Below are 220,154 nucleotides of genomic sequence, written 5' to 3'. Positions count from 1 at the left end.
GCATAAAAAACTATACCCTTTGATAACAAAATTTCCGAGAAAAAAAGGAAAATATGTTGCACCAAAATTATATTTTTCTACGTTGCGTTCGTACTGATGCTATTACGATACTATTTTGCGTATCGTAATAGGAAAAGGCGTGATATAATAATACATAATACTAAAAATAGTGAAATTTAATTTTTTAATTTTGACGGATACTGTGGTGTCGCGGCAGAGCGCAGACGTGATCTTGGGTGGAATCCTTCAACTTTAACGGTTTTAAATTTTAAATTATTTTTTTTTCATTGAAAAAGTGGCAAAGTAGAAAAAATACTGTATGACATCTCGTTTATAAGGCATTTTATCGCACTTACTCCTTTAGGGCACTCCTCGCAAGCTCGGCGTGGCCTAAAACCGTGCGTGCGATAAAATGCTTCTTATAAGACTCGTATCATAATATACTATTATTGTCATATTAATGAAAAAATCAAGTTAAGCGACTTCCATTATTCCATGGTTTTTATAAATTATAATTAAATAAATAAAATTTGCAACATGAAACGTGCGTAACATTGACATTTAAATTAACTCCAGCACACTACCAACAAATTTTTGTTTATATAATAAGGATAAATCTAATTTTGATGCAATATATTTTCCTTTTTTTCTCGAAAACTTTGTTATCATAGGATATATTTTTTGTGGCATTACAATCAGAAAAAAAACTCTAACAGAATCAATAAAAAAAAATATACCTTACCGTTTGAAAAATAAAAGTTACCCATTGCCCATAAATGGGTAGATGGTATACAAATTACATAATTACTCAGGTTTGTAGTGTTTTTAGAGCCATTTCGTTTCCTGTATAATTTTCTTCATTTGGGTTATCAATAGCAAAGTTATAGCGTGGGCCGTTTTTTATAAGATATTAAAAATCCAGTGTCTAGGGTATTGCATTTAGAATTTTCCCTTTCTTTGTCTCTTATACTCTTGCTCTGGTCACGAACGACTTCTAACACCCTAAACTACTAAACCATTTTTTCTTCATTTGTACCTTTCATTTATTTAATAGAGAACAAGAACAGTTCTCAATTTTGCTTAACACAAATATATCTGTAATTCGTTATCTTTCATTCTCTTTCTATTGCATAACATTTCTAATTAATCTTTTCATGGCTTTTATACACCTGACATCTTCTTTTCCCTACATTTTTTACTTCACATTTATTACTTACAAAACAAGACTTTAAAAACAATCCAAAGCTTTTCAAATTTTAACTTTGCCTCTTATACTTTTATCTCTATGTAGGAATGACTTGGGACTTGTTTCAAGCCTTCAATTGTTTGACATACTTTATTTTGTCTATTTTTTATTTAGATGTGCATTATAGAGTATCTAGTTTAAAACAGATATACATATCTGGAATTTTTTGTCTCGTTTGCAGATTGTCTCTTACCATAGATTCTTCCTCCTGTATAAAACGATTAATAAATTTCTTCAACGCCTGTCTTGCTGTGTTTTTCTACCTCTCATTCATTCTAGGTACATTAAAGAAGAGCTTTAAAACAATTTAGAAATTTTCTGATTTCTCTTTTGGCTCTTATACTCTTTCTATACGAGTGACCCCAAACTGACTTTAAACCTTTGATACAATCAATAATTGTTTTCCTTTCTTTTGTATATTTTTTTATATTATGGAAAACAAGGACATTTCTGAATTTAGCTTAAAACAGATATACATCTGGAATTCTTTCTATCAATCCCAGTTTGTCTCTTATACCCTACTTCTGTATAAAATGACTAACGAATCTGTTCAAGCCTTATACACTTTATACACTTGACAACTTATTCTCTCTTAATTTTTTCCTCACTTTTAGCTTTACATTTAACTTGAAACTATCACATTTGGAATTCTTCTTATACTCGCACCTCAGCGTATGACTTCCGACGTCCCTCAAGCATTTGCTGCACTACTTAATCTCCTACCTCTTGTTTTCTACCTTTCATTTATTTATAGTTTTACTTTTAACAAGCATAATTTTGAATTTATAGATTTATACATTTACGTTTTTTATTTTGGGCTTCATACTCTTTCATCTGTATATGTGTATAAGTGGCTTCTGCACGTCTCTCGTCACGTGATCCCTTCGACAAATTCTTCTTTCTACTTTTTTCTACTTCTCATTCTACCCCATTTATTCTAAATATTATTTACCCCAAGAGTTTAAAAACAATCCAAAGTTTTTCAGGTGCCCAATTTGGCTCTTATACGCTTTTATCAATGTATAAATAACTTCCAGCTCTCTTCAAGCTTTTTTTTTCATCCTGTTCTACATTTTATCTGGAGTAGTTCTAGATCTAACATCTGAAACTCTTCTAAGTTCCATTTTGGCTCTTATACTCTCCTCCACCTTTGTTGTTATAGCACAGAATCCTTCCAAACTTCCGTTTATTCGACTTCATAGTCTCTTCAAGACTTCAAGACACTTAGTAAGTTCTTGATATTTCTGCTTTGTCTCTTAGACACTTCCAACTCTCTTCCAGCTTCGAACAATTTCCGCTAAGAGTTGTTCAGTTGTTGGTTTGTCCGTATCGACCTCGGGATCTGAATTACCATCATTAGGTAATTATTGTAAAATGATAAATGTATAGTGCAGATCTGGTCGGTTGCATTTTCATCTAATTAAACCCGTCCGCCTTCCTCCTTCTCTGTAACCGATTCCGTCGTCACGTTCCTCGTGTATTTTCTTGTGTCGATTTGTGTTGTTCGCTCGAACAAGCCGACCGCCCTTCAAACTTGCTGATCGCCTTGCTGACTACCCCAGACGGGAGAATTCGGTTCAACCTGAGTGACAGGAACCGGCAGCTCATGCAAATTGAAATGCGAAATTGTTACACGATATTGCATTCTTTTCCACGTCCGCATCACTCATCCGGCCAAATCTTCCGAAAACATAGGAAGCGAGCGGGGGCGGCGCGATTTTTGTACGCGTATGACACATCGGCGGGGTAATAAAGAACGATTTATGCGGTAAATAGTTACCTCTAAATTCTCCTCTACAACCATTCAGTCCTACCGGGTAATAAATCTTCCGTCTGAGAAGAAGTGAGCCCACGTAACTATTCCTCACAGGCGAACATTCCGCTCGCCATCCAGACGAAGGAGGGTGAACACCCCCGACCTTCCAGATCAGTTCACTTCAGCACGAGTGACATGCAAATAGAAACGACGCGAGCATTCACTCAACTCATTAAATACTTGCCCGTTTTACAGATGTCAAACTTTCCAACTTGCACTTCGACTTACACTTTAAATATTTTGTAAATTGCTTTGTTCAACGCCGACGACGAATGATTTATCGTCATTTGTTTATTGCGATTCAGGGGTGGGTCGAAGACGGAGGGGTACGGATTTTTGGCAAAAATCTATTGAATGGCGATGTGATGAGCAATTACGTCGAATTTCGAAGCAGGTGTTGACATTAATCAATTTTTCTCCAGTGATGTTTTATCAAGTGTAAGATTTATAACGCATTATTTTCATCACCCGAAATTTCATTGTCGATTAACTGTTTAAAATATCCAATCAACATTTCCGCGATAATCGTGAATACGGACGTGATATGATGGATTTTTAGAGTCTGCAAAAAAAAATAATACGGAAAAGGCGTCAAACAGGAAAATTGTTAAAATAAATTGAATGATTTGCAAAACTGTAAAATTCATTTTGGTGATTTTGGGGAATGGCATCTCTAAACTTTAAACTTTCACAGGTAGAAAAGAGAAAATAGGAAATTGGACAAAAGATTTGAATTTTGAGAATTGCAAATAAATAAATATTTATGTAGTCTCTACCACGATACACTTACGTCTCTACCTGTTTCCTCCATCAAGTTACCACCATCAGGACCAGTGAGAAATGAGATTGTTCCAAGTCATTACGATTTCACACCTATTATGTCACTAAATCTACCACTTGTTTACTTGATTAGTAAATTTTACCCAAATTATGTTTTCTTTATTTTCAAAACGAATCTGCAAGAATTATTTCTAATTTAATATCAAATGCCTTATAAAACAATTCTTGTCTTTTATATTGATGTTTCTGTATAAAACCATTTGTTCTACGCTATTTTGTCTCTCAGAAAATAAAAGCTTAAAAACAGTCTAGAGGTTTGCAGTTTTCTACTTTAACTCTTATACTGTTATTTTCCTATACCAACTTAACGACTTTTTTCTTCAAACATCAGTAAAATATGACACTATACTGCTGGATCTTGCATCTGGTACCTGACGAACTGACGAGCGGCAGATAAAGTTATTATCTTCGTTGACGAGCGGCAGATAAAGTAAACTAGCTATAACATTTGAAATTCCTAGCTCAAATTTTAACAAATTTGTTTTTGAATCTGACGTATTGAAAGTTGAAAGATTTAATCAAGAAGCTTTTACATAATTGCACAAAATCTATTCGAAAATGAAATCGGGTTGACAGATAAATATGTAATTATTAAAAAAATCGGTTTTTGTTCATAACGTTGTTTATACTAGTCATAGCAACGCTTTCCAAAACGAGCTACATTAATTATCAGTCTACCCAATCTTCTACCTTAAAATAATTCCTGGTTTCTTAACATTTAAATAATTTGTTATGAACGTTTGAAGAAAAAAGGGTATAACATACCACATCGTTCGGCAGTCAAATTACCAGCCGCAGCACATAAAACTTAATTTTTGCTCCTAATAACATAATATACTATTTTTTATTGCTATTTTTTATTAGGTACAGATATTATAGAAATCAAGCGCAGATTTCAAACTAGCTTTAAAACAGTTTCCCACTGGATTCTTTTTCTTACTTTGTCTCTTTCCATATAACATGACTAATAAATCTTTTCTCTAGCCTTTGATACATTAGTCTTTTCCAGCTTTTCTACCTGTTGTTTATTCTGTACAAAACAAAAGAGAATCAGATTTTTTATATTTATTATAGAAAATAAACGCAAATTTTAAACCTACCTCAAAACAGTTATATTTGGAATTCTTTTTCCTAGTTTTTTTGTATCAAATAACCAGTAAATCTCGTCAAATTTTGCTACAACTGTTTTCTCTAAGTTTTGTATTCTACCTCGGCTTTATTATATTCAAAGCAAAAGCTCAAAAGCTATTCAAACATTTTCAGATTTGTTTTTTGATTCTTATACCCTTTTCTCTCTATTCAAATGACTCCTACAATTTTTCACTTCAACATTTTTGTTTCTTTTTTTACTTCCTATTTTTTTTATTATAGAGAACAAGACCAGCTCTAGTTTAAAACAGATATTTCTCGAATTCTCCCGGAAACTTCTTTATTATAATTTCTCGTCTGTGTAAACGTAACACTCTTCATCTTTCTCATATGCTAAATCATTTTCTTTATTTGCTATTCTTCTTTCTGCTTCCCTTAAAACAATACAACGTTCTTCAGATTTATAATTTGTCTCATATTTAAAGATTGCGGCCCAGATCAAACTCTCTTTACGTATCCGTGGACAATATCTCATATATTTTTCTTATAGTATTAAATGTCAACACATTTTTTTAGCAAAATACCAAGTTTTAATGTGATTGACTTTTTTATTCGAATAATTTCGATTAATTAAATTTTGAATAATAATAATTTATGTCCCTGATTTCAATTTCCTTCGATTTTCAAAAAACAAAAACTTTTTCGCCTCTAATAAACTCGTCAGCCAATCATCACTCCTTGTCAAGCTATAATTGGCGAATTTGTCACTATCAGATTTCCTCACAACGAGACAAATTCTTGTATTGGGATTATGTAGTAACATTTTTGATATCTTAATGATCCCGGGCCAACTTTCACATTGTCAAACGTTTCCGCAACACTGACACATATTAATTGCGTCAAAGTCAACATTCTCTCAGTATCGCAGTTTCATTTACTGGACAATCTGAAGATAACAGCGCCGGTCAGCGGGGTCGAGCCGCGGAGGACAACGCGCTTTGCGAAAATAAAGACGCGAGCGAATCCTGCAAATCTTGTAATTTTACCTGTTGGGAGACAAGTGCCAAAGACTAAATTTACTTTGATTAATTAACGTGAGCGTCGGATTTATAAATAGAGAGAGCTTAGCTTACATGACGTTAAGAAACAAATTAATCTGATTTTTAAGTCGCCTCCGTCATCAGTCATCTCGATCGAGTGAAAATCTTCGATCTTTTTTCACCGTCCCAAACGGACTAGGTAGTTAATCGATAAAAAGTGTGAATATTACGAATTTCCTGCTACTCATCTCGTGAAAGATTCATCATCGTTCCCAGAATTTTAATCAATGAACCGAGCTCTTTTATTTTTAGGAAAGAAATCCATCGGACGGTGTCGGTCCCATGGACCCATCAACCCAACTCCTCAATTTTTTTATTAATCGAGCTTCGGAGCTTTCCTCCCAACCCTAGTAGAGAACAACGTCCAATTCGTGACGTGTTTACACTATTTATAAAACCATCCATTACTTCTAACGAGAATAATGATGGTGTTTTTTTTTGGGAAAATTAGTCTAATAGCCATCAAATAAAAGCGATGGTTTTTTCATTTTCCCAAAAAAAAACGAATCAAGCTTGGCGACTTAAGTCAGTGTGCTTAATTAGACGGCAAGTTTGCACGACTGGCTAATTTCCAGCGACTCCAGCTCCGTCCCGCGGGCAAGGAGCGTACTGTTAGCCTGCACCCACCACGAACAACGCCGCCATCTAGCGGCCCACACTCTCACCAGGCGGACTGGTGGTAACCTCGAGTAAAAGCTCGTCGTTCTATAAATCGCCGGATTATGTAACAGCAAATTGTTTCAAATTAAATCGTAATAAGTGACTCTTAACAGCCGAAACTTGTTTTTCTTTACCCCATTGATGGGATTTAATCGAGTAGTAATGATCGTCACTACTACCACTCATTACGCTTTTTTTCCGGGTAATTCGTCTCTCACTATTATTGTTGTTTACAGGAAAAATGTTCCGGCGTCGGAATTTATTCGTTTCGGCGATTTGTTCGAATTAGGGGTGGAAGGGGTTGCATTTCCTCGAGATGAGGCAACGTAATTAATTTCGAGCGATAATCGAGGAAATTTTTCAAGTTTCATTCGGCGCGACATCTATCAATGTGTTCTGAAAGCCATTAGGGGTAGAATCTGTACGGGGGTGCTGCATTGCTGCATTCAGGGCGCGATAATATCGGCAACCCTCTTCCCTCGCTCGGGTTCCGACGGAATTTGCCCCGTCCTTCCAACCATCATCTTGTCCAAGCTTTTACCATCAAAACAACCATGATGATAATAATAATACTAACAATAATAACGACGATTATTTTTGTTATTATAAATCTTTTACCATCCAGAACTGACCTCAAGTTCGTATTTTTTCGTTTCCGCTTATGGAAATTTAATTTTATTTGGAAAAAAGCAGTAGCGGCTCGTCTGACTGGATCTGAGTGGTTCCAAAATTAAAAAATTGTTTTGTAAAAATGGGTACAATTTTTTTTTGGATTTATTTTTGTTGCAGTTGTTGGTGGGTGCAGCGCAGGGAAGGCGATCAGGTCCGGTGCGGTTTATCCGAAGACAGATATGTGTCGAGAGGTGAGGCATTATTCGTTCGCCGTTGAATGATAGTAGCATTAATAAGGCCACATAAATGTCAATTAAAGAACCAATTAAAAGCAAGATTTGCGAGTGATTAACGTTTGGCTTTGTAAACATCCCAGTAATTGGTACGGAATACGACAGCCGCGAAACACGCCAGGCCCTGTCGCAGTTTTAATAGCCCGTGATTTTCTTAAACGGTTGAAAAGTTGTTAGCACTAGGCATTATGAGAAAGATTACCATGATTAGTCTTAGAGGTTTTCCCTCATTGCTCGTTACAAGTCTCGTTACTGTTACCGACGTCATCAATTTTCGCAACTGCACCAGATTCATATCGTTATTAAAATTGATCGCTCTTTTAACACGACGCTACATTGTTTTGGAAGAGTCCCGTAAAAAATACGTTCAATCTACAAATGGAAATTTTCATTGGGAAACTTATGGCCCAAATGTCGCTATTGCTCCCAAATTAATTAGTGCGTTTTTGAGGCGCGAGACTCAATAGTTTCCAAATTGCAAAGCTCCAACACTATTCCAGAATAGTGATCTCTGTGCTGTTATATTTGAAAAGTTCAAAGAGTTCTCTAGTACAAGATGCTAGTCATCTACTGTTTAGAATCGTGTGTTTTGTTATTTTCACTCGTTATTCAATTTTTTATGCAGATGAAGAAAAAACGAGAAATAATATTTGGTAGGAAAATGATCGGAGGCGGAGGAGAGTGTGTAAGGAAAGCAAAGGAGCAATAAAAAATTGCTGTCTTAATAAAATGAAAGTTTGAAGAGAAAAAGTGTGTAAAGGACAGGAAAGAAATATTCTGCAACTATAGTCATGTTAGAGATATTGTTCAAAAAGGAGAGAAACTCAGCAAACAAGGATACAAATGAGATAAGTAAAAGTAACAACTAAGAAGAAAGAAACCAGCTTTCATAATATGTATTTTGCAAATATGCAAGGAATGCATGAAGTCATAAATCCAATAGAATAAAAGATAAATGAGATACATATTTTTAAATTAAATTTCCGCTCAGCATGTTGGTGATGGAGGTAATAAATGAAAAGAAAAAATTCTGAGAAAGAATACCTAGCTTAGAATTTTGAAAAAATTAAATAACAAGGCAATGTAAAAAATGGTTATAATATTTTTATGGTGTTTACGAAAATATTTTGTGACTCTTTACATGAAGAAAAAGCAATCTTTGCCAATGGGTAGAAGAGAAATAATATGGAAAAACAAAGAGAGAAGAATTTTATATTTAAAACAAGAAAGAATGGATAGAAAAAAATGTCTTAGAGATTTTCTATAGATCTGTCTCTGGTGATAAATAAAAGTGAGGTGTAAGAAAATCAGAGAATGTACGAAATAGAAGAGAAAATATGGATATGTTAAAAATAGAGAGGATTTAAAACAAAAAATAAAAAATCCAGAAAATTCCTAAATGTGGAAAAAATGTATTAAAAAAGTAAAAGAAAAATAAGTTAAATACATATTAAATAAAATTCTTAAGGAAACAGAAGAAAAGAAAAGTTTGAAGTGTTGTGATTAAATTTGAAAAGGAGGAGAAACAAATTTTTGGAAAATGCTTAAAACAGGGTCTAAAGAGGAATTAAAAGAAATTAAAAATTTGGGACATTGAGATGGAATGCGGAAATTCTGGAATGAAGCGGTACCTAATTAAAAATAGAGAATAAAGAGATTTAAAAAAATGATAAAAACACAGAACTAGGAATTATTTGGAAGGGAAAAAATAAACGTGGAAAAGAACACAGCAATTTTTTTAGAAGAGAAAAGAAAGTATTCAGGTGGAAAGAAACAGAGCAAATTTTTTAATTGGAAAATTAAAATATCTCGCTGATAGAAACAAATAATAAAAAAATACAAAAACTAGGAAAGTTTTAGAGAGAAAGACATAATAAAGTATGGATAGGGATAAGAAAATATGACCTTTATATATGGCAAAAAAACAAAATCTGTTGGAAGAACGAGTACGAAGAGTTAATATGAGAATAATCATATTTAATGAGCAAAGAACTTAGTTAATTAAAAATGACTGGTAGATTATAATTTAAAGAAAATCGTTCACTTTTGGTGGATGCGCCCAGTAGCGTAATTTTTCCTAAAAGTTTTTTAATCACGTTAGGTGGCCATAATCGGTTTATAATAACAAAAATTATCAAATTGTTAATTGATTTATAATTCCCAATTTCCCCAAATTAATTATTTGGTATGATTCTTGCAAAAAATACTTTGCAGCTACGAGATCGTTTGAAATATTCCACTGCGGAAGGTTTTTGTTGTTTGTTTATTTAAACGCGGCAACAAATTTTTGTTGGCTTAATGAGCATTCCATAATGGCTTTGTAGATGGATTAGGCATTAGATCAGTGGTAGCGTGCGCATTAGCCGAATCTGGAAATCCTTAATTATTATCCGACTAATGTACATGAACTAACTAAAATCAAAGCAATTTATCAAACCCGGTGAAATATTGATGTTAAAATATTTGATAGAGTAAATTGTCTCTCTCTGGTTCCGCGCCGGCATTTTCTGTTGTTCGGAGCCTAATGGGGAATTCGCGTGTAATAAATACTTACTCGTGTTCTCGATAATAACAAAAGAGTAATTTTTGAATGTTTTTTATGCCTTTATATAAATACATTTTTAAACACCTCCATTAAAACCAAAAGTGAAAATAGTTTACGGTAATTCGAGGATTTGCGATTTTCACAAAAAAAAAATCGTTAAGCAGCAGCAGACGGTTGCGTTTCAAGGAAACTCGAAATTTATAAATTGTAATAAGATGTTAAACATACACCACACCGCGTTATTAATGGGTAATGTCCTTAGAAGGAGCTTGCTGGAACTATAATATTTATATATGCAAAACATTACAACAACACATTTATCACAAACTTTCATTTTCCAGTACAAATACTACCCAGTGACAATAAGTTATGAGCCGCATTTTTCATCATCCTGCGACATCTTAGACAATAATGTACTCTCGAATTAAAGTTGCTCTGCAGAAGCCATCCCTCAGTCTTTGTGTCGATAGCACAGGAAGCATTAATCAGTGAGAGATTTTTTAATTATTGCGAAACCGCGATGACGAACAAGCAATTAATCGCCCAACTCTAATCCTCTGTGGTTAATTTAAAGCAACTTTTTCGACTAATGAGTAGGTAACTAAAATCACATTATCCTGAATGTGTCGGTATCGTCTCCGCCTCCTCCCCGAGTTTCAATCTTCGACCAACTAACATTGATAAATTCGACGCCATTTTTCTTGCTCGCCTTGCATCCTTCTAACGCAACAACTAAAATAGTATCTTAAGGTTTTTAAATGTTTCGGGTAGATGAACCTTTGATTAAATGCTGTGTCTAATCGCGAAATTACCAGATGCGGAGGATAGTTTTTGGAAGGAGCGATTGATGGGGGGATTTGGTGGAGGAGAGGTGATGAGCGCTTTTGCCAATTAAAATATAATTTAGGGGGTGGTTGGTACCTGGGTCAGAGGAGTCAAAAGTATAATTTAGACGGTGAGTAATAAAAAAAAAAGTTCAACAATGCGAAGGACGAAAGAAAATAAAAGGAAACGTGATAAATACTTATTCTTAAAGATTGTATTATTCAGTTAAAAACAAAAATTTTCTCAATTTTGTCTGAATGAAAGAAGAAATGATAGAAAAAGTGCTTAATTGAATTCGAGAAAGAAAGAATTTTTTAAGGATTTTGATACACTTGAACAGTTCTTGTACCATAAATTCTCAATATGTCAAATAATTTTTTTTAACCTTTCCCATCCAGTGGATCAATATCCTACTCCCAGTAAGCAACGCACACATCTTTGAACACTCTAATTGTTACAAAACTCTTCCTTAAAGTTTGATAAATAATTCATTATGATGAATCTTGTAAGGTAGTTCTTGTTTTATATTTTAATTTATTTTCGGTGGATTTACAGCATATAAGTAGGTAATATTAATGAAATAAGGCTCGATGCTCTACTCCTCTGGAAGACTATTTTTTAGAACAAATTTCACTTCTTAACTAAAATACACAAACGATGCTCGTTTATTTTGTTGTTCTTCCTTGGATAATTAAGAAGGTAGAAAAGATGTTGAAATGCTTAAGAAAAATGTTTGTGCCTTGAGCAAATAATAATCACTGTGTGTTAGAATTTCTGAGTAGAGAAGTTGCTCGAATATTTTGAAATTACCAACTGCAATTAAAAATATTTATTTTTTTATCATTTACTTGTAAACATTTTTTTTAACGTATGTACTAAGAATAGGTACTTTTTTTTTGCAAAAACAAAAAAATAGATAAATGCGAACAGAAAATTAGAAAAAAAAAAGAGCAATGGTCAATCGAATCCTCAAAGTTAAACACAAAGTAGGGTTTTTAATTTTTTTTTAATTTTTCTCGAAAACTAAAAGAGTTATGGAGTGACCGTTAAAAAACAAAAGAAGCGCCTTGAAGAGAGAAATCCAACAGTGTAAATATGAATGGAATACGATATTTAGTAAGGGAGCAATGGTCAATCGAATCCGCAAATTTAAACACAAAATAAGAATTTTTTTTAAAGTTTTTTAAATTGTTCTCGAAAACTAAGAGAGTTACGGAGCAACTGTTCACATCAAAACAAGCGTCTTAAAGAGAGGAGCCAACAGTGCAAAGGTCAGTGAAATACGATACTTAGTAAGGGAGCAATGGTCAATCGAATCTACAAATTTTAACACAAAATAAGAGTTTTTTTTAAGTTTTCTTCATTTTTCTCGAAAACTAAAAGAGTTATGGGGTGGCCGTTAAAAAACAAAAGAAGCGCCTCGAAGAGAGGAATCCAACAGTATAAATATGAATGGAATACGATACTTAGTAAGGGAGTAATGGTCAATCGAATCCGCAAATTTAAACACAAAATAAGAATTTTTTAATTTTTTTTTTTAATTTTTCTCGAAAACTAAGAGAGTTACGGAGAAACTGTTCGCATCAAAACAAGCGTCTTGAAGAGAGGAATCCAACAGTGCAACGTTTAGTGGAATACGATACTTAATAAGGGAGCAATGGTCAATCGAATCCACAAATTTTAACACAAAGTAAGAGTTTTTGTTTAGGTTTTCTCCATCTTTTTCGAAAACTCTCGAGGACCAAAGAAAAAGAAATCTTGATAAATGAGACTATGTTTTTAGATTTTTAAGAAAATGTCTAATCCAAGCTGGTTGTTTTAATTAAGCAATTGGGAAAGATTTACACCTCGAGAAGACTGTTTCTAAAATTTATTTTTTTATTTTTTTCTTAACAGGCTAGAAAGAAAAGTGCTTCGAAAATTTTTTTTTTGTACTTTGGGCCACTCATCATCTGGCAAATAAGTAGGTAGGTACCATCAAGGCACTTTTTACTTTTAGAATAAATGATAATCACTGCGTGTTAGATCTGCCCAATAGGAAAGTTGCTGCATTGTGGCATAGTTATTAAAATTTGTTTTTTTTTAAGGTTGCTTCTTATCTTTGCATTTGTTAAATTGTAAAACAAAGGAAACTATATTTTTTGTATTTTTTAAGTAAAACCAATTTTGTTAATATTAGAGAAAAGAATATCAAATTACTTTCTTCCACCTATTCTTAAAGCTTGGATCAATATTTCTTTCCATTCACCAAAGATCCCTGAACCCCATAATTTTTACTAAACTCTTTCGTAAAGTTTGATCAATAAACACTTCCTGTCTATTCAAGATTACACAATTCCTTTTCATTTTGTATCACCGTGTTTGCGCTTTCTTTCTTCTCAATTTTCACTTTAAGTCACTTCTAAAGCAGCTCTTGGCTGATCAAGAACAAAATTTTATCTAATATCTGACTGTAAAAGATGTGAAAGGAGCTCTTCGACAACCTAATTTTTAGAATTAAAATCTCGATGCAGTTTCTTGTCAGTTATCTTCGATAAATGGTGGTTTTGGAAAAAACAATAAAGTTCTTAATTGAGAATTTAGAGTCTGAAGCAATTCTAAAAAAGTTTCTACATATCTCAAATGTTCATCCAAATGTATCAAAAGATGTACAACTCCTTGACAAAGATTTTATTTAATTTTATCTTTCTGAAGGTTTCTTAAAGCTGGACAGGAGAGAAAGAAAACAAGCATTAGAGAACAGATATCTTTATTTTTCAGACAATTCACAACCAGAAAAAATTTCACAATAAAGTTCTTAATTGAGAATCTAGAGTCTGAAGCAATTCTAAGAAAGTTTCTACATCTCGAATGTTCATCCAAATGTATCAAAGTACAACTCCTTGACAAATATTTTCTTTTTTTATCTTTCTGAAGATTTCTTAAATCTGGACAGGAGAGAAAGAAAACAATCATTAGAAAGAAAACAGATATCTTTATTTTTCGGCCAATGCACAACCAGCAAAAATTTCCTATTCAAAAGAACTAAGAGACAACCCCGATTCTCTCTATTATTTTTATCAATTCTTATCCTTCACCTGGATCCCTAAGAAACCCCACAAACCATCACATTTTAAATTACACTATGCTTAAATATTTCCTGAGTTCGTTACCACAGCTGACCTAAGCATACTCCACGAACTTTTCAGCCTTCACGCAATTCCTTCCAACAAACCGATCGAAATGATTGCTCCACTTATCCTTAATTCCTTTTAAAATCACCACTCCCATAAGAACCATAATCGACTTCTTCGGGTGTTTTGGCCGAGTCCACGTGCAAACATGTGCCGACAGTGTAAAAAAAGCACACAAAAAATACTTCGCACAAAAATACAAATGGAAGTTTTGCTTCATTTTGTTTTTCCAGAGAAACCAAAGAAGACAACAAATAGGAGGAAAAGTAAAAAATGGTTTAATTTTAATTTAATTCTATTATTATTGGGTATAATGTTATTATTATTTTTTGCGTTGCAGTTTTGTGTCATTTCCGGGAATAAAATGCTAAAATGAGCATAACATTGGTGCAGGTTTGGTTAAATTCCATGAAAACCTCCAGCGACAAAAACTCTAATGTCCTCCAGTGTGTGTTAAAATTTTTTGGTCTCGCCACGTGTAAATAAGTGCGTACGGAGCGAATTAGCCGTAAAAATAAACGAAAACCTCCTCGGTCTATTCGAAAAAGATACAATCTAGGACTTGTTTTTGTTCTACATAAAATTACCTGTCATTAGCAGAGCACGCTACGTTCAGCTGACGAGCGCAGTTCTGATTGGTTTTTAAATTGATGGTAGTCCCTACCTGTAATGAGCGAGGGGCGTGGCGGCAACATCATTTACACTGGCCAACCGTTGACCGATCGAAGGGCCTCGCACTGCATCGGCACTAATCGCTTCTCGATACACCGACGGCCATTAAGGTCATTAGAGCCCTCTATTGTCCGATTTTTGACACTTCTTTTACACGCCGACTCTAATGGACATTCTGTGTTTGCCGTTTGTTTTTCACGGGCTCGCTTCGATCCGGTTCACGTGACCGCTCTATTTGCGCTATGATTTTGTTTTGATTGCGTTTTAAATGGGGTAATTAGTGACGAAGCTAATTTATTCGGGGTTTCGTTCGACTACCGTCACACAATGCTCCTAGATATTATCTAAAAATATATGGGATATAATAAAGATCTCAGTGTGCTACTCATCAAGCTCGCAGCTTGCCAATCAGTCTATGCCAACTATGTCGGGGCCGTCACTCTTTCCTCGATCATTGGTTTTGTTACAAGCTCTAACAAATGGGCACCATCGGGGGTGCCTTACCATATGATGAAGATGTTTCGATGATAATACCTAAAACTGGAGGGCGATTAATTATTAGCTATGAATAAACCTGCTACAACTGGATGGATTATACACTACAAGATGGACATGATTCTCTTGACTTCACATAAGCGCGGACAAGTAAAAGATTAAGCAAGACAAGACCTCTGATTCGTCTCTTTCATTTCACTTCAACTTTCCTTAAATTGGCAGTATTGCTATTTTGACAATCTTGACATTTACATTTCTTAGATCTAGATTAGTTCTCGTTGATACAGAGCTGGCGACACAAACAGAATTCTTAAATCTTCAGTTCAAGCTATTCTTTGCAGGACTGTAATGCAGAGAGTTTCTAATTGTCCTAATTTCATTTGGATGAAGAAAAACAATTCTATTTCTAATTCTAGCAAAGATCTGATTCAAAGTTATACAAGTCAAGCTAAACCCTTTGAATTGATTTTTTCAATCTTGATTCATTTCGTTTATTTTCAAATGTCATCTGGGAATCTAGATCATCTACACCTTTTAGATCTACTCTTTCAAGACTTCTAGAACATTTTGGAATTGTTTTGTAACGTTACCCAGAAGAAGAAAAATCTAGAAATTCCAACTGTAATGAAATTCTGTTAATATTTTTATTTTGCAGTTCTGAAGTTCTCGTTCAGAAAGAGTAGAATTGAGTCTGTCAATATTTTTTTTTTGCTTGAACTAAAAAGGTGAAAATCTAGAAGTTATAGGCTAGTTCTAGGTATTATTTTTTAATCTAATGTAATTCTAAATTCTAGATTAAGTAGAGTTAGATGAAATCTTAGAAAGAACTGGTAAACATTACTGTTATAAATCTCCTTATTAGATTTATTTGTTTTCTTACATTTCTAGAAACAATATAGCGCTTCAGCTGATATTTCTATAATTCTCTCAGAAAACTGAGAAAAATAGTTCTAAAGTTCCAAATCAAATATGTAGTGTGAAATAAAATTCGATGTTCTACATTCTGATTTATTTAGTAGATTTTGGAGAGGAAGTATTTTTAATTTTTGCTAAGTCAATAGAAAAAATCTTCAATCTACAAAGTTCGCTAATATTTTTCTTTTCTGTAAGAAAGAAGTCATGAAAGACAGTTTCAAAATTCTAAATCAGACCAAACCAAATTAAATCTTTTTGACCTTTATTTTCAATTCGTTATAAAAAATTAATGTCTAGGAAAAAAATCTAACGCCTTAGCAGATAGACTTTTGGTAGATCAAATATTTTTATTCTGTTAGGGTGAGGCAAAAAATTTGCTTAGGTAATTTATTACATCTTCGAGATCTACTGCGTAGGTGGTAATTTTTTTCTTCTGGGATAGATTATCTAGTTCTAGAGCTATAAATGAAATCTTCACCTTTTTTCCCACTCTCTTTGTACTTTCAATAGAGAAAGAAACTAAGGGTTTTGCATTTGTAAAAAAAGAATAGATATCAGACTAATGAAGATTTATAAGAACCAGTCATTTCTTCAAGAAGAGTTGACAGATTAAGCGGCTGCGAGTCTAACACGTAAGACTTTCGCTTTTAATCCCAGATAGTGTTAGATGGTCATTAAAATTTAATGGGATGGTAATAAGTCATTAGGATAATTAAATATAAATTTCATTCCTATAACATCTTCTTCACACATCATCTGAAGAAAACTTGAACGTATAATTTTCCGTTTTAGTCGTCATTTGCAAGATCTACTTTTTACAGTTTAGAATTGAAAATGCACAAATTCTAAAAGAACGCAATCCATCAGAATAAGAGCAAGCCGCATTAATTAAAAGATATCTGATCGGAAGATTTCTTTTTTTTCCGAAGCAATCCAGTTTCTTCGGTCGTCATTATTTTATGTCGCCGCAGCCTTGATATAATAAGAATCGAGTTGGCGGCGGTTTAATTGAGAAGGAAGCAAGTCTCGTTAAAAATACATACCTGTGCAAGGTGGCTGCTACCTGACTTGATCAAACTGAAAAAAAACCAAATCGCATCTTCGGATATTCTCTTTTCGATCTTCCGCAAAAAGCGAGTCGTTAAGATAATGAGTCTGCAAGAAAAATTAACCAGAGCAGGTTGGAAAAGCCCGAAAAAGAGTGATGAACCGGTCATAGTTCGAAATGGGGCAATTGTCAACATCTCAAGAGTCTGATGGAGTTCGTCTCCCAAGGTAACACTCGCATAATCTGTGATCTCGTCTCGTCAGCCTTTCCTAATCAGCGAGGCAACATCGCAATAACTCCTGAACATTCCTAATGGATTTATAATCCTGGGCCAGGATCTTGAGCTCCGCTGAGCAACGCACCTTGCCGGCTTGAGCGATGGCGGCGGCGGAGACGCAGACGCGTCGTGCCTCCACAATATTTATCATTGAAGCTCATTACGCCGGAATCTGCCGGTAATGATCGTGGACATCAAGTCCTGGCTCGGCGGTGGCAGGACTGATCGAACAAGAGGAAGGGTCGTTAACAGCTCCGGACCAGTAATAGACCATTCGAGGATTCTTCCTAAACAAAAATTATTCCATTTCGTTATTGATTTGTAACATTCCAACTTTAGAAAACACAAAACAATACAAATCAAAGGATTTTTTCAGAATTTTCCAAAATAGGAAAACAGAGTCGCTGCAAAATCCAGGAACTGTTCCATTTGCAAGGAATGATTTTGATTCCACTGAGAACAATTTGCCTATCTGCTGCAAGTAATTCCACAAGTTTTTGGAAATTCGCATTCTTTTCAAAAGGTTCTCTTCTAGTAAGAATTTTAGAAAGTTTGGAAATAATTTTATGACTGTGGACATTGAGTTACGTAGAATTCTTTTAGTGTTTTTATTCTGCGACAAAGACGAGTGTAGATTTAGAAATATAGTTCTAATGTTCCCAAGTAGATACAGTAGAACTGAATTTTTTTTACATAGATTTTTTCACTTTATTGAAGAAGAGGAGAAAGTCTAGAAGTTCTATTTATACTTGCAAAGCTACTTCTACTAATATTTTTTCCACTACAGAGCCAAAGACAGTTGTGGAATCATTGTTCTAAATTCTAGATTAAGTGAAATTCTAGATCTACTAATTAGGTGTGGAATTCTAGAAATAAAATTGACAACTTCAACCAAGGAATTTCTAATTATGTTCATATTTTTATTTCATCAAAGAACTAAGAAACATAGTAGTAACAAATATAGATCTAGAGGTACAATGTATAAACGAATTCTCTTAATATTTAACAGAATAATCAGAAGCATCAGATGTGAAAACATAGTTGTAAAATTCTGAATCAAATAAAATCTTTGTTTACAGATTTTCTTTATGTTAGCTAAAGAGAAGGAGAAATCTAGGTGCTCTAATACCATTGATATTTTTATTCCGCTGTAGACACAGAGATATGAGTAGTTGTAAAAGCAGAATTGGAACTTCTTGATAAAATAGAATAAGATGAAATTCTAAAAATAAATTGATAAATATGATTCATCTAGATCTTTCTTATCAATGATTCTGAAAAGAATCTATAGCTCTAACTAAAATATTTCTAGCGATGTTAATATTTTAACTTGAAAAAAGATCTAAGAAAGAGTTCTAAAGTGCTAAATGAGATGAACTGAAGTCAAATCAAAGCTCGTTAACGGCTCAGGATCTATTGATTCCTGCTCAAGGATTCTTCAACCCTGCGGAAACTATCCTGTTTTCTGATTTATCGAGATTTTAATTTTTCCAAATCATCCAGTAGAACTTGTCGAAATAGTTAAAATTCTGTCTTGACAAATGCTGGTGTCATTAGATCAGGTGATCCCCGTGGCCCATTTCCGCACCGAAACCCAGCCGATTCCAATCTTGATGCCTCGACCATAACAATCTTATGCACTTTTTGCAATCGATGTTATCTCCGGTGTCTATTAAAATCTTACACAACCGCGATCCCCGTTTTTGCTGTGACCAGTGCAGGTGGGACGGCGGTAGCCGCCAATTACCAACCCAAACACGGATTGATGCATCCCCAAATTACGTGTCTGGAAGGTGTTTGACAAGCACGAAAATTAATGCTAATATCCTGGTGTCAAAGAATACGCAGCTTTACACTGGACAAATGTAGATTACCCATTTGTCCCGATGATTACATGTTATTAGTTACCCTTTAACCGCATACCCACCATTCAGATTTAATAACGTGAAGGTTTTTTTGTCACATGTGGAAGTCGTCACAATGCGCATCTGGCCTTAAACGAATCGGAATTATACGTCGCGAAATTTTACTATTTCTAGGAAAATCTTTTTTAGCCGAACTAGGTATTAAAATGCAATAATTTGGAGTAGACAAGACGGTTGGTCGTCGTGTGCATGAGCAAAGCTATAAGTGCACCCCTTCATTAAAATATTAGATAAATAGGAACAGATAGAACTAACTGGTATTAGATTGGATGGGTTTAGGGGGCCAAATGGTGCTGCAAACGAGCCGGGGGTTAGTGTCATTAGAGGAGTTTTTGCAAGTCTAGGAGGAATCGATAGGAGTCAGATCGGGTGAAGGTGTAGGTACGTACGGGTGTGAAGCAAGGTGTGTGAGTGTAGAGGGTGTGAACGACGTCTTGGAGGAAAGGAGTGTTGGTGTGAATTAATAAGTCCCCAGCTTTTGGAGGAGGGAGTCAGTCGGTAATGGAAAGCTCGGTCAAATTAGTAATTATTCGAAGAGATCCATCTTCATTTGTCTGTTAGTCCGAGACGTTCGTAATCATCTATTTCATTGGTTAGTGAATGGGTAATGAATGTTCCGCGGATTCCGTCAGCTACAATGGCACCTACTGAACGCTTCTGGTGCGCCGAGCACAGTGGGTACCCAGAACTGTACAAAGAGGACATTTGTATTTGTCTGTGCCGAGTTTATGTAATTTCCTATAGAGTTTGCCCCTTCGCTTCCCGCGGCACCGCTCCGTTGGGGTTCCCCGTAGACGGTGACTGTTCCATCGGGGTCCGTTCCGACGAAAAACGCATTCTAACCGTAACCGATATTACAAAGCTTTCTGTGAGTCTGCATCGCATCCAATTCCGAGCGGGCCGCGGCCTGGCAGTGACGGATTGAAGGATATTTGTCATCCTCCCGGGTCGGCCGCAGCGCTGTCTGCCCCCTTGGCCCCCAGCGCCCCCAGCGCCCCGCTCGCGCGCTGCTCCCAAAGCCGCCGCGGTCGCGGCTGCCCCTCTCAGATCCGACAGATAACGCTCTTGAACAACCATTGCATTTTTCAGTACCGACGATCACGTGTGGGAATTTCATTAGCCAACGCTGATTTTTGACTACATATTTCATCAACGATGCCGACAGGAATAGATTTTTTTTAGGTACACCGGAAAACACAACACAAAACATTACTTTTCCTGCCTTTCAACCTCTCACCCTTTGACAACCCTTAACGATTTTATTTTTTCTTTTTTTCTTGGACGTATCAAATTTTACTAGATAAACTTAGGTGTGGTTCACAAACCGCACCGACGTCCTTAAACTTTCACATTCTTCAAATCGTTGGTCTTGTGAATGTCCCAGCCAATAAATTATTTTTTATTTTACGTGCTATGACGTAACTTTTTTTTTTTAATTTAAATATCAACTAGGTGTACTAACGCCAGTGACAATGGTTAGGCAAAAGGAAGAAATTTACAAAATTGAATCAATAATAGTCGAAAAATAAAGGAATGGATGTCGGAAACAAAATTTAGAGAATTTGCAGTTTCATTTCTTGCAATTCTTGCAGATTGTTTAATTATGTAAGTTTAATCTTTTTAGAGTTGATACTGAGCAATATTTCGCTTTTTAAATCTCGAAAAAAAATTAAAACAATTTTTGCTCCGAATAATTATTAATGTATATCTAACATTTTTTCTTCAAACGTTCATTATGAATTATTTAACAAACCAGGAATTATTTTAACGTAGAAGACTGGGTAGGTTTCCATCTGTCACATTCAGAAATGAATTTGTTGAATTTGGAGAAATTTCAAGTGATTTATAATCTGTTTCAGAATCAAAAATCCACCAACACTGCATTTTATCTCGAAAATGCAACCGACAACGTCGCCAACTTTTGCTTTTAGTGTGTTTGCAAGTGTGAGAAAAAAGTGGGGTTATGAAAGAAAACTGTTGACAGGCGTTTAGGTCGTAATTCATCGTGTTTTTTTAGTCTCATTTTATTATATCACTCAAAAGTTATGATATGGTAGCTACCACCTTTTTGTACATAATAATTATTTTGAGTTACGTAAAAAATTCAACAATTCAATGTCAAATTTTGGCGGGAGGTTGGGCCAACCCAAAAAAATGAAACTTATTCTAGGGATTTCTTTTTTTCTGCCAACATAATCCCACAGGTGGTGGATTTTTGATTTTGAAACAGATTATAGCTAGTTCACTTTATCTGCCGCTCGTCAGTGGAGGTAATAACTTTATCTGCCGCTCGTCAGCTCGTCAGATGCCATAGGAATTTAGCAGTATAATGTCATATTTTACTGACGTTTGAAGAAAATATAATTTCTGTTCTCTTAGAGCTTAAGTTTTTTGTGTTCAAAATGTCAAAGTATTGAATAAAAGATACGAACAAATAGTAATCTTTTTGGGGCGTTAAGCGAGATGTAACACAATCTTTTTGAATTATTGTGAAACAATTAAAAATTTTATATTTTCAGGTATTCTCAAAAAAACCGTAAGAATAATTCACAATCTATTTTGTTATTTAATAAGTCAAGTTTTATCTTTTTTAGAATCACATTAAACAAGGATTGAGAGTTTAAAAATGTTAAGAAATTGAAAAGAAAAAGTTTGAAAGATGTGAACCAAAAATAATCATGAGAGTAGGTATATCTAAAGATACAAGTTTTATCTTTGTAGAACTTACGTTAGGTATCTACACGAGATCTGATGAAATTATTTATTATAGCACTTAAATTTTGCATCTTCTACACTTTCAATTGTTAATTAGGAAAGATAATAACAGCCAGGGAAGTTTGTCTAATATTAAACAAGTTTTATCTTTTTGGAACGCGTATTAAACAAGATATGGTAGTGTAAATATCTACATAAAACATCATTTTCCGAGTTTAGATTTTTATTAGATTTATTGAAATGTTCAAAGAAAGAATTTGAAACATTTAAATCAACAGTAATCGGGAAAAAGTGTAGTTTTTTAAATTTTTTTACAACTTTCATTTAGCGACATAACGGGTGTTCATTTAAATTCTTCTCAAAGTTGGCGTTGAAGAGTCGATTGTGAACGTACCAATCGTCAATCTACAGAATAACACAAACAACGCAAAAAGTGAGGTTAGATTTAAACAGATGATCCGTGCTCCGTGGTGCGTTCACAATCGACTCTTCAATGCCTACTTTGAGGAGAAATATAAATGAACGCTCGATATAACACTTTAAGCAAAAATGAAATAATATCGATTTTTCTTTACTTCTAGACTAGACTGACTAGAGCATCATTTTTTATCGTTGCTATTGTAAGATTTAAAAGCTTTCAAATCAATTTTTTAAGAACAATTAATTTAAAGATTTAAACCGATAATAATTATTATTCTGAAACTTTATCTAATGGTGGAAGTCTTATCTATTATTATCAATAATAATCGACAGAATAAAGTTTTATCTTTGTGGACACTGGTAATGAGCGAAATAAGTCTTTTGGAAACATTTTAAAGTATTTTTTTACCGTCATGCTTAAATTTTGCCTTGCATAGTGCAGATAAAAAAAAATCAATGAATAGGCTTATCTTACAATGCAATTCTTCTCTCTTTAAGACTTATGTTAAGCGAGATTTGATTTTTGAATGTCTAGAAATATTTTGAATACTATGCATTATAGGTACACAGCATCATTTTTGAGAATTTTTTAAAATTTTGTTAAATATTCTAAGAAAGAAAAAATTAAAAAATTCTACCAAGTAGGAAGTTTATACATAATAAAGCAAACTTTATGTTTTTAGGACTTATATCAAGTGAGATAAGATTTTAAATCTTCAAGAAACATTTTTAATCTACAATTTTACATCTCGATTGTTCAAGAGAAGCAAACTAACGAGTGTTCAAATAAAAAGTTCATCAAGTTCGCTATGGCTTTTTGATAAAAGAAGATAGAGCGAAAAAGTTACGATGCCTTCTTTGACAGATGTCAGTTGTGTTGGGACTTTCGTCAAATTAAGAGGTTTTGTATTCAATTTTACCAAACATGTAGCCAGAGACATGCCCTGCTCTAAATTATACACCTTTTTGATAACTTGGCACTCACATTACATAATATAAAATAAATTTAGTCAAAAATATCACTTCTTAACGTGGCCCTAACCTAACTTTTGCCATTGATTTTCTAAGACATACTTCACAATGTTGTGAAAAATTCAAAGGGTACCTGATGAACTTTTCAGTTGAACACTCGATAGAAGATTTGAATTCAGTAGTATTGGAGAAAATATATACAGGCTTATGATAAAGTAACGCACAAAATTCAGAAAAAGTGCAGTATTAATTCTTGAAAAAAAATGCAAAAACACATCAAACAGTTTTTAGAGAGAGAGAGAGAGTTTTTTTTTGCGTTAAAGTATTGTTTAATTTATTTATTAGTAATTATTAAAACAAGTTAATTAAATTTTTAAATGTAATCGCTACTTAAAGTAGATTTTTATAATTCAGAAAAATTAGCTCTATCAAAATAATAATCTAATCGAAATCGTAGCTTCCCATTTGGAAAAAATATTAATGACGTCATAACTTTGACAGATTTCACCCATTTTTTTTTATATACCTACGTTAAAAGAAGCAGAATTTAAAAAACTGTTTGACATGTTTTCGTATTTTATTCAAAAATTAATATGTACTGTGCGTTTTATGAATTTTGTGAGTTACTTTATCATAAGCCTGTACCTATAACAATACAAGATTCATATTGAGAGAATCATGGAATTTTTTACTTTTTCGAATTTGATATCGTAGTCATTAATTATTGAAGGAAAAAACGATGTCAAACGATGCAACTTTTATCTTTTTAGGACTTCTGTTAAATAAGATAATTATGGGACTTTAAATACCGAAAAAAGAAAAGAAACATTAATCATCACGATTTTTAAATTCTCAATTTGCATATTACATATTTTGAATGACATTTTTTATTTGCTTATTTCTTAGTGTAAAATTGGAATTAAAAAGCTTTGAGCAAATAATAATCCACCAATGCCAGTTTTATCTTTTAAGGACTCTTATTGAGAGTAGGTAATGACTGTTAGGTCTTATGCAAAGAGAAATATGATAGTGTCCTCTACTAATTATACAAATTATTAAGTTAATTTATTTTTAATTAGTAAAATTAGTGTAATTTGAATGAATTAGTTTTGCTGCAGTTGAAACAAGAATCGTGTGAAATAATTAAAAAAAAAAATGTAAAGTGCGTTTTGAATAAATCAGACGAAGTTGAAAAATCGTGTCCAACGGTGTAATTTTTCGCCACATAATGGCGGCATTGATTAAGCCAGCACATTACTGTTGCTTTCCACATTACTTAGGTGTGTACAGTAACAACGTTATTATGAAAATCTAGTCGTGTGGCGTGCGAAAACGCAATTAAGCCGCATGAATAAAGCAAAGTGTTAATTTCGGCTGGTTGTAAAACAATCAGTTATTTTGTAGTTTTCCAGTGCAGAGGTTTTGCACGTTTCGCATCGAACCGGAACAATAATCGTCCCATTAAATCCCGAGATGATCGGGCAACTCCCGCAACGAAAGTCCCGATATATCCATATGTTAAATGAAGCACAGGGAATGAGCTCGCGTGCAGATCCATCTTCCGGGCCCGGCGCCCGGAGTTCGAGCCCCACGAAGAACGCACTTAATCAAGGCGTCTGCCGCCTCAAAACAAATGCGATTTTTCTTTCGTCTTTATATAAAAGGGGATTTTTTGGCGGGCGGGCGGGCGGGGGCTGCGAGCCGAAATTATTGTTGACCGGATCGGATGAAAAATCTCGGGCGCAAATTAAAATCGCATCCTGAAAAATACGCAAAGTCCATCAGGACGTAACAAATCGGCCGTTCGACTGAAAGGGAGTCGTTAGGGCCGTAAGAGACTTTTTCAGATTTGTTATAACGTCCGCTATTGAAAAGCCGAAGAGCGCATTACACCGACGAATCATCATTAAGAGCCCGACTCTTCAGGATTGTTCGTTACATGGAAAAGGCTGAAGCGGAAAAAGCGTCATCCATATACGTTGCCAGTGTTTCCTATATGCTTTTATGTTTGGTGGAGGCATTTTTCAACTTGCCGGAGGACAAACGTCTTCCCATGATGCGGCATCTTTAATCTGCCGTTTAATATTTCATGTTTTTGCAAGTCTTGTTGAAAAACATGATAATTGCCATCGACTAATGTACCTAGCCTCGGGAACATTTATATGCGTAATAAAAATGCAGAATAAATGACACTAATATACGGTCATACGTATTACGAAAATATTCATTCGCTTTTTTGGGAAAGGAAAAAACACGACCGTCCCTGATGACCTCTTATCGCAGATCTGCATCTTTCGCCAAACCTAATTGGTCACATTTTATCGACACGCTGTTTCGGTTGCTCCCACATTACTGCGACGACCGAAACAGCTGAAACTGCAACATTTTATTTTTTCAAACAAATTTCTTATAAAAAAATATTCACAAATTGTCTCTGAATCTAATTCCCACCAAAATGTCTTTAAATTCACTGAAATGTTTCAACAAAATGGATCACTCCAATTCACCAAAAGCTCTTCAAAGTTGCTGTTGCTTTATACATACTTTCTGTATTAATGTATTTAAAAAAAAAGATCGATTAAGAGGTTTCTACAAATCGCACATCTGCATTTGGCCAATTATCGCTGCAGCAACAAAAATTTCCAGAAGTTTTTGACGATTTCAAAAAATGAACAAGAGAATTTCTGTTTTCAGTCATTTTTTTTAATCACTGTGAAGTCTCGAACATTGCAGGCTTGACATTTGACATAATAAATAGTCTCCTCGAGGAATTACTGAATGCTATTAAATTAGCTGCCGTAAATTTTTCCACACTTTTCACTCATGTTTTTTTATTTTTTGATGTTCTAGAAATAAGCACGAGTTGCAGATTCGCAGCATTCGTGAATTTCTCGGAAATGATTCTTATATTACAAAGATTATACAGGGTTATTCTAAATGATTGTAGTCGAAGTAGGCCATGCCCATGTTATTACATTTTTGCCGCTTTCATGTGAACTGTCAGTTTTGTCGCTGTCACTGTCATTTTTTAGGTGAAAAGTGCGATGATGAGGTTTTTATTTATTTTTGTTAAATTAACGATTAAATCCAGAAATATTGAGTTGTTTTGCACCCAATTTAACTCCCATGTGTACTCACTTATTCACATGATTTTGATGTTTTTTTTATGTGGAGCGGCAACCATAAATTTTACATTGAGTTTTCACGCCTACTTCGACTACAATCATTTAGAATAACCCTGTATCTGAGAATTTTTCATAAATCAGGTCAAAATAACTTAAATTCGTCCACTAAAAAAATTGTTTACGAATTCGAAATGATATTTTTACAGCTTCTTTGCAATTTCTGTTCTAACTTTTTAAATTTTACTGTGATTATTTCCTTCATATGTTTAGCAACCAATTGCGTGACAAATATTGACCAGTCAAAACAAGAAAACAAAAAATAACCCGATAAAATTTCTCTAAAATGCACACTGTGCAATAATCTGATAAAAAATGTCGGTACCTGATTTTTTTTTAAGAAATTATTTAGAATAAAAAGGATTGGAAATAATGCGTTTGGTTTCATTCTATTCAGGAAATAATCAGCCGTAAACCCCTGGTGCAAAATTTTAATATCGGCAATTTTTTTGCTAATGAACTCAAACATCCATAAATTATTCGGTCAGAAGACCAATTATTATCAAATAAAAGCATAAAAATTTCCGATAAAAAATTTTGCTCTTGAGATATAATATGTGATTATTTTTCTAGCAAACGGATTAAAACTGCTAATTATTTGCCATATTGTCGAAAGTAGAAATACTTAATAACTAATCAAGCAACTTCTTTATTTGTCTTCAGGGAAGCTTTAGACCACATCGTTTGCCAGAAAAGCTTTTGACAAAGAAATATGGCCAAAAAGGAGGTTTAGCCATTTTGACGGGCTCGAAAATGAGGACATTCTTTTAAAATTTGCTGCTCAAGGAATTTTCCTGTTATGTATTTATATACCTGGTGTCCCAAAAAAGACGAGTCCCTAACTCCCTTATTTGCCGGACGATTTTAATTATTTATACACCAAATTAAATAGTTGTGAATAGGCTACAAAGTGGCCTAATAAAATCACGTATAGTCCGAGTCAAAAAAATTTTTTTTTAATTTGAATACATACCTACTTTTTTGTAATTCTGATAGAGATTTTTATTCTGAAAGCAACAATGTATCACAAGTATACATACCAAAAATACAAAAAAAGTAAAAAAAAAAACACTACTATCATTTATGCTCAAACTCTAAATATTTTGACAATATGTATAACCTTGAATCGCTTGGGGCTATAAGTGATTTTATTAGGTCATTTTGTAGCCTATTCGCAACCATTTAATTTGGTGTATAGATAATTAAAATGCTCCGATAAATAAGGGAGTTATGATCTTTTTGGGGACAGCCTGTATGTATAAGTGACAATTACCTAACAAAATTTTGATTTAAAAAATAAATTAACAAAGTTAGATATTTCTAATGTCTTGAAGCTTATTTAAATAAAGCAAAATTAAAGAAAATATCTATTTCAAAAGAATTTCTAACCAATTTTGGGTTTTTTCGTCTTTTTTCTTGTTTTATTATTTTCTCCTTCTTTTCTTTTAGATGTCTAAAAATAATAATATGTTTTTATTTTTAAAAACTTCACAACCAAAATCATAAGAACAACAAACAAGAATTCTGAAAACAATTTCGAATGATTTAAAATTTTCATTAGTTTAAAATTCCTTATTTTAAAAGCTTGACAATAAAGAAGAATTTTGAGATGTTTTTTGATTTATTTTCAAACGATTTTTTTAAAAATCTGTTCACAATAAACATTTTACAATGTATACAACAATCAAAAAAAAAAAGAGGAAGCGTGGTCAGTATCCCTCTTGAGCGCTGCTCAGAAAGAATGTTTTTAAAATGTTTTCTTTAATAAAACTATTTCCTGTTCATCTCTTTATCACCTATCCATCTTTCACTTAACAGCTTTCAAGGTCGTTAACTTAACTCGAGAATTTTCTTTTTTTATTGCTTGTTTTAGTTTTTCCAACGAAGTATGGTTAACACTTGTTCTTGATATTTTTTTAGTTTCTTTCTCGTTTAAAACTTTTTTCTTTTCTTAGAACTGTATAATTTGTTGAATCTTATTTTTTCAGGTTTTTAGTAAAACCTAGTTTCAACAAATACATTTATGTCCCAAAGTAGTGAAAACATTAATAACTTAGTCCCAAAAAATGCAAAAGCTGACAAAATTTTGATTTGCTTTTCAGTATTTTTTCCAAGCTTTCATTTAATTAATAACACTGGTCAACAAAGAAAAATTTTCTTATATTCTGTTGGGTGTACCGTATGTACTTTTTTATGCTAGACATATTGTCAAAATTATTCCATCACGTCAGAATTTTGAGAAATTTTCAATTCTAATAAACTAGGCAAAAATGAATAGGGAATTCCACAATTTTTCTTGAAAAGCAAAATAATTACCCCAATCCTCCCACGTATTCTTAAACTCTAAATAAATTTACAACGTTACAAGTACTTGAAACGTTACATTTAATGTGTATAGATACATATTTCTAACATATTTCATTACAAATTTTAACCTGTATTTATAAAAAATTCCAAAATGGAAAAATTCCCTATTCATTTTTGGCTAGTTTATTTATCCAAAACATACAATTTTGTTACAAGATTTGACGATATTTTTCAATGTATCCCATTAATGTCATATTCAGAAGTAAATGTGGTTCTAGCTGCTTGTTTGAAAAGCCATGAAGAAGTCTTGACATGTTTCATGTGTCACCACTCTTAAATTATGCCTCTTTTTCTTTGTAAACTAATCATATTTAAGAAATTCGTAGAAATGCCATTTTGAGGAATATAAGTGAGTACAGGATTGTTTAAATTAAATTGCGTCGATTTCTTGTCATTCTTGTTGTCTTACATTTAATATTCACAGTGCATAAATGATCCGAATAGTTTTTGTTATTTTTGCGGAGATCTAGCCATTCAGCAGTATGAGTGAAATATTACGTCCACAATAGAAGAAGCGTACTATAATACTTTTATTAAAATTAAAAATCATGACAAATCTTGGATTCCCAAATATCTATTGTGCACGTTGTGCTGTTATAAGTTGGTTGGGTGACAAGAGCAGTGTTTTCCCATTTGACGTTCCTATGCTTTGCCATGCGTAAGCGGACCATGCAATGGATTGCTATTTATTTTTTGCTGCAACAAATTAGTTGGAATTTCTGTCAAAAACAAGAAGCAAATTGCATATCCCAATACAAAAGGAAAATGAATAGAAAAAAATTCTAATTATAATAATTCTAATTTTATTATTATGAGTAAAATTTGTCTTCATTCTTTAAGTTGATTTGGTTTCAAAACCTGACGTGCTAGAAGTAATTTCTTTTTAACATTATAATTAATACTGGAAACTTAAAATAAATTGTATATAAAAAGTGAAGAAAAAATAAAAAAATTAAAATTTGTTGTCCTGTGTAATTATTGTATTAATATTTTAACGGAAGTGTGTAATTATTTGACTTTCCAATCAGAAATTAAAATTATTTTAATGAAGTAAAATCAATATTCCTTTATGCTTCAGTGCTTCAGTATTTGACAAAAACCTTAAAACCTTTTTGTTTCTTGTATTTGCTTGATCAGACCCAGTAAGGCTTCGAAATAATTTCCTGTCCTTTCTCCTAAGAATTGGAAGATTTCTCCAAGAAAACACAAACATTTTTCGAAACAAATTTATTCATTAAAATTTACAAGATATTTCTCACTTAGTAAAACAACGAGAAATGAGTGTCGTGTTATTGCTTTATTTGTTGTAAATGTTCCAATTCCCTGTCCCACCCCCATCAGATGTCTTTGTTAGCGTAATTTCTCACCCCTTCCGTCTAATTCCGGTCGATGGAATAGTAACGATGTTTGCCGTGGACTCCCATTTCGATAATTTATTCATAAAGCAGCCGACCCATTATCGACGAGTCCGTCCATGGAAATGTCGCGTTAGGAAGTAAAATAAGTCAACAAACACCTATTATAATCCCATTCGTGGCCAAGCGGTTTAATACCATTAGACATTAAAGCCCCTTCTCCCCAATGGTAGGACTTGGTTTATTTGACCTAATGGCGGTCTGATAGTGATGCGATTTTAATAGTACCTACGCCTATTAAGCTTTGGGCCCTTGTCTCGCTCCCGAGCAACTCCTTTAATTGTCTGTTTTATTTTATAAGCGAGTGCTTGAGGTAATGCCGGTCTTTAATTTGAACGAAGCTACATAACCGACTTAATACACTACCATTTGTTTTATGCGTGCCAATTGAATTAAGCGCCACCTCGTATATTTGAGTGTTTCGAAATGAAGAAAATGTGGCTGAGATTTGGCTCGTTTACGACTTGATTATACCACGCGGACTCCGTGAGGTTCAGATCCGTCCGGTACGGAGGACAAGTCGTGATCGATAATGCGCCAGTCGGTACCAATCGACCCAGCCTGCACTAAACTTAGAACCATGTTATGTCTTCATCCCATCCCGACAAACGCACGCAGGTTCGAGTCCATTTCCAGCAGTTTATCACTTAGTTGTTTTCACTTGACGCCCGATTAATATTGTGGCATGCCCAACCTTGGATCGACCAGTGTTGATATCTCACGAAGATCAATCTTCTATTCCCTTCGACTCGTCTCTGCTCGGCAAATTAAATTTACTTATTAAGACTTCAAGCGTCTCAGTAGGCCGCGAGCGCTCTAGCTTTGTCCCCGATCGAGAGCGGTCGCGCTCTCCGCGCGGGTTCGCCGATTAACGGGCGGTATGCCGCTCCACTGATTAAAATTTGGCGACTCTGTCCGGATTAAGCATTCAAAATCGCTTAATCACCGGCTCAGGGGTTGGCTTTTAAATATTTAATTAAGTCGTGGAGTTCATTTGCATGTCTGAGTTTCGGGTTGTTACCGATGCTGGCCGGTAACGGTTCCATTAATCAGATTTGGTCGCTTAATTGGGGTGAGGGAAAAAATTGTATAACGCCTCGAATTCGGTTGGCTTGTCAGGTCGGGGCAACGTGATGGATCTTGCTGATAAGGAAGCTTACGATACACACAACGGTTTCGATCGGGCTAGAATCCATTTGGAAATTGTCTCCGCATCATGGCGTTGATGGAGTGCTGACTCGCTCCTAATATAATCGAATTGAAAATTCTGCGGGCTCGGGTTGGAAAAAATTACGAGGGGCGGAAAATGCAATTTTTAAGGGGGATGCAACACTACTGACTCGACAAAGTCTGGTGCGTCACCATCTCATTAAAAAATAAATATTTTATTTTTCAAAACAAGTAGAAATTTCGGAAATTTTTGAATTTTCGTTTACAATTACATTTAATAAAAATTAGTTCATCGATACAGTAATAGCTGCGTTGTCACATTGTGTCAAATAATAATTCGGAAATAGATACAACGGTGCTAAAAATTTGAATTTTGATAGTTGTGGTGCTAAAAATTGTCAAAAATTGGTCTTCATTGTTAATATGTACATCAATTATATACACTTTATTTAAACAATCTTAATTAGATAGCTTAACACAGAATAAGCTGTGTCTAAAAATGCAAATTTTGAGTTTTTTGGAACGACAGCTGACATTAAAAAAAAAATCTGATTTTCAAATTTCTATTGTGCTGTGTTTCTTTGTAAATAAATCAAACATAAACTAAAATCTAACATATTTCGACTTCAACGGTGGTAAAAATGGAAAATCTTCTGTTTTATATGTATTTAATACTAGAACCAAAATTTAATAAAAGTTAAATTCTGTCTTTGTTTTTTAAAACATTAATATGCATCATTCAGTGTCTTTGGTTCATAATGTTTAAATAAACACTTATTAAAATAAGAAAAATTAAAGTAATAGGGCTAAAATTTGTAATTTTGAATTTTGTTAAATGTTTCCAAAAAATATTTCATGCCATTTGTCTTATTTTTGGATCCATATTAAGTAGACGTTATGTTTAAATGAAATCCAAAAGAAATATTAAAATAATTGCATAGTCTTAAAAAAGAAAATTTTGACAATTTAGAACCCGAACAAAAATGTATCAAAAATAATTTGCCATTTTCTTAGAAACTGCACAACAATAATATAAATTAAAAACAAACATATTTCGACTTCAACGGTAGTAAAAATGGAAAATCTTTAGTACTGGAACCAAAATTTAAAAAAAAAGTCTATTTCTGTCTCTGTTTTTTAAAACATTAATATGCATCATTCAGTGTCTTTGTTACATAATGTTTAAGTAAACACTTATAGAAATAAGAAAAATTAAAGTGATACTTTGTGCTAAAATTTGTAATTTTGAATTTTGTTAAATGTTTCCAAAAAATATTTCATGCCATTTCTCTCTTATTTTTGGATCTATATTAAGTAGACAAGTTATGTTTAAATGAAATTAAAAGAAATATTAAAACAATTACATACTCTAAAAAAAGAAAATTTTCTATTTTATACGTAGTTCTACTAGAACCAAAATTTAAAAAAAAATGAAATTCTGTCTGTTTTTTAAAACATTAATATGTATCATTCAGCGCCTTTATTTTACAATGTTTAAGTAAACACTTGTAGAAATAAGAAAAATTAAAGTAATAGTGCTAAAATTTGTAATTTTGAATTTTGTTAAATGTTTCCAAAAAATATTTCATGCCATTTCTCTCTTATTTTTGGATTTGTATTAAGTAGATATGTTATGTTTAAATGAAATCCGAAAGAAATATTAAAACAATTGCATAGTCTTAAAAAAGAAAATTTTTTATTTTGTACTTGGTCCTACTAGAACCAAAATTTAAAAAAAATGAAATTCTGTCTGTTATTTTAGAACATTAATATGCATCATTCAGTAGGTATCTTTGTTTTACAATGTTTAAGTAAACACTTATAAAAATAAGAAAAATTAAAGTCATAGTGCTAAAAGTTAAAATTTTGAATTTTGTTAAATGTTTCCAAAAAATATTTCATGCCATTTCTCTCTTATTTTTGGATTTATATTAAGTAGATATATTATGTTTAAATGAAATCCAAAAGAAATATTAAAATAATTGCATAGTCTTAAAAAAGAAAATTTTGACTATTTAGAACCCGAACAAAAATGTATCCAAAATAATTTGCTATTTTCCTAGAAATTGCACATCAAATATAAACTAAGAACAAACATATTTCGACTTCAACGGTGGTAAAAATGGAAAATCTTCTATTTTGTACTTAGTACTAGAACCAAAATTAAAAAAAAAGTCTGTTTTTTAAAACATTAATATGCATCATTCTGTGTCTTTGCTTTATAATGTTTAAGTAAACACTTATAGAAACAAGAAATATTAAATTGGTAGTGCTAAAATTTGTAATTTTGAATTTTGTTAAATGTTTCCAAAAAATATTTCATGCCATTTCTCTCTTATTTTTGGATCTATATTAAGTAGACATGTTATGTTTAAATGAAATCCAAAAGAAATATTAAAATAATTGCGTACCAAGTCTTAAAAAAAAAAATTCTATTTTATACTTAGTCCTACTAGAACCAAAATTTAAAAAAAAAGAAATTCTGTCTGTTTTTTTAAAACATTAATATGCATCATTCAGTGTCTTTGTTTTCCAATGTTTAAGTAAACACTTATAGAAATAAGAAAAATTAAAGTAATAGTGCTAAAATTTGTAATTTTGAATTTTGTTAAATGTTTCCAAAAAATATTTCATTCCATTTCTCTCTTATTTTTGGATCTATATTAAGTAGACATGTTATGTTTAAATGAAATCCAAAAGAAATATTAAAACAATTGCGTAGTCTTAAAAAAGAAAATTTTCTATTTTTCTTAGTCCTACTAGAACCAAAATTTAAAAAAAAAAGAAATTCTGTCTGTTTTTTTAAAACATTAATATGCATCATTCAGTGTCTTTGTTTCACAATGTTTGAATAAACACTTATAGAAATAAGAAAAATTAAAGTAACAGTACTAAAATTTATAATTTTGAATTTTGTTAAATGTTTTCAAAAAATATTTCATGTCATTTCTCTCTTATTTTTGGATTTACATATATTAAGTAGACATGTTATGTTTAAATGAAATCCAAAAGAAATATTAAAACAATTGCGTAGTCTTAAAAAAGAAAATTTTCTATTTTATACTTAGTCCTACTAGAACCAAAATTTAAAAAAAAAGAAATTCTGTCTGTTTTTTAAAACATTAATATGCATCATTCAGTGTCTTTGTTTTACAATGTTTAAGTAAACACTTATAGAAATAAGAAAAATTAAAGTAATAGTGTTAAAATTTGTAATTTTGAATTTTGTTAAATGTTTCCAAAAAATATTTAATCCTATTTTTCTCTTATATTTGGATCTATATTGAGTAGGTATGTTATGTTTAAATGAGATGCAAAACAAATATGTATTTAAAAAATTGCAGTCTTAAAAAAGAAAATTTTGACTATTTAGAACCCGAACAAAAATGTTTCCAAAATAATTTTACTATTTTCCTAGACATTGCACAGTGCTTGATTAACGAGTTCTATAGTTTCCAAAAATGAAAATTTTGTAAAAAATTTAGCAATCCGTCAAAATTCTGATTCTGTGCCAGTTGTACTGAACTCAAGAGAAAAATGTAAGTGTGCGCGGTCCCCACATTTACGAATTTACAAATGCGTCTAGACTCGTCCACCTGCGACCCATCCATTCCCAAATTCCGGTCTTAAAACTGAAATTTGTAATTTCCCACCAGAACAAGTCGCTCGATTAATCCACCTCACATTTTTCTAATCACGAATGACAAATAGAAAATTGCCACGTGTCCAAAAACCCAACGAAAAGCCAATTCCGTCCAGTTCCGCAATAAAGAGGTGACTGCGTAAATATTTCAAAACCGCGAGCGAAACTTTGCACCTGAGATAAAGGTACTTGTACATAACACAGGAACGGTTGAGTTGTGCGGAATTCGCTCATTAGTCAGCGTTAATAAAGCACACCTTGGCTTAATCTAGCATGAATTTTGAAGCAGATCCAAGTCCGAAAATCCGAAAAATCGGCACCTTCGAGCTGTCAGAGTCGACGAACAAAACGTCGTTGTCAGAACTAATGAAAACACCAACAAAACGACGAAAATAATTCGTGTAATTTAGAAGTAAAACACGAGAAACACATAAACACACTCAATTCAGAGCTTTGGAGCGTGCAGTCGGTATTAATCTACATAATTTTCATGTAGTCTTTGTAGTAATTTTATCCGTTCATGTTTAATTTAAAATGAAGATGTAGCCGGGCCGCGGATGAAAAATGACAAAGGGAAATAAGACGATAAATTAAGGTGGAGATTGATGCCGGATGGACCGAGACTACCAACATTCGGACCTGGATGGTTGAGCGCCACCTGGAACAGCAAACCCGAGTCGTTGATTACCTCGGACGGTTCGACTCATGAATATTAACGTCGCATTAGGTGAAAAATCATCGTAGTTAATCGGCGAGCTGGAGAGGCGACGTTCGACTACAAAAGAATAAAATACAGATGGAAGAATCCCCGGTTTCAGCAGGGTGCGAGAGGGATTGCCGAGAGACCAAGGGAACTCCTCAATGCGGAATCATCATTTTTCTTCGTCCTGCGAACAAGTAAGTCCACTTAGTCATCGTCGAACAGTGACCGAAAAATACAAGGGAGAATAAACGCTGCGCCAATTCGACGGGATCTTTTCCAGGATGGCGCAGACAAATAAATCCAATACCGTTAAATATTGTTTCCGAGGAGTGTATATACGTCGTTGCTCGACGAAATTCATTTATAAACGTTTTGAAATTCAAAGGATTTTTTAGGGAATCAGGACCTGTTATCTGCTTCCGCACCGATAAGCAGGGGGAGCGGGGATCAAATAGACGCACATCAGCTAAAAGAGAAATTGGTAGACAGAAAAAAAAATGTTTTAACGGTTTTGGAGGTAAAAAGTGATTGGAGAAATCGAGTGATAGTTGTGTCGAATATTTTATTGAAAACATTTGAATACAGTATTTTGTCAAGAAAAATGCTAAATCACAGTGTTTAATTAATTTTTGCATGACAGTCAGTATTAACGCACTAGTGCAGTAACCGATAATCGAACTAGTACATCAATTATCGACTAGTGTATTATTGCTTCACTTACTGTATCATATTTAATCGAGTGCTTAATTTAGTTTAATAATAAAGTGTATTTGATGTAAGGGAATTAATAAAATGTTATATCCATTATTTTATCTACGACCGTGCGAAATCTTATTTATCTGACTCACTTCAAACAGGTAATTATTTACTTACCGCACACCGTCCAATAATAAATGTTTTACCGCAGGTCGTTAACAAAACCAAACACAAACGATTGACGCTAGATATGTCTTAAAATAGAAATAGATCTTTGACTATAAAACTCGATCAATCTATCACAAAAATAAAAATCTAAAGTGTCTCCGAATTCAAATAAAAATGTGTCGATTTTAAAATAGTCTGCGAGGTCGCAACACGTGGGATAGTGCATTATTATCGCACTGTGATTACACACTCGGGCAATGCCTCGTCGTGCACACCTGCATGCCATAATAATATCTATATCTCACTTGTTGCGTAAATAACTATACTGAGGTTTTAGTGCTTTTGCTAAAGCTCAACGAACCATATATTTTTGCTGCAGGTACATTTACGATTTCTATTTTAATATCTTTTGCTCCCATTCTCGAGTGTAAAAAAATCTGATTGAGAATTTTTTTTTTTAATTTCTGAATGTATCGATGGGTTAATATTTTGTAGGTACGGTGTACGTTAACGGAGGTAATTATTGCGTTGGGAATAAACATAGTGGGCATAATGTGATAGATGATAAAATATTGAGAGGTGCCATTATAAAAATCATCATAAAAAGGACACGATACCATTAGGAACATAGCTCGAATGCCGTCCTCCATTATAGTAATTAACATGTTTAGTTATCATTTGGTAGCGATGTCTGCTTATGGCGTCCATTAATAATGCAGTAATCACCAAGTAATGGAAAAATAAAACTGAACCAGTAGCGCGGAGGACTGTTTAACAAATGACCGTCAACCCCGTACAGAAAAAAGATAAAATTAAAATTAATAGACGCTTAGACAAATGGCACTCCTCTGTGAGTACGGCCCGAAATATTGTGTGAACATTATTTACAACCACACCTTTTGTAGTGTTTCCATGATGAGAACAATAAATTATTCCCATTCTCGACCGCCTAATACTTATTAACTGCAAAAATCCTCCTCGGCCTGCTTAAGTACACCTACCGCTTTTTCACTGATATCATAATTACGGCCCCACGCCCATCTCCATTTTTTCTTCCGCGTTCGATGGCTTATCGCGTTATCAGCGCGATCGCGCGGCTCCAGGACCGGACTCCCGAGGCGGCGGCCACAATGCCACCTTTCAGTGCAACGGAGGCGGCGGTTATTAATGGGCCCTTTGTAGACGCGAATATGCACTGGTGATAAAACGGGGGCTTTATTCGAACCCGATGCGCCATCTCGCCGAAACAATAAAATATAATTACGTTTCACTTATCACTCATTCATCTGTCGGTGGAGCGGTTGCGAATAAAGCGTTTCACTGTTTTGCCATTTCCTATTCATTACTATTCATTTCGTTCGCATTTTCTCATTTGGGAAGCATTTATCTTGCGTTTTCTGGGATCCCCATTTATAATTCCTCTTTGTAAACAGCACTTGGCCGCTTATTCCGACTTCATGTTGCGACGTTCTGTTGCTTTTTAAACGAGCGACGAAAACGGTGCGGATTTCTTTGGGGTGGACACCCTTAACGCACTTTTAATTGTCGCAGATCGGCCCGGGCAACAAATGGGAAGATTTCCTTTAAAATTAATTCTTCAGAATTTTTCTCAAATGACAACACAAGCCAAAAAAAAAAGAAATGATTTCATTGTAAAAATTGGTAAACATTTTATGAAGTTTGAAAATTATCATGATCAGTGATGTGAAATAAATGAAATGTGAAATTAGTGTTGTCGTTTCTGTTAATTGTTGCGAATTGAATTTTTCACTCGTTTTCGGAAAAAAATTGTGGTAAGAGCGCAACACGCAATTGTGAAGAAATTGTAATTAATCGAGTTGTTTGTGTGGAAGAATAAATAAAATAAAAAATCTAAAGTAACAAAAATAGCCTGACAGGACCTAGTGCAAAATGATTTATTTGTGAAAGAGGACGAAACTTGAATTCAACAGAGTGTAAAAAAGAAAATTGTAAGCCTGTTGTGGAAACTCCGATATGTCATGCTAGAAATGATGGCGACCATTCCGGCTAATAAACCGAAAAAAAAAATAGAAAAATAAGCAATTAGTGTTGTAATGGCGACGACGGCGGCGCTAATAAGGCAATAAAGAAATAATTTGTATAGAAAAAATTGGTGGGGCTCGTTAAAATGCGATTTTGTGTGTTTCCGTCTAAAGTCGCGTCCATTTTGTCGCGTGTGTGTTTTGGTCGTAACAATATTAATATTTTTTGTGTGGGTATATTGTTATTAGAAGAATAGAAGGATAATGCGTATTGGTTTATTGATTTTGTGATATGTAGTCTGATAAATAATGAAAGAACACATTACCCCTATTGGTTTTATGTGAAAGCATGAACAAATTTTTCATGTTCAACCCTCTGAATAAACAACTTTTCGGCTTCATGAATAATGAAAATAAAAATTCAGGTCGGTGTTATTAATCAAAAATTTGAGTGTTTATATTCGGAATCAATAATGTAAATGTATCAATAATCGTGGCGGGAGCGAGTCGGAAAAAAGGTGGACCGGCCGGGGTGGCTTCAAAACAAAACATAAATCAGGGATGAATTTCTAGATAGGGCAATCAGTGATTCAATCGTAGGAATTCTAATTGGTATGAGGGAAACGTGTGTCGCAGTCCTCCCCTTCCCCCAACGGAGGGTCTAATCCATCAAGGCCGAGCAACCCCGGTCAAACTCACCCTCTCGCTCCCACCGCTCGCCCCTCTTTCTCCTTCCTGACACGATCATTTTTCTCCGAGGTTCGTTCCATCATCGCGTCAGATCCGCCCCACCCTCCACGCGACGTTGCCAAATGGAATGTCGAATTTTATTTATGGCCTCTCGGATCTCTTTCTGTAATTAATGACTGCATGGATATCATAGCAGCTTCTGTTCCTAAATCGTAATCGAATATGACCACCGCTAATTGAGATATTGATTCCGCATCTCAGATCCTCCACATCAAACTACTCCCATCATCCTGCCACTCCTCCTCCACAAACCCCATTACACCATCAATTCACCTCAAAACTGTTGCAGTCACCAACATTTCTCGCTCAAAAAATGTTCATCACTGCCATCTGAAAAGAGAACTTACGCCATCTTGTTTCACTTTTGAAGACATAATCAGTCAGGTTTCGGCAAGAAATTCAACACTGCACACAGTAATTATCATCATTATTATTATCCGAGGCCGATGACAATTATTTATTTCAAATATTGATATCACAACTCCTTTTTGATATCGACATTCATTATTATCATTATTATTATTGTTGAAAAAGGGGGCACGGCATCTGGGACGGGATGATCCATGTGATATCACGCATTACAGACAACACTGTGATCACGGACCGGGCCACCCATCCAAAAGATGACCGCCCCCGATGTTGCTTAATATTTTTCGATTGTTGTTGTTTTAGTTTAGTTTGATGGTGCGGAGTGTGTTTTTGTGTGCGTTTGTGTGAGTGCTCGCTTCTGGTGGTGTTTTTGGTAGGGCTTGATGGATTTAAGATGCATTAGTCAGTCTGATGCATGACATACGTCACGGTTGAAAGTAGAAAAGATGAAAAATGCGTTGGAAAGACGCCGGGGAAGGTTGAGCGAAAAATACAAAGTACAAAAACTGAGGAAGTGGGGATCAGAACTCACAAACAGCTAAAGTTTTTGGGTCTCCTGTGGGAAGCGGCGCATTGATACTCGCCGTGATGGATGTCGGTGATAATGCCCTCTCGTCAATCCCCGTCCGCAACACCGGCCGAACAATGCCTCGCGCCCGGTAATTCACTGCTACCCCTATCTATTCATTTCTGTTCTGGCCTGCGATCTGGTTTTGTTGGTTCTACATCTTTAATAAATGCCTCCAAATTATTACATAATAACGGCGAATTTTTCACCACCACCCTTGTTTCTCGAATCGATGTCTACCGCTCTAATGAGGCGACGCGATTTGTGCAAAGGACCCAGAAATCCTTTCTTCGGGCAAGGCTGCAGCGGCGCTTTTCGCTGTCGATGTGATGGAATACCTGTGTCGGAACCAAGGTCTTCCTTTGTAATTTGATTAAACGCTTAACCAGCTTTCCGCAAAGTGTGTAGGTGCGCTACCCTCAATAAAGGTGAGGATAATAAGGAACTGCACCAAGGTTGAAGCAGATTGATGGGGTGGAATTTGTCAAATGTCCGAAAATCTTCCTGTTATCTGGTGGCGCACGTGTGCCAGGGTGGTTCTATTTTGGGAACCGAACAGAGGGACAAATAAAAAATCTAAATGAAATACGGGAAATCAGGAAATGGCAGGTTTGGCACGTTTGCAACAAACTGAAAGTTACAGCAAAAATTATGGAACAGAAACACATAAAAAAAAATTAATAGCCCAAAATTTGTTTTAAAAAGGTTCCATGAAACAATTTAATTTATGTAAATTTTTTTTGGATTCTTGCCATATTTTTTATGTTGTTTTATATACTGGAAGAGCACTAAAAATCTTTTTAAAGTAGTGTTGACAACCAAAAATTAAAATACCCTAAACGTACTTTCAAAAAAATGTTTGGTGCTATTGTTTAGAAATCCAAAACTAGCGAAACAATCCAGAAGTTGTTATTATTATTGTAACGGGGGCACGGTATCAAGGCCGGATAACAGAAGCATACTGAAAACAATAAACCAATGCCCATCCAAGTATTAAACCCAACCAACGTTGGTTAACTTCTTTGATGGTAATAAATTAGTTCTTTCAGATTGTAGAGCTGCTGGAGTCATTACACTGTTTTTCTTTTGGTTTTCCTCTTTTGTCAATTGTATTTCACTATTTCTCAAAACTATTTCCTATCTCTATTAAAGGTCAAAGTGACGTAAATATGAAATACTGTTGAGAAATAGTGAAATACAATTGACAACAGAGAAAAACGAAAAGTAAAACACTCTATTATTCTTAGGTATTATTATTTTCCGAGATTTTTTTCTGGTGATGACACTTCTATGACAGTTTTCTTATTATTATTGTTATTATTAGGTATAGTAATAACATAGTGTGGTGTAAAAACTCAAAATAAAAATAATCCTGAATCACTAGTTATGTCGCACGTTCAAATGAAACCCTGGGCTGGGAAGGCGTTGGAAAGCGCCAATTGTTGTGCATTTTTCCAGCGTAAATTAATTGGAGCATGTTGACAGCTAACCTAAAATTTAGAGCCAACATATTTTTTCTTTTTTTTTCTTTCTTTGCAATGTTTTACGTTAAAAGTAGAATAACTTAACGATTCCTATTCTTCAAGCAAATATCTAAGGGCACCCTTTGCTGAAAACAAACATTTTAAATATGTCTCGATTAAACATAAACAAATGTCATTCGGCGGGAAATTCAAACTTTACACTGTTCTAAACGCGCGATATTTTTGAAACAAAAAATGTGAAGGGATTTTTTTTTATTTAGCTGTATAAATTACTGTTCTGTACTATTATACTATTATGAAGGGACGCGGCATCCAGGCCGGATTTATTTATCATTACGGATAACAGATGTATTCTGAAATTCCTTAGTAATTTCAATTTGGAGCCTCTGGAACTATTATTATAAAAAATATTATTATCGTTGTTGATATTCGAGCTTTTTTATGGTAACGTTGTGACAGTTTTACTATTATCAATATTATTGCTATATTGATAACACACTGTGTTGTAGAAACTCAAAAATAATTTTGAATCATTATTTTTATATTTTTGAAAATAAACGATATAAACGAGGGAATTTTTTATTAGCTCTGTGTTGATTCTCTGTCACGAGCAGCACTGTTTTGCTTTGTTTTCATTGCATATTTTCGAAATAAAAAAAGTTTTGTTTTCTTTTTGGTTTAATTTTTTCGTTGGCAAGAAATTTGGTTGGTGATAAATAAGAAGTATCGACTTGGAGCGGTTCCCAGCGAAGACTTAACGAGATTTAGCCGGTGCATGTCGAAAATCGTGTGCAATTAAAACACACTTACGTCCCACGGAGTCGTGTGTTAAGAGCCTAGCCCGGAGCCGTTATTAAGAAATGGACGGAAAACTTCCCTGTAGGGATGTTCATTCGTTATTATATCGGATTTTTCACCCTCGCAACTCGAATTGATGGCGGTTGCAAGTCGGGCGGATGATCGATCCGTCTTATTAAAAGTGACAACTGTTTGAAAAAAAAAACTCGTGGGGAAAAATGAAAATCCCCTGTTTCGGGTTTAATTGGGTCCGGCGAAAAATGGAGTGGAGCCGCCATCAATAGGTTTATCAGTCACCGAAACGTTTTCTCGGAAATATAGATTGGTGATGATTTTTTAGGGCCGGCGGTATTTGTTCCTTTCCGAGTGATAAGACCTTTGTGTCTTTGAACATGGAGGTCATCAATAAGCGGTCTGAACTGTAATCTGCTTTCTTGATGACCGGCTTTTTTGTTTACGACTCATTTACTTCGAAATTTTTCTTTTGTACAAAATCGTTTATCATAAAGTAAGAGCGGGCTTTTTCTATGGTTTTTCATCAGGGAAACGGAGATAAATTAAAACATCTGAAGTAGAAAATGTAAAAAGTGAGAGAACCGTCGACGCAAATAAATTCCGTGTGTTTCATTTCGGACTGAAACTGTTTCGAGGACCGCCTCGAAGACGGTCCTGGACTAAATGGACGTAAATGGTTTTCTCGGTTTCGGGGTCAGATTTAATTTCAAAAACATGATTAATACACCGAGTTGTGTGTGTGGAGTTGGCGGATAAAATTTTAAGTAACTTCCTGTGTCAGATTTAGAAATACGGCCGTGTTCAACTGGAGAGAATACCCTCAACGTTTCCTCACGATATATCTGTCTGCACTCAACCTATCTCAGTCAAAACAAGCATTTCAACCCCGCTTCTGTACTCAGTACATCCATAACTTAGACATTAATCAGTTCACGTGTACAACCCCGAGGCCTACCGACGCCGATGGCTATATCTGCCCCACTCGATACAAGATCGCTCCTAAATGCTCTCTTGGATAAATAAAGTGATTTATATCGGGCCATAAAGTGAACACAAAGTGTTCAGGTTACAGGTTTTATTGAAAAAAATTGCTAGATAAGTGGGACAAAATTGAAGAAGTGAGACAAACTCCGGAACTTCCTGTCGAAAAAATGAAATTTCTGATGGTTTGGAAGAATTTTTAAAAAGTGTGAATCCAGAGGGGACAACGAGAAATCCCTTTTTTATTCAAATTTGTACTAATAAACGGTACAACAAATCGAAAAAGGTGTCGGGTTACGTGTCCGAAATTTTCAAAACATTTTTTGAAAATTTTGAGAAACGCAGTTCCACGAGAATATCGTGAAGTGCTGTTTCACTCACAAAATGAGTTTTTCTCCAAGACTTTGAAGGTTTAGTGGCTTGGCGGCCCCTTGACAGTGGACTTAAAATTGACTGAATATTTCGAAAATATTTTTAAAAATTTTGAAAAATCCAAAACGTTTGAGTTTCAAGAGAGAAATACCATGAAGTTTTACGTCGCTTACAAACTTAATTTTGGCGAGAGAATTTGAAGGGGTGGTCCTTGAGAGACCACTAAACATTTATTGAAAATTTTGAGAATATTTTTAAAAATTTTGAAAAAACCAGAGACCATTTTAGTGGAAGATTTGAAACTGTGTGTCATTCTTTCACTGCGCTGCTCTGAGTCGTACCTTTCGAAGAACTTTCATCAATGTTACATCAAAATGGATTAAAAAAATTGCATTTTTTGGAAGCTTGGATGGAAAAATTCAACAGGAAAAGAAATCATCTTTATGTTGTAGTATTTCGTCATGTTCTTTAGACTGTGTTAGCATTCATTTAAAATTTTTATTTACTTTAAAAATGCATTTAAAAAATAGATATACATATGTATTTTGAAAAAAATTAAAGAAATGCCTTCCCTAATTTAATTTAATTTTTAAAGAAGTTACACAGATTGAGCTAACGTGAAAAGGAAAGAAAAAAATATTCCAACATTCTGTCGATTTTTCAGCATTAAATGAAAATTCTTCTGTATTTTGTCGTCACAACAAATGTTATTTCAATTTGTTACAAAAGCTAATTTGTCGATATTGTGATTAAAAAAGCGGATTTATGCATTTCAATTCAATTCTAACGGCTGCGACTTTTTTAAAGTAAATTTATTATATTGTTATTGTGATATTTAAAAACCTATTTGTGTTCAAGGGTTTGTTGAATGTATAGGTGTTGGATTTTCTCATGGGCTATGAGTCATATCTGTGCAAACGACGAAATCATTCGTTACTAACGTATCTCTTCGCATATTTGCATGTAACGTAGTCGACGTTTTCAGTGTTCATTTACAGATTCTTCGCTGGTTTATCGCTCCGCCTTCGCGCAGATATTTCCAAGGTCACAGCCCATGAGAGAATCCAATACCTTACAGAAATGTGAAATAATCATCAAACTTAAATTTCATTTACTTGAGATCATTACAAAAGTAATTTATGTCGAGAATTGCGACTTTTCAAGTCATAATATCCGTTTTGGTAAAAATAATTTGTATCGATATCGAGATTGCAAACCGCGAATTTGTTATGTAAAACCTACAGCTCGATTGATATTAATTTACAAAGTCGTAATCACAATCACAATATTATCTAACACGAATTACTCACTTATTAGGAGCAAATAACGCTGAAAATATTAATTGTGATGTCTTTAAGTGAACGTCCTACTGACAATTTAATTTAAATATTTGCCATGTTTTAATTAAAATCTTTGTTTGCCTCTCTGAAAACTCGCACGAAGCATAAAGGAAGAAGATTATCTATCCAATCTGCTTGCATCTATTATTAGTTATTATAGTTCTCCGATCCAGTTATCGCCTCGAGTAATTTAAACCGGTGATCATTTGATTAACAGTTCAATTCTCCTCCCCTCCAAAACCTCCAACTCCATTTTTCCCTCTCATTACTACAATTTTAACAATCACATAGTAAACATTGTAGTAAAAAAACAAAAATTATATGTAATAAGTGTGCGCACGTCACGCTTTTCCTCGTAATTCGTGTAATAAACCCGAACCAGGCATGCCAATACACAAAAAGTTTTGTTTCTCATTAGGCGAAGATTACTGTTAGGTACGTGGAATTTTTTGACCGAAAGTGTAATCTCTTTAAAATTTGGTGTAATTAACGGTAAGCTGCGGAATGGTTTGTTAATAAAGGTAATGACTTTGTTTAGTGTGTTTTGCAAATTTTGTTTAAACAGTGTCAAAAACTGTTGTTCCGGCTGCAAGGAGCGTAGTGCCGGTGATTATATAGTCATCAATTCATCATGTTTGGAGCGAGCCTCGTAATGACGCATCCTGATAATTTCTCATGGCGAAGACCGGTCCTGCAGCATCGATACCGCGACCATCGATAGGTCCTCGACTTCTTATTCGTTACACTTTCATCGTAATGAAATCCGTCGAAAATCGCGCATGACGCATTAATCTCCGGTAGAGTACAACATTCTATTTGTGTCGGAGGAAAAAAGCCAACGACTGTTAGACAACATAGCGGCGAACCTTGGCATTATATCCTGTGGGCTTTCTCACCAGGAGTCGACACACGGGGACGTTGATTAAACGATTCGATCTCGGATTTAAGTCTTGGAATATTTTGATTCATGCAGTGTGTGGTTATAATAAAAGAACAGGCTTCTGTTGGTTGAAGCATGACGCGCCTCGCATCCCAAATAAAACAAAAAAATTCACGCCAAGCATTCCTCCATGCCTAACGAGAGGTACCACAGTTTGGGTGGTTCCGGTGGGTGTGCGATTTAATGGACACGGCTTTGGTTTGCGCAACCTGCTGTGGAAATCGACGAAATCGGCTGATGTTTCGGATGATCTGTAGTACAAGGGTGGCTGAGGTTCGCCCTCGCCCTTGGGATCACAACACCCCTAAGAAAATTACACCATCATGACGTGTTTAACTGATCGATAACTTTTTCTCGACTTGCAAGCTTTTATTCTCTTGTAATCTTTACTTATTGTTGAAACAGTACTACCGTCGTGGTACCATCAAAAGAAAACTTGTTTAAAACGGAAACGTTGCCGAAACAGGACTCAGATTACTCGAGTTTGTTCGGTACTTACATCAAGAGTTTGTTGATGAGAGTACCATATTGAGAAACTTCAAAAATATTTTTTTTGAAGATGGCAAAAGCAAGCATTTTGTTGCAAGTGTGCAAAAATATAACAGGTGTCTCCCTACGTGTTTAACGAAAACGTCGCTAAAACAGGGCTCTGATTACTCGAGTTTGTTCGGTACTTGCGTCAAGAGTTTGTTGATGAGAGTACCGCGCAGAGAAAAATAATTTTTTGGAGATGGCAAAAGCAAACATTTTGCTGTAAACATGCAAAAATAGAACAGACGACTACCTACGTGTTTGGGTACTTCTAAAATCATAATTTACGTGTAAACACCTGTAAAGTACTTTATTGCACTGAAGTACCTTGCTCTATTTGTCAAGAGAATGTCAAAGTAGGGGACAATTTATTTCACCAGGCTTAAATGGATTCTTTGTCGTAACAATGAACAAGCTATGGGGTTGAAGGATAAGTACCTACTATTAGTACTAAGATCTATTGCTTGTAACCTGTACACACAGATTTTTAAATTTTAGAGATTATACTCTCAGAATAAATCACTCTTGTACCAGAAGTACTACTTTCTTCATTTATACAAGAATATTTTTTTATTTGAGACAACACTAGTACTATAATGTTGTACTTCATTAGTCCATCCATTTTTACACATCTAAGTCCGATTGACATAATTATTTAAATTCAAGACAGCAAGTATTAGCTTCTGCGTTACTTTTTAAATTTTTTATAAAATTCGGCCTGATCTGAATCCTATTGAATATCTGTGGTGTCATGCATTAATGTTACAATTTTGCCTAGCAAGTGTAATAAGTATGATTACTTTCAAGGTCTCTTGTCACCTTTTTTAATTTCCTCTTGTGGATTTCTCAAAAATTTCGATTGACCAGTTTATTGTCCAGATTTAAATCGCAGTGAATCTCGGTAAAACTTGTGTAAAAAATAATGTAAAGACAGTAAACTGGACAATAAACGAGTTGGTGTAAACACTTGGAGTGTCATATCAAAATATCTAAAAACTGATTAGAGCATTTTTGCAGGAAATTCCTGTTGAAAATCTTGATAAATATGATTAGTTTGGAAATTTCGTTTTAATTAATTTTTTGATTTCCTTGTTTGAAGGACACTAAATTCCGATTGATCATTCCACACTTTCCAGATATGAGTCCTATTGAGACATTTTCTTTTTTTTTGGAAAAAGAATCCAAAGGACGTGATTTCTTTAACTGTTTTACTGTCACGACTTTGAATTGAAGAATGTTTTATAGTGCAAGTAGAAAAGTATTTGAGATTTTCATACTGCACGTAAGGTATTCGAGACGATTATTTTTTGTTTCCAAACATTTTTTGATTTATTTGATTCAACTTTGGCTTCGCCGCATTATGTGTTTTTGTCATTTCTCTTTCGTTTCTTTTTTTTATTTTGAAAATTAGTGTATGTAAATGTGTTCGGGAGCCTCCCCCATCCCTGCGTCCATTTGTCAGCCTGATGGAAAGTCGAAAATGGTCGAAAGTATTTGGCGGTAGTATCGCTGTATCACAGCTTCGAGAGACACCATTAGGGGATGACGTTTGATGGATTCGGTAGACCGGCCCCGGTGCACCGGGGATTTCTACATTTTTCGTTTCCTTTCAGGTTTTTTAGTCGCCGAGGGAGCCTGAGCTAGACGGACGCACAAAGCGAACAAAGACATCAAAATGATGGATTCGGTTCATCTTATCCCAGAGCGTGATCGAGTCATATTTCAGAGGCGCGGCGGATGGGACACGGCTACAACTCTGAATGTTAATTCCATCATCGACCCACCGCCGTTCGCTGCCATTGCAGACATGTTGCTCTTCCTGGGCCCCCGCAAGACGCCACCCCAAATTACCTAAGCAACGTCGAATAAAATCGACGCATGAATTTAAACGCAGGGACGATACTCGTATATCTCCTGTATGCACTCGCATCCTGCTCGATTGTTTGCCGAATGCATCCATTCACATTAATCACGATCCCTGTTTACCATTTTAACATAAATTGCGCGACTGTGATGGAAAAACAGCTGGACCAGGGATTTTTTACACGCTTCCACCATATACAGTACAGCGCATTGTGCAAAGAAACATGTTAGCTGCTTCGGGCGGAATTTGGAAAAAAACCGGCTCGGCAAGATCTTGAGATACACTAATAATTCTCTAATTAATATTACGATAAAAAAATTGTGGTCAGTAGACCTGTTGGGTGAACACCAAAATGGTGAAGCTTAATGCGAGAAAAAATAACAAAATTGGAATAATCAGAAATTAATGAGATGGTTTCAATTTCCTGCTACTACAAAAAAGAACGAATTTAAATTTGTTTTAAACATTTTGGTCACAAACACGCTGAAATGAAGATTATGTAAGTGTTTCTTACGAAATTTCACTGTTATGTCGTCGCAGATACGTTCGCAGATAACTTCCCTATTATTCAATATGTATTTCAGTTTGAAACTTTCTCACTGTTTCTCTAATATACTCTATAAACACCTAAGTAGAATATCTTTCTGATGACATTGGTGAAAGCCGAGATCTAGCAAGATTGTTTTCGCTTTTCATGAAATCTTAAAATTGAGCCTTCTCAGACATATTTACAAATAACTCTCCTATTATTAACTATCTCACTTTGAAACTTTCTCAGGATTTATGCTGTATCATATTCTAGGAACAAGTGTACTATCTTTACGGTGCCAATTATTCAAAACAGACATCCAGAACGATTATTTTCACTGCTAATGAAATCTCAAACTTATGCATTCTCAAACATATTTGAGAATAACTCTTTACTAACTACCTCAATTTGAAACTCTCTCAGGGTTGCAAGGTTTTCTATAAAATAATTCCACTGTATTTGAGGTAATAACTTTCGCCTTTAAAAAAAATGGACTTAGGTACGCCTCTTTAGCATTACTAACTATTGTCAGTTAAAATTTTTTCAGTGTATAACTGGAATTATTTCCACAAGACATTATATTTATTCCAACTTTTGTTAGATCTGAAATTGGGAAAGATTGTTTAACTATTCATAACTATTTTACTGTTAACTGTATCCGCTTAAAATTTTATTACTATTTAACTTAACGTTCTACAAAATAATTCAGTTATTTTGAGCTTCACAGATAACTTCCCTATTATTCTATATTTCAATTTGAAACTTTCTCACTGTTTCTCTAATATAGGTACTCTATAAACACCTAAGTAGAATATCTTTCTGATGACATTTGTGAAAGCCGAGATCTAGCAAGATTGTTTTCGCTTCTCATGAAATCTTAAAATTGGGCCTTCTCAGACATATTTACAAATATTATTAACTATCTCACTTTGAAACTTTCTCACGATTTAAACTGTATCATATTTTAGGAACGAGTGTACTATCTTCACGATGCCAATTATTCAAAACTGAGATCCAGAACGATTATTTTCACTGCTAATGAAATCTCAAAGTTGTGCATTCTCAGACATATTTAATAATAACTCTTATTACTAACTACCTCAATTTGAAACTCTCTCAGTGTTGCAAGGTTTTCTATAAAATAATTCCAGTGTATTTGAGGTAATAACTTTCGCCTTTAAAAAAATAGACTTATGCCTCTTTAGCATTACTAACTATTGTCAGTTAGAAAAATTTCAGTATATAACTGGAAATATCTTCTACAAGATAACTACATTATATTTATTCCAACTTTTGTTAGATCTGAAATTGGGAAAGATTGTTTAACTATTCATAACTATTTTACTGTTAACTGTATCCGCTTGAAATTTTATTACTATTTAACTTAACGTTCTATAAAATAATTCAGTTATTTTGAACTTCTTGTACCAAATCGGAATCCAGAAAAGAATTTTTACCGTTACATATTTTTATTATTAGCTACTACAAGTAGAAACTTTCTCATAATTTAACCTGCGATATATTCTAAAAAATAATCTTAGGCTTTGTTAACCAATTAATCTTAAAACTGAGCTCCATGTAAATAACTTCCTCTATTTATTATTATATTATTATTACATTCCTACATATCTTCCCTGTTACTAACTACTCATAGTATGTAGTTGAGAATATATTCTGTAAAATAAGCATAATATACTTGTTTTAATTTTTATTACAACTGAGATCCAGGAAGATACATTTTTGTATTTATGAAATCGCTACATTATGCTTCTTCGGGTATATTCTCAGATAACTTTCTTATTATTAAATATTCTTTGTTAAACTTTTCTCAGTATTTAATCAGTGCCATGTTATATAAAACAACCATAGTATCTTTATCGCAGCTTTTATCAAAGCTGAGATTGAGAAGATTATTTTACTATTTGTGAAACTAGGTAATCATATCATTTCTGATAGTTTTGCTGATATATGTCTTATTATTAACTACTTCATTTTGAAACTTTTTCACTATTTAACCCATCACATATTTTATCAAATAATCTCACCAATTTTGAATTGCAGTTTATGCCTCTCAGACACATTTCTCAATAACTTTCTCATTATGAACTATCCCTACTATTAGTATTTAACTGATAATGTATCCTATGGAGCAACCACAACACGTTTATTCTAGTTTTTGTGAAAGTTATAAAATCTCAAAAATAGTTTGCTTTCTCTTAAAAAATGTATCGAATATTTTTTGACTTCGAGAAGTAAGAGTGCAGCATTAGATACCAGATTGAATTGTCATTATCGTTTTCTCCAAGCAAGAACAAATGGCCATATCCAGTTACTTGGGTGTTTGCGAATATTACGAATGTCTTTGATATTTTCTAAACAAGGCGATTCGGTTACATTCCGTGTCGACGACTCTATTTCCCACACATGTTTAACATCATCATGCCATCTTGCAAGTTGTCCAAAAATTCCGCCTCGTCGAATTTTTGTAATTTTTTCAAATAGGATTGAATTAAAACAATCGTAAACAAGCAGCGGTCGCGTAATTTATAAATAATTGCGGAAAATGTAAAGTTCATTTATTTTAACAACGCGCCATAAAGATTATTATCGCGAAATATGAGTCAAAGTCCATCTTAATTATCTCGTAACGATTTATTTTCCAATTTGCGCGAAGGTCTGTTTTCGGCAATTTCCCCGATTTACCTGTTCCACATGTTGCAGATGAGACAAAGAAAAAATGGTAGGCCGAGGATAATTCCCGCGGAACCTGTTGCACCAGAATTAGCGGCGGCGTCTTCGTTAGCAAATATTAGAAATCCATCACCGCCCCATAAATATTAATAAACCGCCATGAAAAAGGAAATTTGATCGCGCCCTGAAAACTCGTCGGACTTGACAAGGCTGTGGTTAAAGTCTCGTTTAGTCTGCGTGCTTCTCGCAACTCGCCATATTAATGTACCTAGATTATGCTAATTCCGCATATACATAAACATCTACTTAATGTAGATCGCCGGCTGAAAAATGACCGCCATCAATGGCGGTCAACCCGCTCCGCAACAAGAAAAAGACCGCCGCCGAATTCGGTCTGGAGATATTCTAACAATGTCCCGCTTTAATTAGGGGTGGCGCAGGCGGGCTAATCCGGACACCCCATCGACTGCCGGATATTAAAACGCACCAGCTCTGTCCAAAACATAAAGGTGGAATTTTTTTTTGGCCAACAAGAAACCGACCGAAAGAACGCATGGCTGATAAATGAGGCGGCGTTTATTAAATGAAGACATTCTATTCTCTTAACGCGTTGCTAATGATAATTTATCTCGTACAATTCATGTTCATATACACACAGTTACATTTTTTATGCTTCCAAATGAATTCATTTGCTTAGGCACAAATTTAATTTATTTCGTTTGACAAATGGCCATTCAAAACTAGGAGAACTTCGATATTTCATCCGGTACTCGGAGGAATCAGGCACGATTGGTATGCGACGACCTGGGCCAAGTACAACAAGGAGACGACCCCGCAACAACCAAAACACACAAAAAATACACTCAAAGAAACGTAATTCGCTGTTTTGGACTCAATTAACACATTGCGCACACTTTTACCGACACTAACTCTAAATCTTGATTGCAGCGGAATAGCGGATCAATGAGTTTTTGTTGGGGGCGCGAGGTTGTCCGTCGCTTGGTGCAGCGTTCTCTTGCAAAGACGGCAACGAACATTTCTGCAAACTATCGACACCACAAAAATGTTTGATGTTTTGCGCGTTGACTGTTAAAATTTCGTTGGAATAACTCTCACCAATCATTTTCTAGAATTTTTTGAAATAATTATTGCACGAGAGGTGTGATTTGTGATGCTTTTAAAAATTGTCTCATGCCGAAATGATGCACGGAAAGGCGTCGTGTTGCTTTTAGCGATGAAACAAGTTGTGGAATAACTGTTTGCAACTGATAAGATCAATCTAAAATTTGATTTAGTGAAGTTTCATCAATTTTTGCTATACTGAAGAAAATCTAGCCGCTGCTGGAGAATAGTACAAAATGACAGATGAATCATTTAGAATCATAGCTAGTACCTTGGCTAATAACTGTTTTAAGAGTTAGACATTTCTTTGTAACGCGTACTAAAAGTGAGACAGATTTCAGAGGTTTCAGGAGTAAAATTATAACAAGAGCCGCATTATCGTCCCGATTTGACACTTTGCGAGTTCTTTTTGTTGCCAGATTAAAACACAAAGTGCGTGATATGCGATTTTCAATCTCGTTCAAGCTCGTAAATTTAATTTTGTAACTCAGAAAAACTCAGAAAGAGTGTAGAAATTTTTGGTACTAGGTAGGAACTGCATCTACAGAAATAAACGTTTCTTCTCTTGCACATTGACAGTTACAATTTGATTGCAATAACAGTCACCGTTGATTTTCAACAGCTTTTTAAAATAATCGCTACATTTTAAAAATTCTCTCTCACTGAAATAATGTACAGAAAGACTGCATTCTGTTTTTCAGCAACGAAGCAACTTCTGGAACAACTGTTTGTAGTGATAGAATCAATTTGAATTTAAGAAAGTTTCATTTATGGAATATTTACGTGAAGCAAGATTAATTTCTGTTATAATGAAGAAAATCCAGTCGCTTTTAAGAGAATGGTAGAAGATGACAACCGAGTCAACTATAGAATTATAAGTGGTACCTTGGGTACTCAAATGAAGGTATTTAACAACATCTTGTACTATCACTACGCCAGAAAATTTTATTTGGCTGCCACCTAAAAGTAAAATAGTTGTGACATGTTGAAGGCTTAAGAAGTAAAATTATGAAAACATCCGTCATATAGTCCTGATCTGACACCTTGTGAGTTCTATTTGTTCCCAAGATATAATACTGACGGTCAGTTAAAAAAGAATTGAATACAAAATTTTTTGACGCTTTGATTTATATCTATATTTTTAAGAATCCTCTCAAATCGAAACGCTTCGTTCTGTTTTTGGCAATGAAGCATCTTCTGAAAGAACTGTTCAAAAAAGCTGTTTATCTTTGAGAAATGTTCAAATTGTCCTGTTTCTGATGATATCTGAGTCATTTTAAGAATGATTATTTCTTTCATGTGTTTAGCAACCAATTGCGTGACAAATATTGACCAATGAAAACGAGAAAACAAAAAATAACCCGATAAAATTTCTCTAAAAGGCACATGTGCAATAATCTGATAAAAAATGTCGTTACCTGATTTTTTTTTAATTATTTTGAATAAAAATGATTGGAAATAATGCGTTTGCTTTTATTCTATTCAGGAAATAATCAGCCGTATACCCCTCGTGCAAAATTTTAATATCGGCAATTTTGTTGCTAATGAACTCAAACATCCATAAATTATTCGGTCAGAAGACCAATTATTATCAAATAAAAGCCCTCGACTTCGTCTCGTGCTCTTATTTGCTAATAATTGGTCTTCTGACCTCACTTGGGATATAATATGTGATAAAAATTTCCTTGGGTACCTACTGAATCACTGCTATTAGAGGTGTTGGATTCTCTCATGGGCTGTGACCTTGAAAGTGAAACTGAAAACGTCGACTACTTTACATGCAAATAGACAAGAGAGAAACGACACTAACGTGATGAATGACGATGTTTTCGGGTCGGTTTGTAGCGCCTACTGGAGACCGATATTCGTCGTTTATTTTAGATATGACTCATAGCCCATGAGAAAATCCAACACCCAACTCTAATAAATACAAAGAAGGTATCACTTGCAATTCACAACATCATACAAGGTGAAGAAATTTGAATATATAGATATGGTTTTGGCAACTTACAATCGTTGGGAAACAAAATTCTTTCTTCTGAGAAATGTTTGGTACATTTTGGGAGCAAAATCATCAGAACCTTGAACCCTTCGTGAAGAACAATCAGAGTGCAGAAGCTTTGGTTGAAATTGAAGACGCTCAGATTAATAGACAATTAATTTTTGGGTAATTGGAGGGATGCGGGTCATCAAGTGTCCACCACAGCCAATTACAGTGTGGTCAAGTGTATGTAATTTGGTCATAATTGAAGCAACGCAGTCACCGTCCGTGAAAATTTCTTGCGGTGTCATTAGAAGTGTGTCGTTTTTTCTCGTAGGAATCAATTAAAAAAGTGGATCGGCGGGTAATGACGGTGGTCCATGGGCGGTGGTCGAATTTCCAGCGTGGTAAAAAGGCGACATTGCCCCGAAATGGAGGTGTAATTTGCGCCGATCCCGATCACTGAATAAAGTCATTATCCTGCCGACTTAATTAGTGAAAATGGGCCCCGAAAAAAATTTGAATTTAAATTAGCGTCGCCGTAATTGTACCTTCCTCGGTAATAATCGTGTTAATTCGCTGCACGGCAATTAAGAGTGGTCAGCTCTTGGAGCCCCATTAATAACCTATTCCGGTACCCTCAGTTGGTCGGCCCGAATTTGTTTGAATTAAATTTAATTGTGGACGCATGGTTGTTCGCCATCTTCCCCTAAAAATACATAATGCATGCCGCCATCTTGCCATTAATCTATAACCTATCTAAGATGGCGAGTGTGAGATTATAGTAATCAGTGTTTGGTCACACGAGACTCCAGTCGTTCCTTCGAGTTCACGTACTAACAAGTTATCGAAGTACCGGTTACAACGCTACGAAATTACTTTATTAACTCTATTAAATAGTGAAGAGCTGCCTCCATAATCACCATCATCCGCAAATTACGCTAATTGCTCCGACTCTTTTTACTTGGGGAAAAAATACAAGCGAGCATTATTTTTGTAATTGCGCCAAAACAACCAACATTCTACACCGGCTTTGATTTCCTTCAAACTAGACGTCTAAATTAATTTCACCTCTATATTTAGACCACGTAAAAATTGAAACGTCTAAGTAGTTTCACTCGATTCTCTTCGGTGAAATATTTATTAAATATATTTTTACACGGCCGGATTTTCACCACACATCTCTGCAAATCGATGTTTTGCGAAAGTGAGCTTTGATTTCCTGAAAAATAAACTTGACGGACGTGTGTGGCAGTTAATTGAGTCTCGGAGGCTTCACTTTCAGGACTAAATATAGACGGTGTCGTATTTATTATTCCTGCGCTATTTATTGCTCGACTTGTCTACTTCGGATTATCTCTCGATTGGGAATGACATCAATAAAATTACGTAAAGTAGGTTAGAGAAAATAATGAGAGAAATTAGAAATACGGTTCGAAAAGTACAAAAAGAAATTAAAGAAATTATTATAAAATAATTAGAATATATGTATCTAGTTGTTTTGAGCAAACTCACTTGATATCTAAGAATTTTGATAAAATTAAACTATCACAAAGAATCTGCATTTCATTTTAGTAAATAAAAACAATGTAAATTAGTGTTCTTACAGCTTTCTCAGTTTGTAATGCAATTAAGCTCTCCAAGGAAATTAGCGTTTTATTAATCTGAAAATTATTTAAATTATTTATACTTAATTAAAGTGAGATCCATATCACTCAAGTAGAATTTATTTTGAGCATAAAATAAATGTGGCTAAATAAACATTTTTAAGAGTTGTTTTTCCACATGATGCAATAAATTACAATTTTTCAAAATTTTGTTGAGAAGAGTGATCAGAAAGACGTGAGATAAATTGTGGAATTTTTATTAGTACCTAAGAATAAATATAGAAAAATAGTGAGGATGTTTTTGTCCATAGTGAATTAGATAACGGAGAAAGAAAATTATTTTACACCTATTCCCACCAAGAATTGTTATTTGTAATAATTATTTACAAAGATAAACAATAAATTAGAGAGTTAGATTTTAGGATTATTTTCTTAACAAAATGTACAAATAAAAATTGTCAAGACTGTCTTTTTCTTGTGTAAGGAAAGAATTATTGACAAGAAATCTGCAGTTTTGTTAAAAGAAAGACGAATTTGGACCAAAAGTGATAAGAAATTCTAAGATCAATGTTAGAATTTATTTTGAACGAAAAAAATTATAAATAAAACAAGGTTATCTTGTCGATGGTGTAATAGGCGATGGTAAAAATAAATTCGCCCTAGAAATCAATATTTTTGTTAATTAGGGAATTACTAAAAGGACATTTTTGAAAGGTTTTCAAAAAAATCAATACTGTCATCGACGGCATCGTAGGAGGCGTAGAAATCTACTAAATGTTTCATGAAATGAGTTTTGTCGTTAATTTGAATTTTTTAAAATTAAATTTAGATTCAAAGGGATAACAAAAAAATTTAGGACACTTTGAACTAATTTACACTCAAAGTGATAACTGATAAGAAAGTGGAAGAACAATTTTAGAATTTATTTTGAACAGAAAACTTTGTAAATAGAATTTACCTGTTGATGGTGTGACAGAGAGTGAAAAAAATTATTAAACTTTATTTGTTATCAAGCTTCTGATAAATATAAATTGTCTCATCAAAAAAAAAAAATGTTTAGAGGTTCTAAACAAATTTCAATACTGTCTTCTTTACTGCATTGGAGAAAGCGCAAGAAATCTGTTAAATGTCTCATGAAATCTGTATTTTCGTTGGGTTAAAAACTTCTTAAATATAAATTTAAAATGAAAGACGTAATAAATTAATTTGAAAATTTTAGAATTGATTTTGCCTCGAAAAGAAAAAATACAAACGAAACCTCTGAAGACTGTTTTCTTTATAAAGTGAATCTTTCCAAAATAACCTGCAGTAGTGAGAATTCAAATTAAAATTTAGATTTTAAGGGCAAAGAGAAATTTTAGAATATATTTTAAACAAATAAAAATGGTTGAGGTTATTTTAACCATTTTGTAACCTATTTAAGGCCTATTGTAATCAAAAAAGTGAAAAATGGAATTCTCTGATAAATCCATATTTATTTATTTTATTTAAATTAGTCTAATAGAATTTTGAATGTGTTATATTTTCCACAAAAAAATTGTCTTGCTTGCTAGAATTAGGACTAAGAGAAACTGCTTAAAGTCCATTCAAAAATCAAAAAACCACTACCTGTTGCTTTAGGTTGGTAAAATTTAAAAAACCCTAGGTAGATATTTTTTCATACTATGTTGGTAACTATAAATCATGACTTTTATTTGATTCAAAATAAAATTCAATTGCTTTGATTTCCCTTCATATTGTTTTATTAGCAGCACGTTTCATTTATTTATTGATTCTTATTATTTTTACTTAAACATTCCCAGAAAAACAAGACATTTAATAAACACTTAACCTCAAAATTACAATTCCCACCAAATTTTACACTAAACAGTGTTGCCGATAGTAATTATCGACGTTGGTGGTTTTTTGATTTTTGAATGGACTTTACAGTAAAAAACGAAGAGAAATTTTTCGGCAAATTGTCACGTACTTTTTGAAGCATTTTTCCAGAGCATCCCGCTCTGTAATAAAGTGTACCAGATCGCCACTTCCCTTTCATGTTTGAAAATTACCTCCCAAACCCCACCTGCGAAGGTGCAATTTCCCCTTAACGAAGTACATAATTGCATTTATCATTGGATCGTGGTGCAGTTATTTGTCGAATAACTCCACAACGCACTTTATCGGTGATCTCTCGAACAACATAGCTTGCACGTGATTCCACTTATTACTTCCCCGGATCGTCTATTAAGCAAAATACCCCGACGTAATAGCCCCTTATCTCGGCCGTTTCATTCACAGTAAATAACAGGCGAGGAAAAAAATTAAACGATTTCCGAAGAGCAAAAAGACTCACCTCTGGCGGACGTCGGCCGGTGGCACGCACTACCACACCAAAAATAATCGTGAAAGTCGACCACAATCATCGAGGGGCTTGGAGAAAACCATTTTGCATAATATAATTTACAACTCACCCTGACGCAAGACCCAGCGTGGGGCTTCCTTTGTCCGATTCCATTTTTGCTTATTACCGGACATGTGCGAAAGTGGGTCGCTCTGCTATTCAAATTGGCAATCGGGGGTGCGCTTTGTCTACGCCGGGGTGCAACGAGACACGAACTGGAGGAATGCGAGTAATGCAAGTGCTAGAGGACTCACCTGCAATTACCTAAAGCAAGGACGAACAGATAAATATTGACGCGCCGGAAAATCAACTCTTTCACGGTGAAGAAAGAAGATATGCAAATCCGGGAAGAGCTTTTGTGGGCTTGCGAATCGAAGGACGGGGCTGATATATGGCGGTAATTTTGCCTTTCGGTCACTGCTCGACTTTCCTGCCATAAACTCATTTATACTTGGCCAAAAGATAATTGACCACAAATTTACTGGGGATTTTGGGATTGCGCTACAAACTTTAGGTCAAATTAACATTGCTCATCTGAAGAACTTCCTGCCGCCAATCCACCTCCACCGACCGACGGAACTTCATCCGACGCTCACACTTCACATTTTCTAATTAATTCGATTCGATTCGTTCGCCCCACTAATTGACCTTTTCCAGATTAGCCCACCTACGCGTTTCGCCAACCAATTAATAAAAATACAAGAAAATCTAATTAAGCAATCGCGACGTTTCGTTGCCCAATTGGTCCGCAACAGTGTTGCAACAAATCGTGATGGAAAATAAAATCGTCTTACCTACACATCTTCCATCTTGATTGATCACTTGTGCAATACAATAGGTAGCAGAAGAGACTTATCGCTGCTTCGTGCTTGATGGGCGATTTGTTCGTCGACCAAAAAATTGCAAATCCAACATCATTATGGTCAGGCGAAGAGTTCAATCATTTCTGGATTTCGACAGGTGGTTACACTTTTTTCACAATTACCGCACAAGTGCGTGCTTGATAGCGGGTTTTATTTTAATGATGTGCGATTACACACCGCCCACTACTCTTTCACTCTACTTACCCACTTGTTAGACCAAATGTCTTGATTTGGGCAAAATGTCAAGGCGAAGCCGCTCAAGATGAAACACACACATTTTCAGAATCGTGGCGAAATTTTACATCACACATTACTCTTCACCTCCTCAGAATGAAAATGTCGCATTAGCAAATCTTATTTGTACAACTTTCAAATCCTTTTTCTGATGCCTTTTTCGTCAATTATTCATTAATCAATTATTTCATTTACAATTAAATACCAACACAGTGAGGTCCACGTGTATGAAAATGATTGACCGCAACATTTTTGAACGCTCGTTACATTAAAACAACCTGAGAATAATTTTCGCATTTGTCGTGAATGAAACTAAATTAAAGAAGCACTGAAATGTTGTCGAAGGGGTAACAGAGGAGAAGAGAAAAAGTTCTATAATTGTTTAAATTACAATTTAGAATGAAAGAGATAAGAAATTAATTAAGATGATTTTGGAATATTGACATGAATCAATTTCCCAAGAAATCTGCGGTTTTAAATGATAATTGATGTTATCAAGCTTTTGATCAAAATAAAATAAGCCAATAAAAAATTGAAAGAAACATTTCGTAGGTCATAAAAAACTGCGTTTCTGTTTGTGGAATCGCGACCAAATGAAAATATCTGAATGGTTATTTGTTGCAACTTCCAAATCCTTTTTTGTTGCAATTTGAGTCGGTGATGCCTTTTGAGTCCTTCACGCGGAATAAATCTACAATAGCGCAATTTAATTTGTTAACAAGTTCATTAACAATGTAACGTTGGTCGATCAGTTGGCAATAAACAATAATGTAATTGTGGGAATTTGATGGGTTTTATTCGAGCGTATAAATATATAATTAAAGCTGAAGACCGTTTGTTTTGTTCAGTGGTTGGCTCATTAAAACGATAGCGACACCGTAAAATTCCATTTTGTAATTTTACACTGGTCATTGTGCTTGTCGGCACAATCACTTTTTTTAGTCCAACGCAGATAGGTTTTTAATTTTATATTTTATGGTTTCAATGTAGTTTTATCGCGCAATTATGACAATGAAAGCCGACCACGGTCGCGCTTTGATTTTTAATTGTAGGAATTAACTTGGACGGGCAACGGCGCAAATGAGTTTGGGTCAACTTTTTCCGACGAAAATATTTTGGTGGACTTCATTAAAGGAATTAATGAAGGGGGAAGCCAAGAAGCATTTTATTACACCTAATTTGTCGAGTGTTAGGATCATTAGAAAATATGTGGATAACAAATTACAACTCATAAACGCCATACTGAAATTCTACTTTTCTGAAAGTCGAATTAAATAAATTCACTCGTTTGAAAACTATTTATTTAAAAATGTTTCACTCCCTGTTGCGCTATTTCCCCGATTAAAATAAATGTTTCTTTAATTATTCTTTAATTAATGAAATGGCAAACTAACTTGGCATCTAGAAATATTTATTTCTAAAACCTATTATTTGCGAAAGTATAACAACAGAAAATCTATTGCATTTCTATTTTTAATGAAGCTTTTAATGAAATTAGACTATCACAAGGAATCTGGATTATTTTACGTAAAACATGCTAATAAATATTTTTCATCAATATTATTACATGATGTAAGAAATCTGTATCCGTTGTTGATCAGGCTTGTAATGTCCATAGAGAGAAATTTGCATCTTTATTAATTCAAAGATTACATATTTATAATCAAAGGGATAAGAAATTCTCACAGATTTTACAGAGCACATTCGGAAATTATTTTGACTAATCAAAATATTTCGAAAAATCTTAAAACAAATCCATTTTTTCTTCTCAGAGAATTAGAATGTTTCCTCATTTGAAGACAATAAAAAGATATTTCATATTTGAAGATATTTTTAAAATTGCATTAAAAAGGTATTTTAAGAAAAACACTCTGAATGGTAAAGAGTGTTCAAAAATATTGTGGTCAAGTAGCCTTTTTAATAGAAGAAATTGTGAATGTCAAAGTAGGCCAATTAAACTTCGAGTAAAAACCACGGCTTGCTTGACTAGTTTTTTTTTGAACACTCGTTATAATAAAATAAAACCGACTAGAAAAAACTGAAACTCTTTACCTCCTCACAAAATGAAAATGTCGCGTTAACAAATATTACTCAAATTTCTTTTTGGTGCAAGTCATGCCTTTTTCGTCAATTACATATTTCATTTACAATTAAATACATACTAACACAGTGAGGTCACGTGTATGAAAATGTTTGACCGCAATATTTTTTGAACGCTCGTTAGGTACATTAAAAAAAACCTAAGAACAATTTTTGGATTAGTTGTGAACAAAACTAAAAACCAAATTAAAAAAGTACTGAAATCTGAAAGAGAAAATCGTTTCATTGTATAAAATAAAATTTAGAATGAATGAGATAAGAAATTAATTAAGACAATTTTGGGATTTTGCCATGATGTAATGAAATAAATTTCCCAAGAAGTCCACAGTTTTGAAAGACAATTTAACCTTCAATTTGAACTCAAAGTGGCAAGAAATTCGTCAGAGCAATTTTTAAATGTAAGTGTTTTGAACAGAAAAATGTATAAATCAAAATAGTTTGTCAAATCTTCTCAGAGAATTGGAACGAATATAAAGAAATATGAAAATTGTATTAAAAATGTTGTAGTCAAGCGGCCTGGTACTTACTTTTGTTTTGGTTAATAGAAGAAGTACATAGTAGGTAAATGTCAAAGTACCTACTCCAATTAAAATTCGAATAAAAACCATGGCCTGTTTGATCACAGTTTCCTTTTTTAACGCTCGTTATAATAAAATAAAACTGACTAGAAAAAAACACTGATAAAATAAAATTTTAGAATTTAGATATTTTAAATAGAAAAAATTATAAATAAAAATTCTCGAGGTTATCTTGTCGATGGTGTAAGAGGCGATGTAAAAAATTATTGAATATTTATTTATCAAGCTCTGATAAAAATAAACTCTCCCATGAAATCTGCATATCGATAAAAAAACACATTTTTTAGAGATTTTAGAGAACTTTCAAAACTTAACAGGTGGTATAAGAAATCTGTTACAGATCGCAAAAAATGTGTATTTTTGTTAGTTTTAACAATTTAATAGAAATTTAGAATCATAGTGATCAGAATGTAATTTGGAATAATATTGGATATATTTTATTTTGAACAATAAAGAGTGTTTTTCCAGTAAAACTAAGCTTCCCAAGAGATCTGCAGTTTTGTTTATTTAGAGATAAGTCTTAATTTAGATTCAACTAACTCAAGGTTATCGATGGTGTAATAGGCAGCTAAAAATTATTGAATATTAATTTGTTATCAAGCTTCTGACAAAAATAAACTTTAGAATATTTGTTGACAGATGCTGCTACAAAAACTTTGTATTTTTGTTTATTTTAATTTATTCCACAAACTCTCAAGACTGTCTTTTCTGTAAAATGTAAAAAATAAAATCTACAGTAGTGATACTTCAAATTAGAAATGAGTTAAACTCAAGGAATCTGCTATTTTGTTAATTTAAATATATCTTGAATTGTGACTCCTGAAAGCGATTCTGGACTTTTTTTAAACATCTTTTTTATCACTAGGTGCGTCAAAAATTTGAAAATTTTAGACAATAGACTATACCGCCCTTCAATAAACTTCATTTAAATCTGAGGCGGTGGAGATAAATGTTTGAGTATTTATTTCAATATTCCAAATGTTGTACGAGTCTGATCTGTAGAATTTGTTTTCGCACTTGTTTGTATAATTTACAGTTTGTAAAATGGACCACAAGAAGATTTGTATTGTTTTGAGAATCACGAAAAAAAAATATCGTAAGAATTAGCTGGACAGTGTTTCTTGTAACAAGGTTAGAAGAAGTGCAGAGAGTGCAAAGTCGTCGCTCGAGAAATATTTGTAGTTGTTGTTCGAAGCGTAGGAAAGAAAATAGGTGAGCCAGCAGGTGTGTTAAAAAGGGAAAAGTGTAGAAGACAATGGCACGTCAGGCGCAATCGTTGGATTAATGTTGTTCCTTAGACTTCATTGTGATGGTCCGCGTCTGCGATACAGATCTGGTGTAGTGAATATTAATGTCTGTATGAGAGAGTGTAGGACCGTCAGCGGTAGTTCCGCATAATTAATAATCCCGATCCCTTGTATTAACAGTGGCGGAATCGTGAAAACAATCTCTGTAGAAAATAGGAACATTTGAAAAGCAAATTCTAATTTCATGAATATATTAGCATAGCGAATAAAAGTCACAAAGCATTTGATTTCGGTTGGACGCGATCCCCGAGCTAATATGCAAACAGAACGTATCCCAAACCGCAGTCGGTATTAAAAAAAAGTCCCTTTTGTATAGGAACACTATGACCGAGCCACCCCTTCAGATATCATATTGACATGACAGTGCCTTAATGATACTTCCCCTCGCGGGTGATTAGACGGTGAGAGATCGCCCTCTCCGCTCGCGACTACCTCACATTCAAAGATTTCGCCGATGCTGTTTTGTCCCACATGACACAGGCCCCGCCAACTGTGCCAGAGACACTGACAAATGACGAACTGTCACCGAGAAGGAAGACTGATATGGCCGCGCCGTAGCTATTCCTCTATGCCCGGTGAATTCCGTGCGACACACGGCCATTTTCAAAAATATTTTCCCTTCTCTCATATTTCCACTGACACGATGATTTTTTTCCTTTGTGGAAAACGAGAATGAATACGGGACATTTTTCCCTCGAATAATTATAATACGTACTAGCCCGACTCTAATATATTTCAATTTTATTCGCGTGATTAAGTGGCGCATTTTTCAGGGACACCGCGAAAACGGGACATTAAAAATTGTTCAGACAATGCACACGCCGCCCCCGACGGCGGCGGCTTATCGACAATTATAAATATATTTGAGGCGCACCTGCTCCGGACCCGGTGAAATATCACCGCGGACACCTATTCATATCCTATTCGCTATTTATACGCGTTGCGCCGCTCTCGCGTACATCATCAGTACCTACACTTTCTTTGATACAACTTTGACCACTTAACTACTCGATTAAAAAATTACACCTCAGAAAGCAAAGATTTTCTTACCTGGAAAACTGTTCGGGAAATTGTTTTATTCAAGATTTTATAAATTATCACGACGTACAAATTATATTTTATTTATCTATCAGATCTCGTGGTACTGCAACATGTACAGATACGGGTAGGCTATTAGTACAGGTCACGAAGATATTAAACAATGTCACTCATTTTTAATGCAGACACTTGTTTAACATCGATTAAATCGTTTAAAAAAATTCTAACCGACATGTTTTTTCAAAGCAAAATGTCAAAAAGTTTCTCTTGCAACAAGACATGATGTACTGCATTTCACTAGGACAGACGTGTGGTCATTGATGACGTCACAGCCATGCCAACCTGATGGACGTAAATTGAGCTGCATAATTCGGACTAAACGGAGGAATGACGTTTGCAGCGTTGCCAGATTCAACCTCATTTGTCAACGGACACGGTGCTTTCAGAGATTTTAAATTTGGACGGTCATGTTTTGGCAACATGGTATCATTGTATTATTGTTAAAGTAAAAAAATTCCGTTGTCTGATTGATTTGGTTTTGATACTGATTAATAATATACCTAAGTATCGGGTGTTCATTTAAATTTCCGGTCAAAGTTGGCATTGAAGAATCGATTGTGAACGCATCACTCGTGTAAAAACGTAAGATTTAAACAGCTGATCCGTGATCCGTAGTCCGTAGTGCGTTCACAATCGACTCTTCAACGCCAACTTTGACCGGAAATTTAAATGAACACTCGATACATAAATTAAACATGCCCTTTAAATACTCGTACAAAAAATTAATTTTTTTAGATAGTTAATAACATACTCTAATTAACTAATTCTTTATCTTCATTTCTTGTTATTTACTCTTTCTTCTCCTCCTTCTTATTATACATTTTCTAATGTTCCCTTTTCTTTTCCTTCCAAAACTTCCACTCCTAAGGCAACATAATATGTATTTATTTTCTTTCTCAAATCATATCCAAATATTTTGTCTGCACACTCATCTGTTCGTTTGTTTCACACCAATTTTCCTGTTTTTTCCATATTTTCCACATTCACTTCTAATTCGTCTCTCATGGTTTCAGGTTTTTTTTTAAATGATTATCGTTCTTATAGAAATCACTTTTATTAATTTGATATTATTCCCGTTCAATTATCTTTTCCTCCTTATTAACTCCGTGTTCCAAAAAATAATATACAGGGTGTTTCTGAAATACGTGTGTTAATTTTAACCAGTTCCAAATTGATTTAAAATTTGGAATAAATTAACCATCAAAGTGTATACCCGCCTATGGGTAAGGGCGAAAATTTTCTGTTGTGATAGAAACAGAGCTTTGTTAAAAAGTTCCATTGTTATAGAAAAAAATAAATAATCAAAATTTAGATTCTCATGGTTACAAAAGGTAAAAAATGTGGGGCAAAAAATCTTGGAATACTTTTACGAATTTTACAAATTGTTATAGAGAAAAGTTTCATAAATTGGCGAGTTCTTTCACTGGTTAAAATTAACACACGTATTTCAGAAACACCCTGTATTTACCTTTTAAGTAATATAACAGAAACAAAAATACAATAATTCAAAACACAACAAACACAACAATTAGAAATGTCATGTTTCATTTTATTGTTTATTATTTCTCTTACTATGACATTTCTTTGTTAATTTTTTTCTTATCCTATTTTTTCTGCTCCAAACTTCCACCCTCTCTATTTTCTCCCTCAAATCACTTCAAAATTTTCTTTCTTATCTTTTATGCTGTTTAATGTTGTGTTTCTTTGCCTTAACATTTTGTTAGCTTATTTTGGAAGTTTCTTGTTCGATTTACATTTTCGTTGTTTATTTCCAATTCATTAAATCAATATTTTTTTGGTTATTTTTTCTGTTGTATTCTTTTACAACCTCCAAACAATTCAACCTTGTCAGCTATGTATTCTTAAAAAGAAAATCTTCGTAGAGGTGTTGGATTCTCTCATGGACGATGACCTTGGAAATATCTAAAAACGTCGACTACATTACATGCAAATAGACGAGAGAGAGAGAGAGATGAGACTAACATAACGAATGACGATGTTTTCCGATCGGTTTGTAGCGCCTACTTGAGACCGATATTCCTCGTTTGCACAGATATGACCCATAGCCCATGAGAAAATCCAATATCTCTACCTACTACATCTGCTGATATTTCTCATCCATGTTTATAAATGGGCACGTCATCGAGGCCGGATTTATTTATCATTACAGATAGATTTATCAAGTACTTAATAATAATTTCTTCGCAAGCACTTTATTCTGCGTGATTTTTTCTTTGCTTCTCTCCTCTTTTTAGACGATATTCATGTCAAAGTATGTTCACACGACATATTATTCCTTTTCCGTTTCCTACCCATTTTCCTTGCTTCTTCTATTTATTTCCAAATCTCCTTTCCTTACACCAACACCTTCAGTATGAGCAATGATGAAACAGTTCCTTTCTTATTCTCCTATCATTCCCCAACAAATTTTGTATTTCCGTGTCTTTACATATTTATTTTTTCACGAAGACATTTTTTGATCCTTTGACCACTTTCGACAATTGAAAAAAATTAAAAAAAAAACTGCAATTAAGATTTCTTCCAATTCGAGAGCTCGAAACAATTTCTACTTCGCCTCCAGCACTAGAAACTATTCTCGAAATCTGTGTCTTGTCGAGCCCCTGTCTTGCACCTTTTAGAAACTTGACCTGGGGCGCAAAGCCGTCACCAGAGACAATCGCATCCTCACTACCGAAAATTTGCAAAGCCAGCAATTGTGCAATTTGAAGATAAATAATGAATGCCCCAGACGGCAAACTCGCCGCCCTCGAAGTCGTCCAACTTCCAACAGTTGCGTGGCCCGTCCATTAAGGCCCACCTGTGTCAATATTTCGCACAAGATCCAAACCGATTTCGTTCCACTTGAATTCGCAATAATGACCAGTTCGGCGATTGATAAAAAATTCTGATGACGATGCTCACGAAAATCTGTTTGCACAGCGCCGAAAATTCGCCCTTTAATTACCACCCTTCGGTAACTAAAATGCAAATGCAAATATATCGGGCGATCCAATTTCCTGTCGGGGAGAGAAGAGGGTTGATTCCTGACGACATGAAGAGTTCTTTCTGTGTGTGCGAGATGCCGGCCGAGATTGCGGCTCGCAAGATGGCGGTTTTAATTAAGTCTCTTATTAAAAACAATTGCGCGATGACTTATGGCGGCCGCAAATAGAGCCAATTTGCGTCTGGACCGCAGCAATAGGCAATTAAGACGAGTGTGGTGGAGTTTTTGATTTGGCGTTCGGCTCATTGCGGCGTTCACCCCACCGTGATAATTAATTTCAATTTTTCAAGGCAACACCTCGTACACCGGTGGATAATGAATGTTGCCAAAGCATTTGAGACACAGTAGCCGTTTGTGGCAGGAAGGCCGACATTACGCAGGCGGTCTTTCCCATCACTCTCCTGTTATAAGTGATGGATGATTTTTATTCTCGATTGAGATCATTAATTTTCATTTGGGGCCCTACTCGCTGATTCACACTTACCACTTGCATCATTAATTAGTTTTCGATCGACGCCGCTATTGTCCTCACACAGTGTGATCTTGATCAATTCTGATTAACTTTATGCTCTATTAACGATTCGCCTAATCCCTTTTTGGGATACCAGCTTGATTATTAAAAATTATTGGAAATAAAACACCAACATTCATCATTCGGGACCGGATGGACGACGGTCTGGCCTCACGGATTGAGATCTTGGTCGAGAACAAAAAAAATTACGGTGAAATGTGAGCTGCGGGCAGAGATGAAGAAAAAACAGTTTTCAAAAAGTCTTCCTCGTGATGGTGTTGTCTGGGGATTGAAATCTGAACAGTAATACATCAAATCTCCACATTTAAGGCTCAGTGATTTTTTGTGGTAACAACGAATGTAGAAGATACCTACACAATTTGCAAACTAACATCGGGAAAATATCAAAGCAAACCGTAAAGAGAAGATAAGAAACTTTATTTTTTAACAGATTTTCAATGGGCAATACAAAAATGAAATTTTGAAAATTCCAACAAGCAAAACAAAATAAGATATTGCCGTTCTAGGAAATTTTCAAGATGTTAAAAAACTTTGAAAGAACAGAAAAAAATTGATATAAAACAGATTTGCTAAAGAACATTCTGAGACAAATTTCCAACTCAAATGAAAAAAATATAAGTTTCTTTCCTTTTAAAAAACTTAAAAGAAACACCCCAGAAAGCTTTGAAAGTACCAAAAACATCTGGAAATGTAAACAAAAACAAATACAAAATATTGAACAAGCCGAAACGAAAAAAAAAAACATCAAATTGTCCTAAAAACCTTTCTAAGAAAATTCCAAAAAAGGTAATTTTATCTTCAGACGTGAATTAAAAATACATATTACAAATTTTCCAATGGGAAAACATCAAATACAATTTCGAAACATTTTATAAGACATTTTGAAGAAAGTTTAATTCTTTAATGTGTTTGAATGAAGAATACCAGGATATATAAAAAGAAAAAATATTATAGACAGGTGTGAGAAATTTTCTATGAAAATTCCAATTAAGTTTATGTTATTAGCAGAAACAAAGAGAAAAATATTGTGAAGGAATAAAAGAAAGAAGATTTTTGATAAAGTGGAAATTTCCAAGAAAATTTGATTCTCTAAAAAATCTTGAATGGAGATTTAATAAGAAATTTCCAAGAAAGTTAAATTCATTATGGACTTTAAATGGAGAAGGCCAAGAATACTTGAATATTCCTTGATAAACCTTAAACCAACAGTAGATATAGAGAAGTCAGATACTTCGAAATAAAAAATACATATTAGTCTTGAAAACCTTTCTAAGAAATTTCCAAAAACTTTAGTTTATTAAAAGTCTGTGAATGGAGGCGATAAGAAATGTTCAAGAAAATTTAGTTCCTTAACTAGTGTTGTATAAAAAGCATCAAATACAGCCTTGAAAAACTTTCCAAAAATTTTTCAAAACGTTTTTTTTATACGAATTTCCAAAAATGTTTGTTATTGCATTAAAAAAGCTTGAATGGGATATTCCAAGAGACTATAATATCTAAACAGTAAGTACAATTTTTTGAAATTCAAATATGCAAATCTGAATTTTAAAAATCCAAAAATGGTGTTAAAGCTCTTTTTAAGAAATGAGAAAAAGCAAAATTCTTAAGAAACGTAGTTACATTATAATAATTAATGCATTCATTAATTCATTAACAGATCTTAAATAGAAAAATTTTGCCAAAATAAATCAAAATGAAAATACCAAAATAGTATATTACACTATAAGTGATGAAAGTGCCTGATTTTTCAATTTTTTTAAATTTTTATATTAATAAGTAGGTAGTAAATCGTTAATGTAGTAGATTGTTAAATAAATTTTCCTCACTAGTGAGTTTACTTGCTCCATTTTCCTCACTAGTGATGCAAACGCCTATTTTCCTCACTAAATTGAGTGATAAAAGTATCATTTTCATAAGCGATGTTGTAAAAAACGGTTTTGAGGAATTTTCTTAGAAACGATCAATATTTTTTCTTCAGATTTTAAATGAAGAACAGGATAAAAGAAATTTCCAAGAAAGATAACTTCATGAACAAGTCTTAAAAGGGGAAATACTTTCTAATAAACATTTCTAAAACTTAGTAACGTAAGTAGAGACAAAATTAGCAGTTTCTTTGTCGTCACATTTTGGAAATAATGACCAACATTATCTCAACTCATCATCTTGATATTATGCACTTTGCAATTACGTCTCTTCAATTTGGTTAACATGAAACGCATAATTTGTGGAATATAATTATTTCTAAAATTGCACACCCCGAGGACATCTTATCAAAAGTCCAAACCTGTTTCCACTTATTGCGCTAAGTAACAAGCATATTCATCGAAATGCAGCGTTCCATTTTGTCTTTAGTTAACCCTGTGGTTCAACGATTATATATTTTGGTGGGCAAAATTTCGCGTCTCAATACCTCGACGCTGAACGTCGAGAGCAAATATTTAAGGAGTTCGCGTTCCCCTCGAATAAAAGGAGATGTCCGAGAGCCGGTCTGTCTAATTATAAAATGAGTGATCGTTAAAGATGCACCTGTACGCGACATTTGTCCGGTTGCAGGCAAGGCACAAGGTAAGAGTGATGCTGTACGTCTGAATCGCTGTGAAGTAATGTTTTTCGTTATATTTGCAGTGAAAATAAGCGCCATATCTCAGTCGTGAAGTTCTCCGCTCAAAATAGCACTAAACAGCCGAGCTGACGGTAATGAATAATGTAACAGCGGGCGTTGTAAAGAAACAAGCCTTCCAACGTGATTGAGAGATCGGAAGAAAGGCCCAGAATATAAAAAGGAGATCAGAAATCGTTCTGCGGGCGACAAAAACTGATAAATATCCCCTAGATTTACGCGGATTTCGCACCGAACTTTCATAACATATTATACGAGCGAACTTGGCTAATGACGAGGGCTCGCATCGAATTCGAATGCAACTCCTCAACTCCTTTTCGCATCGACAACTTCCGAATCATTTTTGAGTTAAAAACAAACAAACCGAGACGAGCGCCTCTTCTGATTGCTCTCGAGAAATTAAGAGAAACAGCCCAAGAGATTTACATTCGATGAGGCTCACACGCGATCGGAGAAATTTAGATAAGTATGGGTAAGATAAAAAATGAGCCAGAGATAAAAGATTACGAGTTAGGTTGTGATTAATGGTGCAGGGTCGTTGTCTTATTGTTAATTTAGGCGAGTCTTGAATTTTTACAGATAAAGAGGTACGTTAGAATTAATTTGAATTGATGACAGTTGGGACAAGGGTGACACAGAAAAAGGTGGAAAAATTACAACAAAGGAACTAAATCGTTAGAAGCTTCAGATGAGGAGTTGTTTTCAGAACTAATTTCGACAGTATTAGAGAACGTTAGAAACATGCCAGTAGAACTGCAAGAACTACAGACAGTTCTGATTTCTACGCAAAACAAAATTAACAATCAGTTTGAATAACTTGATGACAAGAGTTTTACAAAAAAGCCAAAATATAAGACTGAAATGGAACTACAAGAACTAACTCATTTTTTTTGGGTACTACAACATTTAGGCAATTCTAGTTGTCACGAAAGTACTTTGAGAATCAGTTTCAGTCAATGCAACTTTATAGAGACGTAAAAACTTGTAAGAGTAAAATGAGCTGCACGAACTAACTCATTTTTCAATTGATTAAAAGCACATTCTCAAGTGTTAAGTTTAGATAACTTAGAAGAAGCATTTTATAATTAATTTGAATGTGGCAGTTGCGACAACAGATTCACAGACGCGTTGTAAAATTGCGAAATTAAATGGAACTGCAAGAACTAACTCATTTTTTCTAGGAACTAACTCAGTTTTTCTCAGCCTGCTGGTTACATAACTCTTACAATTTTGTAGCTGACGAGGACAAAAATTATGAGAAGTGGAACTACAAACTTGATAATTTTCTCAATTCAGAACTACAAAAATTCTCTTAAATTGTGCAGATGGATGATACGTTGAAAATTAATTAACAGAACAGTCTAATATTGTAAGATTTAAGTGAAACTACAGGAACTAAATAATGATTTTAATTTACTGCAATATTTTCTAAAGTTATGGTTTAAATAATTTTCTAAAAATAGCTAAGACAGTTATCTAAGGAACCTGCCTAGAAAATATTTCCGTTGTCCTTATCCCATTTTTAAAATTTTTTAAAACATTATAATTAAGCAATAGATAATATAACTAGAATGGTTTTCAAGTTTGTGTTTCTAAACTTTCGTATTTTACGTAATATGAGTATTACACTTCATTCTCAAAAAAAGTTACAACACAAATAGTAGTTGTCAGATTATTTTTCTCTCTATTTATACTACAGCGAGACCGAAATAAAAATACAAACACAATCTTTAGTTCTTCGTAGTTTTGTAAAATTTTCAAATAAAAACAATTTTTCACTGATACTTAAAAAAAATTACTAAAGAGTGGCCCAGATATTAAAAGCAAATTTATCAGATAAATAAAGCATTATCATGTCAGTGTTTACTAATTTTGTGGCATAAAATGTTGATAATTATTGTTAATAATTTATTAGCTCGTGTTTATCAAGCTCAGCTGTGTATTTTGAGAGTAATTAATAAAATAAATAAAATCTGTTACGCCGCCAAATTGTTTGGTACAACTTCCAAAAAAAAATCAACTTGGACCATTCACAAACGTCTCAATTACAACTTCTTCCTAGCGTTTAATCAAAATAACCGCAGCAACCCAACGAATATAAATGTTTTGCATCGGGTCGAATTTTTATTACTTTGCGACAAATTTAAACAAATTAAACGGTAATAAACCGGACCAAAAATCAACAAATTTAGCAGCGGGAGTCAAAGTTCACCATAAATATTGTTGTATCAGTTGTTTATACAATTATTGTTGTGAACTGGTGACCCGGCGCGATACGAAGTGTGATGCTCCAAACACGCGAAAAAAACCACGCGGAGTTTTCCGTCGGAAAAGTGTTTCCGAATTGGAGTTTTTCAAAATCATGTGTACCTAAATTTGGCATCAAGTGTGGCGGCGTAAGTCATCCGAGAGTCAGGATTTAATTAAAAGTGGCGGCGACCGTGTGGACGTCGAAGAGTTTCAATAAGATTACATGTTCGTACATACCAATGAGGAGGTCTTCACCGGATCGAAGCAACAATGGAAACTATTTAGTTCGGCCACTTACCGTCCGTTGTAGAAGAGTCGCTAGTATCCAAGGGCATCTTGTTTATTCATATGTTTAATGACTAATCATATAGAGGAAAGCACCTGTGTCCACCAATCAGCTTCAATGTTAAGGAAGTGAGGCGGTGCCACAGGGCCTTGACAAATATAGGGGCCGTGCAGCTTTGACAGTTGCTTGACAGGAACTAAGTGTTAGAGGTGGAGCGATACAAGATCGGCCCAAATCAGAATGGCCCCCTAAAAGGCGGCAATTTTAAAAATCCCACCGCTTTCGATTACGAATTAGCGGATTAGAATTTTTCGAGTGCGCGCTGTCAGCTGTCATTTCGCGCGCTCTCGTAATTCCTCATCGGCGTTGATCGCCTCGAAACACACTTTAAAGAAGAATTAAACGATAGAAATGAAACAGCGATATATCTTAGGAAAATATCGAGGTTAACTTCGCCAATTCGTACGATATGGAGAAAGAACACCGACGTGGAGTATCAGAGGGAGAGAGAGCCCGAACGGCGTTATTGATTTATGTGCAGCCACCCCAGCATTTTCCATAAAGCTGTTTGCGGTCTTGACTACCACTCCTGAAATATATGGCCAAATAAGTGTTTAGTATGAAGATCTCGAGATCACTTTTCACTGAACTCTTTATCGACTGACTGCCAATTACCGCATCGTCCTGCATCTGGAACAATAAAGGGGATCACCCGGAGTTTGCATGAGCACCTTGTAAACACCGGAAAAGGACGAGAGCCATCTTAAATCATCATTTCGACGATGCATCATCGGGGGCGGCCGAGACAAACGCGCATCGCGTGTGCCCGGAATGATTTAGCTCCCGGAGACCACTTGTTATTGGCAAAGATGCGATTGAAGTGGCGCGCGACTGATTGATTGATTGATTGATCGATCGATCGATCGATCGACTACTCATGCACATGCACATGCGTTGCCCAGATGGAAGGAACAGTTTTTAAAAGTGTAGAGGCGGGGCCGATGCGGGGCCATGTTATATTGGGAGGTCCAGACAAAAGCTTATTAAATTTACAATAATATTTTATTTATACATATATTAATTATATGTACGATGTATATATAAGTTGAAATCCACAAGACAGAAATCCAAGTAGTAAAGTATTATACTTAAAGTCGTTTAAGGTCAAATAAGAATTTATATAGGATGGTTAAAATAATAATAATTTATGTTACAGCGTCTCTTTTGTTCATTTACAAAATTAAATGTAATTTGTCCGAAATTAAGTGTCGGCCAAACTTAGTACTTCTAATCTAAAATATTACACCACAGCACAAAGAACTATACTCTAATTTATCCATATAGGTACAAATATACAGCATGCCACTGCAAATCCTAATTTATGGTATAAATAGGCGTATAGAAACGGTTAACCAACTTAAATAGGGGCTCTGGGGTCAATAAATAATTTGGAACCTATTTAATTTGCCTAACCCTCACATAGGTCTGACTTTTATAATAAAATAATTAGTTACGTATACTCGATTTGTAGCAGCGTTACGTATTTCGTTACTATTATCACTAGCAACCCCGAGAGCATGTCTCCGATTGCGTCTCCATGGTATATAAAATATCTCTCTTCATCAATTATTTTGAAAGAAAAAAACGTAATGAATCGACTGACTCTTGGTAGTCCGAATGTGAAACGTTTTGCAAAACCTTAACAGTAAAGTGTAATTAATTACGTATCTGAGTATTGTTAACGTCCTACATGGATAACGTTACTCTACCTTTGGCATGAAAGTGCGTAATTTAATAGTATCGTATATTTCATATCCTTTTTGTTGACCGGATTTATTTACATGATTTTTATAAGTTATTAGTATTTGAACCAAATATACACTCATTCGAATATCTACACTTTAAGTAAACAATAATAGTTGTTGTTGTTGTAGTTGGCGCCGCACTGGAGTCTGCGCACATTTCCAGAAGAAAACCAAAGAAAAACAGAAAACGTCTCAGTCACTGACCTTCGTTCGTCCGAAAATCTGTAGTGGGACGGCCGACCACTTGTTTTAATGAGAACGAGAAAACCGAAAAATTTCTGACGTCACTGGGGCAGTCCTTCTGCATCACTGGATTGCACGTAGCACTGGCCTCTATATAACAAGTCGTGTGGAGAGTCCAAATATAATCCGCGCAAAGACTATCCATACTATACAATATATAAATAAATAAACTATAAAATCGATGAGGAGATTCGCGATCATCGGAACTAAATTATCGACTTATGCACAGAGACTTGGAGGTCGTTGTGGTTGTGTTGGGAATTTGGAGAGTTCCTGCCGAAAGGGCGCACCTTCTCGTCAAAAAGAAAATGCAATGACTACAATGTGTAATTAGGTACATGGTTTAGAGTGACGGGGCGGTTCACTGGGGGGAGCCCTGGGGGCTGATGTCGTCTCCGCCGCCCTCCGAGCCGCCTTCGCCCTTGGTCTTGTTCTCCTTTTTCCATTTCATGCGCCGGTTCTGGAACCAGATCTTGATCTGTCGTTCGGTGAGACAAAGTGCGTGGGCGATCTCGATGCGTCGCCGTCTCGTCAAGTAGCGGTTGAAGTGGAACTCCTTCTCCAGCTCCAGGGTCTGGTACCGGGTGTACGTCTGCCGCCCCCGCTTCCTTTCTGCAAATAACCAACTGTCAGATATACGGAAAAAAAATATTTCTACCAGCAACGGCATGGTTCAATCGTCATTCTTATGTTCCAGGATCTCTTATCCTTTTTCTACTTTATTTGTCGCTCTTCATAACGCACACATTTTTTGGAACATATGGAATTACAATTGACCTTGTTATATCCGATTATCAACATCCGCCAAAAAAATTCCAAATGAATACATCTCAAAAAAGCAACAATTAAATTCCTTGATCGCTTTAAGTGTGCCTGGGGGCGCTCATAAAGTGAACAAAATAACAGAATAAAGCATTTTGAAAATACATTTTTGACTATTTTTTCTGGACTCAAATATTTCGAAAAAATTAAATTTTGAATCCTGGTTTTGGATAAGCAGATGTAGACACCGATTTGAGATATTATGGCAGCCATTTTAAAAAAGAATCTATATTAATAACATAATTACATAAAAAATGTTTCGGGAAAAATACATTTACAGTTTTTCGTAGCTACTGTTTTGAGAATTTCTTGATAGGCATTTTCGAAACCCCATTCCGATGCATTTTTCTCGAAACTATTTTTTTCTGGTAGACAAAATATCTCGAAATCTATTTAATCGATCTTAATGAAATTAATAGCACATATTCTTTATAATATTATCTAGAACGTATCATAAGATTTTTTTTATTGTACACCACGTTCATTTTTTATTAATTTTTAAAACACAACATTTTGGTAAAAATCAGAGTTTTTTCAAATACTCGTAGCTGTCATTTCTACAAAAAAAAATATTTTTTTCCTTTAGGCTACAATTTAGCCGTTACCCTTCTTTACAAGAAAAAAATTGTTTTCAATTTTTCGGACGATGTCTGGCACAGAAAAAAATTCCACCATCGGCAAGGATTTTTAAAATAGGGTCCTACTGACTCCGATCACTGCCATTTTTTTTGTAGTTTTTTTAAAATTTGTTCATAAAACTATAATGTATGTATTTGCGAAAATTAAAATTATTTTATATTTAATAGTCGCGTCAAAAAAAAAAATGTATACTAATTTTTCCGTAGAGCAAGGTAACCCCTTAAGAAAAAATTATTGGAAGGAAACGATTTGTCAAATTTATCGACAAGAACATCCCTTTAAGACCAGATGTAAATCATTCCTGTCCCACATCAGAAAATGCGAAGAAAAAATTATTTTATTAAAGAAAGTGTTGTCAATTGGCGATTCGGACAGTTATTATTATCTTATTTATTGCCACTTGCAGATACATTTAATTTGTCGTTGCGCAATGAAACTAGAAATTGTTTAGTTCTTTTTCTCTCGTCTCACTAATTGACAACCTGGTTCAGAGACGTTTTTACCAAAAATAATTATGAAATATAATTCAATCTGTCATTTTATGAAAGCTCAGTTCACATCAACTATATATATTAGAGATGAAGTTTTCTGCACTGTCAAAAGGATAAAACGAACAACAAAAATTCAAAGAAATCTAAATTTATTTCAGAGAAATGAATGTAGTCGGTGTATTTTTATCTGGCGCAGGATCATTAAAATTAGATACTTTCAAGTTCCAAGATTAGCATTAACGAAGAATGTTGTAATTCTTTTATTTAAATCTTGTCGGGTTGATCAATTCAGTGTAGGATTAGAATTAAAACTGACGTTTCTCATCGAACATTCAAAGCAAATTAAAGACTGTATAAGTGAGAATTATTTTTATTTTACCCATTTTACGTGACATCTTTTTCAGGTTGGAGCGCCTCAAGAACATTTTCTTAAACAAAAATTAGAAAAAAAAGTTATAGTAGGAAAGGTCTTGGATTTTCTCATGGGCTATGAGTCATATCTGCGCAAATATCGGTCTCAACTAGGCGCCAGAAACCGGAAAACATCGTCAGTCGACGTTTTTAGTTTTCATTTACAGATTTTTCACTGGTTTATCGCTCCGCCTTCGCGCAGATATTTCCAAGGTCACAGCCCATGAGTGAATCCAACACATCTACCTTATTCTAATCCTGAAACATTAAAATAAAATAATTTAAAGAAGTCGAGTACAACTGATTAAAATTGATTTGATTAAAATTGATTTTGATTAAAACATTCTTTAGAACACGACAACTTAAAAAATAATTACATTGAACTAGTTTCAAGTAAGAATCTACATAATGCATTAGAAGGAATATTTTTTTAACATAAATTTTTATCTATTGAAAAATTTCTGCGCAATAGTCTGATCCGATGAGATAAAAAAAATTTTTTTTAAATTTATTCGAGTAAAACTTTTTCAATTAAATTTAACTTGATGAAAGTGAAAACAACTAGGGTGAAGCAGTCTTCAACAACATTGTTAATCACATTAGAGAAATTTCTGTCGTAATCTGCTTACTCGTGATTTGATTTTAAATTAATTTAGGGAATTTTAGAATATTGTGATTAAATCTGTTAAGTGAAACATTTTGAATGATTTTTAATGATTTATTATAGCTTCAGGCAAACATTTTTCAGGGGACTGAGCATTAAGAAATAATGTGAACGGAGCTTTAAGTGAACTCATTTTTTTTATGCAAATAAACTAGAGCAGATGATTCTGTTGCAGTAAAAAAGCTCAGTAGTGACATTATCATTTGTAATGTTTTCCTAGTTTCCTGATTAAAACATTCTTCGAACAATTTTGCAAATCAAAGCTTTGCAGTTGGCTGATTATACAAAAACTGCATTAGCAGGAATCTTCACGATTTAATTGTTAGTAAGAACAGTAAAACAAAAAAGTTATGGTTTACATGAAAATAAAATAACATAAAATAACATAGTCACATGTTTTTTTATATGACGTAAATAAATACTGTCTGGAATTTATTATATTATTTATATTAAAATATTATCATGCAAAGAATCTGAAACAATTTTTATTCTAGGGAATGAAATTCAATAACATAATTATTAATAACAATATTGGAAAAATTAAGGCAAAAAATTGTACTGCCTAATCTGTTCTAATTCTGAAACATGAAAATAAAATAATTCAAACAAATTTGAACAAATTATGAATGAAATAAAGTGTAGATATTTATATTGATCAAAATATTTTGGCGAATCTCATCGATTAAGAAATAATTTATACGTTAATTAATTTTATTACAATTATGTTGTTAGCCAACACTTACATTATACGTTTTGTTAATCCAATTTTTTAAATTAAATTCCTTGTAAAAAGCACTCGTGCAGAAAACTAGCAAATAAATCAACAAAGCACTTTATTTGATAAATCTAAAATATTCTTGACGGAATTATCTGGACGTGATGAGTGGTAAAAGTATTAAAAAAAACGTAATTATGTCCAAGCTGTTCTAATTCTAAACCATGAAATTGAAAATGAAACGATTTAAAAACATAATCAGATCAAATTCACTTAACTCAAACAAGTTTAGCTGTTCGCGAATTTATTACTATTTATTTTAACACGATGAAAATACGATTTTTCACTTGACACAGCTTTCAAAAAAAACTTAAAAATGGCGACGAAATATTTTCACAATGCACTGCCAACTGCCGACCACCACAACAATCATTCTTGTTGTTGCATAACCTCCCAAAAAAAAAAAAAATCACGACAAAAACGCATCAGATTTTTGTTTCCAAAGAATCACGTTTTCGTTCCAGATTTCGCATCGCCGTCAAACGTTCTGAATTCCTGCTCTCGCAATTAATTGAGAAGCATCGAAGCATTGCTCTGACAATTTAGCCGTCTTCGTCTGGCAGAATAGTTGGCAATAGCAAAGATTCCGCAATAATCGAGTATGTTAATTTGCGCGCAATTTATCGCACTCGCGACTGTCCACCATGTTGCGGAGAAAAAGCAGGAGAGGAAGTCAAGGATGATTTGGTGTGAGCAGCGAATTCCCCATCCCGGAATCTTATTCCCGCGCGATTCGTCATAATCAATCGCTTTGACAAGAATCTTATTATAGCGGAGCGAATCGTAATTATTGTGCGGAGTGTATTTTGAAATTTCGCAAGAGCGCGCCGAGTCCTGAAAGATGGAAATGATTTATGCATCATTTATAAACTCATTATCTGAGATGCAGGCTGAACCGCCTAGAGCCAGGTTTGATTGGCGTCACAAGGCCGGCTCAGCCTCCCTTCAAACCAACGTATATAATTATTTTCTTGGTACGATTTTTGTTGTTCGGTTGGGACTCCTCCAGGTAATAATTTTTATAATGGAACCGACCAAATTCGACGTTTCCACAGTCACAGCGGAATCCGCTTGATCACCGTCATTTTCGAGGTTTTTTCCGAGAAACTGGCACCTCGCAGGACCTGCGACTTCCTCCTCGCGGCGCAGGATAAATCACCGATCGGCGCGTAATGCTAGGTTGGTGTTTTTGCGATGAATAATTAGTGAGCAATGCAAATACCACGCTCTGCAGTCCGGAAGCATCGTAAATCAAAATCTGGAAGAAAATGAAAAATCTCGCCGCGGTTGCTGCTCCGGTGGGCCCGGACGATCGCTTCCCGGACCGGTTTTTGCGAAAAATTCCCCGCCAAAAAGCGCCTCTTTTTCGGCGCATCGGTTATTACGATCGCAAAGCAATTATGCCTGGAGGAACGCGGGGACACGTTCCACCATCAATAAGTGTAATTACCAATTTAAGTTCCAGTGTCACCGAGTCTGGAGAAAAAGGTGGACGGAATTCGGCGGCGCAATTAGCGTCACATTAACGATGCTGAAAAAGGTGAGTGCGACGGGGGCGGCTCGGGAGCATTAATAAGGCGAGGGACGTGTTTCTTTTAAAATTCCCCCGAATCCCGGAGGTTTTTCAGTTATCTAATTAACGATATTAGATTCGGATGCAGCGCAGTCGTGATGAACGCTACGCTACCCCGAACAAGACATGTAATTATTTTAACCCGACTGTTCTGAGTTTGATTTATTTCAACACAGACGTGAACTCTGATTAGTTCGATGCTTCTTTAATTAACGAAGCTTTTTATTCTTGTGAATACTTCAGCCGGGCCGGCGATTTGTCAGACGTCCACCTGCGATCTGCACACAACGAGAAAATGTCGGCCGAAAAAAATCTTCACGGCCAAAGAAATACCAACATTTCTCGATGAGTTATTAATTAAAAACGATCTCATTTCTGATTTTAGATTGGTGGAAGGGAGGCTTCACACGGAATCCTTCCAGTTTCATCAAAAAATAATAAACTACCGCACGCAGGTGATTTTTCCACAAATGCACCAGGCACTGGAATGGCTCAGTGATGTGTTCTGAAAAGGTACCATCAGATCCAGACGCAAAACACTCTAGAACTGAGACAGAAAGATTCACCCTTGCTTCGAAAATGTGCACAAGTAGAGGTGTTGGATTTTCTCATGGACTGTGACCTTGAAACTATCTGCGCGAAGGCAGAGCGATAAGCCGGTGAAAAATCTGCAATCACATGGCCCATGAGAAAATCCAATCCACCTCAGCAGAAAAAGCAATGATGGGAGCAGATTTTTTTGGATACCAGCTTTTGATCGACTTTCTACTTGTCAGAAAAAAATAAAAATATACTCAAAACGCCGGTTTGTTTTTTTGACGGTTACAAAGCTCATTTACACCATTTTTGGGCTTCGGAAAAATTAAGCACCATTGTTACAGCGTTTTAAATGTGAGTTTCTAAAACCATTATCATTGTACAACGATGTAACCGCTTCTAGTATATGTGTGTAGAAGTCGTCACCACAAATGAGTAACAAGATCGGCCCGAGGATAGAACCTTGCGGTACACCGTTATTTACAAGCACCTTTTGTGATAGTTGCGACATGACAGCTTGATAATGTACGAATGTGACAGTTCAATAAAGTCAATTGTTTTAAAAAGTGTACCAACGTAAAAACAATCAAGGTATCTGTCAATTTGTCTGTGTGTTCCAGAGTGTGATGTTCCAATGGAAATGTTTTAAAATTTCTTTTTTTTTTTACTTCAGGAGTAGGTCAAAGATTATTACATTGGCCAAAGAAATTTAGATCTATTGACGGTGTAAAATTTATTAAACATAATGTCTGAATCCAAATTAAATTATTAACAAGTGAAAAAATCGATCCGAGAGCTTTGGTTGTTAAGAGACCAATCAGAAGCGGGATCGACAGTCTTAAGAGTAATTATGGCACCTGAAGGAGCGGAGATAAATTCAGTTTTTTTTTATGTTGATCTAAAAGCCCGAAACCGAGATAAATCGTATCCGAATGTAAAAAAATGTGATTTTAGCGTCAAAGCGGGCCCCTCATTATGTGAAGGGAGCCCTTATGGCGACTTTCCGTTAAAAATCCGCCATTGCGTGCACGCCAGCGTGTTTCTCTTATAATTAAAGGAGCCGTCCGTTCGCATGAATGATGTCGCCGTCTGCGACCCCCGACCGCCAGACTGTGACTTACCCGACCCGAGCGTCCACCCATCGCGCCCATTCTCAGCGTTCCGACGTTACGTCAGACCCATATCAACTACCCATGACTGGCCGTCAAAAAACCGAGCCGCGGTTAGAGCGCGTCATCGCCCCACCGAACCCAACGCGCCCCTTCACAGTCTAATCCCCCGCCGAATTCCATCCCTATAGACCACCGACTGAACACGAATAAATGAATTCCAAAATGGAAAATACGAGAGCGCTTCTATTATGCCGTAGATTATGCAATTGTATGTCGACGCACAATAAAAACGCATCATTCTTTGTCGCCTCTCATTGTGGGGGTGTGATATCTCTGTTAGCCCGTTATAAATGAAATGCAAAATGAAATACTACAGACTTTCCTCACAAAAAATACGTCGACGGACGGAACAAAGAGGGTCATTAATTAACTCGCGGATTTAGAAAAGTTACACAGCAAACAGAAAAAACGCTAAACCGAACCAACCCCTCAAGAAATTGGCACATCCGAGCAACTCCGATCGCTGAGAAGCCGACGGAAGCTCTAATTTAAGCACAATTAAGCACAAAAAAAAATTAAAGTTGCAGTGTTTTACGGCGAAATTAATTAAATTAATTATTATTATTATTATTGTCGGGAGCAAAGCTCATTATGGTGCGATTAAGCTCGCCATTTTCTTTTCTAATTATAATGTGCGAGTGCGAAAAACGATTAGTTGGAGATAAAAATAGATAATGTAAGATGTTTATTTAGGTTTGTGGCGGCGATAAATGAGCAATTAGAGAATTGGTTTGTTGGTGAACAAAACGCGAACAAATACGTGTCGTGAATAGTGTCGGTCAAACTGGTGCGATTTTTATTCGCGGCAATAGTGTATGAAAAATAGTCCGATCATAAAGAAGCACTTGGTCATAACGAGTGAGTGTTTACAGTTCGTAAACACGTATTTTACGACATGTTAGATGGCGTCATAAATTTTCGTGAACACGCCTGGAACAAATTAAGAGATAATAAAATAAACAATTCAGAACGTTATAGCCGCATAACCTAATAATAATTACCCTATGAAAAGGGTTAAATAATTTACAGCACTATCAAATCTCATCCCGTCACAATTTATCACCAGAATGCTTATTTAATAGTGTCGACGGGGCGCGGATCTGCACGAACCCGGCCCGAACACATCCTTGCTTCATAAATTGCACTCAACAAGTAGCCTATATACCGTAGCGGTTATATTGTTATTACCGTGCTTATGGTTGCCAACAGATGTAAATTCCATCTCTATTAGTTTAATCGCCGGTTTACATCCGACAACCCCACGCGAACGCGTCTTGTCGATTATCGACGGGATGGTACGTCACAAGTCAATGCGCGACGTACGTTCGACGTGACACGGCCGACAGGTGCTGATCATTACTACCGGATTATCTGGGGCGTACTGTACACAATTATGTCTGTGTGTGCGAGGCGGACGATGTTTCAAATGTCGCTGTTCATATTTTATGTGTCAAATGGATGAAAAACAATGACAGATGGGGATTTTCTAATTTTTTGTGGCCGGGTTACCGAGCTCAAAATTAATCTTGAGGAGTTTAACCCTTGACCTTACAAGACAGTCTGGGAACTGAACAATTCTGATCCAAATGTCGGCTTCGCCAGATTGTTCGCGTCACGCTGTATTATATCGCTACATAGTTTCGTTCAAATGTGAAAAAAAAAAATTTCATTTTTAGACGTATAAAAAATGTTAACCAATATACAGCCCGTTAAATTTTCAAAAAAAAAAATTTTTTCTTTATTTCATTCCATTTTTACTTCTTCGAAACAGCGCTGGATGAATAGACAGAAGAAATTTGTCACTGCACATGATCTTAAAAAAATAATCACGTCAAATACCTCACGTGCGAATAAATTACTTACTCATGCAAAATTTATTAGATATGTATTTCGCTTGGACATGAGTTTTTCACAGTTATCACATTTTTACTACAACTCGGTCTGTTGAATTGTTTAAATCACAAATTAAATAATTTCACTTGCATTTCTCCATTTCTTCGTGAAATAATCACGCCGAATATCTCATGTACTTACAGTTAAAATTTTGCCGTTTTCTAAAATTATCTAGTTTCAATTTTATCAGTACTAAATGAGTAATAAAGATGAATTTGTCCCAACGGATGATCCTAAAATATAATCACGCCAAATACCTCATGTGTCACTAAAATACATATATACTTTTTTAAATGTTTCGCTTTCACAGTTATGAATTATGACATTAGCAAAACTTGGTCTATTGAAATTTTTTAGGATATTCTGTCATGGCAAAAAAATTCAAAGAATTTCGCTTGGAATTTCTTCAAGGTTGGTCAAGAAATAATACCTCAAGTATTGTTAAAATGCTTTCTATTTATTTTCCTTGAAATTGTGAATTTTGCACAATTATCACATTTTTAAATGATCTATTGAAATTTTTAATATTTCTTCAATGGCTAAAAAATTAAATAATCGTTCCGAGTACCTCGTGTGCTATTAAACTGATTTAATTTTTCAGTGTTGGATGAACAAAAACAAATTGGTCCCAACAGATGAGTTTAAAAAATAATCACTCCAAATATCTCGTGTGTTACTAAAACACGTACAAAAAAATATATTTATTTCAAATTTTTCACACCATCCACTGAAAGTTTTAAAGAATTTCTGCAAAAGTGACCAAGAAATAATTATGCTGAATACCTCACGCACTGTTAAAATTCCTTTTATTTGCTTGAATACTGTGAATTGTACACAGTCATCACATTTTCAACTGATTAATGAAATTTTCAAAATTTTTGTAAAACTTGTTCCACACTAAAAAGTCAAATAATCGCGCGAATACCTCACGTGCGATTAAAACACTTTTTTGCTGTGAAACATTTTTCCCCAATTAGAGCCGCTCCTTCTTGCTATTTTAAAAATTCGCCGATTACTTTTGACGCACGAGCGATAGTCCTACTGATTATTTTCTTCGATTGCTAAATAAGTAGGAGTACAATTGTCATTTCACAGCAATTGCTGTTTTATCGGTTCGTTTTGTCGATCTACAACTGTCAGTTTTTGCCGATTTGAAACTCACTATCTTGTTAAAAGTCGAATTCGTTTCCACTGTATAATTATTTACTTGTTTAGTCTACAGTAATGTGTAATTGTTGTTGTAAGTATGACACCCCGGCTGATAAGAAGCAAAGATATCGTTACAGTGCAGTAAATTAAACCGGAATAAAAATATCTATAACTTGACAATAATACCAGACCTTTGAAATTTTGGCCTCATCTGAGACATTTACAAAATAATTTATAGTTTTTTCGCGGTGATGCAACAAGTAATATCTCATTATGTTGTAAAGTTGTGAAGTCTCGCGAGATTTTTTACAGTTATTTGAAGCCATTAAATTTCACTAGACATAACTGATGATCATACATGTTTACTTACATTTTTTGCACAAAGCCTAACATTATTTTTTCGACTTGCATTTACATAACACCGGAGTAACTTTCGAGTTGTTGGAAACGCGGAAGTGGGAATTGTACTGAGTGGGACAGGTCTTGGTGCTTGTCTTGGGCAAACAATACCGTCGTAAAATGATCCAAATTTTTGTGTAAATTGGTTCGGATCGTAAATCATAATTATTGGGCGGTTGTTGCGGTGCAAAAATGAAGAGATCTGTGCGTTGTCAGGATAATGAATGACTTTATGAACGTCGGGTGGCAGATTTAGAGCCGGGATGAGCGACAGCCCCCTGGGGTGGCGATTGAGACGTCGGGCACCTTCCCTTATGCAAAATCGCGCAAAACCCCATAAATCTCGTGCACAATGGGCATTGTGCAATTCCCGAAAACTCACCGAACTGACTCCTCATCCAGGGGTACAAAGGACTAGGTAGGGCCGAGGCGGTGTTGCCCGGGGGTTGCTGTCCCTGCGGCTGTTGCTGCTGTATGGGGGGCTGCTGGTGCGCGGGGCCTTGCTGGTGCATGTTGGCGCCTTGCTGCCCCCCGTACATCATGTGCTGCTGCTGGTGGTGTGCCGGTTGCTGGTGGTGCTGCGGGTGCTGCTCTTGCATATGATGCCCCATGTGGTTCATCGGCTGCGTCGTGTCCAGCGGGGGACTTCCCGTCGGCCCCAGCACGCCGTTCTGGGTCACCGCCACCGCCTGCAACTTACAACTAGCGTAGACCGGCGTCTGGTGTCCATTGGGGGCGGCGGGGGTGGCCATGTGCATGCTGCCGGGGCTGTCCGGCCTGTATCCCTGATTCCCGTCCATCTGCTGCTGCTGGGCGCCGTAGTAGCCGGCGGCGCGGATGTCCATCCGGTCGTAGGGGGGGAAGCGCGGGTAGGGCATGCCCTGCGGGGGTTGGCCGCCCGACGGCGGCCCGCCGTAGTGGTGCGGGGGGATGGCCTGCCGCAGGCCCACCACCGACGGGTCGCCGCCGCACGGGTTCGGCTCGGGCTGCACGCCGCCGCCGCCGCCTTGCGGCACCTGGACGGCGGCGCCGTAATGCTGGTGCTGGTGCGGGTGCTCCGCGCTCACGACACCCCCGTTCCTCATGTCCGGCATGTACGAATTGGCGAAATATGAACTCATATTATTCTAATTCTTTTTATCACACCGCAGGTCACTCGATTTTACACAGTTTACCGCACTCTATCACTAGAAAGACATTGTATCATCGCACTATCGCAATTTTCACTTAGCACTAGGTTTAAGGGCTCACTTGGTGGCTTCACGACCTCGCGGTGTAGACGGCGGCCACTGCTGTCTTCCTCATTGGACGACCAGAACGACCGTCATAGGGCCCTGCAAAACAAAACGCACTTCAGATTTTGACACGATCGAGACCATCGGGGCTCAAATGGCAAATGACTAAATATTTTGAGCAAGGACTTCAAATGACTGACACATGTAAACGGAGACGGATCATCATTTGGGCTCCACGCTTCATGTAAACACGTGTCCGCGGAATGCGACACTTGCATCTAGTTAGACTCGGTTTACCAAATATCCCAAAAACATCAACGTTCCAACAAATCCCACCCATACCAAATCCCCCGATTTCAAAAACGTCCAAAAAATATCTCTAACAAGACAAAATCGACAATCTTTGCCCGAATCAAAACTAGAATCCTCCATATTTACACAAATGCTCAATCCAACAACTTGCAAAAAGTCCAAGTAAAAGAAGAAAAAAGAAGAAAAGAAAAAGAAAAAAAATGAAAATTTCTTTGGCAGATACTTTACACGATACAATGTTATGTTCTATGACTAGTTTTTGCAGAGCTCTGTTCTCATCTTCATTGCGTAAATAGAACCAATCATCTTCCTTTCTGCCAAGAAAATCCAAAAAACTTTTGTGTCGAACACTATTTTGGAAGATTTCGAAATGATCTTCCACTTGAGAAAAAAAAAAGAAAACCTTTTAATAAAGCAGAAGAATCATTTAACAACAATACTAGTGAGCAAAATGGTGAAGACCTATTATTAGAAGACATCGATGATGATGATTGATGATGAAATTGAAGCAATTTGTTGACAATAGTCAAAATCTTGACTTGGTGATAGAAAAGTTCTGAAGAGTCAGTTCTTCATGACAAAAGTGTTTCAAAAGAAATACATATACCATAGATGAGTCGTTCTATAGATCTTCCATAATATAGAAGGGACACAATCTACTAGAACGACACTTCTAAAAGTTGTCAACAGAAAAAAATTGTTCAAACTTGTTAGATTGGAGAACAGAAAAAATCTAGAAGTCTTCGTTGTCAACTTTACTGGAGGGACAATTTTGGATAAGCTTTGGTCGTTTCCTGAAGAACTCGTTCATATTGAGCATTTTTCTCGGTAGCATTCCATAAAAATGTCTTGGCTAATCTGTCGACACCATTTTTGCCTCGGCAACCTGCTTCGGCTGTGACCTCTGACCCAACGGCCATAACTCGTGGCGAGTCTTCCTCGTCGCGAACAAAACATCGAAGTTGTCCACTTCAACCGAATTCATCAAGAGTGAGGTCGTTGGGAAACCAGAAAGAAGTCCACATACGTGACATGTCAACAACACGTGTTTGAAGTACACCCCGAAGAGTTAACTAGGTGTAGATGTTTCGGTAAGTTTAATGCGGTCGTGTCAAAGGCCAAGTCGTAGTCGCTCTATAAACCGGCTCAAATCTAAACGAGATCTGGATATTTTCCATTCTAAGAAGTCGTAACGGATGAGAAAACCGACGGATAACAACCGAAAAAAGCATTGTCGTTAGGAACGAGTTGAGTAATGGCCGAGTCGAAAATATCTGAGGTGATTAGAGAGAAGGGGGGAAATGTCTTGTAGTGTTAATTTCATTGCATGCAGATCGCGTGATTTAGTTTTGTAGAAAAATTGATGTAATCGGGTCAAGAGAGAATGATTCGGGATTGGGGGATCTATTTTGGTGGTGTTTATGAAAAGGTGGAGGGTTTAATAGGAAAACTAATTGCCTCCACCCACAGAATGAAGGTCTCGTCTCCGACATACGATTTGTCAAGTTGAAAGGTTCCGCACACATGCAATTCGTTAACCGCAGCCAGCCAACGTGACGCCGCCATCAAGCTTTGCTTTTTGCGAAAGCAACATTTTTTAGCACAGACATGTTTTGATGTACTCCCTGGCTTTGTTTTTTAATGTCACAGATTTATGAGTCGGTCTGAGAGAGAAAATGCTTGGTAAGTGGATGTGCAAATGAGATTTCAACCACGCTGCCGTCGTTGGTGTCCCACCCCCGGCGTCCCAATAAAGACTACAAAGTCCCACTGTCACCACTCGGTGCATCGGCGGCGAGATGGGGTGAGTCGAACGTAATTGGGCAAATGTTTAAATGAGATTTGCATGTAAATGGTGGCGGCGGCCCGCCAGGACCCAACTTTTAATTTAATCAAAGAAGTTGACACTCTGGGGTGTTTTCGGGTGGAACGGTTATGTGGGGCGGCGTTAATGCACGAGGTGCGAACGTGTCGGAGGTTGGCGCGCGTGAAAAATCGAAATTGGCGCCGATCGTGCGCCTCTCTCGGCGGACAGCCCAAGTTTTTTGCGGCGGGAATCGAGCCGGTAATACAGCGAGCGCGAGCGAACAGGAAATTTTAATTTGGCTAAGAATGATCGGTGGTGGTGCATTTTGGAAGGGGGGTTGTGGACGGGATGATCCGACGGACACGCTATGCACCTATCCGACTGGTTGATAGTGTCGGTGATTTAGTGCTTTGCATATCGAGGGACTATCGAAAAGGCAATTGAAATGGAGCGGCGTAATCGCACATGATGAAAACAATTCATCAATGCTGGCGGAATCGATAGGATTCGTGCTGTAACTCGGTGAAAATGCAGGGGAAAGCTCGACAAAGGACAAAGCAAGCTCCCTCACCGACTCTGCACCAGGAATTTTAATCGAGCTAAAACAATCTGCGACCGGAACCAGATAAATCCCATTTCGGTGCATTTCCCTCCGCTTCCGGACTCGATCGCACAGATTAGGGAACTATCCAGATATTGGCGGAAAGTTTCCACGTGGACGCGGCTCGCGACGCGCGAAGGACACAAGTGTTGGAAAAGGAGCAAACCGACAAAATATAAAGCCGGTTCGATTAATGATGACACGGAACTATTTCAAATAAACCATAAATTTTCTTAAATTTAGTCGAATAATTTACACGCCGACCGGGACTTGGAACCGTGCCACAAAAACAATAGCAGCGAAGAGATTTAGAAAAATATTTTCTAAATTTACAAGATCTGTGGTACGCGCTCCCGCTGCCGGTCCGGCTGGTCGACCCGACAAAAGTCCAATTAACCGGTTCGGACGATCGTCGTACCCTCTAGGTGCAAGGCGATAAACTATTTAGTGCGGTTGCGAGACCCACAAGCGGGGTCAAGAAATCTCACAAATAACGCATAGATGGCAGTGAGAGGCATTTACGAGGGTCTCGGGAGGGGCGGAGGGTGCCGCCGAGTGATTGAGTGAAGGGTGGAGTCACCCCGGAGGGGAACGGGAAAAATTCAAAACAATCATGGCTGCCATCCATCAACATGGCTGCTATTAAGGGGGAAAATGATGGCCACTGAATACGTTACGACCGGAGATTATCTCAGGATTTCGACGGGTTTCAGTCTGAGGGGCGGCTCCACGTACGATTATCGACTGCCGAACTAGTGAAACGTGCAACAACAACAACAACAACAATTTGTTGTGCGAATCTCTACAAAAAGGTGAGCACGCACGACATTCACCCGATTATTCGTTGATTATCTGTCGCGACTCGACAGGTACAAATTAAAGCGAGCGTCGGCAAATTAAAGATATCTTTCATTCCTCTCGACCTCCCCCACTGAAATTTGTTATTCATAAAGGAAACCGTCAGTCTGTTTTATGAATAATGATTCGAATTTTTTCTCCAGACCTATCCGACTAGTCGCCGAAAAAAAGAAAACTTCTCAGACTAAGTCATTTTTTGCGGCGTGACTCACCAATGACTTGTTGGTGGTGGTTGTACCGTGCGCCACACAATTTCAATTGTCCTGCGAAAAATTCAGGACCTTGATTATACGTTGCGGCAGGATTCGTGCAAATGCTAATTTCAGGCAAAGATGTAATTATTACAACGCGACAATGATTATCTGGAGGGGATTTTTTTCATGTAAACTCGATGCGATAAATTCGTTGGTGAAGCATGACGTATCGCGACAAGAAATGTCAACACTTCGAGTTTTTGTTCGAGGGTTTTTGCCGCTTTTTGGCGACGAATTTTTCAAACAAAATTGTGTAAGACAGTCGGTATTTGGCACGAACACGGGTCGCAGCTGGGTTTTTTTTTGGTTCTTGTGCAAAAAGAAAAATGTTTTCGGAATTGGGGACTGGTGATTTGTGGTTTTACCAAACGCTTGAAGCCTCGAGAAGAACAAAATGGTCAAGAGTTCGCCTGGTTCAGGTCAGTGTTTCCAATTTTTTTTAAACGTTGTGGTAACTGTTATACCTAATGAAAAAAAATTAGATTTTTTACTTAGGTATTTTATTATCACATATTATATCCCAAGTGCAAAAATTTTTATCGGAAATTTTTTTGCTAATGAACGAAAACATACATAAATGAGGTCAGAAGACCAATTATTTGCAAATAAGAGCACGAGACGAAGTCGAGGGCTTTTATTTGATAATAACTGGTCTTCTGACCGAATAATTTATGGATGTTTGAGTTCATTAAAAACATTGCTGATATTAAAATTATTATTATTATATATATTATTATATATTATTTCCTGAATAGAATGAAACCAAACGCATTATTTCCAATCCTTTTTATTCCAATTAAAAAAAAAAAAATCAGGTATCGACATTTTTTATCAGATTATTGCACATGTGCATTTTAGAGACATTTTATCGGGTTATTTTTTGTTTTCTCGTTTTGATTGGTCAATATTTGTCACGCAATTGGTTGCTAAACACATGAAGGAAATAATCACTGATAATAACGATATTTTATTCATTCACGTAATTCGCATTTGTTATTTATTTATTTATATCTTTCATTAAATAAATTTAATTCTTTTAAGCCATTTTTACACTACCCTAGACACTAAACGGTAACCGACAAGCACTATTAAATCATTAAAAATCATTTTGATATTCTAAATTGATTACATTACTTTATTTTGAAAAATAAAATACACATGTTTTCACTTTTTTTTTTCTTTAACGGTAAACATTTATTTGGTGGAACTAATAAATAGGTGCATGAGAAACTAAATTGTTAGATAGAAAAAACTAATATACAATGATTTATTACCTTGTAAGTGGTAGGATGGAATTATGAATTAATACATGAAGGCTCTGTTATTACAGGGTTAAGTTGTAGGAATAAGTAATTACCAAAATAATAAATCTTTATTAAAAAATAACAAATAGGGCATTTTCAAATATTTTAAATAGAAATTTAAAAAAAGATTATTTTTTCAGGTACATTATTTATTCCTTCACTTCTTATTTGGCTTTTCGCTTTCTTTATTGAATCAAGTCCTTCAAATTTTATTGTTAAATTTCTTTCTTTGTTCCTCTGGCATTTCCTTTCGGCGGAAAATTAAAATCTAAAGCTTTTCTTTTTCCCCATTTTATATTGATATTATTTTCTTTTATTATATTATCCATTCTCTTTTATTTTTCTTTCTTTAGGCACTACAGTCATTTGATGACATTTAAAAATATTTGTAAAATTTGTCCAATATGAAATTTGTTCTTTTGTTTTGCCTTTTCACTTCATTAAAAATATTAATGAACACACTCTCATTATTTTTCATTGTTTCAATTTCTTCCATCTGTCTCTCTTCCTCTCTACATCCACGTGACCACCAATTTCCTTTCCCCTCCGTTATTCCCCCCATTCAGTTCATTTTCTTAATTAAAACGTTTAAAATTCTAACGACTATTACTTCCTTATTCTTGTTTGTTTTTCACTTTGTTGATTAAAAGATAATTAGTAATAACACAACTTAACAATACATTATCATTTCATTTTTTTTCAAATCCAAAGATAGCCAACCTTGATCATTTCATTACTTTGATTAGTAGTAATTATTATCAATAGGTAGTTGGTATGTAATTACAAACAATTTAAGTCACTTTAATTTTTTTCATTTGTAAAAACCACTTATTCTTTGACATCCTTGTTCAAGCGCAACCCTGCGGGCTTGTATAATAATGATAATTAAATTAATTGTAATTACGTCAAACAACACTCAATTCACAAGAACCAATTTTGTTCCGTTTAAAAAAGTGAGACAAGCTCTACTTTAGAAGGTTTTTCCCTTATTACCCCCTTTTACAAGTACTAGGTTATATGACACGTGACAGATGACAGGTCTGTGCGTAGCGCCACCTGCGATCGGTTTGTTTCTTGTCGACAAATGAGTGGCCATTTTCGCGCGATTGTTTCGCATGCAGAGCCATCGGCCATTGTCGATGTGGGAAACCGCATACATTAGCGAAGTAACGAGGACTTGTGGTGAATTCGTTTGTCCTGTGGAAGTACGTTTGGCGCATGAATGAAACTTGTAGCGAAGGTATGCGAAGGTGTGAGGGTGTCGCATGTGAGTTATGGCCCCGCTTTATCGAGTTGGCGCTCGCTTACGCCCTCCCGGCCTCTGCTGATTCCGCAACACTCCACTCATGTGTGCTCTGGGTGATAATCAGCCGGATGGGCCCGGTGCGCTTCCCGTCCTGATCAACACCACCCGACAAACACATATCTCCTTTAAAAATATTTACGGGGGCTCGGACCCACCCCGAAAACAACGGACTGGGTGCGGACGGGGTGGGAATCGCAAAAACGCAAACAAAGAGGAATTCACCGGTGCGGATTCGAAGGTGGAGTGGACTGGGATGTCGCGCTGGATGGATTAGCTTGAAAGGAAGTGTACACGATTACTTAGGTACAAAAAAGAGTTTGTCTTTTGTTTTCTCCCGTTTCTGTTTATATCACCCATTTTTTTTCTCTTTCTTTATCATGAATAAGTATTTTCCAATTTTTTTTTGTTCCAAAGTTTTTCACCTTTGTTGAGATTCCGTACAAACCACTAAAAAAATGTAATAATTGTCTGTCTTGCCAAATTTCATTTCTTCCTCCAAATTTCTTCACCGTCGTTAAGCGTCTTCCTGAATGATATTATTATTAATTTTATCAATATATCTTTCTACTGTTAATCCATTTTTTCTCAACTTGTCTAGTTTCTACATCAGACTTATTCATCTTTCCTCTGCCACCACTTTCTTTTAATTCATTCCTCCCTTGTTGATGTGTATTTATTTAGGTACTTACTTCACTCTATCATTTCCTTTTTATATAGTTTCCGCGTTCCTTTTAATTATTGTGTATTCTTCACTTTGTAAATTTTTTCCCTACTTTTCGAATCTTCTTCTTCTCATCTTCTTTATTTTCTCCTCTACTTTAAACTAGGTACATACTTATCAGCTGTTTTTTTCTACTTTACATTCTTCTCTTTTATTTGCTTCTAGACAATTATTTTACTGTTTTAACTATGTCTTCATTTTTGATTAATTCTTGCTTTTGAAAAGTTTTTAGTTTCAGTTTTCTGTAGTTTTCGTCCTTCTTGTTTCTCTTTTTCTTATTTCATTTACTTATTGCTAATTTCTTATCTTATTCTTATTCTTCCGCCCTTTTAGTTGGTTCTAGGACAGCTTCACTCATTCTTCCTCACTCTTTTATCAAATACAAAACAACTTTTCATTTTTCTTTTTTCTCCTGTCATTTTTCTTTAGATTCGTACTTTTCGCAGACAATTTTTATTTTATCTTCCTTTATTTCCATTTCTTCATTGTCCTTTTATTTTATCTTCTTTTCCTCTATTCGTCCTCCAGTTTAGCTAATTTTTCATGTTTTCATCCTAGTTTTTTTGATCAAGACAATTCTAATTTTATGTTTCTTTATTTCCATTTCTTCATTATCCTTTTATCTTCTTTTACTCTATTCGTCCTCCAGTTTAGCTAATTCTTCATTTTTTCATCCTGAATTTTCCTTTTTGAAATACAAAACAATTTTTCCTCTTTCTTCTGTCATTTTTCCTCAGCTTCGCACTTTTTGCAGACTCCTCAACGAAGTTCTTATTTTATCTTCCTTTATTTCTATTTTTTCATTGCCTTTTTATCTTCTTTTACTCTATTCTTCCTGCAGTTTAGCTCATTCTCATTTTTTCATCCTCGTTTTTTGATCAAATACAAAACAATTTTTCCTCTTTCTTCTTTCTCCTGTTATTTTTCCTCAGCTTCGTACTTTTCGCAGACTCCTCAAGAGAGTTCTTATTTTATCTTCCTTTATTTCTATTTTTCATTGTCTTTTTATATTCTTTTACTCTATTCTTCCTGCAGTTTAGGCAATTCTTCATTTTTTTATCCTAGTTTTTTGATCAAATACAAAACAATTTTTCATCTTTCTTCTTTCTCCTGTCATTTTTCCTCACCTTCGTACTTTTCGCAGACTCTTCAAGACAATTCTTATTTCATCTTCCTTTATTTCCATTTCTTCATTGTCCTTTTATCTTCTTTTACTCTATTCTTCTTCCAGTTTAGCTAATTCTTCATTTTTTCATCCTGAGTTTTTAAAACAATGTTTCTTCTTTCTATTTTTTCTAATATTTATAGTTAGGCTTCCATTTCTCGCATTCTCTTCCTTATTCCTCTTCTTCTCAACTCTTTTGTTTTAGATTCTTTCTTTTTCTCTCCTTATTTTTTCCCATCTCCCACGTTCCATTTTTCTCTTTCTTCTTTTTCTTCAATTACAACCCAATCCTGCCAATCATTCGATTTTTTTTTTACCCGAACCAGCTTGGCACATTGGGAGCCTCCGTGCACCCCCTCGGGAGGAAAACTGCCCCAATTGCGCAAACTTTTCTCTGTTCGCTTTTTTGTCACGAAATTATTGCAGTGTAAATCACTTGGCAAATAAACAGCGATTTACTTAATATAAACGACGAAGGGTACGCTTATAGGGGTCGTAGATCAATACCTGGCAATTTTACTAAATTTCGTCGGTCGAACGGGGTGGTTCGCCTTGGCATCGTGCAGGGGTGGTTTGATCACTTTTCGACTAAACATCGCCTGTTGTCATTTTGTTCAGTTGCACAATAATAAATTCCAGCTTTCCGCCGAATCATTTTATGATTTACACGAAATACCGCCAGTTTATAAAAATTGACACGGATTCCCTCCCCTTGAGATAAATTTCCATTGGCATATTTATAGTTTCCGGGAAAATGTGAAATGATTTTATGGTTCCAGTCAACTAGCAAATGCGCTTTTTGAATTTATCTGATTGGAATATCGCATGCACGGGCTGATCAAGCGTCAAGGAATCGGGGGTGGAAAATGTGCCGGGGTGATATTTTAACGGGGACGTTAATTATTGCAAAAAATATCGTCGAGAGGGTTTTTTTCCTCCGTTATTATCCGGCAAATTGTGGCCATTCTCTGCTGGCCGGCGGCATTTTCGACTGATTTTCATCGCACCCCCGCCGCATCCACCGCAGACCGTTCAATTTATCAATTTCAGTTTTCGCTACCGCGACATTTCTGTGTTATATGGCGCTTTTATGTTTGCTGTAGTTTTGTACAGCAACATTAGCAGAAATGTAATATATGAAGAGTCCCTATTGTTTGCTGGTTTATTTTATGTACCACATTATAAGGTGATATACTGCCCTTTTGATTTTTTCCACCACCAATTATTACAGTCTTAACGCCACTCGACAACTTCGCACCCCCGTTTTAATAAAATCGCCGGATTTACACCCCAAAATGACGGTTTTCGCTCATCTCATTAATCCACCACTCATGAACCCTCCTTGAGGTATTCCACTTCATAAAATATTTCCACAGAAACTGCAAAATCCATATTTGTACATTTGTTCTCATAACATTACTTTATTCGTGTCCGGCGAGCGGTGCGTCGGATTGTACACGTCGATCCAGATCTCTGAAATATTTCATAGAATTTTTTAAACGCGAAGAGATCAGGTCGTCGATAAGGCACGAATCATGTGTTAGTTAACATTTGTAGGAAACAAGAAATAAATAATTTTTATTCCAGTTCCAGATCAGATAGTCTTACAGGTGGGCAAAATTTTTCGACCGTTTTTCCAGCGTTTACAGCAATACTAAAAATAATCTTTGTAGTCCTGGATAGATACATAAATACATAAAAGATTAGAGCGTTGGATAAGAATTTTAATGAGCGCACTGCCTGAATTATGCAAGTTTTTCAAAATCTAGTCCAGTTGTTGCGCAATTTTGAATTTTTTCTGTGGACAGATAGAATCTAAATTACGTAAAAATCCGAAGATTGTGAGAATTTATCAATACGTTATAAATCACCTTTGAGGTAATTACAATACAATCTGACATTTCCACTAACCTAATTAATTGTTGTTTCAATAAATAATTTTTTCGACAAACGAGTTGCTAAATATAGGTACCTAACCTTTCGAGAGACTGATTTTTGCAAAGAGAAACTGATCGACAAATCATTATGTCAGATTCGGAAGATAATGAAGATTTTGTCGTGGGTGCAAGATGTTAAATCAATCCGACTGAAATATTCATTAGAAAAAAAAATTAAAAATCGCGTCGAATTTGAGGTTAAGATGTGTGCGTTCGTTCCACTCCCATGAAGCCATTGTGGTTAAATGGCGCACTCTCACATTAATTTACCAAGAACGTGAGCTACGAATGAATCGGAAAGAGATCTTGTAGGTCAGAACAACATGAAGAAGTCATCAAGAGAACCACAAACAACAAATTAATAAAACGTCTTAATCTGGCCAGACAAATGATATGCGAACAAGTTACGTCGAGAAGACGGATGAGTGACGTGTCAGTGACAAATGACGGGCGCGCAGCGACCTATGGCAGCGGGGCGCGCTTGTAATGGCGCCGAATTTGGTAAAATGGCAGCGATTTTGACGTTTGGCGAAATTAAAAAAGTCTCGCTGGAGACTGCTTGCGTAAATCATCGAAACAGGCGACGAATTAATTGTGCAAATTAGCGTAACCGCAGTGTAATGATCGGCGTTCAATTATTTATTTTGAGCTCGCAGCTGAAACCTGACCGGTGCATTTGATCGAACGCTTTTTTTTAACAGAAAAAATGAAAATCTCGCTGGCACCGGAGCGGCGGCCAAAATAGACCAGATAAAAATTCGAACGGAGCGGAGAAGATAATTAGATGGGAGTCGCTGGCACAAATTTTCAATTAAAGGATATGTGAGCAGATGGAAAAGCGCAGCGAGGAGCTGTCACCAGCGGGAAATTAGTCCAGGAATGCTTCGTTTTACTTCGATTTTCTCTAATTTTAACGGAGCGCGGATAAACATTTTTAGATCTCCAAACAAGCAGTTTTTGGGGGCGGTGGCACAGTTCCAACTACTACGATTTTTATTGTTCCAGTGGATCCGAAATTAATTCCGCTGGACCTTTCCAGAAGCACTGCGAGCCAGTTTTCCACTTCCCGACGCTCCAACATTTCCAAAAAATTTCCCAACAAATGTAACAATTTGTTGGGAGTCTTTCGTCACTCCCAACCAAAATAAATGGCAACATAGATCTTCATCGCGACAGGTGTTACCGAATTTATTTTGTTTGTGTCCTAAACTGGTCGTCGAGCGCTATCGAGCATTCTCCCATTATTATTATTGCGCTAAACACGACTTGCACAGAGGATACGTCCGTTCCGCGGTCTTAATAATTCATGCATCTACAGCTGCACGCATGATATGCAATTATGGTGCAGGTAATAAGAAATGAATGTATCAATTTGTAAAAATACGTAATTTAATAGCTGTAAGAACTATGCATCCATAATTAATTACACGATTCGTAAATGGAAGGAGGATTTAATTAGAGACAAAGTTTATATTGACGAGGTGAATTCTTGCAGTCTTTATGATGGTAATCCGGCCCCGACAGCCCAAATTAATTTTATTTTGTTGAATTGCTAAATTAATTGCGCTCATGGCAACGTAAAACCGCAATAACAATTTTTTCCGGATCGTTATGCCGCGTCCACACGAATTCGCTGACAGTTTCTGGAGACCAAAAAAACAATTTTAATATTCATGGCCTCTCGTCTTAATTAATTACATTTATACTTTCACCTCGCGGTCCAAAACGTGACAACACAAATTAAGGAAATTTTCTATTTGGTGCGGAAACAGGTCCAGCTGTCATTTAGAACGACCCCCATCCAATTTGACAGTTCTTGGGAGAGTGCGGGAAATGTGGGTAAAAGTGTCGATAGTGTGGTGGTGCCATCTAGGACGGTTTACAGCCGAGCGGGTCCACTGTGTATAGCTTGGAACCGTTCGCCGGCCGGAATATGAATATTCAGGAGCATTTATCATTCGGGCTGGTTCCACTCCTTGAACAATGATTTTTCTGTGTTTATTTAGAGTCGGTTATGCAATCGGGAATTTAAATTATCGGCGATGAGCAAAAAGATAGGTCCGGAGGTGTCGCCTTGGGGCCCCTCGACCGGACGCCATCGCAGTAATGAGCCAATTACGGACATGTGTTCGATTTTGAGTGGGTAACTAGGGTCGGTAGAAAAAACGGACAAATGGAGTCGCTTTATCCTGCATTAAAATAATCAGTTTACAAAGGTGAAATTAAGATAATAAGATTAGAGCGGTGTCCGTGGTGTTGCGACGACGGGGTTCGCATGTTTGGGTGCAGTTTGGATCAGGTGGGTTCGTCCTGAGCTTTACACGGAAGGACGAAGGGAGTCGGCGGCGGGGTCCTTGTAATACGCGCACAGGCACGCATAGATTTCTCGCTCCTTCCAACTTGGCCACATTGTTTAACGTTTACGCCGCAATTCATTAACTATGTTAAATTATTCCTTTTATAAATAGAAACGTAATTTATGCCCGTGAAAAGTCTTAACACGGCGCAAATTGCTGTAATGACATGGGGAACAAGGCGGGGGCGGTCGATAAGGAGGGAAGTTACAAATACACCCTGTATGGAACAAATTCTTTTCTGGGAAATTTTTACAATTCCAGCAAACAAACTAAAACCTAGTCTTCATCAGCTTTAAAAAAAAAAAAAAAATATGGGCCCACATTTAGGGTCAAAAATTTTCGGGGGTCAAGAACAAATTACATATTTTCCACATTAGAAAGTCTCTTGGTCTTACATTTATTGATAGTTTCCCTATATTAATAACAATTTTTAAGTACAAAGCTATTTTGCCAATTTTTTGGCTCCATTTTCATGAGAAAATTTTTTTTTTGAGAAATAGGATATGACCATTAGGACCATCTACTATTTTTGTTGAGTTCAACTGTCAATAATATGAGGCAAAACATGCTTCCTCGCCGCTTCACCGTTTTTAAATGACACTAAGAACGAGAACACTTTTCCAAATTTTTGACTATATTTTTCAAATTGTTTTCCACTTTAAAATATCTTTTTGCTCATGAAAATACAGCTACAGAACAGTCGTAAGCTCCAGTTAGACAAATAATGAATTTTTAGCAACAAAAGCTATTGTGAAAAATTTTTGGCCCCATATCTGTGAGGAATAAAAATTTTTGAGAGTTGAAAAATAATTCGTTAGGATTTTCTACTGTTTATGTTTTTTCTAATTGTCAATTACTCGACGTGAGAAGGTTTTTTACAATCGTTTCGCCGTTTTGAAATAAAACTTGACATGAAGACATTTTTTTTTTCAAATTTTTAAAAATAAAATTATTTCGGATTTTGAACTTAAAACTTAGTTATCTGTTACTTTTCTATTACACCGTTAGGAATTTGATGAATATTACTTTCATATTTTAAAACGAAGGCACAAATACACATTGTAAAAATTAATAAATTATCAAAAACAATTTTTTAAGTGCGAAAAAAACATTCTTTAAGAAATCAACCCAGATTTTTTTTCTTATTTTCTAGATTCTAAGCTAAATTAAGCATAAGCCTATAGTGTCATCCTTTCGAATTGTAAAAATTTGAATTTTTTCAAAATTTCTGAAAATATTTGTCAAATTTTTCCAAAATTTTCCAAAAAAAATTGTCAGCTTAAAAATGATTTGATTTTTATCTTGCTACAACTTGCCACTTTCTGAAAAATTTTGGCAGTTTCTGTCGGATCCACTGTCTCCATTATTTATTTAGCTTCCACTATTAATCACGCTTCCAGTTTCACTTAATTAAAACCACACAAACTAATCACTACAAATTCTTACCGGGCACGCATTCATTAACCGATTGTCGGATTTTAATTAGGCAAAATTATGTAAACCCGCACCAAATCCGCCAATTTATGTGGAGTATTTTTAAAATGTTAATTTCTTAATTGGCCCGACGAGATTAACCTGAATGTCGAGTGAAAAATCCAAGATTTAGACGACAGTTTGAGGAGCGCGTGTGGTTGTTGTCGTTTAATTGGAAAGCCGATTTTGTTGGTAATTACATTTAGGAACTTCCTGTATTTTGAGATCTGATAAATTCCATCTGGCGCAATAAAAATTTTATTGTCACATTGTTTGTCACGAACGCTCTACCAAACAAGCCACTTCCGAAGAGCTGCTGATGTTGTGATAAAATGACAAAATTCCTCGAGATTTTTTTTTGGGCATGGAAAGTCACCGCCGACTGACTCACGACCGTATGACTGACATTATCAAGGTTTTTTTCGTTTTCATGAATTTGTTTCGAAAGTGGCTCACACGCCAGGTGCACCCACATAGCGAACGTATCCAACCACACGTTCGTATTTTTTTTTACATCAAATTTATGACCGATACAAGATGTATAGATTGTCGACGAAATTCTCTAGGTAATAGCCGGTTTCGAGGCTCGGAACTGCTTTGCCGAAGCATTTTTTTTTTGTGTTATCGAACGTATCAAGGTTGCGAGACAATGTCTTGAATCACTCGAGCTGTCACCACTTTAATTTCCTCATGTGTACAAATGTACAACAATGAGTGGTGATTTGTTGAATAATACAAGACTAATGGTGGCACCAGCAGGTGCTCCGCTTTGGTGGATCCAGTAAAAAAAAGAATAAAAATCAAGAAGGACAAGTCAGGCGAAGTCATTTGTAAACACAATACATCATTTTGGAGAAAATAGAAAAAAAATTGTTAGATTTCTGACGGACAAGAGTCAAAAATTATTTTTAAAATATGGATTGACAACATTTTTGGGGGAAAATTTAAAATTGATCCAGATTCAAATAGCAATATCCAAATTTTACTTTGAACTTGTCACAAGAAAAAAGCATTTACCGGTCAGGTCAGGTCTGACGCGGGCACGGAAGCACTTTATGTCAATTTTTACACTGTTTTTCTTTTGGTTTTCCTCTTTTGTCAATTGTATTTCAGTATGTATGTATTTCACAAAACTATTTTCTATCACTATTAAATGTCAAAATGACGTAAATATGAAATAGTTTTGAGAAATAGTGAAATACAATAATTGACAAAAGAAAAAAAACAAAAAAAAAAACCATCAACATCGTTTCAATCGTTTCAAAATGATTTAGAAGATTAGAGAAGTTTTTTTTTATTGCTTAAACATCAAATATTTTTGTTTCCCTCGTTTAGAATATTTTCAACACAAATCTTTATTTCCAAAATTTTGAACAAAATTTACGCAACACTAGTTTATGAGTTAATTATTTTTTATGGAATCATTAAAAACTTGTCAGTTGTTTTTGTTACTTTTCAAATGAAATACTGGTAGGTCTTTTTACAAATTTAGAAAATACATTTTTTATTCGATTTTTTTTGAAAAAAATTCAAAATGAAATTCTTTTTGAGGAAATCTTAATTTAAAATTTAAATTTGAAATAGAAACATCCAAGTATTATTTTGGATTTTTCCCCAACAAAAAAAATTATTTACAGGTCAGATGAGTCCAGGTCTGGTCCGGAGAGGGCACCGAAGCGATTTATGTCAATTTTGAAAAATTGTTCACAATGGAAGATTAAAAAAGTCTTACAAATAAACATATTTTTTTTTATTTCTTCTATTGGAATTTTAAACACAAATTGTAGTTTACAACATTTTGCTGTTAATCTATTTTTTTTCACATCACTAAGAGCTTACCAGATGTTTTTGTTTGTCCTAAAATGAAACAACCATAAATATACAAATTTTGAATTTTTTCTTTTGCAGATTTCGAAACGGGAAACTTTTTGGAGTCACTGGATTTCTAAACTCGAAATTTTCACAATTTTGAAAAGAATAATAAAGCTTTGAGAATTATAAAATGTCAGAACAAATTAGTCAACGTTAGAAAATTTGTGCAAATACATTGTAAAAGATTTTCGAAGGACTAAAAATTGTTCTCATCAAATTTCATTTTAAAATCACGCTTCAAATCGCCTTAAAAAATAATTTTAACAACTAAAATAAATATTTTCTGTGCTACAGATTCAACCTTATAGCTTGTAGATTCAAAAATTAATTCTAGACCTTATTCGTTTCTGTAACAAATGCGATTTTATAAAATTTTGTAAAATATTTTTAAATGATCAAAAAAAAATTAGATTTTATCAATTTCCATTTCATTTATATTAAAAGCTCAAAAACAAAGTTTTTCGGTGCTTATGAATCAAAATTGTAGCTTCTAACTTCCAATATTAATTCTCAATCTAGTTCCTTTTCTAAACAGATTTTCAAAAATGTATCTAAAATTTTGCTTCAAAAGTTAGCAATTTGTTTCGGTCGCCCAAAACACTTTTTCAAATTGCCTTACTGACTGCCGCAGCGCAAACCCCATCGAGGGTCGCGTGACCGCGTCCACCCCCGAGCCTCAATTAACCGCCGTCCCCGAACGAATACTAATCTAATTGAGGGTAGAGAAAAGAAATTGTAATTGCAGCTTGTCACTTTCAAAATTAATTCCAGACCTATTTGTGTCACAAGATTTTCCATAATTGGCTACAATTTTGAAAATACAGTCTTGTGCAGCCTGGTTCTCTGTAGAAGAAATAAAGTGTCAAAATTTCCTTTGAACATTTTGTGCAATTATTAGTGCGTTTGATCGGTTTTGCTTTCGTCGAGGACCGGCTCCCGGAGATTTTTTAAAATAGCAAAACCGCCGCCGCAGCGCGAAGCCCGTCGAGGGTCGAGTGACACCGTCCACCTCCGAGCCGTCCCCGAACAAATACTAATGTAGGCGGGGGCAAAGAAAATAAAATGAAAATTGTAATTTGTCACTTTCAAAATTAATTCTAGACTTTCAAAAATTTTCAAAATTGGACACTGTCTTGTCCAGCGTGGTTCTCTCTAGAAGGAATAAATTCTCAAAATTTCCTTTGAAGATTTTGTGCAATTATTAGTACGTTTGGTCGGTTTCGCTTTTGTCCAGGACCGGCTCAGCCCAAGAGATTTTTTGAAATAGTAAAACCGCCGCCGCAGCGCAAAGCCCGTCGAGGGTCGAGTGACCGCGTCCACCCCCGAGCCCCAATTAACCGTCCCGTCCCCGAATGAATACTAATGTCGGCGGAGGCAGAGAAAACGCAAGATAAATATTTTTTTACGGCATAATCAATAGCCGTTACGCATTGTTCGAGCGGCCGTTCAAGGGATTCAATTTGAATAATAATTATTTTAATTTGAATATTGTGTAAGCGAAGGTAGGGCATAAATCAGGGGGCAATTAGAGCAGACTGACAGCGGCCCTTCTTACTACCACTTGATATCGGCCATACATATGCATGTCTCATTACAGCGAGGAGCTTGCGTTATGTCTAATCAGGTTCGATTCCCTTCGGCAACATAAATCATACCCTGTTAACGGGGATTCGAATATTTAGATACCCGCCCTGATTCAATTAGGGGATGCACCGGCAAAAATTCGCACCTGCATCTCTGGAAACTTCCCAATTAAAAAGACGAAGAAGATCTATCGGGTCCCGCATGCGTTGTGTGTGCACTTTTTCCTGCACCGAAGCGCAGATGTCGCCGTGACATCATCGCAATTCCTGACAAATTGGGTCGGAATCCGAGCCCCGACCGGCCGCAATTAATCCGAATCCGGCCCACACTTAATAGAGTTACAAAAACGTTATGAGTCTATCTCCATCTTACTAATTTCGTTCCAGGGCCATAAATTATTACCTAGCAGTTGCCTAGAGATCTCTTGATTAGCGGCTCCAAACTGGCATTCTTTGTTTTGAAAGTGACCCTTACGCCGCCCGGACTAGGGGTTAGGTTTTTGCCGGGGCCCCGACCAATGCCGCACGAGAAAAACCATCTGTCTAATAATCGCGCGGACGACGTTGCGTGCCGACGTTTTTGTTACAGCTAGTACAAGCCTTCACAAATTGATTGTGTGCGTCCTTTGAGGATAGAATGTGAACGCGCCGTTTTACATTGCGATAATGCCGGTGATAATTTGTAATTGTAATATTAAACACTCGCACTAATCTATTAGTGTGTTGCCGCTGTGGGCAGAATGACAGGAGGTTTTTCTACGGGCTGTGGTCGACGCGCAGTACGTCGCTTATTAATGCACACGACGACGTCACATGATGGAATTTTCGCAGCCGATTTGATCGCGAAATGAACGAAGGTGAAATGCGTGCGAGCGTTGACGGAGAGTTTCCACGAAAATGGACGCATCAAGGAAATTAATTCAGTGGAAAAATCAGCACTGAAATGTGGAATGACTCGCACCGACAATCAATATCAAAACAATTTGGGCTTCGTTTTACTATTATTACTCTAAAGAAATTTTCCAGTAAACAAATAATATTTTCGTGTTCGTTTCCTGACATACAAAACCGGGAAAGTGGTATATCTGTCAAAGATAACCTCAAAATTTACAATAAATTGATGTCCAAACAAACACGAAAAACGTTATTATTCAGTATTCGTGCGCTGTCACTTTTCAGGTATTCGACCTGTTTTGCAGCACTCGACTGACGTCTCGTGCTTCAAAATTCGGCCTCATACTTGAAAAGTCATCTGACAGCGCGCTACTCATATGAAAATAACTACTTTATGTTTGGGAAAGTATGAAATACATCTCGCTAAAAATAGTGGTAATAAAACAAACATTTTTGACAATTTCTCCAAACGGCACTTCTTAAGCTCGTATGAAGTTGGTGAAAGATTCAGTAGATATTTCCTCATTAAAATAATAATATGAAGAGTTCTTTTGATACTATATACAAAGTTGGAGTCGTTTATGGTGAAACTGATTCTAGTAGAAAATTTCTAAAACTGGTGGGAAACAGTTCACGATTTATTTTTATACCAAATGGAGAAAATAAAACGACTTAAAAATATGAACATGGTTTGCAAATCACAGCTTGAGGATTCCTCTTTATCAATTATGTATTTATGAAGAAAAAACATTTTTGTAAAGAAATTCAAAATTTTAAAAACACCCGGAACGACGTAATTCTAAAACAGAAAGAGAAAGTTTAGTATTTTTTCAAACTGAAAAGTTGGTTTTGAATTAGCACTAAAAACTTGAATTGTAACACTCGATTAAATCAAATTTTAGACAATATTGATATTTTGTAAAAATTTTTAGTATTAATAATTTAAATAAGCTTGTTCGAAAAAGATTTCTTTGAAAATTTTTGAAGCTGAATCGCTAAACATTCCATTAGAACCTTTGAAATAATTTTTGAAAATTTAGAAAAGCTACAGGGTGTTTGAAAATTGCTGGTACAAAAAATACTGGTGATTGGTGATGGTGAGTTAAAGTCATCGGCAAAAAAAAATTTTTAATAAAAGTCCTCTAGTTTTCGAGATAAAAATTACTAAAAATTGGGTTAAAATTGTTAGTACCTACCATTGTTAGTTGCCAAAATCTTGCAAAAAAATATTTATATTTCATATTGTTGTATAGTCCTTCATTATCACGCTTGGTTACCAAGGTTTAAAAAATTCTGCGCCGCCTGAGGCGTAAAATATGCTGGGATAAGGTTACTTTATGCCTTTTGTTTAAAAAAATTAAAATTTGGTTTTTTGGATTTCTTAGAGCTTCTAGATGCCACAGTTTTTTTTGTACTGGCAATTTTCAAACACCCTGTAGAGCAGCATTTAAAAAAAAATGAATTCCTTATTTTATGGTGGCCTTAAAAATTATCCTGCATCAGTGTAATTGTAGAGCATAAGGATGACATTGTGAAACGAAAAATTATTTTAGAATAATCCTTAAAATTTAAAAATCTGAATCGTAAAAATTTCTCTGAAACTTTCGAAATTACTCTTGAGTTTTTGGGAAGACTAAAATGATTCAAAATTGCTGCAAACTGGTCTTTTCAATAAGAAAATTGCTGAATAATGCTTTAAAAAATGCAAATATTTCTTTTCCATTTTTTGGTTGTGTAAATACACAAAAAATAAAATTTTGAAATGCGAATACAGTCAGCGTGGATGGAAAAAAAAATTAGAATCACTCGGTATAATTGTATTTTGAGAAAAGAGACCACTAGACTTAAACATAAATTCAAACCCATTATTTGCCCATTTTTAGGAAGACAAAAAAAAATTTTTAAGATTTTTTTACAATTAGGAATGTTTTAAATTTGGGAAATTTAAATAAATTTCACTTTGTGTTTGTTATTTCATTTGATTCTCTTCTAGTGATGTTATGACATGGTAATTATGTTAGTAAAATTTGGAAACACAACCAGACCAATAGGCGAATTGGCACAAACTCAAAACATTGGACTACATTAAAAAAAAAAACAATTTAGGTACTTTTGCACAAATCTACTTGTAGAAGAAGCGGTTAGAAGTAAATTAGAATTGAAAATCAATCTGGAAGGCGAAATGATGTTTTTTTGGAAATTTTGGAAAATTCTACAGCACATTAGCACCAGTAGATTGGTAAAAAAAATGGTAGGTTCATGATAATTTTTGGGATACCTAATTCAGACTCACGCTTTTCGGAAATCGGATCCACTTGGAGCATTTCCACTCGTACCAAAAAAAAGAAAGATAAGTAGCACTTTTTGGTCGATTACCCCGTAAGCACTGTCCCAACACGCGAGTCAACAAGTTCTTTGTGCACTTGCTTTAAAAAACGTTAACCACATAACGGCGTCGATTATTTATGGCCGTGGCCGCACTTACTCGAACGAGTAGGTACCCATTAGTACCATTTTGTTGAAAATAACGTGATTAAATCTTAACCGGCACCTATAAAATTCCAATCAGTACCTGTCGGTGTCCGAATCGGCAGAGATCGCCGATAAATCTGGTCGATTTGAACGAAACCAGCCGAGTACTAATAAATAAGACAAATTGAAGCGGGATTGAAGGTTATCCAGTGTCGGAGTGACACAATTCCGAGCGATCTGGACTCGCACCGTTCAAAATCGATGTGAATGAATCTGGTCGGCGCGGCATCCACCTCGAACGGGAATTATGATAATCGGCAAACGCACAATTGGTAAACTGGTTTCGGCATTATGTAAGCGTCCCCATCGGTGGTTAATCCTCGTTCGGTTCCGTCCTAAATCGCGTTACCGCCGGCTCTTAACGTGTCAATTAACGGCATCGAGACCACACACGCTGGCCCCGTCTTTACCTTGGCATCCCCGCCGACGTCCACCCCGTTCGTCGCACATCACCAGGACTCGCACCAGACGGAGCTGCACCGCATACCGCGCACTGATCTCAACTGTCAAACGATGATTCATAGTACGCGGACCGCGTGGAGAATGACCGATCTGTCAAACCGAAGAGGGGCGCGCGTCCCTCGACAGTCAGTTTGCACCGTGGACTGGCAGCGGATTGGTCGACGGGCCCGTAATAGTACTGGCAAGCTGTCAGCGTTTCAAACATCACTATATGCCGAGCGCACGCACACCTCCCGTCGCTCTCCTTCTAGCCGCGTTGGGTCGGTCTGTCACGGTCGCTCCGAGCCCCAACCTCCTCTTCCTACCCCCGGTCGGGATCACAACTCCCGACGATGGTACCGATCGGGACCGCACAACGCACTACGCTGCAACGACAAATTGCACAGCCGGTACTTGTTTATTTACGACACGAGTAATTGGTACCAAAGCATTCGCTAAATGCCCGCTATTCTGGGACCCAGGGCCGGACTCGCGCCGCACCCACTATCTCACGACAAATGTGCAGCGCCACTGTGTGCAACCCCCGAAACGATGAGACCGAAAGTCGAGGTGCCACGAAAATGACACTATCTTGATCTACGTCGTTGTTCGATCAGAGATGTTGAGCAACGCCGCGTGCGGTCAATATTTGGATGGGAGACCAAGTCCCGGTTGTCACCTGTTATTCATTAGCAGATAATAAATAAATTCGGACTCGATACGATAATAATAAAGATAAGAACTGACTAATAATAATTATTTATTTATTTACCCAGCAGACATACATACATATTATGTAAATATATGCACATATAAATCTATGCCAGTCAATATACTATGCGTTAAGAAACTACCAAATACAATAATCAAAAAATTGTGGAGTCAAGAACAAAGAATTGTGTTTGAAAAATGAAGCGCCACAAATTTTGTTGGAGCTTTTGAAATAATTTTTGAAAAACTCTTAAGTAGTTTACAATTATTGTCGGATGTTATCTTTGTGCTTTGGGTGGAATCCAAAGAAAAGTAAATATTTCAAGACATGTTTTTACACTGCTAATTTCATTATTTCTGATGCAAAAAAAAAGTAGCCATAAAAAGTCAAATTTAAAAACAATGACTCAGTTAAAGAAATGGACAGGACAATATTAACGCTGTGTAAAATTTTAACTAGTAAGAATTTAAATTAGCTTGTTCATTTGCTTATTTTTTATTATTTTGTTATTATCTACTGTTTATTGCTTGTGATTTTTGAATAAAAATTCAAATAAAACAATTGTTTCTTAAAAAAAAAAAATATTTTACTCAAAAAATCGAATTTACGCCAAAACGGCTGGGAATAGACATACACAATGTTAATAAAAGTAGGCTTAGAATTATATTTTACATTTATATCTAGTGTCACAAATGGTGATTGCCATTTAAAAAAAATGAAGCAATTTTGAAAAATCTCAGTAGGCGTATGAAACAAAAAAATAATTTCACTAACGGCGGAAAAGATCGGCCAGGTCTTTAGAAATTCAACTAAAAAAAAATCAATTATTTATTTCCGATGGTTCAAGAGTTATAAATTTGTTAATGAAGCCCTGCAACCTCGCTTTTTTGCAAAAAAGATGACATAGGTCAAAAACGATGACAGATAAGTGTTGACAAAAAGACGTTCTGAACTAAAAATTTAACATCGAATCGAAATGTGAAGTCAAAATGACGCCTTTCCATTTAAAAAAATAAAGATGGCGTCGATTTTCGGTATTTCCGGAAGTGCCACCATTTTGAAAATATTTCATTTGAACTTGGAGTAGTCGATTATAGTCAACTACCAATTTTCATATTAATATGATTTGGGAAAATCAGAAAGTTTCTAATGAACGGGCTACGTGAATCAGCCAGTATATTACGGGAAATCGCCAAAAATTCCAATAGAACAATAATTTTTGAAAATTTAGAAAAATTCTAAAGCAGTCGGTGAGTGATTAAGAATCGTTTAAAAAGAAAAATGGAGTTCTTCATTTTATGGTAGTATGTATTAAAAATCACCCGGTATGAGTGTAATTGTAGGAATGAAAGACAATATTATGATGAAAAATTATTTTGGAATGTCTTTTTAATTTCTCTGGGAATTGCTTCTTGGTAAAAGTATAAAATGATTCTATGTGGCTATAAACTGGTCTTTTCAACAATAAAAATTGCTGAAAATGCTTTAAAAAATGCAAATATGTATATAAAAAATAAAAATTTGAAAAGCACAACCTGAAGGGAGAAAAAAAATCAAAAATTTTAGAAGTACTCGATGTAATTGCATTTTTAGAGAAAAAACAACTAGATTTACCGAAACATAATTTCAAACCGATTATTTGGTCATTTTGGAAGACTGATTGAGCGACAAAAAAAATTGGTCATTGTTCACTTTAGCTACTTCTGGAATTTTTCCGTTTTTTTTGGGTAGACAGCCTCAGGGCGTCCTACATCGTTTTCCACCACTCAAACCTTGTGCAAATGAATTTTTCTTGCCCTTTAGTTATACTAAGACATTGGCGCGACCTTGACGCGACCTTGAAACACAACAAAAGAGAAAAAAAAGTCATTTTCACAAGGTTTGAATGGTGAGAAACGATCTAGGAAGACGCCCTGAAGCTGTCTAGCCAGAAAAAACGCGAAAATTCCAGAAGTAGCTAAAGTGGACAATTACCAAAAAATTTTCTCGACAAGAGAAATTTATAAAAATATTTTACCAAAAATTAATAATTTTGTAAATGTAAATAAACTTCATGTTTTTGTACTTTCACTTGATCACCTTCTTAGTGGCGTCAAGACATATTCGTCATGTTAGCAGATTTTGGAAACTCGAGAGAGACCAAAATATGTGAAACTGAATCGCCAAAAATTCGTCTGGACTTTTTGAAACAATTTTTGAAAATTTAGTCAAAGTATAAAGCAGTCAGAATCGTTTAAAAAGAAAAATGTAGTTCTTTATTTTATGGTGGCATAAGTGTCAAATTTTTATTTGGCAATTTGAACAAGAACTGACAAGACGAGCCACTTAAATGTTTTTTGCATTACGCCAGTCACATGTTCACGCCAAATCCATCACGCTAAGTGGGTAGGTCTTGTTCGGATGCCATTCTAGAGTGATGGGGTACGACAGACGGTGGTACTACTGTTACAAGTAGACGCCTTTCGTACTAAAAATACTGTGTCGCTTGCGTACTGCTGTCTCGCGGTGAAAAATGGCTAAAGCAAGACCAACCTACAAGATGGTGGTACGACTCTTGATTAAAAGTAGTACCCAGAATTTTGTATTCGATGTTTCGTGTTCGAAACAGTCTTATCGAAATTGATAAAAAATGTCTTTAGTAGTGTTGAGTAACAAACTCATCGAGTATTATCTGGCGTGGAAAAAAATTGTTGGGGACCCAAATTCTCGTGAAAACTGTAAACTTTCTAATGTTTTTTTTTTGTTTTTTTGTATTTCTGTCCCGTCCGTTTACTGTTACTTTTAATTATTCGCCCATGGAGTCGGCGTTGCCTACTTTCTTGAGAAACCGATAAATAATCGCTCCATCATATTAATTACCGATCAGGTTGTCGTCCGATCTCTAAGAGGAAATAATGGTAATAAATTTGTCGGGGAGCTTATGAATATAAATTCGAAAAACCGTTGCAGATAGGGATCTAATTTGGACCTACACATTTTAATTATAAATAATAAGTCTATTATCTGCGTGGAAGGATAAATTGTGGGACCTGGGACCATCAAGTTGTTCGTTATAAATCAAAAATATCTGGCACAATTTGGAAGACTCAATTAATAAAAACGTGTTGTCTGGCATGGCCGACGTTAGGGGCGGACTGGACGCATTAGCATTGTGCGTTACGCACAACGGGGGGCCCCGCCATCCTGCGAAACCGACCAAAAAACAGGGATGACTAATATTTGTGTCAGAAGCGTTACGGACTACCATCAAGAATTGTAATGAATCTATTATGTTGGAGAATGAGGTCCCATCCATTCGGCTCTCTCACGACATGGACCTCTTCCATAATTAAGTGCTCTGGGACTTCTTCCTCCCCGGAAAGAATCTCCGAATCGATGCGATCCCGCCAAATGATCGCACCGACTACCACACGGACCTATCAAGTTTCACCGATAAACTGCGCGACCGACAGTCTCGGTTACGCGCACAAAGTCCAACAAACAGACCCGATCTGACACTTTCATAAAAACTGTAGTTCCAGTTTTCTTGATTTGTTTACGACCATTTCCACATTTTTACAAATGAAACCACGACTTAATTAGATTCATAACTCATTTTCCTGTCAGGTCGACCTGTTTTCTACCTAGAACCTTGACAGATCGCCGGACCAGTCCCCCAGCGCTCCACCGTAAGCCCGTCGCTTTATCGTGAAAAAAGCGAATTTGTCAAATGTCAACCCCGAATCGGCCACGTTTCAATATGGCGACCGGCGCCATGTGCAAATATGGCGTCGGATCAGTCAGCGTGTAACTGACCTCCGTGCGGCGTAACGAGCGGGGGCCGGTTCGGGGGCGGCGTCGTGGGGCGAGGATTCCTAATATCCGGAATGTTCGCGATCTTAGCGCATTGTGCATGCCGCGCGGGGATTAGCCCATTAATCACTTGGGTCATTGTATCAACTATCAAAGCGTGCAAGGTCTCGCAACAATAGTCCGCGCGCTCGGCTGCACACACCCCCAGCGCTATGGCGGGCCGCCCCCGACGCTCGCCGTTGCGACCCCTCCAGAAAACAATCGAATTTCCATTACATAAAATGCTACGGAGTTCGGAACACAGAAATAACACACAGAAAGTCATTAATTTTACTCGGATTTCACCAGCGGGTTAACCGCCCCCTGCCGAACGACGCCGATCAAATCGGCGCGAAACGGAAACGTTGATCGATCACGCCGACGACGAATCAAACCGCACCACCGTTTTTGCTAATTTACAAACGAAAAGTGAATTGCGCGGGTGGTCGCACCTTAACCTTGACAAAAATTGTAAACTGCGGCGATGGCTATTTTCTTTGTTCGAACACTTGTGACTGATTTGTTGGTGGCAAACAAAAGCAACACGTTTCGACAGGAGATTTGCATATTTTCGTGACAATTCGAGATGAAAGTTTGCGGTACAGGAAGAGTTGAAGTCTTTTTTTTGGTCGATATAGTCAGTGGAGTGCAATTAAAGCACTTGTTATCGGTGGAGTGCATTTGCATAACAGCTCTGTGGTAATAAAATGGCGTCGTTTAAAAAATTGTAAACGGTTATTTCCACTTTCCTTGCGATAAATCAATAAACTAATGAGTACAAAATTCGTCGAAGAGAAAAACGTCGAGTGGTGTATCACGAATAAATTATAATCGTGTTGTAAATTATAGATAATAAATAATGTAGTGTCAACATGGATCTGGAATAATTTTGAAACACATCGGTGTCCGTCACGGGAGTCGGTCGGTCAGTTTTTGCGTCTTTTATTTATGTTGGAAGTTGGAAGTTTTCTGTTAAACGTTGTCTGTGCGGGTTGGCATAAGTTCTGCGGAGTTTTTGGTCGGAAAAGTTCGGTTCGGGATCACATTATTCCGCTAACATGGGTTTTAATTGAAATCTCTCAGTCAGCCCACCCCCGCTTGACGTATTTCATAGGTGTCATCGGCAGCGGCCATTTATCAAGCTGGTAAAAATTGCTCAGTCTACAGGAAACGTAAATTTCGCCGGAGCAAAAACAACGCTGATTGAACCAGTCAGAGCAGGGCCGCAAGCGTGACCCGTGGGGGCGGCGGAATTGGAAAATTTTTACTTTGAGCGTCGATAAAAAATTAATTATTTTCCGGATCGGCGAATTAATCTCGTGACGTACACGCCATTCCGGACGCTGTTACACGCGGAAGGGTAGTTTCATTACGCATGTATGGCATTCCGGGGGACATTTGCACGGACACGGTATTCAAATTGGGCGGCATTGTGGCCGGGGTAGTTCGAACCACCCCGCCACGATTTAAATATCATTTGAATACAACGCTGCCAGAGACTCTTCACGGCCATTACAGAACACCTCGCTGCCCGACATCTTAATTATAACCGCACAGATTTGATAAATCGAGCAGACGGACGAGGACCTCTTCGCGGGGTTGGTCCAACTCTAGGTATGCTAATCGAGCCTCCTGGAACAAATCGCTCCATCTGTCGATCCCGATAAATCACACCTGAAGTATGATTTCTACAAGGATACTGACAAGGGTTGCTAACGAGACGCCACCTCTCAACCCCACAGGACTAAAATTAAAAGTGTTTGTTCGCCCCGTCACCCCTCGGATTCTTTCGTTTCTTCCGACGTCGTAAATCCAAACTAATTTATGTCAGTCTAGGCGTCGCGTCCCTCTCCTATGATAACTCCGGAGTATCGGCCCGGACTATTTTTAACCGACTCCGTCCCGTTCGAAATAATTAAATAACTGTATAAACTAGTTGCGTTCTTGCTATTCATTAATCTTAGATCGGTTTTACAGTTACGCATTTACCACTGAATATTCCCGAATGATATACGGTCGTACACACGTTCATGTGTAATATTAGGTGCTTAACCAGGAGCAAACCTAAAATGCCAATTATAAAGTGATTATTTATGATTTATGACGGACCGAAATAAAAGCGTCTTTGCTTCATTTGCACCGTATTAATTTTATAATGTTGTCAACGGGGACCTAAAATATTCACGTGAGGTGCACGCCGTACACTTTTATCCTATTTACATTCGGATAAATAATCCCCAGATTAACTGCCGTCATTTGTTACGTTAAGGCAACACTACATAAACTACTCACACAATTTCGGTACGAGAGTAAATAAACCGATTACGTCACGCTACACGAGCTTCAAATCATAAAAAAAAAAATTCTCACCTCGGTCAACCTTCATCGACACTAAAACTTACAAAGTTTACCATTTATTAACGATATCCGTCGTGCAGCAACGGTAGAAATATGACAAACGGTCAAATATTCTCAGGAAACGGCCACAGCGTTCAGAACTAAGATATCCACGACGCTGGAGACGCGAGAAACGGTCAAATATTCTCAGGAGCTTGTAACAGCGGTCATTGCCAAGAGAAAATTTCAAACATCTCATTTATTAGTTAAGATCAACCTTTGAAAACGAATCGAAAATGCCATGACGTTTGAGTGAGAAACGGTTAAATATTCTCAGGAAACGGTTACAGCGAGAAACGGTCAAATATTCTCAGGAGCTGATGGCAACGGTCATTGCCAAAAGAAAATTAAAAACACCTCATTTATTAGTTAGGATCAACAATTGAAATCGAATCGTTAGATTGAGAAACGGTTAAATATTCTCAAGAAACGATTATTATTGCTGCTGTATTAGTAAAATACTGAAAAAGTGTTACATAGTGCTTAATTTACATCAACGGGGTCGGCTATGCTATAGAAGAAAGTCATTATGATTAGAAATAACAACAGTCATTGTGATTTGAAATTGTTATTAGGTAATTAACATCAACGCCCATAGACGAGTGGCGTTGATAAATCTAATGCGACGTCAGAGAAGATAGAAACGGTTAAATTACTCACGATGCTTTCAACGATTGTTGCCATTTAGTAATAAGTTTTGCAGTTGATTAACGTTCACGTATTTTTTATAAAGATTTGTAGAGTCAGTCACAGTATTGTAAGAGACAAAAACGGTTAAATAATTTTTGTGTTAACGGTTATCGCCATTTAAATAAATCTCAGTAATCTTTGACAGGCTCTAGAAACGGCGAAAAGCTTATATGAGCGTTCGTTGACATTGATTAAATTTTGCACTAAATCGGGATTCCAGTCGTCATTAGCTTGGGAAAGAGTTAAATAAATAGAGTGGATGCGTCGCGATGTTGGAGACGGAAACGGCAAAATAATTGTGGGAGAGATTGTATCAACGTTTATTGCATTCATTAAATTCTCACAAGTGCAGTATAATGGAAATTAAGCATTTTTAAAAACTTCTGAGGGTTGTTTTCTTGCTGCAACCCTTAAATGGATAGGGCATTATGTTGTAGAAGCTGGAAACAGTTAAATAATTCGTGGGAAGATTGTATCAACGGTTACTGCCATTTATTAAATTCTTGTGAGGTGGCGGTATGGTGGTGGAGACAAAGAATAGAGAGAGAGCGATTTCTTGAGGTCTGTTTTTATCTACAACCAGTCAGAATTCGGGAATGAGTCGAATAAATAAATTGAGTGATTTGGAAATTGTTAAATAATTGTTGGAGAGATCAACGTTTAATGCCACTTTAATTTTTTTTTTTTGTGTCAAAGTGTGAAAAAATTTACTTTCTTTTGCCTGTTCCAATCGTTCACAAATCGCAGTTAAGTCTAATAATTATATGGAGTGAACCAGAAACGTACAAATAATTGTTGGAGGGATTTTATCGACGTTTATTGTGATTTATTCAACTTTTATGATTATTATAATTGGGATCCTAAATTAATAAAAATATACAGGGTGATCTTTAATAATTCCAAAATGCTATAACAACTTTATTTCTTGTCTAATTTCAATAAATTATATATTAAATGAAAGGGTGTCTAAGAGACTATAACTTGACATATAACAATTTTTTTTAAAGAAATGATGTAAGTGGGGTGATATTTAATTTTCTTATTTTAAATTGTGATGTTTAGAAAAATATTGATTTTAAAAATAAGTAAAAAAAAACATATATCACCCAAGACTTACTATTTAAAAATGTATAAATAATTAAGTATATAACGATTTTATAGTCTTTTAGAAGCCATTATATTTGATACTTTAGTTATTGAAATTGGACAATAAATAAAAGTGCTACAGCGTTTTGGAAATTTTAAAAATCACCCTGTATATTATGTACTAGATTACTATTTAAATAGAGCGAGAAGTACTGTTTGTTCCTGTTATGATTTTTTGAAAGTAATCATTTGATGAAATTGATTTGTTTGTTTTTCGTAGTGTCCGGCGCGCTCGCCAGATTTGCTTCCGCTCGAGCACCAATAGAGCCGACCGAATAAATAACTTGGCCCTCTCTCAAAGCACTGAATAGTTGTGTCGACCAATCTAGAAAAATTTCGATAAAATCGGTGAACAGCTTAAAATTTTTATGGTAATCGGTAATTTATTACCAAAACAAACGGAACATCCTATTAACGCGCATTTAAAAATTATAGGCCGTAGTAAACATCGTAGTATTTCTAAATTAATGCGCTTGTAAATTATTACAACAATTATGAAAAGTGAAAATGTGAAACTTGACCATAAATAATTTTCAACGGTGACCCAGAAACGCGGATAAATTTTCGAGAACACGTTGCACCGATTTCGAACTATTAGAAATAAATATTTTAATGAAATTTAATTTGCGTTCCACTAACAATTGTGAGTTTGAATAAATTTCCTCGACGAGATCCTAGTAACAAGGAGAACGGGAGCGGTTATCGCACCCCCAATTAGAGACCATGTAAGACGTCGACTATTTTATTCAGGACCCTCGCAAGGGTTGAGAAAAGCTCCCCGGGGGCAAAATTTTTTCCCCGGCCAATAAAATTTTTACAATTTTTCTCCGCACTACAAACGTGATAAATTATCGCCGGTTGGGACTTAATGAGGAGATATCGTAAACGTTTCCAGATAAAATCCACCCAAGTATTTGGTAGTCTGCACATAATTAGAAAACATTTAGAATAGCTGGCGTAGAGATAGAGGAGAGAAGAGGATATTTAACGACACCTGCTCGGTTCACTGACAACATGAGCTTAACATAGATTACACACATTTTAAAGTGTCAGAAGATTGGTTTAATGGAACGCAACAATGTTTATAACTTCACCGTACTGGAGGCGACACGAGCAGCAGCACTCAACAGTTGCGCGACGACGTTATCTCGATGGAGTTTGTAAAGACAGAGGTCAACCGTGCCGGGCACGGCGGTTTACAAGGGTTTATCGCGATCGGCTCGAGCCCACGAACCAAAAACGACTTCACTGTTTTGGATATGGATTAGTTGTCAAAATTTTGAAAAAACCTTCCAGGTCAAAGTTGCAAAAGAAAATTTTCCAAAAAAAGGTTTTTTTTGACTCTCGGACCAAAATTATCTCTCGGCTCATTCACCTCATCCTCACAAACACTCGTCCTGTCCTAGCTGAAGCATCGGTGGTGGTCTTACCTGAAAAAGAAAAAACCCCAGATGAGCTTTGATCGCAACGAATGCAAAATTGGTAAAGGAAATTTAGCGCTTTGCGCAGCAATATTGCAAAACAGCGGGATTATTTTTAATCCCCCCAAACTCTTATTAACTTCCCCCGTCTCTCAGACATCCCCGACAGGATTAAATCCCCGGTTCTGATCTGGCCTCCCTCGGTCCCGCGTCCCGCAAAACTGTCGGGATGCCGCGGAACCATAGCAACGGAGTGCTCTCCGCTAGCCTGTCTCCTGTCCCTTGATTTATGGCGATGGAAAATGCGAGAAATGAAGAGCAGGACTGGCAGACAGCCCCGCTCGGCTGAACCGTCATCCGAACGCCTGAAAAACAAGAATCGGACGCAAAAATGGGGAGAACCGGCAAAAAATCACGCCGTCACGGGCCAAACGCGAATCGGGGATTAGTGCGGACGCACAAAATCAAATCGCGCAACCTAGGTTTTGTCCAACGAGACGCACCGCAGTCCAAGAACAATTGTGCACACGAGGTTTAAATAATCCTTGCAAGGAACAAGAATTCCGAAGACTCGGAGGCGAGTGCGTTCGTGCGAAATATGCGACTCGGACAACTTGTAGAGACATTGTTAGCAAAGATAAATATTTTTCTTGTTAATTGGTAGTTCAGATGGAAGCTTTAAGCGCACGGGAGATTGTTACGGCTGAGGTTAAAAAATAATTGGTCCTAAAATAGAGCTTTGTAGTACACCGCCTAGTAAGTAGCGCGACAGTACACTATTTATTTTGTCACGTTTTGACAACTGTTAAGTGAATATAACATAATAAATTTTGTACTTAAATAGAATTGTTCACAACTATGTATTGAGATTCTGTAGTATTTTTAGTTTTGTGTGGAAAAGGTTTTGATTTTGGGTGGGTTTTTGACGTGCAGTTTAATAAAATAATCTGTTGGCGATAAATCAATCGTCGATTTTAAAGAACAGATGCATTTCATATCAGCAATGGCGATCGGATGATCCGATAGTCAATCGGAACGGAACGGGGACCGTAAAAATATCAGTAACGACCATTGGTATCGCGTCGAATTTTGATTTATGCGACAGGCGGACACCATTGTTGCATTAGCCGATGCCGCCACGTTACGTTACGTTAAGACCGGGTCGCGGCATGATTCGCGGGGGCTGGGGGCATTTTAAAATACATTAGTCATCCGGTGCATCCCTCGCCATTCCGTGGACTTGTGAATATAATGTGGTGTTCGTAAACACAAAGCCTTTCACTATATCGGGTCCGCAGTCATATATTGCCGTCTAACGCATGATTTGTGGCCCTACTTTTCACTATTCTTGCCCTTTTATTGTGTTCGCTTCAGCCCAACTTTTTGCGGCCTGTCACGTTACTTCCCAGGTTAACTGGGACGCGATCCTGCCAAATTCTAACGAAAAACTTGTTTGCACCCAACAAGATAAACAAGAGCGGAACGACGCTGATTTATCGGACGCTTTCAATAAAATAACGCTTTAACCCCAACAGGAATTTACGATTCTCTCTTATGCACTGATCAATTAAAATCTTGAGGGGCGACGCTGCATAACCCAACACAAACTTATTGATTTCTTCTTGTGTTTGTTTGCTCGAGGTCTTTCACTTCGACGGAACTAATTGCAACGCTTCGAAATTCTTTGCAGTTTCACTTTGGACCCAAACTAAACAAGACGAACTAGGGGACTGAAGAAAAAAATGACAGTCGATTTGAACAAATTCAAAGCTTTCAACAAATCTTATTCGCGTACCTACATTCTTTGTTGGACGATTGACAATTCAGTAGAAATAACATTGTCAATTGAAGTAACTGTACAAGCACTGCCTCCCAAAAATATTAGAGATGTTTTACTTTTAATCATTTCCTAAAATATTTATTTTTTTACAAATTACCTACAAATTTTTCGACTAATTAATCGACCCATCCACTGTCACCAGAGCTAGTTGTCACTCATGAAAATTCTTTATCTATAATTTTCGAACGCCACAGAAAACAAATATTAAATCTACAAGTGACGATTTATTAAAATCTCAAAAATATTTTTTTTATGAAAGAAGATTTTAAATAAAATGTTTCAAGTGACTTACCCCAAAGACCTCTTTGTGGTTTTATTTTAAAACGAAAAGACAAAAAAACGGAACAAATTATTTTCTCACATTGTCAACCAAAGTAACTATAGGTACCTACGCCAGCAGTGCTTCTCAAAAAAGATCTACTGCTTTAAATATATTTTTTTATTAATTTTGTTGCAAACGGCTATTTAGATTGTCACGAATAAAAATTCAGAAACAGATTATGAATGACAATTAAAGTAACTATAGATGTCTTTTAAAATCGTAATTTGAGATTTTTTTCAATTTAATAAGCTCTAAAATACAGGGTGTACTAACGGTGCACTACGGTGTAGAAGAGATTACCGTAAACGCCAGAAAAATGTTAAAAAAATTCTATTGGACTTATTTTCTGATTTGGCGGTCTTTGAATGTGGCACTTAACAGGTCAATTATTTTGAAATATATGTATGAAATTGTCATGATAGCTACGTCTAATTGTACATATTGTCACAAAATACAAGATCACTCACTACCAATATCTAATCCTGCATAATAGAGAATTTAGAAGTTTTGGAAATCGAAAAAATTATTTTAAATCCTCTACGGTAACATTGCAAGGTAATGATGTATGAATTTATCTTTGTTTACATTGTATTATCGTTAATAATAACAACAAAAATAATTGATTTTTTTGTCGGAAACATTTTTTCCATATTTTTTTCATGTACATTTAAGCATAAGGTAGTAAGTAGTTTGTACGCCATTTTTGGGACACCCTGTATGAATACATAATTAGATTCTAGAGAATTCTTCCTGGTTTTATTTTTAAAATGATCGACGGTCAAGCAATAAATTATTTACTCACATTGTCAACAAAAGTAATTATGGACAAAGTGTCTCGAGAAAAAAATAATTACAAATGATTATGTTGAAACTTGAAATCAAGACAAACTACGTCCTCTTGTTGTTAATTAAAATAATTGCAGATTCAGTGCCTCTTAAAGAGATTTTTACGAAAGATAATTGTCATTAATTGTCAAGTAAAGTATAAATTCATTGGCCCTTGAAAGTGTAATTGGAAAATTTCTTAAACTTGGCAAGTTTTAAAATATCGGGTGTTCATTTAAATTTCTCCTTAAAGTTGGCGTTGAAGATTCGATTGTGAATGCACCACGGATTATAGATGAGCTGTTTAAATCTAACCTCACTTTTTGCGTTTTCACTCTGCAGACCGCCGAGTGGTGCGTTCACAATCGACTCTTCAACGCCAACTTTGACGAGAAATTTAAATGAACACCCGATATTTATTTAATTAAAACTGCTACTCTTCCGAAATGTTTGGACAAAAATTACTAAAGCCGCTGCAGATACAGTGCCTCTCAAAAATTTTTTAACGAGTTATGATTTTGTTCTTTCACTTTCAATTGAATTATTCCAGAGAATTCTTTCTAGCCTGGCCTTTCAAAAAATATTTCTTACAATTTTTTCAAATGATATTTATTTCGTTACAAATTATCATTTAAAAATTTGAAATAACGTGATGCCTCTTAAAAAATTATTTGACGATTTAAATTAATTCTGTTGATTTTCTGGTTAATTATCGATAAGCATCGTAATAATTGTCAAAACAATTGCTCCATTAACATATACAGGGCGATAAATAGCTAAGTGGTGGTCACACTAGCGCCTCCACTTGTGGGGGTAGCTTCCCGCATCCCTAATGACATCCAAGTGACAGCAAATGAGAAGCGCAGCTGTCTGATTGCAGGGTAGCGCAATGGTGACGGACGTCCCACCCTTTTTCGTCGTTGCCCTTTCGCGCCACCCCAATCCCGTCGGTCCTCGTCTATGACGAATCGAGTGAAGTTGGGTTTTTCGCGTTAGGAAATTAAAATTCCGTTTAAAATTCCAGTGAGCACTGGTCGAAGTGAATTAGAGGCGTTGAGGGAGCGATGACGGCGGTGATAAGAGGCATCTGAAGCGCGTTTCGATTAATTCGAAAAACGTCGAAAATACATCTTCACACTTCGCCAAGTATCGGTAATGTATTATAGGAGAACGGTTGAACTAAGTGATAACGCTTATAGGCTTCCTCGAGACCATAAAGTGCGGCTGAATCCGTGCCCCTTGGAGCGAACGAGTGAAGCTAAAGGCCAAGTCGCGGGGTGGATTCGCAAAATACTGCGGCATAACTTTCATTGTTCCGGTTGGGGTGAAAGTGAGATATTCGTCTTGTGGAGACGAAATTCCTAGCTTTGCTAAGTGCCGCTTCTGTTTGTCTCCGCTTTGTTTCTAGTTAAATGCCGGGCTATTTACGGCCGGGATTAATCATCCCCTATTTACCAATATTTAGGTGTGGCCGATTGATTATTTTTACAACACCCCGGACAGATAACCAACGAGAAAAGTCGATGCAAATTCTGACACGACAAACCACCCCCATTTTTCCTCTTCCCTCGAGATCTACTATCTAGACAAAACAAAAAGTGGCTCTGGTTCTCTAGGTCAGGTCAGACCCGAGAGGAACGGAAGATGGAGAGGATAATCTCAGGATTAAATAGATTATATAAAAGAGAAGAGCATGATCATGAAGAAGCTCATACATTACTTTAATTTAGTGTAAAAAAATCACATTTACATGTATTAGTTTTCCAATAAATGTTTTTTTTTTTAATTTTATTGACTAATAAATAACCATAAAACATTTGGCCAGCCGAAAAGTCTAATACAAATTTCCTACGGTACCTAGGTAATTAAAGAGCTCGGCTTCGCCTCATGCCTGAAACCTAGCTTTCGCGCTGTAAAATGCCCCTACCGTACCCTAATGTAAATAACTATTCAATATGTATTTTTAACATCTAAATATTTATTTAAATTTAAAGATTTTAAAAAAATATCGCGTTACAATCTAGACATTAATTACCAAATTATTTCCTATTGTGAAATGTTCATTTAAATTTTTTATTGTATTTTACCTCGAATTACATTATGTAAAACAAAAATTCACAAATTTTTTGAGTTTCGATTGTGATATTCTAACTGTTCGGCGTAAAGAAAATTTATTGAATGTATTCCAAGCACAGGAGTAGTTGATGTGATCATTTCTCAAATAAGAGTGACCTTGAAAATTTCCCATGATCCGCGTTCAAATGAAATGCTGGGCTGAGTAAGCGTTGGAAAAATTAAACCGTTTCGAACAGTGTAAAGTTTGAATTTCCCGCCGTTTGACACAAATGACATTTGTTGATGTTTAATCGGGACATCATTGAAAATTGTTTGTTTTCAGCAAAGGGTGGCCTTAGATATTTGCTTCGAGAATAGGAATCGTCCAGTTATTCCATTTTTAATGTAAAACATTGCAAAGAAAGAAAAAAAGGAAATATTTTTTGGGCCTAAATTTTAGGTTAGCTGTCAACATGCTCCAATTAATCTACGCTTTAAAAAAGCACGACAATTGACGGTTTTCAACGCCTTTTCAATCCAGGATTTGCGATATGTATCATCGAAAAACTATTAATAAAATGTGTCGTATATTTTCTGAAATGCTTTTACATGCTAACTTGACTGTTTTCCAAGACTGAATAACATCTGGGGGCGGCAAAATCTTCCAGATTGTTGCGGTAATGTATCATCATCGGTCAGAGAAAGAATTCAAGAACAATTTATTGTTTTAAGGCCACCAAAAATCAAGATTATGGAGATGAAGATGGAGATATCATGAGGAAGAGAATGATAAGATAGTAAAAGTGCAGAAAAATTGAGAATGATGGTGAGCTGCAGTGAGATTTGCTTCAATATTTGTTAAAGGAAGAGACTCATTGAGAGATTCTTTTTGAGAATCATCGCACTTTTTTCAACATTTAAATTAAATTTTTGGAAGTAAAAAAAATTAAATAAGATTATTTAACATCAAAAGAAAATAAATCAATGTAGAAATGAACAAAAAATAAGTTTTTTTTTTTAAACATGTAGAATGTGTCAAAATTAGAAACAAGGGTAAAGGAAGAAAAATATTAATCACTGTCATTCCTAAAGAGGAATTTTAACACTAGTGCAAAATATTTTATTATAAAATGTTCAAGTCCTGTTATTTTTTTAAAAACCGATTTTTAAGTATTTTTTAAACAAGTAAAAAATTTCAATTTCATTCTGGATGGAACAGGAACTCTTAAAAAAAATTCTGATTACCATCCAGACCTAATTATCAAACGAATTACTTTTATTAAAGAAGAATTTTAATTTATTAATATAAGTCTTAATTGTATTCTAGTTGGGAAAATAACTACATATTTTAAAAAACAGAAAAGAACAACGCAAAAAATTATTTAAAATGTATATTCACAACAATAAGATTCAGCGATTCAAATCATCTGAATAAAACTTTATAAAATGTGTTTTTATTCCAAGCACGTGGAGTACTCGATGTGATCATTCTCCAATAAGAGTGACCTTGAACATTTCCCATGGCCTAATATCATCGAAAAACTGTTAGTAAAATGTGTCATTTTTTGTGGAAACCAGTTAAAAATCGACTTGTCAAAATTTTTCGTAGCGCGCCAAAATGTTTTACCGTTTTGCCGTTACGTCACCGTCCGGCGATTATCTGTTAATATAGCCGTGATTTAAAAATTTATTTAGTTACGTCCACAGCCCAGTATGCTAATGGTAATCCTATTATGAAAATGAGCATCACTTCACAGGCCATGTGGTTCTTTAATAAACTAACACATTTAATGCGATAGAGAAAGAAATTAATATTTATAAGCGAGCACGCTTCCACCGAACGGTAAAAGAACACGAACCCATTTGTAAAATTTTGATCAAGCGAGACGAAGAAGGCGAAGGAGCAAGAAGTTGTTTCGTCAGTTGGTGGCGCGATTGTCATGATAGAATAAAATGTAGGAAAAGGAAAGTCGGTCCGGACCACCCCCTATTAGGGCACGTTGTTTACAATGGGCCGTTTAGACGAGGGTAAAAAGATGCCACATTAAAATGCTCCTCTTATCTTCCACTCAAAGTGAAAGTTGAAAAAGTGTACTTTGCAAATTTTGATTTACGAGGTAAAGTTTACAACAGAACGGACACGACGGTCGGTTCAATAGCCTTGAAGGATTTGTTTTGCGCAAGAGGTAGATGGGAGAGAAGAGGTCCGTCGGAGTGGTGAGTTTGTGTAATTGAAATCGGCTGAAATTTGCAATAAACACGGGTCGGTTGTAGGTGAGGCTAAAGCGTAATTAATGTTTTATATTTTGTCAGACAATGGGCGGCCATTTATCAATCTCGAATATTTAATTAAAACATGCGGACAACGGATTCATAAAGATTTATGTGTTTCGAGGCGACGATGTTCCGAATTGATTTAATTAAAATTTTGTCACCCCAACTATAAATTCGTGAAAAACTCACCATGATTGTTATTCTTGGTAGGGTGCGGGCTTCCTCCTCCTGCGCAACATCGTAAAGAAACCAAGAGCAACTCAAGAAAAACGCTTAGATTTATCGTCCACCATCCGCGAGTCACTCACACGTGGAGGATAACCCGACCATCACCGATCGGGGCAGTACCATCGTGGGGCACTCATGCCGGACGGGCAAGAGCGGAGGACCCAGAGGCGACCCTTGCGCGGTTCCCGACTCGACCATCGATGGTAGCTCGAGGACCGCACGCACAGCAAGACGACGCGAGAAGCAGACGCGGCTCGGCTTGGTACTAGAGTGAGGAGGCTGCTGGACCGACGCCGGTAATCCCGCACTTGTGTTCAAGCGTCGCGACGCTGTGCTCATGCGTCCCCCGCCCCCACAACAAAGGCATTAGGAATATCGGAGGCGTTTGTGTTTATTCCCCGAACGTATCTAGCAAGCTGTCGGCCCGTGACTGCGAAACTTACATTGAATTACATTCGAGTGCAAATAAACTTGGGGGCACACACGGAGGAACCCGACGACTACAACAACCAACACTATTTTTAGGTGATACTCGCCTTTTCAGATAGTTCACACCGCGCCGCGCATCCTTACCGCAACGATCCTCCTAAAGCTGTCAGCGTCAATCGTAAAGCTTTCACCTCGGGATTCGTTTCGACTTCCTCAAAATCGAAAGACCCAAATTACGGGATCGGGATAAATCGACCACGGCGGATACACAAATTGTTATGACTTATGACACTAAATTAACACGAATGCCGACGCAATAACTGTTTTATTTTGTAGCCGGAAGTCGCTTAATTTATCGCGTCTACCTACTGTTTTAATTAACAAGGTGTACGCTCGGACGTTCCGATGGATTTTATCAGGAAACCTATTTTATTCAGAACACACAACGAGCTTTCGACCGCGGACACGCTCCCAAAAAATACTACACGCGCTGGATTAAGCCCGACGCTCGCTAGTCCACGCGGTACGCAAAAAAAAACACTACTTCAAACTTCGCTGATTTTGTTACTCGACGCCTTGAAGAAGAACGTTACGATTTAAATCAAATTAAAAAATGTTTATGTTGGGAACGCACGCGATCAGAAAAATGCGATTTATCCGATGCGGCTGGTGCGTACGATGCGAGCTAGTGAGCGCCCACCTTTAATTTTTTAATTAGACATTCTTTCTGTAGTAATCGTCGAACACAGCGAATTACACACTTATTGTGAATCGTACACACATATTTTCAAGTGTAACACCATACTGTCATATGCTTAATCCCATTGAATTCGTGTAGAATCCGATTAATCTTAATTTAGATTTATTAGATCAATACCAAAACTGTTGGAAAATTGGTATTGTGCCTCGATGATAATTTTGCTTTAAATAAATACACCGACAGAGAATCGAAATTTTTTTTGACAAAATAGCACCATTAATTTTAAAGACAAAAGAAACTGAGAGAACGTTCTAGGTTCTATTCTCTAAAAAAATGCAACATTTTGGAAAAATTAGATTTAAAATTTGCCCATTTAGAACATTCCTGAGGCGTTAGGTCATTGAATTCATTTTATTTTTTACAGAAGATAATAGATCAGTGTCAGTGTTTCTGATACCTAATTCTCCACAAACAAAAGACATTTCTAAATTGTTTAGAAAAAAATAATACTGATTTTTTGGTATATCTATTGTCGGATGTGAATTTAGGGACTAGTCGTTAAGTTGGCATTACTAGGAAAAGTAACTATACTGTGTCTGAGCCCGATGCCGCCAAGCCATAAAACGTCCGAAGCGCTGACAAATTCCAGTGCATCCAAAACATTTCACGAATAATTAATTATAAGCGGAAAGATTAATATTTCTGGTATTACTGGTATTAAAAAAGTATCTTCCTAACAAAAGAAATTTGTATATGCGTGTGTTAAGCGGTGATTATTGATTTATGACAAGCCGGGTTTACGACTTACCGGCATCGAACTCAGAAACGGAGTATAGGCGCGCTTATAGGAATTTTTGACAGATTTCTCACTAAAGTAGGTAGGTACAGTTCAATCATAAGTTTTAAGCAACCTTGAATTTGACAATCACCATCTAAAACGTTTTTACTATAGTATGTATTGTAATTTTCTTTTTCAATTGAGTATATTTTTGCCAAATTTTTATGAAATTTTTTTGCAAGAAAATGTCCCAAAAACAATCAATTCTCTGCTGTAAAATGTTTAAATCCAGTGAATTCATTGATTTTGAAGTAGCAAAACTTTCAGAAGATTCATATTTATGACTCGCTTATAATTGTAATTTAAATCAACGAATCGGCGTCGACGTTTCTGAACGTCTTCAAACATCTTCAGGAATGAAGAGAAATCAGTGCAGAAAATAAAGATTTTGACATTATAGCGTCATCATATTTTTAATGTCAATACACACTTTATTTTTCAGCTGGTTAATCATTTTTATTGTTTTTCTGAATTTATTTCTCCCTGTGAGAAAAATCAAAGAAAGTTTGAAAATATTTTATGATTTTTTCTTTCAAGCAATAAATTAGTACAGAGTAAATTTTGCAAAAATATCGGAAAAACAAAGATTGGTGGTTTTAGTGGAGAAAGGACGACCTGAAAAACAGAAATCATATCGCACAAAAATTTTCAATTGTCAATTTTTTGGTAACTTGAAAAATAATGACGGTTTAGCACTTCTGTGTTCTGCGCCTGCTGACCCGGCCTCAGGTAGACTAAATTAATTTCCCCCATGTCACCCTAATAACTCCACTTTAAGAGCCATAAAAGCACACTCCTAGCCGCTAAAAAATAAAATTCGAGGCTCGCCTCGATTCCTTCCACATCCTGTCAATTAATAGACCATGAAAACGTTTCCTCCGAGTCAATAAAATGTAAACGATTTAATTAAATAACGGTCACATTCACAATTATGTATCCGTACGCGATCTACATATATTTAAAAGCGCGCCTCGTTATTTTTCAAGAGCAAAACAACTGAAACGTTCTGGATTTGTGAGGAAGTGGCAGCGGCGTATACTGCTTCGAGTCCTCGATCAGGAAATCTTGACGTTCGGAGCTTTGACGGTTGCGACCGCGAGCGCAACTAGCGTGCGCCATAGATATTGCAACAAATTCCGTGGTCACAACTAATTAATATGAGCCGAAAACATGTCAGAATCGATCGGAATGCAATTACTGAATAGTTGTGTCTCGTTGAAATGCCATGGCTGATTTATGAAATTTCGCTAAAAAATCTCGTCCTTGATTCGAGTCCTGCGATCGGGGCACTTGACGGGTGATCGACCCCTGCTGGTGAGGCAATCTTTTATTATTACCCACAATTGTAGATCGTTGCGAACGGAATACATTAAAAATGTTTTACAACAATCCACCTCTGATATGCATATTTAACGGGTTCTACGCTTCATGTGTAAAACATGCACAGTAAGTGCAAGTTTTATCATCATACATCGTATTTATCATCGTCAATGTCAATCCCGGACTCTAGTACCGCAAGATCCGGGCTACAGTTCCATTAATTACCGCTAATTACTCGCCGAACAAATACTTTTATTAATGTCATTATCGCGATCCCATTTTATTTAAATTTTCGGAAAAAATGATTAATGCTCCCACCGGGAACGTTGAAAGATTCCACTACTTAAGTATGTGCATATCTGCATACGTTTAAAGTTCGAGGATAGAGTCCAGATGGTAGCGACCAGCGGTACTCAATATGTTAGTGCCTGATGGGGCGATGGCGCAATGCTAATTGCCCGTACGCGGCCTTAATGCATGCTAATTAAATTTAAAAATAGACCATCTTAGATAATTATTGAAATTAAGCAATTACGGACCGGTTCAACAATCTGTGAATGTTCACACTTTTTTTCTGACGCATGACGAGCGACTACACTCAAAAGCGGAAAATTTGCTGGTGGTACTTGGAGTACTCGAGGCTTGTGGGAACTGTAATTCCTAATTAATTAATTTGAGCCGTCGGGATGGAGGAATGACCTAAACTAACTTCAGTTAACCTCGATTAAAGTTTTGTCGCAAACATGGGAAAAAATGTGATAACACAAAAAAACAAAGAAAAAGTTGATTTCTTGACCTTGATGATCACACCATTTATCTTCCATTTATTACTGTATTTGTTACTTAGAAGCAGTCTCGAGACTCGTCCCAATTGAAATCAGTAGTACCGACGGTACTTTCTTCCCCTTCTAAAGCAATAATATCTGGTATAACAGTTAAAAAAAATAACATTTCAACATCATGAACAACATCTTCACCCTACTCTTTTTTCACACTGTTCTACCATCTGCAATTTTTTTTATCATTCACCGAATCCTTCTTGTATTGGTTGCAGCGTCTGTTCCTTATCCAATGATAATGAAGAATATTGTCAACAAAGAAGCTCAACCATGACTGAAATGGCTTGATTCTTCTTTATTTCTTCTTTTTCCTAAAGCTCCCAAATCACAATTGTCACTTTTACTCGAGATTAATTCTCTACCAAATAATCTGTATATCAATAATAATCATGGTACTCTTTCCTTGCCAGTACTTGAAAGTACCTACCACTCAGTACCAACTAATTCAAAATTCTTCTTCTTTGTCACCAATCGTCCCATTTATCTGCTAACACATTAATTTTTATAAAACCATTTTGTCTACAATTGTGCATCAGTACCAGGAGCATCATGTTCTATCAATCATCATCATTTATTAAAGTGTTTTATAATTGTTTAAGGTACTTTCTTTGGAAATGTATTTTGCTTTTTCCATCCAGATTGTAGAGACTAATTACATTGTCTTTGGATCTTAAATCCTAATCCTTAAAGATCAAGTATTGGTACTTCTCATTGGTACTGATCGGAAATTTCTTCACTTTTTTCCTCCGATGAACCCCAAATCTTTTCTGAAGATCATGGAACAAGTTGTTACACGATGACATCTCAGATCCCATTGTCTAGAGTACCTTTTAACTGTTCTGTTGTCGTACATAATTAATCCATGTCCTAACACTTCTCATCTCTTATTCAAATGTTTCTTTTTTGGTGTATCGTGAAGTGAAAACTCTTGAACAGATTGTAGTACCGATGAGAGTGGTTTGGTAGTGGTGTTTTGTAGATGGATGAAGATTGATTTTTTTTTGCGTGTGTAGAAAGATAGTCGAGAAATGTCGGCAGTACCTTTGTTGGTACCGGCCGGTCGGTTGAAATTTTTTCGTGGTGTGAGCCGCCAGGAATGCGTCAAAAAGCAATATGAGAAATCGCGATAAACACAAACAAAAGCAAACGTGTACACGTCTGTTCCGGTGAAGCGGCTCCGTTCAGAAACACCGAATTAGCATTCTGTTCAGAGCGAAGACTTCGCCAGATTGAAGTTGCAGCTCGGATGACGGCGATCCGCATTTCCACCGAGGTTCATGAATTAAACAACGTTCCGGGGTACGTGTCGTACTTATGATTTGTTCCGTTGATTGATCGCCCCGATTCCGACATCTTAATCGGCCGGTGTCGCCGTCCGCCGCTCCCGCGCCCGTCCCGCCCCCGAACCAGATGATAATTCCTGCAGGAGTCGGGGAGGGCCTCGCCCGCTTTCGTGAAAAACCCTCACGCCAACGTCAGTTCACTACAGTTAATCTGAAAGAGATGAATTAATCCGAACTCCATGTCAGCCAAACGCTCTAATTTATGGCCGGCAGGAAAACGAAATTTTGGCAGCGTTTTATCTAAATTTAAAATCTCCGTCGGCGCAGAAACTACCGTGTAATTAGTTAGATTGCATTTTATTGTAATTAAAAACTTTCGACTCGGTCGGGGCTATCAAAACATGTTGACGGTGGCTGAAGGGGCGCTCTGTCTTGTTTTTGTTTTCCACGAATCTGGGGAGCAGAGGTCAGCGCCGACAAATATTTCTCGCAGGCTTCTTCCGCCCCCGAAAACAATATCACGACTTTCACGCAGGAATTCGTTCCCTGCAACACTCACCAGATTTTCAAAACAATCCAAACTTTCTACTCGATTTTTGATTTTTACGTCGTAATCTGCCTCAACGCGCTGGGGAAAGGTTAAAAGCCAGTGAGTGTTGCCGCGTTTTATTACCTCCAACAGCCCTCGCCTTAATAATTTATTAAGCGAGATTTACATAAGTACCACCAGTCGTAATCTTGTAAACAATTAGGTAGGCAAGTCGACAAGACGCAATAATTATATTTGCCCCGTTTCCAACAACGGCACTGATCAATTATGTTGCTTGGCGGTTCCGTTGGTCGCTCTCTTTCCAAGCTTGTTTCGAAAAAATACGCGTGATTTATAATCGACGACCGAAAAACGATAATCTGCTAGGTGAGGATGCGGCAAAGACGGACGTTATTTATGGGCCCACTATTAAAAATCGAGATTTTAATAATAATCACGACATCGCTTCTTAAGTAGCCACGTTATTTACATATCGTCGCGTCATTATGGAAAAACGACTGTTGTTGGATTCACAAATTAACTGAGTGGAGGGAAAGCGGATTTTCGAGCCGGACAAGATTTCTCCCAATTCGAAGAAAGAAAGAGACGAGGTCCGGTCGGAGAAATTCGCCGTTAAAAATACACATTCGAATATTCAAACGCGACCAATGACAAAGCGCCTGTTCGAAATCTAAACGTGTCGGATGATCGTTTTTAGCCAATCAGAGTCTTTTACGTGTCAGATCAGGTGATCGTTTTTAGCCAATTAGAGTCTTTTATTTCTCGAAAACAACCAATGGCTGAGTTTCTGCCAGAATCTGAAGAATTTCGAGTTTCAATTTTTTTTTATAGGGCTAAATGTTTTACCGTTTTTATTGTGGATTCAGTAGCACTGTGAAATATTTAACAAATTTTTATTATCAATGTGGGAGACACTAATTTTGATAAATGTACTGATGCGGGTACTACGACAAAATACTAGTTTACAGGGTACTACTTGTTCCAGCTCTGTAATTTTATTTTAAAAAATTTGGTTCTTCGGGTATTGTCAGCGTTTGGAAAGATAGAATTGGGGTACCTCAGATCTTTAGGGAAAATATTTATTTATAAGCTCACTTAGAAGGAGCAGCTCTAACAGAAAGGACAATTTAATTTGCTAAAGAATTTTTATTGGAGAAGATTTAGATCTTCTTAGATAAAATAAGAAAATATTAAAAGTGAAGAACAGGCCAAAAAGAAATAAGATAAATGGTAAATCCGACGGAAGGAAATGGATATCTATTAAACAAATCATCGCATCAAGGCTTCTAATTTTTGAAACGTGATTTGACCTGACCTGACCTGACCTGATCTTCTTCACACTTTCTTTCTCCTTTTTCTCACTTTCTACCTTTCATTTGCTTCAATAGGTATTTTCTCTCTATCATTCTTTCCCTTCCTTTTTTCCAAACTCCATTTCTTCTCCTTTCACATTTTCTTCCTTTTCGTCTTTCTCTCCTACTATCCTTCCACTCATTCATTCTTTCCATCCCTCTTATTTTCTCCCCTTTCAAAAAGATACCGCACTAATCCATAATCCGATTGTTTTCCTTCTAATTAAAAACTGTTCCCAAGAGAAAATATTTTTTTCTTTTCAATTCCTTTCAATTTTTTCTTCGCATGTCATGTTTTTTTTCATCCTCGTGACAAATTTTCGCTTGTACCTACTTCGGACGCAACAACCCGAACATAATTACAAGCACAATAAATCTGACAGAAGACATTTTTTTTTTCCGTCGAAGTAATGACATAATCGCAATTTCCAAAGTGTAAAAAAATAGATCAAAAGCCGATTTTTTTTTTCTCAACAAACTGTACAAAACTCTTTCCTTCTCTTCGCACATTCTATTCCATCATTTATTTTTTTTTTCCTTCTCCACACACTCATTTCTTTGACATTTTCTTTCCCCCTTTTCATCTTTCTCCCCTACTCTCCTTGCATTCTGTTTCCTCCCTTCCAACAACGCACCACACTTGGTACCTAATTGGACTATTTCTTTTTTAATTAAAAACTTTTCGCAAGACAACTTTTTTCAATTCTGATTCTTTTCAAATTTGTTTCGCATTCATGTTTCTGTCCGCATGACAAATTTTCGCTTGTACGCCGGACGCAACAACCCGAACATAATTGCACTGCCAATAAATCTGACAGAACAGAAGAAAAACATATTTTTTTATTCGTGGAAGTAATTAATTGGAATTTCCAAAGTGTAAACAAATAGATCAAAAGCCGAAAAATAAATTATGTATATTGATGCGAAACTGTACAAAACTACAAACTTACTGTTGCCTCTCCGTTGGCAACACCAACTTCGAAAATGTAGCAGTCGACGAAATTTATGTCCGGGGGAGATTATAATAATGAATTTAAAACTGAAATATAAATCTCTAACCAATAAACTGAATTATTTTTATCGCGTTTTGATTTTTCCCCATGTATTTATTGGCCGGCGTAACAAAACACAAAAAACATCTCTCGACCGGTTATTACGTAATAAGTCTAGCGCAAGCATTATCGCCTAACGAAGCATTATACACGTCGCGGCATAATATTTGTCGTTTCGTCGGTTTAATCGTATCGGGTGGCGTGGCAGAACCCAATAATTATTTTCGTTTGCATTTCGGAATAAGTTCCGAGGCCCAGCTGTCTTTTTCACATCAGCGTTCCCTTGCGAGTTCCCCATTTCTCCCGAACACACATGGCATTCCGCTCGGCGGCGTGGGAGGAAATAGCATTGTCTCTCTCGGCAAAGTTCGTCTCCACCGCCATATATAATGCGTCATGCCTGCCTGTCTATCTGCTACCAAAGCCTTAGAACGCCCGCCAGCTACTAAATCAATACCCAGCCGAGATCGTCCCACTTCGCCCCTCTTCATAAAGCCCAACAGCTCATCTTCACCCAGCACATTTGGAAAATTGAAAATTTACAACGCCACATTCGCACACCGATTCCGCACTTCTAGATCGACGTACCAATGGGACGTGTCGCGGTACCATCACGCACGATTTTACGAGCGTCGCCGACGCGTCACGTCACCACCACTGGACACTTTACAGATGGTACGCGACATTCATGCACTGGTAGTACCACTGGAATTCATGGTTCAGGTAGAAATTGCGTCGTTCGGGCCGCTTTCTCCACATTTTCTTTTTGTTACGGAATAATCGAGCCGCCCCCGAGATACTACACCGAGTCACATCGTCTTTGTATTCGGGCTCTTTACTTTATGAAAAACGGTCTGTTACTCCGCCATAAGCAATGCCATTAAATTAAAAGCCTTCTGAAAGAATTAAGCCGAAACAGCGGGGGAAAATGTGTACGGCAAACTTGGTTGGTAGTTTAAAAGATGATCCGATGGAAGTTTGTAAATGTTTTGAAATATTTATGGTGGCGACGCCCCTGAATTATTAATGCCTCATCAGTGGCTGATAACGTGGCCGATATAATTATGAGGAAATTAGTTCCTCTGTTAGTCGACTGAATAATTTATTGTCGGAATGAGGCGAATAAGTGGCCCTGCCCAAAATGGCACACATGCTAAGACTAATTAAATTCCACACTGGATTCCTCACACAGAAACCCATTTTTCTCTTTTGCGGATTGATGGTTCGTCCTCACTTTTCAAAACTGCGACGCTCTTATTCCTTTTAAAAACAAATTCCCAGAACAATAACCACATTTGGAGAGGCGGTTAATTAGAGTACCATTAGGTACCCTCTAATTTTAGATCTTATCGAAGATCAGATGCTTTACAAAACTAGTCAGAAATATTGGCAACTAGAAGAAACAAGATTTGAAGAGGGAATTCTTGAAATATGTACAAAGAAAAAATTGATTCTCTCCATGATCCATGGATAAGCTCTGATTAAAGCTTTAAATGATTTCCAAAACAGAAAATATAGTAAGTTCTTTCATTCCTTGGTTCTTATTTCTTTCCTTTAGTTCTTCCTTCTTTTCTTCCCGTTTGTTTGTTCTTCCTTTCTTTTTTATTATCATTTCACTGTAGTGAAACAGTTTCGTAGGTAGAGGTGTTGGATTCTCTCATGGGCTCTGACCTTGGAAATATCTGCGCGAAGGCGGACCGATAAACCAATGAAAAATCTGTACCTAAATAAAAACTGAAAACGTCGACTACTTTACATGCAAATAGACGCGAGAGAGACAACACTAACGTGTAATGAATGACAATGTTTTTCGGTTGGCTTGTATGACTCATAGCCCATGAGAAAATCCAAGACCTCTAGTACATATTTTTTTTTTCAAAGTATTGCAGGAGTAAAATTGCAGACATTTTCGCAAATCCAATACTTTACATAAGTAGTTAGAAATATTGGCAACTAGAAGAAAATCTGTTTGACGAAGAAGTTCTTGAAACAGAAAGAAGAAATTGATTTTCTCAACGAGTGATCCACTGAGAGTTAAGCTCTGATTTTACATCGTTTCTGAAATAAAAAATATCTTAAATTTCTCTTATTTTTCTGTTGTTTTTTTGTCTTCCTTCCTTTCTTAACCGTTTCCTTCTACCTATTTTTAATTTTTTTCTTCGATAAATCCATTCATTCATTATTTTTTGTTTCGTTTATTTCGCTTTCCACAATTTTTTTCATTGATTTCTATTGTTTCTTTCTGCTGTTGACTCTTCTCAACAATTCTCATCCATCACACTTTTTCTTTTGCTTCTTTTTTCTTCATTCCCTGATAAGAAAACTTGTTTTGACCACAATACTTAATCAACAACAATCCTTCCAATCATTGTTTTTGCCAACAACGATTCTTATTAATCGCTTGTTTGTTGTTCTCGCAATTTCTTGCGGTTAGCCGCAATTTGCGGTTCGGCGCTCGTAAATTTTTCCCACCAATTTTAATCCGAACATACAACCCGTAACACTTAGCAACTTCTTACTTTTTCACCCCCGCCCTAAAAAATGTACCCCCATCCCGCCGGCAAACTTTCCCGATCAACACTTAATCCCGGCCGCAATAACCGCGGAGCGCCGCGTGAAATCTCCCGATCGTGTGCCGCCTCCACCGGGGGCAGAATCCCGCACCCTCATTATCGCCATCGGTGGAAAGATCAATTTCTGGACGAGTTTTGTTCTCGGCATAGGTGAGCAGAACACAATATATGACGGGGCGAACAGCTGCGCACCGTCACGTGACAACTTCGGGGTGACGGACCGTCGAGGGTAGCTACCCTGACGGGAGGGAGAGAGAGGCGCATTCCTTTCAGACGCGGATTAGCGAGAGAAGGGGACAAAATAAACACAAACTTTGCACAGGAGCCGTCCTTCATCGGCGCTATTGAGGGATGTGTGCCGCCGGGAAAATGGTGGCGACGGTAGGGGTGCCAACACAACAAAAATATATAACTCCAAAATAACTCTTCTACGATCTCTGAACAACGATTTGCATCCATTTCTCCAATCCTAGCCAATTATTATTATTACCGCTATTCTTATTCTTTTGTGCTTGGCACTGTTTCTCTCTTTGTATTTTGGAGCCGGCCCTGTCGTGCGCCCGATCGTGATTTTTATTCGTGGGGAAAGTGAAAGTTATATAGACAATTACAAGCGGGTAGATCGTGTATCGGGGTTGTGTATCAGGCAGAGAACACGAGTTTGATTCGGTAATCAGGCTAGGTAATTCCGGTACCACAGGGTGTCTCTTACCGAGACAGAGGCGGCGCAGAAAGGCGACTAATGGGCCCCTGACACGACACACGTCTACCGGAAAATTACCGACTGCGAAAATTGAAGTCGTTCTGTGATATGTTATTTATGAAAGAAATTACCTGTCAGGCAATTACGAATTTCGGCATGACACAACGTTCCTTCCAATTTTCCATTTCAGAGGCGGAATCGACGGGGTCGGGGTTATTAACAGGGCGCATAAAACAAATAAAATACATTCACGAAACGTGCCACACCGAATAAATATCGACGCTTTAATTGTATCGGCCATTACGCGTATTTGTCATTTTATTCATTATTCACGGGAAATATCGCCAAATTAAAAGCGAACGGGTGGATAGGGAGGGGACGGATTTTTTTGTTGATTTTGTGGGGAAAGGGTGAAAAGTATTTACGTCGACTGGTGGGATGACGTAATTTAACTTATTGGAGTAGATTTGAAGGTCATAACAATAAGAATAAGTTGATTACAGAACACTTACCCATTTACTGGACCGCACATTAAATTCAATGAAAGTAATATTTTATTTGGTGGCTCGAACAAAATGGACACACCGATGTAGAGGAAAATAGAAGAGAATAAAAATTCTTTGATGACAAAAGAGTCAAAATTTTTGTTTCTAGGACAATAATGACAAAATTAAATAAGTCTTGAGTGCTTGGTATTGGGAGATGTCACAAAGCTAAGAAAATTATTGAAAAAGGGTCTATATCTCAATGTACAAAAGACAATTTTGTTTGTTAGAAGAGAATGGACAAAATATAAATGAGAAATGTAGAAGAAAATGAGAAACTCAAACAAAATATTAAAAGAATTATAAAATAATACAAGAAACTAAAGAAAAAATATTTTTATTTATATGTAGATCCTATTTTAATAAATATTTGTAAATTTGGAGGAAACCTGTTTTCGTTACGTATTTTTTTTAAGAAACATTCACAACTTAAAAAAATCTGAATTTTTTTATTTTGCAGTAGATTTCATAGTTTTCTGAAACAAAAGATTGTCTAATTTCCGAAAATATCTAAATACGGGTAGGTAGAGGTGTTTGATTTTTTCATGGACTATGAGTAATATCTGTGCAAACGACGGATATCGGTCTAAAATAGGCGCTACAAACCGACCGGAAAACATCATCATTTGTTACGTTAGTGGCGTCTCTCTCTCGTCTGTTTGGAGTAAGTAGTCAATGTTTTCAGTGTGCATTTACAGATTTTTCATTGGTTTATCGCTCCGCCCTCGCGCAGATATTTCCAAGGTCACAGTCCATGAGAGAATCCAATATAAAAATCGTCAATATCTGCATTTTGGGGGCAATTTCATAAAATAATCAAGATATTTCTTCCTGGTGCAGAGGTTTTTAATTCAAAACGTAATCACTTGCTTTCTAGAATTCTGTAAAAATTCTACCCTCTTTCTCTTCTGATCCACTTTCATTAAAAATCATTGACAGATTTTTCCGTCACATTTTAATGAACACTATGAAAAATCTCTCTAAAATCATTCACACCCTTCACCCCTCACCCATTTTTTTTATTTATCACTCTGTACCAATTGCGCAACAGGTTGCATCACACCTTCGACTCATCGCAAGTAACTGGTGTCTTCCCTACCCTCTTCTCCCTTACCAGGCGAAATACCTTCACACATCCCTCCGTTTCTTTCAGAAGCAAATTTGTACGGGCCCATTTTTTTTTAAATTTGAGCCCTTCACGCTTGATCGGTGGGTTTGGTGTTGCGTCAGCCATATTCGTCAGCACCCTGGTAATTGGCGTCCGAAATGTCGCCACCCCGCTAATGGCACGGGTCAGCGATCGGTCCCATCAACATCCCCCGACATTCGATCGCCGCCCCTCCGCGTTTTTCCATGCGGTCCGGGCGCATTCGTCTTTGTGCGTAGCGAGGGGTTGTTTTCTCCGATTCATCGAATAAGTGGTCCGATTCTGCGAAAGCCCGGGGGCGGTTTAATGATAAAGCAGCGAGGAAGGAAAACTATGATTGTCGGAAAAGTGGGGAAAGTAGCGATCGTAAATAACGGGCGGCTCGTAGGTCGGGGGCGGCGCAATGAAGTAACGCATCGAGACAATGCCTAATTGCGGGAACGGTACTCGGTCAAGGGTAGCGCGTCCACGTTGTCGGGGGTAGCATACACGTGATTTACTTGCATCGGATCCGGTCGGCCTGTACGGGCCAGTGGCCAAACACAAAAGGGGAAGCAACCCTTGGTCTTACCCTTGGCTGTCGGCGGAAAAAGTGGCCGGTTTGCGCAAAACGACGAATAAATCAGGAGCTGTGTACTAAATAGATTTATATATCATCGCGCAAAATCAATTACAGATACTGTATAGACGCCATAATATAAATGATGTCGATAAACATGCTTCTGTCCACACGCCATAAATTAAGTTTTCCATAAATTTCGCCGTTTTCGTTCCGGATCAAGTTGATTCGTTTAATACAGCGGACGCGAATTACGGCGATGATTTGCGCCGCCCGGACTTTTTCATTTGCATCGATCATGGCGGATTTTTTTCCGGGCCACCAACTACCACTTTCCATTAGTCCGGTGAATGAATTAATCGGTGCGCAGTCGCCAAATTGGCTTTTTCATCTGGACCGACCGGCGATGATCGATGGCGTCTCCATTTTGTATAAATAACTAATTAAAAGTTGACAATAATAAATAATAAACCGGTTGCTAACAAGATATTAAATTATCATGAAAAAGGAAATTAATACCTTTGGAACTGAATAAATCATGGTGAATGACGAGCTCGATTCGTTCGGAGATTTTTCTTTTTTTTTTCACTGAGAGAAAACCGACGACCATTAACTAAGTATCAGAAATGCTCGACCAAATTAATTTACTCGACTATAACAAGTGACATTAATTAGCGCTAACGGTTAATAAAAAATTTTCGTACGATTTATCTCCTAGCGTGCTAGGTGTGCTTTCCGCTGGACCGAAGAGGCTTAATTGTTCTTCATTATGTTATGGAAATTAGGCGGTCGGGTTTTTGTCGCCCAAAACACGACCAGTTAGGACCCACACACGGATCAATTTTCCAAAAGTTTTTCGAGGGCGCCAGAATAGGTAAAACAATAAAAAGGAGTCAAAACGAAACAGTTTTTGCGTTTATTTCTCGTCAAAATTAAGAAGAAAAAATATTTCGTCGGGAGAGGTCTTAGATTTTCTCATGGGCTGTGAGTCATATCCGCGCAAACGACGAATATCGAACTCAAATAGGCGCTATAAACCGACCGGAAAACATCGTCATTCGTTACATTAGTGTCGTCTCTCTCTCACCTATTTGCGTGCAAAGCAGTCGACGTTTTCAGGTTTCATTTACAGATTTTCACTGGTTAATCGCTCCGCCTTCGCGCAGATATTTCCAAGGTCACAGCCCACGAGACAATCCAACAATCTGCATACGATTTCTTTCAAAACATTTTCATTCTTGTACTTGCTGAATTAATGAAGGAATTTTTTTATTTGTCACTTTAAAATCTCGATGTCAGTGTCTTTCAAACTCACAAGAATTTGGTAAATTGTTGCAGCCAATTTTGAAAGCTAGAAAAATTAGCAAGATATTCGTTTTCTGGTTTGAAAAATTGTCGGGGGAAATTTCATTTCATTTCAATATATCTCTTCTTCATAATTTACTATGACTTGGTACCATAAAAAACACGACGAAGTAGACCCAACACCAGCTGAGATTGTGAAAATTTTTGGTTTGTGGAAAGTATCAAAATGAAAACAAAAACAAAACGAGAAAAAAATTAATTTCTTTGACTTGTTTTGCAAAAAAACCTAAAAAAATGACACAGAAGCAGTTTTTGTGTTAATTTCTTGTCAAAGAAAGTAGAGGTATTGGATTCTCTCATGGGCTGTGACCTTGGAAAAATCTGCGCGAAGGAGGAGATAAACCAGTAAAAAATCTGTAAAGGAAAAGTGAAAACGCTACTGCTGATTTCGAATAATAAAAAATTGGGAAAACATTTTCATCGTCGGTAATTTCTTTTCTGATTGAAAATGATGAAGAAATTTCATTCGAAGAAAATCTCAAAAATTTTAGAAAAAGCCCGAAAAGCCGAAAAAGTTGTAGATACGTGATCAGGGACGATGAAAATGTGAAAAAATAAAAAAATCTTATTTTTATACTTATTATTATTTATACAATACTTCTATCCAGTTAGAGGAAGACAAATGTAAAAACACAACAAATAAATACATAATTTAATACAATTGTTAGAAAATATGGCATGAAAAAAATTATTTTCATTCTTTTCTTCAGTAATTCTTTTTTTTAATTTAAAATGCTTTGATAAAAAAATTGCATTTCTCGCGTTTTTAAAATCTCAAAAACCGTTTGTTCAAAATTTTCAACCATTTTGTACCACATTTTTCCAGATCTGGACATTTATCTAGTTAATTAAATCAGTTCCAGTAAAGACAATTTTTTTGTACTTTTACAACCAATTCGTTGTTTGCAAAATTAGTGTATTAACTACTATATTTATGACTCTAATTAACAGAACCTAAACAGCCACCACAGCCTGTATCAAAATTACAATGGAATTTTCTATATTCGTGTTAAATTCTTCTGGCTCGGTGGCGCAACCGCTCTCACCCATTCGACGCTTCGCTGTCAGGGTGAAATATGTATCATGTATTTATAGTGGATGGCCACCCCTAGAAAAACATGAGTCACGCGTTTTCCAGAACTGGTTCAATCCCCGTCATGCGATCCAATGCATTAAAAAAAAAATCGTAATAGACGATCGCTCTGTTGAAAAATAAATAAATAATAATAAGTGAGCAAACTAATGAGCATTTGGAGTAAGTAGTTGCATAATTATGAAACATTGTTGCAATAAATTAGCTGATAGTATCTTGTAAATCGTAATAACAAGTAGTGAGTCTGCAAACAGAACTCCTTCAGAGTAGGTGTAGGCAAACAAATAAATTCAACATTCGAAGCTGGTTGTAATTAGTCTTGGTAGCTACACGTTTACATGTCTCCGATATCAGATTGTGTAAATGATGCATTTACAATTATCTGCATACGTGATACGACGATCGGGGCCTTTGTGCATGCGATCGCCGCCCCACGCCGCCTCACCTCGACGAGACAACAACGGCGAGAATTTAGAAAACAACCCCGAGAAAGCTTCTCTTGTGCAATCCCCAGTCAAAGCTCACACAAATGATTTTTACGACATTGTAAAAACTTTCTCTTCTATTTTTTCACCGTTCCCGGAAATTTTATTGTTCGGGGGTGACGGTCGTAAACGTTGCACAAACTAGCGCAACGACTTTCACTTCCCCAGAAAAAATCGACAGTTAAGGGTCGCGTTACAATTAAAAAATCACAACATGCGAGTTTATGAAATAGTGCAGAGTTATCGGCGATTAGTTCGGGGATGAAATCGCGGCTGGCCCCGAGGGGGATATTTCGCCGCTTGATATTTAGAACCTGGCCGGGAATCGTCCGAGTCCCGGAGGAAAGCGCCGGCGGACCGCATTAGGGAGTCCGGATCGAAAACAGGAGTTTTTCGGATTTATGATGGCGGCGATCGTTTACATTTCTGAAGCGGGGCGCGCACCACTTCTTCATTTGCAAAATCAATCCGATTTACAATTATAATATAACGCATAAGTATCTGAAAATGGTGGGGTATCTACAAGGAAAAGGCGGAACTCGTTAGAAGAAAACACGTTACTCAAATTGTCCCCGGTATGAGCAGGGGTGGAAGCGCCCCGAAAATAATCACCCAGACACGTAAGTGGAATTATTTGGGTCGTAATAGAATGACGGAAAATTTTTGAGCGATCGGAAAATTTTAAAAGCTTCCAGGTGAGCCGACGAAAATTTTGCAACAAGTTAGATGCTACAAAAAATTATAGTGAATTTTTTTTCCAAAATTAAAATTGAAAGCTTCCAGGAAAGAAAAACTAATTGGTTTATTTTATAAACTACTAAATAAACTTGAAGTAAATCAAAATCTTGTATGTTTTAGAAGAAGTCAAAAAAGCTTGACAGATCAGAGCTTTTGAAAATTTTGAAAAATACGAAATTCTTAGTTTTTTTCTCTGTAATATTGAACGTGCCAGGTTACTTAAGTCAGTTTGACTTCAAAGAAAAATGTAGATAATAATGTGGAAATGTTCAGAAATTTAAAAATAGTTATTTATTTAACGAGTTCGTGTGTAATTTTGGCTTTTTTTGGCATGAGTGGACCAGTTTAAAACTCGAGTGAAACGAGAGTTTTAAAGGTCCACGAGTGCCAAAAAAAGCCCAAATTACACAAGAACGAGTTGAATACAACGTTTTTTTGTTCGACGAGCCCCTTAAAGGCTCCAAATCGCTAAAAATCTTTAAAATTAGCTTGACGTTTCGTTTTGACAAGTTGTCAAATTTATCAAAATCCGTTCACACAGGCGAAAATTCTCAAATTCTGACAGTGTCGAACAAAAAATATTATTTTTCCAAAATTTCTAGCACTTCGGTCAAAACAAAAAAACAATTTTGTAAACAATATTTTTGGTGTGTCGGAGGCCAACAAATAAATAATTTTATGGAACTGCTATCAACAAGTAAATATGTGAACATTTTCAGAAAATACATGTTTTTAAATAAAAATGTATTAACAAAAACTGTCTGGGCCTAGATATGTTAACTAGTAGGTACAATAAAAATAATTTTTTTAAAATGGAATAGTAAATTGTTAAAACATTTCGCCAATCTGAAGGACATTAGAAACATTTTTTTGCATTAGCCCCACAAATTTTTTGTGTTATTTTTCCTTTAAAAAAACAGTACAAAATATTGTTTATCTCTTAGTCCTACTTAAAACCGATAATAATAAATTTTAATAAGGTACTAAATTATTTATTTAGACGGTCACAAACACAATTGTTGTTTTCTAGAAATATGTAAAATGGTAATTTGCTCGATAACATTTAAGAATGTCCCACGTAAGAACCACAAAAAACAACTGTACCGCTTTAATCTAGTTTTCTCTGTGTCGCGAAGTTTTTGTAAAAATAATCGTATCGAATATCGTACGTGGTGAATTTTCGGGGATTATTTGTCCCCTTTAGCAACCGTCAAAATTCCAGCGCGTCGGCAAAATTCCGGTACGTGGCGAATATAGAAATTCGCGCCCTGATAAATAATAAAGCGTTAATTCGGGTGATACATATTTTAAAGCTTAAATAAAAGTGGGAGCTCCCGGATCCCGGACGGCCATAAATAATGGACCAAATAAACGACAAAGCTTGTATGTTATCGCAACAATTTACACCGGCAGACCGTGTCCTAATGCTTCCATCAAACTATGGACTGAAACGCCTAATTGCCAAAAGCTTTCGTGTTAGCCGCCCCTACCTCGGGGGTTCTTAATTACCCCGCACAGGCTCCCAAAGAGCCGACGGGTACGTCGCCGCCACCGTGTCAATTAACAAAAAGACTCACCATTGATTTTGTGCGATTGTCGTCTGTCCGAAATTAAGTATCCACGGTAATGGGCGATCTGAAAAGAAAACAAAATAAAAGGAAAATTAAATTAAACGGCTGTGGGAGATGATGGAATCGTAAAAGTCTCAGTAATTGGTGGTTATTAAGTTGTCGTCGTTCCAAACAACTTTCACAGTTGGGACATCAAAGCCAACTACTTTGAAGAAAGTAGGGTTTTTGCCATTTTTCCATTTTGTTCATTTTTACTAATTATTACACTAATTACAAGAAAATTAAATGACGCGGTTTCTATTCTACTGAAGAAAACCACGAATTAATCCATATCGCGATTTTTTTACTAATTTTAGAATTAGCAAAATAAAATTACTAATTCGATAATACAATTGAATCAATTGATGCAATTAATGGTCAATTAATCCACATAAATTTAATTTAATCCTTTTCTGCTACTCAGATTATCTAAATTATCTGACACAGTGACTCAATAAGGCCACAAGCTCATCAATATGTTGCATCGAGATTTTACTAATTTTTAGAATTAGTAAAACAAAATTACTAATTTGATAAATAACTTTAATGCAATTAATGGTCGATTAATCGCTACATTTAAACCTTTTTTTAGTACTTTTGTGCTAAAAAAGTTGTCAACTTAGTAAATAATCAATTTTAATTAGCAAAGTAACGATTAGTTCAATAGTGTATCTCATTTCATTAGAAAAAAGCGTTTAAATTAAATTTCATTCCATTTAATTTAATTAATCGATGTAAACATTAGATTAAACATTGTGACTACATTTTCTTTGCAATTTGAAAACAGTAATTCTTGTAAATTGTTGCCCATTAATCAGTTTACTTCATAAAATTGCAAATTACTATAAATTATGGCAATTACTTTAATTCACTATGAATTATTGATTAGCGTGATTGAGAGATTAGTATAATGTCCTGCGTGTATTAAGCATAAATTAGAAGAAAAATGAATTAATCAATCTTGGGGCGATTCTACCTGACATTTGCCCCATCGCACCAACCCCTTCAGACAATGAAAACCCTCTGCGCCGCAACACAAGCTCCGTCGCGTTTTCCGTCTTCGGCGCGAATGAAACTTGTCCCGCCACTCGTCCATCCCCTGAGCTTCGGACTCACCCCCGCAGCGTGCGCCATCTGGCGACACCCGGTCGCACCGTTTAGTTCTGGAGCTTTGCCGCGCGAGGTCCTCTCTCGGCGGTAAACTTGAAAGTCGCGCCGCCGACACAACCCCCGTCACATCCCTAATCGTAGCAGGCGGCGAGGAACGCATCGCGGCGTCCCGACGTCCGTCCGGACAACCACCTACCAGGCCTGCCAACTGTTCTTTTCTTTTCTTGAATTATGATATCATAATTCACGAAATTGCCGCCAGCCTCGTCGGAAATACATTTATTTTCGGCGGAATTTTTTCCAAGGCTTCGGCTTATCCACGGCTTTGTACAAAACACAAAACGCCGCGACGCTATCCATTAATTACGTCGGCACGGACGGAATTGTTCGGATAATTTCTCTAATTGGATGTAAGTGTAGCGGAGGTTTCCGGTTCTGGACGAGGTTCGACGGGACCTCGTAAATCATCATCGAACGTGTTATTACGGGATATACGAATTTTACAAATTGGGCGAGCAACGAATTAGGGGTGGGGTGGGCAGGTGCTTCACCAACGAGGGATAACAAAGACAAAGAAATAAAAGGTGAAGTTGTGGCGACTTGCTTGGCCCCAAAAAAAATCACGCGGATTCATCTCCGGACGGTGCAGTGGCAAAAACACACAAAATCTTGGGACACATTTGTCCAACCCACAAAACCCACTCTAATCATCTCTGATTATGATTCTAGACATGACGGGAAGAATTTTTTTGGAGATTTTTTTCTAAGTTGTAGATTTTTTCGCAGCTGTTCCACTCTCTTAATTACCAAACTAATTTGTGTATGAATGGCGTGCGAGTCGGTTGTTTAATTAAGCAATTAGGTGAGGTGAAGGAACCAACGAATTCTCTTCTAGCAACACCGATGGCCTTTGAGCCCATTGGTCAAATCCGTTGGACCACCCGGTGGGTTTTTGGTTTATCTACCTGGCATCCATTAGGCGATTAGTTTTGGGTAGCCATGTTCATCGAGTTCTCCGAAATAGAGACGCAATTTCGTGACAGGTCCAAATCCTCAATTCCTCAAATTATCATTGCAAGAATGCAAACCACTTCCTCGGCGTAATTATCCGGTAAACAAAATTAACATAGTGCAATTACCCTAACAATTGCACAGCGGGACTCTACATTGTGTACAATTTCACCTGATTAACATTAACATAAAAATCGTATAAAGCACTTTTCGCGCCATCTCATCTATGTTAATTCGCGCACCGTTGCCAGCTGTCGCGTTTTCCCGCGATGCGAGTATTTTTCGTGAGTACCGCATGTTCTAGGAGGCGATGTCATCTGTCGACACTCTCGTCGACAGTTCTATGGAGGCAAGAGCTGATCCAAGATAGGATGCCGCAGGTCCGCGTTATTATCATAATAAGAGCAGAGATGCGTGGGCAATAATAAATAGCCGAGTTGGCTGTGATGCTCGGTAGTACCAGATGCACACGTGGCTCACCCGGTGGCGGCGCCGTCACAAGGAAAATGAGTGGAGGAGTTATTCAGGGTCGTCTCGAAATTATCCAACGATAAAAACGCGCTTGGTTTGCGCTTAGCGGAACGGATGTTTCGCGAAATGCGTATCGCGATATGGGCAATCAGATATCGTTTACAGGGTGTCGTTAGAACAGCGCGCTGTCCATTGTGCTGTCCGCCATATCGAGAATTTGTAGATGATATGGGAGCAAGAAAGAATTGCTGAGAACAAGTCGCGCTCACGCGCAAATAAAAGGTTCACGCTTGTTTGCATACGACGGCTTGTCCGAATGTCCTGGATAAGGAGAAGAATGTCCTTCGGGGCTCCGTCAGGTTCGCAGTTCGACGAGACGATCGAGGCTTTGTCTAAGGCAGATTGGTTTCGAATCGACTAAAGCGGGTCCAGTAAACAAACAGTTGGAAGGTAAATTGTTTTATCAAAAAAATCCAGTGAATTCGAAATATAAATTATAAATAAATGACAATTATTATCAAAATGGGAGAGTTTAAAATGGAGTTTTGAAATTTAGCAAAATTTTAGTTTCTGCGTTTTCTCCTAACAGAAAAAATACAAAGTGTCTATAAAAGAATGTAGGTATATCAAGAATATATTGATTTTGCATTTGCATAGTGGTACAAAATAGAAAAACAGAGGTAATGTAAGTCCATTAATGGCAGGTTCTTAATTGGCTGTTGTAAGATGAAAAGTAATTAGAATATATCGGGCCTTCAAATAAATATATTTAGAGTAGGCGTAGGCGACATTCTAATTATGTTTTGTATGTCACCAATTATTCACAGGTTAGTAAGCTTTTTCCCAATTTCATATTGTCATATTCCGCGGAGGGAGAATGCACTACAAAAATTAAAAATATTTTCTAACCTAATTTTATTTCGTTAAAAAGTCAGACGTTTCTTGTGTCATTTTCTACGCTGGAAAAATGTTGCAAACAATTGAATTTCCATAGGTTGCTCTAAATATAAATTTATTTGAAGGCCCGTTAGAAAAACTGAAGAAAATCACAAGCAAAACAACTAAGACCACTGGCGCTAAGATTAAATAATTTGACATTTGACTGTTGACATGTGATTTGACGTCTTTAACAGCTCGGCATAGTTCGACACAATAAAATTATAGAGCCGCACAATTCCACAAAACTCTTGATCTATGTACCTACATTCTTTTATAGACACTTTGTATTTTAACTGGTAAGGTGTGAACACACGACGTCAGATCTCTATTTTCCTCCACTTTGTACTTTGACGTTCTTGCACTATTTTTATTTGGTGAATTTTCGAAAAACATTTAAAAAACTTGTAACTCGATCGCCGTTGGTGCGAGCTCGACAAACTCTCTTTGGTTTTTTCGTGTGGGTTATTTTGGCAAAAATTCGCTAATGAAACGACTCGGTCCAGACGTCCGTGTTCCCACATCGTTTCTTGCAGCAATCAGCAGGTTTGTGTGAGGCCGTAAGAGTAATGGTCGCTCACAGGCTGGTCGGGACGTTGATAAATTATCAGCACTTGGAAAATAGTCGGACTTCATTTACCCATGAGCGATTTAAATTCCTCATTTCCTGACGGAGCGTGCCGTAATGGCCATTACAGGCGTTTAGCGCGCTTCTCGCTACCGCCGAAAAGTGCGGCGTTTCGCCGCCGTCTCGTGATGTCGTTACTAGTAGACGCGCTCCGGTCGCTTATTTAATCCGGGTTGTTTTTTGCCGACCTAACATTTGCAAAGCACAAAAGAAGAACACCGTGGGGAAAGAAAGCCGACATTTCGATCGATAAATCAGTCAACTGAGTGACCGTCCGAGCAGGCGGATCGCAAGATGATTTATGGCCGACCCGCCACTCGCGCATGTGATTATTATTATAATAACAACGCTTTTTGATACCTTGCCCCGAGTCATGCTTCTCCATCTCTTCTAATTTTCTCAGAGACTTGCGCCCCATCTCCCTCTTACCACCGGCCGACGCGCCAAAAAGCAAGATGCCCACTCGACCATGCACGCAACAATAAACACACGAAACATAAACCCAGATTGATTTTCAGGAGATTGCCACAATTTATGACCCTTCACTATTTTATTTTACCGTGTAGCCGTCTTTAAAATAAGAGCTGTACTTTTAATTAAATTTTAATTAGGACGATTTTTTTCCACAGACTACTTACGGACCCTTTCCGGACGAGACTTCTTACCTGCAACAAAAACAAAACCGATCAGCCATTGTGACAGTTGAGGGGATCGATTAGTACGAGAATCGCCGCTGGACGGCGCCACCGCTAAGTGAAAACCCCAATAATTTTGATGATATTCGAGGAGTGCAACGTCCACACCAACAAATCCAAAAAAAAAACAACTTGATTGTGTCAGGTACGATCAGGTTTTAAAAAAAGGTGTTGTTGTTGTTGTTGTGGGTTGTGAAACAACTTGTTCTCGGTAGATAACAGCAATTACGCTAATGGCAGAAATTAAGTGTCGATAAAAGGACAATTAGCAGTAAAAGTAATAGAGAGCCGATCGGGTTAATTCAATATCGGCAACAGTTTAACGACTTGACGTTGTTTTACGAGGTTTTAAGTGGCCATCGAGATCGCGGACTTTTGGTGGCAGCTTATCGGCACATGCGCTCTATTCGACTTGTTTACGATCCCATAAAACCAATTCCGTGACTGTTATGCGCATTAAACACATCGTAAAACTCGTAAAAGTCAACAGCAATATCATAATCATTCTGTGTACGTTGTGAATCGAATATCTGATTAATGTCTTCATTCGATATTCCCGCATCTTCGGCGGGACAACGACGCCGCCGGACAACAGGCGCGTGCTCTTGACAAATGTCAATGTTTTGCCACCGTCGACTCGATTATTCTTCGGAGCACATCTCTAATTGGAAGAAATCAACAAGATCGAGAGGCATCCGAGGGGGCTGCGACCTCCTGGGAACTGTCATTGTGGCGCGGGGCGGACGCGACGATTCTCTGGTCTAGGTCATTTCTTCAAAGAGTTATTTAATTAACATCTAGCGTGCAGCACCTTCAATTGGAAAAAACCAAGAAGATTGAGACGCATCGGAGTGCCACAAAAGAACGAAAAAACAAAAGAATTGTCATTGTGACGAGCGGCGGACGAATTAAGCAAAGACGCGACTTTCTGTAGTCTAGGTCTGGTAGAGTTACGTGAGACATTTCCTCGAACAATTTGAAATTGTGCAAATATTCGACAGGATATTTCTCTCGCAGAAAGCACTATGTATTTCTAATTTCTGACAAAGGAAAATGTTCTACTGAAATATTTCATGATTTTTGATTCATTTGTAGATTCTTGCAAAGGAATTCTCTATTAAAAACACTTTTGCTCCAGATCTATATCCGATTGAATCCACATGGGATCGCTTAATTAGAGGGTGTAAAATATCGAACACCTTATAAATACTGGAAGAACTTTTGTTTGCAAGCGTTATGAGCTTCATTGTCTTTGTTCTAATTCTCTGATTGTTTCTTAATAAAAATTGTCCAACTTCGCATTTTTATTACTTCCTTTTTCTAGTTCCCACAGAAAAATTTCACTAACTAGGTACCAAAATAAAACAGATTGGAAAACATGGAAACTTTGTAGAGAAACATTTAAAAAAACAATAATAAGAATTTTTTTGAAAAAAGACGTTCTCACATTTATTTTTATTTTTACCTACAAATTCTGCTTAAGAAGCTAACTGTTTGCTTCTAAAACCAATAATAATTTATTCCCACAACAAATAGTTATTTGTACAACTAGTTATGAAAGTCATACTTTTTTTCATGAATTTGCAGATTGGTTAACGAGGGCGTAGCCCGAGTTAATCAAGCAAATAAGTGAAAAAAAGAGACTTTCATAACGTGTTCTACACACTATTTTTTTGCATACCTATCAAAAAAAGTTGGGAAATTTGATCTAAAAGGATTCATGAAAAATTACAAAAAAAATAGGTATGCTTTGACAATTATCTCCAAGGAGATGGAATAAAATGATGCAAAAAAAGTACTACTTTCACTACGATTTTGCGTGTAAAAAAGTGCCACTTTCATTACGATATGCAAAAATAAATTTGATAAGTATGAATTTTGAATTTGAGAGAAAAATATTTAAAAAAAATAAACAAGTCAGTAATTAAGAGAAAAAGTTCTGCTTGAAGCTGACTACTTAGTTCTCATTTTGGAAAACAACCAAAGATTTGTATTATTGTCCCAGAAAATCTCGAAAAAATTATTTCTTTTTGCTTAAAAAAATTAAATAAAATTTTTCTTCATAAAATTTCTAAGTCAAAGCTTTTGTTCAGGTGTCGAGTAGTGAAGAAGAGGAACTCAAGTGTGCAACAAGATTGCTGAATTTGTCAAAGTTATTGTCTAATATAGTCGCTTTAACGAAATACCTAACTCATTTCTACAAAGAGATTCTTTCCTAAATAAATTTACCAGTTTTTGCTACAGATTTATATCCAATGGAATCTACGTGGGATCGTTTAATCAAAGGCTGAGACAGCTCTTAAATATTGAGAGAACTTTTGTTTGCAAGCATTTAAAACTTCACTCTCTTCGTTGTTATTCTCTGATTGTTTCTAAAAAAAATTAACTATCTTACTTTGCATTTTTACATTGTTTCCCCTTTTTACTTTTCGAAGAAAAATTTCAGACAAGTAAAAAAATGAAGTAGAAAGTGTGATGAAAATTTAAAATAAAAAATTACAGTTTTTTTGAAAGAGAACCAAAGATTTGCATTTTTGTTCTAACAATCTGAAAAATGTATTTCGTCGAGATTAAAAAAATTTGTTCACATTTGTCTTCTTTAAAACCGCGATTTCTAAGTTCTAATTTTTTTCAGATATAAATTGATGAAAAAGTCAAACGTCCAAATATTTTCGAATTTAACAACACAATTTTTTGTTTCGTGGAACACTTCCGAGTCTTTCGACATTTTAAAACCCAAGAAAAAATGGTTTCTAAAATATAAAAGCTGCGAATTAGAATGTGCAAAATTCTTTTTGGTTTGAAACTGATATTGCAGCCCCCGGGTCAGTTTTTGTTGCTTTTTTTTTAAATAAACACAACTCGGCGTGGCCCAACATGTGAAACAAAAATATGCCCCTGGATGTGACATAAAAACGTGCCCACCATAATTCTGAAAATGTCATCCGTAATGCGGGAATCACTCGTACGTCCCATCTGTGCAGCGCAAATATTAACAACATAAATAAACATCACACGGCCAACTTTTTACATTATCACGACCTGACCAGATGTTGTGCTTGGTCCTGAATTTCTTTAATGGTCCGAGGTGTCCACGAAGCAGGGAAAGTAATAGTTAGCAGGAAATATGTAAGAGTGTCATATGGTGATAAATTGGATGCGAACCGGCGGTAATTTATGGTGTTACGTGGACAAAACCCGGAACGTACAGTTACGTACGGTACACGTATTTTTATTCGTAGAAAAAAAAAATTACCTGAATTTTAAATATCAAAACATTTCCATGCAACAAATTGACACAACAACACTCCTCGCAAACCAGTTCCAAGAGTGCAGGAAATTCCGTCGCACCAACGACCGTCAGTGAGGACTCGAGTCCTAGCCCATCGCGGCGACAAAAAGACTTGCGGACATTGATGGAGAACAAAATAGCACTAAAATATGAGGAGGAGGTCATAGATGAATTGTAACTAGCCAAATGCACGCAAGCGGTCGGTTCTTGCACCTGATTGGTCGAAACTCGTCTGGCCTTCATACCATTTCGCAAGTTTTTCCAACACACGACCCAAGACCGCAGTTTTTCTCTCCGGCCTGGTCCGCCAGTTCGAATTTGGCGCGGCCGCGGTATCGATTCCCTCTCGGTAGTTGGACGAAGCTGCCGGTAGGGGCGCCCCGAAAAGGGAAGCCCCCTGGCGGCGGGTAGCCCAAGTAGTGTAAAAATCGCGTTGCAGAAAACTTTCCCGGCGCTGTTACAGCGGGATCGGCGCCTGACTAGCTCTAATGGTGCGGCCACACCGCGCGTTACAAAATGCTTAGAAAGCGTGCTCGGCCATTTAGGCCGCATACGGTATCTGAAAAATATAACGTAACGATACGCCCGTTGTATAATAAATCGTCGTATTAGACCACACAATGGAGAAGCTCCTAGTGGCGTAGAGGATTTACGATTATCGTGACACTGTGCCGAGCATAAAAATTGCAATAATTATGCGAATCGATCAACAAAGTGTGCGTTTGGGTATGCAGAAGGTGTTCTTGTATGCGGTAGGTTAGGAACGTGAATAAATTGTAATTAAATAAGTATCACTTAGGTGGCCTTTCCAACGGTGACCCTATTGAGAGGCACAGGGTCTTCGAGTGTGGAGGAACATAAAAGTCGCATCAAGTGGGAAAATTCAAATTGAACGAGAAAACTGTTTCACGGCTCATAAATCCGGGACATAAATAAAATACACTGCACTTTGAGGTTGTAAATTGATAGATTAAAAAGGTTAAGCTACAACATTTGCTTTTTATAATGGCTTAACCACAGCTAGATATCGGTTCTGGTTTGTTTGTTCGCCCATGATTTACTGCTGTATTAGCGTTGATATTTTTATTGACATTTAAGAGTTTATCTGCCAGTTTAACCACCACAAGATTACGTCACGTGCGTGGATTTATCGCTCCCGAAAACTCTCTCGATCCCGAACAACAAGAGATAAGATCGACAAGTGCAGGTCGCGCAATTAAACAATTTAAATTTCGACCGCGACGCCGCTTTCGACCGGAAGTGGCCACATTTGGCACTTTTTCGGAGCGTTTTGGTCGAATCCGACGGCGAAAAATTCATATGTACAAGGACCGACCCTCGCGTGCAAAGGACGTGAGTAAAATATATATCGGGATATACATTATGTCAGATAATCATCTACTTTATGACTGAATAAACGTTTAGCCAAATTAAACAGCTATTTATAATCGCTTGTTTTCGACCAGTTCAAATAGAAGAATCGCTTTTTCAACACTTTTTTCACACATTCCTCGCCCGAATCCGGACGGTTTCACTTAATAAGCGATTATTTCGACCGTTTCCGGACATTTTATGGACGCAATAACGCCGGATTTTTGTCAGGACTGAAGACACGCAGGGGATTGTGACCGATCCGAACGCGGTTGGCACCGCTGCACTGTCAAAACGCCTCACAAAAACCTATTCAATCGCGGACATTTTTATTTTGTTGTATTGGCACTTTTTACTGTTAACAATTTTTATTACAGTTAATTCAACGCGATAAATACCAACGAATTGACAATTATAATTTAATGCAGGATGCAGAATTATAGACAAAACTGGAATTTATTGTTTTTGCCAAACAATGGTGTGATAGGTGAATTTTAAAATTCATACAAAACATGACCAGCTAAAAGTGATACATTGGGATTTTGTTCAATTCCGTGCTGCATTTTTGTTCCATTTCCTATTTTTACAATTCATTTGTTTACATTAATCGAGCGGGAATTAATTGACGCGCCAAACGGGAGGTGTGACGTGTGACGTTTGGAAAAGCGCGCCACGTTTAAATTGGAAACGAATATACATATCTTTTGTGTGAGAATTCCATGACAGTGAAATCTGGATGTTGAAGTGAAGACTGGTTAATCATAAAAAGTGAATGTGGAAGATGCAAAATTTAAAAATAAACGCAATTTAAAATTAGAACAAAAATGATCTGTCCGCTTCTACATTAGTACTTTTCAAAACAATTTCCAAGCTTTCACTTTTATCCATTTCTAAAGCCAAAAAATTTTAAAACTTGTTCGAGAGAGTTTAAGTGTACCTAATGTCATGGCATTTAAGAAAATATTATTTCAAAACAATATTTTACAAATATGGAGAGACTGGACTCTTCATTTAGACCAGCTTGGTATTTGATTTTTAGAACAAAAAAGGTACTCTCAAAAACTTAAAACTAAATACTTGGCAAAAGAAAATATTGTTTTAAAGTGTTTTTTTCAAGATTAAAATTTTCACTCATTCATTTCTGTGTACAATTTTTTTCTTTCCTCGTTTTAAACGTATGAGGAAACACATACATATTATAAAAATATATAAAATATTATAAACAAGCTTTTTAAAAAAATCTGTGTTTATTTTCCCACAACCTATTTTATTCCTTTTCAAACAACTCCCAAGCCTTCACTTTTATTCATTTCTAAGGCCAAAAAATGTGAAAACTTGTTTCAGAGAGCATAGGTGCACATGTCGTGACATTTAAGAAAGGATTAAATACTACAAACAATATCTTATAAACAAACTGTCAAAAATATGGAGATTTGTTGTTTTAATTTGGAAACAATTTGGAATTCGATTTTTAAAAGAAATTCTAAAATCTACTGACGCTCAAGTATCTCAGCAGATAAATGTTTTGACAATTCTAAAGCAAATAAAAAATAACAGAATACTTTTCAAAACAAAAAACAATAAATATGACAAGAAGAGAAGTTGGTGTAATTTTCGCCGCTCAAGTAAGTATGCTTTGTGGTTGTGAAAATGTTTGTTTGTTGGTCCACCGGGTACCTTTCGTGTGTACGTCTCTATCGTGAAAGAATGTTGTTGTCTTGAGAGGCCGTTAAGAAATTCCTCCTTTTCTTATCCAACATTCGTTAATCTAAATTTATAAGTGCGCTTTATACATTCCTCCTACATCAGCAGCGGGAGCAGCAGCAGCAGCGCACCAAAGAACGCAATACGAGATAATTTTATTGTTTCCTTGTTTACAGTACCTCCGCCAGTCGACCTTCCCAATTAAAATCCATAAATCCTAGGAAGCCATGATAAATGTGGAGGCCATGCCGAAAAGGGCAGCGGCCTCCGATACACAAGAATAACCTATAGTTTTAAACGTATCCAGTGTGGAACTGCGCTTGTCTACCATAAATAAGCGTTCAGTGTAGACTGCACCGGATCCGGCCCTGCCCCCAGAAAAACGCCCGGAGAAAAACGCCGACCCTTCCACCGCCACCTCGCCGTCCCCCGCGAAAACCACCGCCGATCGCCCGCTAATTAATTTCGACGGAGTACACCGGACGGCCCATAAATAATAAGGAAAAGGCGACGTCTACACCAAGCTTTATCTGAAAGCAGCTGGCGAGCTGTCAGCCAGCCAGATTAGGGTCAGGCTTATGGAGTGTTTGTGGGGTGAGGGGGTTAGGGGGGCTGAGAGGGAGGGAGACTGTCAGATCCAGCGGGCCGTGGATTCGTCTCGCACTTAGGCTAGGCGCGAGGCTCAACCCTAATCCATTATGGCAGATGCGGCTTAACTTTCAAAATTTAGAGCCAGAACCAGACTTTTAAATTTACTAAATAAGATTTCCTGAAACGCGGTGCGACTAACAAGAGTGGCGAAGGTGGAGGGTGAAGGAGGAGGAGGAGGTGCGATGGGGTAGGATTGCCGCTAATGGGGATGCAGCGAAAAAAATAAAAAAGAAACCATTTTTGACGGCATTTTGACTACGAACAAAATGTTGTTTGAAATGGGGTACAATTGGTTCAGGAAATGTGTACAGGGTGGCTCAAGGTGTGAAGAAAATGCGGCAAAAATAAGCACCACATATTTTGAAGATTATTTGTTATATAAAAATAAAATCGCACAAATAGTTTTTAGAAAGTTTTCTAATTAAAAATGTGTTTTATTAATTTGATTAGGTACTGCAGGTGAATGTGTAGAATTGCCTTTTTGCACTTGTATACATCACCCAGTATAATGTATTAAAATGAGAGAAATTTTACGTAAAAAAATACACTTTCATGTTTTTTTTTTTGGAAAACGAATCCAAAATTTTAAAATTTTCCAAATTAATCACCGATCCGTTTGGTGTAATTTTTACATATAACTATTAATTTGGAACACTCTTCCACTCACCACCCTGTATATGTGTCTGAAGGAGTCACGTGCACCATTCGCGAATATTTTTTTATTTTAATTGCAATTTTAATTTGATCCACAATTTTTTGTAAACTTTCCAGACCTTAACATTAACATTGCGTCTTTAAATAATAAACGATCATGAAATATTAATAATGCTAATGAATATTTATCAACAAATAAACAATTAATTATTGTATTTTTAGATGGAAAAAGTTAATAAATCATAAATCGCCGCAGCCACTTACTGTACACTCGATTAATAAAGTTGTAATAAATTTGCGCAAGTGTTAAAATGTCTTTGTTGTTTTTTCAAACTCTCCACATGGAGCGACACCGATTAATTTCCACGCAAAAAATTGTTGTGTGAGTAAAAATCCGCGGCACAGTAGGTATTCGACGCGATCGTTCACGCCGTAAAAAAAATTGTTTTGGATTTTTTGTGGGGTTAGATAGTTTACAAATAAATTCTTTGGAGTTTTATCAGCGGTCTGGACGGCGTCGATGGTGAAAGATTTTGCGGGGTCGCCCCAAAAAGGCCGCCGCCACCGCCGCCATTGACTAACGATCTCGGATAAGCGTCTTGTCAGATCCAAACCGTCGGTTTTATTAAGCGGAGCACCCCCACAATACATGGATTCTTTGCGGCCTGCAATTATGTATGCCCATTAATTACACGGCAATTAACCAGAGGGACAGTGCAGGCCTTCGCTGGCTATTTGTCTCTCACTCCTACCGTAGGGTCACGAAAATAAATCATAACTTTAATTTTATCTCCTGTAAACAGGGAACACCGTATCGGCAAAAAAATCCCCACCAATTAGCATTCGCTTTTTCAGATAATCCGTTAATAGAGTGTTCCCGGAGTGATGTATTTTATCGCGAAAGCTTTCCGCTGTCCGAGCTGACCAATGCCTGTTTTACATATCGACCAAGATAACGACGCTTCACGAAATTTCTTATGTATGTACAGGTGGTCCCGAAATGAGGTCGCACTGAGACTGATGCAATTTCGAGGCGAATTATCCGGAGGTTAACCGACGTAATTGGGAGGTAATTGATTGCGCTTAATTGCTCCTCTGTCAAGCTCGGGGAACGACCGATCGACTTGCTTCAATAAAGCCTGAACTAGTCCAGAACTTGCCACAGATATTTTCAACCAGCACAATTGATACGACCTCCACACAACTAATTTTGTCCTGGTCTAGTTCAAAATTCTATTCAAATTTACGTCAAAAACTCGTCATTTAAAAAGTTTCACGTCTCTTTCAAAAGCTTTCAAGTTTTATTACAATTTTTATTCGTGCACCTTTGCCAAAAAGTGCCTTTTGTCCTAGACTGTTTTCAAGCCTCGGCTGCGCCTCGGCCAGAAAACTCACACTCGGGCGAAAAAGATGCACAAATAACAATTATCAATCAAATTCAGTTTATTTTCAAGTTTTACTTAAAAAAAAAACACCATTATCTTATTGAGAAATCTATAAATGGAAATAATATGTTATTTAGAGAATTACAAAAATAAATAAGAATGTTTTGTGTTCATATTTATTTTGGGAACTAATTTAAAATCCAAAAACAATTATTCTTCACGTTTTAAAAACTATTGAAAAATATATTGCAAATCACAAGAAATTAATCAAATCAGTTTTTTTCAGGGACGGTTTCAAAATTTATGAAATCCTGTCAGTACAGAAAAATTCAACATAATTTTGGTTTCTCAACAGCAAAAAAATTGTACAAACATTCCCAATAATAGAATTCTCTCAGAACATGTTTCAATAAATTCGCTCGGCAACATTTTGTGATTCAACAAAGCTTGTTCTGAATTTTTTTGTTGCTTCTTATATTTTTTTCCGTTCGTAAAAATATTTTACCAACTACAAGAATTGATTAATAAAGTCAAAAAAACAATTTTACCATCCCCAGTCCCGAAAGAGTGAAATTCCGCCGAAAGAAACGCGTCCACTGTGTTGTGTTGTCTGATTTGTGAACCTTTTAACTCTTCTATTTTTAGGCGTGATTTATGCCGTACATCTATTAATAGAGCATTGTCGTAGATATTTAAACAATTTCGTCCAGTCGCCTCAAAAACTCTCCACTCCACTGTCACCCCGTCGCGATTCGCGCACACTTCACCCCCTTGCCATGACAATTTTTACAAGTGCACCGAAAAAATGCATCGCATTGCAACAGGTGGGCCGAGATAACTAACCAAACCACCATCAAGTCTTCGCCGCCATAAATCATCACCGTTAAGCAAACAGTCCCGGTTATTTTGAGGAAGATAGTGTGACAGAGTTTTTTTGGCAATTCAAAGTGCATTGCACCGCAGGACGTAAAACACCTCAAAGCGCACAGGAATCCGACAGTTATTGCCAGGGAAATAGTTTTTGTCCGAAACCTTCAAGAGTGGAGTCGAGGTCAGTCCGAGACAAAGAATTTTTTGTGAGCGCTGAACAATAGACGCTTTTTTGGATCTATTTCGAGAAATATTCGGCGCATTTGTGCCCCGGGAGACGCGGGTCATACGGTAATGGCAATCTGAGGAGAAATTGAGTCGTAAATCAGGGAAGTTTTTGGGTAAATTGCATTACAAAGTTTTGAATAATATCGGACGAGAGAGTCGATTTAAAAGTTGGTGGTGTCGGAGTAATTACTTCGTGGGGGTGAATTTTCGCCGACACTGTGTACAGTCGGATTTTGGATTTGACGGGGCGTAATGGCCGCGGAAGACATTTGCTTAAATGGAGTCCAAAAGCCAGGAAGGGGCTAGTCCTCTGGGAAGCGCTACGAGCGGCGAAATAGCAAAGTTTAGATAAAGGAAGATAAACAGATTATAATGATTTAGGCACTCTCGAATACGTCCAACTATAACAAACTTCTTAACAAAATTTAAAAGTTGTCGGTTAATTTATCGCGGAATTTCCACTGAATTTTGTACCTCAGCTTCGCCCCCATAAATTAGGCGCGACCAGAGGGAAGTCGGTGACACTTTCAAAATGAAATTTTTATCAAACCGATGCACCTGCTCTGATCGAAGTCGGCGTCTCATCCGGAGGAACATTTCACTGCACTTTTCAGCTTTCGCCGCACGACTAATTCAACCCCCTGGGGGGTTGCACGGGGGCCGATAAAGCGTCTGGCCATTGAGGCTTGCCGATAGGACCGGATGGCTCAGAGAGGGGACCCGACCAATGGCTGGAGGGATTTTCGAACTTTTCTGCCGATTATCGCCGGCTCGAGGGTGCGAGGGACAGACGTTTTACCTGGATTTAATAGTGCAATAATGAGCCAATTACGCAACGACTGACCCAGAGAATGCATCATAACGACCCTCGTCCCCGCCGACTTTCTGGACTCTCCGGGCCCTCGCCCACGCCAGACCCGATAAAATAATTTAGTCCCCGAGATAAATTTCAGACGGGATGAGTAATAGTGCCCAAATGTCGTTAATAGAAAAATACACTTCTGAGACACTTATAAATCCAAACCTGTTTGTAGTGTAATTGTTTTCTGGAAGCTTGTCAAAACTCCCGCTCGTAAATCTAATCAAGACTCGGATCTACAGGGTGGACCAGTTCGATCAATCGGACAAATTTTCCGGGAAATAACGCTCCAATTTGAGAACCGCTGAGTCGTAAATATCCGGGGCGAGCCACACTCCGGAAAAAATTCAGGACATTTGCAGTTTTTCATTTCCCGGAAAAATTGATGAAATATTGGAGGAATTTGGTTACGCTGGAATTTCACTCTTATCCTTGCGATACCGGTTCGGCTTTATAAGGAATCTGGTGGTGTTTTGTCCGGTCGAAAGATATGTCATCGGCTCAACTATCACAATACGAGAGTTGTTGATGGGCTGATTGTTTCATAACTCCTAATTGGTGTAATTACCTGGGGCATGAGGTGAATACTGACAGATCCACAATTACCATTATGGACGAACTCCAAATTAAGTATACGTTATTTCCAGAGATATAGAGTAATTATTTGGCTCAGCGGCGCAGAAAATCTTCATATTGGAGCAGCAACTGAGAAGATTTGAATGGGCCCCTCATAAGAAAACTCAAGGGATTAGCAAGTGAATGTAAACGAGTCGATATGTTTAAAAAGTGATTTTTTCTTTTTTTTACAAATATTAAGGCTCCACACGCAGCGCCTATACTAAATACATGGAGTTATTTTTTCCGGATTTCTTCTACAAAATCAACTTTGAAGCACTGCTTGTCTTTTGGTTGGTTAGTAGGCACCTAAAGGGAGGTCGGTGACATTTTATTTTTTAAATAAGTATAATCATTAATTTGTAATAAAATAAAAACACGAAAACTTGTTTTTACGGATTTTCTTGCAGTGGAACGCTTTTTCGAGGTAAGTAAGCTCTCATTTGATAGATAATTAAAATACGTAGGTCCGTGACATTTTCTGTTTTTTTTACTGTCATGGTCTTTTTTGATATTTACAAAAAACAAATGCGAGAATTAAGCTATCGCGGCACTAGATCTTTGAAAATTGTACAGCTTCAGAAGACTTATTTCGCAGTCAGTGTTCCATGCTTTACTCTAATCCAGAGAAATAGAGCTATTACTTAGCTTGATGGTGTTTAAAGTCCTGATATAAAATGTAAAAAAAAATAATATGATTTTTTTGTCCGAAAAAAATACAAAATAAAATATCCAGCAACAATTAAGCTACAAATTATAACATTCATTATATTATGGATTTTCGGAATTCAGAAAACACCCGAGATTTGTCATTAACTGATACTTTACCACATTTTAGATTTTAGTAGCGCAAAAAATCTCTGCTCAAAAAAATTTGTGGAAAGAAATTTTTATAATTAGGACGCAGCCTTTTGCAATGACACAAATGGTAGATCAGCAATTATATGATAAATAGTTTTTGCAAATGTTGTCTATTGTCATTGTGGAATTTTTCTGCGAACAAATAAAATAAGCTTCTTGGGTAATAGAGAGATGTTCAAAGTTCTAAAAACTTCTAAAACTTCACAAAACATTCCAGATTTGTCGATTACTTGCTCCTTACACAATTCTACTCTCTTAACAAGGCAAAGAATCTGGAAGAATTTCTTGCAATGAAATCTACGGGAAAATATTCTTAATTGATTTGCTTTGTAATGTGGTAGCATTTAGCAATTAGCAATTATGTAATTATTTTATAAATGTTGTCTATTGTCTTTGTAAAACTTTTCAACAAACAAATAAAATAACATTAGCAAGTAATATGAGTAAACAAAAATTCTAATGTTTGTCTTTAATCGGTATTTTATCTAGTTTTAATTTTTTAACAATCTAGAAATCTACATGAATTTCGCACGACAGGAATGTATGGAAAAATTTCTTAAATAAATTTGCAATAAAATTCGCCACTTCAAATAACTATTTTTCCCTAAAATGATACAACTAAAACTCAAAATGGAAGAATATTTTTTCTCCACGACCGTTAGTGAATGTAATAATTCCGAAATCATTTTTAATAATAGAAAGTAAAAATTCTCACTCTTGGGATTGGAATATTTATTCTGAAACACTTGCTTCTTATGTGTTTTCCATAACAAGTACGAGTAACTAAATGAATATGATGCCACATATTGTCATTGTAGAATTTTTCTGCGAATAGATAAATTAACATTCACTGGTAAAGTCACAGATGTTACTACATAGTTCTAAATACCTATTCTAGATTTGTCTTTATTTGGCTCTTCATTTAATTTTACTACATATTTTTAAAACGAATGGAATCTTCAAGATTTTCATAGATACCTACTTATGCGACATCTTGTGCGTTCTACAGCTTCAGGAAAGCTTCTAGATTTGTCTTCAATTGGGTTTTTAACTAATTTCGATGTTTTAACAAGACAAAAATATCTACAAGAATTTCTTAGCAGTCTAATCTATGACGACAAGATATATTTAATAGCTTTCCTTTGGACGTTAGAACATTTTTAAAACTGATTTTTTATAGATACTGACCTAAATTCTTGCACCAACACAAGACATAGATCAATTATGATATAAAGATTCTATTCAGAATTCTATGTCGTCTATTTTCGTTGCAGAATTTTTCTCCAAACAAATAAAATTACATTCTTTAGTAACAATAAAAAGAGTGTTAAGAGTTCTAAAATGTTGTCTATTGTCATTGTGGAACTTTTCTGCGAACAAATAAAAAAAGCTTCAAGGGTAATAGAGAGATGTTCAAAGTTCTAAAAACTTCTAAAATTTCACAATACAGTCCAGATTTGTCGATCACTTGCTCCTTACACAATTGTACTGTTTTAACAAGGCAAAGAATCTGGAAGAATTTCTTGCAATGAAATCTACGGGAAAATATTCTTAATTGATTTGCTTTGTAATGTGGTAGCATTTAGCAATTAGCAATTATGTAATTATTTTATAAATGTTGTCTATTGTCTTTGTAAAACTTTTCAACAAACAAATAAAATAACATTAGCAAGTAATATGAGTAAACAAAAATTCTAATGTTTGTCTTTAATAGGTATTTTATCTAGTTTTAATTTTTTATCAATCTAGAAATCTACATGAATTTCGCACGACAGGAATGTATGGAAAAATTTCTTAAATAAATTTGCAATAAAATTCGTCACTTCAAATAACTATTTTTCTCTAAAATGATACAACTAAAACTCAAAATGGAAGAATATTTTTTCTCCACGACCGTTAGTGAATGTAATAATTCTGAAATCATTTTTAATAATAGAAAGTAAAAATTCTCACTCTTGGGATTGGAATATTTATTCTGAAACACTTGCTTCTTATGTGCTTTCCATAACAAGTAACTAAGTGAATATTATGTCACATATTGTCATTGTAGAATTTTTCTGCGAATAGATAAATTAACGTTCACTGGTAAAGTCACAGATGTTACTACATAGTTCTAAATACCTATTCTAGATTTGTCTTTATTTGGCTCTTCATTTAATTTTACTACATATTTTTAAAACGAATGGAATCTTCAAGATTTTCATAGATACCTACTTATGCGACATCTTGCGCGTTCTACAGCTTCAGGAAAGCTTCTAGATTTGTCTTCGATTGGGTTTTTAACTAATTTCGATGTTTTAACAAGACAAAAATATCTACAAGAATTTCTTAGCAGTCTAATCTATGACGACAAGATATATTTAATAGCTTTCCTTTGGACGTTAGAACATTTTTAAAACTGATTTTTTATAGATACTGACCTAAATTCTTGCACCAACACAAGACATAGATCAATTATGATATAAAGATTCTATTCAGAATTCTATGTCTTCTATTTTCGTTGCAGAATTTTTCTCCAAACAAATAAAATTACATTCTTTAATAACAACAAAAAGAGTGTTAAGAGTTCTAAAATGTTGTCTGTCTATTGTCATTGTGGAATTTTTCTGCGAACAAATAAAAAAAGCTTCTTGGGTAATAGAGAGATGTTCAAAGTTCTAAAAACTTCTAAAATTTCACAAAACAGTCCAGATTTGTCGATTACTTGTTCCTTACACAATTGTACTGTTTTCACAAGGCAAAGAATCTGGAAGAACTTCTTGCAATGAAATCTACGGGAAAATATTCTTAATTGATTTGCTTTGTAATGTGGTAGCATTTAGCAATTAGCAATTATGTAATTATTTTATAAATGTTGTCTATTGTCTTGGTAAAATTTTTCAACGAACAAATAAAATAACATTAGCAAGTAATATGAGTAAACAAAAATTGTAATGTTTGTCTTTAATCGGTATTTTATCTAGTCTTAATTTTTTAACAATCTAGAACTCTACATGAATTTCGCACGACAGGAATGTATGGAAAAATTTATTAAATAAATTTGCAATAAAATTCGACACTTTAAATAACTATTTTTGCCTAAAATGATACAATTAAAACTCAAAATAAATTATTCACAGGTCAGCTATGATGGAAGAATATTTTTGTGTCGCATATTATCATTGTAGAATTTTTCTGCGAACAGATAAAGTAACATTCATTGGTAAAGTCATAGATGTTAAGAGTTCTAAATATTCTAAGTTTGTCTTTATTTGGCTCTTCATTTAATTTTACTATTTTTAAAATGAATGGAATCTTATAGATTTTCATGAATACTGATGCGATCTCTTGCGCGTTCTACAGCTTCAGGAAAGCTTCTAGATTTGTCTTCGATTGGCTCTTTAGCAAATTTCATATATTTAAAAGTTTTGCTTTGTACGTTAGAACATTTTTAAAACTGATTTTTTATAGATATCTACTGACCCAAATTCTTGCACCAACACAAGACATAGATCAGCAATGATACAAAGATTCTGTTCATAAATGTTGTCTATTTTCGTTGTAGAATTGTTCTCCAAACAAATAAAATAAGCTTCAAATTTAATAGAGAGATGTTCAAAGTTCTAAAAACTTCTAAAACTTCACAAAACATTCCAGATTTGTCGATTACTTGCTCCTTACAAATTAACAAATTTGCAATAAAATTCGACACTTTCAATAACTATTATTTTTCCTTAAAATGATACAACTAAAATTCAAAATAAATTATTCACAGATCAAGCAATAATGGAAGAATATGTATTATCTCGCATATTGTCATTTTTCTGCGAATAGATAAATTAACATTTATTGGTAAAGTCACAGACGTTAAGAGTTCTAAATATTCTAGATTTGTCTTTATTTGGCTCTTCATTTAATTTTACGACAAATTTTTAAAATGAATGGAATCTTCAAGATTTTCATAGATACTTACTGATGCGACATCTAGCGCGTTCTACAGCTTCAGGAAAGCTTCTAGATTTGTTTTCAATTGGCTTTTTAACTAATTTTTAACAACACAAAAATATCTTTTTTTATTCTTAGTAGTCTAATCTATGAGAAGATATATTTAATAGTTTTTCTTTGTACGTTAGAACATTTTTAAAACTGATTTTTTATAGATACTGACCTAAATTTTTGCACCAACACAGGACATAGATCAACTATGATATAAAGATTCTATTCGGAATTCTATGTTGTCTATTTTCGTTGTAGAATTTTTCTCCAAACAAATAAAATTACATTCTTTAGTAACATCAAGAGTGTTGAGAGTTCTAAAGCTTCAAAAACCTTCTAGCTTTGTCTTTAGTCAGCACTTGATCTAATTTTGGTTTTTAACAATGTAAGAAGTGAATTCCTCATGAAAGAAATCTATCTTGAACAGATTTGCTGCAAAATGTTTAAAAACAATTTTTTTAATTCTTTGGTAACATTAGAAATTTGCAAAGGAGTTGCCAAGCTTCCGCGACTCTTTAATTTGTCTTTGATTGGAATTCTATTAGTACAGTGAACTGAAAAACTTGAATAATCTTGGAGTTTTCACGTCTTCGAAATGAATGAACGGAAAGCAACAGAGTGTTTGACATTTTGTTTCGTCGTAGAACTGAATCAAGACATTCACATAGTTTTGTAGTAAATACTGTTGAAACAAATCACCATTTATTATTCACCATTGTGCACATGTGTCGACTTACAACATTGAACATTCCACTGTGACAACAACTTGAACTCTTTTCGTCCAATTTGTCCCTGGAAATGAGTAAATTTTTTGAATAAATAATGTAATAACGACGACCCGGCTTCGAATATTTCTTATCGTCTCCTAACCCATCCATCACTGCGTCCTCCTTCTCCAGGAAATGAAAACGCGTTTTCTGGTCTAAATTGCCTCTCCCAATTATTATTAATGTAAATGCAGACGTTGCGTGCCGCTTTTCAAATGAAAACATGTACAGCAGAAAGTTTCAGTCTACAAACATGTCAAAATTTTCCCCACTTAATTATTGTTGTCGTAAAGTTGCAGCAAGTAGCGCGGCCACAGACGAAACTATTCAACTAAGTCACTGTTGTAGAAACTTTGACAGCGTACTTCTGGCGAAGTTTCGTCTTGGGAACCGGAGGGTTGAGCGCACAGAGTGGGACTCGCCGAAAAATGGAAATCCTGAACAGGTATGCAATGCAGTAGACCTTGACTCGCATTATTTCCACATCCGTGTCCCATCTTTTACCAGCGGGGACCAGCTGGTGGTTCAGGGTGACGCAAGGCGAAGACAGTCCTCAAGGTTGCACAATTATTCTTGTCTCAACACTGTACACTTCATTTGTATGATCGATGCGCCGCAATGGTGATTGTATTGTGATTTAGAATAATGACAGTTATCTATTATCTATCGGAATTTTTAACGAGGCGGTCCGACCCCAAATTTTCAACGTACCCTCCCGTCAATTAATTCCATTTTAAATATTCATAAAGCGAACCGATCCAGACGTTCGACATCTTTAACGTGCGTTTAACTTTAATGGCCGATGCGTGATCCTCCGGGTGATTTACCGATCTTCAAATGTAGATTACAACGTTTTGATGAAAACATTAAGCCAACTCCTTTTTCTTGTGTTAATCGGGAGTTGCTGTATCGCTGTTCCGGGGAAGAATCGGTGATGTATTTTATATGGAGGCAATTTAAAACGCATCACGTGGACAATCTGGGGTGGAAGGAAATCGCGAAAACACCTTTTGATTTTGATGCGGATTTTCTACCCCAACGATTTACACGAATTATGTTGCTTCACTTCAAAAAACATCCTCTCACAAAAAAGGTCGTGGTTATTTGTCCTATTATTATCGAAACAATCAAATTACATACTCATCCAATTAAAGACAAATCTAGAGTGCTTTGTGAAGTTTTTTTGCAACTCCGATATTACTAGAGAAAGCTGTTTTATTTCATGGAAAAAATCTACAATGAGAATAAATACCCTTAACAAAAAAATAATTATTACATCATTGCTGATCTATTTCTTGTGTCGTTGCAAGAGATCACCTCAGTATCTATAAAAAAATTATTTTAAAAATGCTGCCTCATCAAAAAGCAAATCTATGGAAACTATTCGTCCATAGAATCCATTGATAACAAATTTATGTAGATTTTTTGCATTGTTAAAACACTAGGATTAGGTAGAGAAACCTAGAGTGCTTGGAGAAGCTTTAGAACTCTCAACGTCCTTGATTTTACCAATAAATGTTATTCCATTTGTTTGCAGAAATATTCTACAACGACAGCAGTTACAAAAACAACATTTTTACATCATTGCTGATCTAGTTCTATATCGTTGCAAGAATTTGTGTGTATCTATAAAAAAATTTGTTCTAAAAATGTTCTAAACCACAAAGCAAAACTATCAAATATATCTTCTCATAGATTAGATTGCAAAGAAATTCTTGTAGATGTTTTGCCTTGTTAGAACAACAAAATTACCTATAAAGCAAATCTAGCCACTTTTCTGAAGCTGTAGAACTGTCAACATTCTTGATATTACTCATGAATGATATTTGGTTTGTTTATAGAAAAATTCTACAATGATTCTAGACATCATTTACAAAACAAATTATTCCACCATTGCTGATCTACTGCTTATGGCGCTACAAGATGCATCTATGAAAATGTTGACACATTAAAAAGCAAATCTATTGAAAATATCTTGTCGTGGAGTCCGGTGGTACATTCTTCTATATTTCTTGTATTTGGAGCCTTTCGCGAAACTTTAGAACTTTTAGCATCCTTGAAATTGCGAAAGGATATTATTTATTTGTTCGCAGAAAAATTCTACAATCACAGTAGACCACATTGACAAAAAAATATCCTACTGGGTCGTTGAAATCTATTTTGGCGTTGTTGCAAGAAATTGTGTCAGAATCCTTGAAAATTTCTCTATCAAAAATATTGTAACTTTGAAATGTTCTTCTATTTTATTATAGAAAAGTTCTACATCATTGCTGATCTATTAATTGCGTAGTTGCAAGATGCCACGTCCGTATCTTTAAATATATTTTATCTATTGAAAATATCTTCCACAAACTCGCTTTCATAAGAAATTCTTGTAGATAGAAGAACAAAGGAAGATGCTTTGGATAAAGTGGCATCAGGATGAAATTGTAGATGATTTTTTTTGTCAAATATAAGAAACGAGCCTCCTTGGTCCTGTAAGCGATCTGGAGTCCCAACTGCGCGCGTATTAATTGAGACTTATGCAGCCGAGTCCCCGCTTCCATATTTCACCATCAATGAAACCGAACGCTAATACAGCGTCGGCAATTCCGGAATGTTGTTATGAGCCCTTTGTGGCGAATCAGCTCGTCTGCAGAAGGACATAATCGAGTGGCAAAACGGACGTATCTAAGTCGCCTGAATATTTATAGGACCTCGTCCATAAATCCCTCCTCGACTCGTCGCCGTTTACAAGAAGCGTTCGCTATCTGTGCGGTTTGCATTTTTTCATCCCCCGCCTTCGCCAACAAATCATAAACAGATAAGGAGGAGGAGGAGTGTTCGCGTCTTCCGATAAAGATAGTCCATGTTAATTTCGGGCGCGCTCAAAAGAAGCGAAGAAGAGATAATGAAATCGGCCGAGTGCACCTAACAACGTCGACACCCCATAAAACATCCCCGCCGACTATTAAAAATGCACGCATTAATCGGTCGCCACTTCCTAAATGAAATAGTGCCGAGGAACGTCCTTAGACCACACGGAGGGTGATATTTATTGCACATATTCATTAGGGAATGGATTCATCAGAGAAGTGCGCCGAGGAGAATCTCGTGATACGCCACCGACTGAATCATGGAGCTGATTACCTCTGGGTCTTGCAATGCGCTCGCCGAAGATGAATAACCCCGAAACAATTCCTACATAAACATTTTACAGCCGCTGCAGCGAACTGCGCTCTCGGAGGCGAACTGCACTCCACACACTATCACCAAACGCAAGGGGATGAAATTTTCAACCCCGAAACGACAAAAAACACACCACTGGACCAACCAACAACGAAATCATTACACAATTGCTACTTAATTAACAGTTTACGGTTGTGACAACTTTCAACTGGATCGACCACCTTGAAACAACATTTTAACGTAAATGTAAATAATTGTATAAATAATCGGTCAATTATATCAATAATTTTCCTTTTAGAAATTTGTTTACTGATAAATGGGACTCCTGGACTCGTTTAATTTCTTGTAACAATTTAATTTCTATTTGTAGAGATTAATTGGTTTTGTTGAATGTAAAAATTGTAATTGGTCATTTATCTAGTTTGCTTCATTTTTTAATAAGAATGACAACGCACGCGACGGGGCGAGACACGTAGATTCAGATGTATCACGCGCGGCCATATTGGAAGATGGCGCCAGAGTAATCGATTTCGACAGCGAAAACAATCAAATTTGACAATTTGATGAAGTGGTAGTTGAATCACAAAGAAAAATAATTTGAATATTTACGCGTAGATGTTATTGAGATATAGATATATCACGCTGGAGCTGCCATATTGGAAGATGGCGTCGAATAGTTCAGTTTTGCCAACGAAAACAATCAAATTTGACAATTCGAATGCTTGAATTCGGAACAAAGAGAAATTGGGTGTTTTCCTTTCTAGAAATAGAAAGATGCAGCTATTACTAGAACTACATACATACTAGAATTAATTGTTTAAAAAATTTCTCGTTTTATCAATGATTTTGGAAAGTACAGAATCAACATGTGGTGTTGGAAATCTTTGTCTTGTCGCCATTTTGACAGTTTGGCCAATATGGTGGCAAAAATTAATCTACACGGATGCTGAAATTTACAAAACAGCCGTTTAGATAAATAATAAACAAAAACAAAAATTATTGAATGTCCGATTAATACATTTGAGCCAATGAAGATTTCAAAAAAGTTCTAAGCGAATTCAAAAATGTATTTAAAATTTGGAAAATAATAAATGGAAGGTATAAAATGCTGTCCTAGTGAGCCTTAATGCTATTTGAAAATAACTAATATTGTAGACAAAAAAAATATTTAAATATGTACATATTTCGAAAAGGCCAAAATTTTGAAAACACACAAAATTTCTAAATCGCATCATCAGTCTAGTTTCACTCGAGAAGAAAAGAATAGATATCAGTTACAGATATTTGAAGTAATTTTGTCATTTTGTAGGTACTTGGAGCCATTTTTTTAATCTTGAAACATTTTTAACTGAAAAATTTTGGATTGCATCTAGTATTTTGAAAAAGGGAATATTTAATTTTCAAAATTCAACAGTTATAGTTGCCCACCATGTTTCCTACAGAGAGATCTAAAGTACCAATTATTCTTACAGCAATAAAAAAATAATCAAATTTTTGAAAATTTTGAAAATGAAAAGAGACCATTACTGACTGAATTTCGAGGATTTTTTGAATTCTCCATTATTTTTTGTGTTTTCTTGTTCATCACATCCAGTCAAATGATTTTCACAATAGTATCTAAATTTTGACAATATTTGAAGACTTTCCAAAAATAGAATTATTCTGCCCCGCCCTGTAGACATATTTAGCTGGACCTATGAAACAGAGAGAGACATTGCCTGATACGCTATATGATATGTTTGATTTTGAGTTCCTTCCGTTGCATTTTGGAAAATTTTCAAAATATTCTTAAAATCGAAAATTACAAGCGCGGTTGATATTTGGAGTGAATACAAGCGTTTATTCGTGTAAATTTGTCAGAGCGGACGTTTTGCTAAAATTTTTCGAACGTTATCTGGATCGTGTCAAAATGGCGTCGCATCAGAAAAATCGGCCATAAACAACGATGATTGTGTTATTTTCGAAACAGACGTCGACTGCGTCCCGTGTTTTATCACAAAACGAACAAAACCGTCGGATAATTCGGTCCGTGCTTTTATTTTGCTAATGAAAGAGTACTAAAGCAAAACACCCAATAATAAATCAAGGTACGTGAGTCAACAACGTTCGGAATGGAGTGCATCAATTCCGCCACCACAATTAATCACGCTATTTTAAAACTAGCCAGAACAGTCGCGCACCGTCCGGTACTTCCAAAATGCGCCGCCACCATCAGTAATCGTTTTATGGATGGTCCCCGCGCCGGCCCATCTGGGCGTCCCTCTCGGGGGAAAAACAATAGGGCGCTAACAAACTTTTTAAAAACATAATTTGCTCATGAAGCGGGATCCATATTGCGGGGTGTAAAACTCCACTCAAATTTTAATTTGAATGAACGCGGCCGTAAATTCCCCGTTAGAAATATAATGCGGCATGCCGGCGATTTCAACAGCTAAATTTACATCGTTATTGCTTGCGGAATTTAGTGGCGCAACTTGCACGTTCACTTTTTCACCCGTCATCCCTTAAACGTCGATTTGATCGTGTATTTCTTTATTCGCGGGAGCCGCCCTCTCGGCCCTCACGAACATCCTCTCACCCCAGTCACCGACTGGCGATATTTCACCAGGAATTTATGAGCCCAGATACGACAGGGAAATTGCAAGAATGGCGGAGTAATCTATCTTTGTTGGGGAAGACGAGGGTAGAAAAATAAGATAAAACCCCCAGAATTTGTCTCTCAAGTGAGCCAAATAACCTATCGTTCTCCCTCCCCGGGATATTATTAATAATAAGTCGGCGAAAAATCCCAATTAACCGGCGCGCTCTCTCTAATAATTCCTAGTTTAATATTTAGTCGAAACAATGACAAATTGGGACAACCCCTTTGAGCGCAGCTGTTCCATTTCGGATTTCGCCCTCGCCCCGATTGCTTACACATTATGCATGTCGCGTACGCGAGGGGCGCTGATCGTGTTCAGGTATCAACCCCTTCGGTGCACCCCTGATTTATCGAAATATTCGGAAAAGAAGGTCGACCGATTAGGCAGGCGATTTACGAGCGCCGCCGCGACTCCCAGATCTGAATACAATGGAGGAGTGACGGCTTCTGGTGCGGAGACCGGCCGGGGGAGGACGAATTGCGGGTTTAATTGCAAGAAAGAAAATTTCGTCACATAAATTTTACGTCAACGTGGACGCACAACACGCGTTTCATAAGTGCAGACAACGCTCGTCGAGAATGTGATGTAATGGAAAAATACCGAAAGTTAGAGAATTGCGAGAACAGCGGTATACAAGCTGGTGATATTAAATTTTCCGACCTTCTGCGTCCGTAATGTATTGGCCTGAGGGAGAAATGCGGTTTTTGTTATATACCGATTATATATTAAACTGTTCTATCACGAGCCGGTCTCTTGTCTGCTGTTTGGAAAAAAGAGAGGAAGCGAACGCGATTCGATTCGCTGCTTTATGGAAAACTGGGGGGAAAATGACACGAAAAAACACTAAAGAGATGGGGCACATCAAGATTGATAGGCCACGGGAAAAATTCTTTCAACGCAACCGAATACTATTTTCAAAACTTCGATTTTCTCAAAATCGATCAAACCAAAAAAGGACTTGATCCTTAAGGATACGAGCCAACTGGAGCTCCACTCGAGTGTCTTAAACTTGAAAATGTGGAGGGTCTGGACGGGAGCCAGAACAGAATTAGAGTGAAAAAAATTGTACTCAATGGATAAAGCTCTAAAAGCTTTAAAAACATCTGGAGTGATTTCGTGAAAAACTTATGTTCATCATTTCGACTCAAAATGCCAACACCGACATTTTTTATAGTCTTGTGAGATTCTGTCTTTCTGTCCAATGTCGGTTGCGAAATTTTGAATCTTACTCGCCAGATCTAGCCCCTAGTGTGTCTTTCTGGTCCAAAAATATCGACCTAATTTTTCAAACTCTTTGATTGTCTTTATTTTTCCATTCCCGTGGCTCCTTATTAGCTCATACAAGTTCTCTTTCTGCTGCTGCCCAAAATGTTGGTGCAAAATTTTGGAACGCCCCCTTAATCTCCACACCTAGCCCCTAGTGAGTCTCTCTGGTCCAAAGAAATTGATCTAATTTTCAAGCTCTCGTTTGTCTTAATTTTTCTCTACAGCGTGGAGTTTCATAAAAAATACAAATTAATATGACGCAGTGGTAGGTAGGTATGAGTCAGCAAATTGTTCTATGTCTTTGCTATTTCTGATCATAGTCGGCTTTGAATAATTGATAAATAATTAATAAGGCGTTGTCGCGTTTGTTTTATTAGATGGTGAATAAATTTAAATGCCATACCTACGCAAGTGAGCAATTAATTAATTTAACACCGACTTTGGTTTTAACAAATCATTATTTAAAAAAAAATTAGGTGAGTGCGCTGTCGATGAAATGGTATTGGAAAATACGAAATAAGCGTCCTAGGCATAGTTACATACATTTGTTTATTTTTTGGGTGTCTTGATGTCCTGTCAGTTGGTTCTTCAAGGTCAAGGAATGATAAAATTTAACGGTACAGCAATAATAACAAACTTACGTAACAGTTATTTACATCAAAGGCGTCCTGGTTTTCTTTATTGTTCCTCGTAAAATATCTTTATCTTTTTTTACTAAATTTTGAAAAAATAAGCTTTTCAGACTTTGTATAAAAATGCAGGACGAGAAAAATCCATTGAAGTGATTGAATTAGTTGTTGGAATATGTTTGAGCGCTGTGCGAGTCTATCAGCGACAGTGAATAAAAATTCCATCGCCTTGCTCGCCCCGCCCTAATTGACATAATATATTAGCGCGAGTTCAATATTCGCCCTGTGCAAGAATATCCCCCACCTAATTATAATGTGAAAAATATCACAACACGAACTCCTGCAAATTTATTTCCCATTATCTGTTTTTTTCCCGCTCTCCATCTCCGAAGTTTCCGAGTTTTTTAGGGACATAACTCTCCAACCGGGTGCATATCCAACTTTAGATTGTATAAAGTATAATGTACAAAGAAACCCCTAATGTAAAATCGATGGAACACCATTACAGTCGAGCGCGACTTCTAACTTCCCTAAATCATTGGAGCCGCCGTGTTTCGTAACTTATTCGCAAGAATTGCCTTTCGGCCAATTTTTTTTCTGCATGTGTGCCGTCTTAATTGGACGCAATTAAGCGACTTTCCGCAGCTCCACTGTTTACTTAATTTACTAGAAACGAAGCAAAGGAACTGTGTAACGAATTGCCCTCATGCCCGGTTGCATTAGCGAAGGAAGTGCAAATAAAGAAAACGCTGAATAAACACGGAGATATTTATGTCGGAGAGACTTTTCTGCATTCGATCTTTCTTGCATTTTCGTGTGATCGCCCCCCCGGAAGGACTTTTTTCCGAGAGGGACCATCGCTCATCCGTTTATCTTATCGGTACCCTCCTCCAGGACTCCCTAGGACGCGAATTAGTGTCCCGCTTGCAAAGTGTCAAAATCTGATAACTGAGATGTGTTCAAAACACACCTAGTTCAGTGCTCTGTTACACACGAACATTAATTTTGATAGCATTTCACGCCAGTGCTTAATTGGCACCGGTGTGGGATGCAAAGATAATGAAGCAATCAGAGCTATGGACAGATTAACAGGAAAAGTTATCTCCGAACGCACCGACGCGCCATCTTCCTCCAATCTGCCGTTTTTCGAACGGCCATAGTTTACAAGGTGGATTTTTTTCCAACTAAATTGACATGCGCAAAATACACAACACACCAATCAATAAATGATGTGCAGTATGACGCCATAAATTAAATTAACGCTAAATTTAATTTTCAAATCGAGCCAGAGTTAATTTACTACTCGGTTATTGATAAATTTGTTTTATTTAAAATAACTCGACTGTTTGCTCGTCCCTCAATTTTTTTTATTGTTGTTATCGCTGTTTAGGAGTTGCCCCGAGGCTCCTTAACGAGCTTTTTTGCCACAAAATTAATGACGACAATGTTACCTGGCAAATAATAATTAACGACACGGTTTCAGATTACCTTGGATAGTCGATCAATCGATAACAATAAAAGACACAAAACATACTTGCAAAGTTATGATTCGGATCGCTTTTGGAAAACATGAATTGTGGGAAAAATTTCAATTTTGGGTAGAAAACAAAATGTTCTATATTTTTTTTGGACTCCATAAATATTAAATTTTGTTCCGAAGAACTCAAAATGTGGATTTTCTCTTTGAAAAAATGACTCCAGAACAATTAATTCTTAAAAAACGAGGCTTCTCCCCATACTGCAATAGATGCAGAGGTGTTGGATTATCTCATGGGCTATGAGTCATATCTGCACAAACCGACCGGAAAACATAGTCCTTCGTTACATTAGTTTCGTCTCTCTCTCGTCATTTCTACGTATTTGAATTTGAAAGTAGTCGACGTTTTCAGTTTTCATTTATAGATTTTTCACTGGTTTACTGCTCCGCCTTCGCGCAGATATTTCCAAGGCCACAGCCCATGATAGAATCCAACACGTTCTGACTCTCATTCCTGTCAGTCATTAATTTTTTCAGAACATCATAAATGTAGCAACAAACTTACATTTAGATCTCTTTCTTTTTTTGGTTTTCTTAAAACCAAAAAAAAAATATATGCTTTTCTCTTTTTGAATTCGTTTCAAATTTCCAATGATTGTTTCTGTGATGACTCAGCTGTCCAACAAATTTTTGAATAAAATTTTTCATTCTTCAAAAAATAGAACATGACTAGTCCTACATGTGAGTCTAACACCGACACCGAATAAAAATTTTACCGTTCAGAAAAATATAGAAATTGTCATTTTTGATTAAATTATAAAATATTATTTTTGGACACTCTGTATGTTAAAACTTGTTAAAAAAAGTGTGAAGTTGACTGAGTTAAGCTCAGCCTGCAGAGAAATCAACTTGGGCTTAGGATGTGTTCACAGATCTTAGCGCAACGCAGCACTTAGCGCAACCCCCAGCCACTTACACATCACTTAACAACCACAAAAGCGAGAAAGTTTGAAAAATGGAGCTTTCCACGTTGCCACAAATTAGGTACATTTTCAATTCTTTAGAGAAAATACTCAAAAACGACCCCGTTTGGACCCAAAAAAATTAAAAATACTTTTTTCGAATTTTCAAAAAGTTTCAAAATTCTTTAATATCCAATCAAAATTATCTCTTCATTTTCATCGTTAATCAACAAGAAATTCTTCAATTTGCACTGTTTCAATACAAAATTTTTGAAAATTTTCTCCCTTTGGTACTAAAAAATTTCCAAAAAAATTGTAAGGGATGTGACAACCACCACAGTTCAAAATGATGCCTCGATCGCACTCCGAAGTCGACTGATTAATTGTTTGATTATGAAATTTGACGTGAAAACCGTACGAATCAATCAGCGACACCGAAAAAAATCTCCACTGCCTGGAACACTGGATAAATTTTAATTTTTGCTTGAAAAACATGTTTTTGCCTGCACGTGCATTAGAATCTGTTCGAAAACGTCTTCGCGAATCTCAGCCTACGTAAATTGTTTACTTGTGCTTAAGCCCCGTTCACAGCAGCCACCTCCGGGTTGCTTTCTCGCCAAATCTGTTCTTTTCCCTTGGCAAAAAATGCGAGATCTTGTGCAGAAGCAATCACTTCGGTCTCGTTCGTTTTTCGGTTCGAGCGTAATTAAGCAAATGATGGAGCGCGCCTGTTCTAGGTTAATGAGATGCGTGAGAGTCCCTTTGAAGAGATGCCGACAGGTGATGCGTCTGCACGCCGATATTTCTGTCCCGAAGAAGTGCAAAATATCTTGGCCGAGCTCCACCAAAAACAAAGGAGGCGCGCACCGCCGCCATCTTGACACATGATGGCGAGATTTATGCAGTAGCCGGTTATTAAATTATAAGGAGCCATTAATTAGGGGCTTTGAGTGTAATTTTATTTATGCGTCGGAGTTATTTGTTGCGCTGATGGAGTTATTACGGGTGGAAAAAGTCCCAAAAAAAATTCAAGTGGATTGAGAAGCGGCCGACCAAGTGCATTGTTTATTGCAACAAATTGCGCACAGTTCACTTCGGCTGTGTGGACGATGCATGTAATCAATGTAGCGGCTAATGTGAACACAGTGGCCAAGATTTATGGACTGGCGAGTCAATTGTATGGCGTTATATGGACGTACATGGCACCGGATTATGTGCCACTTCCTTGGAAGCAAAAACTTTGATTAAACCGATAACAAATCCGAGTAATATCTGTATTAAGCCCACTACACACCGACTCATTCCGTATGTAGCGGCGAAAAATGCTAATCGCGACGCGACCGCCATACAAACTTCAAATGACATCATTGGAGTTTTCTGCAAAAAAAATACACACACGCACCGGAGGAATTCAAATCTCTGGCGCCGGGAAAAGGAAATTGTACAGCCGAATGGATATTGTGGTCAACAGAACGGTGCGCGATCTCATACGGCGCCCATTATGACGATGTAAAGTTGGAAGCTGACGGTAATGCGGCCGCAGCGCCGAGGAAAGTCTGCGCTTTGGATTAATTAATCAAATTTATGTCCTGCAAAAAGAACAAGGAATAATATGCGAGGTAATCGTGTGGTTGGTGTTAGTTAAGAGGCAACACAACACTTCTGACTTGCTCTTCAAGTTTTCACTTGTTTACTACCGCAAAAGAGGAAGGGTTGGAGCAGGGACAAGACGTCTTTAATCACGGGATTGCAAAAAGTGGGACAAAGTTTCGGAGGGAAAAAATTCAGCTGTACCAGGAGAAACGAAGAGATTTTTCTGGGATAAGTGAAAGAAAAAAATGTAGACTGGTCCTGGAGGAGTGATCGAGTCGCGTCGAAATTACGAGGAGTGTTGTAACATCCTGAGTGTTACCGTTACGTTCTAATGCATAATTCAGCGCTACCGAAAACGTGAATCGAAAATAGATCCCGAAACGCGGAAATAAGGACTGGCGAATTTTTCCTTGGCAAATAATGAAGTCCTTCGCGTCGTTTAAAATTCACCAGCATGTACCTGGCACCTGGACGTGAAATTTACTTTTCACTACCTATTTAGCGCTAAATAGGCAGCGTCGGCCACCGCGTCGCATCAATAATACATGTCCTGCGAAGGACCGTGGACGAATTGGGCCGTGTTTACGCAAAACGAGAGGGAAAAAATCGGAGACGGCATTTTTGATTCCGGAACTCCGGCTCCGATTAGACCGATTTATTATTCAGAGGCGGACTGAGAGCTCCGGAGTTATAGCTTCCGCAATTACGGAAAAAAACCAAAGACGGGGAGGCTCTCTAATCAATTCGGTCGATCCGTCGGTAAAAAGTTGTTTGCTGGGCGGCCATGTTGCCGAAATTTCGGGACTCGGTTATGTAAGTGGTATGTGGGCTGGAGATAAGCTTTCACACAAACTGGTTCTGGCTCGCCGTGAACCGGAGGTCCGAGGCTACGAGGAATTTTTAGTCGGATTAAGAAATTAGGAGCGGTTGAAAAATACACCAGCAGGACTGGACCCAGTCCAGCAGGAACGACGACCCAACACTTTTCTCACAAAAATCTTGCGCTAACTAATTGACCCAACATCTCAATCTGAGACGAACTCGTTTGTTTTTTCCGGTGGAATAATGAGAGCTAATAAACGAGCGTCCACGGAATAAATCATAAATCAAAATTTTAATTAATTACGTCATCCACCAAAATTGAGTTATTTTCTTGTACTAAATTATAACTAGACAAAATGTAGTAGCGAGTCATGGTTAACTGATACAAGTGGTATGTTTAATTGGTTTATTATCTACACCTATCTATTATGTGTATGGACGGTTAATAAGAAGCTAAATTAGAAATATAACTTCCACTAACGATAACTGTTGCCGTGTTAGAAAGCGTGCATTAAGATAGCTAGGTGCGGTAACAAATGCTTCGCTTTTTCGCACATTCGGAAAAAAGGTTGAAAAAAAATCCAGATAACGGGATTATTTATTGGTAAGGTTAATGTCAGGTGTAATCTACATTAATGCTTAATTAAGTACTTAGTTGGTGGATAGAAAAAAATATCTAGATATTGGTGCTAATTTAACGACGTTTTGAATCTACAACAAAAATTATTGTTAAAAAATGTCCTCGTAGATTCTGAACAACCAGGAAAGGACAAAAACTTTGTCATATGTACAGGGTGATTCAAGTTTTACCGCCCGCACGATTAACCTTATTAAAAAATATCACTTCATTCAGAGCCATAAAATTAAAAAAATTGATTTTGACCAAAAAAAATTTTTTTTCATAATTCACAATTAATTCAAAAAACATATTTATGAAATTCGCATCAAAAGAAAAGGATTAGTTTTTGAATTATTCCAATTTTAACATTAGCAGGGAAAAATGATCACGATTTACAACTGCAGTGTCATAAATAAATACCTCTTTGTTGGGAAACATCTGTTGACAACTTTTCTAGTAATTCTTTAGTCCCTTAAGGGTACCATAAATAACCTCTATTGTTGAAGTGACCGCCCAATTTAATAATTAATCATAGCTAAATTTTGCACTTTAATTACAATTCCATTTATTTAAAAAACCGGTGATGCTTCATGATTTCAATGACATCAAATTTTTCCTGAATGTTTGAAAGGATTCTCAGTGAAAAATTATGTAAATTAATGTAGCGGTTATTTAATTAAAACGAAATAAATATTTACTCGTTTCATTAAAAAATTTGAAATTTTTATACCGAATGTTCTACAGCGTGACACAATCATTCCTGAATTTTTTGAGAATTTTCAATAGATTAGAAGTGTGTGTTTTCGCTCGGGCGGTAAAACTTGAATCACCCTGTAGGTACAATCGGTCTGTATCAGAACCCTACTTGTGTTAATTTAGAAGATTTTGAAAGAACTTTTTCACTTACCAGACTAATAAAAAATTACAAAAATTTTGACACAAATTTTGTAAAATTAGAGTGAAGCAATTTCCTAGAACGATAAGAGTTTTGTGACTTTGCCTAAATTTAGCGTGGAACTAGAAACTTGGAAACATTCTTCAAAAATAGTAGAAAGAGTAGAAGTGAGTCTTTTTGTGCTGAGCCCGGTGATTGAGACCGAGACGAAGTCGAGGCCGCACTGGTCGAAGCATAAAACAACCTTCTACTCTTAATGATACAATCTACTATGAAATCATGTATTTTTTGTGGCACTGTTAATTTTTTAGCGAGCCATTTTAACATTTAGAACCACAAAACTCTCCACAATTTGGCATTTAAGTAGTGTTTATGATTTCTGCCATACTGACAAATTCTTCAACTCACAAAACAGATGAGAATCAAAATTTAAAAAAGGGAAGACATGACGGAAGAATTTTTGCAGAGCACCGAATTTGAATTGAAATGCAGGGCACCGGCCGAAACATTTAAACATTCCCAGCACATAAACCACTCAACAATTTTTTTTAATTATATGTTGGGTCGGCTCTTTTGCAGCACGATACTAACTGTATTTTGACATTTCGTGAAGATTTACGTCCATCAATCCGTAGGTCTTGTACTCTTCTTTTGCATACTCCAAACCGACCACAAATTTCTAGCGCTTTCAAAATTCTAACATGTCTCTAACGGTCCTAACCGTGAATATTTTTTAAATCAGTTTGCGACCTTCACTTACTGGTCGAGACCGAGTGAAGAAGTGAACGGTCGGTGGGACAATATCCCCGAAAAATTATGTGTCCCCGGTGAACATTTTGTTTTTCTTGACAATAAAAATGGTATCCGAGTGCCATAATGGGACTAGATACAAGACACGGATGGACGCCTGCCCAATTTGTCTAGTCCGAACGAGGTAAAATCGCAGCGGGCAATCTACCATTTTCTTAATAACTGAATTCATTAGTGGAGCGTTGCGTAACGTGCCCATAAAAACGCGGTGGTAAATTATAGTGGGAGCGAAGGAATGATGAAGACGAAAAATATAGATGTTAGGCGGAGCAGATCGGTACCACGGGTGAAATTACGACGGAATCCCTAATTCATGAAGTACCGTTTCTATCGTGATTTCTCAATAAGACGACACCGTGGTACCGAAAAAACTGCCCCGACCGGAGTCTCCGGGTAATTCAGCTACACGCATCGCCGACCCGATATTCCATCAATCAGTGTTACTGTCAACCTCTAAAACAATGCCATGTTACTGTATAATTGAACTCTATACATCATGCGCGCTGATAACGTCCATCTGGGAAAATCTGCATAAACGTCGGAAGGTTCTTGGTCGCTCCGCGGTACCCGAGAGAGCGCGAAAAAAGCGCTCGCGGTTCTCGAACCGCTGGAGATTTAGTGCCGCTAATAAAGTTCTTGCAAAATTGTACTTACAGTTACAAGTCGAGCTACTAAACAAGAACAATTAGCCGATAATAGAGCCGGAATGGACGCTTCGTACCTGGAACAAACAAGAACAAAGTGAGTACCGCACAAGGGAGCGATTATGATGTGCGCGCGGAGCTCCGGTGGGTTTTTTCAGGTAGTACCACCGCGTCGAGCAGTACCAACGAAAATGCCTATACGTAATTACGCCGCCACAAAAACGGCCTACTGCGCTCGGTTGCCGTTACATTCCGACGAATGAATTTCGTAACATGGCCACTAAAGGTGACTTTGGGGAGACTACTCCTTACAAAAACGACGGTCGACCTTTTAAACGGAATAACGTGGGTTTACTTGACAGTGAGGATGTCACTGGCATTTATTTTAAAAGACTCCAACGTCGAAAAAACAAAGTACAAAAATAAAATTAAACGAGGAGACTTTTATGTCATGCTAATGCGCATATCTTTTTATGTGGTTCTTCTTTTTTAGACTGATTTATGAACGGGATTGTTTCATAGATGCGCGCTCGACGGAGTTCATTAAATTTAAACGAGATTATTCGCACGGATCGTGCCGACGGTACTGCCAGGACAAATTTTCACCGACCGTTTTCACAAAACTAGTACAGCAAAACCGGTAGCACCACCGACAGAGTGGTACCGGCGCAACAACAAATCATTATTTCTTGCGGCAAGTTTTCCCTTCATGGAACTACCCTAGCTTCTTCATTTTTGCTCCAAATCACCAACATCTCGAACTAGCAAAATTCCAAATTCTTCATTCTCCATTTCCATGACTTTCACCAAAAAATTTTTTATTTCATACTCGTCGATCTTCATGCCTTGTCTAGCTCTCTCTTGGTCTTGGTCTTAGCTCTTTTGCCACTTCCTTCAAACCTTCCCTTCATTTTCTTTTTCCAAATACATTTTTTTCCATTTGAAGTTTTCTCTGTGCAATATCTTAACCATTTCTTCAATTCAATTTCTTTTTTTTTACCAACATATCTGTACGATTTCTCCTTCTATGGAGTTATTAAATCCTTTTCCAAACCTCCATAAGTATTCTCTTTCTAATTTGTTCTTCATATCCACTTCTATCTTCTACTATGTATTTTTTGCTAAATATTTTCTTGGTTCTCGTTTTGGTTGAAGTGTTTTAGTTCTTAACTTCTACTTTTAACTCTTCCATCCCTTCTGCTTCTGTCTACAGACTGAAATCTTCTGGTATTTCACATATTCCACTTGCCCCAAGTAGTACTCTTGCATTTCTTCTCTTCTTTTTATTTTCCTGGCCTTTGAAGATCCCAATCCAGTGCATCTTCGTCCCCTTAGACCACAAAACTCTTACTTGTCCTCAACGTGAAAGAATTGGACCTGACGAGTATCCCTGCGGTACACCTCTTCCGCCGCATACCTGTCATAAATGAATCACTCTTTCTTGGGTGTTCAGCTCTTTCGTCGTTGCGATCGCAATCTCGGCGTAATTACCTCGTCCGAAATAAGCAATTCGCTCGCTCCTAGTCGGCGATTACTCCTCCGTGGGTGTGTTTGGGGTCCATTAAAGTTGAAAGAAAGGCCTCTTCGGCGTGCGTCTTGCGCTACTGCATGTTTCTAGTTTCTAATTGCTCATATCTGATACGTATTTATAGCGTGCAATTATGGCGAAGCTTCAAGTTTCCAGCTTGGCGAGAACTTCCACGCTCTGTACACGAGCATATTCACTAACTTCCCTGTAAGTTATCGCGCCTCAGCTATGTCATATAGGTATTTCATTACCAGGTCTGATTTATGTCCCGATTTATTTAGTGCAAACTTTGCGAAATGTGTACAACGTTGCGATGTGTCTCTCTAATTAAAATAAAGTCGGTTGCGTTTAGTGTCATATTCGGGGAGGAGAAATTGTATCAATTACCTCCAGGATGGTCTAATTGGTCGAGTTTTTCCCGATTAATCGACGGCTGATGTGAATGTAAGATTGAAAGGGTGCAGGTTAATCCGTGACAGGTCATTTATAAGAGAATTACTTTGTTTTATGATGAGGAATGGCGAGCGTTTCACTCTAGGCAGCGGTTATTAATTTGAATATACAATGAATGAATAAATGTATTGCAAACGGTTTATGTTTGGTTATTTCCAGTGCGAGAATGTTTGATTTTTAACTAAACTTCGGAGCTATGGAGATAACTTGCAGGTCACTCGAATAAATAAGCTTTCACACAACCAAACAACTAATTAATTGAATTTGATTACATTAACACTGATATCGTATCAGACTCGGGGGAAAAATGGAATGGATTAATGAAACAACGAAAAATGCGACGAGACGACTGAGCAGTCACGAATGGGGAATTTATCTTTGCACGAGGCAGATAACTTGGGAATTTCGATTATTTCGGACAATTTTCAACAACAATATCTTTGAAAAATAAGCAAAAGAAAGATTCACAAACTCATCTAGATCCTTCTAGTTTTGCCAATTTTTTGGACATCACAACAGAATTTTTAATTCGATTCAAAGTTCAAACTACCAACTGCATTTTCAATTCTAGCACAATCTTGCTTTCCACATCATCTTGTTGCCATTAATACTTTTTCCCACCATCAATAACCAAAGAATTCTAGATCTTTCGCTCCAAGTCCTCCAATGAAAAATTTTTTGAAGAAATGTTTATTCCTCAATTCTCTTGTTGCTCCTGTTTTTACCACTTCGATTTTCCTTTTCAAAAATGTTGTGTTCCTTCACTACTTTCATCTATGTATTCTATTAACTTCTCTTGACGATCTTCAAAATCCTCCTTTGCTTGCTCTTTGTCTCCATCTCTTCTACTTTCAGAACTTCACAACAGAATGAAATTCTAGTTCTAGTATTTTCTCGCTTCCTAGATTATCTCACCGCTTCTAGTTTTCTTCTTCTACTTGCACTCGTTACAATTCAAATCTTGTCTAGTTCCTACCTTCATATTTCTTTCAACTACGTCTCTACCGTCTCTACCAAAAATTTTCCCTTCTCCAATTTGACAACAAATTTAAAAAATCTCCACATGGATCCTAGAATTTTTTTTCTCCAGTTTCTTTGAACCACTCTGTAACTGCCGTGATTCCAAAGCACCTTATCCCATTTCCCATTAATTCCCTTTTTCTTTATCGCCTCCTGCTCTCGAGCCCTCATAGCTTTTGATTTAGCACCGATAATACCACCTTGTCCTTTTTTCGAGCGTTTCCTATTAACTCATCTGCTGTCTTTAAGCACTTTTCGCCAATTAGTGTTATTACATCGCCCGGTAGTACCAGTATGAATTTTTTGCCCAATTGATCATCTTGGATTTCATAAACGTTTTCACTTTCCTACGCCGCATTCATCCATAAAGTTACAATTTATGCCGGCCAGACATTTATTTTATTTATAAGCTGCGAGACAAACTTATTAAGCAAATAAACAAACATATTAGCCTTTAACACGAGGCGATATCTCGAATGTTTGATGAAATTCGAGGAGCAATAACATCCAAAAATTATTATTAGAGTCTGTTTTTCAACGATTTGGGTGAAAACTGTGACCAAAATGTGTTTCTAATCTGAGATCTCGAACTGGACGCGGTTACATAAAGCAAAAAAATTCGAAAATTTGACGTCAAAACCGGACAGTAAATTTTGTAAGCTACGATCCGGTGTTGGCAATCCAAGATTCTGGCCATAAACAAACGTAAAACTCAACGTAATTAATTTATTCTTTCACAAAGGTTATTTAAATGAGTAATATACCCAAACACGAATAAAACACTTATTCATAGTGCGCTGACAAGTCAAATGCGAAGTTCTCGAAAAATGCCATTGGACGACATCGAAAAAATCCAGTTTCTGACACCGACATAATTAAACCTGATTGATTAGCACGAACGGCTTAATTAAGCTAATGAATTTGGCACGATTATTCCATTACCGGGGTGATAATTAAGCTACATGATATAATAAAGAATCGCACCCCGATCGACATACCCCACATTTCTCCACTGATTCGGCAAAACATAAATCTTATCTTAATCCCTGGAAGAATCCGGCGCCAGTTTTGGGTCAATGACGACACACACCACACACACAAACAAATCGCCAAATACAAAACAGGACTAGAAAACTAGACAGAAAAACTTTCACGAACAAATGTCTGAATTGCGAAATTTGGTAAAGTCGCTGTCGGTGTCAACATTTAGTCTGAGATCGGTATCGACAATATTTATGCGAGAGATAAACATGAAATGGTAGAAAATGCATATTTTTTCGAGACCTGTCATGCCACCAATTTATTTCTAAAAATAAAACCACCTGTTCGGTTTTATTTGGAGGAGAGAGGAGAGGTGATGCAGACGAAATCGTGATTCATTGTTTTTAATGAACTATGGGTCGGGTAAAAATAGGCGAAGAAGAGTGAAGAGAGCGAGGTTCCGACGGTATCTGGTGCGCTGGAGTAACCCAGGAGCTACTCCATTAACCCTCACCCAATCAAGTTCTTATTAACATGCGAAGAATATTTTTTAAAAGGAGAAAAAAGAAGAAACGAAGAGAAAATGTGAAATCTTCGTTGTGGAAAAATTTTCTGCCAGTGCTAAGTTGCCATACTTTGTTATTTACTCGATTTAGACTCTTTCCAGTGACACAATTTTGTAAATATTTTTGTTTCGAAGTGATTCAAAATGACCAAAGCGCCAGACGATGCTTCTTTTCATTTTTATTTTCGCAAGCTTGCATTTTAAAAATTAGAAAAAGTACAATACTTTTGTGCTTGAGCTGCGCAACCCCTTCTTTTGAGTCCATTGGGGTTGAGGTGTTTGGGTCCGGCCCCTAATGGAGTTTGCAGATGGCGACCTAAGCGGATTTAGTCCTTGAAGCTTTGAAATTTATTGCTGGATGTCTGCCTAAATCCGTCCAATTTCAACACTTGTAAATGCATTTGTGAAGAAATATTCAAAAACGCAAATTAACAAAATTGTGATTTTTAAAATATCATTCGAATTTTGTGAAGAGAATTTAAAAGAAATTTAAGTGGTGAAATGTTTTTGAAAATATTCGATCAAGCAAAACAGAACATGTAATATTTTATTCATTTTTCTCACGTTTGCGTTGTTATAAATTTAGTTTTTGAAGCAGAAACACAAAATAACAGATATTTTTTTGTTCTGGATAGCCACGGAAGTTTTTTCAAAAATAATTAAAAAGAAAAAAACTAAATTCTCCATAAACGTGGAATTTTGCACATTTACGTCTTTGAAAAAGAAACACACAAGAGATATTTTTAGAAATATGTGCATAAATTTCTTGCATAATACGGATTATTAGTTAGAGATTCTCCAATCGGAGAAAGATTAGACTCTCGTATTGTTTTCTATCTTAATGTCCTTCGATTTATTCTCTAAAACCAAAAAATAAATAAATATCTTTGAAAAAAATGTTTCTAAGGAGCACAGAGAAAGATTCTTCGATTCTCAAAGCCGACGAAGATTAAGTTTTTGAATATTTTTCTAATTAGAAAGAGAACGATTTGATTCTCAAATCGTTCACTTCTACACTCACATTTTATTAAATCAACAATTTTTAAAATGCCCTACAAAGATAGAATTTTTGAGTTTTTTCTTATTTATCGACAAAGAAAGCACAAGAAATAATTAAGAATTCTTAACTGACAGAAAGAGAAAAGAAGCACACCAGATGTTTTTAGAAATACATGGAAACTTCATTAGTGACAGAGAGATTACATTCTCACATTGAACTTTGTTTCTTCATTTATTCTATAAAAAGAATCCACAAAATTAATACCCCACATACATACATACAAAAAATGTCCCTAAGGACTAGCCAGAGAAAATTAAGATTCTCAAATCTTTCTCATTTTTCACCTTCTTTCACGTTTTTGATTAAAAATAAAGATATTTTTGGAAATTCTTTGTACTTATTGGATTCTTTACTTTTTACTTATCTTAAACATAACTGGAGAAAGAACTAATCTTTAAAAATTCTACAAAAGTTCTCCTTGAAAATTGGCAAAAATTAAAAAATTAGATTTCGTAACGGAAAAAATTTCTCAAGTCTTTTTCAACTTCTCGCATCGTCATTAATTACCTTGAGTGACTAAGAAAAAAGCTAAGATGAAAGAGAAAATTGTAAATATTTTTGTACGAGATCCAAAAACCCAAACAATACTTTTTCAATTTGTACTTTGTGAAAAAAAAACTTTAGTTTAGGTCTGGTGGGGTTGAGGTTCTCATCCGCCCCTAATGTGTTTACAGCCGTCGACCTGAACCTTTTCTGAGCGGATTTGGTCGTCGAAGCTTGGGAATTTATCGGTCGATCTGCCTAAACGCGTCCGATTTTAACACTAACAAATGCACTTATAAAATATTTAAAAATGTGTGTGTGGGCGTGAAATTTATGCTCGTGTCGGGCTGTATACATGTGCCAACAGCTATGGTGAAATATTATATTCTAGACTTAACCCCACATATTAAAAGGAAAAACGGGTGATTTACTGCGGTCCTTAACGGACAGTCGCGCGGATCACCATAAATCCAGTGCCTCGTCCTTCGTCTTTTGGAAAAAGCGCCGCAAAACAAAACTGGATAAATCGAAAGAATCGGAGGTGATCGTATTTATAAAGGATGGCATATAAAACACGTCGTTTGCCGCTGCAATAACAGCCCTAGTCCGGTCGGATGCCCGGCCAGTAAATTTACAACCCTCGGTCTACACATATGGGCCCTCACGTGGCCCTCAATTAGACTATTTGCTTTACATTCATTACTACGGCTACGAGGATTTTACTAACTGCCGAATTTATTGCGAGATTTGTCGCGGAATATTTATCTAAGTGAGAAATATCGACGATATATCGGAGCTTTATTAGCGACTTTACCGCCATGATTTAACGGTTATGTCTTTTAGATACACCTCAAATCAATCGCCAGCAACGTCCAATTTTATTCCCGACTAAACAAACTACCCATCACGGAAGTCTATTAAATGTATTTTTTATGGACCGGTGTTGCACGTTTACGACGTCTACAGCGTGGACCAGAATTTATGGCACCACAACAAAATTAAATATAAATTTGGAACACCTCAAACGAAACATCACACTTTCCGAAATTATTCAACGGGAAAATTTGCGCAACTTAGGTCCTAGCTCTACAACATGGCCAAGAAATTTCTTTTCTTTGTTCCCTACAAAACAGTCTTTGATTTACATATCCTCAGAGCTGGCGTTGAAAAGTCGATTGTGAACGCACCACTCCTCAGTCTGCAGAGTAAAAACGCAAACAACGCAAAAAGTGAGGTTAGATTGAAACAGCTGATCCGTTATCCTGATCTGTAATCCGTGGCGCGTCCACAATCGACTCGATGATACATTTAAATGAACACCCGATATAATCTGTACTGAAGCAGAATTTCTTTGATTAGAAATATCGCGCTTTCAAATCCTGGGCTGAGTCAGAGTTGGAAAAATTAAACCGTTTAGAACAGTGTAAAGTTTGAATTTCCCGCCGTGCCACATTTTTATGTTTAATCGAGACATAATTGAACATGTTTGTTTTCGGCAAAGGGTGCCCTTAGATATTTGCTTCGAGAATAGGAATCATTACGTTATTCTATTTTTAATGGAAAACGTTGCAAATACATTAAAAAAAAGAAAGATTTTGGCTCTAAATTTTAGGTTAGCTGTCAACATGCTCCAATTAATCTACGCTTTAAAAAAGCACAACAATTGACGGTTTCCAACGCCTTCCCAGCCCAGGATTTTATTTGAAAGTGAGATAGTTTTGTAACGTGGATAGTGGGGCAAGAACAAAAATGACAAATCTTAAAAAACTACTTCACAAAAAATTGTTTGAAATGTTTTTGACATTGATTTTAAAATATTTTAATTTTTACTCATTCCTGGAATTAGACAAGAAATGATTAGAAAGTTCTTAATAATACCAATCCACTAGACTTTGACCGTGAACTTTTTGTTTTTGTATTTAACTAATTTTGGAAAATGTAATAAATGGAAAACTAGAGAAGTATAAACACTTAAAAAAGTGTAAATAGATTAAAAAATATATATTTTTACTTTTACTCTTAAAAATCATTTTATTTACCTATCTAAAACATGTCTTTGCATTTTTGTCTGTGGCTTCTCTGTTATAAGAGAAATTTTTGTTGCATTTAACAAATTTTGGAAAATGAGATGTCCGAAAAACTGAAATTTTGAGTAGAGAAACAATTTAAAAAAATACATGGGGGATTAAAACATGTGTGTTTATCCCCAACAGTCATAGTTATACACTGCAAAATTTCTTGTCTTTAGTTTCGCCGGAACGGCTGTCAACTTCCAGTTCCCCAGTGACACCTAAACTCTCTAAAATGATTTATTTTATATTTTGTTTATTTATTACTACATATTTATTTATAAGATTTTACCACAAGCATTTGAAGAAGTTGTCTTAAAAATGTTTTAAAAATTCACAAAAATATTTTCTACTCTGACCTGACTCTCGCTTCACACTTCCTAGCTCGTCAAACTTTCCAAGAATGTGTAAAATATTTGTTGCATTTTCCTGAAATCTAAAATGGCACCAAAAAAGTTAAGCGGTTTTAGATCCGGAGGTCTGGTTGGCTATTTTATAAATTCTCAGACAAGATTCCAACCGTGTCTCTTAGATCCCACTTTTGCCTTTAAAATGATTCCAAAATAATTTTCTCTCGTATTGATACTTAATTTTTTTATTGATAATAATAAATGACTGATTTTTTTAAATATTTTGAATTTTTCAGTTTAGTATAACCAAAGTATCCAAAGCTTCAAAATCTCACTCCTTCCTTTTCTTCTTACTAAAAAGTCTTTCCAAAAATTACAAAAGTTCCAAAATTTTCTTTCCTCGATATCGTAATTTGTAAAATGTCTGTTACAAAATCTGCTACAAAAAACTACCAAAAAACTGCCATTTTGGATCCGAATAATTCAATTGTAATAAAAACGCGTGCACGCAGTAATTTGCAATAATGAATGATTATTTTTTTTTTTTTTTTAATGTTATAAAACTGATTCTAAAAATACTCTTGTTTACGAGCCTCGTAGCTACTACTTACAAACGAGATAAACAACAACATATTAAACCTTAATAGGCGAGAGAATAATATAAACTGTCAAGTAGTAGTTTTATTAGACATCAGTAATTCCGATGGCAATGATGATTATCGAAGGCCAAATTAAATGAATTTTCTTCTTTGGTGTCCGGCGAGAGTGACAGAATTGTAAGTTTGGAGTAGAAATTCGTGAAAAAATATAATTTGAATCGTACCGCGATACTGTCCGCATCTGGCACCGTTTGCTCTCGCGACTTCCCACCAAAAACAGTCCCTCCGCGGCCCTTACCTTGACACCCGTGTATATCCGTGCAGGTGGACGCTTTCGCCTCGTCCGCGTATTACATAATAATCACAAAAGAACTCCAACAAATAATAAACAAATAGTTCAATGTGTAAGCGAACACACATAACGATCCGTCCACATTCACAATCAACTATAAACTGACTCATAACACGCTTGATCAACACGCTATCAACATTTAAATATAGGGAAATGAGTGGAGCTAGCGAACTATCGGCCACGAACCGACGGTCACATTCTGCTCGAAAAAATTCTTTTTTCACGTGCTTGCTCGTCCTCGTCACCGGTTAGGATGGGAGAGGTTGCGACGGCACAGAGAGCCGCATTAGGACCGCCCAGACACGACCCAAACCCCAAATTAAAAGGAATGGGAACGGTCCCGAGGAGCGATTTTTAATCGGACTATTTAGATTATTGATTGGTGGTAACACGTGTAATTTCCGAGGGACGGAAAGCTGAAGAGAGTGCTCGTGAAGGATGAAATTAAAAAATTGCTTTTGGCGGGCGGATAGCTCTCGTTCAAGGACGACGGCAGGATTTGGCAAGGCGCCGTCGGAAATATTTTTTAAGTTAAAATGGGACAGACAGAAGAGACGTGGGTCACGTTTAGGTAGTGGGTTTTCGAAAAATTGCTAAATTTTGAGGAATATTTTTGCCAAAGTGAATGTTGGAATTGTTTTAATTGTTCTGTAAGGAATAGACAAACCGAGTGATTGTGAAATCAGTTGCTTTTTTCCTCTGTTATTTAATGTCAAATAAATTGGCCTACTTAGAGAGCAAATCTCACTTTTGATAGAGAAACAAATAATATTTTTGAAAATTGTATCAAGATGAATTTTTTCTAACAAAAAAAAAACAAGAAAAAATAAACAAATACTTATCCTTCTGCACTGCTATTTGTTCTTCTTGAGGAAGAAACAAACAATAAAAAATATCTTTGGAAATTCTACAAACATATTTGTTCTATTTATGGCTTGAAATGGCTGGAAAAAGATAAAATTTCTCAATTCTCTTCTTCTGTTTCGCTTTCTTTGTATTTCTTTTTCTAAATTATTAAAAATAAACAGTTAACATAAAAATTCTGCATAAATAGAGATTACTTCATTTCAAATATTATCCGGGGAAAAATCAGAATATTGAATCTTTCTCACACTCGTATTCATTTATGTTTTTAATACAGAAACAGAAAATTTATTAAATTATTTTGGGAACTCTTAATAAATATGAAACGTTTCTTTTAAAAAACGTTGGGCAGAGAAAGATGAGATTCTCACACCGAAAAAATATAATACTCAAATCTTTCTCATCTAATTTATTGTGGAGGTAATAAATCACATTTCTAGAAATTTTTAATTAAAAAAAATTACTTAGTGCTTTAGATTCTCAAAATGAAGCAAGATTAGATTCTCTTTTTTTGACGTACTGTAAAACAGCAATATCGAGATTCTTTAACCAAGAAAAAAGAACAGATATTTTTCACTCACAAAATATTCTCTACTGGAAAATTAATTTCTAGAATGAAAAAAAAAAGATTCTTAATTCTTTCTCAGTTATTGGGTTTTCGTTTTATTTACCTTTTTACTGAAAAAATGTAAAAAGTGTAGGTATTCTTAAAAACTTTACTTCAACCAAAAAATTTTTCACTATAATGGTCGAACAAGGATTTGATGATTTAATCTCTCTCACTTTTTGACTTTTTTTTAAAATTAATCTACAATTTTGACAAAAACCTGTAAATTCTCCCACTTGAAGAGAATTAAATATTCCCGAATCTTTCTCATTAGTTCACTTAGGTTACTATTTTTGGCCTAATAAAGAAACAAGAAATAAAGAGACACTTTCAGGAATTTGACCTAAACAAAACAAAATCATTGAAAAATATTAGTTAAGAACAAATGAGATTCTTATCACATTCTTCTCACTTTTTGAGAAAGAATAACAACTAAATTGACTTGAAAAATAAATATGTATTTCTGAATCACGTTTTCATTAGATTTGTTTCGGACACACAACTTTTTTCTAAAGCTCTTAAATTCGTACCGCTTGACCGGTGTGGTTGTCAACGCAGAGTTTTACGATCATTTCCGGCAAAACCCAAGACGTCAACAACCTCGACGTTACGACCTGCGACAATAATTTTATCGTCGTAAAATATAATAATATTTCTCCAGTGGCATAAATTTTAATTTTGACCATTCGGTCATTCCATAACCTAGATCCGACCCTGGTGTTCGTGGAAAATATGTGCCACCGAAGAAGCCTCCGGTGTAACGAGCCAACCCGGCGGCATGAATGGGAATACAAATGTTTTATTACATTACCTGTTACATTATGTATTCAAATAATTATTTTTATTGTGCAACAACAATTTCCTTTTGTCCATACCCAAAGCGGTCACATCACTTTTTACACCTGACCCGGCCATAATTTACCAGGCTCCGTTGAGAGATTCCCGATAGCGCAACGTTTTACATAAACATAATGGTAAGGACGCGCACCTCATTATATCTTATCTGGTTTTTTTGGCGTGCAAGTCGAACATCCCTCGAAAAAAATCAAACAGCCCCCGTCGTAAATCACCGTCGGAAGCTTATTTAGGTCAGACCTTGAGAAGAATTAGCTAAAAAAGCGGCATGCTGGGCTAACGGTACCACCAACCCCGACCTTGCGCCTAAAAAAGCAATTGTCCGAATTGGGTGGGGTGCAGCGCAGGTGGAGGCCCGTCAAGAAATCAGCGGAACATCTAGATCTCATAAAGACCGCGGTGTTGAAGTAATAGCGCATTTACCCCTCGTAAAATCTACTAGGAGTGTGTAATACAGCAGACGTCACATAAAGTTAACCGTACGGTTGGAGAGAGACGGTCAGAACGGGTGTCGACACTGTCGGAGAAGGACGGAAGCGTCGTAAGCGTCAAACCGCGGTGTCATAAACTCGAAGCCAAAAAGCTGCGGAAGATACGCCGGAATGATCTACGACGTGCGCATTAGGATAGGTGGTGTCCTGGCGCGATAAGGAACTCCTAATTACTCGTCCGAGGGAGGTCTATTCTTGCGTCGAAAGAGTTCTTCTGATAATGGCGCAATTGTCCCGCAAGTAAGGGAATTGGCTCGTAATAGAGTGTTTACCAGCGCGCAGTGGGTCGTAATTTCAACTCATTTGTGTAGAAACGGTCGCGTTATTATAACGGTTATGGTTATTGGCCACCTGTTTAGTGACTTCTGATGAACGGACGTTTCGAACAGGGCAACTCCAGGACCGGGATATTTTTAAACGGACGGATAAACAAAAGCGGGATAAAAATTTCAACCGACGCTAAATAACATACTCACCTCTCAGGAATAGAAAACACGACGCGATTTATTAGGTGAAGAACTAGGAATTCGAAATAGAAGGACTATTTGTGGAGGCGAAGCTTGGATTTGACTAGTACCTCCAACTTGGAGATTTACACTATTTTTTTTTTATCGTTCAGGGTTGTGTACCGGAGAAAGTCTGCAGTGTTGAACGTCAGGGACACGTTAGACATGTTCTCACAATGAATCCGGTCGATTGGTATGTTTTGTGGAACCTTGAATAAAAAATGGAACAGAGAAGGAACAAAAAAACACTAATTTTGGACATTACATTCAATTTCAAGTAATAAATCTTTGGAATTTTTTTTTACGGTGGTTGGGACAAAATTTGGTCAAATAAAATGCAGGGGGTGCGGCGAAACTGTACAAATTATAACGCTGGAACATACCGGGTGAGTCCCCAATTATTAGTAATAAATAAAATCTTGACGAGGAGAAAAATATTAAATTTTTTTGTAACTGTAACAATGAACATGTTTCAATTTAGCCACCATTTCATTTCTTGTTCTTCTATCATTTATTTTGGGACAAGTTGGACAAATAAATAAAAATAAAGAATAATAAAAGATTTTATAAATGTCAGATTTTACTAAAAAAAAAATAATCTTCATGCACGCTCAAGTGAAATCCTGGGCTGAGTAAGCGTTTGAAAATTTAAACCGTTTAGAACAGTGTAAAGTTTGAATTTTCCGCCGTTTGACACGAATGACATTTGTTTATGTTTAATCGGCACATGATTGAACATGTTTGTTTTCAGCAAAGAGTGCCCACAGATATTTGCTTCGATTATAGAAATCGTCAAGTTATTCTATTTTTAATGTAAAACATTCCAAAGAAAGAAAAAAAAGAAACATTTTTTGGCTCTAAATTTTAGGTTAGCCGTCAACATGCTCCAACTAATCTACGCTTTAAAAAAGCACAACAATTGACGGTTTCCAACGCCTTCCCAGCACAGGATTTTAATTTGAAGGCGCCACAGAGCAATCGTCAAAGTGAGTGCATATTAGTCAATGAACTAGTAAAAATAGTTTGGAAATTTTACAACTTGTAAATCTGCTTGAAATGTTTAAAATAGATAAAATAATACGCAACGTAAATTTTAAGTGAGAAGGAATTGAAAATAACGTCCAAAAAGACAAAAGAAAGCAAAGTAAAAAGTGGACACAAAGTGCCTCATTTAATTTTTTTGTGACTGTAAAGACAATTCTAGAAAAAATGGTAAATAGGAAATAAATAGGAAAATAAGAAGAAATGTAAGCATTGTAAAAGTTTTATAAGGAAAAAAATTACATGATGTCAGTTTCTAGCGAGGAAGAATAAAAATTAAGAAAAAAAGGATAAAAGAAAGAAGAAAGCGGAAAGAAACGTCCAGAATTGCAAATTATTATTTTAAAAAATACTATTTTAAATTTCTTGTGGCTGTAACAGTGAAAATGTTACTACATATGTATTTTATTAAAATATTTTATATTAAATTTATTTTGGGATAATTTGAGAAAATGAATAATTGATATCTTTTGGATGTCTTCAGGTAATTGAACACATGTATATACAGGGTGACTGTCAAAAATAAGTAACTGCCTAGTACTTTATGAATAAATAAAGATAATCCCAATTGACTGTTCGAAAAATACATACATATATAATTTTTAACGGTGATAGTTTAGAATTATTAAGTATGTATTACCCAGTGCAAGAAAAAATGTAACATGATAAAAAAAAGTACCTAAATATTAAATGGGAGCAAATTAAAAGTACCTAAGGTAATAATGGTAAATGAAAGCAACGTAAAGGAATAATTGTGATTCTATTATTGTTACTGAATGACTTATGAAAATACATTTTTTTAGCAACGTCAATTTGGGAAAAGCTCAATTTAACTACCAAGAAAATTGTTCTTGGTTTGGAGGAATCAAAAACAATAAGAGTAAATTAAAAATACATTTACCAAAGTTAAAACCAAATTAGATGTTAGAATCTTCTGATTCAATTATTTACTTGTTTATGTTAGATTTTATGAAACCACAGAAGATTTTTCCATTTTATGTATTTTCTTTATTTTACATAACATATCCATTTCTTGTTCTTTAGTAATCGCAAAAAATTAGAGGAATGGAAACAAATATTAGATAGATACATATTGTTAAATCAACGAAAATAAATTTCTATTTAATAAAGTTTCCTGCCTTTTTAAATTCATTTTTAACATCAATTTTTTGATTTGACAACACAAATTCTAATAAGAAAAAAATAATCTTGACAGGCGAATTTTGAGCAAATTAGATTTATGCACTATTTAGCTCCCAAAAGATAATTTCAAGTACCTACTCCTTTCACACCATTTTTTTTTTCTTGCAAATGCACAATTTAAAGGTCAAGAATCTCCATCAATTTCAGATAAAAAATTAGAAGCTTCAAGAGAAGCAGAGCTTAAACGGACAACCAGAACAAACTTCCAACAAACTTTCTTCTTTTTTCGTATCGTTCTGACTCATTTTTCACCCAAAAAAAATTAGTCTCGAATGCCACAAATGGGGAAACGCTCTGGACTTGTAAATCTTCCGAGGTATGAGATCTAATGCACCAGCTGCACAAGAATCATACCAATTACTCAACCATCTATTAAAATTTTTATTGTTAGATTCCTCCACCAGTGCAGCAAATTCCCGTCGGCTCGTAATTAATTACAAGGCGACTTACATGATAATTAATTCTGAAATATTAATCCATTAAAATACGTGTTTTACACAAGAATTAGAATTTGTTCCGCCGAAAAAAATCCAAATGAAGATTTATAGGTAGGTACAGTTATCCGAAAGCAATTATAAGGATTATACGCATTGTACTGGGTAAACAAAAAATTGCAGGGAAGTTTTAATTAATTTAATTAGTAGGTAGGTATGTGGACAATTACGCCAGATCAGAATCAGAAAATGTGCAAAGGTAATTTGTCCCTTGTCAACGCTGGATTACAAATCAGTTAGAAACTTACGGTTCTCGATTGGTGACGTTTGGAAGAAATTTATGAGTGGGTGATTTATGCAACAATAAATTTACAAAAGTGAGATTAATTTGGGTGATTTTTCAGGACAACAAATAACGTTTTGGTGGGATCATCAGGAGGAAATGGGTCTGTTTGGTGGGTCGAGAAGATGTAAGAATGCAAGTTTTGTGTAATTTTTCTGTATTTGACGTTTTCCTCTGCATCAGATTATGTAAGATTTATGGAAGAGAGAAAGAGAGTGTCGGATGCAGCAAGTAGGCTATAATTTTCCGTTGACCCCACCTTAACATTAGTAATTAATAATGGTTAAAAAAAGGAGTCCCTAAACGAAATTATAGCCGAGTGGGGCCCTATCAGATCGAAAATTACCTCCGTAATAACTAAATTTCCATCGCGAGGTCGCAATAAAACAAGACCGATCCGAATTAAATACAGGTTCGTTCAATAATTCGAACGTGGAGAGGATGAAGCCATCGCCGTCAAATTTACGGCCTATATTATAATTACGCGTCGAGTAGGCCATGTGCGTTGATTTTTGCGGATCACGTGCGCGCGTGACCGCGCCTGAAGACGGCCGAAAAATCGTCCGAAACGGGTCGGAAGTAATAAACAGCCACTGACCTTAGCTCCGAAGATCCGGAGGCCTACGAGGACCCGGAAGCGGTCCGGAAGTCGCAGTCCATCGGTCACTAAGTCGAGCAATCGGTGCACTCAGCTCGCGTGCTTTACAAGAAAACAGGAAGAGATGTTGGAGTTGTTGTGTACATATGATATCATTGATACCGCGGGACAGACTTGTCCGATTGCTATACGTGAGTTAAGTGTTGAGAATACTTTACGGCCGCACGCCGTGCGCTCCGCCCGGAGGTGAGGCGGGGGACGGCGACACTTTATGGGCGGACCGCCGCCGACCTCCTTGTCTGCCCCCGCGGCCGGCCCATGCCCCAGACAGAGACGGACACGCTGGGGACGCAAGATAATGGTTGACGCTCCCCGCTAACCATGCTTTATGCGCGTCTCTCTCGTTCTCAGCCGATTTATGGGCCCACGTTCTCGCTCCGACGCGTGTCGCTGCGAGCGTGACGTACGTGGGCACGTGACGCGACCGCCGGCCAATCGCCGACTTCGGCGCCAACTCGAATGCCACATCGATTGGGGCCGCTGCACATTTAAAGAGCTGATTAGGCGCCAAAACGGGCGACGTGATTATGGTGGCCATTAGGACCATTTCTGGTCCAAGGGCGAGACGCAGTTCCGTGCGTGATCGGCGATTCAAAATTCGCACGGCCAAGGAGTCGGATCGATTGGGAAAGGATGGAGGCGGCGAGGGATTTTTTCGCTGCCCCCGACACCCAATTACGAGCGGATCGCTTAATTACGAATCGACCCGCTGGTAAAAAATGCGCCCGCTGCATACTTCTAATAAATGTAATCATAGGCCTAGATGCTGAGAGGATAAGATTAGAATTTATATAGAGGCTAATAATTAGTTGGACTGCTCCACCCTATTTAATCATGAATTTCGAATAATTAATGAACACATTTACATAGTGTGGTTGGCCTAAATTTCGGGATGTGTGTGCAAACGGAAGTATAAAATGGGAAAAAATGGAACTGCAAGTAGTTCGGACAGTTTATTAGCTCCAACGCAGTGATTCATATTATTTCAGCCTCATAATCCAATTTTTAAATATTATTTTTGACACAATTATCACCGAAGAGATTGGAACACTTTCTAAGTCACTCATAATTTTCATTAATTGATAAGATCACGCCAATTCATATTTTTAGTGCCGCTTAACTTCACTTCTTCTCATTGATTGATTAAACGGAAGCACAAAAATATTTAAATATGTAAATGGACGTAGCAGTTTTAGAAGAGAGAATTAAAAAACAACAACAAAAAATCAATAGTTCTGCAACCCCAATAATTAAAAAAAAAAAATCTTTTTGCATTAACATTTTGTAGTGTGTAACAGTGAAACTATGTACCAAATTTTACAATTTAGCAAACCAGAAAAGATTTTTTTCCAAATAAATTATTTAAAAAAATGTCCATGCTCTACTCACGTCTGTTATTTATTGTGGTTTAGAGAGATGCTAACAATACAAATATTGTTGAAAATCGCAGATCTGCAATGGTACGGTTGAAACGGCAACAACAAAAATTTCTTGACCATTTCAAACGTTTCATCAATGTTATGTCAAAATCTTGGATTTTCTCATGGGCTATGAGCTAGTTAGTTTCGTCTCTTTTTCGTCTACTTGTATGTATTTGAATTTGAAAGTAGTCGACATTTTCAGTTTTTAATTATAGATTTTCCACTGGTTTATCGCTTCGCCTTCGCCCAGAAATTTCCAAGGTCACAGCCCATGAGAGAATCCAACTACCATGAAAGTTCGAACATTGCAGGTTTAATATTTAAAGTAAACAGGTCTCGAGTAATTATTTTGTGTTGGCGTGCGATTTTCCTGTCGAATCTCCCACGTGCACGCGAATTACTTCCCGTAAAATTTTTCAGTCTTACTTTTGTTGTCGTTCGGAAGCAAGGAGCTCGTCTGAGACTCGTGCTTATTGCCACAATCGCAAAAGAATCCTTGAGTATAACTAAAAATAAATATGTCGCACTACATTTAAAAAAATTACCAAATTTTTTCAGTAACTTTAACTTTTCATAATGTCATAATTTCAATAAAAAATATTCAGTATACATATTTATTTTGCTTTATTTTCTATTTTTATCCACGTAAATGGCTTGCCGTGTCAAAGAAACTATGTGGGTATTATTATCATTATTATAATTGTTTTTTCCTTTCTTGGAGTCCCTTTCATAGGTACCTATACCAAACAACCTTGTTCATTGTTTCTCCTTTGCTCTATATTTCTCTTTCTGAACCTTTTCCGCCACTTTCATCAGTGGTGATAACAGAAGTCTCATTTTTATTTGCTCAGGGTAACACAAATACTACCAAAAACATAATAATGTTATTTTTTAAATTTCTATTTCTCTATACCTACATATTTAAATTAATAATACCTAATTTAATAATATTGATAATAAAAATACTCTACTATATTAACTCTTCTAATAATATACCTATTATGTTATTAGGAGCAAAAATGAAGTTTTATGTGATGAAGTTGGTAGTCTAGCTGTGTTTTGCAGTAATGTACAAGTTTCTTGATTAAATCTTGTTTATTCATTTCAGTTTTCAATATGTCAGATTTAGAAACGAATTTGTTAAAATTTGAGTAAGGAATTTCAAATGACTTAGCTAGTTTACTTTATCTGCCGCTCGTCAGCGAAGATAACAGCTTTATTTGCCGCTCGTCAGATGCCATGGCAATGAAGTGACAGCAGTATAATGTCATATTTTACTGATGTTTGAATAAAAAATCTATACTAGCTTGTTTTTTTTTTGTCCCTTTATTATGTCTTTCAATTCTTCCCTATTTTCTTTCCTCATTTCTTTTCGATTCTGTACATTGTTTCTCGTTTGTTTTCCATTCCGTCGCATTCCTCCTTAGCAACAAAAAAGTGAACATTTTGTTTGACTTAATACCTAAGCAACATCCTTGTGGCAACATAGTTAGCATCAAAAGTAGCACAATTTTTTTTTTCATTTTTATCACTCTATATTTAACTTGTATAATAACATTTATTGGTGCTCTACGTCCGCTGTTAAAATTACAAATGTAAAAGTTTCTCTGATAATAGCTTTACGTCGGACCTTGAAACTAATCGCAATTATTAAACATGGCGGACGCTTTTGTGCTTATTAAAAATGAGTCGAACCTGCGATAAGCTGACATTTATTGCACAGTTATTAGCGACAAACCAATAGACGCCGCCTCAAACAATATCTCATTTTTTCGCGTACGTAAAAAGCTGATAGAAAATATTTGAATTTTTAAAGGAGATTTATCGCCATATTAGTTTTGCATATTATCACCGATGTTCAAGCTTTCAAGCGCAAACCTTCACGTGCAATTTAATTAGTTCCGTACTACCCACCAATTACATTTTTTCTTCACGGGTAATAATACGCGTGATCGCGACTAATGAAGCGGAAATGGCAAAAAATATTGTAATGCTGAATGAAAATGAAACAGTAATTGTCATTAATCGGGTGATGTTAATGTGCTAATTAACATTTTCCTGGTGAAAATCTGATTAAAACCTGGGATTATAATTTAGCTGGTAGGTATAAAATAATTGATCGTTCCGGGTCTTAATGCATGTGCGATTTGCATAATCATAGTCAGGACCATTTGTAATCAACAAGTGATCGTGTAATGTGATCGCCGACTTCAATCAAGCGTCTGGGAACAAATCCAGCGACGATAAATAATAATAAAAAATAGAGGAAGAAAGCGGAATAAATAAAATAAAAATAGTAATAAATCGGAGCGAAGCTCCAACGAAGCATGAATGAAAACCGCGATCATTAATCCTGGCAAAAAGTAGTGCGGGATTTTTTTGGATCGAGTCCTGATATCTCAATACCGGTGTAGATATATCGTTTGGTGCATGTTCGCACTTGCAGCTGCAGAACGGCCATCAAGAGTGCGATGGGATTTTGAATTTGGGCGCGAAACGTTGACGTTTGACGTGCGCCGGTGGTGACATCTGCGAATGCAACCTTCAACTGGTGTGACAGATGGGGTGTCGAAATAACTTCCCAAGCAGTTAACGTTGGGTGGGACCATTAGGAGTGTGGTGAGTCCGTCGTAGCGATCGGGTACTAATTCGTAGTTTATTGGCACACCGTGTGTCAGTGTGCGGGATCGATGCGCCGCCATCTGCGGCCGAACCGCACACGCCTCATTAACATTTCAATTTCGGCCAATATCGAACCGCTTTAAGAATCCGCCGTGAAATAAAAGTGTTCACGCTGGAATTATGTTTATAGTAACAGTTATGTTAAGGGCACACTTGTTGTTCACCAGAGAGCTTCGTGCCTGTGGGAAGCGTCGTCGTCCTTGTCTGGAGCGCGCCAAAGCCACAAAGCTCCGTCCCGCTCTCGACGATCTCGGGAATCGAGTTTAGTACTTCATAAACTAGAGGCGCACGCGAGCTTCCGAGGTTGAAATCTTAGGTTACAGAAGAGGGCTGTTATGGTGCCGTAAAGACGAGTGATTTGATTTTATGTGTTTCGGTTAAATATCGCTTTATCCGAGCGGGGTGCGCTTCCTTAACTGCAGGAATGGAGTGGCGAAAGTGGGACGAGCTTCCGCCGTCGATCATCGCCTAATTTAATCGACGGCGATTTTTCCTCAAGGGTTAACGCGCGCTTTATGGCAGAGGCGCATCCACGGCCCAAAAGCACTAATGATCGGTGATTAATCGCGGTTTATTTGGATGGCTTCGAAGAGCTGAAGGCGACGCTCGGACATGATTTGTGACTTCCTATAAAGGTGATGATGATAAAATTAAACATCAAGAATTATGGGTGCGTACGATCCCGAAAATTAATTGTCTAACTCGATGATTACATCATGCAGTTAATTAATCTACAATCTTTTCGAGTGGAAACAAGGCGAGAAAATAAATCTGAAGGGCACACTGAAGACACAAATGATTTAATTGCTTCACACGAGGAGCTTTCGCTCAACAAGAGAACAATCAGATGGATATTTTGAAAAAGATCAAAGAGAAAGAAAAGATTCCGAAAAAAGAAGAAAGCTTGAAATAGAAACCATAATTTATAAAAGATATATTTTGAAAAACTGTCCAAAAAGAGATTCAAAATCATAAAAATGTCGAGCCCGTCAAAGAACTGAAAGAAAAACAATTCTAGAATCGGAACTGATTGTGGTAAAAATCCAAAATTTGTTAAAAAAATTTCAAAAAACAAGTTCAGAAAATAAATCTCGAGGGCACGGCGAAGACACAAATGATTTAATTGCTTCACTCGAGAAGTTTTCGTTCAACAAGAGTTTTCAGAACAATCAAATGGATATTTCGTCAAAGATCAAAGAGAAAATGTCACGTGACAGGGAGTCATCAAGTAAATTCAGAAAAAAGAAGAAAGCATGAAAAAGAAATCATAATTTAAAAAAACAAATTGAAAAACTCAAAATCATAAAAATGTCGAGCCCGTCGAAGAACTGAAAGAAAAGCAATTCTAGAATCGGAACTGATTGTGGTAAAAATCCAAAAATTGTTAATTTTTTTTTCAAAAAACAAGTCGAGAAAATAAATCTGAAGACACAAATGATATATGTAATTGCTTCACTCGAGAAGCTTTCGTTCAACAAGAGCTTTTAGAACAATCAGATGGATATTGTGTCAAAGATCAAAAAGAAAAGATCACGTGACAGGGAGTCCATCAAGTAAATTTGGGAAAAAGGAAAAAACATGAAGTAAACCATAATTTTTAAAAAATCTTTAGAAAAACTGCTCAAAAACAGATTCAAAATCAACAAAATGTCAAGCCCGTCAAAGAACAGGAAAGAAAACAATTCTAGAACCGGAAGCGATCATAATTGATTATGGTAAAAAGTCAAAAAAAATTCAAAAAGTGTGAAACGTTAACGCTTTTTCTTAAAAATAATAATAAAATATTCTCAGGACTTTGGTTCCTGTCCAAAACACTGTTAGATGTACGTTTAATGAGCACAAAATTTTTCCAAAATTTTATAAAAGATTTTGAAGAAGTTAGGAGGTGAAAAGGGTCCTAAGAAATTGTAAATGATCAAAATATCGACTGAGAAAACTATCAAACACTGAAATAAACTGGAAATCCTTTCTACAACCAGGAATAACCACAAAAATTTGTTTCAAAAATTTTTAAAATGTCAAAAAAAATTTCAAAAAATTCAAGGTAAATCGATTTCTATTTAGTAAAAATAATATGTAATTAGATTTTCTTCAGGGCTCTGTTTTCTGTTGAAAACACTGCTGGATATATATACCTTCAACAGCAAGAAAGGTTTTGCAAACATTTTGTCAAAAATTAATTTTCAGAAACATTTACAAATTGTCCAAAAAATTTAAAATTATCAAATTGTCAACTTGAAAAATCGCCAAAGACCGAATGAGACTAGAAAATAATTCCACAGCTAGAAATGACCACCAAATGACAACTGAAAAGTTCCAAAAAAATTTCAAAACTTGTTGAAAATTTTTCAAATTTTTTCAAAGAGCACATTCATTTCTGTCTTTGTTAAAAATAATAATAAAATATTCTTCTGGACTTTAGTTCCTGTCGAAAACATTGTTAGATGTGCCTTCAATAACCACAAAGATTTCCTAAAATGTTATAAAATGTCTTCAGGTGGTTGGGAAGTGGAGGGTCCAAAAAAAAAATATAAATTATTAAAATGTCAACTGAGAAAAACCATCAAAGACCGAAATAAACTGGAAATCCATTCTACAACCAGAAATAACCACAAAAATGTGTTTGAAAAATTTAAAAGATATCAAAAAAAAATTTCAAAAAATGTAAAAAGTAAATCGATTCTACATAATAATATGTAGTAAAAATAATAATTAGATTTTCTTCAGGGCCTTGCTTGCCGTTGAAAACAGTGGTGGATTTACCTTCAAAGACAAGTATTTGTAAAATAGTCAAAAATAAGTTCAGGAAAGTTTTCTTGGAATGCCCAAAAAGTTTAAAATTATCAAAATGTCAACTTGAAAAGTCACCAAGGGCAAGGACCGAGTTAAACTAGAGAATAATTGTACAGCTAGAAATGACCACAACTAAAAAGTTCAAAAAAAGTTTCAAGTTTTCCAATTTTTTCAAAAAGTACATACATATATTTATTTCTGTTTTTTTTTTTAAATGATGAAAATACTCTTCAGGGCTTTATCTTCAGTTAAAGAGAATGTTGAATCTATTTCTAATGTTTTTTTAAAAATGTTGAAAAATATTTTCAGGACAGTTTTACAAATTTGATAGCACAATGAAGAATGTCCAAGAATACTGAAGATTGTCAAAAACCAGGAAAAACCACCAGAGATCCAGTTTGGTTGTTTTGCAGTTGAGTAATAAATTTAAAAAAATCAATAAAATAAGAAACGTCATTTCTGCGTCTGATTTTAATTTGCAAAAGTGCTAAACATTTTTGAACTATTCATTCTTAACGTCAAAAGATTTTTTCTGCTTCACCGAATTCCTTGGAATCTAGTTAGTGGTTCGTATAATCCCATTTTTTTGTTGGGGTGGTAAAACTCTGAAACCGGTCCTGACCACAACCCACCCTTGTCTAATTTTTCCCCGGCAAACTGACCGCACACTTTCATTAAGCTGCGCCGCGCTGCTAGATTGCCCTCTCCAAAACGGCCTAATCGCGTTTCGGCCGTGCGTCTTCAGGCCAACAATTTCCGCGTCGCCTGTTCCAAATCGATCCGTCTTTGAATTTTTTGATCTCCGGATCGAGAGTGCAGGTGATCCCTCGTTGTCTCCCCCGATAAATCATTGTTAAATGCTAAACGACAAAAAGAAGACAAATCGATGTATGGAAGGAAGGAAGCAAGCAGGCTCGAATAAGAAAAAAAACCCTCTCATAAATCCTTCTTTCTTTAGCGCGGGGCTCCAAAGTTGCACAAACTTGGGCTAAGTCCGAACATCGTTCACTTTGAATCATGGCTGCTTGGATGTCGTCTCCGTCGTGGCTGCGCATTAATATAAGCCCTAAATCGAACAGTACTGGCTTGTGCACGTGCACCGGAGATTTTTCACGCGACACCAAAAATCCGGGCTAATTAGAACTGGGCCGAAAAAATTTTTCGGCGGGGACAACGCGAGAAAGCTGGAATAATCAGGCGTTATTTATTATCGCGGTAATCATCTCAATTAAATCAGATTCACGAGACAGGAAAAATCCACCTCATAAATTACGGCAACCTGCTCATTAACTGTATCCAATAAATCACCTGGACAATATTAATATTAAATTGTCATTATGTGGTGGAGAGATCCTTTTTTATCGCGGGGAAGGATCGACCAGTCCGGGCAATCACGTTTGTGTAAAGACGGCACAATTATATGGTGTTTAGCCGGTCTCGGACAATATTATTAGTGTCTATATTCTGTAACACGGCTGAACTTGGTCAACTCGTGGTTATTAAGCACCAGGATCAGTTTTCATGATCCGTTGTAAATTCAGCCGGCGGCGGCGGCGATTCACCGCACCGGAGGCGGTTTCGATTTAGCGCCGCGTAGGTATACTACTCCCAGTGACTGACGTGACCGGTGAAGTGACTAATTGGTATTTTTTTGGAATCGTATTAATTGTAGCAATTCGTGTGCAATCGGGAGAAATTCATAATTAGGTAATACGTAACCCCCCGTTGTGGGAGTCTTGGCGTTTTTCCGCACGTTTTAAATTAGCCCCTAAATTAAAGTCAAGTGGTGGATTGGGGGTTCGGCGCAGGAGCATTATTTCCAACGCGGAGTGTACAGGGAGGCAGCAAGGAGCTCGCGCAAGAGAGAGACTCCATCCTGACAGAGACGAATGGGTTTCATTTCACGCTGGGCCTCCCGCCCCGCTCCCGACAGCCCCGCATGATTTACCGGGCTACAATGTGGTAACCCATGATTTATGGGTGCCGAATGGCGGGCTCGCGAGTGCCGAGCTTCAAACCCCGGACTATGGCCGCTCTCCACTCTTCTACCACTATCCGACCAAATTACCATATTTATTCGCGGCTCTATGATAAAAAACAACCCCGGCAGGCCCACGCCCGGTGACAGGGCGGGGAAGGAACGCGACGTCCTTCGACACAAAGGGATGAACTACCACTACGGTTTTTTACACTTCGCTACGGCAACAGGGCTTGGACAATAATACGCTAAGAAAAAAATCGAAATGAGAATTTTTTTCGTGAGGGAAATTTTGAAAAAACTCCAGAAAAAATGCAAGATTTTTCCAGACGTTTTACAACGATCGTGAAACAAAAGTGAAAAGCAGAAAACTAGTTTGCTTTAATTATTCCAACCGGAATCGTTTTCTCAAATGTGTTTGCAAAAATTTTACAAAATTACAAACTTTTTTAAGGGCAACAATCTATCTATACTTCGAGAATTCCTGTTGATTATTTGTTTCAAGAATGCATAACTCATATTGTGTTCACATTTGTAAAAAAATCTCTTAACCCATTTTGAGGTTTCTTGGACTAGCACCCTTAGGAAAGTGACCTGACCTGACCTGACCTGTGATTCTGGACTGGATTCAACTAAATTAAAACATTGAACAATATAATATAACTGCCGAAAATGTGCGATTTAGTCAAGTGTTGTTAAACTAAAAAATCAAGATTTTTAAAAATTTTGAAAATTTCAAAAATAAAGGAAGAGTCAAAATGTCCTCCATAATGTAAATTTGACCTAGATTGAAGTAAAATCGAAATGGCTAACAATCAAAATACTGCAATTGTATGATTTAGTCTAAAAGAGTTCATTTAAAAATCAAAATTTTGCCTATTTTGAAAATTTCAAAAAAACAACAGAATGAAAGGGTTCTAACTGATGTCATTTTTGCCTAGATTCAAGTGATATTTAAATGATAAACAACTAAATATTGTCAAAATTGTGCGGTTTGGTCTAAAAATGATTTTTTTTAAATTTTGAAAATTTCAAAAATATTGTGTGAGTAAGTGGGGCCAACGATGCGATTTTGGCCTAGATTCAAATAAAATCAAAATACATAACATTTAAAGTATGTACCTACTGCATTTGTATGATTTAGTTTAGTTCATTTAAAAACAAAAAAATTTCGTTGAGAATTTCAAAAATAAACTGAGAATGAACTGATTTTGTTCTAGTTCGATTGAACAATTAAAAATTGTCAAAATTGACCGGTTTGGTCTAGACGAGTTGTTTTAAAAATCAAAATTTTTCAAATTTTGAAAACTTCAAAAATAGAATGAGACTAAAAGTGTCGTAACTGATGCAATTTTGGTCTATATTGATGTCAAAGTAAAAGAGTCAACAATTTTATTGTCAAAATTTTGGGAATTGGTCCGGAACAATTGATTAAAAAAAATGTTTTGGCATTTTGAAATGAGAACAAACTTGTCTTATCTGTTTTGATTTAGGACTAGTCTAAGCCTCTAGTGCATTATATAGTAATTTATTTAGTGTCATAGTGGTTGACAATCGAACACGAGGGTTAAATCTCATTTTCCTCCCCAACGTTTAGCCTCAGGGGGTCCTCCTTGGCAAATTTAAAACGTAATCGCGGCGCTTCCCTCCTCTTTTAAAATGTTTTATTAATTGTTTAATTGTAGTTTTTTTGTTTTTCGAATCAAGAGCCGTGACTAGTCGGGGTGAATCGCCCCCATTAATCTTTCCTCCGACTGTTTTAAAAAATCGCGTTGTAATTTCCGTGTGTGGAATCGATTTTAGATAGTGCAGCTGGTCCCCGCGACATATTTTATACTTGCGCCTAAAAAAGGGTACTTATCTTTAAAAAGGGCTCGGTCCTTGAAGTGGTCGGTTTTACTTACCCTTATTTATAGCACACACTCAGGAATGCTATTGACACATCTGCGTACGGAGATTTATGCTAAAAGCCATTACGGCATCGGCATTTTTCCATTAATCATATCGCGGGGGCGCTGTCCCTCAACGTCGTCCTTGATCCTCCTCCCGGTCCGGCCCTGATAAAGCCCCATCGCTCTTTCTTTTACAATAGTGATAGAAACTGTCGGGATTTCAACGGCCGTAAATAATCATTTGTCATTCAGATCTAGAACGCACAATAACACACCGTATCCCCGATATATCATAAATCCCCACAAAGCTGCGAAATGTAATATGAGTTGTATTTCGCCCTCCGCCTAACCCCTCCTTCGCCGATGTCCACCGAGGAGATATTGGTTTTTTTGCCGTTTCTGGCCGCTGTGCTGCTGCTGCTGCTGCTGGTGCCATCTTGAGCGCTGCAGTCGGAGCAATTCATCTCCTTTTTCGCTCATATTTTCTTGCATCGTCAGGCGAAAGCGCTTTATTAAAAATACAAAATACGGCCGACATGGCGACGTTCGCGCACACGAAAAGAAATCAACACCCGGAAAACGACCACCAACTTAAAAAAAAATATATTGGAATTTTTTTTGTTGGCAAAAAGAAACCAGTTCAAGGGTGGTTTATCCCTTAACGATACATACAAAGCGAAAAAAATATTTATCCGAAAGCTGGGGTGCACAGTACCAAACAGGTATTATTAGAATTAAGAATTACAGACAAGAGCATTGTCAAAAAAAAAATCAAAAATTTTTGAATTATTTTTGCTGCGTGGTTAGGAAAAAATAAGTATTTACAAAGAAGTATTTTTAAGTAAATTAAACAATTACTAAGAAATAAGCACACTTTTATCTATTGTAGATTAAAAAAATTGAAAAAAACACTGTTCCAAAGTAGTAAAAAATTTGGGAAATAAAACTTTTCCAAAAATACAAAAATTTTGGAGATTTCTCAGAAAATAAATGTTCTCATGTTTTTAATCCCAATCCTGTTTAATTTTCTTCAGAAATCTTTTAAATTTCAAAATAAATAATAATTCTATTATCGAAAATGTTCTCAAAAAAATCCAAAAATAAGAGAAAAATCTGTTAGGGTAATTCAGGTATAAATTAGAGCTAAAGCAGTAACGCATCTAATGTTATTAAAATTTCTTAACATTTTTAAGCAAATTTGTAAAAATTCTTTGTTATAGAAAAGGTAACACAAAACTTAGAAAATCAAAACAAAAAAATTTTTTTTTTTTCAAAAATTTTTCTCGTTTTTTATTCAAATAATTTAATTTCCTTGAAGAATCTTTTTGATTTCAAAATAAATACAATTTTAATTACATAATTCTATATAAAAAAGGCAAAATTAGAAAAAATATGCTATGATAATTCAGGTCTATTTTAATTGAGCGATAAGAAAGCAAAATGTCCAGATCAATGAAAACTTATTTTTAAAGTCTCCATTAGTGTTCTTGAAATGATTTGCGTTAAAAACAGTTTTGCAAAGTTATCACAAAAATAATCTAAGGAAACATTCCAAGGATATGAAGCAAATCTCTTTCTCTGGATTGGTGACAATTTATCCTTTATGGCTGTGCCGAAATATTTGTTCTAAATCAATCAAATCAAATGTTCCACGAGTAAATATAGAAACGAGGATTTGCCATTACAATATACTGAGTCGTCATAATTCAGTGTTGGAAGTTTTGGAAAACAAACTTTTATAACGCAAAAGTTGCGTGCTTGCTTTTGATAGAGAAAACTCTAAATCAAATTGATTTATATTTTTATCAATAAAGTGGACTGTGCGAGTGAAAAATTAAAAGAATTCCCACTGGAGAAAAATTCTTCCACGAAGTGAATAATTAGCGAAACGCGTAGACAAGAATTAAAAATGTGAGGGAAGTAAAAGGTGAAAAAAAATCGAAAGTACTCACTTTGTCTGGTCGGAGCTGATAATAACTCGCGTCTGAATCGCCGAACAAAGAGTGTTGTGCAAGTTCGTCGATAACAAAGAGGGACAAAAACGGATCAGATGCGAGGAGAAAAATTAATGAAAAAAGTGTGACGCGGTCTAGTGTAGTTGTTGGTGTAAAACCGTGTCGTTAATGAGGTCGTCCATGTTGTCGCAATTAAGAGTTAGATCAAGATGGAGGCTTAGCCACGACCTCTGTAGATAAGTCGATAAGTAAGAAAATTTCGGTCCGGCGTCGTGACAAGATCTCAACATGTCCACTGCAAGAATGAGTGAGTGTGGAGCAAAGAGGTTATCTGGATAGCACTTGTTCTGGTCCCGCCCAGGGCCTCCTAGATTTACGAGGTCGGCCTATGATCCCATCACCTGCGCTCTCCGAGCACCATGCGGCAGCGACACCGCCAAGAAATGAACGCAATTAGAATTTGAAGAAGAAATGAGGAGAATCGCTCAGCCCCCAATAAAAAGCTAATTTAAAATGCGTCTCCCGCAGTAGCCTATTTTCCTCGAAGCTAGTCCAATTCTGTTCTACTGGAGATATTGCAGCAGGGCCGGGTATAAATTTCCCGCCAGACTTCATTTCGAGCTGGAGCGGACCCGTTTATCTTACACACAATAACTCACCAGCCGTCCGTTCTTTTTGTTTTTTCTTATTGTCTTCCTAGAGTTTGCTGTAAGAAACAGTGGAATGGAAATTGTAATCTCACTCCGAAATGAATTATTGTGAACACGACGAATGAAGATATAAACATTTTCGAGAATAATGCGCCATCCAGTCGGAATAAATAACGCCCTTATCGCACCCGTAATCTGATCCGAAGAAGTTTGATTGTTCCCGGAGTCGGGGGGTGCGCCGTTAACAGGCGACGCTTCCTGGATTGCACTGTTGCAGGATCGTAAAGGTCGACGCGGCGGTCACCGGAATCGCGACTTTATTCCGGGAACCGGATCCGGGGATTTACCGGACGATCGACGGATGGCTCGTTTCATCCCTCACGTTTAAGAAAATGGAATTGAGTTACCGTAACTGCCGGTGACGACTTATCCCTCACAAATTCCCAAACGTTAATTGTTTTTACGTGGTCGACACTGCTCAACTTGTTAATTAGAATTCATCGAGAACATTTTAACCAAACGAATTGTCTCGCTCCACCGATCGTTAAAAAACACTCGAATACACTCACGACCACCATCCGAAGATAATTTACCACTTGTTTCCCACGCATTTACAACGAGGAAACTGAATGAAATTTCTGGTTTCTGTCACCCCACTTCTAACGGTGTTACGCAAATAAACTAATAAAATGAAATGGGTACTACGTGGATGGGTTCGCAAATGGTACCCACCTACGTGGAACAATGTCCTAATACGTACACTTTTGCCTTTTCCGCACACTCGAATACTCCAAATACAATCGTTTTAATGTCGGTTGGCAATCTAGAAATTTTTATGCCCCTCCAATAAATCGTTCGTTGTGAGACCGCGATGCCCGGTTTATATCAGACGTTGTCCCTAAGACTGCTTGATATTCAGCAAACGATTTCGCTCGCCATCATTTCTCTCCTGTCTCTCCTGGAGTTTTCCTCCCGTGAAATTTCGACCCTATAAGTCTTACTCAGCCATAGATGTTATATTGCAGTGTTTCCCATCAGGAGATGCCCGGACTATCGTTAATTTAGGGAACGGTGCGAAGTCGGGAATAAATCATCGCTCGAGCTAAAGAAAAGGAAAACTCCTCATCTACAGGAGACAGCGCAAAAGAATAAATCGCGATTCGTTCGAAAGCGTTCTTCAGAACTTGTAGAATCTAATAAAAATCTTCAAAAATAAATCTCTACTCCAGGACTTGACACTTGAATAATTAAATCTTCATCTTGTGATGTAGTTAGTCATCAACAAGTCATTTTTAAAGTGGTCAATTTATTGCAATTTTAATCTGTTAAATCATCTTCTACAAAGCTATCAAGCTAATTTCTTTAGAATAGATTTTGAAAATTTTCTTTTCGATTTATTTTTTTAGCTTAGAAGCTTATCACTATCCACATCTAAATCTACTCTACGTCAGATGAAGCTAAATCTTCATCTTGTACCACCAGAATTGTGTGTTTTAATCTGCTATTTAATTTGAGATTCTGTTCTTCCAATTTGCTGAATCTAACTATCTAGATTTAGGTGTTTTAGATGCAGTAGATTAAGATTTCTTCATCTAGTTTACATTTAGACTAGTGTTCTTCAGAAATTGGCGTAGACCCTAATAGAAATCTTCAAAAATAAATATCTACTCCACGACATGATACTAGAAATTATTCTATCTTCATCTCGTGATGTAGTCATCAACAAGTAATTTTTAAAGTGGTCTGTTTAGTGCATTTCTTCTTCTTCTTCTACAAAGACATCAAGGTAATTTCTTTAGAAAACATTTTGAAAATTTTCTTCTCGATTTGTTTTATAGTTTAGAAGCTTATCAATATCCACATATAAATCTAATCTATTTCAGACGAAGCTAAATCTTCATCTTGTACCGTCACAATTATGTCTTCTAATCTGCTATCTAATTTGAGATTCTGTTCTTCCAATCTGCTGAATCTAACTATCTAGATTTAGGTGTTTTAGATGCAGTAGATTTACATTTCTTTCTTTAGAATTATCGATCACCCAGGCACATTCTATACTACTGATTAACTATAGTAGCAAATTCACTTTGCATTTAGACTGTGCTAGCAATTCTCTCTCCGTTAGTAATATAACAAGTCTGCTCTACTTTCAGAAAATCTCGATTTTCTTCTCATTTATTATTTAATGCAAGGCTTCAACTACATGATCTACTGACGCTAATTAACTACCAATTTAAATTTAATTTCTTCTAAATGCTACAGCAGGAGAAGTAGTTTGAAAAGCGTTAACCTTCCAATAGAATTTTTAATAAAAAAAAAACAGAAGAAACTCCTATATCTAAGCTGATTTAAATCTCCCAATCAATCTGAGTTGATCTAGTTTTAACTATAAATTCTTCACTACTAATTAACCTTGAGAAGAGAATTAATTTTGTATGTAGATCTTGACGGCAATAGTTTCTTTATGAGCAATAAATCTAATCTAGATTAAGAGAAGGTGAATTGTATAATCTTGTATTGCCGTAATCTTCTTTTAGTTTGTCTGATCTTCTTTAATTTTCTAGAGGCAATAGATTTTAGTTCTATTCTATTCTACATCTGAAGCATTTTCCGAAGTGCGAACCTTCCAAAAAACTAATTTAAATCAGTTTTATAACGTTCTTCATTTCGGGTTAATATCAGAAGAAGATTCTATTGATAACCTGATTTAGATCTACTGATCAGCCTGAGATGACGTAGTTCTAACAGTCTACTCCTAATTTACCTTCCGCACAAAATCAATTCTGAATGCAGATCCTCACAGGAATAGTTTCCTCACGAGCAATAAATCTAATCTAAATTAAGAGAGGCTAAATTGTGATGTTGTCCTGCCGCATTCCTCTATCCAAAGTGCTCTCTAATCTAAAATATCTTTCTTGTGGTCTACTAAACGTAACTACTTACTGTTAACTACATTTTAATCTAAATCCAAAGTACTTTCCGAAGTGGTGATAATAAACCAATGTCAATCAAATTGTCCTGAAGAAGAACAGAAGAATATTCTATTTCTGATTTGATTTAGATCTATTGATCGACATGATTTCTTGTGAAAGGACATTTTTCCGCTAACTAGTCCTTCAACTTGAGGAGACAATACTTTGTTTGATTAAAACTGTGATATCGGTGCTTTCTAGATCTAAAATAAATCAACTTTTGTCCTAGATGTCCGCATCGCCCCCCAGTGCAAGATCTCGTGATGCGTCTTGAGCATTTTGCTGCGGATCCTCGCTAGTTAAATAACATTGGTCCTGGATCTGATATCTAATACTGAAGATATATCACAAGTGTTTCAATTCAGCTGTCTATAGGCAAGAGAAATGTTCACCTTAATTTTCTCCTGGACAAAACGTGGTCTGATTTAAGAGCAGCAAAGTTCAACTGGCACAAGTCCTAGTCTGGATTCGTAGGTATAACGGACAATTTGTTCTGGTCAGATTAATGCTGGAAAATATATTCGGTGTAAAATGCGGCCACCCTTAAATCACCCCATAACGGAACGAATTTTAAGCGATCCCAAGATCGGCAACGGCGGCGGCGTTCACCTACGTTGATGAGACCAAGTTGCGGTATTTATTACAGCAGTCGTGGAATAGTAAATTCCTGGAAGGCGTTGGCATATTTCGCAAGTTCCGTAATGCGACTAGGAAGCTACATTTGATGGAATGCGCTCAGACGGGCGACATTCCTCGGTTCCTGCTGGCGTGATGTGCCCCCCGGCTCAAACTAGACAACATTATTATCTTTATAGTCCGCAAATGCTTCTTACGTGTCGCGACAATTTTTCCCGTTCTTGGAAGGATTAAAAACTGGAAGTTGCCAAGAGACACCAGAAACTACTCGGAACAGGGAAAATTCGGGGGGAGACCAATCGGGAACCACACCGATTTTTCGACACACGTGCCACACGATTTCCACAGGTGATTGGTCATTATTTTCCGAAAGTTGCACGCCCACGGGTACAAGAACTAATTATCGACGGTCATGCAACGCATAAATCGTGCACTTCTACGGTGGAAATGAGTTACGACACGCGGTAATGGGCACAATTAGCCTACAATTGGTACCTTGGACTACAACTTCATCAAATAGAAGCACGAAAAATCTAATCTAATCCAAGCAAATCGACGATTGCTAAACTGGTCGCATGAAAATCGTCTAATCTACCAGGCTTCACTTGTTCAAGCTAAGTAGACAGTTCTAAGTCTAGACTCTAACTGGCTGTTCTACTTCCAACCAACATAAATCTGATCTACATTATCTTCTCAGTAGTAAATCTAATCTAATCTGTTCTCTAAGAAACTAATTTTGCAATTCTGTTCGACTTGGTGTCAATGATTGATTTTCTACTGTAACTGATTGTTCTATTTTCAACCAACATCAATCTAATCTAAATTATTCCTTCCAAGTAGTAAATCTACTCTGTTCTACCCATCACAGAATGATAAAGAAATTATAGTTGACTTAAAAACTAATTTTGGAATTCTGTTCTACTTGATCTCAGTGACAGATTTCTACAAACTGCGCCAGAAATCGATAGATCTAAAATTTGTTCTAATTCAAGCATTTTAAGAATGCAAACAGAAATCTTCTAATAAAATCAAAATTGTAACAAAAATATTCCTGATACGATGTCAATCTCGAGATCTACATGACCTCTTGTCTTCTTTCTTCTACCTCTGCTAATTTGAAGAAGGTTTTTGTAATACCGAAGCTTTCTTGACTTGAAGCAAGCAGCATCTAATCTTTTCAAAGTGAATCTGTTGGAGATTAGAACATTCTAAAAAACCTAGATCTTGATCTGCTGAATCGATCTAAAAGAATTACAAGTCATTTGGCTTCTTTGTATTTGATCAAAATCTATTCTACTCGATCTAATTTGATTTATTCTTGTCAGATTTGCTAATAATATGCAATAAATACAAGCACGTTAAAAACACAACAATAAAAGAGTAGAGGAGGAAGAGGAGGTATTTGGGGCAAGCAAGAAAACAGCAAGATCACCTGAAGTAGAGAAGAAAACAGGCAGGGAAATGGAAAAAATATTAGAAAACCTGGAGAAAATGAAAGTGGAAATAAAAGAGGAAAGAAAGGAGATGCATAAAGAGAACCAAGAAGTCAAGAGAAATATCGAACGACTAAGGGAATTTAAAAACAGAGAAAAGAAATGGAAGAGAAAAACAATATGTCTGAGAGAGTAGCACGGCTGGAAAGGAAAATGAAAAATGAAGAAAGGAGAAAAAGAAAAAATAACATAGTGATCACAGGATGGAGAGGTGAAGGAAAGAGCAAGCAGCACATTCAAGAGGACATTGAAAATTTTCTAAAAGAAAAAATAGCTAAAGCTAAAGTCAAAGACTGCCACAACCTAAACAAGGATCAAGTACTAGTGGAAATAGAAGAGTGGAGTGGGAAAGAAAAAGTGATGAAACAAAAGGGAAAACTGAAAGAAAGAAGAAAACAGAGAAGATATTCATAGACAAGAACGAGAGATTCAAAAGAAACTAAGCACCATCGCGAAAGAAAAAAAAAGGAAGGCAAAGAAGTAAAAGTGTGAAAAATGACAGCAGAGGGGATACAGGACATGGAATGAAGAAAGGGGGATACTAAAGGTTTTTCAGTAGGGGGAAGAATATCGGATGGAGAAAACCGAGACAACGGAAATGAAAAAAGGACAAAGAAAACGGTAGATGGACAAAGAAAGTGGGATCCGGAAAAAAGCACAAAGGGGAACACAAGAGAGAAGATACGAAGAGGAGGACACAAACAAAAAAGGTAACGAAGACAAAAAAGTGAGTGTATTTTATATTGGAACGTAGCGGGTTTAAGAAGGGAAAGAAGAAGAATTTTGGAAGTACGTCAGATAATTTGAGATAGTGGGGCTGGTAGAAATATGGGTAGAAGAACGGAGCTGGGGAAAAATAGAAAAGTTGTTGAATACAAATGGAAAGAACGAGGAACGGAGAAAGGAAGAGCGGCGGAGCAGAATTTTGGAAATTTTTGGAATTTACTTTACTGCCCATCTACTAATTAGAAAGATTGTGATTCTAATCTTTAACGCTACTGATTCTATGATTCATTTGATTCATTAAGATATCATTTAAGGGATGGTTAAGCAATAAATGTATTGTATTTTAAATAGTAAAATCTTCTAGCTTGTAGGTTTTGAATTTGTCAACTGGGAGAAGAGGAAAACTCGTTGTTTTGACCTGATTTAGATGTATCGAGCGATATTTCCTCGTTTGTGCGTTCATCTCTGCGAAAGTAACGACCTCTTGTCGAAATCTGAATAGTTTATGTAGGCGAAAAAATTTCCCACACCGAAACAAAGCGACATTTCTCCGGG

At 36.3% G+C, this 220,154-nt stretch overlaps 1 protein-coding gene across 9 annotated transcripts; it reads right to left on the bottom strand.

Annotated features, from left to right (window-relative positions):
• Nucleotides 1-75,222: 75,222 nt before the first annotated feature.
• On the bottom strand, nt 75,223-214,376 carry LOC138135793 (homeotic protein antennapedia-like). Of its 9 annotated transcripts, XM_069054672.1 has the most exons (5): nt 214,180-214,376; nt 183,950-184,016; nt 146,297-146,354; nt 87,138-88,089; nt 75,223-76,842 (listed from the first exon to the last, which is right to left on the bottom strand). In XM_069054672.1, the coding sequence occupies exons 4-5, from the start codon at nt 87,874-87,876 to the stop codon at nt 76,592-76,594; spliced, it is 990 nt and encodes a 329-aa protein (XP_068910773.1). In that variant the 5' UTR covers nt 87,877-88,089; nt 146,297-146,354; nt 183,950-184,016; nt 214,180-214,376; the 3' UTR covers nt 75,223-76,591. The 9 variants fall into 9 exon arrangements, with proteins under 9 accessions (XP_068910773.1, XP_068910770.1, XP_068910769.1 ...); XM_069054669.1 differs by lacking the exon at nt 183,950-184,016; XM_069054668.1 differs by lacking the exons at nt 183,950-184,016; nt 214,180-214,376 and adding an exon at nt 200,342-200,553.
• Between the last annotated feature and the right edge of the window lie 5,778 nt (nt 214,377-220,154).

This window comes from Tenebrio molitor, chromosome 7 (assembly GCF_963966145.1).
Source record: "Tenebrio molitor chromosome 7, icTenMoli1.1, whole genome shotgun sequence".
Taxonomy (NCBI): domain Eukaryota; kingdom Metazoa; phylum Arthropoda; class Insecta; order Coleoptera; family Tenebrionidae; genus Tenebrio; species Tenebrio molitor.
This window is presented reverse-complemented; position numbering and strand designations above follow the sequence as displayed.

Excerpts from the sequence above, each read along its gene's own strand:
- LOC138135793 (XM_069054672.1), bottom strand. The coding sequence starts at position 87,876 with ATGAGTTCATATTTCGCCAATTCGTACATGCCGGACATGAGGAACGGG. Across the intron at positions 76,843-87,137 it reads CTGGATGAGGAGTCAGTTCG|AAAGGAAGCGGGGGCGGCAG; the intron begins GTGAGTTTTCGG and ends GGTTATTTGCAG.